Source organism: Perna viridis, chromosome 5 (assembly GCF_037379345.1).
Source record: "Perna viridis isolate PV_CMFRI_1.1 ecotype Kerala chromosome 5, ASM3737934v1, whole genome shotgun sequence".
Lineage (NCBI taxonomy): Eukaryota > Metazoa > Mollusca > Bivalvia > Mytilida > Mytilidae > Perna > Perna viridis.
In genome coordinates this window covers 50,565,060-50,840,184 of record NC_142449.1, presented here as the reverse complement: position 1 = coordinate 50,840,184, position 275,125 = coordinate 50,565,060, and the positions used below count along the sequence as shown (strand labels likewise).

General features: G+C 32.0%; 12 protein-coding genes and 3 long non-coding RNA genes across 32 annotated transcripts; 8 read left to right on the top strand and 7 right to left on the bottom strand.

Moving 5' to 3' along the window:
• The first annotated feature begins 3,573 nt into the window (after nucleotides 1–3,573).
• On the top strand, nucleotides 3,574–6,629 carry LOC148618135 (uncharacterized). 2 transcript variants are annotated; one of them, XR_015922663.1, is made up of 4 exons: nucleotides 3,574–3,951; nucleotides 4,369–4,403; nucleotides 4,663–4,717; nucleotides 5,256–6,629. It is a non-coding gene; the product is annotated as an uncharacterized LOC148618135 (long non-coding RNA). The 2 variants fall into 2 exon arrangements; XR_015922662.1 differs by lacking the exon at nucleotides 3,574–3,951 and having other exon boundaries at nucleotides 4,017–4,403.
• An 11,921-nt stretch (nucleotides 6,630–18,550) lies between these two features.
• Nucleotides 18,551–54,325, top strand: LOC148618133 (uncharacterized). Its single transcript, XR_015922654.1, has 9 exons — nucleotides 18,551–18,629; nucleotides 19,139–19,171; nucleotides 20,119–20,230; nucleotides 21,326–21,484; nucleotides 49,722–49,773; nucleotides 51,155–51,353; nucleotides 52,775–52,877; nucleotides 53,660–53,761; nucleotides 54,132–54,325. It is a non-coding gene; the product is annotated as an uncharacterized LOC148618133 (long non-coding RNA).
• Nucleotides 33,376–47,738, top strand: LOC148618134 (uncharacterized). 4 transcript variants are annotated; one of them, XR_015922653.1, is made up of 11 exons: nucleotides 34,433–34,550; nucleotides 34,702–34,767; nucleotides 35,409–35,454; nucleotides 35,859–36,043; nucleotides 36,586–36,761; nucleotides 38,046–38,212; nucleotides 40,154–40,259; nucleotides 41,938–42,115; nucleotides 43,648–43,771; nucleotides 46,835–47,181; nucleotides 47,554–47,738. XR_015922653.1 is itself a non-coding variant. In XM_088586027.1 (11 exons), the coding sequence occupies exons 2-10, from the start codon at nucleotides 34,738–34,740 to the stop codon at nucleotides 46,891–46,893; spliced, it is 1,071 nt and encodes a 356-aa protein (XP_088442153.1). In that variant the 5' UTR covers nucleotides 34,433–34,550; nucleotides 34,702–34,737; the 3' UTR covers nucleotides 46,894–46,936; nucleotides 47,554–47,738. The 4 variants fall into 4 exon arrangements, 3 of the variants coding, with proteins under 3 accessions (XP_088442154.1, XP_088442151.1, XP_088442153.1); XM_088586027.1 differs by having other exon boundaries at nucleotides 46,835–46,936; XM_088586028.1 differs by lacking the exons at nucleotides 46,835–47,181; nucleotides 47,554–47,738 and adding an exon at nucleotides 42,911–42,983 and having other exon boundaries at nucleotides 33,376–34,550.
• Nucleotides 54,326–55,908: 1,583 nt separating the features above from the next.
• On the bottom strand, nucleotides 55,909–58,178 carry LOC148618132 (uncharacterized). Its single transcript, XM_088585166.1, has 3 exons — nucleotides 58,149–58,178; nucleotides 57,470–57,583; nucleotides 55,909–56,101 (listed from the first exon to the last, which is right to left on the bottom strand). The coding sequence occupies exons 1-3, from the start codon at nucleotides 58,176–58,178 to the stop codon at nucleotides 55,922–55,924; spliced, it is 324 nt and encodes a 107-aa protein (XP_088441292.1). The 3' UTR covers nucleotides 55,909–55,921.
• Nucleotides 58,179–72,796: 14,618 nt separating this feature from the next.
• On the top strand, nucleotides 72,797–86,866 carry LOC148618131 (phospholipid scramblase 2-like). Its single transcript, XM_088586022.1, has 6 exons — nucleotides 72,797–73,093; nucleotides 76,571–76,648; nucleotides 80,709–80,904; nucleotides 83,316–83,427; nucleotides 84,256–84,355; nucleotides 85,431–86,866. Exons 1-6 carry the CDS (start codon nucleotides 72,949–72,951, stop codon nucleotides 85,523–85,525), a joined length of 726 nt encoding a protein of 241 aa, XP_088442148.1. The 5' UTR covers nucleotides 72,797–72,948; the 3' UTR covers nucleotides 85,526–86,866.
• An 11,331-nt stretch (nucleotides 86,867–98,197) lies between these two features.
• Nucleotides 98,198–133,936, bottom strand: LOC148618129 (uncharacterized). Its single transcript, XM_088586021.1, has 5 exons — nucleotides 133,786–133,936; nucleotides 131,228–131,460; nucleotides 128,898–129,614; nucleotides 127,451–127,645; nucleotides 98,198–98,677 (listed from the first exon to the last, which is right to left on the bottom strand). The coding sequence occupies exons 1-5, from the start codon at nucleotides 133,836–133,838 to the stop codon at nucleotides 98,565–98,567; spliced, it is 1,311 nt and encodes a 436-aa protein (XP_088442147.1). The 5' UTR covers nucleotides 133,839–133,936; the 3' UTR covers nucleotides 98,198–98,564.
• On the top strand, nucleotides 105,972–115,995 carry LOC148618130 (uncharacterized). The gene is made up of 4 exons (XM_088586020.1): nucleotides 105,972–106,067; nucleotides 114,770–115,016; nucleotides 115,213–115,314; nucleotides 115,697–115,995. Exons 2-4 carry the CDS (start codon nucleotides 114,776–114,778, stop codon nucleotides 115,774–115,776), a joined length of 423 nt encoding a protein of 140 aa, XP_088442146.1. The 5' UTR covers nucleotides 105,972–106,067; nucleotides 114,770–114,775; the 3' UTR covers nucleotides 115,777–115,995.
• Nucleotides 133,937–139,752: 5,816 nt separating the features above from the next.
• Nucleotides 139,753–164,709, bottom strand: LOC148618128 (transcription factor E2F5-like). The gene is made up of 10 exons (XM_088586019.1): nucleotides 164,549–164,709; nucleotides 163,679–163,788; nucleotides 161,458–161,505; nucleotides 160,497–160,646; nucleotides 157,772–157,880; nucleotides 157,242–157,427; nucleotides 151,706–151,835; nucleotides 151,043–151,102; nucleotides 149,358–149,402; nucleotides 139,753–141,177 (listed from the first exon to the last, which is right to left on the bottom strand). Exons 1-10 carry the CDS (start codon nucleotides 164,669–164,671, stop codon nucleotides 141,062–141,064), a joined length of 1,077 nt encoding a protein of 358 aa, XP_088442145.1. The 5' UTR covers nucleotides 164,672–164,709; the 3' UTR covers nucleotides 139,753–141,061.
• A 276-nt stretch (nucleotides 164,710–164,985) lies between these two features.
• Nucleotides 164,986–172,549, top strand: LOC148618127 (BTB/POZ domain-containing protein 17-like). Of its 2 annotated transcripts, none has more exons than XM_088586014.1 (2): nucleotides 164,986–165,042; nucleotides 166,413–172,549. In XM_088586014.1, exon 2 carries the CDS (start codon nucleotides 166,458–166,460, stop codon nucleotides 167,865–167,867), a length of 1,410 nt encoding a protein of 469 aa, XP_088442140.1. In that variant the 5' UTR covers nucleotides 164,986–165,042; nucleotides 166,413–166,457; the 3' UTR covers nucleotides 167,868–172,549. The 2 variants fall into 2 exon arrangements, with proteins under 2 accessions (XP_088442140.1, XP_088442141.1); XM_088586015.1 differs by having other exon boundaries at nucleotides 165,008–165,123.
• A 1,721-nt stretch (nucleotides 172,550–174,270) lies between these two features.
• LOC148618126 (transcription and mRNA export factor ENY2) lies at nucleotides 174,271–181,193 on the top strand. Its single transcript, XM_088586017.1, has 5 exons — nucleotides 174,271–174,349; nucleotides 175,155–175,229; nucleotides 177,733–177,803; nucleotides 179,148–179,222; nucleotides 179,714–181,193. The coding sequence occupies exons 1-5, from the start codon at nucleotides 174,333–174,335 to the stop codon at nucleotides 179,788–179,790; spliced, it is 315 nt and encodes a 104-aa protein (XP_088442143.1). The 5' UTR covers nucleotides 174,271–174,332; the 3' UTR covers nucleotides 179,791–181,193.
• LOC148618125 (uncharacterized) lies at nucleotides 181,185–190,667 on the bottom strand. The gene is made up of 3 exons (XR_015922652.1): nucleotides 190,268–190,667; nucleotides 189,810–190,008; nucleotides 181,185–184,801 (listed from the first exon to the last, which is right to left on the bottom strand). It is a non-coding gene; the product is annotated as an uncharacterized LOC148618125 (long non-coding RNA).
• On the top strand, nucleotides 185,158–211,324 carry LOC148618124 (uncharacterized). Of its 3 annotated transcripts, XM_088586012.1 has the most exons (10): nucleotides 185,158–185,319; nucleotides 187,059–187,282; nucleotides 188,337–188,404; nucleotides 197,218–197,347; nucleotides 201,089–201,223; nucleotides 203,224–203,363; nucleotides 208,344–208,392; nucleotides 209,016–209,052; nucleotides 209,503–209,528; nucleotides 209,824–211,324. In XM_088586012.1, the coding sequence occupies exons 1-10, from the start codon at nucleotides 185,298–185,300 to the stop codon at nucleotides 210,154–210,156; spliced, it is 1,164 nt and encodes a 387-aa protein (XP_088442138.1). In that variant the 5' UTR covers nucleotides 185,158–185,297; the 3' UTR covers nucleotides 210,157–211,324. The 3 variants fall into 3 exon arrangements, with proteins under 3 accessions (XP_088442138.1, XP_088442137.1, XP_088442139.1); XM_088586011.1 differs by lacking the exons at nucleotides 209,016–209,052; nucleotides 209,503–209,528; nucleotides 209,824–211,324 and having other exon boundaries at nucleotides 205,185–208,392; XM_088586013.1 differs by lacking the exons at nucleotides 185,158–185,319; nucleotides 187,059–187,282; nucleotides 188,337–188,404; ... (1 more) ...; nucleotides 209,503–209,528; nucleotides 209,824–211,324 and adding an exon at nucleotides 190,841–191,030 and having other exon boundaries at nucleotides 205,185–208,392.
• Nucleotides 211,325–212,107: 783 nt separating this feature from the next.
• Nucleotides 212,108–221,001, bottom strand: LOC148618123 (ubiquitin-conjugating enzyme E2 C-like). The gene is made up of 5 exons (XM_088586016.1): nucleotides 220,827–221,001; nucleotides 219,840–219,867; nucleotides 217,182–217,268; nucleotides 216,031–216,235; nucleotides 212,108–214,973 (listed from the first exon to the last, which is right to left on the bottom strand). Exons 1-5 carry the CDS (start codon nucleotides 220,931–220,933, stop codon nucleotides 214,855–214,857), a joined length of 546 nt encoding a protein of 181 aa, XP_088442142.1. The 5' UTR covers nucleotides 220,934–221,001; the 3' UTR covers nucleotides 212,108–214,854.
• A 2,097-nt stretch (nucleotides 221,002–223,098) lies between these two features.
• LOC148618122 (protein fantom-like) lies at nucleotides 223,099–262,158 on the bottom strand. 11 transcript variants are annotated; one of them, XM_088585999.1, is made up of 37 exons: nucleotides 262,122–262,158; nucleotides 258,052–258,139; nucleotides 257,405–257,534; nucleotides 255,988–256,055; nucleotides 255,344–255,444; nucleotides 254,409–254,489; nucleotides 253,857–253,948; nucleotides 253,396–253,473; nucleotides 252,890–252,962; nucleotides 251,816–251,886; nucleotides 250,810–250,915; nucleotides 249,942–250,088; nucleotides 248,923–248,996; nucleotides 248,198–248,337; nucleotides 247,679–247,785; nucleotides 247,031–247,148; nucleotides 245,771–245,889; nucleotides 245,005–245,106; nucleotides 244,526–244,597; nucleotides 243,999–244,079; nucleotides 243,670–243,785; nucleotides 243,273–243,342; nucleotides 242,177–242,306; nucleotides 241,795–241,880; nucleotides 241,213–241,375; nucleotides 240,297–240,451; nucleotides 238,633–238,848; nucleotides 238,021–238,236; nucleotides 236,453–236,576; nucleotides 235,668–235,730; nucleotides 234,156–234,350; nucleotides 230,625–230,672; nucleotides 228,562–228,599; nucleotides 227,446–227,691; nucleotides 226,066–226,255; nucleotides 225,152–225,370; nucleotides 223,099–224,789 (listed from the first exon to the last, which is right to left on the bottom strand). In XM_088585999.1, the coding sequence occupies exons 2-37, from the start codon at nucleotides 258,107–258,109 to the stop codon at nucleotides 224,677–224,679; spliced, it is 4,206 nt and encodes a 1,401-aa protein (XP_088442125.1). In that variant the 5' UTR covers nucleotides 258,110–258,139; nucleotides 262,122–262,158; the 3' UTR covers nucleotides 223,099–224,676. The 11 variants fall into 11 exon arrangements, with proteins under 11 accessions (XP_088442125.1, XP_088442129.1, XP_088442126.1 ...); XM_088586003.1 differs by lacking the exons at nucleotides 230,625–230,672; nucleotides 234,156–234,350 and adding exons at nucleotides 231,203–231,292; nucleotides 232,154–232,189; XM_088586000.1 differs by having other exon boundaries at nucleotides 262,091–262,139.
• Nucleotides 262,159–267,288: 5,130 nt separating this feature from the next.
• On the bottom strand, nucleotides 267,289–269,660 carry LOC148618121 (carboxylesterase 1E-like). Its single transcript, XM_088585996.1, is given in 2 exon segments — nucleotides 267,289–267,731; nucleotides 268,107–269,660. Coding segments are annotated over 2 exon segments (1,782 nt in total). The 5' UTR covers nucleotides 269,618–269,660; the 3' UTR covers nucleotides 267,289–267,460.
• Between the last annotated feature and the right edge of the window lie 5,465 nt (nucleotides 269,661–275,125).

The following is a 275,125-nucleotide window of genomic DNA, read 5'->3' as shown; positions in this document are numbered from 1 at the left end:
CAGATTGTCTTAGTTTTTTTCATTAAATCACTCCAGTCATTAGTGATTTTGAAAATAAATATATTGAGTGGAGTAAATATGTCGGACTTATCTGCTGATCTTGATTGTTATAATTATCTACATAGAAATAACCCTATCGCTAGAGAAAGAGCGTTTCAATTACTTGAAGTTATTTGGTTGGTACTTTGAGGATATACTTAGCGACACAAATTCATTTAGACATGCACATTGAAATTATATTTTTTTTTCTGAGAGAAAATTTTGTTTTACAACAGTTATAAACCAAGTTATCGTGCAGATCGCACTCATTATGGGCATTTTTTTTTTTTTTTTTTTTTTTTTTTTTTTTTTTTTTTGTAATACAGGAAAAGTTTATGCGGAAAAAAGTTCTAATTAATTAACAGAGTTTAATGAGAAAAATTGTATGAAAAACATGAATTGCAAACTGAAGATTGTAAATTACCTGAATTGAAAACTATTATGAAAATACTCCAAAGTTATCAGAATTTGGGCAACTGTTTTTAGAAGGTATGATTACTGTAAGTGAAGCTAGTGTAGTACTAAAAATATGAATAAAATATGAAACCGTAACAATCCACGAGTTCATTATGATGACCATAAATCATCTGTAGTGTCTGTTTCATTAAAGCCTTGTCCTAGAAGCTTAATTGTAAGATTTCTAGCGCGTTACAAAAAGTCCACGTATGTACGGCAAGCGTACGAGTTGTGATATGAAAACTCCATACGTGGGTGCTGAAGGGATTTTGTCACAGACGAAAGGAAAGTTGAAAACACGGAATGAAAACAAGGATTGTTTATCTATGATACGTCACCTATATAGCATGAACTGAGATTAAAAATGTAACTAAACTTTTGGATCAGATCATCTATGAAGTCAGCCTTCATAAAAGTGAAGGGATAGGTCAGCAAGTATAGGAACACAAGCTGTTCCCATTATAATTCCGACTGTTTGTTGAAAACGCGTCCACCACACTGGACATATATGTTGTCGATGAAAAAATTCCAGTATTTTGAAAACATCTTCTTCGGTATATTTGGAAATGATTTGGAATTGTTTTTTACAAAGTATGAGGAAACTCTATCAAGACCTACATGTTTGTATCTAGGTGAACTTTTTTTAAATAACAATAATATAAAATGTTTTTGAGTCGGGATTTCAATTGAGTATGAGGAATAGAAGTATAACGAGTTGAAAAACCTCCGGTTTTAATGCTAATGTTTTCTGATGTTAATCTTGAACTAAGACATTCCAGAAAATCTTAAGAATTTTTTATTTACCACGTGAATTGATAGCACTACGAAAGTAAAAAAATGTCATGGTAGACTTGTAGACCGTCTTTAACAGCTGTGAGTACAGAAGTTAAGAGTTTTGAGAGGTTTGGTAGTACATTTTCCAGATCCAGCTATGTAGCGTTGGTTGTATGAATACTTGTGGAGTTTAGGTATCCAGTAAATGGACGGAACATTTGGAATTGGTGTATGACATTCTATGGTATACAGAAGTAAATGCAATTCCATCTGTTTCACTGTTTATATATTTCGAAAAGGCCTTAAATTCCGTATCTTATTTTGAAGGTTTTTCGTCTTTGGTTATTCCATTCAAAAATAGATTAAAGTTTTATATATAACAATATAACAATATCAATTCTGCTATAATTTCAGGTGGAAATGTACCATATTGTGTTAACATTCATAAGTTCATAGAGTTAAAAATGATGAATACAAAAGGATTATAAAGAATGAGCCATAAAATAATCAATTTTGAATCATTTATGTTAGCTATGAAATGAACTTGGGTAAGAAGATTGTATAAAACAAACGATGTATGGCAAAATATGTTTATGTCAAATGTTGACAAGACTAGCTTTAACTGTCGATTAGAAAGAAATAAATGTACGAATAAGTTATGGTATTACGAGCTTATTTTTTTACTCGTAGTAATCAAAAAGGAAAAGCATGAAATTTTCTCTAGCCAGTCATTGCCAAATTTATTAAAATCAGTATTTTTAAGGATTAGTTAAAGAGTGGTATTATTTTTGTTAATGATGTTGTTGATGAATGAAACTTTTCTCTAAATAAGAACAATTGTGTGATATATATCATATAAACATTAATATTATGAAGTATGATAGTATTATATACATGTTATGTAAAAGGAAAGGACAGGAGCTTTCATCTCTTGATTTTAACTTAACTCTTCCATTTTTATCATCTATTGTCAAAGAAATACGGTTTAAAGTCTCAAACCTAAGCATAATAGTCAAATGAGCATCGATTTTCACAACAGTAACCTACACTACACAAGTTATTTAAGCTACAGAATATCTGCATTCCCAAATAAAATATGTATTGTTAATACGTACGTTAGTTTGAAAATTAAATGTTTACATCTTCATTGTCTGTAGAATATAGGTACAATTACACGTTTAAACATGTTTATGATTAGGATATTATATAAAGAGCCATTATTTAAGTTTCAGTAACATTATATGATTGCGTTTCTTGAAATTATGGCTAAAGTATCTTGGTTAACACTGTTTAATTTAATACGGTCTAAAGTTCAATTTTAATGATTATGTATGCATTAAACAGTCTTCTGATTGAATTTATAAGGATCATACCCACATGTATTTATAAAGTAGTATAGAGGGTCAACATTGTCGTACTAGTTCAATTTCGGAAGTTCTGTCTTTCCTTTCTATGTAATCTATGTATTCGTTTTGAAGTTTTGAATGTTAATTTTGTCGTAATAAATCGACTAACAACAGTATAAGGGAACAGTTCTGTTATATTGGGCAAGTACCTAAGATCAAATGCATGTATATATTCAAATACAAATGAGACAAAACGATGTTTCTGATATATCAAACTCTTCATTTGTAAACACTATAGTCATATGTTGGCTGAAATGTTTCTTCGTTCTTTTTATGACAATCACTTACAGTTATATTATGGAAGTCCAATGGACAGCGTCCTGTTTAAAGATGACAGTAAAAAAATTAGGGACTGATGTCAATAAAAAGGGATTTCTTTTTTCCCTTAATTATAATGTTAGAATCAAGATCTCTTTGTAGCTCCGTTGGAATATTGTCACTTAACTAACATAATTGTAGCTAGATGTGTGAGTTTATTATGCACTGAAACGATCAAATACAAGAGTAATCAAGGGAACCAAGGTTATAGCGGTAACTAAAAGAATGCAATCCGGGGACGAGACAAAGACCAGAAATGGAAAACAGACATACACAACAAAGAACAACTGGGACCAGATGCACCGGTAGGTTAAGCGTCCTCTACTTTTCTAGAAACACCTGCCGAGTTGCTCATAAAAAGTCAAGTCAAGGATAGGCGAAAGAGGAAAGGAAAACTATGACACGTTGAATAAATCAGTTTTCATGGCGCAGATGGATACACCGTAACGATCCACGAGTTCATGATGACGGCCATAAAACTTTTGTAGTGATGACTTCAATCTTGTAGCAACATAACCCTGCTCCAGAAACCTAGTTGTTAGGATTCTAGCGCGATACAAAATGCCTGCGTAGTCTTGATTTCTGCTAGAGTCTGGGTTTCCCCCATTGCTCTTTCAGTTTTTATACCTATAACGGTTTTATTGATTTTTACCAGAAACGATTTCTTCGTTTTTGGGGAGATGACCTTGAACGGGATAAAAGATTCAGATCTGTCTGACCTCGGCTAATATTAGATTATATTCTCATATTTATCAAAACCCAATATTACAAATGAAAAAAATACCTGAAACACTCGGAATATTTCGTTTATCTTGTAGTATTCAAATAGTCAATGATTTTGATAGAGTTGTATCTTTTCAAAACAAATATCAAAATGCATGTGTTATCAATCAGGTGGTTGTGTAATTTTCTGTACACAGTGTGCTTTATTTGGATCATATAAACTATAATTGATATGGTAAAGTTAACTAAATTTTGTCTAACATAGTTATCGAAAAAAGTTCTGATATATAATTGTGTAATTGGTTTTGTAATTGTCTTTGCTTTTCGGAATTTACATTTTAGGATTTAAATGACCTTTCACCATGTCGAGTATAAGTAAGGTTGAAATTATCCAAGCAATTTTCTGTTTCGTTGGCAAGATATAAATTTTCTACTTCAAATTAGAAATAAATAGCAACTCATTCACTACATCGGAGTCTTTAGCTACTTGATATAGTTTTTTTTTTTTAACTCATGATTGTATCATACGTGTTTGATAGAACAACGCCGACGAATGGTTACGACTTTGACAAAACAAATTTGACTTTGCAGGTGATGAACGATTACCAGCTGTCATAGTATTTGAGCTTTCAGGATTATTTTAAACTTTCAGAAATCAACATGAATCTAATTTCAAGCGTGCTTTTTGTAAGTAGTAAAGACATTTTATCTTCATTGAGTTTTGTCGTATGCTTTCTATTCTAAACAATATTATAAAAGCAAAATATGAATTTGTCACATAATAATGTAAAATAGTTTGTCTCTAGATGTTTACAAGTGAAACAGTTTAACATTATTTAATGTATATTGGTTGACAACATAACATTACAGGTACACATGTTTGTATTTATTGACCATACTATAATAAAAAAATAATATGAAAAATAACAGAAAGCATTGTTGTCAGGTCATAATATTGATTAAAGTTGGAACAGAACCATGTCAAAAGACCATTCAAGTTGGTAAGTATAGTGTTTTAAATTCTTAGAATTAACAAAATTTAGAATAATGTACTTCACGCTTCAATTAGTAGAAATATAAGGAACTAAATGAATTCTGTGCAACAAAAATTAAAGTTAAACAGAAAAAGACACCTTTTTCAAAATAAGTTGGGAAGACGTGTCAAGTTTTTAATGGAAAAAGTTAGAATATCTGAAGATCCCGATACAGGAAATAAAACATTTTGAGGCAGTTTATAAAACGAATTTCTTTATATACTTGGTCAAAGAGCCTACTTCTCTGGCATACCTTATTATACTGACAAATATAAACACCATATGCAGGAAAGCTGGTATATTTCTGCAAGGCAGGACAATTTATTATTTTTAAATCAATTCGTCTCGTCTGTCATATATATTATAGCACTGAGATGACTACTGTCGTCAATAATTGTAACGTTTTAAGCATTATAACATAATTGTTGTAAAAGCTCGTTAATTTAGTAATATAGATAATCAAAAATACATGTACGTTTATTTTTATTTTGTATATATTTTGCAGTTTGTGGACTAAAGTCATCCTTAACGACACAGTTGATACCGTATTTGTATAAAATAATGTTCACAATGAAACTCAAACAATAATCAATAATTTCACTGTATCAATGAACTATACAGAGCATTCTAAGGTAATTGAAACAGTAACTACTGTAAGTGAAACTTACAATGGATACCCCGGCACCCACATACGCAGACGTGGGTCACTCAAGTTTAAACATCTTAATACTATGGTGCATACCATCCAAGGACAGAATCTAGTGATATAGGGGATAAATAATAAGAATCCAATGATTTAAACTTGAGTTCAAGATCAAGGTCATGTATGTATATGTTACAGGGCAATTTGGAATCCGGTAGGATCCGGAAACCTCCTAGGGCAAATTGGAACTTTAATTTTTACTATAGGACAAATAGGACTTCCAATTTTCCCTGGATTTTAACTAGTGTAAATTAAAATTTTGATATGTCCTAGAAGAAATAAGACTTCTAATTTGCACTAGGATGATTCTGCATCCTATTGGCATAAAGTTTGAAAATAACAAAGAAAAAGATTTTTAAAAAAAAAGTATTTTATTTGCTTAGGCAATTTTATAGTTATATATTTTGTTTCATTATTTTATTACCTTTTTCATGGCTTAATAAGTTACACGGTCAAATTCAAATTTTTCGTGTACTTCATTACCTTATGGCTTTAAACCAATTATCTCTCATGGTAAGTTTGCTGTGACAAGTAAAACTGGATTACTCTTTGGACATAATACTTTGAACGTAGATCAAAAGTTAATAAATGAAATAACGAACATTCAAGCATGTTAGAAAATTAGATCTGTAAACAAAAACTGCAAGCGTGCAACTGATTGCAGGCGTACCGGAAAATGTCTCACCTTAAAACACTGTTCGTAATAATACTGTGGAAATGGAAGTACTAAATCATAGTTCATTGAATAACATATTCAGCATTTTCATAAATCATGACAAAAAATGTCCTGTAATATCCGGAATTTTCCTGTTCATTCAATCTAGTGTGCTTCCATATTCTACTAAAATTTAATAGGACCCAGAATCCTCCTAGGGCAATTTGATTATGCCAATGTGTCCAAGGACAATTGAGAATTCCAATTTACACTAGTTAAAATCAAAGCAATTTTGTTTTAGGGAAAAGTAGAATTCCAATTTGCTCTTGGATTACAGATTCTAAAGGATTCCGATATGCACATTCAACACAAAAGTATCTGTATTAAATATTGTCTTATGGTGGTTCACCCTTACATTACAAACTGAAAAGCATTCATGAAAAGAAAAAAAAGTTGTGTACCAGATACAAATCCATGTCAAAAACATGATTTTAATCTTGAGGTCTAGACTAAATGTCACATACAGGTCATGGTGATCCTCTTATGTGCCATTTATGGTATGCTTAAATGCATCCATTTAAAAAAACTGAATTTTGATATTGAAATTAAAGGTCAAAGTCGTATAGATGTCATGAATGTTTGTTTCAAATGTTTTCATTCTCATATATCTATATGCAGAATATACTTAACTTCGAAGTTTTGGTCCAAATACCAAACCATATTTAAAAAAAGCTTGAGGTCAAAGGTCAAGATAATGTAGAGGTCATGAATGTATGTGACACATTGTTTTGGGGCAATGTACCAATATGCTGTATTTGGTATGGCTATATAATTTTTTGTTGACATAAACTTTCATTTCGTCCTTGAGGTTAAACGGCAGGGTCATATGAGGTCATGAATATACACGACCCATCATGTTATAGTAATACACCCATGTACCAAATATTACCAGCTTATGTCCAAGAAAGAGGACGTTATATTCAGGACACGAATCTGCACAGACAGAGTGATTCTTATATACTCCCCAGATCTTTGTTCGCAGGGGTACAATAATTATCTTATTCCGTTAAAATCACCAATAGTAAGTTCTCGGAAGTTTTTATGACCCCCATTGACTTGTTTGTATATGACTATACCAAACTATGCGACAAACAAGAAAGATTAATCGAGAGAACCAAGGTTATAGCGGTAATCAAAAGAATGTAATCCAGGGACAAAGACTGACATGGAAAACAGACACACACAACGAAGGACATGAAGTAACTAAAATCATACATACAAAGTAACAAAAGCAAATCAGCAACTCGAACTCCACTAGAATCTGGGAGCATTTCATTTCGTATTTTCCTTCATCTTTGGCAACATCGCTTCAACACCCGCGTACATATGTTATGCCATACTGTGCCGTAGCTATGCAGACTTTTTGTATCGGGTTAGACTTCTTGTGTACATAGTGATTAAGATAAGTTGAATGCTACTCGGCTGTGGTAATGTTTTGCATTCTTTACATATAGATGGGCAGAAACCAAAGAGTGTCAGATGTTTTTTTATTATTATTATTTGCCGATTATTTTAATTATTTTTGGTAGTTCGGTAGTTTTGTAACCGTTTTACGGTTACTTTTGCCCAGCAATGGTTTTTTACCTAACCATTTACATTCCGAACTTTACTTGTTTCTTTTCTGTTCTGAAAAGAAAATAAATCCATTAACTAAAATCTAAAGAAAAAAATTGATTACATTTAGAAATAAGAATTTACTTAAGTACTTAATAGTTCCAAAACGCTTTTTTATTCATCATTTTATTTATAAGTTGTATCCTCATTTTTTTTTTTTTTTTTTATTTTTTTTTTTTTTTTTTTGTTTATTTAAAAAAAAATAAGAAGAAGAAATACACTGTAATTTTCAATTTGTGTACGTTATTCTCTCCAGACGGGAGCGCTCATTGTTGTATTATCAACTTGGTTCTGTATACTTATGGCAAGAAAAAGCATCAATATCCGGTTTGTACCTTCATTTTCAGGAGCTGAAAACAGCATAAAGGCAGCTTCATTTGCGTATAATTGTATATATGCGATTGAGAGCCAAATATTCGCTAGTTCCGATAATTAAATAGAAATCGATTCAAAGCTTTTTCAAGAACGGATTGGTCATAATAGTCTGCAGTATGGAGCCCAGATGTTTACGAAAATTACGTAGTCAATATTACCTATAATTTTCGGGTCATAAAATATTTCGAAACAAAAACGAAACGAAAATAATCAATAAAAGAAAGAATCGAAATGAAACAATTCTATTGAATAAATCAAATCATGATAAAATCATAATTAAACGATAACAATCGAAACAGAATGAAGTGAAACTAAATTGAATAAAAGAAATCATTTAAGACGTTTCTCAAATTATATGAACCATGTTAACCAGTGCCAGACAATTCGACTCAAAGACATTTCGGACCATGACAACCACTAATTCCTTATGAATGCCGGACATTTTGGCCAATAGTCATATAAGACCATGACAATGAGTATAATTCTTTAGGACATATATCAATACAAATTATACCATATTTGAAGGTTATAAGTATAATATATCAAACCAGAGTTGACAAAAATAATCAAAGTTGTTTTTAATTAATGTTTCTTCGGGAGCGTTTAAAGATTTCACCTCTATCATACAATTTAATCAGCGTACGTGTTTGTAGTTGCTAAATGCATTCTTAGTAAAGGCCACTATTAACAAAACGAATCAAATTATTTGTGTACTGGCGTGTAGAGGTTCAGAGTGGATCAAAATAATAGGGCAACTTTAAACAATGTATTATTAAGATCTCGTGTATCATGATATTTTTTATATCTTCAAAATGAAAGTATGCTTTAATCATCTTATATCTTTTATAAGAGTCATTTTTTCCTAACCATCGTATTACAATAACGAAACGCATGTGCTTTGAAAGAAAATCGATGTGATATCATAAGTATGTAATATAAGACGTTAGACAATGGATAAAATGCATTTGTAATGCAATTTTGTAATGATACTTGTAGTCTGTATTTAGCCAAAATTTATGAGCTGACTTCCTCGTCTAGAAAGATATAGATTAGAAATATTTTACAAATAACAACATTTCGTCGCTACTTAGTAATCCTGATGATGTTGCTGGGGACAATTGAAATTAGAAGGGTTACAATTGAAGTAAATGCAACAAATGCAGTGAATATATGTCTGCATGACCTAATCACTTATTAACCAATATCTATAACTACTAATTATGTTAAAACTTTTAGCAATTTGCCTGACAAAAGTACATATGTATTACCTGAGCACCAGAATGAGGTAGGAAATGTTGAAATGAGGTTACGGGAGTGTGATGATGAGACATGTCCCGAAATCTCTATGGCCTACTTTGGTGACCATGTCTATATGTTTCTGAAGTATATTGGAAGTAGGTATTTTCTAAATACAAGAACTTCATATTTCTGTAATAGTAAGGTTTTTCTCACATTAAATTCTTTAAATTGATTTATGTATAACTTTACAAATCTGTAGACAATTCTTTAATCCGTTTTTGTCAGAATCTTGGTTTCTTTGATTAGTTTTTTGAATATGCAGGGTTTTTTTTCGAGTCCTTATATAAAATAATTTTACCGTTTATATCGTGTAGTTTCGAAAACCGTATAGTAAATTTGTAAACTACTTAATTATTATTTCAACGATTTCATTAATCCGATCATTCCAAAAGAAATTGAAATTCGATGAAATAACTGATACTCTTTTCTTTTCCTACATTACTAGACCTTAACCCATACATAGATGATACATGTCGTTTTGAATCGAAACTTTTTTTAAACTGCAAACTTCCCCTTCCTTAATGACACCATACATTGTATTTACGCCTTCGATTTATACACGGAGAATCTATTTCACAGTTGACCTTACTATCTTGCCTGGGGTTTGTTCTGTAGATGATTTTGTCAAATTATCTTCCAATTCAGGGGTATGATCAGCATTTGTTGGTATAACCACTACAGAAGTTTTATAGTCGTCGTCACAATTTCAATGACCGAAACGAAGTTAATATCTCACAGATGAGATGAGATATCTTTAGTTACAGGGACACCTGATGTTACTTTTGGTCATTTGTCTTGATCCCCTTACCTGCAGTTTTGTAATATGTTATAGTATTTGTTCTGTTATCTACATTGTGTATGTATATCAACACTGTTTCCTATTTTCACATTTTGGTAATGTACTTACATCATGATGTCTTTGTAAAATATCCTTATACTTTTATCCTTTTGACAGTGTGTGTGTGTGTGTGTGTGTGTGTGTGTGTGTGTGTGTGATATTTCCTTTCTAGCTTTGTTCAGTGTGTGATGCTAGTTATCCTTCTTTTTTAGAAACAAACTATTCTATAATACCAACAAACTGCACAGCGTATTCCGGGAGTATTATAAGTTTAGCAAAAAAGATTTTTCATTCATGGGACATAAAAAAGTATATTTATTCACGTATGAGTACCTATTTTATTTACATGTTTTAGTAAATTGTGACAGTTCTTAATAATTGCATTACAATGATACCTCATATTAATAAAGGTAGTTTAAGTCAATGAAAAATTATGTTCACTATAATAATGCAAAATAAACATGAAGTCAATGTGTGTAACATAAACTTACATATGCATTGACTATAATTCTTAATTTGTTTGAGCAAACAATCCTCAATGATATTAACAACATGATTGTTGATAGCATGTGCAAATTATTGAAAGAAATTATTCCGAGTAAGTACAGTAAGAATAAAATAAAATTTATTTCGTTTACTTATTCAAAGACGATAGACTGTCAATATATTCAAAATCAAACATCAATATAGCATGTTACAAATTGTCAACATCCTTAGCTTTTGTGAGCATTTGAACCAAACAAGTTGTTTTGATACATTGAACAGATCATATTCCTATACCCACAAAGCTAAGGTAGACTACGAAACTCAGACATTGATGATTCGTATAAGCCAATATTTAAAGACAAAGACAAAATAAATATTATTAATGTATCACCAATCAAACATTTTCTCGAAGTTTCTTTTAACAATGCAAATCTTTACTTATTTTTATATTACTGAAACAATAATAAATCCGACGAAATAAACTTCAGCTGCAGCTTATCATACACAGAGTATTTTTCTCCACTGAAACGAATAAATTCGCAGACTTTATCAACGATAATCACAGTATTTCAATTAAAACCAGCACTAGTTGTAACTTTCACATGCAACGTCAGAGTTTGTTCATCATGTTCACAGGTAAGTATAATTCATTGACTATTCCTTATTCAATTCATTATTTTATTAACTCAATTATAAATTTGAAAATGATAATTGTGTATTTTTCATTAAGAGAAACGTACTTATTTTGAAGACTTTTTATTCAAGAAAAAAATTGAAGTAGTCGGTGCATTCGATATCAGTCATTTCTCAAATTGTTACTGAATAGTCTGGAACAATTGCGTCTGTTTTCAACTTACTTGCGTTCCACGCATATTAGTTCTGTCTTTTGGCTAAATCTGAACATTAAACAACATTTCTGAGTATTGCGGCAATGTTATAGTAAATTATCTTTTTATTTAAACTAGTAATGGAGGACTCTAGAATCTCAGTACGGTTGCCTACTTTCTCATGCTGTTATATTTATAAAGTGTGATTAAGCAATGTGTGATAATGCTGAATTAATCTTTGTAGGGTCAAAATTGTGAAAATATAAAATTAAAGAGACGTGGTCATAATATAGGTGTCATTAAACAAAGATCATTAAGAATCCACGAGAGATCATACGAAAATGAAAAATCACTTGGTAAGGCATATATGTATCCGAGGTCATGGCATTAATTTCTACAGTAAGTCTCCAGTAATATTTATATTTTAATCAAATAATTATTTCAACAGTAACATGATACTAGAGCAGGCTTAACCGTTTAATTCTTCCAATACATTACCATATCACCTTTACCTGTTAGTTTTAAAACAATTTAATATCCCACTCACTGTACAATTGCACCTTAAACACAGCGTAAAAATGCATCAATTGTTAAATTTATCTCTGAATCAAAAACTTTTTTTTACTTTTGAGTAAAAATATCATGAGTGTATTATTGAGTTTTTTTTATCAACTTTTAACTTTGCTTTGTTTGTCTGATCTAAATAATGTCTTTTTTTTTCTTTATAGGTGTACATTTCGGCATCAATATGACTGTTCTTCTGAAGATTTGTTTAATGACTTTAATTCGTGATTGATAACCAGGAATAAGATGAATATGACAATTTAACAGAATAAGTTTGTGAAAGAAAAGGCGTTTGAAAATATTTCATCTGTGTAGATTTTATTTTAGGTTACATGTTACAAACAGAATGATTGTGAAACCAAATTATGTTTGTGCAACCATATATTTGCAAACTGTTCTCTAGCAAAAGTAAATCTCCACAGTGCATTATAACAACGACTAGATTATTACTCATAACTATTTCCTTGTTTTATATATATATATATATATATATATATATATATATATATATATAGAAAGGTCTGAAAAATTCCCAACGATGTTAGAACTGTCAAATTTGCGATGCAAATGTATGGTCGTTCCCTCCGCTGGACTCGAACTCGTACCGCTGTGATATATATGGCAACACCGCCTGCACAAAGTCCAGCGCCCTAGACCACTCGGCCAGCTAGGCTATATCAAAAATATAGCTTTCGCTGGCCGGGTCATTCCTCCTCGTAGGATTAATCTAGGGCTGTAACTTAGTACACGGTGTATGGTAGTAAGGGACAGTTCATTTAGATGTTATTATATAGGACTTTGTGCATCGCAAATTTGACAATAAGTACATCTCATCAGCAGCTTTAAACTCAAACGCAAAGGAAAATTTGAATCCAAATAAATTTGCAAACAAAAGAATGTATAGGGTTATATACTATGTGTAATGCAAGGAATAAAGCCTTGGTATTTTAAAATTATCGATATAAAATGATTCGTTGCCAGACAACTGAATAATTTTTGAAACATTTTTTTTATAAAGATAGGAATATCCTGCATGTTATATATAAAACAACAAAAAAAAATAAACATGAAATCAAGATTAACTATGGTAAAGCAATGTCCGATGCCCATACTTCAAGAAACGCAAAGTCAAGAATCGGAGTAAAAACAAAACATTAAACCCAAGTAGGGAATTAAGGACAACCTAAAATCTACCTCATCACTGAGTGTAGACTAGGAGATTCAGTAGTGGTTGAGGAGATTGATTATTTTCTTCGGCTTTGCACCTATAACGTAAGAAATTTACCAGAGAAACCTTTCGTTGCAATCTTCAATATCATTATGGCAAATATTTACTTAAGAATCTTTACCCATTTTTAGATGACCTGGTCAAAATGGCTATGTCAGCAATAGCCATCAATTGAGGTCTGTCGTCTTCGTCGACGTTAGACAGTAGAAATAATAGCAGTAATAGTTTTCTTCAAACATCTTCTCTGAAATTACTTGAAAAAGTTTAATGAAAGTTAAGATAAACGTCCCTTAATGATTTACGATAAGACTAACAAATTCTCAATAAGATGTTGGACGACTCTTTCTTAAAGTTGTTGCCATTGAAAGACTCCTGAATGCCTCTATTCAAAAACGTTCGTGGCATTGGCAAAATATTCATTTCTCCTTACTATGCTATAAAGTATAAGTAATTTACTTGAACATTTAACATTCATTTGCTATGCAGATAATGTGTTGAAAGACAACTACATGTAACGGTGCTCTATTTTCTGTTTATCTGTAATTCAAAACATAAGTCGTTTACTTCTAATATAGTAATCCTTGTCGAAACAAACATAGAGTAATCTTTTCAAGAGGTGTTATAAATATTTTTCCAGAAATAATGGTAACAACACAATTACCGAACACTAATCCGATTCATAATCAAGTCCAAAATAAATCTGGCAAAATAGATATTACACCGCCGAAGCAGCTGGTACCGCAATGGGCCTAATTTGGTACAGACACTTCAAACGAAATGGTGGATTAAATAAAAGCTTTACGACGCACTAAACCTACAGGGTGACTACACCAGTGGTGATTAAAAAGCATTTACAATTTATTGTCATAATCGGTAAATCAGCGGTCACGTCAGCACAAAGAACACTTAAAAAAAACAATCATAACTCATTGTTTTAGAAGAAACTGAGTATTTTTCAACTAAGAACTGATATCTTAAAACGAGTTTTGTGAGAGAGTTTTAAGTACTCATACCTCTGATTCAGAAGTCTGTTATAGAAAGCAGAAGGACTTAGATTTAAGTTGGATATAAAGATTCCATGCGAAAGAGTGCCATATGACTTTTTTTAACTTTCAGCATTGATTGGTGTGATGCCAACGTATAGATATTTGAATGCAAGCTGATAATTTGAAATGGGTCGTGACACCATTCCAAAAGTATACTATGCGCTTAAAAAGAGAAAAATATTAAATTATGACTTAACCCACAATCGATTAATGTATGTATTAAAGAAACGATTCATGTCTATTCATTGCAAAAACATAATCCAAAGTTTTTATATAACATAACATGCAGAAGCATATAAAGAATATGATTTTTGGGACAATAGTATCCTTATTTAAAACCAAACAAATCTAAGTACAGCATAATTTTTTGCTGTCACAACACTGTTACTATTAGTAGAATAAAAAGAATCTTCTTTCCATGAAACGTCCGAAATTGTAATAAAACTCAAAACATTATATTTTTAACGCCCACTAGTGAAATTCAGATGATTACTACACAAGCAAGTACATAACATAAATTTGATGAAAAATAAAGGGAACCAGGATTCGAGAAGTAATCAAAAAAAATATATTCCAAGTGAAACGAATAGAAAAAGAAAAAAAACACAAATTATTGAACGACGGAAACAAGTACAAGTCAAATCCTAACTCATACTCATTCACTAGATGCATTGATAGAATATTCAAGAAATCCTGATAGACAGTCGAGAAACTCTGAAGAATATCTTTATATACCCGACTCTAATGCCATATCATAATTCTTTTTCAAGTTTCAACGATTCATTTAACTTTCAATATGCTATCCGTTATAACAATGAAAGGAACAATACCGTTGTTGTGGTTTTTATGGAAAATCCTCAAGCCACGATTATCTAAATTCTGAACTTTTCAAAGTAAACCCATAGCATTTATCTGAAATTCTCAAACCACTACTTACAATCATGTGGGAATGAAAAACCATACCTGGTGATTGGACAAAATGATTCATTTATAAAATTAGCCAAGAAGGATGCACTAAGTGACTGAAACAATTGGCACGGTATTACACTCCCTAAAGTACCAAGTAAAAGTATGGCAAAATATTTAATTCATAGACTTACTCATGCAATTTGACATACAGTGAACAAAAGTTTTTTTTTACGGGAGAGGATGAATCAATCAAATATTTCACTACGTAATATCATGAAACAATGTACAGGATGGTAAAGGAAGCTTCACGTCAACTTTGAATATTTTCAGAAGGCATTTGACAGCCGAAATTGAAAAGTTTTATGGAAAATAGTTAAATATAACGGAATACTACCCGAACTAGTAGGACTTGTCAAAGGTTATTACAGCTACTTTATCTGCATTGTACGGCAAAGTAGCATTTGGTTTGTAGTAGAATCTGGTGTAAGACAGGGCTGTGTAAAGTCTAGTCTTCTCTTCAACTTAGCAATTGATTGAGTAAAAAGGCAAACCACAAAGGAAACACCAAGAAAATAAAATGAAACATTACATCTAAATTTGAAGATCTTGACTTTGCTAACGATCTAGCTCTTCTGTCCCTTACCCATAACCACCTTCAAGTAACAAAGAAATCGCCTTAGTAGTCGGTTTGGAAATCAGCCAGACAATATCAGAAGTTTTGACACTAAATGTATCCAATCCAACACCAATCCAAGTTGATGGGAAAGGTCTACCATTTCAAAAACATTAACATACCAAGGTAGTACAGTTACAAATGATGGAAGTGCAGGGAAGGACATCATGAATAGACTAAACAAAACTAGGAACATCTTTCATTATTTGATAACATCTGATAACAGTTTTCTATACTAAAAATTAAGAAGGTTATTGTAAAATTTCTGTCTCACAAAGATATCAAACAGAGACTTACTTAACGTATGCAACCAAGATAATATGACTACAATATTGACAATAAGACGCTGGAAGTGGATTTGAATTTGACGAGAAAGAGTAATCAAGGGAACCAAGGTTATAGAGGTAATCAAAAGAATGTAATACAGGGACAAAGACCAGACATGGAAAACAGACAAAGAACACAACAAAGAACATAATGTAACGAAAATCATACCTACAAAGTAACAAAAGCATGAATGAGCAACTCGGACTCCACTTAAAACTGGGAGCAGGGACCAAGTGCACCGGCCGAGTAAGCGTCCTCTGCTTTTCTAGAAACACCCGCCGAGTTGCTCATAAAAAGTCAAGTCCGGGGTAGACAAACAAGGAAAGGAAAACTACAACACATTGAATAAATCGGTTTTCATGGCGCAGATGAATACACCATAACAATCCATGAGTTCATGATGACGACCATAAAACTTCTGTAGTGATGACATCAATCTTGAAGCAACATAACCCCGTTGAAAACATGAAAAGTTGAGTATTATTCAATAACAAATTCTCCTTATTGTTTGGCTTACAACGTGTTTTCTAGCTCTAAAACTGGATATGTTGTCATGTTGTCATGGACATTCGTTTTGTTAAGTCCGTATAAGCAGATGACAAAGCTTTGATGTCAACGTCCGAAAAACTCAATGCTATTAATGATAATATTAAATTTGTGCGCTATACATGTTATGAACTCTGGATGCGATCCATCTTTTTTCACTCTGTTGACATGTTCGTCTATCATACTCACTTTGAATTAGAAAAGGCTGTATGAGCACTGTGGAATACATTGATTCAATCTATTAATGTAAGAAAATGATCATCGCTGTAAAATTCTTCAAGGTATCCAACTACGTTCTCGTTCAGATAAAAGTTCTAGTCTTTAAAATAAAATACTTTGGAAAGTATAAATGACAACTGCAAATTTTTATTCTTTGACAGACCTTTCAGATTTCACCATGACCTTGTATTTTGCCAAAGCGAGTATGTTAAATTGGACTCGTAAAATAAAAAAAGGTGCATATTCGAAAAAAAACTTTGATTAATCCCTGACGTTTGTCGTATCGCCGCCCTGACATACAGATTATCAAAACATATACCAAATTGGTATTTTCAAGTCCAAACAAAAACTGTCAAGAATTGTAAAATGACATATAAAAATACCAAACGAACAATATGCGATCCAAGAGTTTCGAAAAACATAACGTTTTAAAATTTTGTTAAATGACACCTTACAATTAAATCACACAGATCACGGAAACTTCTCAACGAGTTTCCTATGCGACTTTAAAATATGTAAGAGATTCAATAGTAAGCATTTTGACATTTTATTAATTTGAATATAACAATATCTCAATTTAGAAAATGCATGACCGCGATAAATTATTTCTTTTTAAAGGACGCCTATGTATGATAATTTTAAAAGTTTTTTTTTTTTTTTTTCAAAAACTCTAAGAACCAAAAGTTTAATCATTTTTTTTAAATACAACATGACATGCACGTCATTCGACATGCTATTAATGTAAATGTGCCAGAAATCCGTGTAGGACGATATCGTGGCATTGCAACGTCATTGAAAAATATCCATCGACAATATTTAGAATGAAATTTTACAAATTCACACTTTAAAAAGTAACAGAATACAGCTCAGATTGAAAGATCATATAAGGCAACCTAATAAAATCTTAATTGTATTGTAATTATGATAACCTGCTTGTTCAAATTTCTTTTTTTCTGCACATGTAACTGCATTTAGACAAGCATAAAATTTTTTAATCTTTATGAGGCAATATATATATTCCTCTCTTTTTTTGTTTTCTAAACTACAAGGGTTTTATCAATATCTACGAATTATATATTTTCAAAACATAGTACGGTGTAATAGAATATTAGATCTGTATTTATTTATTATGTTTAATGTAAACATTATAGTGTTTAATTTAGGTTATAGTAAACACTATTACGTCAACCTGATATTTATATAAAGACCGAAACATATTTTATTTACATAAACGTTTGACCAGAGTCAAATAGGTGGATTAGCATAGATAATATCCAATGAATGACTTCAATCAAAATGAGTTCAAGCTGAAAAAAAAGTACAAGAAATCGAGAAATTATATATGTCACTCTCAAATATAGCTACGCATAAACGTGAATTGACACCAATTGCAGCAAATAAAAAAAACAATATATGCATTACGTAATAACCGAAAGTGCTCAATCATTTATTAAATATGGTTATCAATAGATAAATGTCATTTGATACGACAAGAAGTTAAATATCACAGGTAAACAATAATTTTATTCAATTTATAATTCAAAATAATTAAATAAATGAAAACAAAAATAACTTTACAGTGACTAGATTAACATCCTTACCGAGTGGTGTCAAGTATTTATATTCAGTTATAAATGAACGAAACAATTGATTATGTACACGTTGGGTGTACATGTAGCATTTTAAAGTAAAAAACAATATTTTGTGTATAGATTTAAAGCTATCCATATTGAATTGTGATGTGTCAATGTTAACTGTGCATACAGAAAAAGGAAAAATACAATACGTTTGTGGCAGACGGGAAAAAGTCATTCTTTCTTTCTTTTCTTTTCTTTCTTTTTTTTTTTTTTTTTTTGCTTTGTTTGTTTTGATGTTGTTGTTGTTTTTCTTTATCTTTCTTTGCCCGTTACAAATGTCATGAGACTGACAAAATTATCATCACGGTATATCTATATCTTTTTGTTTATTGTACCATGTGAATAAAAATATCATTTACGTTTTAACACTGTATATTTGCAGAAAATGGTACTTAGAATGAAGTTTGTTCCGGTGGTATGTTAAGATATAACTTTTTAGATATTTCAACGTAATTATAGATTTTGTAGGTGCGTCATTGTAAAGGTGCGTGTGTGGGGGGGGGGTTTCTAGCTCATTGTTATTCTTTTACATCTACAAATGTATTCATAATTTGGGCAAATGTGATCTGGGTTGCTGGTCAAAATCATTAGTAACCCTGATATATAAGAATGTAGACTGGGTCACTAGCATTTGTCACTTATAAATAAAAATTAAGAATTGAAAAAAATCTTAATTTACTGACTTATAGTACATACGTATTGAAAGATAATATAAGAAATTGGAAGGATAAACTTGTTAATTTAAATATGAAAATGTATAAAAGAAGATATATAACGTCATATCTTTCAACCAAATAAATTTAAAAAAACAAAAGACGTCACTGGAGACCCGGGGTTTTATTTGGCAAAAACTTACCGCATAAAAATGTTATTCGGGCTGTAAAGTAATCTAAAATGCTTGGATTAGCACAACAACATATGGGGCTTCTAATGAATTAGTTCAAAAGTTGAAATAAATCAAATCATTAAAATCATGGTTTATAAGTAAGGGATAAGGGTAACAATAAAATTACCGAACACTAATTGGATCCATATTCAAATTAAGTCCAAAATATAACTGGCAAAATATATATACCATAACCGATAATCACGCATGACTATTGGCATGTTGATTTACCAAACAAATCGTAGAACTTTATTTGATCCTCTTCATCCAATGTGCCCTATAAATCATATTGTGTATATTTTAGATAAAGAAATGCACAATGCATTCCAATATTTTCACACCAATCTTTGTACCTTCATTGACAGCTATTATTCTACTAACCATATTTTCTCAATGCTTTTATCTTTGCCAAGATTTCAAGTTGTGCTATAATTCCACAAAATATTTCCGATGTACATGAATCATTGCCTTTGTAGGTTTTTAGTTTGATGTGTAGCCAATGCATCAGATTAACTGTTAGTCAACAACAGACAACACAAACGACCAAGAGGCCCCCTACCTATCTTCAAGGACCTCAATATACAATAAGTATGAATCTAAGAATTAACCTGACATATCTAAGAGAATCAATGGAATCAGTTATTAAAAGGATATAATCTAAAGATTAACGACTAGAAAATACACATACAAAACAACAAACATGAAATAACCAATTTAACAAAAAACAAAATAATTAAATATTTAAATAATGTTAAAGAACTGAGCAAGCCGAACTCCACTAGGGACTTGGTCTATGACAGTAGCACCGGAAGTGTAACCGTCTTATGTTTTGTGTTTTTTTTTATGGAACACTTAGTGGCTGGAAAAATGTCACGTTTGGGGTATACAAAATAAGGACGAAATTTATGACGTGGGGAATAATAAATCGTTTCCCATCGGTCAAATTGATAAAGCATACCGATTATCGAGTATATGAAAACGACCAATAAACTTTTGTATTGTTGATTCCATTCTTGTTGCAACAGAACCATGTTCTAATTAGCCTAGCTATAAGAATTCTAGCATGGTATAAAACCGTACGCGTAGTTTCGGGAAGCTCTGGCATGAAGAATGACTTGTGATATGAAAACTTCATAAATAGTTCTAAATGGGTGTTGCGAGAAAAGTTTATCATACGGAGTTATAAATCGTCGTGTTTGTCAACTTGGTAATGAGTTTTCCCATTCCATCGATAATTAAGAACAGGTCTATATATGAGACTGCAGTGTTATTTGTTTTGAGTTCTTTGAAAAAAGTGATGCCTGATTGTCGGCTAACTTTTTTTCTAATGTATGTAAACATCTAAGGACAGAAACACCAATGTTAGAATCAGACGTAAGGTTGTATACACTTGGAAGATATATAAAACTCAATGAAACCGGTCCATTGAATACATACTGACAGTAAAATATTCGAAAAACGGCTATAAATAAAATTAACTCTATAAATCAGTTTTCAGATATATGTGCTTTCTTTTGTAAATAAGCACATCTTCAAACAATAAGTGGTTATTAGCATCGGCTTCAAATGCCGAAGAAAGTAACGTCTTGTTTAAAAGATATTCAAGTCAATATAATAAAGCTTAAGAAGACCCGTTTCAAAAGAGCTTCAATGAGAAATATTTTTAACGTATATTTTTTTCAGACTTTTAGAAAATGGTGATGTTGCAGTTAAAGGAAACCATCAAATTCAAATATTGTATCAATATACAGTGACAATCATCAGCGCTGCAAAACTAACCAAATTGTAAACAACACTTCGTATATAATACCGAAAACTTGCTTAAGCCCGAGTGATATAAAGGTACTATATAAAAATTTAGTTTAAAAACTTGTATGTAGTAGTTATTTTATTTTAACTTTATTTTAGTGTTCCTAGAAGGTAATGTGTCAATGCTTGAGTCTGAAAATTTATACAACGTTGAGCATTTGCTAATCAAAGTCTAGAAATTTGAAGGTTAGCATGACTTTGAAACGACTGCAAAATACCATGTCTTTAAAGTTACACCTCTTTTTAATCATCCTGTATTATATTTTCAAACTTTTTTACACAAGACAAAACGGATAGTTGTTTTACATCAATCTTGACAGCGTCTAATTGAGTTCCCTGGCAAAGCGTAAACTGAGACAGTAAATAAATATTTACCACTGTCAAATCAAGATTGACTACGACAAATCTTCAATCAAATTGTAAAATTCTTTATTGAATTGTTTAATATATGTGCGATACGTGAAAAAAGTGCGAAAGCCAAGCGTGGAATTAATACTCCCTGATTTTTCTTCTATTATCGTATGACATTTCGTATTAAAACATAAGAATTTAGAGGTAAAAAACAAATTAATATTACAGAAACTAAACTGTAATTTAGAAACACAACTTTGCTTTAGCAGTACAAAGTTACAAACTGCATGGCATTTAAACAGACTATCGCCTATTCAACAAATTTAAAATATGAAGATATAAAACCGCTAAATTTTGTCATAGCTACACATGGTAGATTTTGCTTATTAAATGCTTAACTATAAAGAATAAATTAATTTAATTATTTATTTCTTATCTCGGCAAGACATGTTATTTTCCACAGACAATCATGCTCCATGATCCTGGTTTTTAGTGGAGTCCGATATACTCATTTGTGCTCTGTAACTTTGTATCATTTTGGTTATTTTATGTTCTTTCTAATGTGTGACTGTTTTCCATGTCTTGACTTTGTCTCTCGATTACAATCTTATGTTTCCCGCTTGAGTCTTGGTTCCCGTGAATAGTCTTTGGTACTGCCGCGTCGTTAACGTCGATCGATCCGCTGTCCGCAATACAAATAAACCCAAGCTAAATAAGGCTTTGATGAAGGCATAGATCTTAATGTTGACTTAATCAATTAGAAATTAAATTAAAATAATTGGTTTTGATTTTTCAAGTTCGCATAAAAACAATCCTCAAATACATGCAGTTATAAAGTTATATATTGTGCTTCGATATGTTTATGAAGAAAACGAGGACGGTGTCATTCGTTATTCATGATCAAACATTTTATGGCGGAAGAGGACACTTAATACGAACCACAATTTCTGCTTTGAACGGTGGACTTAAATTACATACAATAACTGTGAGATGTACACCACTTCCGGACAAAGGATTGAATATGCAAGTGGTGCACGGACTTGAACTGTAAGTAATATTTAATTTGTGCTGTTTTACAAAACAAATAAACACATTTAAGTGGAGAATCTTTAATGTGAAGCAGGTGTAAAAAAACCTATAAGAAGTTCAATATATCGATATTTAGTTTTTATTACTTAATTTTTTTTTTTTTTTTTTTTAATCATTTAAAAAAAAATTATGACTCGAGCTGTAACAATTTATGAAACTAAAAAAGATGCTTTGTATTACCTTTTGTATTACAAGTTAACTTTCTGTCAGACTAAAACCAGGCTATCATGAAGTGTTTCTAAGGTCAAATGTTTAATTTGCGTTGATTACGATTATGAGGACTTATCTTTTATTATTCATTTACCCCTACGAATCATAACTATAGATAAGGTACGAGGATTCTAGCGGAAATCAAAAGAATGTAATCCAATGACAATGACCAGACATGGAAAACAGACAAACACAAAGGAAGAACATAAAGTAACTAAAATAATACATACAAAGAACAAATGAAAATGGGCAACTCTTTCAAAACTTTTAACTTCTATACTCACAACTGTCAAAGAGGGTCTGCAGTCCTACCACAACACTTGTTACTCCCGTAGTGGTATTAATTCAATGTGGATCATGAAATATTCGAAAGATCTTTTGGAAACAATTAGTTCAAGACTATTATCTGAATATAATAGCATTAAAACCTATGATTTTTCAACACTGTATACTTCTATTCCCCATTCTCAGTTAAAATCCCGACTTAAAAACATTATACATCGTTGTTCTTGGTAGAGATTCCTCATACTTTGTAAGAAAGAATTCAAAATCATCTTCCAAATATACAGAGGAAGATGTTTACAAAATGCTTGAATTTTTAATCGACAACATATTTGTCCAGTGTGGTGGACGTGTTTTCAACAAACGATCGGCATTCCAATGGGAACATATTGTGCTTCTTTACTTCCTGACCTATTCCTTCACTCTTATGAGGCTGACCTTAAATCTGATCTGATCAGAAAGAAAGAATATCGTTTGGCTAGATCCTTCAATCTCAGTTTCCGCTATATAGATGACGTATTATCCTTAAACAATCCTAATTTCAGGGATATGATACATCGCATCTACCCAAAATAACTTGAGATAAAGGATACTACAGACACTGTGAAGTCAGCCTCATATCTTAAACTACACTTAAAAATCGATGGTAAAGGAAAACTATTGACCAAACTTTACGACAAACGTGATGACTTTTCATTCAGAATTGTTAACTTTCCTTTCATCTGTGGCAACATCCCTTCGGCTCCTGCGTATGGAGTGTTCATATCACAACTCATACGTTAGGCCAGAGCTTGCCGAAACTACGTAGACTTTTTGTATCGCGCTAGAACTCTAACAAATAGGCTTCTGGAACAGGGTTATGTTGCTACAAGATTGAAGTCATCACTACAAAAGTTATATGGTCGTCATCATGAACTCGTGGATCGTTATGGTGTATCCATCTGCACCATGAAAACTGATTTATTCAATGGGTTATAGTTTTCCTTTCTTTGTTTGTCTACCCCGGATTTGACTTTTTATGAGCAACTCGGCGGGTGTTTCTAGAAAAGTAGAGGACGATTACCCTACCAATGCAACTGGTCCATGCTCCCAGATTTTAGTGGAGTCCGAGTTGCTCATTTGCTTTTGTTACTTTGTATGTATGATTTTAGTTACTTTATGTTCTTTGATGTCTATGTCTGTTTTCCATGTCGGGCCTTTGTCCCTGGATTACATTCTTTTGATTACCGCTGTAACCTTGGTTCCCTTGATTACTCTTTGACTCCACTAAAACTTGGGGCATGGACCAGGTGCACTGGTAAAGCATAAAATTGTACCATGTGAACTATATAGGTATGAAAGTTTATTTTACTTATATATATTCTTCGTACTGAATTGATGATAAAGTGGCCGGAGAATAAACTAATATACAACGGAGGAAAGTATATATTATTAAATAATTCTAATCAATCATGAGATTCTTCATGCTTATAGCCATTTTTTGATTGGTCGAGAACGTCTTTGCCAGAAAAATTATACATGCATGAATGCAAGCCAACGTGAAACCAATATGGCAGCCGTATAGTTCGAAAGAGTGTGGCAAGGAACTAAATTACATAATATAGCCGTAAGAAAAGTTTATAATATCCACATTTCACCAATCAAGTATGTTTACAGAGAGTAACTTTCAGCTCTGGGAAAGAGAAACTTATAAATGCTTTAAATCCAACTACCAGTAAATTCGCCCCAAAATTAAATTGTCCCAGAACTAGGTTTTATAAATACAATTACCGGTTCAAAAAATTCCAAATGTCGGGATATAGTTATAAGTATTGAATAGCTATTTTCGGTCGTTCATGCATGTATGAACGACAGAAAATAGCTGTTTAATCCTATAATAAACAACTGCTTCGCTCGATATGTATTCCTTTTTTTAAAGGATACTACAGACACTGTGAAGTCAGCCTCATATCTTGACCTATACATAGAAATCGATGATAAAGGAAAACTATTGACCAAACTTTACGACAAACGTGATGACTTCTCATTCAGAATTGTCAACTTTCCTTTCATCTGTGGCAACATCCCTTCGGCTCCTGCGTATGGAGTGTTCATATCACAACTCATACGTTAGGCCAGAGCTTGCCGAAACTACGTAGACTTTTTGTATCGCACTAGAACTCTAACAAATAGGCTTCTTGAACAGGGTTATGTTGCTACAAGATTGAAGTCTTCACTACAGAAGTTTTATGGTCGTCATCATGAACTCGTGGATCGTTATGGTGTATCCATCTGCACCATGAAAAATGATTTATTTAATGGGACATAGTTTTCCTTTCTTTGTTTGTCTACCCCTGACTTGACTTTTTATGAGCAACTCGGCGGGTGTTTCTAGAAAAGCAGAGGACGCTTACCCTACCGGTGCACCTGGTCCATGCTCCCAGTTTTTAGTGGAGTCCGAGTTGCTCATTTGCTTTTGTTACTTTGTATGTATGATTTTAGTTACTTTATGTTCTTTGTTGTATATGTCTGTTTTTTCCTGTCTAGTCTTTGTCCCTGAATTACATTCTTTTGATTACCGCTATAACCTTGGTTCCCTTGATTACCTTTTTAAACCTGCCCTTTGATACTACCTTCTCACTTTACAACGGATTACATTATTATTTTATAGAGATACGGCAACAGTTATAAGACCCAATGAAGTTGATGAAGTGGAAATGTTTCTAAAAGCCGATGAATTTTTAACGCAAGAGGATGTCATTAATTTACATGATATTTCTTCAGTCAACATTGGTGACCATTTTTTTCTTTACCTGGCTTATCGTGGAAAAGAGGGTAAGTTCTTTCTGTAAACAAAATATTGATACAATTCTTTTTTTATATATTATTCAAAATTATTTTAATTCAACGTGATTCATTACTTGTACTTTGTTTTTGTTTTTTTTTTACTTTGTTTTAACTACTTGGACCTTCAAAACACTATCTGATAAAACCTTTTCGCCCAGATCTTATTTATTACCCTCGGATATTAATGTTTTCCTGGCTACTTATCAAGCATGTATGTATGATTATGTATACATTTATATCCAAATGCATGAGGTAGTAGAGTTATAATGCTTTTGAAACGTCAGTCCGTCATTTTATTGATTTTATCTCGTTTGGTGCACCTATTTTTGAATTGATTACTTTTAATTTTTAGTAGATAGTTCACTTTCCAGAAATGAAGTATGGGATTATGGAAAGGGAGCTAAAAAAAAAAGGATGATTCAAAATAGTTTAAAATGCTCGCACTTGAACAACGCTCGATGAAAAATAATTACATAGTGCCTACCCATGTTAAAAAAGCATAAATCCCGGAAGTATTTCTAAATAAATAATTTAGAAAAATCGCCTTAGTAACGCCTTTTTTGACAGAGTTTCTGCAAACTTTGCTGATTGGTTAGTGTCAAATAGTGAGGATGTTTGATTTTCAGAGACATCAGTTAAGGCGGAGCATTTTATTTTTGAAAGGTAACAGTGAAAAAAGATGGAAATGAATTTGGCTCTTCAGTTGGTTAGCAAAATATTCTTTAACTGATATCCTTCTACCTTTAAAGAACGGTCCGTAGCAATTAATGTTTGCACTGGATTGATTTTTTTATCGATTTTTTTTTTTTTTTTTTTTTTTTTTGAAATTTGTATTGTGTGTATTTTGAGTGTGTTCATTAAGGTTCATTAATTCAATTAAAAAATAACTATGTATTCGCTGCTTTTGAAAATCGTATTTGACTATTGTGTACTTCAGAAAAATGTTTATCAATTGTTGTAGAGTAAACTGTAATTCCAACTAGATGTTTGGCATTTGATGGATCCCATGGAATGGAGCCATCTTATACGGTGTCCCATGTCGATCTATGGACAGACCAAGGGTAGACTTTTATATCTGAAATATATGTTTACGTTTATAACTACAAATGAACTTAGTCGGAATCAAAATATTTGAATCAAAAGTCATTAGGTGATTTGTTTGTAATATTGTTATCAATTTATCAACAATACAAAACAAAATTGTACAATCGATGGTATTTTACCTTATTTGTGTTTAAATCGTCTAGTAGTATTTTTATAAGCTTAAAGTTGTAAAGTAATTAAACATTAATTCAACTCTTTCCCCATTTTTATATATATTTCAGATGTTTATCTAACTTTGCAAAGGATTATAGGATTATGCGTCAGTTTCATCACGGATTAAAACCTGTTATAACGTTCGCTGAAATGTATGGCTTCCGATTTAAGGAAAATGGAGAAGTTACTTTTGTGTGTGATGTAAACTTTTCAAAAGTAACACATCAAATCATTGTTTCCTTCCAAAGGTATTTCGGTCTTTTAAGATTTAAACCAAATCAATTAGACCCAAAAAAGATATATTAGAAAGAAAGGTTAAATACTTCACTTAGTTCAAATATAGCTTAAACAATCTTTTGTGATAAACTTTTATTTCAATGAAGTAAAATGAAACTATCTTAAATTTTAGTTTATTCTATCCCAAGCGCTAAGCAACCACCTAAACAGCTCAAATTCAATTTGTAACATTGATGTATTACCAGATTTTTTTCATTACAATCAATCAGTTCATAATAGAACAAAAATACGTCATTAATCTTTTTTCAATATTAGTAATAGTAATTTTTTTATTTCTATATTTTTGGGGGGACGGATAAGGAAAACATATGTCTAATCGATTGTTGACATATCCATAAATTCACTCAAAAATAATTTTATCGAATTCCGTTTAAGAGGAAGAAATTTCTGGGTTTGTTTTCCTGCTTACATATTTTGATTTCTGTTTTGATGTTATTGGAAGAGTAATCAAGGGAACCAAGGTTATAGCGGTTATCAAAAGAATGTAATCCAGGGACAATGACCAGAAATGGAAAACAGACACAACAAAGAACATAAAGTAACTAAAATCATACATACAAAGTAACAAAAGCAAATGAGCAACTCGGACTCCACTAAAAACCGGGAGCATGGACCAGTTGCACCGGTAGGGTAAGCGTCCTCTGCTTTCTCTAGAAACACCCGCCGAATTTACAACAAAAAACTGTGACGGGCATGTCAAGTGAATCAGCGGAGATATCGCCATTTTAAAGCATTTGATTCTTTCGAAAAATGAGGTCATTTATTTTTAACAGACGTGATAATTCTTGGAGTCCTCGAAAGAAAAGACATACTCAATCTGGTACAATAGCACAGAGACGGACGTCAAAAACTATATTTGTAAATAACAAAAGTGGCATTAATCAAGCAGGTAATGAGTAACATCTTTTTTTAATTGTACACTTTCCTTACTGATTCGAACTAGTCATTTCCCATTTTTTGACTCTACCGTAAGATAGTATCAAGGAAATCAACATTCATTGTCGCCAAAGAATGTAACCCAGGGACAAAAACCAGATATGGAAAACAGACAAACACAACAAAGAAGATGAAATAATCAAAATAATATACCAGGTAACACAAGTAAATGAGTACCGATAGGGTAATAATTTCGATTTTGTATTTTGTGATTCCTGTCTAGTATGATCCGAAGGACTGGAATAGACACATGCAGATTGACAACTTACAACCATTTTTCATTAATTAAATGACTCCATGTGTTGTATAGTTTTCGTACCAATCCAATACTATTAATTAGCCTTTACTAATACTTTTATTTTTTTATTTATTGACTGTATACTTCCTGATCCCTGATGTCATCAACTTATGTATCAACACTTAATCTGATCGACAATACAGCAGCTTTTTTAATATCATTATTGCATTTTATCCTAATATTTAAACTAACCATTTGATACAAAATATAAAATATTCCTCATTTAAGAACTAAAATCTTTTGCTTAACAAAAGCATGTGATAGAGATTGTTTTTCAGGCTTATTATCATGCAGTGGTCTATTGGTAGTGGTATTTCTGTTTATCCAAGGGATAATTAAGTGATATTTGACATGGCAATGTAGACAAGGATTCATATGTTATATCAATTCAATTACCTGATGCCTTTTTGGTGCGTTCATTGGTCGCTTTTGTCTCCCCCTCCCTTCCATCTTATTATCTATAATTTGTGTAAATTTTTATCAGTCACCTACGCAAATAATCATGAATGTTGTAGAAACTTCTTCGGAAAAGAGCAAGACAATTAAAAAACACGTACATTGCTATTGTTTCAATGGAAGGTATTCTGTAATGAGGCTTATTTATTTCAAACAAAGTATGTAATATTTGATTTTGTCAGGCGCTATCATCTTTTCTAAAGGTAAACACACAGGTGTATTTGTTAATGGAAGAGCATGTTATAAATTACCCATTCACACATTTCTGTAGAAAATTTCCCCGCTGGCCAATTATCACCCCCTTTAAAGGGGCTTTTGAAATTAATGTTTTACTACATAATTTATGTAACCTATTTTTACGTCATTAAGTCATAAGTCAATTTGATCGTTGAAATACAAATTTCTTTGGGAATTTGCGAGATGACATAAAATGTTTCGTGTAATAGATATGGTCTGCTATAAGTACTATAACAACAATCGATTGCACTCGAAATAAATATTTACTCGGAACCAAACAGATAGGATACCTATCATGAGTTTATCACTTTTTCGACATGGCATCGTTTTATTTTATTTCAACATCACAACAAACCAAGGCTCGTTATATTAATGAAATGAAATAACTAGAGTTGATATTATGCAATAGTCAACTTTCACTTATTATGAAACATATTTATATTATTATAATGAACACCTAATAATTAATATGTTTGACGATGCATAACCTTATCTTTAGTTAATTTAAGGTTAAACTTGTCATATAGCCTGTTTGTGATGATTCTGTTTGATTTGTTGTATACCTATTTTCACTTGAGACTCAAGATCACTTTTGATCCGATTTTTAAAATGTTTTAATTTGTTATCTGCTATCTACATTTACTAAAATAGGGGGAAAACAAAGCACAAAAACAAACTAGTTTAAATCCGCCCTGTCTTGTTGTCCATATTTGATATATAACGATTTATTCGCCTGTTTCGGTGCCTGTCGATGGCATGTTTTAGTTGTGTGAAACTCTTCACCGTTTATAGAAGATCTCCGGTCTTGCTTTGGCTGATAATTTTGTAGAGTTGCTATCATTTTGATTTATTTCTTGTTTTAACTTTCCTCCCAAAGTGCCGTCGAATGGAATGCACCTGAACTGTTTTTATTGAATTGAATGCTTTCCTTGTAAGGCTTTAATTCAAAATGCATATGCCTGTGGTAAATTTGTCTTAGAGTTTGAAATGTTCTCCATCTATGACTGTTTGTATGCCGTAAACGCTACACGGTGTACTCTAGGTTAAATAACATTTAAGTTGTTTCGAAACTTGTACATAAACGAAGGTCTAATATTACAAGTTATCTGACGAGACACGAATGAAATATTCTCTGTGACGAGGCTGTGACAAGCATTTTCATCAGCTTGGGCCTAAATCGGTTATGAAATTGTTGCACTGTTGTCTTTATACTGTATTAATTTTTAAACGAAATCGACGTTTTAAGAAAAAAAAACGACATCTTGGCAACTTCGAAACATTATAACGGGTGTGACGTACCAATAGAGATTTATTAAGTCAGTGACCTTATAACACTTGTAAATATTCGGTCAATCGTTTTTACTTCTGAAATAGAACGGTTACAGCATAAAGGTTTTCATCCTTTTGATCATTTTAAATTTATGGTACGATTTATTTAAAATTTATTCATTATTATCGAGCACAAATTACTATAACTCTCAAATGATAATACGAAACAAAAATTTTTAAAACGACAAAAAAATATTACAAAATGTTTACCTTTGTGTCAGTTATTATTCCGATAATGCATATTGAATCCCTTTGGTAGAAATTTTTTTTTTAAATCTGTCTTTGTTTACTTATTTTTTTTCTCAAATAACATTCTTGTATTTCTGGTATTAAAATCAACGGACAAATACAATTATCACATATTTTTTAATATTTTTATGTATATTGAACTAAATATTTTTGCTTTAAAATACACACTATAAAGTAAGACAGATTTCTGTCAAAACAGACGCACAAATACTTCATGAAAGTAGAGTATATAGAAGGCTTCCATCTGTCGATTAACCGTGGTTGCTGAATGTTAAAAGAAAATAAAAGTCGAACCTTTCGGGAATCAGTGTCATTGTTGCTAGATTGCTATCATTTTACACTCACTTGCAATATGATGGATGCCGCTGGACAATGTTAATACTGGTTTTTTGTGAGTTCATATTGCTAGTGATTAAGTTTTTGCTGTTTTCCTTATCTTCACTTTTTATATGGTATCTATTTCATTCAACATGCTACATTGCGTAGTTTTCTTTTTTTCACGTTGTGGCTATGTATTTGGATTTTTACTTATTTTAAGTGCACGATTGTTCACGCTTTGATATTCAAACGTTGCAATGCAAATGAGAAGAGCTAGATTATCAGTACGTTTTAATCTTTTTCGCAATTACAAACGCCAATTGTGGCATTGAAAGAGTAATCAAGAGAACCAAGGTTATAGCGGTAATCAAAAGAATATAATCCAGGGACAAAGACGAGACATGGAAAACAGACACACACAACAAAGAACATAAAGTAACTAAAATCATACATACAAAGTAACAAAAATAAATGAGCAACGGTAGGGTAAGCGTCCTCTGCTTTTCTAGAAACACCCGCCGAGTTGCTCATAAAAAGTCAAGTCCGGGGTAGACAAACGAGGAAAGGTAAACTATGACCCGTTGAATAAATCAATCTTGTAGCAACATAACCCTGTTCCAGAAGCCTATTTGTTACATTTCTAGCGCGATCCAAAAAGTCTGTGTAGCTTCGGCAAGCTCTGGCATAACGTATGAGTTGTGATATGAATACTCCATATGCAGGAGCCGAAGGTATGTTGCCACAGATGAAAGGAAAGCTGACAATTTTGAATGAAAAGTCATCACGTTTGTCGTAAAGTTTGGTCAATAGTTTTCCTTTACCATCGATTTCTAAGTGTAGGTCAAGATATGAGGCTGACTTCACAGTGTCTGTAGTATCCTTTATCTCAAGTTCTTTTGGGTAGATGCGATGTTGACATCATGCACAAACGTATACGTTCTTGTATGAAACATTAAAAAATAAGACAATTTGCCCTTTCATGATTAAATAGTTTTGATCAAAGACAATTTTCCAATACTATCTAGAGCAATAATTTGATTTCGTGATAACAATTAACCTTCAATCAATGGGATACATGTTTCCTCGACCCACCTATTTACACAAAATGTTGTAGTTCACATTATCAAGTGTTTGTACTTCTGATCATACAATCGGTGTAATGGCTAGTTGATATATAAAATAGAGAAAATCGGTCAACGGACATAACTTAACATCACGCGACATCACATGACATTACCATTCTTTTCTCATGTCGAAAAGTAATTTCTGTTAATTTGATTAAATGTTTTTGGAAATGAAGTTGATATATAGAATTAAATAAAAGTTAATTTGGTACTTTTGAATTCACCATATAAAATGATGACCAAAAGAAAGTAATCCAGGGACAAATACCAGAAATGAAAAACAGACATACACAACAAAGAACATGAAGTAACTAAAATCATACGTACAAGGTAACAAAAGCAAATGAGCAACTCGGACTAAACACTGGGAGCATTAACCAGGTGCTCCGGTAGGGTAAGCGTCCTCTGCTTTTTAGAAACACCCGCCTAGTTGCTCATAAAAAGTCAAGTATGGGGTAGACGAAAGAAAAAAAGGTAAACTATGACACAGTAAATAAATCAGTTTTCATGTTTAACGTGATATTGAAAGTGGTTAAATTAAGAAATAAACCACGGAAACTCCATTTAATCATTGTTTTACCAAGGGCTGACCCTGTTTGATGCATTATTTTATCCTGAGCGACACCTAGGGGTAAATTATCGACATAAATGACCAGCCTGTGGTAAATCAATAATAAAATGGAGTTTCTGTGATTTATTTCGATTCTTACAACTAACAAGAACAATGTATTAAATTGTCTGCAGTATGCGCCATCATGTATGGAAACAAACAATAACAATCGTCAATAAATTTCACTGTCCATGAGTAAAAACTGTGACCCTATTTTGCAAACAACTATTATTATACAGGACATATTTGTTCATATTTGGCTATAAGCATTACGCTATATTAGTTGAAATGGTCCATTGGTTACATTCTTTTGATTTCCGCTTCAATCTTGGTTCCCTTGATTACTCTTTCATCATAAAATTAATGTTACATGATATGATAAACCGAGCTCCATTACGTATTTTAGATAAAACAGCGCATTTGCACAATCGTCTACTTTCAAAAATGTCTTTATTTCCGCCAAAATATTTTTAGCCATTCAAAGTTCGTTCTGATCTTTTATCTACATACGAAGCTCCATCCATATAATTTACAAGTAATATGAAGTGTAAGTTTATAACATAATAAGACCTTCAATGGTTACAGTGACTTATCAATAACTAACTGGTTGAACCCGACTCATTTTAGTTTTTTGTTGTTTTTTTTTATAATGGAAGATCAGCAAAACTTTCAACAACAGTGGTTATGCATTACATGTTGTAACACTAATTTTAGGTTGAATTTCTCAAATACACGACATATGCCTGAGCATTTAAAAAAATGAAACTTAGGTTTTATGTGATTAAAAAAACTTTCCAACTTTTGTGATTTATTAAAGATTTTGCAAATAATTGTAAAACATCTAATTGCACATTTCACACACTCGATTTTAGATAAATATAAGTTATCTCATTCATTTCAAAAACAAGCATTACTCTTTTGAATTTTGAATTTTTTGTCTCCGGAACGAATAAATATTAAATTTAAATGGTCCATATAGCCCAAGAAGATGGTATATCACATAGTAAGTTACTGGGCGCAATTCGGTAAAATAAAATGAATTGTTTGTATATGACACAATACGAGCTATAGATAATAATTAATTATACGGGTGGTTGATCCAGAATTATCTTATTGTAAATATAGATATAGAGATTAGAAATATTTTGGTGTCTTTGGGTTTACAAATGCTAGTTTGACTTTTATGAATAATTCAAACTACAAGCGATTCAGTCATCATTAAGCATAAATGTGAGTACAAACTATATAATAAAAACAGAAAATATTCTTCTTGTAATCAAACATCTCTGAGAAAACGTTTCTTTTTTCAAAAATGTTCATTAACATTCTCAAAAATGAATCCTTAGATTAATTAAAGGAATTATGTGTAAATTTTTTTTAGATATTGTAGAAACGAAGACTTTAAACAAAAGAGAAGATGATCAAGATTATGCTCATACTTATGACGGTAAGAAATATGTCTTTCAGAATGTCTTATATACTAAAACAGTGATAAATAATAATAGTAATTATATGATTGACCAATAATGACCACCGATTACGGAAGGTCGTGGTGTCAATTCCCAGCCGAGGTATACTTTGAAATTGGTCGACACTGAATCTATACAAAGCAAGATCGAATGGGACTTCTTTGGGTGGAAGAAAATAATGTCCGACAGAAGTCTTATGCCTTCCTGCAAGCTTTCAGTTCTGTATTCAAGCACATTAAACATCCAGGTTTAGCGGTTTGGACTAATGCAAAGCAAATTTGTTCTAATTAAAAATCCTTCTCCTCATAAAATGCATGAAATATCCGTCACTTAACGTATTGCTTAAATCAACAGATTAACCATAACTAATGTGTGATTAGGCTTTTATATTATATGCAGGAAAATAAAACATATTTACGAGTTGTTAAAACTTTGCAAATTTACAATTATTTGCCCACATTTTATTTTACTGATAAATTATTTCTCTGCGATGTTTGTTTATGATTTTTTTCCTCTTCATCGTTATATAACCACCGACATTGACAACTATTCTTTCACACACATACACATTTTAAATATAAACATTGATTAGTTTGCAATGGAATGTTTACTTTTTCAGGCAGTTTTTATGCCAAGCGAACAGGAGACACCCCAGTACTTTTACAGTAAGGCAATATACTGCAAGGAAAATTTGGAATATCAATAAGAAACAAATGACTGAAAATAGAAGATTATGAATTGTATTTGCCACAATAATTCAAACCAATCGATAATTTGAACTTTTAAATATAACATCTAAGGATTAAAAAAGTATAATTAAGAAATAGACTTTTCTTCTTTCTTTATATTACGACTTCTTATGTCTATAAATAATAAATTTACATTTACTATGTCTGTTTTATTTATTTTATTTGATAGTTTTTTTTCTAAATCGAACGAACTTCGAGAAAATAGATACAATGTCTGCAGCTACCGATACTTGTTTAACAATCTTTGTTCGAAACTAAAAAAAGCTGTACTTATTTTATTTTTCCATTTCAATCCTTTTTGAAAATTCTTATTTTCCTAGCTTGTATGGAAGATGGCAGAATAGTTCTACGCGGGTTTTCGGAACAATCCAGTATAGAAATTACTAACGCAACTCATAAAGGCGCTGTCATTTCATTACCAGAAGCTTGTAAACAATTGATAAAAGATGATAAACTTGGTCACATTCTTATACCTGCCGAATGCAGCAATGGGACAGACAGTTCGGTACGACAAAATTACTGAACACTAATCCCATTCATGATCAAGTCAAGTCCAAAATAAGTCTTGCATAAAAGATATTACACCGCGGAGCAGCTGGTTAAATCTAGGTTTTACACTGCGCTAAACCTCCCTCTCCCATCGCGTCGTGAATATACCAGTGGTATTGAAAAGCATTAGTACCATGGTTCATGCCCCCAGTTCTTATTGGAGTCCGAGTTGCTAATTTGCTTTTGTTACTTTGTATATATTTTTTGTTACTTCATGTTCTTTGTTGTGTATGTCTGTATTCCATGTTTGGTCTTTGTCCCTGAATTACATTCTATTGGTTTCCGCTAGAACCTTGGTTTCCTTAATTACTCATTAATTTGAACATTTGTCAAGACTCAAATACTAAATATTATTCAACAGTTTTGAATTGTAATATAAAACTGTAAATAAGATTATATCTTATTGGTTGGCAAATTATATAGGAACGTTTCGTCACAGCTGGCACTAGCTTCAATTTAATCAACCAAATCGCAATTTGTTTTTATTTTATTTCAAAGGAGGACAGGATTATTACATTCAAGTCATTTGACAGTGGTATAGATGAAGTTACCGCTCCACCTTCTCCCGCGGTGCCCTATTCAGCAGGACAAGATCACCACAACTTCAAAATCGAATGTAAAAAAATACAAGATGGAGGGGTGCAGAACCATGTTATCGGTCATATAGGGGTAGGGTAAGTCATAAAATTGAAAATGGTTTCTTCTATTCTTACAATTTCTGACAGCTTAATCATTCAATGTAAACCCCGATATGTTTTTTTTCGGCATTCGCATTGGCTTAGTAACTTTAATTGCAATATTTTAGATTTAATAAGAAATTACAGTGAAAACATTTTTTGGTGTCTTGATTCGCGTGTAAATTTTGCATAAACGTTCGATCAGACCGATACACTTATCTTTCTGAAAACGATTCCAATTCCTGAAAAAAACAGCTACTCATTTTATCGACATTACTATTTCTCAGAAAAATGTCATGCTAAAAGCAGCAATTATATTCAATCAATCAGTTAGCCGATTGTAAAGTAAAGAAGGATTTAAGAGCTACACAAGTAAGTGTTTGGTAAATACTTAGTATCCTAATTAGTCATAAAAGATTGATATGATGGCTACAAGGGAAAGCGTTTGATATTCAGGTTATTAATCATAATACGTTTAAGGTGGAAAACTATTACACATCAATGAACCGGGTTGAAGAATTCTGTGTTATAGATATCAGTTGTTAAAGTTTTGAAACGATAACATTAAACTGTCAACAAAATAAAATAACTTTTTGTGTAAAAAAAGTTGTATCATCTATCATTAAATGACAGTTTTAACATGTGATTTGTATTTGATATCGTACAATGCAACTTATTGCCATTGTATATAGGACGCCTTGGGGCTGGATAAAACCGGATTAAAGAAATCGGCATATGTTATGCTGCAACTGCTACTTCTCTGATAAAACAATTGATGCAACGTTTGAGTCCGATTTAAAATTGCTGGAACACCTAACTAACAAGACGATGTCGTGTCCCAAATTATGACGGATATAAGTATTGCAACTTTGGTAGCCATTACAATACGAGCACACTAAAAAGTGTCGATCTATACTTTTTTTCTGTGTGCTATCAATTTTGGCAACTTCAATACTCCAAAGTTGGTAATTTACCAATATTTTAATAATACAATTTTTAAGGTCATTTTCCTATCAACGATGAAGCAGATAGAAAGTTCGTGTTCCTCGTATTTAACAAAAGTTGGACTTGCGATATATATTTGCAGCTTTAACACGAAATTGATTTTTTTTCAAAAACTTACTATGACTTTATTATTCCTTCAATAAGTCTTCGCTTTGTAATTCTTCACAAAATCCATTATACAATATGAGTGACTCGTTTGTTCCAAAATATACACCTGAATTATTTTGCATTGATAGGCTACGACTAAATGCAGATATATAGATTCCATCATTTCAGTGATGAAGTTAATATACAACAAAACTTCAACGACATCGGGAGAGTTGAAATGAGGTTTAAAAGCGAAAAAGCTGAATCTGAGGCTGTTTTGAATAACCTACCCGATACTTCGACTGTGTTTATTGGTGATAAATTCTACATGTATTTGAAATACATGGGATCTCAAGGTAATTTTATTATTATCATATTAAAACTAGATAGTTATCCATGCCAATGTTATTGCAAAAAATAGAATATGGCATCAAAATATAAGCAAGCAATTCAAGGGATGAAACAAGTATCAATGTTTAAATAATTCTTACTCATCCTGATAACAAAACAACAATTATTCATCCAACTCTGACAATTGAGTAATGGGTTTCATTTACATTTATCGTTCTATAAAGCATGGATAACAAACACAGAAAGATAAAACATTTTATCAATATTAGATTACTCTTACAACCCATTGATATAATATTTAATTTAAATGCTTAGTATAAGTATTTGTAAGAATCAGACAAAATAGGTATACTCAGAAATATGCCTGTAAAAAAAACATCAATCCTATAACATGATTTAACTTAAAGATGATTTCTTTTATATAGAAAGGACACCAATTCATCTCTGCATCACTAGATATGCTCAAAGGTTTTTGACAGAGTTATTTGCCATCAAAATGTTCATTTTCAATGTATTTCAAGCAAATTATAACTTCATTTATCGGCATTATATGACAGAAAATACTCCCTTTTCCTTGAATTTGATGGTGCAAATTGTCCAAAACAGTTTCAAACTGGTGGGTTTTTTCATATCATGTTTCGACTCTGCCTGATTTTTATTGAGAAAGGCACTTAACAGACAGTGGTCTGATTTAGCAATACTACTGCGTTTTCTTCTGGTAAATATTTTCAAATGTACTTTGAAAACAATGTCGTTCACATTCGTAAAATTTCATGAAATATTAGCCTATTGAATGTAATTTTGTTTGTATGATTAATCGGGCCAATATATTTTTTTAACTTTTCAAAGTTTTGTAAGAGATAGTGACTTCATCACTGTTTATATCTGAGCCCGTCCTTGCGTCTCACCTAATATGAACCGTGATAAAGAGTAATCAGTGGAACCTAAATGTAATCAATGGAATCAAGATTCTAGCGGGAAAACAAATGTAATATAAGGATAAAGACAGGATATGGAAAACAAGAAACACACAACAAAAAACATAAAACAACCAAATTAATACATACAAAGGAACAAAAGTAAATAAGCAACTCCGACTCTACTAAAAACTGGGAGGATGGAACAGGTGCACCGTGGGCGTCCACAGCTTTCTATAAACACATGCCGAGTTGCTCATAAAGATTCAAGTCCAGGGTAGACGAAACAGGAAAGGAAAAACTATGACACGTTAAAAAAAATCAGTTTTCATTGTGTAGATGGATACACCGTTACGATCACAAGTTCATGATGACGACCATAAAGCTTCTGTAGTGATGTTTCCAATCTTGTAGAAATATGAACCTGTTCCAGAAGCCTAATTGTAAAAAGTGTAGGCGATACAAAATGTCTGTGTTGCAATGGCAATCTCTGACATTAAAAATGATAAAGCCTCCGTCAAAACATCCGTTATTACATCTCGCAATATAAATAAAGGTAGTTATTTCTTCTGACACATGAAAACAACATACTGTGTATTGTACTTGTATATTGCTTTATTGACTTTTAGTAGATTTTGGGACAATTTAATTTCTTATATATTTTATTAATGATGAAATGTTTTACTTCATTTAAAAATGCAATGACTCCAGCTAAGATTGCAAGTTTTAATTTCTAAAGTCTAAATGACTTTTTATGAGCAACTCGGCGGGTGTTTCTAAGAAAAGCACAGAACGCTTACCATATCGGTGCACCTGATCCATGCTCCCAGTTTTTAGTCGAGTCCGAGTTGCTCATTTGCTTTGTTACTTTGTATGTATGATTTTAATTACTTCTATGTTGTGCATGTCTGTTTTCCATGTACGGTCTTTGTCCCTGGATTACATTCTTTTGATTGCCTCTATAACCTTGGTTCCCTTGATTATTCTTGAACAAAATGTGGTGTTAAACAAAGCGTTTTATCATTTTAGATTACAAAATATCCCCACAAACATGTATTGCATTTGGTGGAAATACCCGAGCTGTTGCTGAAACTGTTACCACCCAAAACAGTGTGGTTTTATGGACTCGTGAAAAGTACGAATCAATCTTTTAAGGAGTTGAATGTATTTAATTTTTATGACATACAGATCAGTACACGGAAGGAACAATATATTTACGTAAAAATATATCGAATGCAGACCAAAAAAGCATGGTTTTGTCGTTATTTTTTTCTGCACAAATCTACGACTAGCAGATCAATTTGATTGATCTAATAGGGCGATGAATGTATTGGCTTCTCCTAGATATAGATCTGTATACAAGACAGGATGACCTTTCGTCATATTAAAATAGATGTATTCAGACCAAAAGTACATTAAATTACCTTTTACATTGGCTGTGTCTAAATTTAATATGGATTGGTACTTATTACCTCTACGTGATTCTTGAATAAATATTCGTTGACCTCCTCATTTCTATCAACAAAATATCTGAAAAGTGGAATCTGCTGCATGCTATCATTATCTTAAATAAATTTAAATAGCGTCATGCTAAAGGTAATATGAAAATTACCGAACACTAATCCGATCCATAATCAAGTCAAGTCGAAAACTAATTTGGCAAAATAGATAATATACTAGCGGAGCAGCTTGTACCGCAAAGTCCTGGCTTGGTATAGGCATTTCAAACAAAATTGTCGGTTCAATCTAGGTTTTACAGCGCCATATACCTCCCTCATCCTTTGCAGGGTGAATCTACCAGTGGCAATTAGATAACATTTACATGCTATTGTGTCATGATCGCAAAATCAATGGTCAGGGAGAACAATTTACAAAACATAAATCATTACTCATTATTTCAGAAGAAACTGAGTATTTTTTCAACCAAGGAATGATATCTTAAAAAGAATTTGGTAAGTTGCCTTTTGAGACGTGATTCCTCATACCCCTGATGAGGAATCTGTTACGCAGATAATTATGGCGTTCAAGGAAATCAGAATTGTTATTACTTGCTCAAGCATAGTGAATCACCTGTGAAATTTATACGCCTTATGCGGGAGATGAAGGTATCTTGCTGCACGGATAAGGATAATTTATAATAAAAAAAAACTAATGTCGTCTCATTTATCATAAATCTTCATGCTGAGAAAGTTTACTTTTTTCGCCATAACAAATTTGTAAAAATACAACCCGTTTGAACAATTTTAACTTTGAGACTTAGATCAATATGTTATTTTTGTAATACATTTTTATCCTAATAATCTTCAAAAACTGAGCTTGTGATTGCTATTTCAATAAACAACATTTAGCTAAACACTTTATCTCAGTGCTCATAGATATCTCAGATACTCAGATATCTCAGTAGATTTTAATCTAATGGGAAATAAATTTAAAGCCTAATTTTCCTTTACAATTCGAATAAAATATGCAAAGATAAAAACTTAATAATAAATATAGTTTAAAATGCAGCAGATCAAACGCTGAAGGTTTATGTGTGAAGAAACAATATCGCCCTAATTTCTACCTAATAATAGTTGAAGTTTAAATGGAAAACGCAACTTTGAAGGCCATAAAAATATATCGAATTGAATTTGTTTTGTTGTGTTATCAAACTATCATTTTAAAGTTTTAAAGATTGTAAAATTGTTTTAAATTCTGCGCTTTGCAAGAAACGTTCCTAATTGCAAATCCTTCCTGTGTGTAAATAATACTTGTGTATCTTCTAAGGTGTCTTGTATAATTCATTGATTTTTACTTTACTTTTTGTTTGTAAGCTGTGCTTCATTGGCATCGAAAAATTACCACCTCATGAGGAACTTTGTCAACCTGGACAATAAGATTGTTTACGTTGAGATGTATGGGTTTAATTTTGCCACAAATGGTGATGTGACGATTCAATGTGATGTTACAGTATGTCGCAAAGATGATAAGAATAAGCATTGTAATCTTAATGTAAGTAGTGCTCTCATGATACTTAGTGTAAGTTTCAAAAGTTAGTAATATAACCAAGTGTTCGAAACTTAAAATTCTGTTTCATCATATGTCATTTAGTTTTCACAAATATAATTAACTCACCATTCCATGTTTACCCCGGACTTGACTTTTTATGAGCAACTCGGCGGGTGTTTCTAGAAAAGCAGAGAACACTTACCCTACCGGTGTTTCTGGTCCATGCTCCCAGTTTTTAGTGGATTCCAAGTTGCTCATTTGCTTTTGTTACTTTTGTATGTATGAATTTAGGTACTTTATGTTCTTTGTTGTGTATGTCCGTTTTCCATGTTTGGTCTTTGTCCCTGGATTACATTCTTTCGATTACCGCTATAATGTTGGTTCCCATGATTATTCTTTAATTAGACCACTAAGTGGTATTAAGATCAAACAAAGATTTCTCTTCTATGGATTGGAAAATATTTCATTGGGTTGGTGTATGTCATTATTTTTAATACATTAAAGAACGGTAAATTTGGACTTTCAATCATAAATGATTCTTGATCAACTTTTTAATTTGATTTTTTCCCGTTTCCTCGTTACAAAATTATGATATTAAATTGCAAAAACTCTGCCATGTCTCCCTCGCATCATTACATCTTCGCCGAAATTAAAGAATATGGAAACCATTTGACCAATCTCTAGACTCATCACCGTGCACTCATGGATTTTTAATGCACCGTAATTACTGTATTATAGTCTTCGTGTTCGCCTCATGTGGACGTAAAATAATATTAGAAACGTTTTGGGTGCTTTTAGATAACACAGAGAATGTTTACCCTACCGATGATTGGTCCTTGTTCCCAGCTTTAAGTGGAGTCGGTGCCTGTTTGTACGTGTATTTTGTTCATTTCATGTTCTTTGTTTTTGTGTCTATCTTCGTCTAGTCATCATCCCCGGATTATGTTCCTTTTAAAAAGCATCTGTATCTCGAGTCCATGCTTTCCTTATCGTACTTCTCTTTTTTTTTTTTGTCTAGTTGAAGTCATTTTAATGTGAATAATGAAAACATTTTTAGTGTGAATAATATGTCATTAGCAACTTTTCATAAGTAGCAATACAAATCGATCAAACTGGGGAAATCCATCGGTAATGCAACGCCGGGTACGACTTTTGGACACAATACCAAGCAGAACAGATCGTACAGCAGATCGTATAGCATGAAACAATAAAGAAGTACACAAAAACTATACGAACCCCACTAAAACGGAGCGAACTTGGGTACTTTGTAATGGTGAGCGATTCCCGTTAGGCTGCCCATTTATGGCCAAGGATCATTTTTGTGTTGTCTTCGTCGTGTTCTCTTTTGTTTACTTCAATTATTGTTATTAGGATGTTTTTATGTTTATATCTCTTTGTTGTTTTTATTAATATATTTTTTCTTGTTCATCTTCTTCGCGAATTGTGAAAACACTAAACCTAAAGTAATATGTAAGAAATAAAGCTTAATTGAATTGATTTACACTATAAAGTAACAATGTTCAAACAAATTATAGGCGAAGTGCTCTAATAGCGCCACGTGGAGAATGAAAAGAAACACTGGTGTTTCTAGGAGAAGTGTGAAGGCGACAGGAACATTACAAATACGTTCAAGAGACGTCAGTGATTATAATGCTGCAGGTATGGTAATACTACCCACCCTATTAAATGCGGTTTCGAACGGTCGTGTGTTCCATCTATAAAGAATTTAGAATGTTGACGTCGCCCATTTACATGTAAAGCCAAAAGATAAGCTATAAAAAAACATTTTTATACAATTTATTTGGCAACATCCATTCAGTACCTGCGTATGGACTATTCATATCACAACTCATACGTCATGCCAGAGCTTGCCTTAACTACGCACTAGACTTCTTACAGTTAGGCTTCTCGAACAGAGTTATGTTGCTACAAGATTATAGTCATCACTACAAAAGTTTTATTGTCGCCATCATATTCTCTTAGATTAACAAAAGTAAATGAGCAACTCGGACTCCACTAACAACTGGGAGCATGGACCAGGTGCACCGGTAGGGTAAGCGTCCTCTGCTTTTTCTAGAAACATCCGCCGAGTTGCTCATAAAAAGTCAAGTCCGGAGTAGACGAAAGAGAAAAGAAAAACTATGACACATTAATCAGATAAGTTTTCATGGTGCTGATGGATAAACCGTAACGATCTCCGAGTTCACGACGACGACCATAAAACTTCTGTAGTGATGACTTCAATCTTGTAGCAACATAACCCTGTTCCAAAAGCCTAATGGTAAGAAGTCTAGCGTGATACAAAAAGTCTACGTAGTTGCAGCAAGCTCTGACATAACCTATATGTTGTGATATGAAAACTCCATACGCAGGTAAAGGAATGTTGCCACAGATGAAAGGAATGTTGATAATTCTAAAAGAAAACTCATCACGTTTGTCGTAAAATTGTCAAAAGTTTTCCTTTACCGTTGATATCTAAGTGTAGGTCAAGATATGAGGATGTCTTCACAGTGTCTGTATTATACTTCATCTTAAGTTAGTAGACCTGGGGTAACCCCTAAAATGTCCCAAAATTCAATTTTCTTTAAATTTGTACATGATATTACACCAATTGGGGGCATCATTTGTCAAATTGTAAAGACAATTCACCGTGAAGATTTTGAACAATGAGGACCAAAATATTTCTATTTTTTTTAAATATGAATCATTGGCCAAACTGCGCAATATTTGGTATTTTAGGGTCATTTTGTTAATATATTTAATTAAATAACTGAATATTAAGTCATATACACTTTAAAAGGATTGATATAGCAGATTCAATATCGAAATTTATTCTTTCCATTTTGTAGAAGAGATACTAGGCTCATAGTTTATCAAAATAACATAAAAGGGGGTGATTCTCAGCTATTGGCTTATATAAAAAAATCTCTATTTTGCAAACAAATCATAATTCAGTATTCGTAAAAAGCTGAGATTATATGGACTATTCATATCACAACTCATACGTTCTCCCAGAGCTTGCCTTAACTACGCACTAGACTTCTTACAGTTATGATAATTAATAAAAAACAATTTCAGAAAAGTTCACCGTGTAGTTTTTTAATGCTTTAATGATAGTAGGGTAAGGCATTGAATTATTCTTTGATAAATATTCATTATGGCTAAAATCGTTTTAATATTCAACAGGATTGCCAAGTAACAAATTATGATGACTGTATTGATGAAAGAGCATTGCTAAGCACAGCTTTAGTTAACGCTGTTGCAAATTAATGCCACTCAAATATTTATACTTCTGCACGAAGTTGACAAAGTTATATGTTTAACGTAATTCAATGCTGGATATAGTATGCTGAAAAGTAATCAAGGGAACCAAGGTTATAGCGGTTATCAAAAGAATGTAATCCAGGGACAATGATCAGAAATGGAAAACAGACACAACAAAGAACATAAAGTAACTAAAAGCATACATACAAAGTAACAAAAGCAAATGAGCAACTCGGACTCCACTAAAAACTGGGAGCATGGACCAGGTGCACCGGTAGGGTAAGCGTCCTCTGCTTTTCTAGAAACACCCGCCGAGTTGTTCATAAAAAGTAAAGTCCAGAGTAGAGCAAAGATAATAGAAATTATAGAAAATTATAGAAATTATAGAAAAGGTATATTTTTTAACTCTAAAGCCGTACTGCCTCATGACAGAGGCCATTTCATACTTCAACTTTAATATTATATCTAAAGGAATCTTGATTTGTCGTTAAAGTATCATTTCAATTGTTTTTCCACCTTATTAAAAATCTTCCTCAAAGTACCCATTTGAAAGAGTACTCACGGGAACCAAGTTTATAGCGGTAAGCAACAGAAAGTAATCCAGGAAAAAGACCAGACATGGAAAACAGAGATACACAACAAAGAAAATACAGTAACTAAAATCAAAGATATAAAGTAACAAAAGCAAACGAGCAACTCGGACTCCACTAAAACTGGGAACATGGACCAGGTGCACCGGTAAGGTAATCGTCCTCTCCTTTCTGGAAATACCCGCCAAATGTTGCTCATAAAAGGTAAATCCCGGGGTAGACAAAAGAGGAAAGGAAAACTATGACACTTTGAACAAATTAGTTTTTTCATGGCGCAGATGGATACACCGAAACGATCCACGATTTTCTGATGACATGATGATGACCACAAAGCTTCTGTATTGATGATTTCAATCTTGTAGCAACATAACCCTGTTCTAGAAGTTGAACCCTTCCTTGGAGTTATTTCTCTTTAACATTAGTATCACTTTGAAGCTTGCATACTAGGAGTCATTCAAACGATCTAGTGACTACAATCCTTTCAATTTCGATTACCTTCTTTAACCCAGGTCTACTACCTTAAGTTCTTTGGATTAGATGCGATGTATAAAACCTCCGCAGCTAGGTTTTGTTTTAAGATAAAATGTCATCTATATTGAGGAAACTGAGATTAAAGGATGTGGCTAAACTATTTCATTCGGATCAGATCAGCCTCATAAGAGTGAAGGAATAGGTTAGCAAATATTGGCGCACAATTCGTTCTCATTGGAATGCCGACCGTTTGTTGAAATCGCGTCCTCTACTCTGGACAAGTATGTTGTCGATCAAAATTCCAGTATTTTGAAAACATTTTCAAAAATTTGGAACAAGAGTTGGTGTTATTTTTACAAAGTATGAGGAATCTTTACCAAGAATTATATATTTGTAGGTAGATGTAACGCCTTTTTTGGAAAAACAAGGATGTGTGTTTTTGAGTCGGGATTTTAACTGATTATAGGGAATAATAGAATACAGTGCTGAAATATCATAGGTTTTAATGCTATCATTTTCTGATAATAATCTTGAATTGAGGGTCTCCAAAAGATCTTCCGAATTTCGAAAAAAACTCGCTTGTATTACCGTTAAACACATCACTTATCTTTATAATGTGTCAAGCAAGACATTTGATTCTCGTGGGAATAAATTTAATAACAGTAATCTTCTACATACAATGAAATGATACATGATACGATGTTATGTGCAGGAAAAGCTACCCTGACACCAAACTTAATGCAGGTAATCATATTTCAAAAAGCAACAAAGGGAACTAAGTCTCGAGTGAAATTAAGAAAGTATACACCGTGGAAAGACTAGATAGTGAAAATAGACAAACAACAAAGAATATGATATAATCAAAATTACATGTACTGAAAGGAAAGTAAATGAACAAAACAAGCCGGAATCCACTAAGAACCTAAAAATTTGGAGCATATACCAGGTGCATTGTTAGAGTAAGAGTCCTCGCAATTAAATTTATTTCATGTGTAAACATACATTCAACGGATAAATCAATTCATCGAATTTTATATGTGCAACTCATTAAGTAGTTCAATGCTATGCAAGCTTTATCATAACTGTACACTTAATATGTTTTTGTTTACATTTCAGGTGTCTTGAGGCCAGGTTGGCTGTTTATCTTGACAACTCTCCTTTTCATTTCATCTGTTCATTAACTTTAAAATTACAATGCATTGCATTCTAAAACCTTAGTATAGTATTGTGTTGTAGTTTGTGTTTCACTATTGCTGCTGTTGTAGTGGTTGAAGAATAATTAAACAGGATTTATAGTTATATTTCTATGTGTTTATGTTCATTTCTTACAACTAAATGGAAAACTGCCTAGACTACAAGTTTCTATAGTAAAATCAAAATTTATTTTTAACGTCTGTTCAATGAAGTATTGGTTCTAAAAATAGAATTTCCGGACGCTCTCATTATCAATAATACAAACATAGTCATCTATTATTCATGAAAAGTCCTTAATATTTACATTATTTTTACTTCTATTAACATCTTTCAATTTTCAAACGACATATACTTTTTATTCCTTAAATACAGTATGTTAGTCTAAAATAATAAACATATGTAGTGATAATACGTGATATAAACTATGTTTCATAATGAATTATCTGAGGCTAGATAGAAATCTAGAAACCAAAATGTTTTTATGCTTCAGCAAAATATATTTAACCACACACCCGAATCATCAATTTCCTTGATATAACACATTCACTATATAAGCGCAGATGCATTGTACACTTTCTTATCAATAAACTTCTTGACATCAAGACAAAATAAAATTGTATATTTTGGTGATGGCTGTGATATGTCATTTACTTTTCTTAAATAGTCTGTTGTATCTTGTTTGCAGTTTGGGGTTGATCGCACGTGTTCTTTCAATTCATTCTCGACCAGTTCCGCAATTTTCTCGGTAGGGTGATTTCGGCTGTTTATGATTGTTCGAAACGGGTGGTTCTTTTTGTGAAGTTTCGGATTACAATGTTCTTTACCAGCATGCAATCCTTTTGGTAATAAATAGTGTTCTTTTGTGATAACTTGAAATTTATCAAGTTTTTAAACTAATTTCTTTAGTTTGTTTTCATTTTTTTTGTGTGTGTGTGTCACATCGGCCTTTACTTCTTTATAAGTATCACTACTTTCAATTCATTTTTTAATTCATTTGCATATTCCTCTCTATTTAAAATAACTATTGAAAACGTTTTATCGATCGACCGTATCACTATCATCATACAATAATTCGGGCATCGCAACCTCCTCTTCTGTTTGTTACATTAATTTTGAAGTCCCTTTTTAGTCCTTTTATTATATCATCCCTCAAAGTTTCGATGTAGAGATTCAACCATCTTTCCTTATTACATGTCACTGCGGTACGAGGTCGAGTCCCGCGGAGGGAACGACCAAATATTTGCATCGCTTTGACCATCGTTTGAAGTTTTTCAGACCCTTCTATAAGTTTTCTTTATCTTCCTTGTATCAAGTGGATCCGATAGAGCAGTGTAGAGAATGTTTTTCTAATATTCAAGTTATCACAATATTTAAAGCGACAATCTTTAATAATCTTTTTGTGCATACATTCTGTACATTCTGTCCCTTTCCACCTTACCAAGCATCCATCGTTATGGATTAACTAGCCAAACTTCTTTATATATATATATATATATATATATATATATATATATATATATATATATATGAGGTAAAACTTGATAGAATTTATTAGGGAAGGTCGAACCACTACAGACGTTTTATGGTCGTCATCATGATCTCGTGGATCTGCACCATGAAAACTGATTTATTCAACGGGTGGTAGTTTTCCTTTCCTCGTTTGTTTACCCCGGACTTGACTTTTTATGAGCAACTCGGCGGGTGTTTCTAGAAAAGCAGAGGACGCTCACCCTACCGGTGCACCTGGTCCATGCTCCCAGTTTTTAGTGGAGTCCGATTTGCTCATATGCTGTTGTTACTTTATATGTATGATTTTAGTTACTTTATGTTCTTTGTTGTGTATGTCTGTTTTCCATGTCTGGTCTTTGTCCCTGGATTATATTCTTTTGATTACCGCTGTATTCTTGGTTCCCTTGATTACTCTTTTATAAGTTACATTGTATATACCTGATCTTTACAAAGATTTGTTACTATAATAACGTTTAACATACATAGTTTTTATATAAGTATAAGACATGTAAATAGAGGGTCAACACATTCTGGCTGTTTTGAAAATGTAACATGTAAATATCATGTTCATTCTTTTGTAGGTATTAATAGCTCCTGTAGTTCTCAGATATTAGACGTCCCGGTATTCTTATAGTAAATATAGTAAGAAAAATACGTTTAGTTGAAGATATCAAATTTACTTTTAAAGCTGTTACACAAATTGTACTGTAATACAATGCTTTACTGTTATTTCTTGGGAAATAGAAATGGTCAGTACTTCCGAAAGACGACCTTTGAAAATTATAAACGGAAACATTTCTTAATGCCTTCGTGAAAAGTCTATATTATTCTTTATTGCTAGCGGAAAAATATGGGTAAATTGTCACTTTGTTTTTATTAACAGTGTATCTTCTGTTTAAAAAAGCGAAAACATGTCGATGACCACATTTTTTGACATTTTCTGATCTCACATAATTTGTGTTTGATTAAAAACATTTATTAGCTATTGTGTTTCGCTTTTTTAAACATGTTATGGGCAAACCGTTGTATTGCCGAGTTTCTGTATACAGAAACTAGCATCAGACAACTTAGGTCACATCGTGATACCTAGTAACTGCAGTAATAGATCTGATAGTTCGGTAAGATTTATAAAACCCTTGTGTGGTGTATCCATCTGCACCATGAAAACTGAATGATTCATCGTGTCATAGTGTTCCTTTCCTCTTTTGTCTTCTCTTGACTTGATTGCTTATAGCCAACTCGATGGGTATTTCTAGAAAAGAAATGGTCCATGATCATAATTTTGGAGTCCGAGTTGTTCATTTACTTTGGTTATTTTGTATGTATTGTTTTGGTTATTTTTATGGTCTTAGTTGCGTGTGTCTGTTTTTCATGTCTGGTCTTTGTCCCTAGATTACTCTTGCTTTCCTGGAGGGGGTCACTGTTTCCACCAGCCTGACCGTCCACAGCGATTTCGGTTAAGTTTTCTCTGCAACTTTTCAGCATCATATCTACTTGATGTTTGACAAAGATATATATATATATAAGGGTCTGAAAAATTCTCAACGATGTTAGAACTGTCAAATTTTTGTCGTTCCCTCCGCGGGACTCGAACTCCTGTGACATCTATGGCAACACCGCCTGTTATATAGGGCGCTGGACTAGTGCAGGCGGTGTTGCCATAGATGTCACAGGAGTTCGAGTCCCGCGGAGGGAACGACAAAAATTTGACAGTTCTAACATCGTTGAGAATTTTTCAGACCCTTATATATATATATATATATATATATATATATATATATATCTAAAGGTCTGAATATATATATATATGCAAAATCGTGGTTTTCGATTTCAATTTGAAGCGAAATCAATGTCCTGCTGATGATTTGTGTTTAAAAGGTTACTTTGGCGGCTAGTTGTGCTCAGTTTTAACAATGCTTAGCTTTTCTTTTTCTTTACAAAAGTGTATGTTAAATCTGCCGTTTTCTCAGCTAGGCTACATTCGTGTATTGTACCTCTGTTGTTAAATTTGTAGGTAGACAGTACGGTAACTTTTACTTCATTCGACGAAAGATTTTATCATGCGTTTACAACTCAATATTTTAATACCTATACCACTCCATATACAACTCCACCGTTTTCTGCTGGACAAGATAAACACAATTTCAAAACAGAATGCAAAACAAAATGAGATGAGGAGTGAAAGAAAATGCAACTGGTCGAATAGAAGTTGAGTAAGTCGATCTTATTACGGATAAACATACAGAAAATCTAATGCACCGAATGCACACTGGATTTATTTTTCAAGTGTTTAAAATTTATGAAAGATTTTCTGATATGTATTTTTCCGTTCGTTATTTATTGTGTTTTTTATTATTATTATTATTATTAAATCTCGGATGCATTTAAGTCTTTTGAAGAAGTTACAGTTGCAAAACAAAACGCACACTAAGTAAACTGGTTTCATATTATATCATAGATTACTGCGATTTAAGGTTTTGACAGTTTACCTTGATCTGATAGTTTCTTTTTTTTTTCGACCTGAAATAAACATTTCATTTGAGAAAATTTGCACAACTTCGATAAAACTTCGATGAAGTACAAGAAGTAGAAATGAGATTCAAAGATAAAATCTCTTCGGGTATCAGAAATATACTAACTTCACCAGATATTTCGACAGTTTATATTGGAGATAAATTCTACATGTATTTACAATGTACCGGTAAACAGGGTAATGAAATCTAGAATAAATGAACTCATCCATAAACATAAATATTTTGTTAAATTTTGGACATTCTGTCGTTGCTTCATTTTTACATTGAATAACATTAACGTCACCATAACTGTACATATGCTTATTTTTGGCGTCAGTCAGTATGCTAAACAATTAATACGAACACTTTCCCTGATTACTGTTTCAGAGCCGGATCCAGACACTGAAAAGGGATTGTTTCTCAAACAAAGGGGTGCTCGGACATTATTTGCCATATTTTTTTTTCAATTAAAGACATGAAACTTACCCATTTTCAATAGAAAGAGGGTGCAAACTCCCTGGACCCCCCTCATTAGAACTGTACATAAATGATGAGCTTAGTCATGATAAAGAATAGAAGTCAAAGTTTTGACGACATACTTCAAAAGTGAATTCCTTGAGTTTTAGATTGGGACGAAGCGTCAGCATTGTCTTATACATTCAGATGCTCCGAAAGGCTCAAAATCGTTCTGTCGAAAGCCGTATTTAGTAAATGAAGTGAAGTTAGGAATTGATTGTTTGATATTTTAACTGAGACGTACAGTGTGTGTTATTAGTTTAAGTCTCGTTTAATCCCGTTGCTGTGTGAGAAATCAGCAATAAAACAACGTATCGGTGTATTTTACAAAGAAAAGTTTCAGCTCTAACTTTTACATACAAAGCCTAAAATTATATAAGCGATGAAGTCTAGTTGATATGGGGTTTGCAATACGTGGGCTTAGGTATAGGGAAATCAAGGGAACCAAGAATCTAGCGGGAATTGAAAGAAGGTAATCCAGGGATAAAGACCAAAATAACGAAAAAATAATACATAAAAAGCAACAAAAGTAAATGAGCAGATATAGAAAATCATGTCATAGGTTATGATTATGTTTTATAGATAAATTTAATATATTTGTACAGCATATACAATTTCACCTGAAAGTTGCATCGCCTTTGTTGATGATACCAGGAATTCCATGGTACGCAGTCCATGAAACAGCGTTGTTCTATGGACGTACGATAAGTAAGTTTATGAAAATTTTTACCCAAAAGACTGTTTTGCTTTTAAGACGGCACTCAACGCTCTGTATTTGAATGGTAGACTGAGACCCATTCTGGTGAAGCAACAGTCACATGACGAGATTGACGTACCCTATTGCTGCTTGACAATTGGTGTTTATAAATATTATGTTTTGCTGCTGTTTTTTGTTTGTTTGTTTTTTTTTTTTTTTTTGTTTTTGGGGGGTTTGGTTGTGTGTGTGTGTGCTGCTCGAAGTGAAGTATCTATAAAAGTAGGACAAAACATTTTTTCCTTATTTCTCACTTTCCCAAAAACATATGGATAATGTTGAATAATATATATACTGATTTTCCCTCCATGTTTATAGTATATTTACCATTTCTTAAGTTTGAATATATATTAGTGTTTATTTTAGATAAGTATATATTCCCCTACACTAATGTGCCAAAAAACTATTGTCGCAGATGCTGAAAAGAACAGTTACAAATTGGATAACTCCTTCCTTAAACACACTCTCTCTTCTAAATATTTAGAAAAAAAACATAAAGTTAAGACTATCTGGCTTGTTTCTTGTAATAAAATCTAGGGAACCAATTAGTTCTACTATAGGGTGCCTATCCTTTGAGAGATTTAATAAAAAAAATCACAACATGATGACTAATAAACGCAAACTTGCAAATATGTAATTGTAATTGAGTTAATTTTGTAACAAAATTCTTTTTTTTTTTTGCTAAGGTCTGTGCAATTGCAGATAATTAGCAACATTTTTGTTTTGTTTTCATAAGCAATATTGCAAACCCTGGAGAAGAAAAAGAAATGTTGAATCATTCATAATAAAGGTACCTTACACGTACGCTTCTGGGATGTCAGTGACTACAGCAATGCTGGTAAGATTCCTTCTACCTTCTATCAAGTATGAAAATTACTAAGCTTGTTGTAAATGTCTATTAGCCACATACACTAATCTTGTATGTACATAAGCGATGTTTTGTTTTTTTGGTTAAAAGGGTTGTTTACTGGTTTCTGGGTAAAATGTTCGTGTTTACATGTTTGATTTTATTACTTGTTATTATTCTAATCACTTACACATTCAGGGAACCTAAATAATTACTCTCTCTCTCTCTCTCTCTCTCTCTCTCTCTCTCTCTCTCTTTACAAGTTACCTATTGCCATAAAAAAAAATTGTCTGTTATTACCGTCTGTCTGTTTGTCGGTTTTTACGTTTTGTTTAGTTTGAACGTCTTTTTTTATTTTCAGGTAATACGAGACCCCGTTGGACATTTATTCTATCATTGTTCGTATTCATTTTGAAGTGGTAGAGATTTGCTTGTATGAACATACAGTTAGCTAAATGCTTTGCTCTACAATGTAATCTGCAAACATTGACTTTATGTGGATGAACATAGAAATTTATAGTCCAAATATTCTAGACTAGGTACATTAAAATTAAAGACACATTTAAGTTTTGTTAATTACCACGATCGGTTGTGATCGTCCACATTCAATTGAGCGGTCAAGTCGTAAAAGGGAGTTTTATGGTAAGAGCAAAATAAAAACAATAGTTCTCCAAAATCGGGAGGGATTTCAATTTTCCGTCTGTCTAGAATTTATTACATTGTTTTGATTTCGCTAGAACCTTGGTTTCCTTGATTACGATTTCAAAATCTCTAACCATTATTGTACTATCTAACTAAATATAAAACTATTGACTGCATTAACATCGTATTGTTAGAAAAAAAGCTATCAATTCTATAGTTTTGACCAACAGATTAGTAAAAAAACGAATGTTTACAGTTAAAAAAATAAGTTTTCTTTAGTCAAGTCAAAAACGTCGGAATAAGACATTAAATTACATCATACACATACGTCATGACATTACATGTGGTATAAGACTTAATTGTTAACAATTATAGAAAATATTTTAATTCTGTGTCATAGTCTTGGAAAGTTTATTTAACAACGCATTTCAATTTTTCATTTAATTACTCCTTCCTCTTTTTACTCCGATTTGTCATAAAATGAGCAACTTCGACTTTTACTGTAATTTCAAAGTACAAATATTTTTCTCTCATATGATGTATGAATTAGGTGTATGTTCTTTTGTGCATTAAACACCAAAACTGCTCCACTATTAGGAGAAAATACTCAAAAAATGTATTATCAAATCAAAAAGAGAAAAGAAATTACTAGTATAAGAGAAAAAATACTGGTTTGATATAAAATACAGGTATAGAAATCAATAATTATTATCAAATCGCCCTTTTGGGCGAATAATATGAATAACCAAGAAAGGGTCAACATAGCAAAAGTGGACAGCACCATATTTAATGGTCCGGGAAAAATATACGAAAAACTAAACATATACATTTTGGATCTCTAAAGGCGAAGGGTATCTTGAAACAGTGATGATTTTTTTTATCTATGATGAGCATATATAACAAGAATGGAATATGTCAAAGAGACAACAACCCCAACGGGATGAAATATGTCACCTGAAGACCATCCATGGGTCTTCGCTGAATGACAAGGAAACCCTCACGCCAAATTGCAGGATGTAGCTGGCCCCAAAACAGCATTATATACATTATACACATTTACAGCGAAAGAGTTTCCCCTAAATACTACAGCAACATAAAACTAAAAGTGAAAACGAAATAAATAAAGACGCCAGATATTCCTGACTGGGGACAGGCGCAAAAAAATGTGGCGAGGTTAAAGTACTTTGACGTGATCGCAACCCTCCTCCTATTGATTTTTTCCGTTGTTGAAAAAAAAGTTATTATACAATTAAAAATAATCTACAGATCAAGTGTCGCTATAATATCTTATTACTAAATAGTGTATGCTTACTTCCATTTTATTGTTTGTACAACGTCGCCTCCATTTAATTTTCAAAAAAAATAACATCATTACATAATGCACACCTTACTTTTTCTATTTGATTTACAAATACAAAAGGAATTGTATAAACGTCTTTATTGTACAAAAACAAATTAAATTATATCACAATGTAAAAATCAAGTATCTAGAATCTCGCTGTATAGTGTTCATCGTTTTTCTTTCCTTTGTCTTAGTGTGAAAGGATTAGAAACTGCAGACCTTGTGTTTCTTTGATTCCTTTTCCGTAACATTTGTTGTCTGGCGTATTCTAAGAAATATGGTTTATATGTTAGGAATAATTGTACGTCGTCTAAATCTTCTGGGTTGATGTCAGCTATTTCTGTCAGCTGTAATGTGTAACACACGTGTTAAAAAATAAACTTGAAGCTAAATTTAAAAATATGCAAAAACAGACAAAAACAATGGATATTAAACAGAATCCGACAGGAACAACACATAGAAAGTAAATGGAAATATGGGAAAACAATTTAAAGTCAGAGTTAAATCTTTGTTGGTGTCTGGTTCTTCAAAAAAGTACGAAATTACAATAAATAGGAACATAAAAATGTTCCATGGCCTATCAAACTTATCTATAAGCTACACGAAGTAATAAAACAAATACTAGATGGATCACCTTCTCAAGATATTTAGATGTGACCAGACTTCAATGTGTCCAGCTTGATGTTAAAAATATGTTCAGTAGATTTATTATTTTAGATAATTAGTCACGTGTCGTTTTTTTTTACAGATTTGATAAATATATAGCTGCATGATGATGAGAGTTACTTTCTATACAGCTCCAGTTTATTGTTCAAGAAACTGATAGTAGGTTGCGTCAGATTTTTAACCAAAAATCATCTTCTGCAATCATATGTTAATCTCCATTAAAACATAAGCAAACGGAATGCAGAAAAAAATGATGATGTAAGCATCTCGAGTAAACCAGTAGTCTGCAACTTGATTTCTTCCGTCAAGATTGATATTGTCGTATTTATAAGCGATAAGCTATCGAAACCATTCTAGCAGCAGCAACAAAAAAAAGAATTATAACAGAAACTTAACGAAACTAATGGCATTTATTTCGATTATGGTAATTTTTACTCATAAAAAACAGACGTTTCTTAATAAAAAAAACTTGTGATTCAGTAGTTGTCTTTGTAGGAATCGTGCAAAATCTGAAAAATGTGATACACCCCCAAAAAGGCTACATATTTTTACTTTTGTAATTAAGTTAATTTATGGGTCTATATTATGAAATGTGTAATTATTCATTCAAATCTGCCTGCTTTTAGGAGATAATCAACAATGAAAATCCAATAGATTACATTGTAGTTGAGTGTCGTTTACAGAATTATCTCCCTTAATTTTGAATTATATAGTGCATTCTATACAATTTTTATCTCCTATGAGCATGGGTTATATGAAAAGGTAGATGTTAATTTCTGTTTACTAGAGCATTTTAAACAAAATATCAAAAATAAAAATATGTAGGCTTTCCAACCATGTATCACATTTTGCATGATTCTTAGCTGGAGTTCTACTTAATACTGGTCGCCAATTTGACGTTAACATATCTGTTCACAGTATGGCCAGATACAGGTCTTCCGTTTGATGCTATGTTTGTTATAATCTCTGATTAAATCAACGTTTGAAATATCGGCCCTTAGAAATGTGAGCCCAAAATGCATAGTTCAGTACAAAGGACAAATTCATACCTCATCTTCTCGTCGAGTAGGATGTTCTGGACTTTCAAAGAACCAACCATTTGATGATGGTATCAAGGTATATGTAAAAACTAAAGTTATCAGCAGCGGTGTGTATTTCATCTCCTAAAATTAAATGGAAAAAAAATAATGGAAAGATAGCAAGCACTTTCATTCACTATCAAAATGATGAAATAATTTACCGTTATGGAACGATAGCGCTACAAAACATGGTTTCGCCCATCATGTCCATCGGCCGAGTCATGTTAAGTCTAATTTTCCAATATTTGCCTTGATATCATTATTTGTTATATAAACATTCTCTTAATCTCTTCTAGATTTTATCAATTTTACCCTTTATTCGTTATATTTTTGGGAGAAATCTAGACTGACTAATCAAAATGACTAATAATTGAAGTTATATTTAAGTTTCATGGCGGGGATATCAGAATTTGATAAAGAATAAGACAACATAAAAATGTAGAGAAAGAAACCATTTGTAGATGACAAATATCTTAATTCAATAGGTTTGCACAGTATGTATCATATGTTATATACTGAAATTGACTTAGCGCATAAATCGATACCCCTAAAACACTCAAGATGCATTCCTTGTATCAAACTTGGGGCTACAATGTTGTAGCTCCCTTGACATAGTTAAGTAAAACTCATTGGTTATAGATATTGCTACCTTATTCGATATTTCTGGTTTAGAATACATCTTACATAATCCGTGTTTGAACCTTGTTCTTCCAATACAATTGATTCTTATGCTGTTGATGAGAGGCTACTCCTTAAAACACGTGTACAGCATATCGAAATTTCCGAAATATGATTGGTATGTTCTGTATTTCAACATTGATATGAAAATATTCTATAGAAAGGATTTACTCTTCTGTTGCTATTTTCGACCACTATGAACTAACAATTTCAAATTAAAACAAAAAACATGTTTCATAAAACATGGCATTTGGGGTTTAGAATTCAGTTTACACTCTTCCTTATTTCTTTTTAACATATGTTCATCGATTTAAACAAATTAGTAATATATAAAATCTATGTTGGTTCTACTGGGAACTGTTGTCTTCTTCACTGATCTCGAGTCGTGATCTGTCTACATTTTCCCCGCCAATCCATTTAATAATAATATTTTTCAATATTTTCTTTTACTTTGATATTGGTCTCAAAAGAATACATTGATGACAGTTGAAAACATAATGTCGTAAAATAAAAAGATCAAATAAAAATACAATATAATCTTAACTTATATTATGTTGCTGTGTATATATTTAGAAACTGTTGTCAAGTGAACGTATTATATGTGTGTGTGTGTGTGTGTGTGTGTGAGGGAGAAGATGAAAAAAAAACTCAAAAACTCCATATAAGTCAAACTTTATGTACATGAGTATTTATTTTATTTCAATAACTTTTTTATTTTAACTTTTCAAGACGATATGTGACGTTGTACTTTTCATTATTTGCTACACTTTGACTGTTCATTCATATATTTTTTTAATTCCTTTTTCCATTTGTATCTTTCTTTTATCATTTTCGAATTAGTTTACTTCTTACCTTTTTATTTTATTTTGTGATTTTTTTTTTATCTTTCGTTTAATTGTTAAAATACAACAGTGTTTAAAGGGATCCACAGTGTGTCTTAAAAATGATCTTTACGCATAGAAGTTGGTACCAAAGTTCTTTAAATTACATGGTATTTGCTTCTGCAGCTAATTGCAACAGAGTTAAAATTGTATTTTATGTTAATAAGTATATATTTATATACGTTTTACATTAAACTGATAAGAAATACTAGTATTAAAGATATGCAACAAAATAAGTACCGTCTGAAGAATTATACATTCCAATAATTATAAAGAAAGACGGTAGAATTGGCCAATGGCATATAATTCATGAAAAGTGTGCATTATTTAAATCTGTGAAAAGGTGTACAATTTTGCAATCCTTATAGAAAACAAGGTCTTCATACTGGTAAATTATACGAATTAACCTTTGACCCTAGAAGCACTAGGGGTCTGATTTCAGTCTAACAGGAAGTTAACTCGATGAAGGTATACAGGTAACCTTAATGGATAACATAAGTATGTGTAGTAAAATCCCGGTCGGCAACAAATAATGCGAAGTATACGGATCTTACTAGTTTCATATCTTTAACAAAACACCATGCTTATAGCACACACCTTTAAGTTTTATATAGGTATGGGAAAGAATAAATCCTAATGTAAAACTTCAAAAATGCCAATATCCAACTTCGTCCTCTTACATGTTACACCAGCATCATATAATTATTATGCAGTGACTAGATCGCTAAAAATTGCAACGTGACAAAGGGTTCTAAATATATACAAAATAACAAATTATAAGTTAAGATTATATTGGTATTGAATGTTATTCGATCTTTAATGACTATAAAGAGAGAACACCTGGAGCTGTTTTCAATATGGTTGACATCTTGCAAAGGGAAACCATTGGAAGTAGAAGGACAAAAGCCAGGTTACCCTATTGTACGAAATTAACTAGGGGTCAGCAAATGTTCCAGAAGACAAATTAACAAAATCTGACAGGCGCACGAGCATTCATAAAGTTAGGCAATTATCCTCCAATAAAGGTATTCATAAATTTTCCTTTTCCCCATACAGTGTCTGACGAGAACTCGATGTCAGAGTCAATTGCATTATCCTCAAGCCTTGAAACCTTCAAAAGTGGTATACCCACATTAACATTTGAATAAATTTAACATATAGACTTTGAACTGCTTAATCACTGTGTATAATGTAGATAGTATTGATTTCAATTTAATTATAAATCCTTGTATATAAGACACACATTCAGGGAATGTCACACTCCTAGAGTCTACGCCTGTATTTTGAAGAAGAAGATAAAAATATGATTGCAATATTCTAAACACTTGTTTGTTGCTTTTGGTGTAAGCCTATATTAATGTTAAGGATCCTGCAACTTGCAGACAGTACAGATTGTAAGAAACTATAGTATGTTTTTTTTTAATTGGAATAAAGCAGGCCAATAAAAAAACCTCCATACAGTTCGGTAACATTAAAATTATCATAAAGAGAAATTAACTAAGCCCATTCAATATGCATGGCTCAATCACTAACTTTTTTCAGAGCTCTAAAAATTTGGAAAATTTCACGTCTTGCGTCCATTTTTATATTCGTTTGATTTTAACCAAACGAAAATTAATAGCTATGTTCAGTTTTAGGTTTAGCCAAATTCTGACATGGATTATAGTGTTCAGCGTGATGAGATCTACCTGTGGTCAAATTTTGGTTTTAATCCATCAAGCCTTGTTGGAGTTATCTGCCCTTAAAATGTTCATTTTCAGGGCATTTGAAAGATATCATAACTCAATACATGTAATTCCAACTTTATTAGCATATGCCTTTTCCGTGCATTGTGTTTGGTTTTTAACCTTTTACAACCTCACCGAAGACAGTTTTTACAACAGTGTAAATTCCAAGTACAGATCGTAAACAACATGGCTACCATCGCGTCGACAATAGACAGAGACGTTTATAGGCTTAAAACGGTATTATCTGCTTTATTCCATTCGTTTTCGGCATTGTATAATCAAAACAGCAGTTTTTAAGGAGAAGATAGTAAACAGTAGGCCGTTAATACTTTGAATATCGAAAATGACAACGATGTCACTTCGTCGGTTGCCACCATTTGCAATGTTCTTTTCATTGAATGAGAGAAAACAAAATATTAATATATTTCTGATAGTTAGGTATTGGAATTAATTGGATTAAACACTGTACTCTTTTTTCCAGACTTTGTGGATGTGTTATATTTGACCATTCACTTACAAACCCTACATTTGTTTGAGACTGAATGGTCCGACTTTACACATCGATTAATTCTGAAAAGAGGTGCTTAATCCTATAATTTACCAAAGTGATATGGAAAATATAGCCTGATCTCTGTGATCATGATGGTGCAAACAGTTAAATTAATCTTTCAAAATAGTGGGGTTTTCATAACATGTTTCATCCTTTATCCACTACCTGTTTCTTACAGTGACTGACGATTATACCTCAATACTCTCTTATTTTTCTGAGCAATTAATTAAACAAAATGGTGGTGGAACGTCGAAAATAGATTGATTTATTTTTCTTTTGTTAAGTATTTTTTCATTTCAGATACATGTAGTAATATTCTCATTTATTTATTTACATAATAGGAATTGCATTAGCTCTAAAATTCAAACTGAATACAAAAAACACACATATTGTAAATTCCGGAATGTTGTTTTCGTGTTCGAAATATTTAATCGATGCATTTTTTCAGTTTCTAATATAAAATAAAATACTTCCTCAATTTAAGTTTAAAAATAGAGATAGTTTAAACGAGCAAAAAGAGAGAAAGCCGTCAATCATTTCAAAAAAGATACATTTGCGTCCCACTTATAGACAAAGGTAAAATTTATTCATAGGTTTTTCAATTCAAGCACACACGAATTCTATGCGAACTACAAATTAACAGAAATAAAATAGAAATGCATCTTACATTGAATGACTTCTATGAATTGTTACTTTAGAACCATGGGAAAGTTCGATTGGGAACTCATAATGTAAAAATAAAACTAAAAAAAAACCTTATGTATACTATACATCGTAGTAGGGTTACTTTGACTTACTGTGAGTGTACTCTTCGTCGTAATTTTTCCGTTGATGTTCAAGAGACCGCTTCTAAATAAGAACCCCTTTTTATCGGAATAAATGTTGAACGTAGGCTAGACCAATCTTAATTCGACGTCATAATGCCGAACACCTGATTCTAAACATGTTATTATTAGCAAGGGATTTTGTTTATTGTTTTGTTCATTTTATATTAGAAAATAGTGATTTCCCAAATGTGTAGAAATAATCATGAATCCGTTCTTGACCAGGTATAATCATAATTATCCAATAAATAAGATGTATTTTCTCTTCCCCTTCTTAGAAAAGGAGATGAACTATCACTGCTAATTTTCTATTGTGGTTAGGGAGTGGGAAATTTCGACGAAATTTCATGAAAATGATGTCTTCGTTGCTCATTAAGGGGAGATAATTACATGTACCATTTTCAGTCATTATCATACACATGGTATAGTTTTGTAAATAATATTTTTGAAGGTGTGAGATTAGATATTAAAGATTTTGAATCTGCTGATAAACCTTATAGTAAAATAAAATTTAATTTAAAGATAAAGTTTAAAAAAACGAATTAGCAATATATATGAAGAAAAAATTGTAAATGAACTATTATCTATCAATGATAGCTCAAAACTATTTCTATACAGTAAACTTAAATCAGAAATAAAAATTGAAGAATATCTGATAAAAGAGCCAAATTTTAAAAAAACAGACAAATAATTACTAAATTTAGTGTAAGCGACCATACACTAGAAGTAGAAACAGACAGGTATAAAAATATTTCAAGGGAAAACAGATTTTGTAAAATATGTAAAGATGAAGTTGATGATGACTACCATTTTTTTCTTAACTGTAAATAGAACTCGAATGTAAGAAATAAGCTATTTGCAGAAATAGTTAAACTAAACCCTAATTTTAGCCAATATCAACCACTAGATAAACTAAAAAATACACTATCTCCAAAAGCTGAACTTTTACCAGCAGTATGTAATTTTTAATTAGAATTGCGAAATTGTGATCCATGCCGGTCAAAAGTTGCATAATTTAATATATATATATATTGATTTTTGATGTCCAGTTTGTATTTTATGTTTGTTCTTTGTATTGTATTTGCTTGATCCATATGGGTGTAATTTGCAAATAAAGTGTTATTACTACTTTTCAAATAATCGAAGTCCAGTCTTTACTCCGCCTTAAAGACTAGACAGGAAAAACAGACACACGCAACAAACAATATGAAATAACCAAAATCAAACGTACAAAAAAAACATTGAATAAGCAACTCGGACTCCACTAAACCTTGGGAGCATGGACCAGGTGCACCGCACCTGTAGGGTAAGAGTCTTTTGCTTTTCTAGAAACAGCCGCTGAGTTGTTAATAAATGCCAAGTCCGGGTAGACGAACTATGTATGACATGGTGAAAAAATCGGTTCTCGTGGTGCAGATGCCTAATAATTTTAAGAAAACTAGCACGGTACAAAAAATCCTCGAACTTACGGCAAGCTTTGGCATAATGTATGAACTCCATATGTGGGTACTGACGGGATGTTATATTATATCTAGGAAAACAAATGTCTCGGTGCCTGTATAATAATGTCTATCCTGGGCGTGACATTTTATGAGCAACTCAGCGGGTGTTTCCCAAAATGAAAAGGACACTTACCCTTTTTTCGTAAAAGCCATATTTCTCATTTACTTTTGTTTCTTTGTGCCTGTTAGTTTGGTTATTTCATGTTCTTTGTGTGACTGCTTACCCTGTCTAGTCTTTATCCTTGGAATATATACTTTTGATTTCCGCTCAAATTTTGGTTCCCTTAATTACCCTTAAAAAAAACCGTTAAATTAGACAGTATACTACATTATACCTTAACCTATTTAATTACGGTTTAGAATAAGCTTCGATTTCTCTTCTGAAGTCTTTATTATATGATCACATCGTAATATATATATATATATATATCTTAATTTCTGTCTTATTCGGTACCATCAAAAGTTGTCCTATTCGGTTACATCATGTGCCAATGTTCGTGCGCTAGGTTTACTTGCTAGGAAGCATCACTCAGTTAACGAAAGCTATATTTTAATATAGCCAAGTTGGCCGAGTGGTCTAGAGCGTTGGACTTAGTTCAGGAGGTGTTGCCATAGATGTCAGAGAAGAGAAGGGGCTCGAATTCCGCTGACGCAGCGGCCAAATTGCCTCACCCATTAGACTTCTTATATGTATTTTATTCTTGGTGTGGCTGTATTTGTATACTGTTACAGATCCTCTACTGTCTTACTCGATACCATCAGAGATTGTCCTATTCAGTTACATCATGTGCTAATGTTCGCGCTCTAGATTTACTTACAAGGAAGTATCGCTCGGTTAACGAAAGCTGTAATTTAATAAAGCCTAGTTGGCCGAGTGGTCCAGAGCGTTGGACTTCAGGCGGTGTTACCAGAGAAGAGAAGGGGTTCGAATCCCGCTGAGGGAGCGACCAAATTTGCATCGCAAATTTGCAACCTTTCATCGGTTCTAGAGTTGGGGTGTAGTTTTTAGACTTGATTTTATATATATAAACGTCTAAATATGTTTAACATCACCAAAACATAAATATTTCGGATAACTGATATCCTTCTACATTATATATATATATATATATATATATATATATATATATGTATGTATATTTAGAGCTAATTTATCGCCTTATTGTCCCTTTTCTTTAACATGCTCTACCGGTACACCTAGTTTTTGTATTACGCGGTATTCTAACATATTGTATTCCTGAACATGCTCTTGTGGTATACCTAGTTTTGGTAGTAATTACGTGTACTTTTAAAGCACCGTATGTATCTGCCTTTTTTTCCCTCTTTTTTTTTGGGGGGGGGGGTGTTAAACGTTTTGTTTTGTTGTTTTTGGGGGGTTGCGTTTGTATTGTTGTTTTTCTTTGCTATCAAGTGATATTGCACACTGGTCGTCCTGTGCTGAGCGATTTATGTACGTGAGGTCAAATTTAATTTTTTTTCTTTTTTTGATTTATTTTATTTTTGCTGTAGTTATTGTTTTTTTTATCACGCCTTTATCCTAATGTTAGGCACACAATTCCGGAAATCTATACACATAGCTGACATTGGTTATCTGTTTTGGTACGTTGGTACTTTGGTTTATGATATAAAAAAGCTAAGAACTATATATGAGCTGTTAAAGGTAACAGGTGTCAAAGGTCGTTTTACGGGCAACGTGTCTTGTACATGAACTAGAGGCTTTACATCAACTAAGCCAAATCTAATTATTTCTTGTTTCCTGTTACCTAAATAATTAATGTAGATAACACCAATTATTTACATTCAACTTGTTTGGACTTCTATTATTACATGTAGGTCACTAGAGGCATATCGAAAATTTAAAGTGGGGCGAAAGTAGGAATTGGAGGCAGAACGAAGCGATGCAAGAAAATTTGGGGTCGGGTTTGCGAAGATTTAATGAAAAACATTCACGTTTCCATGTATTAGGGCTGGATGTACGCCATACCCGCGGCGAAAAAACTACATACTACTATCTCTTAAACCACCTGAAATATTTAGGAGACGACGTATGTCATGATTGCAGTTTAATATGATTTCTGTCCTTCCAAAAAAGTGTTGCCATTCTTTACAACCGCTCGTCTTTTTCCTTAATATTTCTTTATTTTATAGCTGCAAAACATACTAGTTAAGATTTGACTTGTATAGGGGGCTGGCAGATGATTTTAAAAGAAGGTTCAAGGATATTATTGGTATTTGCGTGAAAATAAAAAAAATACAGTAATTTAAAAGAGGGCTCGAAACCCAGGATATATACGCCCTTCCTGCTACTGGGTCTGTTCAATTCTGGAAATTGTAACCGGCATCATGGTATTGGTATGTTGTTGGTTTCCACGTTTCATATTTCGTTCTAATTTTTAAAATCAATTTACTATAATAATCGTTACATTTACACAAGACTCTGCGCTTCTTCATTATATGATTGCAATTTTATACATGCATGTAGTAGTATCGTACATGTATCTGTACATGTTGATCGTAAAATTGCTTTGGTCTACTGATCAAAAATCAAGTATCAATTTCAATTTAAATATGGGTTTATACTGGAACTGTGATCTATCCATCGAAATGTTGGTTTTCTTTTTTGCTTTGAGGACAGTCGTTTGTATGTTCTAACTTTTGTAATTATCGTATTCTACCCACAGAAATCATTTTTACTGGATGATTTCAGAACGATGTCTCTTTGAATAGTAGATTGAATGATAGGAAACTATGATAAACGTGATGATTTTTACTTCCTAATCATAAAGATCCCGACCCATTCTTAGTGTCAATATACCAGGATCTCCATTGTATGCAGTATACATTCCCAGATTCCACAGTTCCAGTGTATGCAATATATTCCCATATAGTTAATCCGTTTCTGTCTTGGCTGTGATTCTCTATATAAAGTACGGATACCGTCGAATAACTGAATATTCATATAAATCTCTAATTCTTTTAACAATATCTAAAGGTATTCCTTGTAAAGTGAATATCACATTCTCTTTATTTTTTTCTTGGAATTAAGCTTAAGTTTCCATGTATTGCAGTAGGAATGAAAAATAAAGATTCATTAGTTTCAGGCAATTTACAATGTAACTGCATATGTCTTCTACATTCAATGATATAAATAATTATAAATATATATATATATTTAGTTCTTGATGAAAATTTCTGATATCTATAGGTAACCATTCTTATTTTATAAAATAATGCTCAATGTCATTCAAAAACATGGAAAATAGAAAGTGAGACAAGTTCTCTCCTTGCCGTGCTCCCATTAAACATGGGGAAAATTAGAAATTTTTCCATTGATATTAACGCAAGAAATAATATCTTAAATAATATTGAAAATGATTCTGAAGCATTTTCGCTCTATGTTACTCATCTGTAATTTTTGCCACAACCAAGACGTGCAACAGTATCAAAAGTACAATGAAGCGTCATTCCAAAAGAAAAATACAATTCAACTAACGCAAGAAGAACAAAAATGCTGTCGTTGAATATCCTTTCCTAAAACGTGATCAATACTAAAAAAATAAGTTAAATATCATTTTGCAAAAAAATATTAACCTCTTGTTTATAATAGAAGAAACTCATTCATCCAGACAACTAATCAGAGTGATTAGTCTAAAATTACTGGGATCAGATTGGTAACCTTTCCTTTTTTAAATGGGAATACTAACACCAGATGTCCATGAATCGGGAATAAATCCTGATTCAAACACAACTTTAAATAATTTACCAAAGATTAACACAAGATTGGAATTAGAGTTTTCCATGAACTCGTTAGAGAACTCGAAAGCTTCTGAGATTATTCTGTCTTGCATCTCAGAGGTTTTAGATTCTTTAAGTAGCAGTCTTTGTAAGAATCATGCAAATTCTGTAATATGTGATACACCTAAAAAAAAAAAAAAGGCTATACATTTTAGTTTTGTTTTTAAGTTGTTTTGTGGGTCTATATGGTGAAATGTATGACTAGTAAAGGTGACGTGGCACAAAAATATCATTTTATGAATGTATTTATAAAACCATAGTATGTTTAGATACGAGTGTAACAAACGTTTTCTCATCAGGTTAGCGCAAGATAAAGTTAGAATGATGTATTTGTTTTCCGATTGGTGGTTTATATGGTCTTGACTATCCTCGCGGATTTTGCAAAACCGCCCCTGGCGGGGATTGTGTTAGTAGATGTCTGTTAGTAGTTGGAGGTAGCAAAGCCCAGCTTTCTGGATACCTGACCGAAGAACTCAGAGTATGTCCTACTAGCGGCTGGGCTGCTCTGTTGACGCTCTGACCTACTCCCAGACCCCACGTGGGTCCGAGAGCGTTTCCCGACTCTCACTGTTAGGGAGTACGTCAACGTGAAGAGTGCCTGATGTATTTGTAATTTATCGACGATCTATATAGCTAATTGATATGCATGAATGAAAACCTGATCGAGGTAACGCTCAATTACCATACATGGAAATGCTGCGTCATTGGTTCTCAATCTCCATTTAGGTACATCGAAAATGAATACACGTGCCCAAGGAGTTAAATGTATAAATCCTTGACGTGCCCGAATAAATTAATACAGCTTCGAAAATGCCTTGTTTATATGATGCAGAGTGGTCCACTGATCTCTGTGTGGGTGCAACAATCGTATTTAGAAAGTTGAAAAAAAACGTTCTCTTCGTTTTCTGTCAGCTTTCCATTTTCGTTAGGCATACATCCCCGCGTGGTGAATAAACAACTACTTTACACACTATTTTTTTTACTTTGACAGGAGGGTACTACTAAAAAAGTGACACTCTGTGTACCGTTCTTTCTATGTCACTGGGTTATATCAATAAACAGACCTGGTAAACTTAATTATGACCAAGAGATAGGGTGGCGGCGTCGTTTGTCTTTACTTGGTTCGGCGACCCGTGACACAGGTGACGTCGAAAGTGTATGACTTCGATAATAATTGAAATGCATTGTGTCGTGATTTTCTTTTTTGTTATGGATTTTGAAATAATACAATCTACATGATGAATTTGACACAATACATAGTATATAATAGGTGACCCTAGGTTAATTTTAGGTAGCTTTTCTGGTACGGAAAATATTTTTATAGGTCAGTTATATTTAATTATAGCAAAAAAGATTTAGAACACGAGGAAGCTTCAACAAGAAACCCTTATGGGTTCTCAAATAAAATTATCAAAGACCAATGAAAAATAAACATGTTCGTATTATCCTTATATTTGCGGGACTTTCTGATTATTACACTCCCTGGTACTGGTACATTTGTCAGGAGTAATTTTCTGTTAAAAAAAATTATTCATTCTTTTCTTTATTTACAACATGCATAAATTATGATACTTATTGAATAAGCATTGTTAAATAGAATGATATTGCCCAGTTGTGAACTGTTTTTGATGGGAACCCTTTGTGACTGGTTCCGTGAACGGGTTCATAAGATTCATTTACATATTAGGTTATTTTTGGCATGCAAATTATGACAGAAATTAATCGGAGAAATAATGGTTTGTTTGACACCTACAATACTCAGAAACTGTATTTTATTGGTCTTTAAATTTCATAATATTTCGATAATGTTGCGTATTTGACCACTATATGTAAATATAAAGATATTGTTTGAACCAAGTTAGACAAAACTCTCTTTAATCTGAAGAAATACATATATCTTGAAATAGCTTATTTTTCTCCAGAAAACTCTCTTAAAACCATAGATGACTTGAATGAAAGATATTCTAATTTACTTGGAAGTATTGAATATTATAGCCAACTAGAAGATATTCTTATTCAAGGGCACTTAAATGCATATGCACCAGTAATACTCATGATTTTTTTCTGATGACACACAATTTCCAAAAATGAATGATCCAAAATATGTTTGTGATTCTCAGCTTTATAGAAACGATAAAAAAAAACAAATAAAAGTAGTAAACTCTTGTTAGATTTATGTAGAGAAGGAGGTATAACAATACTAAATGGAAGAAAACCAGGTGATTTACTTCGTAATTACACCTGTATAACATATAAGGGATGTAGTGTTGTTGATTATTCAATAGCATCTCATGACCTCTTCAGTAATATTGGAACTTTTACTGTTCATGATTTTAGATCATTGCGCAACAAGCTGCTCACTGTTTACTTGCTTTAATAACTTCACAAAAAGCTAACCCTGAACTTCTTCCGGGCAAGTTCATATGGAATGAAGAAACACTGGTTAAATACTCAAATAATATTCAAGACCTCATGTAAAACAAATTAGTTAAATGATTTCATGACAATTGCACACACTGACTGTGAAACAGCTGTTGAAACATAAATACAACTTTATATGATACTGCCTTAAACTCTACTAAACTTATTAAAAGCTTCCCAAAAAAATGAAATAAAAGAAACTCCCCAAACCATGGTTCACAGAATCTTGTCATGACATTCGTGTAACTGTACACAAATATATTGTTCACTTGTAAATAAGAATCCCAATAATGATGAGTACAGAAAAACCTTTTATTCTTTCCGTTTTAAGTACAGAAGGCTGTGTAAAGAAGAACAGAAAAAATACAAGGCACAAATCTATAATAAGGTATCAATCAACTTCAATTGGGATCCTAAATCCTTTTTGAACCATATAAACAAACTAAACAGCTTATCAGAATGCAATAAAGATGAAAAGTTTTGTGAAGAATAATTTATAATTTTTTAAGGACATGAATTCTGGTCATTCAATAAATAACAATTTTCATAAAATGATACTTTCAAACCTTAAGAATAATCTTGCAGAAAATAATCTCAACAACAGAATAGACTCAGATGAAACATTAAAAGCAAGAAAGACAGAAAAAAAAATGGCAAATCAACAGGAGCTGATTTAATTTCAAATGAAATGATCAAGTGTGGTACACAAGTCTTACTGAAATCGTAAATAGTAATACTACAAACATTGAAAGCTTAGCAGAACTGAACAGAACATCTCTACATCTAAAAGTTCAATTGAATACCATAATTTTTTAAACATATCCTTTTAGAGTAATCAAGGGAACCAAGGTTATAGCGATAATCAAAAGAATGTAATCCAAGGACAAAGACCAGACATGGAAAACAGACATACACAACAAAGAACATGAAGTAACTAAAATCATACATGCAAAGTAACAAAAGCAAATGATCAACTCGGACGTACTCCACTAAAAACTGGGAGCATGGACCAGGTGCACCGGTAGGGTAAGCGTCCTCTGCTTTTCTAGAAACACCCGCCGAGTTGCTCATAAAAAGTCAAGTCTGGGGTAGACGAAAGAGGAAAGGAAAACCATGACACGCTGAATAAATCAGTTTCCATGGCGCAGATATACCATAACGATCCACTTAACTCCACCTGATACACTAGTTAACGAAATGTTCATAGAAGTTAAATAGAACACCTTGTGGTTGTCCCATGTAAATATACGAAATAAATTGGGGTTAAGTCATCTTAACTTCAATTTTATATCAAAAGAGTCGAACAAAGACTACACGATCGATTGAAGCAAAATTTAGTAGGCTCACTTGCTATGAGTGAAAAACTGTCATTTTCCCGTAAAATATTTATTCCGTCTAAAGGACCCCCATATATTGATTTGTGTAAATCTAAAATAGAAAGCTCTATCATCAGTAAATTTCGTTTCAGTGCGCATGCACTAGAAATAGCGATTTTCGTAGTCAGAATATATATATTTTTAATTCCAAGAACATGGGAATTTCGACTCCCGCGAAAATGTACATAAATTCGACTCTACAAGTTATTGCGTGACTAAATTTAATTTTCTGCATTAATAAACAACCAAAACTAATTTTCAAGAAAGAATTTTTTTACAAATTCATTGTTTAATATTAAAAATTCATTTTCTAATATTACAAATTCCTGATTTAGTAATATTATAAAATATCATACATTTTGTAATATTACAAATTGAATTTGTAATATTAGAAAATGTATTTGTAATATTAGAAAATCAGTCACATTTTTTTTAAATATTACAAAATGATTTTCTAATATTAAAAATCGTCATTGAATACGACAAATTCATTTTCTAGTATTAGAAAATCAATTTCTAATATTCAAAAATAGTTTTTTAATATTTGAAATTCAATTGAATTTTTAATATTAAAAATGATTTGTAATATTAGAAAATGAATTTGTAATGTTAAAAAAATCATTTTTTAATATTAGAAAATGCTCATTTTTGTCCACTTTGGCTTGCCACAAGGATGACTGGACAGACTGCCCAAGTGTTTTTCTAATCGGCGTTGTGACGTCTATTTTGCCTTTTACGGACTGATTTGAAGTTTACACGATCGAAAAGTTCCGGGGCCACACGTCAGCATGATTTTCCCCCACATCACTTAAAGAAGAAACCACATCACGTAAAGAAAAGAAAATGCACATAAAGTATTTAGAGATCGACATAACGTAAAGATGAAACGACCTCACGTTATAAGAAAACCACTGCACGTAAAGATAAATCCACATTATGTAAATATATGTTGACATAACGTAATCATAAAACGACAGAACGTAAAGACAAAATTACAGAACGTACAGACGAAATGACAGAACGTAAAGACGAAATGGCAGAACGTAAACACAAAACGACATAATGTAAAGACGTTCCTACTTAACGTAAATACAAAATGACCACATGTAATTATAAAACCACAGCAAGTAATATAAAATTGACAACACATAAACAAATGTGTATCTCATCAGACAGTTCAGGCGTTCCATATTAATCCACTTTGATCGGATTTACACCACTGTCGCACCATGGTCATAAATTTAGTTTATATGTAATGTAAATTACATTGTACTGTTTTTGTTCATGCCATAACCATTTACTGTAAATGTATTCGTGCAAATAAAATTTTCTAAATTGTCTATGTTTTCTATAATTTACATTACACCAACTCGAGCTCATATTATAGAATGGTTTTAGAAGTTCATACACAAACTGGTTTTTATTAAAAGTATACTTAGTGAAGCGAATCAATCGCTTTTTACAGTGGAAATAGCACAAGCACGCGACAGTTGTCTCCCTTTTTCTGCTCTTATCGCAAAAAAAATTAAACAAATTCACGGGTGACTGACTATTGGTCACGGGAGTAACGCAGTAAGGATTGCGAGTTGTTGGACGCTGTGGAATATACATTTGTATTTTAATAGCAACATTTTACCTTATCATTGATATTTTTAGACATTTTAATTTGTGAGATTAACTTAGGGAGCTCAGGAGATGGCTGATCCGAACCAAGTACACATGCAGATGCAGGGCGTTGGCTTTGGTCAACCACCACCAATGCAAGGATTGCCTCCTGCTCTTTCGTTTATGGCAGGACTCTCAGAGATTAATATCCATCAGCACTTAGACATCCTTGAAGGTAAATCTTTTGCAAATAATGTTTTGATTAACGTAAACACATCCAAAGGTCAAAAATTAGGCCGTGTTGGTATTTTGGTCATCTTATACAATGCAATTAAAAAAAATACAATTAAATAAATATCAAAATTATTAAAAATTTCAAAACTGGTGTCAAAAAGTATCTTTTTGATCAAATGAAAAAAAATTTTATCAGTGACTTCACTATGTAAATTTATTATTAAGTTTATATTTAACTATGCCTGCCTAAATTATGTGTCGGTCACATTGTTCATTTTTAATTTTTTAACCTTAATTACTATAAAGAACCCCATTGGAAATAAGCCGTAAAGCTTTTACGGGCTATCCTAGGTTAGATATCAACCTTTTTTTTTAACATACTTTTATGGCTAAAACTTTGATTTCTAACATTTTGGACTAAGTACATTTTCGGCTAAGTATTAATACAAATGTGAACTCAGTAATGTATGAATGAATTTATAATATGAATGTATTTATAATAATTGATTGTTGGGGTAAACGTCAGAGCAGCAATATTTCAGCTATATTCAGATGATGAACATGAAATGGATGATCAAATGAACATGAAACGATGAAATTGGGAAAAAAAGGGATGGGACACAAGGATAATAGGGTTGAAAAATTTTGATTCCCACTAGAGAAAGGGAGGGATGGGTAAGGTCGGGCAATTTAGCCTCCTGTGGCGGAGCGCAAAGGTTCCTACTCTTATCAAATACCACAGCAGGGTTCTTTAACGCGCGAGGAACGTGACATCTTTCCCAACATGATGCAACACGCCAGGGGTACCCCATTCCACCTCCTGGGGCACACATCCCAGTTGCTCTGTGGGCAGAGCACCTAGCCCCCGGCTAGGTTTCTAAGCACTATTTAGTCGCCTGTTAAGACAAGCTTAGCGCTGCTGCAGGCCTATTCTTTTAACACCTGGACCTGCACGGGGTGTATTTATAATGTCTGAATGTAATAGTACAATGTATGTTGATGTCAATCTAAATAAAGCTATATGTATCTATCTGTCTATCTAATTTAATGCAATTCTGACCCTAATACTTTGCGAACAGCCACAGGCATTTGCTTCATATTTGATAGTAACAGTTCATTGATAGAAGTAAGTGGCTATGACTCAGCCATTGGAACTTAGCATGCAAAACCATTGTAAAAAAAAGTGTCATTGGTACAGATGGATCAAAATGAGTGCAGATTAGAGCTTTTTTTGAACATATGCTGTCATCCTTATTTGTTACCTCAGGGGCTGATCCAGAACTTTATAAAAAGAGGTGTTTCAGTAAAAAAAAATACAAGGGTTTTAGGCCCTCATTTGCTCATTTTTGTCCAAAATTACATATGTACATGCAGCTGTACATGTAAATGCATGATATCCACCTACATGTACATGTAAGAACTACAATTACAATGTACTTGTATGCTGGTTAGGAAGAGGGGTTTAAAGATCACTTGCATTTTGTATATTATTTTAATGGTGATAAGGTACATGTAACTTCAGAGTATTGAAATTCATTAAAGAATTCAAATGATTTACCTCTAAGTGGCCGAAGAACATTTTGATGAAAGGGAGATAACTTATTTGCCAGTACATTTGTACATTGTGCCATAAACTGGTTTACAGTTTAATATTTAGACATACATGTAAAAAAGTTTTGGATTTGAAGGCTACAGGAACAGTTATACATTACATGTACTTAAGTGGAAATTCATCTCCAAACATGAAAATATCTGAAATGCTTCTGTAGTATCAGAGACGTACATGTATAATTAAAGAGATAAGAAACTTGTTAATAATTAGCCAGTTTATGGATAAAATATATGCCTTGGAGAACAAGATTACCAGACCTTTCTACTTAATATGCTATTTCCCCTTTTGATGAAATGATCTGAAATAAATTGTAACAGATACCCAGAAAATGTAAAAATGAGAAACTGAAGATTCAATCTGTAAAAACCAAATAAAAGTTACAATACATGTACTTGTAGATTAATGAGAAAATAACAAATTTAATTTTGAATTATTTTCATTTTCATAAAAAAGGTAAGTTGCTTTCAATACTTCTTTTTGTTTGTTTTGGTAGAAAAAAATGTGGTATGAACATGAAGCTAAGACATCATAGAATGGGAAACTGAAGGTCATATTTTGATATTCGTAATACTTTTTTAATTGTGATAATTTAAAGTCAAGGTGTCATTGTCAATTTTGTTCCCTGCCACATGATGATGTGAGATTTCAGTTAGTTGTAAATCTCTTTAAGAACAGGTCTATGATAATATGTAACCTCTACATTTTTTGTATGTGTGTATAGTGTACTTGTACAATGTATCTCCAAAATTTCTTTATAGTGATTGATACAAATACAAAATGTACATGTACATGTACGTGTTGTACATTATATCTGTTCCCTTGGCTCCCATTGCAAAGTTTAGTTGACTTTGATATGAATACAGAACTTTTCTGGAACAGGAGCAAATGTTAAAGCCTTTTATTAAAATTTCTTCTCAGATACATTGTACATGTACCTTTTTTTTCTGAAAATTTCATATAAAAAAAATCTTAATCTTACATGTACAATGTATATTGTACATATACATGTAAAAGAAAAATTAAAATATGGCATATTTTTTCAATAAACCTCATCATCCAAATTTTACATAATACTTAAGAGTAGAGGTACTCAAAAAGGGTATGACATCTCTCAGATGAGTATCTGCGTATTACCATACAATGTATTGTGGGTTATTTTGGTGGGTGTAAAAGTTCTATGATTTTGAGGCTAAAAAGTATGCGAAAGATTTAGGCTGATACTAAGTCATGCATTAAGTACTTAAGCTCAGTTATTACATGTACATGTGTATTTCGTGGAATCTATTTTGGGATTTTTAGAGCGACTGCTAGAATACACCAAAATTAGCACACCCCCCCCCCCCCCCCCAAAAAAAAAAAAAACTACTGGCTATACAGTATTTCTTTGTAAAAAAATTTGTCTTACTATGCTAAAAACTTCTACAATGTAGGAAGGAATTTCCTGGAACTCCTTTTAGTTTTGTTTGGCTAGTATATACATTTGTACATTATGTACATGCATTATATCTTTGTCCAAATGAGTAGAGGATGCTCTTGATTCAATCCTCTGCAGAGTTAAACAATTGTACCAATTACATGTATCTATTATAAAATTAGTTTTCCCTGCTTCTTTGCAAGTTATGCAGGGTACGTGTATATTTAGCAAATAGAGCAATGAAATGTCTTCCTACAGGCTTTTGATTCTGTGAGCTACATGTACATGTACATTGTACATGCAGCACATTAAAAATCCTGCACTCAGCTGGTTGCATTAGTACAAAGGATTTGTGTTATTGGTAAAAAGTTCACACACTGAAATTGCAAACAATCAATCAATCAATCAATATAAGTCAAAAACTCACAAAATTTACTTTTGATTTTTTTCAGTTGCTGTTGGTTGGGAGAGAAACAACAAATACAGAATATGCAACAATCAAGATCAACAGTTTATGTATGCAAAAGAAGGTATGTGTATTTTTTTTATTAAAGTGTAAGTCTTTTTTAAAAATCAGGCAAAATGAGAAAAATCTGAAAAATGCATGGCAAAAACTCACCGGTCTCTGATTCTTATTTACAAAATCCACTATGGTATGTTCACATAAACATTGGTGAAATATACAGCATTTTATTTTTATTTGTAAGTTACTTTGTTGTGATATGATCCAGTGTTTGGGAAAAATTTAAATAAATGGAATTCTATGCTTTAACAGTCTTTCCAAAGGTTCAGTTTTTTTTTTTGTTTTTTTTTTTTCAGGACATTCAGTCCTGTGATGACATACTATTTTCAGGAACAAACCAAGTTTTACTGTCCATTTTGACTAATATGACTAATATCAGAAATTTTCTCAACTTCCAGTTTGGCATTCTGGATTTTTTTACCGGTCCTGCCACATTTTTACCTGTGATATACGACGGTCTGACAAACTTTTGGAAAGACTGCTTTACTCTTCAATGTATGATCATAATCTTTTTTTATTTTTGCTTCAGAGAAACAAGTTATTTCCCATTAAACCTTAAATACATATGTACATTTATACTTTACTACCTCTGTGTGAATCATTATGTAATAAAAGATTGAAATACATGTAACCTCAAGAAAAGTAAAAACAGCACAGACATACATGTACATTGTATTATTGAATGCTTTTGTTTGTACTTACATGTACATGTACATGTAAGTTCCCTTTAGGCTATAAAATAGTCATTCAGACTTCGACACCTCACTTCAACTGACATTAAATCTGATTTCTGTGAAATAACTGAAGTGAATAAAAAATGCATCCCTTTGAAATTGTACCACAAGGTGATATACATGTAAATGTACATGTTTCCACATAAGAAGATTGGGATTGATTTTGCAAGTTTTGACTAGAACCATTTAGGTTTAAGGGTCTTAAAGTTACCACTTTGGTTCTGATCAATTTTTATCCTGTGTCAAAAGTCTTATCATAATCAAATTTCAAAATTGTATCAAGTTTGAATGGTGTGCACATATTTACCTCAATTATTAAGGGTTCATTCAACTTCGGCAGTTGTATCAGTTAAGCTGTGCCATGCAAAGCATTTTATTTGTCCATGTAATCATGATATAACGAATTACATTTGAAAGTAATCATTCCAAACCCTGTTGATCTGACAATATTATTTTCACACAAGGTAGTCTTCTCTATTTAAAATGACCAAAAACTTGATTTCTACATCACTGGAAATGTTTTAATTTTTTCATCTATTGTATTTTTTTATCAATAATCAGTAAAAAAACCAGGTGGTCTCAAGGTCCAGAGGAAATTCAAGTTAGTTAACAAGTTGATTTTGAGTTAACTTTTCTACTAACTACTGGTGCATTTGTTAATAACTTATTTAAAACAATTTTATCAATTTTAAATTAAAAAAATCACCACAAGTCATCATAAGAATCCAATATTAGTAATTTTGATTAATGTAAAATGAAATACCAAAACAGACCATTTTTACTGAAAAAAAATCAGTCAGTCAATTTGAATGATTTTTTACAGGATAGAGGTATAAATGTTCATACATGTACATGTACTTGTTATTTGCATTTATATCCATAACTCTAAGTAGCATGTCCTCTTTTTCTCTTTATACCTGGAGAAAGCTGTGACCTTTAGGAGCTACATTTACGTGTACATTATATGAACAATGTGTATATTGATTTGCCTTATTTCTGAGCCTGTTGAGGTTCTAAGACAAAGTAACACTTAAGATTTTTGAAAATACCAGTGAAGTGATTTAGAAAATACATAGTTAATAAAAAAATGTTTCAGTTTATCTTATTGGAACAAATAAAATGTACATTGTAAGTCGATATTAAGGTTTTGGTATCATTAGTATTGATAAGTAAAATACATTGTACATACATGTGTATACTAAGGGAATTAATTAAGTGAAACTTAGACATATATAAACATTTGTACATATATGTAATTGATATAAACCTAATACATGCACTTCTCTCTGATGCATATTCTTTTCCTTTTTTTTTGTCAGTTTTTTTTTAATTTCTTTTGATGAAAAACATATAAATGTACATGCATGTATAAAATGTATAAAACAGCTGTTGACATGTAAGTTGTAGAGGAGGTACATTAGTATTGATTCATGTTAAATGGTATCAAAATATTTGAATTATTTATGTAATTTACCTTGTAATATGTATTGATTATAATGTGTATTGGAAATCTAAAAATAACTTAGTAGAATATTAGTCAACAGTGAAGGTTTTAAGTTTTTCTTTGTATTTATAAAAACATAAAAGAATGTTTACATTTTGGCAGTTGGTAATTTTGAAAGAGTGTTTCCTTTAAACAGTGTGATAAGTTAAGATTTGGACTCATTCCAGTTTCATTTTTATTTTTCTTTTAACAATAAATGAAATTTTATATTTACTGGTATAACATTGGCTGAATTTCAAAGAATTTACACTAATGATTTTCAAGAACTTAGATAAAAGCTTTCAACATGTTCAAATGATTATAATATGCTTCACTGGTGCTAGTTGAGCTCCTATCTTTTACAGCTCTGAATAAAAAGCTACAAAAATCTACTTTTTCAATCTGGGCCTATAACATAATTTGAAAGCTTAAATTTAGGCTGTATTATTTAGAGCCCATGCTTAGAAATAATTATAAATATGAAGAAATAATAATGTCTCTTATTGAAAAAAAAACCTGCATATAAAAATATAGCTGTAGGGTTTTTCAAAGAGAATAGATCCATGCTGGACATTCTATTTACATTTGTACATGTATCCATGTATTGTCATGTTAATTATACTGCCAGTCAAGGTTCAATGTACATGTACATGTATGTTAATTTACAAGACTTAATAAAAACCTAATAGTTAGTACATTTGTTGTTCATTGGCAATGAAACATCTGCTTTCCAAGTGTAGTTTTTGAATTTTTCCAGGATTTAACAGTTGTTCATTTGGAAATTGAGAACCAATTACTCAGTTTTGGTTTAATTTTAATTTTTTTTTTGCAACAAGTAAAATATATTGAAAATGTACATTTCAGAGACTCTGGATACACATGTACATGTATGTAGCTTTCTTACCAATTATGATTATCATGTTATATGTTATATGCTGGACATTGTCGGGCGAAAAGAAGCAGATACATGTATATATATATGTTGTATTGAAATCCATTAGCTTTGTTTGATTTTCATAACAACTTTTAAGAGATCATTAAGTACGTGTACATGTACATTGTACATAGGACTTCAGCAGTATTAGTTTAAACAGTTCATGAGAAATTGGTGCATAATTTCACTTATCAAATGTGAGTTGTCTTTCTTTGATTGCTTTTGTTTTTTATTCCTCAATTACTCAATTAAAGAAAAAATAATCTTATCAACTTAATTCAGTTTTATCTAAGTACTGTGATAAAATTATAAGCTTGACATCTGAGTGGGTTGAAATGCTTTTCCACAGGAAATTGATAAATTTGGAATAACTGTACATAACCTTGAATTTGTAGTAAAAAATCGTAGGCAAAAAAAAAAATATTTCTATTTCCTGCTACCCTTCATGTACCTACCCTAATTTTTATGCCTACCATAAACACTTCATGACAATTTTGGCTCAAGCACCATTGAAGTGTAGATTGTTTCCCTATTTACTACATGTACATTGTATGTTTTTAAAAAATAGAATTATTTCCCTAAGTTGCATGTATTTTCTTGCTGGTACATGTAGCAAGAAACAAGACTACATGTTTTTTGGAGAAAACAAAGAAAGGACAAGTCATAAACAATTACATTGTAATTGATTTTAATTGCACAGAAACACCATACATGTACAATGTTTTCTGTACTTTGATTACAAATTGGGAAATAATTTACATTCGTATGTTATTTGGGATAATTTTCTATTTCAATTCCTTGACATTGTGTGAAATTTCCATTTGAGGAAATAGCCTCATTTTTGAGATACAAATTTACAATATCACTGCTATACAGTACTACAGGTATCATTACAAACACATTCTTTTATTTACAGACACAGATTGTTTGGTCAGACAATGTTGTGGCCCTGCTCGACCATTCACGATGAATATTACAGACAATAACCAACAACAGCTTATACAGTTGTATCGTCCATTCCGATGCCAAGCCAGTCTTTGTTGGTGTTGTTATCTACAAGAAATGGACATCATGAGCCCACCTGGTCAGTCAGTGGGTGGAGTTAAACAATTGTGAGTTTATACAATGAAGTCTTACTATGAAGTTGTTCTTAATGTAGTTACAGGGGGGATTTGAACAGGGCAGAGCATTTACTTCAAAAAGGGTGTGTCAGTGAATAATACAATGTGTGAAACTTTTAAATTCTTACAAAATCAGCAAGGAAATTTCTATTTCAACTGGCCAAAATGTAGTTTAAGTCGAACCCTCAAACATTGACCATGAGGTCATGTCAGGTTTGCAGAAACATGAACAAATATTCTAGACAAGTACATGTAATAGCCTTTCTGAAATGTAAGCCTTCTCTTAGCTTTATCTAATTTTGAGAGTAAAATTTTACACAATTTTTCTGGAATGAAACTGTTTGTATTCTGATGGCAGATGTATTAGAATATTTGTTTATATACATGTAGGTGTAATTACAGGCGTCCAGTGTAGAAAGAGCCTACGAAATGTTGCTGTATTGTGTATTTTCATTCAATTCCATATACAGTGTATCTGCAGACACAATTTTCTTCCTTTTTAAGTTGGAATTCCTACTTTTTTCTAAAATTTCAGTATCAAAAGTTACAGATTTTTTTCTGCAATAAGCAAAATCATGTCTGATATATATTTAAAAATATCTTTAAACATACTCAAGATACATTGTAGTTCTGTCTTTTTAAGTTACTTTCTCCTCTAAGTAAATTATAGCATTTCTTTCTTTTTTTCTTTTTCTATTCATGTGTGCCTAATTTAAGAGCCACCATCCCATACCTTGTACAGATTTCCATCCATATTTCAGCCAAACCATCGACATAACCAATCAGCAACAGCTATTTCCTTAACTGTTACCCATCTTACGCAAATGGATGCCCATGTTAATAGCTTTTGATTTTTTATCCAGTTTCACATGGAAGACAAGAATAAATAAAACTGCATTGTGAAGTTTCATTTACTATACTAGTCAGGAAATTAGCACTTGCCACCTTAGTGAGTGTTCAATAATTAGTAGTAACCAATTGCAGTTTTCACCTGCCATTAGCTTGTGGGTTAGTGGAGGTTTCACTAAAATGAATCTGAAAAAAAAATGTTGTATTCATTTTTTTTTTGTGATAAAGATGGCCAATTGAATTAGGAATGAACCATTAAAATCTTAAGTTTTCAATTCTGTTTGAAGGCCTACATGTATATATGTTATCTTTTCTTTTACCGGCTGTTGAGGAAAGTATTTCTCTGTAGATAAAATTACTGAGCTATTTGAACTATGAGATCAGTTTTCTTATTTGATGATTGTGATAGTCATTCTATTGATGTAGTATTTATCTACAGCAAAGCAAGTATAGTTTTTTTTACAAATATACTTGTATGTTAGCCTATCATAGACCTTGGAAAAATTCAGTGTTCATTTACCATTTCATAGTTCATGCAATATCTAGACTGAGACTATATTTCAAGTTAACAAAATAAACTGCATGAATAGAAGATATGTATGTATTATAATCAGTTGTATTACTCTTTTTTGTCCCCCGCAACTCGTCGCAAGGAGACATGGAAATGCCAGGCGTCCATCCATCCACGTTTTCTGCACTTTTTTTGTTATGCTTTTACCAAATATGTTTGTTTTTGGTATGTGGCCTTATTATGAAGAGTTACAGATTAAGTTTAACTTTGGTTATGGTTGAATGATTTTTAACGAAGTTATGGTTTGACTTTGGTTACGGTTGAATGATTTTTATGGAGGTTACGGCCCTTAGACTTAGAAAATTTCAGTGAATTTACAATTATCTGCACTTCTTTTTGTGTAATGCTTTTACCAATTGATTTTATATTTTGTATGTAGTCTTACTATGAGAAATTACAGATTAAGTTTGACTTCAGTTATAGTTGATTGATTTTTATGAAAGTTATGGCCCTTGGACTTAGTGAATTTAAAGTTTTCTGCTTTTTTTTTCGCGCGGGATATTGGAACGCTGTTCTTTTATTGTCTACAGCATATAAGATATATTTTGAAAAGTAATAGGAATTCACTTTTACATTATGTTTTTCAAAACTACAATAGTATAAATAACAAAACCTCAGTAAACTGCTAAGGTATTTTTATTTTGCATCAACATGATTCACTGTCTAGGAAAAACTAGTACATGTGTACATTGTGTCTATTTCAACCGAGAAAAAAGTATATTTATAGCAGAAATTCTAGCAATTGTTCATCTATGACATCATCAATAGTGCCAGGAAAACAATGTTGAAATATCACATCGCTTTTGACCAAATAGGTTTTATAGAAAATGATACACAATTACACAACAATGAATTTTTTCATATTACTAGTTTATATCACATTGTCCATGGTGTGATATTGGAAATATCAAGCCTTCCAAGAATTAGATAAAACAATCAAATTATAGAGACTGTATCAGTATCATTTGTTACTTTTCTGTAGATGGACAGCCTGGAAACCAAAGTTTGAAGTGCATGATGCCCAGGGTACACCTTTGTTCCACATCAATGGAGAGTGTTGTTTCTGTTGTCCATGTACAGATATATTCTTCAAAGTAAGCTTCAATTGTGATAAATTACATCTTTTTTTGTGTAGAATCTGACTACTAACTGTCAACACATTGTAGGCATTTTAACTTGTTACATATCAAAACTCAGAATTTGATTTAAATCAACAAGTTAAACCACCTTTAAAGGGGAGAGTTTGGTAAGGACCTCTTTTCGGCTCATAATTTGTGCATTTTTTAAGATTTCATTAAAGCTGATTTCTTGGTAGAAGAGGTATAGTAAAATGGTCACAAACACTGAATACAAGCTGACAAGATTTATGACATTATTCACATAAATAACAGTAAGCATATATGTAACTTTCACAAAAACCTTTAACTATTAATATTTCTGCAGTTTTAAGATGGTTTGCGAGGGGAACAGAAGTGGCCACACATTTGTTCACGTGAGATATTTTCACACGAGTTGTAACTGACATTTATACACAAAATATATTTAGCACAAGAATGAACATGCATGCGGCCATTGTTACAAAGAGTGAAAAACTGCACAAATTCTGGTGTTTTCCATCCTTTTTAATATATTTTTCTAATTTCAGCCAAGATTGAAGGTCGTATATGACCGTTTATGTTCAAATGATTACCATTAACCAAACAAATCAACTATAAAACATCATTAAAATTTCTTCAGGTAGACTTTGATTTTGTGGCCAGATTTTGCCCTTACCTGACCAACTCCTTTATTATCATATTTTTTTCTCCTGAAGTAAAATGTTGATATACAGTAACAGAAATGCGAGGATTAATTGGTCTACAGGATTTAGCTTTTAATTGTTACTTTAGTCTGCTTATCATTGGTACATTATTTATTAACAGATCACAGATGCACAGAAAGGAAATGAAATAGGGGAGATAATCAAACACTGGGGAGGATGTCGAGAGATCTGTGGAGCAGTCAACGATTTCAAGGTCACCTGTAAGTGTCTGTCAGGCATTTGATACCCATCTCAGAGTTGCAAATGTATCTGTTTGATAGAAATAGCATTAATGGAAATCTAGCTTACAGATCAAACTAACTTTGATTTCCACAACTGGGGTCTGATGAATTTTCTTTACATGCCATCGTCTAGATTTAAATTGAACTATTAAAGGTTGACTGACAACAGTCTTATGCAGATATTTAAGTGGGTGTCCATGCAAAACCAGGCAGTGGATGATACATGACAAATTTTGTTTTCAAAAAATTTTCATCAATTTCATATCAAGAGTATGTTTGATTTTGGTAAATGTGTTCTTGTGTGTTTATATGTGTTAACATTATGTTCATCTGCTCAAAAACAATTTTTCATATTAGTCCTAAATACGGGGTTCGTAATATGTATTTAACATGCTGTAGTTTTTTGCCCCACCCCACCCAACCCCCTAATCATTATCAACTGTTTTTCATTTTTTATGACATGGTCTTTAACTTGTGAGATTGCATTGCAAAGTCCTTTAATTTCCCCACAGTTCTAAGCCTGCCTCATACCTACTTTGTGTCAAATCTTGTAGTGTAATTACATGTTCATGTACATAGACAGTTGTTGTGTATTGTAGTAGGTCATGGTAGAAAAATGATATCATCATCATTTCCCTAGTTACTGGTTCTTACTGGACTTTATGTACAAAGGGAACTAACCCCTACTCCACGCTTTTAGTTTACTGCTTTGTATTTTCTAAGTTGTCAGTTTTCCTATTCTGCATGAGACAATCTACAGGCCTGTCTGATGTTGGAAATGTCTAACATGAGTAAAAGATTATTCTCAGGAAAAGGATGAAAAAAATTCCTACATACATGTACCTCAAGGCCTTTGTCTCTGAAACTTTGGAAAGAGCATGGGCCAGTGACAATATTAGGCATTTTAAAACTCTATACCCATTGTTTGTCTGGTTCAAAGTAACCTAATTATGTTTCTTTTGTCTTGGAAAAGAGTAGGGCCAGTGTTGCTGTTTTTTTTTTTTTTTCTTTTATAAAATAATTGAAGTTATACATAGTTTTGTTCCTTTTTCAGTTCCTGCAGATCTTGATATTATGAAGAAAACAATGTTACTTGGCGCCACGTTCCTGATTGATTTTAACTACTTTGAGAGAAACAAGAACCAATAAAGACTGAGAATTACATCAAACCATTTAGCTCTCAGGCCAGCTTTATATCAAAGATCATAAACATCTAATTGCTACCATTAAAATGTAGTTTTCTGGTTATTTTTACACTACAAATTAAGTTTATTTTGCAATTTTCACTCAAAACAATGTAGTACCTCAAGAAATACATGTCAGTTCCAAACTTTCAAGATGCTGCATCTAAATGTTAAAACTGATATTCTTCCTATTTCACATGATATAACCCTTGACAAGCAGCATGACTGGTTTCTTGCCAGAATTATGATTTGCTCAATCTGCAGAAGCATTTGAGTTAACCCCTGGTTATAAGTAGGGTTTGAGTTAACCCCTGGTTATAAGTAGGGTTTGTGTTAACCCCTGGTTATAAGTAGGGTTTGAGTTCACCCCTGGTTATAAGTAGGGTTTGAGTTAACCCCTGGTTATAGGTAGGGTTTGTGTTAACCCCTGGTTATAGGTAGGGTTTGAGTTAACCTCTTGGGTTTGTGCTGCTTGTTTTCATGTTTAGTTTTGACATCTTTCATGTTGAGTAGAACTTGTTAACTATGCACCGTCTTTTTTATGTTCCTTCCTTTGTTTGTCAAATGATATTTTATTAAAGGACACTTTCGTATCCACTTTTTTACCCATCAGTGAAAATTGGAAAATAAACAGGAGTTGTAGTGTATTTATAGATTATTTTAAATATTCCACTGCTACTAAAATAAAGAAATTACTGGTTGTAGCTTTACATTTACTGGGTAGAAAATTTTGTTTTATTTAGAAGATATAGATCTTAATATTTATCTGAAGGTTAGGTATATTTAATTTTATTTTGCAGGATTGTATTGAAAATGCATTTTTTTTCAGTATAGCCAGTTTTTTTAGTATGTATGATATTATTAGATTAAGTTTTACCACTTTTCATTATACATGTACTGGTATTTAATTTTTTATGTATTAAGATTTTTAAATTTTTTTCTGACAAATCATTTTTGAGTTCTTAGCTGGACTTTTATTTATTTATCTATTTATTAATTACAAATAGTTATTCTTTCAAATTAAAACATGTCTAATGCAATTCTGTTGAATTGTTTTAAATTTTTATCAACATCTTATCATATAAAAGACATGAAAAATTTCTTTTAAAAGTTTATTGATACTATTAGTATTCATTTTTCCCCAAATATGCAAGAAATTAACAGTTCTCTTTTGGATCTACCATTGCATAATTTACATTCGTAATAATTTGTTTACCTTAATCTTTTTTTCTTCATTTGGTCTATGATATTAAGTTACCTTTCACCATGGTTCTACATGTAATTTGAAAAAAAAATGTGTAGAAAATAGATACATTTGAATTTTGGTGGCAAGAGTTTAAAAGGTCTGGAACAAAAATTTTGACAATCAAATATTTTTTTAAATAATTTGGATATGTATTATACATATGTTTTTTAACATCAAGGAATGTTTGACAGCATGTAGAAAGAGATATCTGTGAGTATATATTTACATGTATTTTCCTTATTTTTTTTTGTTTGTTCTACATAAAAAAAAATTTTTACTGCAGGGTTTTGTCTTAGAAATTATTACAGTCCTTTCATGTCGAAATAAACAATCATTTTTGTATTTATATTTTACCAATTTATTCCTTATAATAGACTATTAATTTTAAGGTAAGTTTTCATTGTTTTATTATCAGACAAATTTTTAACTTCTTTTTATTCCATGACTTCTACGCACAACAATAAAAAAAGTGTCTTATTGGTGTTTATCTTTTAAGTTGATTTTCTTTGTCAATATTTAAACATTTTTACTTTACTTTTAATATGACATTGTAAATTTAGAAGTTCATTTTTATGTACAAAATTATTTGGCTAATACAACTAACATTTGTTATAATATTGTGTGTTTTAATGAGTATCAAGTCTATTTGTATGATTATTAAATGTGTCTTGTGATTGGACCACTGTTAGCTGGTTTTGGGATATTGCGGCAACCCAATCGTTTGGTAATATGATTATAAGATTTAACAGTATAAATGCAAAACCTTGTGGAAAGATAAAGATCCAAATCAATCTCACCTGTAAGTTTTAGAATGAATAATGGAACATGGTGAAAATTGGTAAAAAGATGAACAACAACTATATATATATATATATATATATATATATAGATTATATTATAAGATTTCTTCGTTTTTTTAAAAAAGAGTCTCCTTCTGTAATTGGGTAAATGCAATTTTTTTTTATTTTTTTTTTTTTTTGCTTGTCAAACCTGTCACATTATTTGCCATGGTCCAGTCTTTTCAGAATCTACAATTTTCATCATTTGAGGTAAAAAAATAATGTACCGGTAGTTTTGATATATCCTGAGTTAACTTTAACTTCAGTGGTGCTTTTCATTTTAAAATCAACTAGTGATTTAATCATAATTTTGGTTATTTGTTATCAATTATTATTTTTATGATTATTTGTGTAAAACCTATCTGATATTAATTGAATCAACCAAGTCATTTCTATTACTGTATATACAAATACAGGATGTTAAGTAGCAGTCCTTATAAAAATCAGGCAAGAATTGATTCATGCATCCTGAAAACCCACATATTCACTTTACTTCCAACTCGAAAACAATAACATAATAAGTTTTAAGTTTTGTTTGGTTTTTGCGCATTCAAGATAAAACCTTTATAGATTGTGTATGAAATTTTTTTTATTTTTAAAAGAGAGAAATGTGTGTTTTGTTTTTAAAATACACATATGTATCTGAATACAGAAAGGACTATCAATACATTATAATATAGCATATGTAGACCAAAAAATGCCTATTTATTGAGTGGATTTTTACTACACCACGAATGTCGGCAGTATTTGATTTTTATACAGAGACTGGTAATTGATATATATATATATATATAGTTGTTGTTCATCTTTTTACCAATTTTCACCATGTTCCATTATTCATTCTAAAACTTACAGGTGAGATTGATTTGGATCTTTATCTTTCCACAAGGTTTTGCATTTATACTGTTAAATTGATATTTTTTTACAAATTAGTTGACCAATTTTCATATTTTTTGCACAAAAGACAATATTGCATTCAAAAGTAAATTGATGTTTCCTTTGGAATATTGTATAAGAAAGAAATAAATGAAATATCAATTTCAAAACCGGGCAAAATGTTGCCGAATCATAATTATTTCTGCCAAGGAAATTATATTTTCTTTAACCTCACCTTTATATATATTTGTATACTAAGTTTTTAATTAAAAAAAATTCTAACTGAAAAACTCTGATGCTCACCTAGTATATTGTTTAAGCAAATTTTGGTTGTGTGTTCAGTCATTTCGGTTTTTTAAAAGACCACCATCATATGTATCATGTTTAATACCTATACAATATATATTGTAACCAATCATGTTTGATTATTCAAGAGGAAGACACACCCGGTTGCTTTTCCATGAAATCCATTGTATCTTTTATTACATATCCTTTAGCTTTATTGTTGCCGTTAGATTCTTTATGTTAAATATTCTAGTTTCATGTTTCAATAAATATATATACATACATACATTTGTTATTTGTGCTGACACCAAGCTAGAGTTTCTACAATATCATAGAACACTTACACTACTGATGCACAAAGTCCATGATTCAATGTTTAGTGTCGTCCAGTTTCCTCATTAATTCGAATGTTATTTGAATTATTTCTTTGTTTTTTTTTTGCAGTACATTTTTATTTCTTTGTCTTTTCGTTATCCCAGGATTAAGACCATTTTGATTACCGATCTAGGTCCCTTGATTGTAATAAGTATATATCTTAATTGTAAATTGCAGTAATCTGAATGTATCTATAATAGTGCAGTTCTAAGTACGGTAATGCAAGTATGATCAACCTAAACTCTATGCAAAAGTGTTTGTTTTGGTCATTTGTGAAAGCCATCTTGGTTGAGTCAGGACTGTGGTTGCCCTTGATATCTTTTTAATTGTAATATTCAATGATTTTACGATTTTATATCAATAAAATTTGGTTACAGTCTTTTTTTTTTAGTCATGTGAGATTGCAACTCTGTCATGTTGAACTGGAACTGTGATTTCCGTTTAACTGTGATATGCCATGTTGTGCTTTGTATCACGATACCATAATGATTTCGTCCCTGCCTATTTTGGTCTTTTTGAACAAATTCAAATTTTTGAAAGCACCTGAAATAGTTTAAACTTACATTTTATGTTGTGATCAAGAACTCATTACATTTTTATGGAGTTTTCACATTTGGTCTTTGATACAGTCGTGTGTAGGACCTACATTCAAATATCACGTCTAAATTTGTTTAGAACTTAATGTAAATTTGTCGTAAAATTAATTTTAAGGTTATGAACGTTTTATTACTATTCTAATAAGGAAGTTTAATTGGATGGTTTGGTACTCAGTAACGCAAGTTACATCAAAAGAAGCACCAGCAATCAGAAACAAGGAAATAACGTTCAAATCCAATTATACTAATAACATTGATTAATTTGCATAAATTGTATTAATGTGTAATTACTGATTCACTACTTTGTTACTTCTTTTGATAATTCATCTTTGGGACAATTAATACTCTTTTAGTAAAACATTTTTTTTTAAATTAGAATACGTACAATGGTTCTTTTTTTCGAATGATGTAAACTTATTGCGTGCATTATGATACTGCAGCGTCATTTCCTGTTCAAATTTTCCACTTATAATCCCGTTGTTGGCATAAAACAATAAGTACTTTCAGGTGGCATAAAACCAGTGTATACAACATTCATATTTATGTGATATGCATATCCAGTACACATAGTTTATTGCGCTTTAGGGATTTATTTTCTGTTGCGTCCTTTACAATGTTATGACAAAAATAATAACTTCGGATTGTACTGCTTTTCAAGTCTGACAGGGTATATTGTCCATATCAATTGCATTTTACAGTCAATGACACATGGAGCTTGATTCATATGAAATTGCAGTCAGAAGAAACATTTGTACAATAAAATTGATTTTGAACTACAAAACAGTGCATTTAGACTCGGTTGTTGACTAGACCAAGAAGTTATAATCCTTGACTGATTATGCAGATGATAATATGATTCATGTCTTTTCTGTTCTCAATCTTTATCTAGTTGATTCCTATATAAAGATGGAGACCAATCAATCCATGAGAGCTTCTACTTTGCCGGTTATTTGGACCACATCTCCGGATTTGACAGATGACTTGTTATCTTACGACATTTTTTTTTCAACAAACTACTTTGTTTTCATTTGGAACAAAAAACTTTGAATTCGAATTTTTTCCATACAGTTTGTTAATTAATTGACAATATTACCATAAGTCGAAAAAAACTAATTCTCAAAACTTAAGCACAACGACTTTCTTTCTTTTGTGTGAAATGAACCTTTTGATTGACATCAAATATGGCATATGCATTCGATACGTAAACAATGAATAACGGCTATTGTCAAATATTCTAAGCAGAGCTGGCAGAAAGTCCACTAAGAAGAGAAAGTGTTGTCTTCCTGGCACCATTTAATGTTGCCTAATTTTAGTAATGGTGAGTTCATTTCAATTCTATACCAGGGTGTTTTAATTTTATCGTTCGTTCATCTACTTGAAATCTCATTTTGATACGAGGAATGTTGAAATAAAAGCTTTTTTTTTGGAAACGTTCTTCTTGCCTTCTGGTAAAAAGAGGTGAATTTTATACTTTTCTAACTGTCGACCAGATACAAATTTTGTTACTTACGTGATGAATCAAGTCTTTCAGCCAAAAATATTCCATATATATAAGTTCAAATCTGTCAAATGCATTTCATGTCGGAAGATATAGCGGAATCCTAGATTTGTAAATCAAAACAATTAGGATCTTTAAAAAAAATTCTCCAAACTATGCGTTTAAAATTTTAGTGAGAAATGTTGCTGGGAAGTTCCTGGAAAACTGATTTCCGTAAATTTCTCACTACCGGTATCTTACATCGTTATCCTTAAAAAGTAATCAAGGGAACCAAGATTCTAGAGGAAATCAAAAGTCTACTGAAACAGCCTGTTTTGCATCTTTTTTGGACCTACATCTCGAATTTGACAACAGTGGTCATCTCAGCACTAAGATTTATTATATAAGAGACGACTTTAATTTTAATATAATAAATTTTCCTTACATGTGCAGCAATATCCCTTCATCTTCTGCATATGGTGTTTATATTTCAAAATTGATTTGCTACGCTAGAGCAAGTACTTACTACTCTGATTCTTTGAACGCCATAAATATCTGCGGAAGAGACTCCTGAATCAGGGTTATGAGAAAATGCGTCTTAAAAGGTCCCTTACCAAATTATTTTTTAGATATCATTTTTGGTTTGAAAAACACTCAGTTTCTTCTAAAACCATGATTTAATATTTTTAAACACCACTGGTATAGTAACGCCGCATTGAAGAGGGAGGTTTAGCGCGCTGTAAAACCTAGATTTAAACCACCATTTCGTTTGAAGTGCCTATACCAAGTCAGGCCCATTGCGGTACCAGCTGCTCCGGTGGTGTTATATCTATTTTTGCCTGATTTATTTTGGACTTGACTTGATTATGAATCGGATTAGTGTTCGGTAATTTTATTATTACCCTCAACAGTAGGTTTGTTTCTCCTTTCCGTCGGCAAAAGATTCCTAATGTCATGCTAGAAACTCACAATAATGTGACCTTTCTTTCCGAATTTGGATAAACTTGGAATGTTTTTTCATTAGCTATATTGTGATACCTACAAAAAGTACCAACCACCTATCTGTTTGCTGTATACATTGTATATAGCTCCGTCTCAAGTTCTTTAATTTAACTGAATATATTTCGATGTACTTCTCTTAAATGCCCCTTTCTTTACAAGAACGTAATTTATGATCATCGAGAAAACACGTTATTGGATTACTTAGAATCAAATGTAATATATTGATGCTTTTAAGACTTTATTGGTTATTGCTGCTCGGACGTTAAACCCCAACAAACAAACAAAGAAAAACTTTATTGGTTAGCTTGTTCTAGAAAAATATAATTCAATTATTCAATTAATCGCGTCCAATTGTTATAAACACTATTGTAGGGTATACCGTTCTTTTGCGTGGGTATCTTTGGAAGGCATAACAATCAAACAATAAGTAGGATAGAATCTGCATATCAAAATCATTGAAAATGTTACAGGAAAATGCACTACAATGAGTCATATTACATACAGATGGGATAGAAATCTGGGAAATTATAGGGCAGACCGTGACCCCTTTATTTACGATAGCATTTATATATTGAATAAAGTGCGAAAATCACTATTCCGTTTCCTTTCATTGATGAAATTTGTGTCTGAAATATTTGAAAGTTTTGGTAAATCCATACATGGGGAAGAATTATTATATTCGTTTATCATTTTAAAACGCCTTTATTTTTCGCGTGATGGTTTGCATGTGTTATCCCCGGCCAAGTAATACCAAACATCAAGAATAGTTAGTCACTCCTTCACCGCCATTCACGCGACTTATAAACGATACAGTGATGGCTGATTTGCTTTGGCAGGTAATATGTGTTTGAATAGGAGACACGCTTTCATACTCTTAGTAAGCATATCAAAATCATGGTTCTATATGTCCGTTTTGTACAATGCAGGGTCTATACAATTAATAAATCGTTTTTGTCCTGATATGCACTTCAATTTCTGCCAATTGACGTTCAACGTATCCGAACTTCTATCAGGAAGTCAAGTCCCTAGAATTCTAATAATTTCGATTGTCATGTTTATTCTGATTCGCTCCCTTTAATCAAATTTGTTCTGGTCCGATATTACAGCAGATTACACCATATAACAATCATCAAATAAAATAAAACAAGATAACGCATATTATCAAAAATACTATGTACTTCGATTTGTTTTAAACAAAACGCTCATGACATTAGATGGGTGGAAATACAATGGAGTTCCGCAATGGAGTTCCAAAATTTCAAAACTCAGTTGACCAGATGTATTATTGTTTCTGTCCTTAATGTTCCTACACCAGTACATTATTGGCATGAAATCCTTGTAAGGCGAGTACAAATAAAGTTCATTAAGAACGAAAATATAATCCCCAAGCCTTGAACATTCTCCTGTTCTGACATTTGAATTTTTGAGTGCAATGATAATCAAAACAACCGACCACAATCTATATATCAAGAATCAGAACAAAGCCACAATATATCAATTAGCAAAGTTCTCGGATAAAGGGATAATAGGGCAAGTCAATATCCGCCTTTCAGATGTTATATCAACTGATTATAATGTTAAACCTTCTCTGGTTTAAGTTATTTGGTGTTATACAAAATGCTTTTCTTAAATTGACCTTCGGTGTTATAGCTGTTCTTTAAGTTTATCTTCAACGTGTCATAGTTTTCCTTTCCTTTAATTTCGTCTACTCTGGACTTGACTTTTTATGAGCAACTCGGCGGGTGTTTCTAGAAAAGCAGGAGTCCGAGTTGCTCAATGACCTTTGTTACTTTGAATTGTTTTTGTTATTTTATGCTCTTTGTTGTGATTGTCTGTTTTCCATGTCTGGTCTTTGTCCCTGGATTACATTGATTTCCGCTAAATCTTGGTTCCATTGATTATTCCAACTTCTTTTAATGTACAAGAATACACACAAAATAACACGAAATAAACAACTTTCAGTATAACAGTTAAACGTGTTTAGTAGCAGTCTTTTGTAAGAATCAAGCAAATTCTGTAATACGTCACGCACCAAATAAGGCAACATATTTTTTTATTTTTGTTATTAAAAATTGCTTTATAGGTCTATATAATGATATGTATAATCATTCATTCCAATCTGCCTGCTCTTGGGAGATAATCCAAATGGAAAATTCAACAATTTCTATTGAATTCTAGTGTCATTTACAGAGTTATTTCCCTTAATTTCGAATTCCATAGTGATCCTATATGATTTATTCTCCTAAGAACACGGTTTCTATAAAAAGCTACATAATATTTTTTATTTAAGTATTTTAAATAAAATATCAAAAATAAAAATTTGTAGACTCCCAAACCATGTATCACATTTTGCATGATTCTTAGATTGTGTACTTAAGTAGACATTTGTTCATTATTTCAAGCAATATGTAGTTACATTTTTTTCACTCAACGTTTTCCCTTTAAAGAGCCCCTCAAATCTTTATTTGATTACAAAAATAAATCTTAATTTCATTTGCAAAAAAATAGACAATTATTTAGCTGAATAATTGCTTGAAACATAAGTACCGATTTTAAAAAAAGAAGTATTGAATGGTATAAAAGAAATTACATTTAAGGTACGTTTTGTGTAGTGTAAAGAGAAAGTAGGGAAATTCCTGATAGACCAATGTCTTATGGTAAAAAAGATAATGGTACAAAGTAAAATGCACGGCTGAGAAGTAACGTTGTTACAAACCTGGATTTTAAAGAATGACCTTTGATTACTAATAAGAAAACATGCATATGCAGTTATCCTAACAAACGACAATTTTATACACAAAATGCTGCAAGGTTGCAATGACCTACAAGTTATGTAGTTCTGAATAGTAAATGATGCAAGATGAGACGTATTTTAAGGTATTTATGAGGATATTATAAACATTTTCTTACATGTAATTTTTCATACTTTTACAAAGAGCAAAACGGCACTGCATATAACGTTTAAATATCATGTGACACTGCTGTAATGTTAAGAATTCATAAATGTCAATAAAGCGATTGTAACAACTGTTTTACTTCGTATCATTCTTTTTTGTTTTTGTTTTCTATCAGTTGTTGCTGAAAGTATAATAAACATAAGGGCATATATCGAATCCAGGAAAAAGTAATATTTTGCTGTTTTTAGTTGTGTTTTGTGTTCTTGGTTTGTTTTGTTTTTGTTTTCTTTTTCGTCTCTTCTTCTATTACTATCATTTAAATATATACGCAATTATGAAAAATAGAAAAAAACAGACAATACACGAAATGTCTGATGAGGATATATTTAGGTATAATGACGTTAAAATATTATAATAATGTTGCACTTGCTAAACATAACTTGTGTGGTTGGCTTAAAATTGTTTTGTTTTTGTTTTTCCGTTTGTTTGTTTTTTTCTGTTTTCCTTTGTTTTGTCTTGAAGTTCTCATAATTTGTAATCATAATATTGTGTATTTTAACAAAACTATACGACAAACGCCATGACTTCTCATTCCGTATTGTCAACTTTCCTTTCATCTGTGGCTGCAGGCATCCCGTCAGCACTTACGTATGGAGATTTAATATCACAACTAATACTTTATGTCAGGGCTAGCCGTAACTACGAGGACTTTTTGCAATTAGTCTTCTGGAAAAAGTTCATGTTTCAAAATATTGAAGTCATCACTACAGAAGTTCTGATCGTCATTTTAAACTCGTAGATCGTTTACCCTTCCGGTGAACCTGGTCCATGCTTCCATTTTTTAGAGGAGTCCAAGTTGCTCATTTTTAGCCATGATAATTTGGTTATTTTATGTTCTTTAGTTTGTAATGTGTGGCTGTTTTCACTGCCTAGTCTTTAACCTTTGATGACTTTGAGGTTTGTCCTCTTTCTTTTCTATATCATCGAACAATTAAAAATACAAAAACACAAAACCTCATAAAACCATTGACATATATAACACCAGTGGAACATTCAGCGATATCCCCCACGTAATGGTGAAAAAGGAGAATGAAAATGCTCAAAATGGCCTAACTCGAAAGCGACATTTTGGATTTGTTGAAAATTAAGATAAACCTGTCTTTCGATGATATTCAACAACTGCGAAAAGTTTTGAAATTGATTAGTTCTAAGGTTATCACTTAGAAACCGTCGGGAACAGACAGATGAATACATTTTTTCGTGTGTGGCCCTTAAACCCATTATAATTCGAAAGCAGTAAACAATATCTGAAATCTGATTGAAAAATGCAACAGGGATATTTACTATTTAAATAGAAAAAAGCCACTTTATATAAAAATTTATTAAAAACCTAATGATGTGGTACATTATGGTACTATTGCAAAGGGATTCAATAAAGTTTACTAAAGTCATGGCCAAGATTTAAAAAGAAGATCCTGAATTTCTGGCCCCTTTTAGGCTCATAATTCTTTGAAAGTTCAAGTCACAACCCCTAAATTCATTTACTTAGTTATTGCTCGAACATAAAAAATAACCACGACATCAAGAAACCATGTTTCTTGTCCCTTTATGGCCCTTAAACGATTCAAGTCACAACACCAAAAATCAATTCCAGGCTTCATTTTGTGGTATGGTACCTTGTGGTATGATTTCACCAATATGTTTACGATTATACTCAAGCTAATGAACAGAATTGAAATGTCAATTGTAAGCCGCAATTTTTAAATAGGGTCGGAAAGGGTATTCGTTCCCAACTACATACGATGCAACAATGTACAGATGGACAACTTAGAAGATGAAAGCTCCGATAAAGTAAACATTAATTCATATCTCCGTTATCTAATGCACCACGATGGTACATAATTTACTTCCGTAGTACAATAACGTTTAGTATATGTTTTAAAAGCAAAGAAAGGAAAAGAAATAGCATATATTAGTCTGGAATATAAAGTTGTGATCAGCTGTATCCTTGAAGGTGTGCCTAAACAACTTTTCAAGACAGAAAAAAACTTTAACGCAAAGTGTGAAATGACTTATGATCATACCGAAAATAAAAAAGGGCTTTTCATTCAATATTATGTTCAGATAATTGGAATAGAAAAATAGAACTCACAGAAAATTTCTTTTGAATCCCAACAAAACAATTTTCAATATTTTTTCAACAGCAGACGTTTAACACCTAGGCAAAATAATACAATACATAGAAACGGCGATTCAGGTCAAAAACATATGATGTATTTTTCGGAAAAAAATAATCGGATGAATTTAAATCGTTTTATAGAGCATAATACATGGCAAAATCTGTATCACACACCGTTTCATCCCGAGATACCAATACCAACCAGAAGGTCTTTGGCCCGAGGGTGATACGATATGTGATACAGTTTGCTATGTAATTTTACGCTCCATCATGTATTTGAAAAAGATAGTTTTAGAATGATGTATTTTGCTATTTCAATATATTGTAAGTCACAAAGATGTTTTATTGTTGAATTAATAATCGTTCCTCCGGTATGGTTTTGATGCTCAAATACATTTTGATTTCCATTTGTTAATTTCGATTGAAACTGTTGTATTTCTCGTTTCCAAACTTTAATACGTGTGGGCTCCTTGCCATGCTGGACGTTTCTATCGTCTGATAATCAGAAAAACCACGAGAAACGCCGAGAACAACAACGTTAGAGAAAGCTGAATATGAATGTGATAAATGGGGGCGGTAAAGGTTGTGACGTCACAATGCCTCATTCAAATAAAATAGCCATTGTTTTATCAGATACGATATTCAAAACAGCTGGATTGAGTACCAAGTATATGATAAAAATATTCAATCAATGCTAACGTACAAAGGAGTTTACAATACAGAAACGAGAAACATCAAATATAAACATGAGAAAATTTGTAGAGTAAGTACCTCTACTATTCTAGGAACTACCACTGTGTCGTGTCTTGTCTTGTAATATAGAGAAAAAAACGAGTAAAAAGGAAGGAATCCATCCTCATGTAAGTTTTTTTTAGGTTTAGTAATTTATTGATAAAAACACATACAGCTGTGGATGTTTTCATCATGATTTGAAATACATAAAGTTAAACTGCAGTTCAAAGAAAATGAAATTCATTCATATGAAGCAACATACTGATTGCTCTATCATCAATGCAACGTTTAAAGATTATGATAAATTGAACCACCATACTAAATCTGGATATAGTAAAACATATCATCTTATATTTCTTCAAAGAACCTTTAAATTTGAAGCCCAGGTTTTCGCTTATTTCTCATTCCCAACAGGGCAAAAAGTACATCCAACAAAATCTTCTCCAGTATAATAATCAGTCCTAATCAATACAACAATTCACTTGTTACTTTACTATTTATTACCGCAGCCCGAGACGTTTCTTTTCCTTCTCTTTCCGTCGCACGATGTCTATATTTCGGTCCTTCCAGTTACTTTTCCTGAGTTTTATTGGACGATTGCCTACATATTTACCTGAAAAATATTAAAATCAATAAAGAATATTTACACCGACTTGATTGTTGTGTTTGTGCTTATTCTATATGTTTGGTATCAATAATTGTGTTTTTCATAATTAAGTCAAAACCATTATTCAAATTCACAGAGAAAAGTGTAATTAAGGTTCATCATTACCTTTCGACAAATATGGCCCTAATTTCACAATTTTCCCTCTGACTACTGACAAACCTATGTATCTAGTAATATTTTAATGCATAGCATCCCATAGATATGAAAAAAACACAACGAGTTTATGTAAAATTAAATCCAAGACTGACCTGACCTTTGCAGGGTTATTTTTTTTTTCAATTCTACAGAGAGTACAAAAATAAAGAAACACCTGAGAATCACTTGATACGGTCCACTCATTTACACAGTTTAAATCACCTTACGTGTGTAGGTGGCTATTGTCCTTCTATTGACCAGCATGTCAATGTGTATAGAGTTTATATTTAATGCTCAGAACATAATCCAGAGTTAGTTCGTTTTTGCTCTCTCTCTCTCTCTCTCTCTCTCTCTCTCTCTCTCTCTCTCCAGCAAAAGTCGGCCAGTTTTTGATATAATTTTACATAAAATGAATTCAACATTCTAATATCTACGGGATGCTATGTCGTAAAATTCTTCTGAATACAGAGTTTTGTCTGTAGTCAGAAGGTAATTAGTGAGTGAAATTGAGGCCACATTTGTCGAAAGGTAATGATGAACCTTAAGAATAACTAATTCAAAATTTTCCCCAACAACGAAACTAACATTTAAAAAAACAAAAAGCTTTCTAATCAGTAATCGAGAACGTTACCCTTTCTGAACTTTCGATCCCGATTCTTTACGGAAGCACAGTACTCTAACACAACACATGACAATTGACTATTTATGAATGAAGTTAATGATGCAACTATCGAAAAACCGCCAATACAAGGGTCGGAAACTGGGTAACAGTCAAAAACACTGACCACTATTCCGTCAATATGCGGTGTGTGACGACAAATATGATTACTATCTTGAATAGAGAATAACAAATAATAAAAATTGAATTATCGGAAGGCAAATATTATGTTACTGGTATTCAGAGTAATAAATAAAACGTTCAAAACAAATAATTATTAAATATATCATTATTTCGATTTTATGTAATTTATCGGTCATTGTCGAATTACCATGGTGTAAAATAATTTAGAATACATTCTTCACTATTGAACCAAAAACAAAATCTTTAAAATTCCACTTCACGTAGAAATTACGAAATATACAATAAATCATTATCAATTAGAAGAGTTTTTTTAAGTTTTTAGTAGACAAAGAAATAAATAATAATTTTGAAATTAAATTCCTACTTTTATAACGCGTTCTGTGAAAAAAACCACACATTTAGTTAGGGCTATACTTTTTTCCATGCAATCCTTTCACCAGAAGAAGTAAGCCACAACCATGGCTTCACAGAACATGTCGTATAGAAAGAAGGTCAGAAATAAAACTAAACAACCTTCAGCGCAATGATACAGTCTGCTATCACCACTACATATTCAATTGTTCTAAAACCAAATTTTCTGAAAAAAAAACGTGATTTTGCCGTTATTTCAAAGTCATGAACAAGTTTCTAATATCAGAGTAAAAGACCTTTCTTCCTTTAAATAAATGTCCCTGGGATAGTTAAAAGTACCCCCCCCCACATTTTAAATGATGTCCCAACAGAATATGTAGTCTAAATTTATTATATGAATTCAAGCACGAGACCCAATGCCAGGAAATAAATAGTCTAGATTCTCCCAGATGTAACGATCTAGCGAGAACACTTCAAATGTTTAGCTTTTACAACATTCATCAGAGGAATTGAGGATCCAGTGACAAATATTAGTTTGAAGCACTGTTTTGACCTTTCTGCTGTTCATTCATACCGTAAGTAGCAGTCTTAATGAAAATTTGACAGGAGGTGGTTCACGTTTTCTCATTCAAAAACATTTACAGATCACGTAACCAGTCTATGATTATATTTTTGAGATTAAGATTATAAATTATAAAGAAAGAGTTATCGTTGTCATATCTTGGTTGATTGAAATATGAAATGTACGTAGGCTTTCTTGATGAAAGCAGAAAAGACTATTGTTACATATACATATATATATATATATATGTAGACCGAAAACCATCGTTTATTTGGTGTTTTTCTTTCTGCCATTGAAGCACCTCTACCATTGGCGGTGTCTGATTTAATATGGATTAAAAGTCCTCAAGATTTTTAACGTCAATATAATATAGTCAAATAATACCGTGAAACTTAATCACGCCTGATTTTTAGATCGAAAACTAGTCGTGAATTGACGTGAAAAAAATATCCAAAAATAACGCTACCAAATGTTTGTTAGTCAGTAGCTTTTAAGGAATCATGAGTTTGTGATGATCTTCAAATCACATATTGACGAGTTGTCTATAAACTATATATATAACAAGACTAATAAAATCCCTTCAGTAGTAAGCTATGTCTCCCTTAACATACTCCTAACTCTGATGCATTTGAGGTTTATTACATTACTCAGAGACAACTTAATTAACAATCACGGGGCAATAATTACCAAAACAAACACACAATAACTGAAAATGTGGATTAAACAAGAGGCTCCAAGGAGCCTGAATCCCTCCCATGATTATTACTTTTTATTTTATTTTTTTTTGCTTTCAAGGGCAATAACTTCAACAAGGAATTGTCCGCCAATTTTAACACAACGAAGACTTTAGTAAGGCTTATCATAAGGATCATTTTATCAATAGAAAGTTTCTCTTTATCTATTATAGTCTTCAAGGTGTTGGCTGAAAACTTCTATTAACATCATTTTTCGTTTTTCAATGGCAATAAATCTAACAAGGAGTCAACTTTGATCACCGCAAACCTTTGTAGGTCTTACCATAAGGATCATTTCAGCAATTGAAAGTTTCTTTCTATCTATCATAGTTTTCAAAATATTGGCAGAAACCTGTAACAACAAACACAATTTTCACTTTTCAAACGCCAAGGAGCCATCTGACAACTTCGAACGAATGCATTATAAGACCTACTTTAGTAGGTCTTATAATGAGGATCATTTCGACAACTGATAGATTTCGGCCTAACCTAATGATTTTTGATAAATATGCGAAAAACATTTGTCTCACCCTTATGTTCTATTTTTAGAAACGGCGGACATGTTTTTCCACGGACCAAAAAGCCCCACGTTAGTTCTATACAAAACACCATAAGAAACATCCATACCAACTTGGGTTCTAATTGGTCAAGTAATGTCAGAGGAGAATATGTTTTAAAGAAATAACATTAAAACAGGGAAAAAACGTTGCAAAAAAGGGCATTAAATCCGACATGGCTTAACAGATATAAACGAATACATCCCAGTATCAGGGATTTGATACATCGCATCTACCCACAAGAACTTGAGATAAAGGATACTACAGACACTGTAAAGTCAGCCTCATATCTTGATCTACACTTAGAGATCGATGGTAAAGGAAAACTATTGACTAAACTTTACGTAATTTTTTCAGTGGCAACATCCCTTCAGCACCTGCGTATGGAGTTTTCATATCACAACTTATGTTATGCCAGAGCTTGCCATAACTACGCAGACTTTTTGTATCGCGCTAGACTTCTTACAATTAGGCTTCTGGAACAGGGTTATGTTGCTACAAGATTGAAGTCATTACTACAGAAATTTTACGCTCGTCATCATGAACTCGTGGATCGTTACGGGTGTTTCTAGAAAAGCAGAGGACGCTTACCCTACCGGTGCACCTGGTCCATGTTCCCATTTTTAGTGAAGTCCAAGTTGCTCATATACTTTTGTTACTTTGTATGCATTATTTTAGTTTTAGTTACTTTATGTTCTTTGTTGTGTTTATCTGTTTTCCATGTTCGGTCTTTGTCCCTGGATTACACTCTTTTGATTTCCGCTAGAATCTTGGTTCCCTTGATTACTCTATGACTAGGGATTGATCTCATCATGCAGAACACTTAACCTATATCATAATTTGGCTCAATCTAACAAATTTTGAGATATATGCAAAACAAAAAAAAAACATCTGTCTGATCCCTATGTTCTATTTTTACTAACGGTGGTCATGTTTTTCGACGGATCAAGAATCTTCAAATTATTTCTATGCAGACCACCCTAGGGAACACGTATACCAAGTTTTGTTCTGATTAATCAAGTAGTTTCAGAGGAAAAGATTTTTTAAAGAAATAAACATTAAAAATAGGGAGAAAAAAAAGCGTTGAAAACGGGCAAACTCCAATATGGCTTAACATATCAAAACCAAATTTTGACCCGGGATAGATCTATTCAACACTTTTACCCATGTCAAAATTTGGTTAAACCTAACGGTTTTGGAGATTTTTGTTATATATATAAATGCCATTACCCCTATTAACAGACATTGCACCAATGTTCTTCAAGGAACAAATGCACGTCTTCTGCAGGTTTCATAAAGGAACATTTGTTAACTTTCCTTAAAATAAGCCATTCCTGAAAAGAATTGTTATCAGAAATGGACGACGACGACGGCGGACACCAAATATGGGCAAAACTACAGAAGCGTCAGCAGTGGGATGATTTAAATAGGTCAAAATCCCAAAACATTGCCTCAACGTCAACACACGATACAAAGACCATCTACATACACAATGCAGCGAACCAAATTAAATTGAATACACAAAAAAAACTGAAGACAAGGAAACAAGACGTCACATGAAAAAGTTTAAAGCACCAGCAATACGAACCTTAACAAAAACCGATAATGGCACAAGCTCACATCGCCCTTTGGACCTACCTTTTCTTCTCATTTTAGATTTCAAATATTTGCATTTTTACCAATTGAATATTTACGGTAACTAAGCCACGTTACAACTTGAATTATAATTTCGTACATTTTTCTGCAGTACATGCGTTTGTTAAGAGAAGGAACACATTGAAAGGCAGAAAAGGTGTAAACACATCGTAAACAAATAATATCCGGAAAAATCGGTGTCACTTATCGATACTTTTAAGGCATGTTTCTATTATATCAAACACTTACGTCTAATGTCTAATTAATAATTTATTACGTGACGATCAATTTCAAAATAAACAAAACAAACTCTTCTTCGCCATTGGAATGCTTCATGATTCTGAAGAAAACCAGAGGCTCCAAGGAGCCTGAGTCGTCCACCTGCTAAATTTTCTTTGCCGTTCTAGGGCTTAAGTATCTTAAACTTGAGGCATTTTACTAATTAACTGTATGTGATTTCGTTCCAATCCAACATTTAAGAAATCGGTTGCAATAACTTTTATGTTGCATAACTAAAAATTGATCATTGTTTCTGATATTCATTGCACACAAGTGGATAGGAGAAAGACATATTATGTTAATATTAATTTAAAAAAAAAAAAAAAAAAACAATATGTATTCTTCTGTCTTTTTGGAAACCTATTGGAAACTTTTGTCTCCTCAAATTTTCTTGTAAGTCTACGTTCGTACTTTGATTGTGGAAATCAGAAATATCAGCATCTACAAAGGATTCTAATAACTGTGCAAGATTTCATATCAACCTAAATGAATTGCTCAGAAGATAAAACGAACCAAAGTCAAGACGTGATGGACGGACAGACATACAAAACAAAAATATTATTAAGTTCTCAGGAGAGTTAGTATAGTGATATTCTTCTCACGTGTTACAAAGCCTATTAACGCAAAATGTAGCAAAATGCATAAGCAGACTTTAAAGTAACAAGAGGCTCCCAGGAGCCTGAATCGCTCACCTGGTTGAATTTTGCCTTTTAAGGGCAATAAATTAAACAAGAAGTTGTCCAACAATTTTGACTGAAGAAAACTTTGATAGGACTTATCATAAGGATCATTTCAGTAAATGAAAGTCTAAATCTATCACAGTTTTCAAGACATTGGCTGAAAACTGTAAGAAAAAACCTGGCATTTTCCCCTGTCAAGGGCAATAACTCTTATAAGAAAGCGTCTGACAAATTTTATGCCTAAAGACTTTTGTAGTCCTAGAAATAAGGATCATTTCAGCTATTGAAAGTGGCTAAACCTAACGGTTTTGGAGATATATGCGAAAAACTACTGTCTGACCCCTATGTTCTATTTTTAGTAACAGTGGCCACGTTTTTCGACGGATCAAAAAACCCCACTTCGATTCTATGAAGGATACCCTAAGAAACGCTTATACCGAGTTTGGTTCCAATTGGTAAAGTAGTGTCAGAGGAGAATATTTTTGAAATAAATAACATTAAAAACAGCAAAAAACTTTGAAATAGGGCAATAACTCCCAACATGGCTTCATAGATTAACATGAAAATTTGACCGCAGATAAATCTCATCATGCTGAACACTTATACTCTTTTCAGAATTTGGCTAAACCCAACCGTTTTGGAGATATATGCGAAAAACTACTGTCTGGCCCCTATGTTCTATTTTTAGTAACGGCGGCCATGCTTTTCGACGGATCGAAAATCCTCACATCAATTCTATGCAGGATTCCCCAAGAAACATTCATTCCAAGTTTTGTTCCAATTGGACAAGTAGTTTCCGAGGAGAAGAGTTTTGAAAAATTGCTAACGACGACGACGGACGCCAAGTGATGGCAATAGCTCACATGACCTTCAGCCAGGTGAGCTAAAAAAATACATTCATCTATTCACCAGATTATGATCACTTAAAAGATATAACGATATATGGTGTGTATGTCAAAGAGAGAACAACCCCACCGGGATGAAAATAAGAATAAAAAAAGACCTATAAATTCAAATGCATTTCAGATGTTATACTCATAAAAATGTAATGGGCCGACAGTGATTGAGAAAATGTTAAATAACGAGAAAAACAACGTAATATAAATGCGCACCAAAATCAAAATAACTAATACTACTTTTTTGTATTATACAGTCGAGATCACATTCAACAAAGCATTTAAAAATTTCGCTAAAAACCAAGCTGAAAGGAAAGAATGGAAAAGTGATCTTTATGTCCCTTTTTACCTCGCTTTTTTTCTTAGTTAAAGCGACTCTATATTAAATACATCTTCAAACATAAAAATGTGTACGTACAATTACACACTTTACACCTTAAAAAAAGCAAAATTATAAATTCAATGTGATAAATATGATCCATTACAATTGTACTCCCCACTCATAAACTGTCGCCAATCAGCTTGTTTGTATATCAACTACAATAAATACAATTAAAACTAGAAATAATAATTAAAGCATAATTAAGAACATGGTATTGACAGCCTCTGCCTACACAAGATCAGATACTATAAAGATGCGTAATGATTTTTCATCTCTGTTGAAGTCACTTTACTTGGAGTTCATAATACACTCAAAATCAAAAGGTAAGTTTTCACCGAAGTTATATGTAAGTATCCTTCAATTTTCTAGACAAACTAACTTCGAAGTTTTATTATTATAAATATCGTCATTAGTGTAGACAACTTTAATAATAATAATAATAATAATAATAATATTCATTACGTGTGATCAGTATTTAAGAAATTAGTACAATTTGAATGCTGAATTTAAAAAGTTTTGATAATGGACGTGTATTAGGAAAATTATCCTGAAACGTTCTATTACTTGATTTCTAAAGAAAAATGATTCTGCAAAAGCCGTTTTCCATTGTAAAACAAAATTGGACAACGCATGGAAATATTTCACAAATAAAGGAATATATTTCAAAAAGTTCTCTCACTTTCTGTACGGCTTTCGTCGCTTCAAAACCTCTAAACGTTGCAGCAAGTGTAAATATACTATTAACCGACCGAAAATCATTAGTTCCCAAAACATTCATGCTGGCATCCTTTGATATTTTTTTCCAACGTAGGCCCGAGAACGATTATACTGTGTAATGGACGGAAAGTCGGACAGGTGTGTTAATGACTTAGCTACATATTTATTGAGTTCGATAAGGCGTATTTAAGATATTACATTCTTTCTAAGTTTATATGCGAAAAAAAATGCTAAAGCCGAAAGAAATGGTAGACAAAGCATGAAGTCGCACGCGTTGTCGTCGCGTTGTCTTGCTAGATGTACTCCAATTCGTACAAACAGCTGATATCGGATAGCGAAAAAAAAAATCGCTTACAACGTATACCTCATCTATAAAAACAAATCGTTGAGTGGAGGTATGACAACCGTAAATCGGGAATATTTCAAAGGCACAACAGTCATCTCATAAGGACCAAAGCATTCCCCAAGCATTTTTCCCCAGAAATTGTACATAACACTCACAACTCATTACGTAAACATATAAACATTTAAATACACTACTTGTCCATGGTCGGCAGTTCTATTTATAATACATATATAATTTTCCATTTTTATTATACGTAAAGCATTATTTAAAATGAATAAACATAATTCAATACAATGTGTTAACAGGACCATATAATGTTGGATCAAACATGTATTTAAAAAAAAACAGTAAAAATTGTGCGAAAACACAAGTGATCAAAAGTATGAAACACTGTGTTAAACTGATTCACTTCATGACATTTTATGACATTTTCCCTTAATTCAGAAATTATTGCATGTCATTAATAATTGCGATATCGTTATTGCTATTTAAGCGGTTGTGAGTATTTTTCTGCATCAACTCATGTAAAAATTTCATATGCGAGATTTCAATATTGCGACTTTGAGACTGTTGCTTTTTCGCAATAATTTCTGAATTAACAGTTTATTGGTATCATTTGCTTTTTTCCTTTTGTTTATTATTTGTGTTACTAAACAACTTGGTTGTTTAATAGATATTATAGTCAACTTTCGGAGGGATGTACATGTAGATTGGCGCTTCCGTTTATGTTGACGACTAAAAACTTCCCTCTCGTTGTAATGTTACAATTCAGTAATCTAATTATAATTCCCGTGCCGTTCTCTCTAGGCACTCTTGTCATATATTTGCTACACAAGGTATTGATACAAACTATTCACCCAATGCTTTACTAATATCTAATTATAACACTTTTCGATTATATAGTTCAAGATTATATCATAACCAATGAATGTACTCGTAATAGTAATTTTGATCATATGTACGTTAATCGTTCATCATACTTTACCATTTCCAATATCAAATCAGTGGTTTCATTACATAATCAACAACAAGTCAATGGAGCAGTGTTATTCTTCAAAATACCACAAAATAAATTCTATTAAATCTGTATTTTTTGGTCTCAAAACACGAAGTTTTTTTTTGGTTTTTTGGTTTTGTTTTGTTTTGTTTTTTGTTTCTTTCTCTTTTTTGTAATACAGGAACTATTGCAAGGTTTACGTTATTCCAAACTATACTTCACTTGAAGCTGTAATAATAAAAAAACTCGAAATAGGGAAGTTCTTAAACTACAATACAAAATGCGTTTGTTTGTATCTATAGTTCAGCATAAACAAATCATAACTTGAATGACCCACATTATAAAGGAAAAGTTAAAGGCTCTCAGACAAGCCAATTAATGAATACCAAATTATTTACCTAGAGCGTTTAAGCGTAAAAACGTTGCTGAATTGTATGTAATTTGAAATTTCAATAAGTCTAGTTGTAACCAATGATACCTGTGCTCTGAGAATTTATTAAAACTCATTGACCTTATACTCAAAATATTTGATTTTTATATTTACCTAAAATCACGCATAGTTTTAAGTAAGTAGTAAATCACCTTCACAAAATTTCGAATTATTGACATTTTAGGTAAAGGTCTAAAGACCGAGAAAACACTCCATGCTGTAATAGCATAAGGTAATATCTCTAAACGGAAATGAAAATAATTCAAGAAATATATCCGCAAAGCTTCAGAAATCAAAAATACAGATATAATAGTTTTTTTTATTTACAAACCGTACATACAAATTAAATTTTAACATTCAAGAATTTTTCCTAATCCTTTTTTTTGCGTTCCAATCACCCAAAAAGTGAGGTATACATCTTTGATGTGTTCGTTATAAATATGCACAGTTTACGATAAATAAGACTAAATGTTTCAAAACTATATTTCAGTTAAATAAATTCAACAGATAATCAATTCAATTTTGTTGAAACTTACAAAAACAAACAAAAAAGAGACAGCACATTTGAAACTACGAGGTATGCAAGGTTAAAGATATCTGAGAGTCGATTCTCAAATACGCCAACAAGTTAACCTTAAATGGAACGGACCACCAAAAAACACACGACGTTCAGACATATTATTGCCTTGTGCGACACAAGTTTAAGTACTGAACATTAATCCGAATTTACGCTAAAATTTAGTCAATAGATCAGAAATAAATATGTCGGAGGCAATAAATCAATATAATACCATTATGTTACTAGTATCAACGAGCTTTTACTCATTTAAACTCATCTTCTTATTTTAAAAACAAAGGAGTCTTGTTTGCTTTAGTTCGTTTAGTAATTAAATATCATTTTTTGTGATAATTATGCAATTGGTGGCACATCATTTTTCTCAATTTGGTCTTTTTTTCAAAAAATATATTTAATGCATCTATAAAAAAAACTACCAAAATACTACTAAAATTTATCCTAAAGCATCTGTGACGTAGATATTGCTAGTCTGCTTATAAAGGAGAGAGGAAATATAGAATAATTCTCCCGCCATTTTTCCATAGTGCATTTCAACTAAATTTGGCCTTTCAAAGTCTTAAAATGGCACCCTTTACAAACACTTTGGTGATTTTTTTTCTGGAGGTTATGAGGTATAAATACTGTGGTAATGCAATAAAATCTCTGCGTTTTTTTCTTCATGTGCACGTTACATATTTTGCCCCATTCTTTGACAGAGAAGTACTAAGTCTCTGAATGTAGATTATGTTACTACAGAACATTCTTAATCAGAACATCTATTCTAAGTATGTTCAATATGTATTCTTTGTCAAAATAGCCAGAAAAAAAACTAACTATCATTGCACTGTACATTTGTAATACAATGTAAAACAATAAACTAATATTCTGTTATTGGCCATCTTCAAAATAACTAAATCTTAGAATAATATCGGAATAGTACTAAAGATCATTATGATTTCTCATTTACAATAAAAGAAGCCAGAAAGAAACTGTTACATATCCAGTAAGTGCTAATTTCCAATTAACTAAATATAAATGAAGAACAAATGTCAATATTAGCCACAGAAGGACGACTGTCATCTTATTAAGAATCAGACTCGACAGATATAAATTCAAGAGAACAAATTACAGAAAAATCGTGACGCTTAAGCGAAGTATATGGCTATCGAAAGTATAACTTGCAAACTCCTAATTGAGGGTATCTAGCAGCTGATTATTATTTACTGGTTTTCTTTTATTTATAAAGGGACATATCTAAATACAACCATTTAGTAAAGGTCACCTAGCTACATAAAACTTTTTTTAAGTGATATGCACTTTATCGTTCACATTTACGATTTTGCTACTAAACATTACACTGACAACAGATGAACAACATATCGACAATTAACCCTGGACATACACAAATTTAAAAGGACAGGCAATATTCAAATTAACATCTAAGGGGCAGCCGAACAAGATTACTAAATCATGTTATATCACTGGATCACTGGCGCTGATTATACACTTAGTACAAGTCTCTGAAAGAATCGGGCAAAATGGAAGAAATCAGAAACATGTATGTCAAAACAAAATACATTTCACCATTTCTTTATTTGAAAATATCACGATTTGATTCCCGCATCACAGGATCTGTTCAGAATATGTTTAAAATGATATTTTTGACAGAGTAATCTTCCCTGGAAATATTCATTTTCATTGCATTTAAATGAAATTACAGCACAATTTATCAAAATGGTATAATTTTTTTTCTGATTCTGATAAGGAAAATATGCAAATAACACTTACAACGGTGGGGTTTTTTTTAATACCATGTTTCAAACACTGCCTGATTAATATAGAGTGACATTTCAGAACATTTCATGAGTTTGATCACATCATACCAATGTTTGCTGAAGTAAACCTTAATGGTAAGTTCAGATATTCCAAAAATCATTAAAACATAACTTACTTTAGCAATGAATGAGTAACTTACTAACAAGATAATGGGATATTATGAGTTATGTGGGCAACCCGATGTCTACCATCATATTAATATATAGTAAAAATTAAACGGTTACTTCACGACAAGACTAAATTCGCCTGAAGCAGTTAAAAGATGAATGAAGTATTTCACAGAAGCTTTTATCTTATATCCGTACTTTACAATATTAACACGTTTCAGCTACGTATGTCGAATGCAGGATTTTAATTTTCTTCACAAGTTTCAAATAAAAAAAAAAACTTAACAAATTGTCAAAAGTTCCCAAAGCGAGGAATATTTTACACACTTCTTCTCGATTGTAATCAAATTTTGTGTATACTATGATAACTTGTATGCATCCGTTTACGGCATTAATATCTATAAATTCAAACACAAATTCTCACAAAGTCATGATTTTGGGTACTTTACCAAGTACAGCAAGCCACATAAGAAATACCAGTCTTCAAATAGCTCCAAAGTATCTAAATTCCACATGCGGAAATTAAATTTATGAAATAATGCTAATTAATGTTTTCACAAGTCATTTCCTTGTATGTATGTTTTTTTTTTTTTAACTATATGGGTACAAAAAGTTTTGACCGTCAAATTTTAGATAATTTCTACAATCCCAATCTTGAAAGAACTCTCGTCTTCACAGTGAAAATATAATCAGTAAAATCACTTAACTTTGTTAAATTGTATATTATTTACAAAACAGATTACACTTTTTGAATACATGTAAATATAATTAGCCCCAATGTAAGTAATCAAACAGAAAAAAGAAAGATATAATTTTTTTGTAGTAGATATTAAGCAAATATGATATCTTTTAAATCATGTTTTTTATTAACTACATATTGCAATTTTGCAATAATATTTCATGTCCTGGATGACCCGCAAATCAGCATTTCTAGCTTTAAATATCTCACTTGACAATATTTTAACATCTTAAAGATAAACAGCAAAAAGATATTGATTCCACTGTCCACACTTTCATAAGTTTGGACAATTTGTGAAATGCATATGGTTATTTTTGAAACACGACACTCGGCATAGCTCGTTAGTCCCTTATGGCAAATTCGTAAAATAATTAATCTACGGATTTAAATTTCACTAGTTTCATCAAATCAAATGTTATTCCCATGGATACTAATGCAAAAAGGTAACGGGCAAGTAAGATCTGTGTCACTGAATCATATGTTGTATTTCATACAGTAAAATAATTATTTGGTGTATAGATATGCAATACATATCTTGAAAAATATATCTTATCCTTGTGCAATACAAAAATGCTGTAAAATAATTTTAAAAATGTGTAAGCAGAATCGGAATGCCTTAACCACATATAAAACATATTAACAGGTTCAGATAAAATGTACTGCGAGCGTCAAGTTTCAGTACTGACTGTAGGAATTAATATGCAAGTAATGATGCAACCGGCTTCTTACATCTTAACATATACCATGTTTACTTGTCTATGTTAAGAGAGAGTTTTCTTAATTTCTTTATTCTGAAAACTGTAGGGGCTCGTTGATTTGAGCTATTTACACTTTTTCAGCATTTAAGTTCCGGCTACGTTCGACCTATCTAACACTTTTGTAGCACGTTAGTTCGAGATTTTGTAACATTTTTGTAGCACGTTAGTTCGAGATTTTGTAACATTGTTGTAACACGTTAGTTCGAGATTTTGTAACATTTTTGTAGCACGTTAGTTCGAAATTTTGTGACACTTTTGTAGCACGTTAGTTCGAGATTTTGTAACATTTTTGTAGCACGTTAGTTCGAGATTTTGTAACATTTTTGCGATTTAATTGATCTATTAGTTCTATTAATACAGATTTGGTTGCTGTACTCTGCTGCACTTCAGTTTAAATCAGAATTTATATTTCCTCTTGCGTGCTACGGCTTAGCTACAGTAGAATTTCCATTGACAATATCAAATCAGAAAATCCGCTAACATCGTAAGATAATCCACTAACTCTGTGGCAAACACGTACAGTTAAACAATATTTTTCAGTTCTACAATCCAAGATTGATATGGAATAATACAGTTTAATAAATGGCTTCCTGATTACATTCATTGTAAAAGATTCAAGCTATTAAATTTGTTATAATTTCGTTTGATTAGAACTTTTTTCAATTCAAAACAGTTCTGCAGTAAAGAGCAGTAAATGAAATAAGTGTCATGTTGAAAGATATGGAACTGACTTCTATGCGGGTACATGGAATTAACCATTTATCATGAAAGCAACTCCCACTTTTCCTGAATTCCACGTAACTTTTTACTACGGTTACTAACCTTTTCATCAGGAATCCATAAAATAAGATTGAGCAGCAATAAACGTCCATCAGAATTAGGAATGACATAAAAAAGTAAATGGAGATATTATTTTCTTTTTTATACTAGTATTTCTTACGGCGTTTTTACAAGTTTGTATGTGTATATTTGATTTTAGTTTGTTCTGTATGTATGCTTTGTTGTGTTCTATTTGCGTTTCAAGTGATTTGATTGTTTGTTTGTTTTTTTACTGTTTCTTTTTCGGGTTTGGTATCTGTTCATTGCTGTGTTTGTTAAATTTCTGTGTGTTTGTTTATTTGTCTTTGGTTTCGTCTTTGGATTCTAGATAGTTTTACCATTATTGTCATTACAGCCATTTAATGTAACTATTTATGTTTTCTGGTCACTATTAAGTTATTTCACGATAAAATTCAGCTAAACTAATGTTATATTTGTAATACTGCTACCATTAAATACAAATAATGCACATGCCATCAACAAATTAAGATTTAACTAGGTTTTCCGAATGCACCGGAAGTTAACTCACTAAAACAATAGAGAAAGGAAAGACATATGTCCTAAGTCAAAACACGGTTACTTTCCGACATCGTAAAATTTCCGCTTTCGGGACGACTTAATTATTATGCTGTTATAAATGTGAAAATAGGGAATGCCTTGTCTGAAGTTTGCCTTAAACAATAAAAGGAGTAACAAAATTCTCGTACATTGTAATTAGACTTAATGGCATAATTTTAAAGCTGCAATAAAAAAGTTCTAGATTTCACTGAAATAAAATGGAAGAAATGAGTTAGAGATAACTAAAATTAAAAGAAACACACTTTTTTTTAAGTAAAACAAATGTTTATTAATTAAAAATGCATCTTATTTGATGCAAGGCTTAAGAAATAAACCAACAAAGTTTCGACCCAATACAGTTTTTGTCCTATATTTGTATCTCCATTACTAGAATCAAAAGGCAACAACACATCACATATACATGTACGATTGAGGTTGCTTCTTGTGCTAAACGGGCCCTAAAAAGTTAACTAAGAGCACTTCAAATCTTTTGTAATCAGATCATATTGAACTTATCTATCTGTATTGCAATACATTAAAAAATGTCTCGGTTACGTTTTTGTAAGCAGAAGAAAAACGATTCTCATCATTTCATGGGAATCTGTTTTTATTTTACACCCCCCCCCCAAAAAAAAGGGGGGAATAGTTTTTATCTGTCAGCTTAAAATTCTTACATAAAATACGATGGTAATTTTCAATTTTATGTTTCAGATTGAATGATCAAAATTGCACTTCTGTATCTGTTAATTTTGATACATACGTTGTTTTTCTTTTTTTTTTTATTCAAACAAGTTTGACCAATATTTAGTGTTTCAGTGGAGATTTATGTTTTTTCCAAATATCTTCAGCAGTTCTCACTGAAACATCTTTTCTAACAAGTTCCACAGAAATAGTCGTTGGTATTTATGATCCGAGTGCTGTTGTGATGTTGTTATTGAAAGTGAGGGTCCTTATTTAGTTCATTATTTTAATTGCCATTGTATTTGACACCTTGACTTATTCTAGTTCAGACATCAATACATGTATTAGCATTTTTTTCGTCAAGTTAGTCCTTGAAGTAAGTCTAAAGGATCACTTCGAAAGTGATTACGTCGTTTCTCATCATCAACATCATAGATTGGACATGTTCTTCCACGAACTAAACGTGATTTTCCTTTTTCAGCTGATTATGAAACTTGTACTGCTGATAGTATTCATACAAATACAATACATACAGACATACCGGACTGTAAAACGCCAAGGTATATTTGGACTATGTCAGGGTTGGGGTGCCGGATGTGCAACGTATCCACTTCCAAAACCTATTAGAAGAAAACCACCCCCGATAGCTCCTCCAGTGTCATCAAATCATGTCCCAAAATCTAAACCAGACGTTGGTTTTAGACCACATTCATTTTTCTTTACATCAGGTGAGTTCCATTTCTGTTTTGTTTAATTACACAGAATGATAAACACAACAACAAAGCTCTGAAGTTCGTTTTGTTTCGGGCGCTTTTGTTAAAAAAGCTGAACATGAACTTTAAATTTCGAACATAATACCATCCTTTCTAATACAATATCAGCTATTAGATTGTACCGGATTTCTTGCATGTTTTTTTTTCTCAGGTGAATCGTGGAACCCAATCGGTAAAAGAACAGCCTGGTTCACCGACATACCTTATTTACGCAACCCATTACTGAAATATCCAAGTTTGAAAAGACCACCAGGTGAGAGATCGATAGAAATATTGTTTTGGATTCATTCCGTTTATTTCAGTAAATTCGATTTTACTGATCATGAAAATAACAAGGGCGACCCGGATAAATGCATCCTTTAATAGATTTTTTTTTATTTACAGTTGGCAGTTTGCTATGATTACTTTAGACAATTGATTGAAAACCCAAAAACATTTTTTTTTAAATTCAATAATTTCAATGCGAATCTTCTTAACGCAAGCCTTGATACAAACTTTATTCAGTTAGATGACTAAGACTCTGTAATAAAATACTCTAGAATACATCAACTAGTGTATTTTTTCTATATAGTGGTACAAGCTGTGTAATGTCATTGTATATTTATGAGACATACATTTCATTTTTTTTCTCTCAGGTAGCAAGCTGTCATGGAGATACCCACTGGTGTACAGAGCTTCCTTCCAAAAATATTTCCCAAGATTAATACAGGAATGATAATGTTAAATACAAGATGACGGAATGCCACTATGTCGTTTACTGTAGACATGGTCGAATTACAAAGCCTTTTAGGTGCAAGGCTGCTGCAAAAAAGACAAAATATGGACCTTCTGTCTTTTCCTTGAAGTTATGTGTTCGCTATTCCTTATCAACATTGCTTCGCGTATATAGAGTGCATCACTAAATAACGGGTTTATTCCGTAGAAATCTTTAAAATCTTGTTGATTTTATATCAAGATGTACATACCTATATTGTAATCTGCCTTGCGGAATTATGTTTTATTTTTTATCCAACTTGTATATTCTTAATCATTTCACTGCTTATCTTTCTCAGAGAGAAAAGATAGGAAATATATGACAGTTTAAGTGTAATGGTATGGTATGGTATTAATAAATTGCCATATCAAATTGAATAAATTTTCAGATAACATGCAGATATCATATTTATATTTAATTTCCCTTAAATTCAATGTACATATTCATTTCGTACCATCTGTTTTCCTTAAGTGTACTACATCTCAATGAATAATTTCTACTTATTCATCTACCATTTTTTAAAATCTTAACCTCCCTTTTCGTTAAAAAAGTGACGTCTTGTCATTTAAAACTCCACAATTGTCTACATCGCGTCTATACACTACCCTTCTTCAAAAACAAACAGGATGACAGTGTATGCGTAATCGGTTTAGAGATTACCAGACCGAATCTCATATTTTTAACTTTACTTCTATTTAGGGCCAAAAAAAACAATATTTTTAAAGGACCGAACTCAATTTACCAGACATGTCTGTCGGTCCTGCGATATTTCGTTTTCACTGGGATAAGAGTTCTTATTTACCGAGTTTCGACTTATTTCTTGGCCAAGATAAGTGATGAACAATACTGCAAATAAATAGTCAACTCTTACTCTTTAACTAACAGGGTGTTTACTTCATAGTTTGCATTTTACATTTGTCAGCTCCTGTGTATAGAGCTTATATTCCCTGTTAATGAATTATCCAATAGCATGCTGAAAGAGCGTGCGACGTAACAATCTTTTAACCGATTTTTTTACAGAGTTATGTACACGTACCCATGTTCTTCAAACGCCACCATTTACTAGTCGGTATATTGTGGTATATAGAGTTCATTTCTAACACAATGACATCTAAGATTTATATCTCTTACCAAAATTCTTTCTTTCTCATATGCCATGATAATGTATAAAATAGGGCAGATGAAACGAACCATATTAGTCAGTTCTTTGTATTGAACATGGTGCTGGATCACTTAGTGCGGGTCTCAAATTCAAGATCTGTTTGCTAAATTTACGATTAAGTTCTAAGTCTTCGTTAAAAGGTAAAACAAATACTGAAAAAAATACGTCTTTTCCGACATACCTAGTTTGAGTAATTTATATTTCAGACTCCTACAAATATCGGACGCCGTCGCTACCGCTCCGTCTCGATTAAATTGAAGTTTCTGCCTTTGTTTTTATTTTTGTTTCTTATGTCGTTATTTTGTTCCCCTTTCAACACAGAAAGTTATAATGACATCGTTTTGGCAAACTACTATTCATTTAAAAAAAAATAGTTGAAAAATTAGTAGAGTTAAATTTCCAAATAGAAAAAGGTGATTGAGTTCAACTAGCCTTACAATGCTGCATATAATAAAAGTTCATTCAACCGAAAACGCACGGGGTAGGACAAAACAAAACATGTTATTTAATTAATTTCAAAACGCAGAAATTGGAATTCTCTTGCTTCATATAAAAACAATAAACATCAAATAATTTCAAAACAGGAGAAAATGTGTCCTATATCTGTTGTGATTAAGAAATGTTTCGCCCTCTGGATATTGTTTTATGTAGAAAATGTCTCAATTATTCTGAGAGTGACATTGAAAACCAAGCTACCGTACACAAAGAGCTAATAAGTCACCCCATGGCCTTATGAAAGAATAGTCGATACAACTCATTCATGATAATACTTTATCATGTTTTTTTCCGATCCCACTATTTCTGATTGCACCAAAGCAACTTTTTTCAATGAATACAAAAGATTTTTTTTATTTTGATAATTTTCCAACGTCAGATCCTCAATAATGTTTCCCTATATTCAAGTTTTATTTGCTGCAACATGCAATATTCTGGGGCTTTCCACAGTATAAAATATTGTTTGCAAGGTCAAATAAGGACAAAAGAAAAAAAGAGTCATTTAAACTAGCCCAAATCGACAGTTGATTGAGATGGGACAAAATACAACACACTAAATTTTCCCAACAATCACTTTAAGTGGATGGCTTGACAGCTACCCTCCTTCCATACAACACCATTTAGACAACAAATTTTTTTCTGTAAGAAGCCCGTTAAAGAATCCTGATGAATGGCATAATCGGCCTTGTGATTAAAGAATTCTAAATTATACGAGTCTTAATTCAAGTTCTATCTTGGAGAGTAAATGAATAATTTCAATTTATACCTTGGAGGCAAAGTTCAAGAAGATACATCTTTGTTTTATTTCAACATATTACATTTCAGTGTAAATTGCGTTTAGCAAAATTTTGTCAATGTCAATGAGTGAAAAACGCAACTAACGTTTTCTTCCATTTCAATCAAGTTAAATAATATGCTTTATGCACCTGAAAAACAACTATGTATGCGTTCTAATGAATCATTGGACACCAATTTCTTTTTCAGTAGCAGTCTTTATAAAAACATACAAAATAAAAACAACAAAAATAACAAAAACAAACAACAAACAACAACAACATATCGAATGAAAGATCTTAAAGCGTACAACCGAAATATCGATGTTTCGTCCCGAAAAAATAAGTTGGATAAGGTCAATGAGTGCAAGAACTAAAATATTTTATAGAGTTAGTTTGTCGCATATCAAATTAAAGATCATAACGTGTACATCACTAATATCAATTTTGTTATACAGAAAAAGAAACCAGTTGGGGTTAATAAGTGCAAAATGTTAAAGTTCACAGAAAATAGGGTTGTTTTATATCAAATGAAAGGTCATCAAGTTTATTTCACATTACAAAAATCACGATGGAATCCTCGCCAATTGCATTTGACAAGGTCAACAAGTGCAAAAAAAAACTGTTGTAGAGGAGTAATCAAGGGAACCAAGGTTATAGCGGTAATCAAAAGAACGTAATCCAGGGACAAAGACCAGATATGGAAAAAACAGACATTCACAACAAAGAACATAAAGTAACTAAAATCATACATACAAAGTAACAAAAGTAAATGAGCAACTCGGACTCCACTAAAAACTGGGAGCATGGACCAGGTGCACCGGTAGGGTAAGCGTCCTCTGCTTTTCTAGAAACACCCGCCGAGTTGCTCATAAAAAGTCAAGTCAGGGGTAGACAAACGAGGAAAGGAAAACTATGACCCGTTGAATACATCAGTTTTCATGGTGCTGATGGATACACCATAACGATCCACGAGTTCATGATGACGACCATAAAACTTCTGTAGTGATGACTTCAATCTTGTAGCAACATAACCCTGTTCCAGAAGCCTATTTGTTAGAGTTCTAGCGCGATACAAAAAGTCTGCGTAGTTTCGGCAAGCTCTGGCATAACGTATGAGTTGTGATATGAACACTCCATACGCAGGAGCCGAAGGGATGCTGCCACAGATGAAAGGAAAGTTAACAATTCTGAATGAAAAGTCATCACGTTTGTCGTAAAGTTTGGTCAATAGTTTTCCTTTACCATCGATTTCTAAGTGTAGGTCAAGATATGAGGCTGACTTCACAGTGTCTGTAGTATCCTTTATCTCAAGTTCTTTTGGGTAGATGCGATGTATCAAATCCCCGAAATTAGGATTGTTTAAAGATAATACGTCATCTATATAGCGGAAACTGAGATTGAAGGATCTAACCAAACGATATTCTTTCTTTCTGATCAGATCAGCTATAAAGTCAGCCTCATAAGAGTAAAGGATAGCATTTTATGTATCAAACTAAGTGTCTTACTGTGTATAATATGATGATGGTGAAACCTTTTAACGCTCTCGAAGAAACATTAATTAAATACAACTTTGATGATTTTTGTCAGCTCTGTTCTCAGATTTGATATATTATATTTATAACCTTCAAATATGGTAATTTTTGCAATGATATATGTCCTATTCGCCAAATGCACGTTATGAACATTAGAGCACTACTTCCTTGAGCTATGCTATCAATGATAAAATTATTATTCTTTGTTGTGTATGTCTGTTTTCCATATCTGGTCTTTGTCCCTGGATTACATTCTTTTGATTACCGCTATAACCTTGGTTCCCTTGATTACTCTTTCCTAACGCATTAGACTTACTGTCATGGTCTGATATGTCTATTGGCCGAAATGTCCGGCATTCATAAGGAAATATTGGTTTTCATGGTCCGAAATGTCTTTGCGTCGCATTGTCCGGCACGGATAAACATTATGGTTCTTGTAATTTAAATATTTCTTTTATTCAATTTAGTTTCGCTTCATTCTGTTTCGATTAATATCGTTTAATTATGTTTTTATTACGATTTGATTTATTTTATCGAATTGATTCGTTTCGAGTCTTTCTTTTATCGATTACTTTCGTTTCGTTTTGGTTCGTTTTCGTTTCGCAATTTTTATGACCCGAGAATTATGGGTTATATTGATTACGTAATTTTCGTAAACATCTGGGCGCCATACTGCAGACTATACGGCCAACCCTATCTTGGAAAAGCTATGATTCGATTTGTATTTAATTATCGAAACTAGCAAATATTTTCCGAGACTGGTTTGGCTCTCAATCGCACACATACAAGTATACGCGAATGAAGCTGCCATTATGCTGTTTTAAGCTCCTGAAAATGCAAGTACAAACCGGATATTCATGCTTTTTCTTGCAATAAGTATATAGAAACAAGTTGATAATACAACCATAAACGCTCCCTTCGGGGGCGTATTACAAAGAAAAAGCTTTCAAGGGAAAGACCATTCAATTGTTTAATAAGCAATTGACATACTATATATAATAGCTTATTTTCATATTGCCTTTTAGAAACATTTCCCGCGTCAATATTATCTCTTTGACACAATTTCCGTGCCCATAAATGCATAATAAAGCCAGCTCACCTGACCATCGGCAATGTGAGCTATTGCTATCACTTGGCGACCGTCGTCGTAAACATTTTTTTCGAAACTCTTCTCCCCTGAAACTACAAGACTAAACATAACCAAACTTGGTATGGAAGTTCCTTAGGGTTTTCTGCATAGAATTGATGTGGGAATTTTTGATCCGTCGAAAAACATGGCCGCCATTACTTAAAATAGACCATATGGGTAAGACAGAAGTTTTTCGTATATTATCTCCAAAACCGTTAGTTTAAGCTAATTTCTGACGGAGTGAAAGTGTTCAGCATGATAAGATTTAACACTAGTCAAATTTTCGTTTTAATCTGTTTATTCATGTTGGAGTCATTGCCCTATTTCGACGTTTTTTCTCAAATTTTAATGTTAATTCTTTCATAAATCTTTCCCTCTGAAACTACTACACCAATCAGAACCAAATTTAGTATAAATGTTCCTTAGGGTGTTCCGCATAGAACTGATCGGACGAAAAACATGACTGTTGTTACTTAAAATAGAACACAGGAGTGAAACAGTATTGGTAAGTTAAGCCAAATTCTGTCAATTGCTGAAATGATCCTCATTATAAGCCTTACAAAAGTCTGCATTGGGTCAAAGTTGTCAGATGACTCCTTGTTAGAGTAGTGCCACTGAAAGGTGAAAAATGATGTTTCTACAGTTTTCAGCCAATATCTTGAAATTAATGACAGAAACTTTCCATTGGTGAAATGATACTTACTTGCCCTTGAAAGGAGAAAAATGATGTTTTATTAGTCAATATCTTTAAAACTATAAGAGATGAAAAGAAACTTTCAATTGACGAAAGGCAAAAATTTATGCAAGTGAGCGATTCAGGCTACTCGGAGCCTCTTGTTTCGTTCCTAGTCTCCAGTACTTCGTAACCTAATTATATAGTCAAATACCCAATTCGAAATATTTTTGAAAACTTAGGTGATAAAAAATGGAAATAGATACCTTTTGTGACTTGATACTATTAATATCTCTTATGATCGATTACTTTTGCAGAAATGTCTGTAAATACGAATATTCCTTCTTCATACACCTTTGACTTATTTTTGAATTTTAAGATTAAAGAAATTTATGATTTATTGGAGTTTCAGTAGGTACTTGGATACTTTAAAATAACTTATTTCAAAATATTTAGTTTCATAGAAAAATGTAAACTGTTCTTCCTTTCTCCAATGGGACCGCCAACCAGGTCGTCGTGTGTTGGTGAGTTACGCCCCTTTGAAAAACTTGCCAAAATGGCTTGCATTCCGTAAATATGGAAAAGGACTATTAACTAGATAACTTCGTATTCCAGCAAAAAAAGAGAGAAAAAAATATATTGTTAAAAGACTTGATTTAACTGTGTTTTTCTTTAAACCAAGAAGTCAACATGTGTGGAGTTGAGTTTTCACCAAATTCTTCGTTGTCAAATTATAATACAGTGGTCTGGCTTATTCAAGCTATCAAAAATCTGTGAAATTTCTGATCTTCCCAGGAAATCAGCTAAATTTCATATTAAAATCAATCCATTGCAAGTGGCGATCGTATTCTGAAAGGGATTTAAGTTTATTTACATGTCTTCAAATGATGAAGTATATGAGGTAGGATAATTTCATTATCTAGCTGTCCCTAAGCATGCACATGATCTACAAGAGCAAAAGGGTGTCACACCAGTTCCCTTGCTCTATGAAGTGAATGCATGTATAAGTTTCTGAAACTGATTTTTTGCTACATAGAATCATACACTTTTTAACAATCAAGTTAAATCTTCAAACGATCATAACATGGTCCCATATTTTTATTACTATTTCCTAAATATGACCCAATGGGTGTTTTAGAAAGAATGCAATCTAATAGGGCTTCCTTCTCTCGTTCTCTACAATTAGTTTTTAGACATTTACTTCAGAAGCTTTTAGTGTTCAATTTCATTTGCAGTTTCTGTCGCAATTTGTGCTGATTGAACCATTTCTAAAACACTCCACGCGAAAAAAAATGTATAAATTCCTTGGTATCAGGCCAAGGGTAACTATCACGCCTGGGTCTAAAGTCCATGATATTCTATGAACCAACTGGTGCCAAAAAAAAAGATATAAAAGTGACAAGTTATTCACTAAGATGCGTTTTACAAATACATATAATTTTTAAGTAAAGACAGCCACACGGATTAAAACTCACAAGTCATTTCAAGCATAATGCACTAAAGAACAAATCTGCTTATTTTCATTGAATGATCTTAAATGTTTCTAAAGAAGATTTTCAAAGTTGTACATGTGGAAAGAATTGTTTCAGGGGCCGTAATTCTTACATCAGTAGACGAATCGTTTCGAAAATTTCAGCATTGTTCGGTCTTATGATGCTAAACAATATTACCCCTGCGAAAATTCTGCTAAAGGCAACGGTTTTGAGTTATTTGCAAAAATTGCATTCTGACCCCTATGTTATATTTTTAATAACGGCGGCCATGTTTTTCCACGGATTAAAAATCCCAACGGTCATATTGTGTGGGATACCCGAAGGAACTAATATGCCAACTTTCATTGAATTCTGAATTTAAGAGAAGAAAATTTTCAAAGTTGCACATAAAAAATGGCAAAAATCTGTTTCAGGGCCGTAACTCCAACATCAAGTGATGAATTGTTTTGAAAATGTTGGCGTAGGTCCGTCTCTTGATGCTGAACAATACTACACAATGCTAGAATTTGTTAAAGGCAACGGCTTTTGAGTTATTTGCAAAAAATGCCTTTAGACCCCCATGTTCTATTTTTAGGAACGGTAGCCATGTTTTTTCGCGGATCATAAATCCCAACGGTCATTTTGTGCACAATACTAAAAGGAAAAATCATGCCAACTTTACATCCTGTCGGTCTAGTAGCTTCAGAGGAGAAGATTTTAGAAAATTTGTCCACGAAAACAACGACGACGTACGTTAAGTGACGGCATAAGCTCATTTGGCCAGGTGAGCTAATAATATAATCAATGTGAAGACTCAACAAGTGCCAAGTTCCCCGGACCCGCTCGAGTTAATTCTCTAAGCGTTCTCGGCAGGATAAAATTTATTTTGATAATCAACTGGTTATCTTTTTATTTGATAGCTTTTATGGATAATTTATAATTATCTTCAATTACTAGTATATATGTCAAATTATTTTACCCGTGGATCATCAGCCAGTGACGTCTATTAAATAGTTAGCATTTTTTTGCAGTAGAAAATCCGAGAGTAATTTTAAAGACATTATTTCATGTGCAATATTTACACTTGGCACATTCGATAATTCACTGGTATCAATATAGGAATCCACGACACGTGAATACATAACTACACTGGAATATACACAACCTCAGTTCTGGGCGAGTTATTTAAAGCCATAATTATGAGCTATATTGATTATCCTATATTATGATGCATCGTAAGTTACTTCATCCGTCCAACGTAAACAGAAGAGTTAAAGTGGTTTTGACGTCTTTGTATCATCTTGTTCCGTCAATGAAAGATACCCTTGTCTAGACGTCAATTCCAGGTGTTGGCCTTTTATTGCTAAATAATTATGATACATGAAGTAACAGTATATTCAATATTTGATACTGTACCCGTGTGTATAATTTACGGAAGCCAAAAAAGGCTACTGTCCGTATTTTTTTTTTATTGTCGACTGTCGACTCTAAAGTTGAAAATATCGATTTTAATGTTGGAATTATCGACTTTAATATTAGAATTGCCGACTTCAAAAGTTGGAATTTCCGACTTCAATGTTCTCCGTGCACAGGCACACATCTGGGGGTATGGATACGTGGATACCGGGGATACAAAATCGAGGCGGTGCGCACACAGGAAAGTCTACTTTTAGGTCTTGGTTTTTAAAAAAAAATAGAGATACAGATAGGTATTTGAACAAACGGTTATTTTATGGAACTCTATGATAATCAAGCGTATGTTACATTGTGTTTCTGGTGGTGAAAACGTTTCATAAATGTCGAACAGATCAATAATTCAGGGTGGGGGTCGGTGCGAACAAAACAAAATGTTTAATTCTCATACATTTCACTGTGATTTGTTTCAATAATAATTTAATTAACTTTTATTTATCTCAATTGAACGATCTAAAACAAAAACAAAACAAAATTGGAATTTTAAAGCCATCACAAATATTGCATGTGCCGACTGGGGGTATAATTCTCTGTGCAGATAGGGGAGATGGAATATACCTTAAATATCGCCTTTTAAAAGAAATTCAATACTAAATCGGCATTTCTGATCAGTTGATGGGGTGTGTATACACTTTAGAGGGGTCTCTTATTTACTAGAAACTTCTTGTCATGAAATACTAGTATTTATTTCTATGAACTGTATGAACTATCAAGGACCACATGTATATGAGTACAGTACTACTAAGTCCTCGATAAAAAAATACTTATTTCAAGAGTAGTACTTCATTATTTTGCATATGAAAAGTGACTAATGGTTTTTGATCCTGGCTAAGACTAGAGCACATCAAAATGCTGTTATCCTTGGGGCTTTTTATTCTTGTGGAAATTGTAGCATGAACAAAACTTAAAAGATTACATGATGTAAAATAAAACTATAATCATACATTTACATTTCCCATATTACATGTATTAGAGTTGTTTTTCTTAATATGCATTAATTGAATGTCAATCAATACTACCGATTTCTGAAGTACAAACTGTAATCAATTGTTAAATATTATCCAACTTAACACACATTTACAAATTTTGTTACACTTCATCTTTTTCCTAATTTTTTAAACCTGTCTAAAATTCAATTTCCAATCACATTCAAAACTATATCAACAGAGTATCATCCTACAGTACACTGTAATTTATTATACTTAAAGAGGTAGACCTAGGTTAAGAGACATAACTTTTGAAATCAGTTATATGTTTGCATCATATTCAATTTCACCAAAGCATATCATTAGCAAGCTTTCATTTGAAACAGAAGGAAATCCATCCAAGTAATTTGGATGCTTACATGAGATTGATGTAAAATGCTGAATACATTTCCTATAATTTGTAATAGTTTTGTCCCTTAACCTAGGTCTACCTCCTTAAATGGAACAAATTTCAGTTTAAGAAAATAAATTCCTTTTTCAAAACTAGACACTTTTGTCAATTTGAATTTTCCCACAATTTTACATTGTTAAAATCACTGCTCTTCACTTCCTGTTTATAAATCATAAAATATTTGATGATATTAATGATAGGATGGAGATTTTGACTGATGATAGTATTGAATGGAACATGCTTAACACTTCTTGACATATTATAACAAGAACTTCATTCAGAAAATGATAATTTATTACTAAACATCTTCCAATGCAAAACACGAGTTCTTCAAACCTTCAGATCATTTGAAGCCTAGATCTTTATTTTATTTGCAGAAATACTAGAATATTATAGAGCTGAATGATTGCCAGAAACATATTTACAGGTTATAAAAGATGTATTTATTGATATAAAAGGAATTACATTTGGACTATATTCTTGTGTAGTGTTCTGAAACAATAGAGAAGTTTCAGGTATGACCTAGCGACATAAGGTATTTTGATCCTAAAGGATAAAAAAAAACAAAAACTTACTTCACACGTGCATCAAAAGTGAATCTGGGGTACTTGAATTTCATATATGAAGGTTATTTTGATATTGAAAAAGGTAACTCATCACTGGACCTACTGTCAAAAACAGAATAATTTTTTGGCACCCATGTTGGCTCAAAATTCTGAAAATTGGCAGCTGGTGATTTTTCTGGAGACAAAATTTTGGAAGCCAGAGCAGCCCATGTGCAGCGTATCTTGAGTAATTAGCAGCCTCAAATTTCTTACATAATGACAGCTTTTATTTTCAATTTTTCCGATGAATAAAAAAAAACCTGAAAATCATTGTCCTTTTTTAAAGTATCAAAATTTTGTTACTACATGTATGTTACTGTGAATACCTGAAATGCAGTGTCATTTAGAAAAAAAAACTTTCGAGAAGCCAAAAAAAAATTATAAATAGCCATTCCATAAAGCTCTTCCACTAAATTCAATAGAAAGGTGATAGGGACCAAAGCAGTGTTTTAATAAATTTGAAACAGCACAACTCATCATGCCCTTCTGAAATTGTATCATAGCAGTAATGATGCATTCTTACCGATATTGATTTAGATTTCAAAGAGCTACAAATTACAGTAATGCCAGGCATGGCAGTTAACAGACTTGGAACGAAAAATGCTTAAAAGGTGTACAATTTGTTGAAACTGAAAATCAAAGAGCCTCTGGCTCCTGAGCTTACTTTTAAGGAGGTAGATCTAAGGTAGGGGACACAACACTTAGAAATCATTGGAACGTTTGTATTCATCATTTTACATCAATTGCATGTAAGCATCAATTTGACTTGGACTGATTTCATTCTGTTTCAGAGAAAAGCTTGAAAGGCTTTGGAGAAATTGAATATGATACAAACATATCACTGATTTCAAGAGCTATGTCCCTTACCCTAGGTCTACCTCCTTAATTTTACTCCTACATCAAAATAAGTTGATAACAATATTGGTTCCTATCACACTTACCATTCATTTCTCTCATTGCCCTGGCAAAATCTTGAGGGTCTCTAAAACTAACGAACCCATACCCTCGTGTTTTGTTTGTTCTCTTGTCTCGTAAAACTTTGGCTCTTACAAATGTTGGGTATTTACTGAAGGCTCTTGCTAATACCTCATCTGTAACTTCATTTCCGAGATCACCACAAAACATACGAAAATCATCTGAAAATAGAAATATGTTGTACAACCAAAAAACTTTTTTTATGCCTCAGGTCTTTTATTGGAAGGTAGATAATCCATTTAATCTGATTGAAGTTAAACCTATCGATTGTTCCATTCAGTCACTGCATGTAGGATCTAACAACACTCCATTCTACTTTCTGTTCAGATGACTTTTTCAGAATCCCCTGTTTTTTCCCTCTGAATAATGCTTTAAAATCATGAAAGAGACCATTTGGTTAACTGATCAAAAAGGTCATCAGAACAAAAAGTACAATGGAGTATTAATAGGATAATTAATTGGAAAGCGTCAATAACCAAATATTATCACAAGTGCCAAAGAACACCTACATTCCTCACACGAGTTAAATTCTCAAGCATTCTTGGCAATAGTGATCATATTTTGGTTATTCATGATAACCAATTGATTATCCTATTTATTATATGGATTTTGTTCATAATTTAACAATACTTTCAACATGAATTTTTAATTCTGTGATGGGCAGACTAATATCAAAGTTGTGATGTTTTGGTGGAAGAAAGTGCGAGAGTGAAATTACCGAATTTATTTCACAGTGTAAATTATCTAAATTTATTACACTGGAAATATTCGATAAAACACAGCTATCTATAAAATATTAGATTAAACTTGCAGTGACTGAATGGTTACATTTTCATAGGTTGTTTTCATTCTAAGAATGGGTACAGTCCTTGAACCAATCCGTGCAACGATTTGACGGATCTATGACCGTTGACTGATTGATCGCTGACGGATCGATGACAGATGATGATCTGATTGCAGTTTTGTTATGTAAAATGACGTAAGATCTGTTTTAGATAAAAGAAATGTAAAATAAAAGTATAAATTGATGTTTAAATCTATTACATTATGTAAATATTTGTGTAAAATTGACAAGGAGAACAAAAAAAAACGTAAAATACATTGACTGCTCTGTGGTCATGTGATGCAATTACCAGTTAAATGGATCAGTTTGACGGATCGATGACTGACCAGAAACTGATCAGTGATCAATGACTGATCACAATTTTTGTTGCACTGATTGGTTCAGGTACTGTACCTGTTGGTATTTTTTTGCCAAAACCATCTGTTGTAATCCTTTTTTCCATCTGTTGTTCCAAAACAAATTGAAAACCCTGATTCAGGTGCATGATTTTAAAGCAAAATATACCATCCATTTAAATTTGATCAAACATTATTCCTAGCCTATAAACCTATTGAAGAAAAGTTACCTACCTGGATCCCACTCTTCAAGACTGGGATCTTCCCAAACTACTCCAGCTGCTGTTCTAACTATCTTCTTCTTTTTATCTTTCTTTTTCTTGCTGCTATCTTCTACCTCTGTTTCCATGGGAGCTGCCTCTTCTATCTGAAACTCTGCTGGCAGAGCAGGTCCAGCTACAACTTTTGGAACTTGCACTGTTGGAGTGACTGTAGGTGTTTCTTCTGGTACTTCAGAGTCTGCTGATTTTGTCTTCTTCTCCTTCTTCTTCTTTTTTTCCACTTTAGGCTTTGTTATAACTGGAGCTGCTGATATGACAACTTTTGGCTTCATGTCCTCTTTTGGTCTCATATCAAAACCCCCACTTTCACTTGCAATTTTGTGTTGGATTCCATCACTGACGCCATAACCCGGTCCAAGAGGATGTGGTGGAGCAGGTCCACCCATAGGACCAGGACCTCTGAATGGTGGCATAGGTCCATATGGTCCAGGGAATCCATGCGGGCCTGGACCACCATAAAATTGGCCTGGTCCTGGTCCACCACCTGGACCTTGAGGTCCAAACCTTGGAGGAGGAGGCCTTGGAGGAGGTGGCCTGTGTCTAATCTGATGTGGTACAAATGCTGGTCTAATGGAGGGAGGTGGAGGAGGTGGGGGTAATAAAGGTGTTTCTGATTTCTCCTGAGGCTTCTGGAGAAGGGCTGGTGGTGGAGGTGGAGGCGCAGCTAGAACTGAAAAATATAAACAGTATTCTTAAAGTTTAGTTATTCATTGATAAAACCAGACACAAAAACAATAACCTGTTTTTAAAATATTGACATGTTCATAAGAAATAAAGATTATACAAAATGCACTTTGAAAAGTTGCAAAAGAAAATATATAAATGCAAGTATTTAGCTTAAAATGCCTGTCTTGCCATAAATCATTAAGATCTAATATCACACTTTACACAGCATAAAAAGTCTGTAATATTTTTATATAATAACTGTTGTTATGGAACCTTCTGGTTTTTAGAAAAAAAGTTTAATCTTGACTAAAATGAAAGTCAAATATTTCATAAAATTTCTATTGAAAGTTATAAATGTAGCAAATCATTCATACTTCGGTTGTAAAATCAATCAAGACATATTACTTAAACCTGCATAATGCTTAACCTAATGTAAATCTTCCAGACATTAATATTTGGTATGGTCTCACTAACCACTTCCGGGTCAAATGGCCATTCCCCTATGTACATGTAGTACCAAAACACACTGAACCTAGAAATGTGCATTGTAAGTGCATTATTTGTGTGTATTCTGATTAAAAGAAGTCAAAATAAAGCCGAGAATGTGTACTTTAAAACCATATATGTAATTTACCACAGAAGTGTTTGAATATTGTTTACATGTGTGAGTAATTTGCCTCCATGCTATCAATTGGCAGAAAAGGTAAAAATGTGGATTTTCAGTATTATTTATTCAAGTAAATTTTGTGAAGAATTTCTACAATCATCGTTCCATTAGCGTAATGATTTTGAAAGCCTTTTTTTCCCAGCTTTGCAATGGTATGCAACTTTAAGATGTCATTTGTCCTGGGAATGCACAGTGAAACTTTGAAAATTGCATTTTTAACATGTAAAGTAATGGAAATGTTAGAAGTGGTTAGTAAGACCTATTATATTCCCTACCCAACATACATTGAACAACTTCATGTATACATGTAACAAACAATGATAACAAAATCCATTATGTCCTAAATAGCTTATTAAACTCTATAACAAGAACCTGTATCAACATCAGATTTTATAGTAGTACCACAGATTTTAATCTTACTTGTTCATAAAATCAAGGGGTTCTACTTACCAAGGTATAAAATACATTTAAAATGATATAAAGGGACTTTAAAAAGGTGTCTGGTTTAGACAGGTTTTTAGATTATTCTGGATTTGGTTTAGACAAGTTGCACTGTACACAAGAAAATATATGTTTTAGATGACTTTTTATTTTATGTGCTGTAAGAACAGTCATATCAGAAATGGGTGCACAAGGTTTCTAGAAGCCTTTCTTTTTTTATTTTACTATTTGTGTCCAGAAATTGAATAGAATTTGATCTACAATCATCTTTAATATATCCAAGACATTTTATAATTTTGACATAATTACAAAGCAAGTGAAGATGTGAAATCCATACAGGCATCTCAAAACTTGATCATTTCAAAGACAGGCATATATGAAAAAAATGGGTGGCTGCATGTACAAAAATGTTAATGCACAAATTAAACTCAACAGGAAACTCTTTAAAAAGAGTTTACTTTTGGGCAACCTATTTAAAATCCTTGTAGAATCATATAGAATGTTCTTACCAGAGGCTGGTAATGATACTGGTGGACCTCCAGCTGGTTTGGTTCCAGGTGGTGCTGTAGGAGGAGGACCACTAGGTTTCCCTGGAGGTGGAGGGGGTGGAGGCCCTTGTCCTGGTCCTTGCCCTGGACCATCCCCTGTTATTCTTGCCTGAACATTACTGAATGTGCTGGCACCAATTATCATAGGTCGTCCACCTGGTCCATCTTTTGGAGTCAAAATCTCCTGCTCAAATCTAAATGTAATCAACACATACTTATACAGAATAACAGTTACATACAAGTCCACTGTACATGCAGTTACATACAAGTATGTATCAGTACAATAATCTTTTGTGCAATACTTATATTTATGACAATTAAAAGTGTACTATACAAGAATGTTCTTGTACATGAAATGGATTACAACAAATTGCTCAAATGCATTTTGTTAACATTAAAAACCTGTTTGTATATCCAGGTTTTATAGGCACACTTCTAAATTATGACAAGGATATGAAATTGCTTGATTGGATAGGAATTTCCAATATCAAAATGATAGGTGATATTAGGTGAAATTCTTATTTGAGGGTGACAAAAATTTTCCATAATGTTTTGGAAGAGAAAAATTGAAAATGGAAAATATTGCTCACTACACCTGTCAAATTTGATGAGTCTAACATGATCCCAATAAAATACCACAAAGGTGCAGATTGATACAACCACAGATTTCAAACCCTAGTATACAGTTGGAACAATTATGGACACAACATTCCAAATTGATACAAATGTACAGCTCTTAATTTGAATTAAGATTTAATGAATCTGACTAGAATGAAAGTGGAGGAACTTTAAAAATTATATTTACCGTTAGACATTCATATAAGAAACAAGCAATTTATATGAAGTTGAAGACAGGACTTATTACACCTTTTTGTCAACCATTCCTAAAAGTAAAGGGTCATTGCCCTTTATATCCATCAAAACATTCCTTAAATTGTGTTACACCGTTTTGGTAACCACTCCAAAATTTATTTACACCCAACTTGTGTGGTATGGAACCGTGTGATAATCAAGCAAACCTCGCTCTAAAATGTATAGAAATTTGGCTAAAAATTCATCATATTGACGACTTTGATAAACTTTTTATCTATTGAAGTTTTGAATTAAATGATTCAAAGAACCACATATTATCTGATCGGAATTCCTCAGGTTTTTTAAAAAAAAAACTTAATAGAGTTGTGCTATAACAAAGTACACTGGTATTCTTAGCCAATCCCTCAACTGTTTGACAAATAAAATAACAAATATTTGAAATATCTTTTGCTGGCTCCCACAGATGAAATTATCTTACATCAAAATTAGTAAAAATGGCAAATGATATGAAACCCATTTTATTTAAAAGGGAACCTACTACTCTGTAAATGCCTTCCTCATATTACAATGTCACATTTATCCATACATATGCAGTGATGTTGTTGGCCTTTTTCAAAACTACCTCGTCCCTTTTTTATTTGGAAAATACATTGTATGTCTAATTTTTTTATTATTGGGAAAGAGGATGGAAAAAACTTTTGATTAAATTGACTTTTACAGTCATTTTAATATTTGATAAGTTTCCCCCATACCTTGCCTTAAAACTATAAAACATAAAAGTTTCCCTAATTTTAATAGTATACTCAAGTATTTGTGACATCTGAATTTCCTAAACTCTGACTGGAGTAACCATGTTCCGAGGAAAGTGAGAATATTCTCAGACTTAAGTAATTTTTTTTTAGTTTTGTGGCACCAGAGACTGTTTGTAAGTTTCCATTAAAATCAATGTTGATAGAAATTCAAATTCCATTTTTTTTACATTTATACATGTATTTATTTCAATTACAAGCAGAGACTTGTAATACAGACAGCCTATCCACATGTAAATAGACAGGGGCTAGGAACAGAAATGTTATGTTTTGATTGCAATTATTTGTTTTATTTTTTTTTAACAATTTTTTTTTCTTTCAATTCCATTTCTGTAAGTACATGTATTAAAATATTTCTTCTGGCAATATACATGTATGTCACTCTGGTGTGCTGACTTATTTACATACATGTTACATGTAGTTGATGTGTGTATACATGTACATGAGTCAAGTTCTATTTGTTCCTTATGTTACAGAAGGTCCAACATACATTTTGAATTCATGGTACATTTCTTATAGATTATTTTATAATGCAAATTCCTTTTAGAACATTTTTTTATCATGTTTATTCTGTTAGGGACATTCTGTAATAGTTATTCTTTTTTGAACTTGTGTTATGGAGGAACTCCTGTTCTTGGACACTTGTAGTAGACATGATTTTGCTTTAGTCAGACAGACTCGTGACAACCATTCAGTACATTACTTTGTGTAGGGGTGTAACCCTCTATATTTTCATGTTGGTAAGTATGGAGATTACCAGTCGGGTGAATTTTAGGAACCTGCTGGGATGTTGATGTTATTGTTACTGTTAGGTACATGTACTTTTCTTGGCATGTCTGATGGTCATAATATGTACGATTTACACAATTCAAGGATATACTATAAAAACTATTGTACCTGTTCATCTCCTCTTCCATTTCTTTTAATCTTTGATCGGTTATCATTGCCATTTTTACAGAATTTTATTTGAAATGGTCAATAAAAAAAATCAACGTTTTCCTAACGCTCAATGTTAGTTTTTGTCTTAAAACAAGAACGAAATTTTCACTTTACTACAAACGCAATAATGACTTTGTTCGAAAATCAATCTGAATACCAAATAGTAAACAAGAGATTTCTCTAATCACCAAAATGAATTTTCATACAATAACGCGCTGTCATGAGCATTTTGTACTACGAAAAATTGGTTTATTTAACATTAACATTTCCTTATCACGTACAATAAGCTTGTTTTGTTTTATATGTGCACTATCCCAATACCCATTCACTGAAGACTGGATCATGAGTAGACTTGGGAACAGGCAGTTCACCTATGACATTCTTTTTATACAAAATTCAGATATAATTTATCATTTTAATTAATGTTTAAAAAATGTTCTTTTTCTGCAGTGTTTTTCCTCCATGTTTAAATGTTATTTCAGTCTTGATTTCAAGAATTTCATATATACACCATGATTGGACCATTGAACTGCTCACCCAATATTTTGTGTACCTTAAAATCTAATGCATATTTGTTTCAAATTTGATTCTAGCCTAGATTTGCTACACGTCTCTTTCTGATGTCGTTACTTTTTTAAAATGCTTTGAAAAATGTTGCTATAAGAGGAAATGGTGTAGAAATGGCTCTCTCCACAGCTACAATTAAGAAGCTAAATATTTGGAGCATTATCTGTAAAGCTACCTACAGTATAAGTGGTGGATCAGAAGATTTTGGAAAGGTTTCCAAAAAAAGGCAGATCCAGGCTATAATTTGCTCATTTTTGCCAAAATTTTGCACAAAATAAAATAAAAATTCAACAAAGGTGTGATGGGGTTTCTGACCCCTGCAACCCCCTTAACCACCAATGAGTTCATAAAATAAATTACTAGATAGAGACTTGAAGCAACTCCAATCCTATCCAAACCACCCATAAATAATTAAATATTATATGTACAGTATCTCCATTTATGAACATATATACTGGCATTTCATTCAAGCCAACTGTGCAAATTTCAGTACTTTCTAAAAACCAGCTTTGGCAAAGAGGGCACATACACTCCTGTTTCAAGAAAAATAGTGCTAGGTTTACTGTCAAGCAAGAAATTGCTGAGATGTACTGCCATTACAATTGATTGCAATGAACAACTTGTACAAGAGTCCACCAAAACCTGGGAGTACGGACCAGGTGCCCCAGAAAGGCAACACACTCAGCTTTCTAGAAATCATGCTTTTTGGGAAAAATAAGTTGACAGTATGATGACATGTGTTGTCAAGCAAGTACATAACAAGAATAACTTTCTGGATCTAACCCTTTCTCTAAATTAGGCAACACCAATTACCTTACATTTCCTACCTGCAAATAATAATTAGTCATTGAAAAAATATCAAATGGCAGCACAACAGACTATACTTCTGGAAAAAATCCTGATGTTTTTAGGAAGTTCTAATCATTTGTCATACCATTAAATTTGAATGCAGTTTCAATACCCAATAAAAAAAGCTGTATCTGTTGAATGTGAAAGGAAGAGGAGCAGAATATATCACATGGCTAGCAAGGACAAAAATGTGAAAGATAGCATTAAAAAACTGCATTGAAGTGTTCTTTATTTTAATAACAAATGATGTATATACAAAACTACAGTTCTGAACACTAGAGCAGAGACTAATAACCAAGATCTCAATTAAGTGGATGAAGATAAACAGCATAAATCTAAACATCACATACATACTTCCTAAATTAAAATATAAATAAACAGCTGAGTTAAAGCACATGATACTATTGTTCATGGTGTTCCAATTTTCGTGGATTTTGTGGTTAGGCCAGCCAAACTACAACTTTCGGTTCTCGACGAGAAGAAGATTTCCATTGATGTGTACACTGAAAACCTCTAAACCACAAATTTAAGAAACCACAAACTTGTGCTTCTTCCCTAATCCACGAAAATTAGTATCCATGAATTATTGAAGAACATTCACAGTACCCCCCTTGTCAGTGTTAACAGTCCCAATATACTGAAACAGAAAATAGAAAAACAATGGGGATTAAAGTGATAAATTTCTGATTTTACATTTTGATTCCTAGTAAATCTTGCGACTGGGCAGTGGTATACTTTAATATGTCCATCAAAAGACAGGAAATACAAAAACAATAACAAAGTCTCTACAAATATTAATAAGAGCTGTTCTGATATCGACAGGGTGACATATATGTATATATAGTTTGAAGAAAATGCCTTCAACAAATGTACAGTACAGTGGAAAACAGTCTTAAAACAGGTCAACCAAAATACGATACTTGACCTGACTAACTCATGTGGGTTGTAGAGGGGGTTGTATTTCCCTCATCCCTCTCTAAATTGATTAAAAAAATCTTGTCAATATTACCCACACCCCCTTCCCCGTCATCCCTGCCAAACAAACTTTTAAAGCAAATTTCTTCAAATTTTTTTTTACAAATTCATTGATATAGTGCAAGTATTTTGTGACATCTTCCAACTGGTACTGTTTCATTTACTGTTCTTACATGTACATAATGTACATGGTGTAAACTGAAAAATTGTCATGCCATCTTTTTTTGACAGTTTCTGCCATTTATCTACTTTCAAACAGTTTTTACATGGCAATTGTTCCTTAGTATTATAATGTTTTTCAAAGAAAACTGTCATAACAATTTAATTTTTCGTGATAACAGGCCTTACACCAAAAATAAAGCTGCCATGAAAATTTCAGGGTTTACAGCATATAGAATAAATTCAATACAGTCGAACCTCGATAAGTTGAACTTGGATGAGATGAAATCTCAAATAATTCAAACTAATTTACAGTCCCAGCAAAAATTCCCTTACAAATCATTGGAACGTTTGTACTCAGCATTTTACATCAATCTCATATAAGCATCAAAGTAACTTGGACTGATTTCATTCTGTTTCAAATGAAAGCTTGATAGGCTTTGGTGAAACGGAATATGATAAAACCATATCACTGATTTCATGAGATATGTCCCTTGCCCTAGATCTACCTCCTTAACGAGGTTTGACTGTATACTAAATCCTTGTTTTTGGATTCTCTTTTAATCTCAAGCCCCCCTCCCACCCCCCTCCCACCCCTATTTGGTAAGGCTCAGCTAAACACAATTTTTCAACCTAAAAAAATTCTACCGAGCCCATTGATCGACAGCTTTGAACAGCATAAGTACAGTGTAAGTTGAGTACAAGCATAAGTTTCATAAAATAAATCTAGAACTGAGAATTTACTTAAATCCTTGAATTTTCCCTCAAATCTTCATTTCCAAACAATCTGACTGACCAAAATAAAATTTGAGGAAGGATTTGAGAAAAAAAATCAATTTTAGACCTTCAATGAAACCCAGCCCAGATCACAGAATTATAGATTAACAATTTTGTACAGCCATATTTACATAACATGAAACATAATATAACAATTAAAACAAATTGGTTTCATAATACAAAGTAGAGTACAATGCACATAAAGATGTCAAACAGTAAAATAAAATGGGTGTATTTTGATATTGTTAAGTCAGGCAGAGCTCTAAAACTTTCATTTTCTAATATCCATTACCAGTGAACTTTCCAATTTCACATTTTGATATCTGCTGTGGGAAAGTTCATTTTAATGCCAAACTTTTCAAAGATAAGTAGAATTTTAATACACTACTAGAGCAACAGATCAGTGGGATACTAATTAATATACTTAAGGCAAAATTTTGAGGCATTTTACTTATTTCTATCTCTGGTCCTAAAAGTTATGGAATGCATGTTTTAAATATTTGTCATTGGACCATGTTCTAAATGAAATATCAGAAATTGAAATTTAAGTAGCATTTTTTTCAGTCAATAAAAAAAAATTTCTACAAATTTTTCAATATAACTGAAGAATGTCATTTGCAGTAACTTGAATATATTTCAGTAGACATGTATGTACTACACGAGTCTATTTGCAACACTTGGTTTAAATAACTTTGAAAGATTTCAGGAGATATTGTTGGGAAAAAAGGACTGGTCGTGGACATCCTTCTCATTTAGCCATCAACAAAAAGCATCCAAGAAATAGTTTCACAGAAACTGAACAATATATACTTAAACATGTGATGGCATGATCTGCATGGAAAATTTGACAGGAGATACTGGTATATACAATTTAATGATAAGACCACATTTACACTGGTACATGTATGACATTATTTTAAAGATGTCACAGAACTTCTTCTCATAATTAAAGTTAACAGTTTTTAAAAAATCCAAAAGACCTTCCCTGGTTTTACTTCATACCCAAAAAGTATGCAAATGTACTTACAAAAGTACAAACTGAAAATTATGACTTTTCTACAAATATCATAAATAAGATTATTTACATCTTTGCTGTTATCCATAAATCACCAGTAATGACTACAATGATCACCAGTAACAATTACAATGATCACCAGTAGTAACTACAATGATCACCAGTAACAATTACAATGATCACCAATAATGATTTCAACAACCACAAGTAATAATTATTATGATCACCAGTAATGATTACAACATTACAATGATCATCAGTAACAATTACAATGATCATCAGTAACAATTACAATGATCACTATTAATAATCACAATACTAATGACTACATAAATCACCAGTTATAATTACAATGATCACCAGTTATAATTACAATGATCACCAGTAACAATTATAGTCTGAATTCCATACCCCATTCATCATGATCATGTTGCTTCTGAACAATTACATAAAAAACTGAAAGACAGTTTCACACTTTAAATAAATATGTGACAAGTCTGACAATGAAATGCTTTCAAGTGACAGAGAAAATGTTTGAACACTACCTGATCCCTGATTAAATTCAAAATGCAAACATCCAGTATCACATTAAAATGCTGTTATGATTATATAAATGCAAATCTGATAAAAATGAATTTTAAACCAACCGATTTTCATGGATACTTATGTTAGTGGGGTTTTTTTTTTATAGATTGTTATAAATTCAGTTTTGCTGCAATTTAGTTTCACAACTGACACATGCTACATCATCCATTAATGAAAGGACTTAATTCACAGCAATTTATTTTCTAGCTTGTGAAATTGGTGGCAATATGTATCAACAGCAAAAAAAAGTTGGCACACAGTATTTTCTGTCAATAAAAACAACAAACTTATCATTAACTTTCCTTACATTAATTGAACTTACAGCTTTCTAAAAACAAATTTTAAGTTTATCCTACCCATAGAAACCAATAAGTATTTTCAGTTATTTTCATAACTTTTAGATTAAAGCAGTTCAATCAATTTCTGCAAACTACATGTATAAACAAAGCGGAATTAAGCTAAAGACAAAATATCTTTTTGTCTACTTGTACAAATATGCTACTTAATGATACACAAATTTTTCTAGGTCAATTACTGAGTTAAAAAGATTAAGTTCCTAAACAAAGAATAATCTATTTATAGAAAAACAAAATATTTAAGTACTTTAAACAATAATAATAAAAAAAAAAAAAATAGGGACAATTGAAAGTCAAATGTAATATTTGCAGAATGTGCAATGAAAAGACAAAATGTTTTGTATACAATGTACTGTCAGTTTATCTGAAGCTAAGAGTTAACGTTTGTTCCCTAAAAATATGAATGGCAATTGGCATATGTAATTCAAGCAGTTATATTGGCATTTTATGGCACTTTAAAATGATTAAATGAATACATGTTGGTCCCATGGCTGATGAAAGTATTAAGTAAATAAATATTGGCGGTGCCATTTTTTTTCCTGGGAGATAAATGTAACTAAATAAAGTCAATGATCTATATTGACTTTCTACAAACACAAATCAATGGACAAAAACACAAAAACAGAAAGTCAACACAAAAAGGAAGAATTATTTTTAATGGTTCTCACTTAGAGCAACACACTTTTATCAAACCTGATGACCCCCATTATACATTGTAGATTTGAAGAATTCTAGCAAATTAAGTTAGATCTTTTTATTTCTAAATTAAAATAAACAATGCTTACACAAATTTCTCAATTAACAGTATCTCTGAGATGATGAATTACAAACATAAATTGCCTTTTGGTTGTTACCTAATTCCAATTTACTCTACCTCCATTAACAACTCATACAAATTTGGATGTTTAAAAATAGTCTATTCTGAACATGTTAAAAGTGTTAATTCCTAGTTATTTACACCAATTTATGAAGTTAGATAGCCAGAATAATTAGCATAATAATTTGATATTTCTATGTACAAGAAAGGGAAACAAATTTCAATTATTCTAAGCTAGTGATTGAAAATGCATACAATCACAGGGTGATCAAACTTTAACCAGGGGATTCCTGCCATTTAACAAAATTCACTAAGTTTTTTACAGACTTCATGGGAGAAACCTATTCTCTTTCAGCCTATTCTTGACTTAAACTAGTTCTCCACTCTCTGTGGTAAAACAAGTATTTTAACATGCTCACTGAAGCTCACGCTGAAAGTATTGATTTTGTCATCTCGAGTGGAGACATTTTTAAAACACTCATTACTAAGGAGAATTTATAAATTTAAATTTACAGGTTTACATAATAATTATATTCTTGCTTATGTTTCATCAAGCTGGTTAAAATTTATATCAATTATTTACTTTGATGAGTTTAGAACTTGAGACATTTTATATATAGGAATGTTCTCATCTTCATTGTTTTTTTCATATTCTATTTTGATACATGTATTGACAGTAAAAATAATATTTCAAAAAACGTCAAAGTTCCCTCTTTAGATTAAAAGAGAGTACAACACTGCATCTGTAATACATGTATATTGTGAAAAGAAAAAAGAACTTTCTTTAATGAAATGTAACCAAAAAAAGCATGAAAATATAACTCAATATGAAAATCTGTCCAGAAAAGAAATTATACCTTAGAAATTGTGTATCCAAGTGAATTGCAGAAAAAAAAACTGCAAAAATAAAAATCTTAACATTTGTTTAATCACTAAACCTGGCCGTTATAGCACCCAATTGTATGATTTATAATGTTCATTCATTATTTTCTGCAAGAGTATTTAAACAAACACCATACAACCTTCAGATTTTAACCAGTAACAATAACAATTATTGTAAGGACTTGAATCTGTGTCCATGGTGTAAGTACAAAAATAGCACTAAATCTAGCTTCTAAATATAGAGGTAGTTTATCACATGGTTAACAAAGGAACATCAAACAGATCACAGGCTCCTTCGGAATCGTCCAGATTAAAGTAGTAATCCTTATCACTAGGTGGTGGGCTCAATCTCAATAATGGTGCAAATGCTGAAAAAGAATGCAGAATGAGACTGTAAATACTTCCTAAAACTTACCAGGACTTGTAATGTAGGATAGCAAATACTGTTAACATACTAATTTTCGCTATTTTAGCAGTGGTCAGAAAACCTTGATAGTAGTACCCACAAAATCAATTTTCAACATTATATACTGTTAAACATTTTTTTTTGCAACCACAAAAATACCTGTCAATACATTCACTATACTCGGCATCACATAAATAAGATACTGTTAAAATTTGCTCATTCGTTTAGCTGAACGGCTTCTCCCTTAACACTGAATAGTTAAATTCAGGTGAAATTTTAATTCTCAGTCCCAATAATTACATTGTCAAAAGTCGGCCAAGTTTACAGTGATCGGGTTGCTAGGAGAGGTTGTTTACGTTTAAATGGTTTGTCCAAAAACCGAAGAACCCAGAATGCATTTCGGTGTTAGTTCAGATATTTCGGATTTATTGTATGCGAACAAAGTACAATACTGAGAAGTTTATCAAGCAGACGAATGTCACTGGAGTTCGACGGGAACTTATTAACTTCGTATGTAAACAAATCACCCTGTAGAAATCAATGTGACGGATATTAGTATGGGATTTTCCCGTAAGGATATGTTACGCACGATTTAAGCCTATAAGCGACTCGTTGGTACTAATACGTCATACATATATAGGAACTATCTTCAGAATAAATAAAAGAAAGACAACTCTAGCGGTAAGTCCCGACAGTTTAAAAAGTACAGCTTCAATTCAAAAATGTGCTGTATGTGACGTCAAATATAGAAAGAATTCACAAAAATTAAAACATTTTCACCTATTCCCAACCTAAGATCAACAGCTGTGCTAAAAAGAAAGTAAACCTGTCATTTTTATTGTAAGTTTAAATTATAAAAAAAAAACATTCTACAAGAAGAAACAAACCTTTTTTCAGAGTACAGATGGACAGACAGGTAGACAGTGGCATACCATACAATATCATTGATAACAAGACCATTGAATGATAGTAACTAGATAACAAGCTGTCTTACCCAAGGCTTTGAAATGATACCAAAATGCCTCAATAGTTCTAAGTCTCAAGTTTGACTTCCATTTATAATAAGCTACATCGTCAGAAAACATGAAACGTCCATGATGAATCGTTTTTAAATTACCGAATGGAAATCAGTTTACTTCAGAAAAGCAAAACCTAACATCTAAGCATTGTTACAGAGCAGGGTGTGAAAATATCCAAACAAGGAAGGCAAAACCTTTATATCTAAGTAATGGAGTAAAATATCCCAAACAAGGAAGGCAAAAACCTTTATATCTAAGTAATGGAGTAAAATATCCCAAACAAGGAAGGCAAAACTTTTATATCTAAGTAATGGAGTAAAATATCCCAAACAAGGAAGGCAAAAACCTTTATATCTAAGTAATGGAGTAAAATATCCCAAACAAGGAAGGCAAAACCTTTAGATCTAAGTAATGGAGTAAAATATACCAAACAAGGTCAGGGCAAAACCTTTAGATCTAAGTAATGGAGTAAAATATACCAAACAAGGTCAATGCAAAACCTTTATATCTAAGTAATGGAGAAAAATATCCCAAACAAGGAAGGTAAAACCTTTAGATCTAAGTAATGGAGTAAAATATCCCAAACAAGGTCAATGCAAAACCTTTAGATCTAAGTAATGGAGTAAAATATCCCAAACAAGGAAGGTAAAACCTTTAGATCTAAGTAATGGAGTAAAATATACCAAACAAGGAAGGTAAAACCTTTAGATCTAAGTAATGGAGTAAAATATCCCAAACAAGGTCAATGCAAAACCTTTAGATCTAAGTAATGGAGTAAAATATACCAAACAAGGTCAGGGCAAAACCTTTATATCTAAGTAATGGAGGAAAATATCCCAAACAAGGTCAATGCAAAACCTTTAGATCTAAGTAATGGAGTAAAATATACCAAACAAGGTCAATGCAAAACCTTTAGATCTAAGTAATGGAGTAAAATATCCCAAACAAGGAAGGTAAAACCTTTAGATCTAAGTAATGGAGTAAAATATACCAAACAAGGTCAGGGCAAAACCTTTAGATCTAAGTAATGGAGTAAAATATACCAAACAAGGTCAATGCAAAACCTTTAGATCTAAGTAATGGAGTAAAATATCCCAAACAAGGTCAATGCAAAACCTTTATATCTAAGTAATGGAGTAAAATATCCCAAACAAGGTCAATGCAAAACCTTTATATCTAAGTAATGGAGTAAAATATCCCAAACAAGGAAGGTAAAACCTTTAGATCTAAGTAATGGAGTAAAATATCCCAAACAAGGTCAATGCAAAACCTTTAGATCTAAGTAATGGAGTAAAATATACCAAACAAGGTCAATGCAAAACCTTTAGATCTAAGTAATGGAGTAAAATATCCCAAACAAGGAAGGTAAAACCTTTAGATCTAAGTAATGGAGTAAAATATACCAAACAAGGTCAGGGCAAAACCTTTAGATCTAAGTAATGGAGTAAAATATACCAAACAAGGTCAATGCAAAACCTTTAGATCTAAGTAATGGAGTAAAATATCCCAAACAAGGTCAATGCAAAACCTTTATATCTAAGTAATGGAGTAAAATATCCCAAACAAGGTCAATGCAAAACCTTTATATCTAAGTAATGGAGTAAAATATCCCAAACAAGGAAGGTAAAACCTTTAGATCTAAGTAATGGAGTAAAATATCCCAAACAAGGTCAATGCAAAACCTTTAGATCTAAGTAATGGAGTAAAATATACCAAACAAGGTCAATGCAAAACCTTTAGATCTAAGTAATGGAGTAAAATATCCCAAACAAGGTCAATGCAAAACCTTTATATCTAAGTAATGGAGTAAAATATCCCAAACAAGGAAGGCAAAACCTTTATATCTAAGTAATGGAGTAAAATATCCCAAACAAGGAAGGTAAAACCTTTAGATCTAAGTAATGGAGTAAAATATCCCAAACAAGGTCAATGCAAAACCTTTATATCTAAGTAATGGAGTAAAATATCCCAAACAAGGAAGGTAAAACCTTTAGATCTAAGTAATGGAGTAAAATATCCCAAACAAGGTCAAGGCAAAACCTTTATATCTAAGTAATGGAGGAAAATATCCCAAACAAGGAAGGCAAAACTTTTATATCTAAGTAATGGAGTAAAATATCTCAAACAAGGAACTCAACCAAAATAAACAAAACCTGAAATCAAACATTTTTTACACAGATGGATGGAATTTAAATGACAACTGAATATCTTTTTTTTTCAGTCAACCTCGCAATGCTACAAAACAATATTGAGTCAAAAGGTAATGACCTGTTGTGAAACATGTGTGTAGGATAGTTATATGTATAAAGCCTTAACTATGTGATAATTATTTCCATTGGTTATAAAGTGTACATACATGCCTGTTTTAGAAATCAAGTACCAGTATGTCACATGTTCAACTCATACATTTGGTCACCTTATTATTTTGGTTTTTTTTCTTCAGACAAACAATGAAGTATTAATCCATCTAAACATCATGCATGAGATGAATCATAGAAAATACAAGAAAAAAGGTTTGCTTGTGAATAAAATTTTAAACAAGAGGCTCCCAGGAGCCTGAATCACCCACCTGGTTGAATTTTGCCTTCCGAAGGCAATAAATTTAGCAAGAAGTTGTCCAACAATTTTGACTCAAGAAGCCTTTGGTAGAGTTTATCATAAGGGTCATTTCAACAACTGAAAGTTTTTTTTAATCTATCATAGTTTTCAAGATATTGACTGAAAACTGTTAAAAAAAAGTCCCTTTTCCCCTTTCAAAGGCAATAACTCTTACACAGAGTCATCTGACTACTTTTATCCCTCAAGAGTTTTATAGTCCTAATAATAAGGATCATTTCAGCAAATGAAAGAATTTGCCTCAACCTAATGGTTTTGGAGATATATGCGAAAAACTACTGTCTGACCGCTATGTTCTATTTTTAGTAACCGCAGTCATGTTTTTTGATGAATCAAAAATCCCCAAACCAGTTCTATGCAGGACACCCAAAGGAATATTCATACCAAGTTTGGTTTCATTTGGTTAAGTAGTATCAGAGAAGAAGATTTTGAAAAGAAATAACATTAAAAATAGCAAAAATCGTTGAAAAAGGGCAGTAACTCCAACATGGCTTAACAGGATCTCATTAACCACTTCCGGGTCAAATGGCCACCCCCCTATGTAGTACCAAAAACACAATGAACCTAGACATATGCATTGTAAGTGCATTATTTGTGTGTATTATGATTAAAAGTAGTCAAAATAAAGCTGAGAATGTGTACTTTAAAATCATATATGTAATTAACTACAAAAGTGTATGAATATTGTTTACATGTGTGAGTAATTTGCCTCCATGCTGTCAGTTAGCAGAACAGGTAAAAATGTGGATTTTCAGTATTATTTATTCAAGTAAATTTTGTGAAGAATTTCTACTATCATCGTACCATTAGCATAATGATTTTGGAAGCCTTATTTTCCAAGCTTTGCAATGGTATGCAACTTTAAGATGTCATTTGTCCTGGGAATTCACAGTGAGACTTTGAAAATTACTTTTTTAACATGTAAAGTAATGGAAACGTTAGAAGTGGTTAGTGTTACCATAAATTAAATTATGGCATATTTCAGAGAAATGCATAATTTGATGAAAATTGCCTTTCCTGGTCATTATTTCCATTTTCCCATAAAATCAGTATAGTGATATTGGTAATCTGGCTATATTTTAAGAGGTGCATTGTGCAAGGTATTTTAAAAAACAACATAGCAACAAGATTTTTATCAGTAACAGTGACTCATAACTTGACGTCATCCATGAAATACACAACGTCACTGCTTGGGATATTCAAGGTACTCAAATAGTCACACAGCACAGACTTAGAATCACATAGTAATGAAATAGGTATGATATAAATTGTAGAAATCTGTTCTTTTTTCATAATGATAAATGATATTTACTATTACAACTTCTTGAATTATCATAGGTATCAATTTGGTGTGACAAGTTAGTTAAAATTGTAATTTTATAGTAATTCAGGGGAAATATCACTGAGGGGCATGATATAAAAATGACCATTTCTTTGTAGTCCTATGTCTGATTTTGATAGTTTTGGTCTTATTAGACTCACAATACCACAAGCTTTCACAAAATGTAAAAAAAGAAAAACATAAAAACTCATAAAATGTTTTTAAGGTAACACTAACCACTTCCGGGTCAAATGGCCACCCCCCCTATGTAGTACCAAAAACACACTGAACCTAGACATATGCATTGTAAGTGCATTATTTGTGTGTATTATGAGATTAAAAGTAGTCAAAATAAAGCTAAGAATGTGTACTTTAAAATCATATATGTAATTAACTACAAAAGTGTATGAATATTGTTTACATGTGTGAGTAATTTGCCTCCATGCTGTCAGTTAGCAGAACAGGTAAAAATGTGGATTTTCAGTACTATTTATTCAAGTAAATTTTGTGAAGAATTTCTACTATCATCGTACCATTAGCATAATGATTTTGGAAGCCTTACTTTCCAAGCTTCGCAACAGTGTGCAACTTTAAGATGTCATTTGTCCTGGGAATTCACAGTGAGACTTTAAAAATTACTTTTTTAACATGTAAAGTAATGGAAACGTTAGAAATGGTTAGTGAGACCCAGATTAAAACCAAAATTTGAAATACAAAAAAAAAAGAAATACATCTCATCATGCTGAACATTTATACTTGTGTCAGAATTTAGCTAAACCAAAGGTTTTGGAGATATATGCAAAAATCTGCTGTCTGACCCCTATGTTCTATTTTTAGTAACAGCGGTCATGTTTTTCAACACATCAAAAATCTCCACAACATTTCTATGTTGGATACACCAAGGATCATTCATTTCAAGTTTAGTTTCAATAGGTCAATTAGTGTCAGAGGAGAAGATTTTTGAAAGAAATAACATTAAGAATAGCAAAAATCATTGAAAAAGGGCAATAACTCCAACCTGGCTTAACGGATTAAAACCAAAATTTGACCAGTTATAGATCTCATCATGCTAAACACTTTTACCCCATTAGAATTCAGCTAACCTAATGATCTTGGAGATATATGCAAAAATCTGCCGTCTGAGCGCTATGTTCTATTTTAAGTAACATGGCCATGTTTTTCGACGAATCAAAAATTCCCACATCGCTTCTATGCAGAATACCCCAAGGAACATTCATCACAAATTTGATTTCAATTGGTCAAGTAGTGTCAGAGGAAAAGATTTTTGAAAGAAATAACATTAGAAATAGCAAAAATCGTTGAAAAAGGGCAACTACTCCAACATGGCTTAACGGATTAAAACCAAAATTTGACCAGAGATAGATCTCATCAAGCTGAACACTTTTACTCTGTCAGAATTATGCAAAACCTAATGATTTTGGAGATATATGTGAAAAACTACTGTCTGATCCCTATGTTCTATTTTTAGTAACGGCGGCCATGTTTTTCGATTCTATGCAGGATACCCCAAGGAACAATTATACCAAGTTTGGTTCTAATCAGTCAAGTAGTTTCAGAGGAGAAGAGCTTTGTATAATTGTTAATGGCGACGACAGACGCCAAGTGATGGCAATAGCTCACATGGCTTTAGGCCAGGTGAGCTAAAAAGACCAACCCATGACTGGAAATAATCAAAAGTACAGAATTTTTCAAACAAGGGGGAAAAACCCTAAAAAATCAAAATAAAAACAGAAAGTAGATTGGAAAAAAACTCTCTTGTGCCAGGTAATATATGGTATGCTTTCTTAAATAATGTAAACATGTGTGGTGCATTAATTATCATTGCTCATTTACAACTAAGACTGCCCTGGTGGTCTGAGAGTTTCAGAATTGGTTCAATTCTCCACTTGAATCATACCAAAGACTTAAAAATTGATCCAAAAATTAGGAAATCAGGAAATATTTTTCTAAAAAATCAGGTTATCAGGATTTTTTTAACATAAAAAGAAATGTAATAATACAAAATTCCATGAAAATGGCCCCCTTCAACCCCTCTAAGTAAGAGCTTTCTAATACTTTGAAAGAAGTTAGAACACTTTGATTAAAATACTCAGTAAAGGATATAACATATAATGCCAAAGTTTGTCTATTATGTCTTACTTATGCCATTTATTGAGAAAAAGTCACAATTTGAATGTAAAACAGCAGCCCAATGGATACACAATTCTTTACAATATACATTCAGTTTTACTTGTAGAACACTATGAAATATATAAATATTTCAACATGTTTTTTTTTGTGGTGCAAAGATTCAATATCAGGAGTTATCAGGAGTTTGTTTCTCTGGAAAATTCAGTAAATAATCATGAATTGCTCAAAATCAGGACATACTAAATGTAAATGATGCTTCAATAGAGGCACTCAAAAGCAGAGTCTGACAAAGAATAATCTTTACTATAGAGCCTACATGATACTTACATGACTGATAGATAAGTACATTTACTCAACAGAAAAAAGCAAATCATGTTTATCCGTCACGTTTTTGAAAGCTAATGTGATAATTAGTAGAAAAATATACCAATTATTGCAGCATACTTTCTCTTTTTTCAACATTTATCCCTACTTCTTTCGAAAGCCATTAAGTTATACAAACACATGTAGTAATTTTCCTTATAAGTAATTATCACATGGAGACAAATCGCAATTAACCGATATTAAAGCTGAATTATAAAGCATTCTCAAGTCAAAAGCAATTTGTAACCTGTAATTATTTGTAAACAGAACTGAACAGATATTCACTTAATATTTCTTTATATTAATGCACAAATGATATGCCTATCACCCGTTTTTTGGTGTATAAAAACATTTCAATTTATAAGTGTGAAACAATAAATAAATCTAAAACAATAAAAACACCAAAAGGGGGCTTTCTCTCTTAAAGACGAACTTTGATTCAAATAAGTATTAAAATCCCTCAAGGATTTACTCAGTAAGGATTGACACGTCCACAAACAGGCAGACAGACATTAAAGGAGGGATGTATAAAGTAAATAATAACAGATATAGAAAGAAAAACTCATTCAGAAAATTACAAAAGATAAAAATAATGTACCAAAAGTCAGATCACAAATCAAGTATTCAGAACTGAAGTTTTACAAGAATGTATATTAACAAGGAAAAAATTACCTTCAGATGTCATTAATTCTTCAATCAGGTCACCTTCCATTCCCTCTGAAATAAAAGCAGAAAAAAATCATAATCATTGTCTGCACAATACATACCCAAGTGAGGATGTTTTACCCATTGTCAGATATTCTGTCTAGTTTATGCCTGGACTTCACCAGTCCAAGACCATTTTCACATGGCAAGGGAATAATTTCATAATGATTCATATTTGGTCCAGCGAATCAACATCTTTAAATGAACCAAACCAAATTTCAGTGGATCTAATGCCAATATTTGATGGACATTTAGAATGACTGATACCCTTTCACAAATTGGACATTTTACTGAAAAATATTCTTCAACATACATGTATTATGATTTCTTTGTAAATCACTATATAGTTTACTTTACCTTATTTCATCCAAAACTATTGCAGCATTCGATTTTGTGCACCTTTTTTTTTAATGTTAAGGGAAGATAACTCATTTTCCAAGTTTAATTCAAGCATAAATCATTAACCTTTTATTTTCAGGCATTTCTACTGCACAGAATTGGATGTTTTTTTTTTGTTTTTTTTTTTTTTTTGTTATCCTTTTTTTTTAATTTACAATTTTAATTTCATTACCTTTTTTGATGTTGTATCAGTCAGTGCAATATTTAGTCCCCAATGAAATATTATAAACACATAGATACTGGGGTTGTAACATTCATCACTAGACTTTGTTTATTCACAAGAATGTGTAGGAATTGTTTATAGAATAGACTACAATCTTATCAGTGTAAACCTCTTAGGCGTAATTACAACAATAAAAGTAGCATACTTAATTATGTCTACACTATAATAGGTTTGATAATAACATGTAATTGAAAATTGATGTACATGTAACCTGAGAAGCAAACTAAATAAGTCTTCTTTTTAGAAATGCTTTTAACAGTAGAAATTCCAGATAATAAAGAAATTAAAAACAAAACTTACAAATGTACAAATCCCATTCTAATACATATATTGGTAAACTTTTTCATTTTGTTACATATTAAGTTACTTGTAATGATACCACATAGCCATAGCTAAAGAATGGAGCTTCTTTTTATTGTCATGGTTGCTTTTAACAGAATATACCTTGTCTAAGAAACTCAAGCCTAATATGTGTACCTTACACTGAAAATACTAGTGAGTTCAGTGCATGTAATTAAAACAATAACAATAATTTATCAATATTTTCAAAAATTGTCGATTTTTACAAAAATAAAATACTTAATATATATATCAACTACACTACATGTATTCTGATAATAGCTGTTTTAATACTTGTGTTCATCAATTCTAAACAAGCAATTTTCAAATATGGATGGATTATAACACACCAATGACTTCAATTCAAAGTTTCCTTATCTATAACTATGTGAAGGTACTTTTATTTGTGGATACCAACTTTCGTGGTTTAGGTAGAAAACATCAGTTCATGGATTCTTGAATTTGTGGATTTGAAACTCTATCAACAAAAGATTGGGAAATTTCCATTTCAATGGCAATAAAATTTCGTTGTTAACCAAACCCACGAAAACTACAAAAATTTATACCCCATGAACAATAATACTTTCAAAGTAGCCTTTAGACAGAAAGGTGATTTCAATAAGGCCCCCACTTATAAATATGTTTAAGTTCTGAAACACACACAAGTATTTATGTTTGAATATTTACTTACCTAAGTCTGTTCTTGATGGGTCAAAAAGATCACTGGGGTCAAGGAGATTAGAGGTCGTGACTGAAACATTAACACATTAATGACAGACAATCAAAACTATTTTACAATTTGAAACAAAGTCAAACCTGTCTAAACCTATCCCTGAAAAAAAAAGAACTTGTATGACCACTTTTTAAAGATCCTTTTATATCCTTGGCAAACCAAACATCTGTCTAAACCAAACATTTAAAGTCAAAAAGGGGTTCTGTTTAAACAGGTTTAACTGTACTTCATTACATAATATTGTAAAGACAAAATATTGTTTTGAAAAACCTTATGCCACCATTTTGATTTTTTTAGGTCTAACAATTATTATCTTGTTACGTTAATCTCATTTGTTACTGATTTTAATAGACTAGATATCAGGATTGATGGTGACTTCTAAAACTGCAATCCAAAGGGTTTTTTTATTACTTTTACCCAAAAAACTTTGGTTTTTGTGAAATTCTTATTATTCTTGGTCTTACAGTTGAAATAAATAGACTTACATGAAAAGGAATGGGTTTATATAATAATGAGTTTTCATGAGTATTTATCACAATAAATTCCACAGCTATGAAATTAAGCTGATTACTAATCTAATCAGCAATCCCTTTTTTCAACTTTCCCCTCTAAAATACTTACAAGCTGCTGCGGATGTTGATGCCTGTGGCTGTGTTTTACGTGGAGATGATCTTGTAGCCATTCTAGCTGTATCTGTGTCAACAACTGGCTGTGTCTGCCGTAATGGAGATTTCATTGGTGAACGAGGATTCTGAAAAGGTCACATACATATATACAAGTGTCATCATACTGCTTTATTGTATTCACAATAGTAGTATTACTGATACATGTATAAACCAAGGCATGTGTAAAATCCTAAGGACTGAATAATTCTAGAAATGTTTGCAATTACATGTACCACTGTTATACAACAGACTTTTTTCTGTATACTTCCAGATACCTCAGACCTGTTTATGCTACTTTATAACAATAAGTTTGGTTTTTTTTGGTTATATTAATATGAAAGTGATCCCTTCAATCCTGAATGTAGTGATCATAACAAACATGCTGCTTGTCATTCTAATTCACCACCAATTGTGATAAAAAAAAATCATGAGATAGACTGCTGGTGGTGAAGAAGAGGGAGAAAAGTTCTAATCTTATAAATCTAATTAGATCATTTGTCTGAGTCACTGCCAACAATAACGGACAAAAAATGTACCACTGATCGTTTTCTTTTGACTGTAAAGCCATAACTACAGTTTGACATTGTTGGATATTCCCAATTGCATTAGTCTGATATAAAATAATCTGTTGAAATAGGTTTATTTTTGTGTGCATTAAATCCATATGTAATGCATGAGAAAATTTATGGTGTATGAGAAAAATGCACTGAATCAAACTTATTTCATGTATACATCATTTTAAATTCACCCAACATATAATAAAAGCTATTCAAATGCATCATGTAAATATTCATAACCTAATTTTGTCACTAGTCTTTTATTACAGTTAAAAAGAAGCTAAAAAACACTTTGTATTGCCTGTCTTTTTTCATATGCACGTCAACTTTGTCAAGACTTATTACTGTATGCTGCTGTCCCTCCACCCATCAACACATTGTACAATTAACATTAACACTTTATGCCATTTAAATAAAACTTTGCTCAGCTGTTATACTGACAAAAAAAGCTCTAATTTTACATTAATTTTAAAAAATTAGTTTTTGAGTTACAGGACTTTTTGCATTTAAAATAAGGGGTTATTTTTTTCCTGTTTTAGCACTCTAACTGATAAACACTTTCAGCAAATGCCAAGAAACTTTGCCTTGAGATATTCTTTGTATCCACTGTCAAAAGCTCCCTTTTCATTTTTTATAAAATTAACCACTTCATGTTTTGATTAGTTCAATAGAGATTCAATAAATGAGAGACCAAATATTTCGTAAAAAAATATTTACTTTTATTAAGCCATACTTGAGTAAAAACAAAAATCAAAATAATACTGTAAATACAGAATCTCTCCCTGAGATCAACAACAACAATAACAAAGTAATAATGTAAATAAAAACATTGTGAACATCATCATTTTATACATTGTTAGTAGTTTTCTAGTTACTATTGATATATTGTCTATCACAAACACTTGTATACAATTTTCTAAACAAAAATGAATTAATGCATGTACATGTTTAGGTTAAACATAAACATTAAAATTTTGAAGTATCTTTTTCATATTTACATGTATGTGTCTAGATTTTCTTTTCGATTTTAATTTTGTTTTCCTTAAAAACAGAAATAACAACTTATGCAGCAGTCTCAGTAAGAATCTGTAATATGTGAGACACCAAAACAAGAGGCTCCCATGTGGCTGAATCGCTCACCTTGTTAAATTTTGTCTTTCAAGGGCAGTAAATTTAACAAGAAGTTTTCCAAAAATTATGACTCAAGAAGACTTTGGTAAGATTTATCATAAGGATCATTTCAGCAATTGAAAGTTTTTTTCTATCTATTATAGTTTTCAAGATATTGGTTGAAAACTGTAAAAAAAAAAATCATCTTTCAAGGGCAATAACTCTTACAAGGAGTTGTCTGACAACTTTTATCCCATCAAGACTTTCATAGACCTTATAATAAGGATCAAGGATCATATCAGCAAATAAAAGAATTTGGCTTATCCTAATGGTTTCGTAGATACATTGTACCTGGTATATGCGAAAAACTACTGTCTGACCCCTATGTTCTATTTTTAGTATTGGCAGCCATGTTTTGTAACAGATCAAAAATTCCCACATCAGTTCTATGAAGATTTTTGAAAGAAATAACATTATAAGTAGCGAAATAATGTTGCAAAAAGGGCAAGAACTCCAACATAGCTAAATAGATTAAAATGAAAGTTTGACCAGACATTTCTCATCAAGCTGATCACTTTAATCTAAGTCAGAATTTGGCTAATCCTAACGATTTTTGATATACATGCGAAAAACTACTGTCTGTAGAATTTAGCTAAACCTATTGTTTGGGAGATACAAGTGTATATGCCAAAAACTAGTCCTACCCCTGTTCTATTTTTAAATGTACAACACAGTTCTATGCAGGATACCCCAAAGAACATTCATACCAAATTTGGGTTCTAACTGGTCAAGTATTGTCAGAGGAGAAGATTTTTTTAAAGAAATAATATTAAAAATAGCAAAAAAACGTTGGAAAAGGGCAATTACTCCAACATGGCTTCACAAATAAAATTGAATATTTGACCACAGAAAGATCTTATCATGCAGAACACTTTTATCCAAATCAGAACTTGACTAAAGATAACGGTTTTGGAGATATATGTGAAAAAGTACTGTCTGACCCCTATGTTCTATTTTTAGTAATGGCTGCAATGTTTTTTGACGAATCAAAAATCCCTACATCAGTTCTATGCAGGATATCCAAGAAAAAAACCAATTGGTCAAGTACTATCAGAAGAGAAGAATTTTGAAAATTTGCTAACCATGACGACGATGGCAGGCGCTAAGTAATTGCAATAGCTCACATGACCTTCGGCAAGGTGAGTTAAAAACAGCTACGTATTTTTATTTTTGTAATTAAGCTGTTTTATGGGTCTATATGAAGACATGTATAATCATTCATTCCAATTTGTTTGTTCTTAAGAGATAATTTACATTGAAAATTCAATAGTTTCTATTGTATTCAAGTGTCATTGGCAGATTAATCACCCTTAATTTTGAATTCTACAACAAATTCCTTATAATTTATATCTCCTATGATCACGGGTTATATAAAAAGCTATATGTTAATTTTGCTTTAAAATTCTGAACAATGTATCAAAAATAAAGTATGTAGGCTTTCCAACCGTCAATCATACTTTGCATGATTCTTAGCTAGAGTTTTATTAAACAAAAAGTTAGTGACACATAAAAAAGCATTTTTAATGTTATTTCCTATTGTGTTGTTGTAATCTGTGTCTCTGTAGGGTAAATGGGTACTTATAACTTTCCCCACACTCCACACATATGAGGGTAGCATCAGTGTGATTATATTTTGTGATGATTCAAAGCCCTTATAGATGAAAAAACTTTAGTGCAGGTATCGCAAATAAAATCGCTGTATTCTCTACTTTTCTCGTGACGCCACTTCTGATGATCTTTCAAGCTGTGTTTAATGACAAATTCAGCAGAACAGACGGCACACACTTGCTTTCTACCCCTATGCATAGTAACTTTATGTCCATCAAGAGATACTTTGGTAGAAAATGTCTTGTCACGAACATGACACTGATAGTTTTTTTATGTTCAAATGAACATTGTTTACATGCCTGCGCATACTAGAGGCTGAACAGAATTGAACTTGACAGTGTTGACATGTATAGTTTTTATGAGGTCCAAGATTTTCATGAAATATTTTATATGTGCTGTAAGTCTGCTTTTTTGCGTGTAACTCCTATCACACATGTTACAGAGATACTTCTTATGAGTTACGACAGTTTCAATCTGTAAAGAAGAGCAATCATGGCTAATGAGATGACCTATTTTATCAGTAGCTAAAGTCCTATATAATGACCTTCAATTCTGGACATTTACATTCTATAATTGTGTCTGTGTAAAGATCTGTAGAGTTGAAAATGAAAAGATTATTTATGGTTTCTATTTCAATTAGTTTTGTGTTACTTACTAGGTATGTATTTTACATTTTTTTTCTGTTTCCGTCAACAAGGTCAACTTGCTTTCATTCCTTGATATTAATCAAATTGAATGGGATGGAAATATTGGTTCTAGAGAAAAAAGGGGGGTGGTCAAAACCATCCCTGCCCCAAGTGCCTATGGATAGATTGATAAAAAAATCTACTGTCGTATGTGTTACTAATTGTTACTATGTACATATAATAATCTTATTTTTAACAAAAGTTGCTAAAACCATGACTCCTAATAGTATGTACATATTTATTGATACAATGTAAGTTTCTCAATACTAACAAGAGAACTGTACTATGGAAATGTAATGCTGACCAGACCTTTATACCAAAATTTTCTTTTATGGGGTTACATTTTTTTAGTATCATTAGTAAAAGTATTAGTTGTAGCTAAGTACATATATATATCAGTTTTACAAGCTTTTGTATAATCTCATATTTCTCACGCATCACATATGGACCTAATGCACCATATTTATTTACTTGTACCATACATGAAAATAAACTGTTGAAATGCTCTTATTTTCATGTATAAGACAAGTAAAATATGGGTTGCATTAGATTGATATGAGATGCATGAGAAACCTGGTGGTGCATGGGAAATTTGAAAATAAATGCATTTCAACGGTTTAATTTACATCAGACTAATGCAAGTGGGAATATCCAACAATGTCAAACTGTAGTTATGGTTTTGCAGTGAGAAAAAAATGGTCAATGGTACATTTTTTGTCAGTTACCTTTGGAAGTGACTGGGACAGATGAACTCTGGGGAATTTACAAATCAGATTTCAATACAAAAGTTCTAAGACACAAAGAATAATACCTTGTCCACAGAATCACATCCCTTGATTTGCATTATACAGAAATATGTTATAAAAATGCTCACCATTGATCATTCACACCCTATAACTTTTCTTGCTCTTCTTCACCACCAAAAGTCGTCCTCATAATTTTATTTGCATCACATTTGGTGGTGAATGAGCATGATAATCTGCCATGACAAAGGTACTATGGAGATTCTCAATCCATAGAGCATAATTTCACAGTCAAAACTTGTAGAAACTTCTCAGAGAATGTTACACTCTGGCACAGGTTTCATGCAAAAAATATCTCAAGTCGAGAAATTCATCAAATCCTGAGTTTTTCCTCAAGTCTTCAATTTTGAATTATCTGACTGATCTAGCTGCGAAACGTAGCTCTAACTATTTTTTTTGTATTTTCTTAACGTTAGATTGCAAAATCAAAAAAAAAAAGATCAAGAGCTACGATTTTGCAGCTACTGACTGATCAAAAGTTAAGTCATGGAAGGATTTGAGAAAAATCTTTACCGAAAATTTTGCCACAACAAAAAGAAGAAATTGAATCTAACCATGTGTTGGATTATATCTGTTCACTTTTTAAGTTTGAACATCAAGAGGCAGAGAATAACCATTGACCAGTATCTATTGCTACTGACACCAGTATGTATACCTACATGACCTACCTTGCCCTGTTTGCCTGTGTTTCTAGGATCTGGGTCAACATTTTGACTCTGTGGGTCATCCTGAGGAGGGGGAACCTGTACTACTACTGGACTGGTTTCTTCTGTATCTTTATTGACAAGCAACACATTGATTGCTCCTGATGTACTCTTTAACTGAATCTGGTAGTTCTTTTTTAAATTTAAGCCCTAAAAAGGTTAGAGAACTAAAATGAACATACATGCACTTAAACTAATACTAAAATTCTAAAATATCTGAAGAATTTTGATAGCAGAACTGTTTTAATACATGGGACATAAGATATTAAGAATTTATTGCATGCAATAATAATTGAAATTTTGAAATATTAGCTGATAATAATGTGTTTTAATGTTTTCTGTTTCAACAAATATTCTGGATCAATAATGTTAAAAATTCCACAAAGTGAGTTTTATTCAGGGCCTAATCTAGACATTGATGACAAAGTTTGTTCTATTAAAGGGACCTCTAGTTGTGTCCCAGAAGGGGCCTGTATGACTAGTAAAGTACTTACCACTTCTGGAATAGGGACCTCTAACTGTGTCCCTGATGGGGCCTGAATGGCTAATAATGTATCACCCTTAAAACATCTACAGATATCTTCATGTGTTACATATGCTAATCTGAAGCATGTTAAGGCTATTACATATTGTTTCACAAATAACACAGTGATTGGAATTAAAGAGGCAATGTGTTTTTTATCATATTCCTTCTGAAAAGGTCCCATTGAAATAAGAATTCTTTTTACAAAAAGGAGGCTCCCAGGAGCCTGAATCGCCCACCTGGATTAATTTTGCCTTTCAAAGGCAATAAATTTAACAAGAAGTTGTCCAACAATTTTGATTCAAAAAGTCTTTGGTAGGGCTTATCATGAGGATCATTTCAACAATTGAAAGTTTCTTTTAATCTATCGTAGTTTTCAAGATATTGACTGAAAACTTTTTAAAAAAAAGTTATTTATTAAGCAATAACTCTTACAAGGAGTCATCTGACAACTTTTAACCCTGATGACTTTTGTAGTCCTAATAAAAAGGATTATTTCAGCTATTGAAAGAATTTGGCTAAACCTAACAGTTTTGGAGATATATGCGAAAAACTACTGTCTAACCCCTATGTTCTATTTTTAGTAACAGCTGCCATGATTTTTGACGGATCAAAAATCCCCACATAAGTTACATGCAGAATACACCAAGGAACATTCGCACCAAGTTTGGTTCCAATTTATCAAATAATGTCAGAGGAGATTTTTGAAAGAAATAACTTTAAAAATAGGAAAAATCCATGAAAAAGGGCAATATCTCCAACATGACTCAACATTTTAAAACCAAAATTTGACCAGAGATAGATCTTATCATGTTGACACTTTTACCAAATGAGAATTTAGCTAAACCTAACAGTTTTGGAAATATACATGTATGCAAAAAACAGCTGACCCCTATGTTCTATTTTTAGTAACAGCGGCCATGTTTTTTGACGAATCAAAAATCACCAAATCAGTTTTATGCAGGATACCCCAAGGACAATTCATACCAAGTTTGGTTCCAATTGGTCAAGTAGTGTCAGAGGAGAAGATTTTTGAAAGAAATAACCTTAAAAATAGGAAAAATCAATGAAAAAGGGCAATATCTCCAACATGACTCAACATTTTAAAACCAAAATTTGACCAGAGATAGATCTCATCATGTTGACACTTTTACCAAATGAGAATTTAGCTAAACCTAACAGTTTTGGAAATATACATGTATGCAAAAAACAGCTGACCCCTATGTTCTATTTTTAGTAACAGCGGCCATGTTTTTTGACGAATCAAAAATCATCAAGTCAGTTTTATGCAAAATACCCCAAGGACAATTCATACCAAGTTTGGTTCCAATTGGTCAAGTAGTGTCAGAGGAGAAGATTTTTGAAAGAAATAACATTAAAAATAGCAAACATCGTTGAGAAAGGGCAATAACTCCAACATGGCTTAACAGATTAAAACCAAAATTTGACCAGAGGTCTCACTAACCACTTTTAATGTTTCCATTACTTTACATGTTAAAAAAGTAATTTTCAAAGTTTCACTGTGAATTCCCAGTACAAATGACATCTTAAAGTTGCATACCGTTGCAAAGCTTGGAAAATAAGGCTTCCAAAATCATTATGCTAATGGTACGATGATTGTAGAAATTCTTCACAAAATTTACTTGAATAAATAATACTGAAAATCCACATTTTTACCTGTTCTGCTAACTGACAGCATGGAGGCAAATTACTCACACATGTAAACAATATTCATACACTTTTGTAGTTAATTACATATATGATTTTAAAGTACACATTCTCAGCTTTATTTTGACTACTTTTAATTATAATACACACAAATAATGCACTTACAATGCATATGTCTAGGTTCAGTGTGTTTTTGGTACTACATAGGGGGGTGGCCATTTGACCCAGAAGTGGTTAGTGAGACCAGAGATAGATCTCATCATGCTGAACTCTTTTATCCAAATCAGAATTTAGCTAAACCTAACAGTTTTGGAGATATATGTGAAAAACTACTGTCTGACCGCTATGTTCAATTTCTAGTAACTGCTGCCATGTTTTTCAATGAATCAAAAATCCCCACACCAGTTCTATGCAAGATACCCCAAAGAACATTTATACCAAGTTTGGTTCTAATCAGTCAAGTAGTTTCAGAGGAGAAGAGTTTTGTAAATTGTTAACGACGACGGACGCCAAGTGATGGCAATTTAAAAATGATAAAGAATGGCCCAACTGGATTCTGACTATTATTTAAAGTGCCCCATTCTCAAAATTGTAATCTCAGTCACTGACATTGAGCACATAAAATTTTATTTTTAATATGAATTTAATACCTAGTTTGTTGTGCACCAAATATTAGCCAAAAAAATACTGAAACGTCAGCAATGGGATGACTCAAATCCAAAAACATGGCCTAATCCTGAACACATGAAACAGAGACAATCACCATACACAATTTAGGGAACCAAATAAAAAAAGATTACTCATAAAAACTGAAGATAAGGGAAACAAGCAATAGGCTACTATCCAAAAGACAAAAGGAAATGGAACAACTGTGTTGAGGACATGGAATGGGGTTAAGCTTAAAGAACAACACAAATTAAGAGAAATAATGTGGTGGATGTGATTTGCTTTTTAAGGAGACAAATGGAATAAGCAAGTCCATGAAACCGCAAAACAAACTCATTTCTAATTTAACTGAGAAAGGATACCGTGTATTAGTGACTTCATCTGTGACATTTTTTATACTCTGTTGTACCCATAATTTGTGTTGATCCAACTCTCGCTCTTTTCGGTCCAAATCACTGATTTCATTTTTTAATGTCATTAACCTGTCTGAGACCTCTGATCCACTCGGTTGACTAGATTGTAAATAAGAAACTTAATTAATTAAAAGTACATTGTAGGTAAGAATTTGGTTAGTTTCAGATTTGGAGGGGTACCAATTTTCACAATTTTCATTGTTCAGTCAAACATCAAATTAAGAATTTCCTATGCTTTGAAAATATCATTTGATAACTAGAATGCTCATGATACAATGTTCAGTGAATTTCCAATCTGATTAAAAAATAGACCTATCAACTGTTCCATTCTGCCACTTCATGCAGGATCTACATGTGACAACACTCCATCTACATTCTGTCCTGATGATCTTTCAATGATTTTGAAAGTATTATTCAAAGGGAAAAACATGAGGATTCTGAAAAGGTCATCTGAACAAAAAGTAGAATGGAGTGTTGTTAGATCCTACATGCAGTGACTGAATGAAATAATCGATATGTCTTATTTTAAATAGTTTGTTAAATTTCAAACTCTGGTAAATGTTTGATTTACACAATATCAAACATGATTTACGCAATATCAAACATGACTTCGTAAAGCTAACAAAATACAAATGTAACAGAAATAGACGAAATCGGAAGTAAACATATGAAAGGGAACAGTCAATTCCAGATTTCAAAAAGCAGAATTCCATTTCATAGCAGAAGAAAATCACATCTGTAATATTTAGTTCAGGTCAGTTTCACTGTGTATTAATACAAAATGAAAATACATGCATACTGTTCATATACATATTATATAATTTGTGAACTCACTTCAGTTCAATGAATTTCAAAACTCAGGAAACTGTGAAAATTATATCTGTGTAACAAACATGTTAAGTATACCTACTTTTCACAACTGATTGCTGAAGGATCTGTATATCCTGGACATGCTCCCCTGTAACAAAGTCAATTAACAGCTGAACTAAAGCACATGATACACCTATCCCCCTTTTTCAATATTTATAAAGTCCCATTATTGGGTGGTAATGAAAGATCAATAAACAATAAAAAAAATAATAGAAAAACTGAAAGCATTGCTTACTTAATCTTTATCCCCAACTCCCCAAAAAAATGACCATATACACAGAAATCTTTACTGTAATTTAGTTATTTGGGTTAAAAGTGTCAATAAATGTTTTTACCCTAATTGGGTCATGGTCTCCTTGACATAATATCAAAATCCATTCTTGTTATATTCAAGAGTATAATAATGTACATGTAATCTTTGAAGTGTTTCAGGTTGATCGATTGTCCTCAGTGACTTCATGGTTTTTTTTGCTAATAACAGAAATTTTGAATAAATCTAATAATATGTTATATAAAGCTGTAGAAATATCATAAAAACTCATCACTATAACACCAAACATCTAATCATTCCTTCTAATAGGTGCTTACATCTGTGATGGAAAATTTTTCAATGGGCACATATGTAAAAAATCTAAGTCATTCAGAAAACAGGAAATACATGACAGCTGGAAAGGGGATACAAGGTACAAGTCATCATATACAAAAAACATTTAATCATTCCTTCTTATGGGTGCTGAGAAATCAGTGACAGAAAATTTTCCAATAAAAATTCTAAGTTCCTCAGAAAATAGTAAGTAGATGACCTAAATAGCTGGACAGGGGAGACAAATTACAAACCATATACCAAATATCTAATCATCCCCTCCAGTAGAAGCCAAGAAATCCTTGACAGAAATATCTGTTATGGACAGAATGACAGATGGACATCCCTATCACTATACAGTCAAACCTCGGTAGCTCGAACTCCAAAGGACCATTGAAATGTGTTCAAGTTAACAGGAGTTCGAGAAATTGAAGTTCGTATATTTCTGGATTTCTTTCGTTGCCGGTCCGAGTTCGACTTCATCGTTAGAAAATGCTTACTTCCTTCGAAGTTGTGTTAGTTCGTGGGTATTTTTCATTCGCTTTCGGAAGATTATGTCGATTTGTGGACATTAAAAATGCTGTGTTTTCTTTTAAAAATGTCCAAGTGCGGGTTCATTGGTCAATAATTTGTTTTCATCCGATTTTTTTTCATGGTTTCATGATAACGACTTCAGAACATTCTCGAACTTCAATTAGTTTTATGTTAAGATCAAAACTACCATAATTTTTTTACTTTTCGAAGAAAGATAACTCCTATTCATAAAAAAAAAAATGTGGATGGGTTGAAACAACTTAAAATGGCAGTGTATTTTGTGTAAGTAATCCAATCAAATCAAAATTCAAAATTTAGAAAAAGATTCTTCAATATTTTCTAAAGTTATCATCTGGAAACCATCCGGGTTGGACAGAGGGATGGGCAAGTAACTTTTCGGGGGGTATCACCTAATACCTCACCACTCGTGTGGCAGGTTTTGAAAAAAAAAAACAAAACAAAACAAAGGGAGCTTCCATGGATGATTACATGGTATTAAGAGATTATATAAATCCATTAAATTGTTTATTAACTATTGTTCCAGATGTTGGCAGATGGACTGAGAAATGGACAGCAGCATCCCATAATTTTGTACATGGTATGATATTTAATATCACTCAAAAAAAGGGAATTTAATCAAACAAAAGATGTACATGTACATTCAGTTGACATGACATTTTTCACATTGACACAAGTCCTGTACCTGATAATGTGAGCATGTAAAATTTGCAACTGGCTTGATACTTACTCAATTAACATGTTTGTTTTAAGCTTGTAGTTTATAACTTTTACAATGTGAAAGATTAGATTTTTTTTATAGAGGACAAAGTCCTCATAATGGTAAAATGCAAATTTAACCTTTATCCGTAGAAGCACAAAGAACCTGATAGGAAGTTAACCTGTATTTCCAAGGGTAATACAAAGCAATAACTTATTTAGTATCTTATTTTTAACAACATTAAATGTTAACAGCTTGTGCCTTAAAGTTTTGTCAAATTATGAAGAAAATAAATCCTTGTTGTAAAGCTGTAAAAAACATTTTTATTGAAAAAAAATATAAATACATTCAACTTCACCTTCTCATAGGTTACACGTGCCTAATAATAATGTAGTTGTAGAAAAAAACTATGTAATCATTGCTTACTTCCACTGAATACTGTTCTTTGATTTTTTTTCTATCAAACCAATTCCTTCCAAAACATTTGTGATGTCATAAATACGTCTTTTCTGTCTAACTGCCAATTGGTCTGCAGCCTATTCAAAATATATATATATGTATCATGTGTATTAGAGTGATAATAAATGAAAACCCATATACATGTATCAATTGGCAGTGTCTTATAATGTATATTGCAAATAATGAGTCATATGAAATATATACAATGTTCTCTATGGAGAAAATTTTCAAGGCACAAATTATGCTGATGGGGACACATTCTGAATATAATAATTTTCCATTTTATTGTCTCTGGATTTTGTTAGAATATATTTATTTCATGAGTGTATTCTTCCTTAACATTTTTTTCTAGTTATTGTAAGTTGCATTTTTTTGCATTAAAAATAAATTTACTTTAGGACCACAAGGTAGTCAACTAACTGAAATCCCTCCACAATCATACTGTTTTGTTTTTGTACATTGTGTAGTTGTTTGTATCATGATTTCTGTAGCCTCCAAAATATGAGAAAAAAAGGTCTTCGAGCAGTTACTTTTTTGAATTCTCTTCATAATAATAATCAAGCCAGTAAGAAAATTGAAAAGAAAGTCATGTGGCCATTCCATAAATCAGTTACAACTTTAAGATCAAGTACCAAACAGAATTTCACAGTCATAACAGCATTGTGCCAGTTTCAGGGTTGCTTTGAAATCAAGAATGAAAATAACAACATGGAAAGTAAGTTCAAATTATGTCTTTGTTCAATTGAAATATTTGAATACTTTTTGAATGACAACTGTCAAGTGAGTAAGAAAATCGAAAAAAATAAGCCATGTGAACCCGGCGCACAAAGCACTTACAACTTTAAGATCAAGCACTCCATCTTTGGCTTCTTGAAGCAAAGAAACAAATTTTGTAGTCAGCAACCCAAGACTTTTTTCGTGTCGACTTGGAGTGTTATCAGCCATCAGGCCCAACTCCATGGTTCTTTCGTGTGTAACAACGCGTGAAAGAAAAATTGGGTCAATGGAGTGTAAAATAAAAAATCGAACACGGATCAGCAACTCCGAGTTGGTCTCAACTGAAATATTGGTTAAAAATTCATTTCATGGATAATGAGAAATTTCGTTTTTAAATTGAAAATAGAATGAATCAACAAAGATAGATTATAGTTCATGAATTTAAAATTCAAGGGAAATTATTGGTGGCAATAGTAATGTCTAATTCTTGTCCTTTATCGAACGCAGCCTTTGAATCTGAATCAGTTAAACGCTTGTCATTTCGGAAATCATCCAGACTTTTCTTATCAATAATGCAATTGACAGTCAATCCATGTCCAGGAGTTAATAACATGGTATATATTATAACGTTGTTTTATTGCGAAGAGCCATTGAGCATTGCAAATGTTATTCAACTACCCACATTTTAACTTAAGGTGCAGTTATAGTTGAATGCACACAAATTTACAACGCGCAGTTAACTTATAAACTTTTAGTGTTAGTGCACCTGCACGGTTATTCAACTTACTGTTAACTTTCAACTTACCATCACTTTGAGCCAGTCAATGCTAGTGTTGAAAATTCTGTAAGTCTAATGCCTAGGACTAAAAAATCGAAACTACAGGAGTGCCATTTTAAATTGTAAAAAAGCCAGACCGTCAGGCACACACTTGAATAAATAAATATCTTATTCCATTCCTTACTATGTTGTTTCCAGTTTGCTAGCCTCAATGCATGAATCACACTTGTCATTTTGCCCTAATTGACCCCAGATTTGTTTCGGAAAAACCTTTCAACGTCAATGAAACAATGTAATTTCAATCAGTGACCTCATTGATCTTTCAGTTGAAGGAAAATTCATTAAAAAAACAATGGGAAAATATATTGTTTTCGTCAGTGGCATCCAAAAGTGTAATCATTATGTCTATTTAAAATGCAATACATGTACATATGTCCGTGATGGATCCAATTATGCAAATTATTATTTCTGTGTCACCTCTGCACTCTTCAATGATTTCATATTGAATTTTGCCAATTGATCAATTGTAAAAAAAAGCTCTTAAAAGAGTCAGCGTGCCGTTGTTTGGTTTTAATTTTACACATACCCAAGAAATGTGGATGCAACTGCCCATACCCCCCTTCCCAAAAAAAAATGAAAATTTTTTATGAGAAATTAATGAACGGATACACGATGTCTGAGTATGAATAACATATGATAAAGATAAGAAATATGATCAGGAACCATGAAAGTGATATATGTTGCCTTCCGGACAAATTAATTTCCAAGCCTAGCAAGTATTGCAGTTCATGTATGTAAATCCCAAGTTTTTCACTGTATCTGACAGAATGAATGTCCATAAAAGAGGAATTAACAATTTATGCATACCTGTATAGATACATTTTGTACATGTATGTACCCACAAACTGCAATTAAAAAATCAGGACCATTTGTACATTGGGTAGTGAACTGAATCCTGCAGTTGACACTGGGCTTTCATTAAATCAAAGGTTTTTCCTTTTTTTTAACTGTCTTTGTCCAAAATGGGGCTTTGGAGTAAAATATTTTAAAAAGGCTTGGGCTTGATGAAAAAATTCAACCCCTAGACATTTTAACGAATATTTGTGGTACATGTACATGCATCTTATCTGTATTCAGCCCACATTTCATGGGAACTGTACTGAATTGTAATCATGTTTGTTTTGATGATTTTGTTTTCAATTTCAGATAGAAAGGAATGATTAGAAACTTTTCCTTTAAGGCAAATTCAAAATGCCTGGAATAAAAATACCAAGACTGAGCACTGGTGACATTAGTCACAATGTTGATAATTCTAACTCAACAATTCAGAAACTTTACCAGTTGTATTGTGACCCTGTTCTAAGTGACCTTCAGCTCATTGTTGGAAATGATAGATACTTTGCTCACAAGTTAATATTGAGTATATCAAGTGATGTTTTCAAAACAATGCTTACAAGTCCAACATGGCCAGAAGCATACACTGATAAAATTTATTTGGAAGAAGAACCACAGTGTATTGTTGTGTTTGAAGATTTTTTACAGTACCTGTATACTGGCAAGATTCAATTGAGTCATACAAGTGTTTTACCAGTTTTGATTTTAGCTGATAAATATAATATAAGTGACCTTTGCACTGTGTGCATGGAGTACATGTGCACTCACTTTGTAGCAACAACTAAGATGGAAAGCTGTGTGTTATCATGGCTAAGTTATTCCAGGATGTGTAGCCATAAGAATTTAGAGAAAGCCTGTCTCAAGTATATAACATCAAACTTTCAGTTTGTTATGGAAAGTGATGAGTTTCTAACCATTTCATCAGAGATGTTGATTTCATTTTTAAAATCATCTGAAATTGTGGTTAGCAATGAAGTGTCAATACTCCAAAATGTCATGAGATGGTTACAGAAAAACATTGCTCCTAATTTTAATTCAAGATCAGTATTAACAGAGAATAATGATTTACTGAGAGAAATTTTTTCTAGGATTCAATACTCTCTTATTTCCAGAGAGGATATGTCAAGTTTAAGTCAAAGTACCAGAGAAATAATTGAAAATTTAAGAAGGGCAGCTGGATTCAATCTCTTTCCAAAAATGTACTATGATAAGAATGGCACATTTGAAGCTTCAGAAATGGCATTTTGCAATAGCTCTCCGCGAATATACACTTGTGATTCATGGTGCACTGAGATGGATGTTTATAATGTAACCGAGATCAAACCAGGTGAAATATTTGGTGCATTTTTTTCTACGCCATCAAAACCAGATGCAAGCAGTGAAGATAGCTGGGACTGGCATATAGATCTTTATCCTAGAGGAGTTTTATTCCGTGGCTGCATGATGATAGGTCACTATGGCAACCACAGCATTGATGAGGTGATTTATGAGCGTGTGCGTTTGGCTGTTACATCAAACACTTCTGAGACTCGACCGGTCAAAGTCACAATTCTAGTCTATGGAAAAGAAAATGGCATTGAATATGTAGCAAAGACATTGACCAAAACATGTTTGTTTAACTCTGACCATGTTATTCACCATGTGAATGACCTTGTTGGATACAATGACCTTGAAAGTACCGAGTCTCCCTTTGTACTTGGGAAAGACCAAAAAATGTTCAAAATCAAAATAGTGATCAGGCCCATCAGTTCTTTTGACGGCGACTGAGTTAAATTTCTATGCTAGAAAAAATATAATTTATGCATATACTTATGTACAAACATCGTGTCCACTGGCAAGTTTTTTGTTTTCTTGAATGTTCATTGTTCATTTTTTTTTAAATTTTGTTCTGTTTTGTGTTTTTTGTTTTAATTTTTAACTTTAATCTTTAACCTCGCTCTCCAAATGTTACCATATATATTGTTCAATCTATAGTTGTATGCACATACATATACAAAATATATGTACATGTATGTGGGTTGAATAACATGTACATCAATTGTTCTGCTATTAATTTTCATTCAATATGTCCAAAATATCTCTAAAAATAAAATAAATCAATAAGAAAAAAAAACTGCAGTGCATGACACGCAAACCATTTCTCAAATTTTGAAGCTCACATTAGAAGAAACACAATTTTGTTAAGCTTATGTTGATAGAATAGCTGCCAATTTCCAAAACTTTTGTTGGACATTTACACTACTCATGTACCTCAAAGCTTGTAAATTCTCAACAACTTAAGCTAAATAAAGTACTTACATGTACATTGTAATTATTGTTAGGAAAAAACGATCGGAAATATAAGATTTTCATTTTAAGACAAAACAAACTAACTCTAAGAAAGTAAAGTTTTGCATTTTATTTTTCAAAATTTTAATGAAAGGGGATACCTCTTGTGTGACTTATTTTTGGACTACTACAAAACCATAACTTGTGATAAGTCCTAGTCAATTGTATTTTTACTAGTTCTTTACTAGTTTTTTATATTGTAAATGGTCAGAGTTAGTGTCAATCCCATCAATCCCAGTGACATTTTTTTTCAAGTGTTTGTGAATTTGTTTTCTGCTTGTTTTGTTAATAGTGTTGTTTGCTTGTTGTATTTATTGCATTGTTATTTAATCTGTTATTCTTATTAGCTTGTTATAGACTTAGTATACGTCTCTGTATTACCGATAATATTTTACAAAATGAATTTGTCTGCTCTGTTAACTTTCCACTACACTTCTGCTGTACAGCCTCTGTGGATAAATATTTGATTGTAATGATATTAATTCAAAAGAATAGTACATGTACATGTATTACAGAGATATTTGTAGGAAGTCTAAGCTTTTTGCATATCTTTTGCACACTAAACTTTGTTATACTTATATTGAGCATCTTCCAAAGGATTTCTAGGATGTTTTAGGATTCCTGTCACCCGGAGCAAGCACAATTTAGGTGTCGGAAATTTAATTATTATGCCCCACTTTTCCTTTGGCAAGTAGAAAGCTTGAATTTTTTAAAGGATTTGTTAGGTTTGGAAAGCAAACTTCAAGCTTGGGAAAGTTAATCTTCATTTAGAGTTTTCCCCATGGAAATCTTAAAATTTGGAAAAGTCCTTGAACACTACAAAGTTTACAAAATTCTTGTATAAATGAATACATACACTCCTGTCAACATAAATTCCTATTTCTCTACTCTATACAGAGGAGGTGGAGGTGAGTGGACTGACTGTTTATTTTTCTTCATTTCCATACAAAAAAAAGAGATATTTAATAATTTTATGATTTAAACATTACTTCAACTATGTATGTAGACAAAAGAATTTAAAAGGAAGCTTAAGGAGGTAGACCTAGGGTGTGGGACATAACTTTTGAGATCAGTGATATGTTTATATCATATTCAATTTCACCAGAGCCTATCAAGCTTTCTATTGAAACAGAATAAAATTAGACCAAGTTACATTGATGCTTACATGAGATTGATGTAAAATGGTGAATACAAACATTCCAATAATTTGTAAGACTTGTGTCCCTTACCCTAAGTCTACCTCCTTAATTAAAAGTAATTTTACCTCTGTTTTATTTTTTGTTGATTGAGATACAGAGGTGTTACAGTACAGCCGCTATTTTTCTAGGAATTACATGTAAAATTCATGCTGACAAAAGCGTATGTAACCAAACCATGTAATCTTACATCTAGAAGTTTAAATATATAAAAAGGTTTGCAATATTACAATAATAACTATAAACCATTGTGCAAGCATACATTGTAGATGGTAGTAAGATACATTTGTACTTTTTGTTGTGTCTTGCAATTTTTTGTGAACCAACTTGTTTTTGTGAGAGATTTATTGTCACCAGCAAGAACAAATCATAAAGATTAATGGTTGCAAATTATTTTCTCTAATATGAAATAGGTGTTAAACAGAGTGAAAGTCACAAAAAATAATTGATATCCTAAAACACAGAAATAAATATCTCTCCGAAAATTATTTGGTTTTACACTCATGACACTTTGTCAACATGTCAAGAAAAATGTTTTCTTGGTATTTAATATACCTGATAAACTTTGGAACAGTTCATGCAGGAGATTTTCCTCCATTGACATGTGTCTGTGTGAGAGAGTTTTATGTAAAAGCAAATTTTCATATAAAAATTCAATTATTATTATTTTTTCAGAGAAAACATAATAATTTTTACTAAAAACCACAAACTTACAATTTTTCATTGATTTTCCCGTAATGTGTGAGTGTTAACAGGTATGTCTTTTACTTTCAATAATACATGAAACTGATAAATTGTTACTGTAGATGTAGAATAACTTTTTAAAGTAACTACTTCATAGTGATTTTCTTTCTGAAAGGAGTTTTACATGTTCTTTGCATGTACATGTATATAAATTGTAATAGCTTAGATGGACTGTGCCATTTCTTATAAATTGTGATTTTTGTTTTAATTCTGTGATAATATATCAATAAGTGCTTTAGATATATGTCCCGTGCATATACAATGGAGCTATATTCTTTGCTATCATTGTCTTGTTGAATTGGTTTTTGAGAAAGTAGCTGTATGATCTTGAGGGAGTTAGAACCATGCTTGAAACTGAAAAGGTCAAGAGTCAGTAAATACATGTAAAAGCCTTCCTAAGTGTTTTTTTTTACAAATTGTATGTACCAGCTTTCAATAATCTTACAAATTTTTTTAAAGTCTCACAAATATTGTTCATGAAACTCAAACTGTTCTAAGGATCATTTAACCACTATTAAAGAAATCTTTAGATAGTAGATCTTACGAGTGATCTAAATAATATTTCCTTACTTTCTATCTTTATCTTTTGAAAAAATATTACTCACATAACTCAGTATCATAATTTTTCTGACATGGTCTTATTTGCATTTAAAAATATACATGTATGTTTGTAAACCTCAGACTTATATTTAGTGAAAATTTTATCCTACTGGAATGACATAGAATGGGAAATAAAAATTTCTCTAGCCCATGGTTGCTACATTGTTCAGTTGTATTATGTCAAAGTTCATTAATACATGCAAGAAGAGTGCAGGAGCTGCATGTTATGTACATGCATTTAAGTATGTCTTTGCAGTGAATACTACTTTTGATTTGTTGATTTGAAGAAAAAAAAAGATTGTTGTTTTAACATATAAATAATATATACAAATGTACTTGTGGCTTGTAGTGTCCTGCATTTCTCATATTTATCTAAAATCAAATATGTCTGTTTACAGCAGAAAGCAGACCTGTTTTCCATCTGCTTTTTTTTAATCCTTGTTTTACAATTATGATTCTTTTTAAGTGTTTATTTACTTCCAATTTTGCTGATTTCTGCTTTATTTTGATGACCTAATAAATTCAGGTCTGAGAAAGGGAGATAACTAAAAAAAATTACTTTTGTAACTTGAGGATTTAGAAAAGTTTACAAGCAAGATTCTTATATACATGTACATGTATTGTATGAAGCCCTCACCCTTTTTTTTTGTTTATTTGTTTTTTTTTTTGTTGTTTTTTTTTTTGTTTTTCTTCCATATAATGAAAAAAACCTGTTTGTCTTTGTAGTTTTAGAGTTTCAAGGCATGAAGTAGTTCAAAGAAAATATCATTATGAATATGTGTAATTTAGTTCAAAGTTGTTTTTTGTTTTTTTCAATTTGATGTGTGCCAAATTTATATTTCTGCTTCATTTATAATAGCTACTCTTTCACATTTAAAGGTATAGTCATCTGTTTCATGTTTGGTGTACAAAAACAGTTTAACTTGCCTATATGGACAACAAACATGTACATGTACATGAGCATTTTGAATGTTGTTTTGAAAATGCTTTTGTGTTTTTTTAATTTAAGTGAAAGTTTGTGAAATTTCATTTGTTTTATTTTACATTCTTAATATTTAATTACAAACAAAAAGCACAAAAAAAACAATTTTTCATGTCTAATTTTTGCCTGTGAATGGAAATTCACAAAGTAACAATTTTGAGTTATTCTCTGATAATTCTGGATTTTGGAACATGCAGTTTATTTCCAAAGTTAACAAGATTTATCTTGCAAAATTATCTGCTCATATTAATATGTGTATGTATCTTTTCAGTACATTATTGTTTTGTTCAACCTTTTCTTCCTTTATATGTTCAACTGCAGGTCAAATATTACTACTCTTGCAGAAGAAATGATTTTTTTTTTCAAAATGTAGGGAATATATAATCCTGGGGATATAGTACTTATAGTTCAATGATAGTTTCGTAGGCAAACCATTTATTTTATTTTAATATTATTCAAGATATTTGTATAAATGCATGTACATGTACTTACCCGATAAAGGCAGCCATTTTTGTTAAATCTGTTATTAAGTTTGGTTACGTTAGGTATCATATTCAACATTTGTTATAACTCTATTAATAAATGTTTAGTAAACTTCATATAGTAGTTTTTTAAAGACTGGATTTAATGATTTAGCATTAATTGGTTCACAAGAGAAATGTGAGGGTCTGTTCACACCTTATGTGTCTGTCTGTTTGTCCATTACAGAATTATTTACTATAAATTTTCAGTACTCTAATATTATTTCATTCATAATATGTTTTTTATCTGTGTGAAACGGAAAAATATCTCTTCAGTGGTGCTCTAAAACTTAATGATGAAATTTTTTATAGACTCACCCCAGTGAGTCATTAGTATATAGTGATGGCTACTGTTTGTTTGTCTGTCTCTATGTCTTATCCATCTGTTCATGGATCAAACTGTTGGTTTCTGGATCATAGATGAAAACTACTCAGCAAAATCTTTTATAACCATTGTTGAAGATGACAGGTTTAGTTAAAGAATAATATTGTGTATATTGTATTTAGTATTGTTCAGGACTCAGGAGTAACACCTGTCTGAAGGCTATGTGAGCTATTGCCATCACTTGGCATACAAAATGTATGCCATTGTCTTTCGTGGTTTTTCGAGTTTTTTTGTCCAAAAATACTGGACAGAATTAAATGAAAGTTGGTATAATTGTTCCTTAAGATTTCCAGCATAAAATTTCCTATTGGATTTTTCATCTGATCCAAGGTCTCACTAACCACTTCCAGGTCAAATAGCCACCCCACTACGTAGTACCAAAAACACACTGAACCTAGACATATGCATTGTAAGTGCATTATTTGTGTGTATTATGATTAAAAGTAGTCAAAATAAAGCTGAGAATGTGTACTTTAAAATCATATATGTAATAAACTACAAAAGTGTATGAATATTGTTTACATGTGTGAGTAATTTGCCTCCATGCTGTCAGTTAGCAGAACAGGTAAAAATGTGGATTTTCAGTATTATTTATTCAAGTAAATTTTGTGAAGAATTTCTACAATCATTGTACTATTAGCATAATGATTTTGGAAGCCTTATTTTCCAAGCTTCGCAACGGTATGCAACTTTAAGATGTCATTTGTTCTGGGAATTCACAGTGAGACTTTGAAAATTACTTTTTTAACATGTAAAGTAATAGAAACGTTAGAAGTGGTTAGTGAGACCCAATAGCCAGTTTTAGAGTTATTTCCTCTTTATGTAATATTTTACCTTTGTTTGCATCTCGTGTACCAATTCCTAGAATGACTATATTTTAAATTTGAAAACCCTTTCATGATTCAGCTGATACTTGTGCCGAAGTCCTTAAAAATATATTCTTTATGATAAGTCCAGTCTGTTTGCTTTTTATTCCTATAACCCATCCCTACAAATAATAAAATATAGCCAATCACCTAATTTTCATGAATGTTACTTAATTCATTTTTACTGTCAAATAGAATGTTGAATTTTTTTCATTTTTTATGTTTCATCGGTGTGTAAAAGCATTGACTCAGGGAGTGTATATTAAAGTTATATAAAGTCCCTGATTGACCATAGCACATTTCAATAAGCGCATGCACTTCGTGTCACATCAAAAATGAAACATTCTATTTCTATAATTATATTTCATATAATTCTTTTATTTTGTTTCTATTTTAGTTTAGATACAGACATCATACACTGTGATCAATATAAGTAGTCCACTTCATTATGGGCGTAGCCTATATAAACATATCGAAGTTATATTTCATAGACTCGCAGAAAAATAAAAATGAAAAAAAAAGTATCTAGAGAGAAAATTCGAACGCACTCAATCGTTCAAGCACTCTTGAGATCGTGATTAGCAACTTCCGCTTTTTCAGAATTTTAAGAATGGCAGGAATCGGAGAGTAAGTTTCAGTTCTTTGAACAACACAATTCTAAGTACTTTAAATCTAGTATTCATTGATCTTTGTTTACAAACCAGTTGTGCAATTGATTAATCCACATTCGAAATGTACTGTGACATTAATCTGTTTATGATACTCCATGGGGTGCTCTAAGTGTAATACTATATGAGAATTGTAGTACAGAACGACATAAATAAAATGGCAAGTTTTTTAAAGGAACTTTTGAGTAATAAAAAAATTAATCTAAAAAAACTGCAAACAGGCTGATGTGAATTCGAGTATAGACTCTAGAGGTCTGGCAAGGCAGTTTCTATTTTTTTTTTTTTATCTTCGTGCCATCCAAACGGATATGGACGAATGGAATAACAACCTCTTACCTCTAGGAGTAGTTGCACTACAGCTGAGGACATCCCAAAAGACTTGAACAGGACATGCTCACAAAGAAGTGGAAAAATAAATGGACAACTTGATGAAAATGGAAATTCCTAAACAAAGTGTCATTTATCAGTTAATAGGTTTGAAGATCCAGGATCCTGTGTAATGAAATTCTAATGGTCCAGAATTCGATATGACAAAATTTTCCTGCTGAAACCCTTCATCCCTGTGTTTTACTTAACATCTGTAAAAGAGTTACTGCCTTAATTTAGAAAAAAAAATAGTTTGACAAAAAGAATATCAAATGTACCTAATGGTTTTTTGTTTTGTTTTATTTTTGTTTCCCCAAAAAATGTAGTTATACCCTGGCTATTTAGCTAAAATGTAACACATTTTGTACATGTACTGTATATATATTTACCTTTTTCAGTGACAGAAAGATAAAGGATGCCCAGATGAGGGCAACAATTAATCAGAAATTAATAGAGACAGGAGAAAGAGAAAGGTTAGTGCTTGTATACTACAGCTCTGATAAATATTAACATTCCCATTTATCATTGAAATATACTGTATGGCAGGTGTAAAATTTTGCTATTTTGAGGGGGAAAAGTATACAGTTTTGGCATTTTTTATTTTAGCAGATGCTTAGTGGTGCATAAGGTACTTAAGTCCAGAATAAATATTTCATGCAATATTATTTGGCGTTTTTAGCCTGGTTGCTAAAATACGCCAAAATTAGCAACCTTAGAAAATTATTCACTGTGCAGTATCTTTTAAAAGATTTCAATGATACATAAAGAAACTGAGAAAACAACAGATTTTGAGTAAGACAGATGATATCACAGTGAGCCAAATAGATGACTTTCACATTCACTTCTGCTCCAGAAAAGTTCTTCTGTTATATCAAGGTCAACTGGGATCATCAGGTGTAAGATTGGGTGATATTGCAATGGGAGTCAAGGGGACAGAAACTTGATTTGATTACTGTCATGAATTTTTAAATTATACATAAAATATAGAAGCATTTCTGATATTTTAATGTTTGGAGACATGTTTACACATAATTAGTACTGTTCTGTCTTCAAATCAGATATCCTTTTTTATTTTGTATAAAACCATAAACCAGTTTTCACCAGATTTGGCATAAACGACGAATGTGAAAGTTGTCTATAGAACAAGTTGTGATGTTCTGTCAAGACATTCAAAACTGGCATTATGCTGTTTATTGGCAATGTCACAATCAATTTAAAGTAATGTTATCACTGGAATATTGTTTATATTTTTAGTATCATGGCACAATGGAAGAAGGATAAAGTTTCTGATAAATAATTAAATATGTATTTGTATATAAACCATGGCTCAATGGTCAGGGTATATAGTGATCTTTAAGTTTCTTTTATCTATCACTCTTTTATTGTTGGATTATGATTAAAGATGTGATCAAGGAAATCATTTTAAACTTGCGCATAGTGTATTGTACCTTGATATAATATGATTTTAAGCTTTCTCTTTTAGGTACAGAGTTTTTTGTACTCAAATAGCAGTTAAATTTGATAAGGCAATGATACATTGTTATATTGCTCAGAGTTCATGAAAACTTTTTTTCTGCTGTCGGACATAGGACTGACAAAGGCAAATGTTTTGTCAGTCCCACTGAAAATTGGCCATGGAATTAGACTTCACAAAATATTTTTAACAGCTGTCAGTCATGGGACAAGCACAAGAGGTTGAAATGCTGGTCCTACCTAAATTTTACCTGTCAGCAGGGGTCGTGCTGGGCTTCGCCAGTGTCGCAATTTGCGATTTTTTATTTGATGTGGTGACAAAAATAAACAGTTGGCGATTTTCTTGGCGCCTAAGTTTTGTATATTAAAATTGACAGGAAGTTTATCAACAAGGGATATTTTCTCTGATTATCAAATTATCATCACCAGTTTACGACTGAAGGCAATTAACGGTAATTAGACCAGACGACCGTTAGTGACAATATCATCATGGGAGGTGTCAATCAAATGTAAATATATTATTGAGCCAATCAAAACTCTCATCATCTGGTCAAAGGTAAACACAATTATGGCATGTGCACGTGGCTACATACAAGCTTCACAGCCCTGTTTAACCATGTGATACATTCAGAAACAGACTTACCTAATAACAGAATAAATTAAATCCATTTAACAATGATTATCCCACCAGAAAATGTCTAAACACTCAGAAATGAAAGAATATGGATGACATTTGTTCACATTTATGCCGTGTGACTTTTTGGCAGGAAAATCGGTAAACAGATAGAATGAGGATTCCCAAAATCTAATGCTTTAAAATCAAGGACTATGTGAGAATAGTAATATGAAGTCCTTGATGGAAATAAAATACCTTTTCTGGAGTAGTACTTTATTATTTTATGAAAGTGACAGACTAGAGCTACAAACCTGCTTCATACATGCATCAAGAGTACATGTATGTCATGAATGGAGAGGTTATTTTGATGAATTGACAAAAATAATTCATCAGTGGACTTAATACTGTCATTTTTTTTTTTAAAAAGTAAAATTTTTTTGGCCCCCCCCCCCCCCCCGGCTCTAATTTCTGGAAATTGGCAACATAAAATGGCAGCTGGCGATTTTTCTGTCAACAGAATTTTGAAAGCCAGGGCAGCCCCTGGTCAAGACCATCGATTTTTGCGAACTCTGATTGCTGATGTTTCAACCAATGAAAATATGAGAGACTGATGTTTTTCTGCATTTAAAGTTCAAACAGTCACTTACTACATGTAGCTGCATATGTAATTTCCTAGATACATCACTTCAGACTGAACAATTTTGAGCCATTCCTGTTTCAGAGTATATAGGACATCACTGAATCTACATCCCTACATTTTCTAATTCTGTGGCCCTTTTTATCTTGGAATAACTTTCACTGGTTCAAATGCTGAAATGTCTATGTACAATTTTAAAGTTTTCTTTTTATTTTATGTCTATATTTACATCAATACCGGTAAATTTCAGGCTTAAAGAGTTATTACGTACTAGACTTGTAGAATGTGGATGGAGAGATCAACTTAAACAGCATTGTAAAGGTTTGAATTATCTGTTTTTATGACATCAGAAGAGGGTTGTATGATGATTGGTAGAAATTTAATTATACTAGCCAACAGTGTTAACCAAACCTTGTTACGATTAAAGGACTTATTAGGTTTACTTACTTTCAAAATGAATTTAAACTAATATAGGGAGACAGTATCTGGTATTGTCTGGTTTTACACTTTATTCACAATTTGGTTAAGGCACATAAGGCTAGTGAAGAATAACAGAAAAGTGATCAATAATTACATGAACTAAATTTGTGAAAATAAAATTTTAATTGACAAAGTCAATCAGTTCAAACAATACCCACTCCCTCTTGCTTTGCTAATTAGCTGTACTTGCGATTTATAATAAAACATATGTATATATTGCTACCCCTCCCAAACAAAAATCTTAAATTCCAAAGCTGGCACGAGACATTCAGCAGGGGATTCAATTACCCTACCAGTGCACATGTCCTGAGCTCTAATAAAATGTATTTTAATGGAGTCCAGTTTGCTCTCTTAAAAAAAGACAGAATGAACTGACAACCCGTTTCTTTTTTTTTTTTCAAGACATGGTTTGAAGCCCCTATGTATAAGTTTCAGTTCAATTTTGAATCTGTGTAAACCATAAACCTGCCTAAAACCCAAAATACTTCAGAGTATTGGAAGTCATGAGTCTCATCAAAGATAAAATTGGGTTTCACGTGTCCTCCAAGTATGCAGCATACACTGTACATGAGATAGCTAGAAGATTGGTCTGCAAAAGCCAGAATAATGTGTCCAAACGGGATGATGTACCTTCTTGTAGACTGTTGTTTCTTTGAAATAGCACAATAAAAATTTGGTCAGTGTGTTTCATTAGTACAAAGCAGGGTGTGTTTGATTGATCAAATATTCTCATCCTGAAATACATAAAATACCTACCATATGACATTAAACTACAATTAATCAATAAAAAAAAAACAAAAGAAAATCTATAAATCCTCTAGCGTTCAGTATAGACAGGTTTCATTGTAGATCCCAGTCTGTAGTAATTCTTGATTTCTCTGATGTCAAACAAATAAGTCTTGTTTCCTGCTACCATCAAGGAAAAAATAGGGTAGGTAGGTAAGGAAATTGTTTTATTTTTCATAAACATTTTACATTGAGTTAAAAGGGAAACAATCTAGACTTCAATAATTCTAGAGACAAAATTGCCATAAAATTTTTAGGCTAGGCACAAACAAATATGGTAGAAAAGGTAGCAGGAAATATACATTTTTTTGCCTTACATGATATGCCATGGATAGCAAACCTTATTAAGTTTAAGTGCATAGTGTAAGAAGTAATTAATCTGATATCTTTGTATTTTAGAGGTTGTAAAACAAAAGGGATTAGAACACATAACAGTAGATGATCTGGTAGCAGAAATTACACCCAAGGGTAGATGTAAGTTTCTTCAGATACTGTAAACAGACTATTTTGTGGTTGCTAATTTTCGTTAACTCTTTTAAATGAACATATATATTCACGGTTATCAATTCTCACAGTTATAAAAAATGATAAACTTTTCATAGTGTTAAAAATAATTTGGTACTGTTTTCTGGCTTATCTCTTCAATTTAATAATTAATACCTGTACAGAATAATCAGTACCGTTATAAAGCAAACAAATTCAACAATTACATGTACATAAATTTATTACCTAAATTTCTAAAATCACCAAAATGGCTACATCCAATAATGAATTGTTTACAGTGATATTGGTCAAGATACATTTGTAGAATTTGTAAATGACATAAATGAAACAGGTTGCAATAATTTAATACAATAATTTCTAAACTTACAATATCTATTAGTTGGTAGATGTACATGTAGTCATGGAACATCATGAATTCAAGTATACCATGTTGCAATAACATTTTAAAATTTATGTTTTAGCATTAGTACCTGATAATGTGAAAAGAGAACTATTACAAAGAATACGGACATTCTTAGCTCAGCAATCTAATATATAACTGCTGTGAAGTAATGATATGATGCTAATGGTGTGGGAACAAGGTGTGAAGATGAATACTTTACCATGGTTGTTCTTGATATGGTGCACATTCCTTCCAGAACTGTGTAGATTTATATACACGAGCAATAACAATATGTATTGGTAGTTTTTGTATTGATGACAAAAGGTCAAGGCTATGTGTATGTAACCTTGAACTTAGAACTTATTCTCAAATTTCTTAAATATTATTGCTCTTTAACTGTTGCTTTTTTGTTTTGTTTTTTTGTTTGTCTTTTTCTTTTTACTTAGTCATTATTAAATCTTGTAAAAAACACTGTTTTGACATCTCAAAAGGGATAAGGCAGAAGAAGATTGGGAGGTCAGAGAGTATCTCCCCGATTCATCCCCTCTGTAATATAAAGGAAAATATTTATTTATTTTAAAATCTTGGGGGAAAAATCAAAATAGCTCATTAATATATATTCAATTTAAAGTGACATAAAGAAAGTATTTTAGAATTTTCATATTTTGTATCTGTTCATTTAATAACAAATTACGCCAGTTGTATCCAGGGTACCAGATATTTTGGGTTTTAATTAACCATTTTTTCAGGAGTGCAATTAGTAAAAATCTTGAGGTTTTAATGATAATAGAAGTGAAATAGAAGTCAAAATCACAATGTAGTTCTTTAAGCTGAATATCTTACTTCTAGTCAGAAAAATCATGTATTTTCAAAATTCTCAATCTATTATTTATGTATTTTTTTATTGTGTCATTGTTAATGGCTTCATATTGTCATTAATTTTGATTCTTCCATTTGCACCATTATCTTTCCTTTTTCAGCAGATATTATACAAAAGCTTTGTGGACAAGTTATTCATTTTTACAGCTGCTTAAACATTTTTTTTATAAACATCCTAAAGCACCCAGTCAAATTTCATTAAAAAAACTTCATATATGTTATGCTGGTGTCATTAGGCTGTCAAATGTTTAAAAAAAATAAAGGGATTTTTGTTGTATTTGTTTATAAAAAGACTCCAGCTCTAAAGAATGATAACTCTTGCAAATGGGAGGTAACTCCATATGCTGGAAATTGGAAAATTTTCTACTAAAATGTGTTAATTTTTTTTTTTTGAGTCAGTTGTAATTTTATTCAAAAAATAAAAATTGCTACCAACACTGCAGCTTTCAATATAATGATACCCATTGATATTTCATAATTATATCCATATATAAAGTTACCTCATAGTATAGTGTAGTAATTTTGTTTTCTCTTCTAGTGACTGATTAGCTATTTTAGAACATATTTATCTTCATAAAAATATTTTTTTCATCATTCTGTATTCATCGTCATTACATTGTAGATATGTATTTGATCTTCATGTATAGGTAATCTCTATAATAAATATATAATGAAGTGTTTACATTGTTTTCCATCTTGCCATTAAACAGTGCAAGTTTCATGACATGGTTTCACTGAAAATTCTCAAATTTTTATTTAGAGTTTTCTCAAATCTTTCCTGAACTCAAATTACGACATTACATTTCTTGAAATTAATGCTTTGAGTGAAAACTCAAGGATGTGATGATAATCTTGTCCTCAAAATTATTCCTTAGCTTAAATTTGATACATGTACAACAGGATTTTAGGATATTTCATGAAGCCGAGGCCAGATTACATGAACACATTTCACATTACCATATTTTTTGCTCCAGTCAAATTAGAATTAGCCCCTCTGATTTTTATTTGTTTTCCTCGCCAAAAAAAATCAAAAGATCACAAGGTCTAATTTTAATTAGACTGTTTTTGCGATGAAACATAGGACATTGTATATTGAAACCATGCTTTTAAAACAAGCACAAAATAAATGCAGTATTGCAGTCGTATAGTGGTATGTATCATCCTTGTGATGTTGGCGATGACATTGTCATCATCGGCTTCATCGTTGTTAGTTTCTTAACTTTTGTTTATTTACGATGACTTGAGTAAAACTTATCTGACCTTGTTAAGAAGTTTTAACACATTGTTCCTAGGGACATGTTAAAGTGCCCTATAGTTTCAAGAGGTATAATGGGCTTAAAAATGAAAACTGTACAATCATCAGAAATGAAAGGAAAAAATTACTTCTGGTATAATTTTAATAATTCAGATGTCAATGCATTTGTTCCTTTTGAAATTCTGTTTAAATTTTCACAAGGTAAACTTGTCTTTACCTGTTTTGGAGTTAAAGGGGTACAAATTTGGGTTTCGCCCGAAAAATCAGCTTTTTTATTTTTGGTTCGATTTTAATTTTATTTTATTCCTTATGAAAATTCAAGCTTACGTTTTATCAATCAGATTATATATATCTCTGACAGTTTTTTGTGATATCGATTTTGATTTTTGGATTTCTTAACCCTGTCTGTATTTTCCAATCAGATCCCACCCTCATCCCCGATATCGATTCTTTGATTTTGCTTTAATTTTGATTTTTTTAATAGGGTTCCTGATGAAAACATTCCCTGCATTTGATCAGATATCAGATATCTTATGTTTTTTGTTTTGTTTATGTTTTTGTTTTTCTGGTTTTTTTGGGGTTTTTTGTTTTTTTTTTGTTATAAGGCACCACAGGGACCACACCCCCAAATATCGACTTTTTTTTTTAATTTTTGGTCTTATTTTGAACAAAAAAAAATTAAATTTCCAAAATTAAATTTAATTGTGTCCAAACCATTTGTTTTGTCTATAACTGTAATGAAATGTAATGTCAAAAACAATTACTATGTCCACACTTACCCATAGCAAACAGAGTTTGACATACTTTTGTCGTACCACGCATGCTACGCTTCTCGAAGCTCTTAATTCATTTACTTTACAAAATAGTCTATATAAAAATATCCTAAATAACTTTTTGGAAAAAAAACAGACTTGCAAAAAAGGTTTAGTATTTAATCAGGTTTAATGCAAACTACGCAACAGCCTCATGAAACTTGATACGATTTGCATAATCGATGTATATGTACAGACACATAATTTCTATCACATCAAGAATGTGTATCTTTTAAGACAAGAATAAATGTATTTTATATGCCAACAACTGACTTGGATATTGCAGAAAATCAAACCAATTTAGGAACTTACTAACCTTCAGCGATAAAAAAAATCTTTCTCCAAAAGTTTTATGGTAACTTAATCGTCATGAAGAATGATGTATACTGAAATGGCTGGTTTTTTTTTCAAATGAAAATTAACTTCAGTATATATATTGACTTCGAAATTGGCGTGACTTACACGACGGGTGTTTGATATAAAGCAGGAGATGTTGAATATACATGTACGTAGTAAATCATGGAATGGGGGTTTGGAAGATATTTTCTGATCAAAACATTTCTTTTCACCATGTCAACGGTTAAAATGTTTATTTCTCACTTACTCAAATTATTAATATCTATTTTAAGGATCGAAAAAATTGTCTCCCATATTACGGAATTATTTTTTTCAAAAAGGGCCGAATCAAAATTTATTTTACTATTAAAATTTTTCCACACCCCCACCCCCAACTCAAAATGAAAGGCCATTGGTCGTCCCTTTTAAGTTTTTTCATACCTGTTATTTTGGTCTTATTTGATTACAACAGTTTTCTATCATATTTACTTAAAATCTAGTTTACATCATGAATTATGTCTCTTTTCTACTATGTAATGTGTAATTTTGAGAGAAAAAAAACGTTCGTAGTACTACACCACTGCTGGTAAAGAATTAAACAAAAGGATGCGATATAGTATTTTATACACTAGTTCTCGCAAAAGCTATGAATGTATCGATCTACCGCTCGTAACTTGGAAGAGAACCTACAACGGAAACTTATTTTTATAGACTTAAATTTGTGTTTTGTATTATATATTCATCCTCCCAAGTCAGGGTTTTGAGTCCACCTCCGCTCTATCAAAGGAGGAGGAAGCGAAGGTGGACTCAAAACCTCAAAGGAGGGTTCGAGCGAAGTTGGACTCAAAACCTTGACTTGGGAGGATGTTATATATTCAAATTAGACACTAGTCATTTTATTGGGGAAGGGTGGCCTATATTGAAATAAAAATAGATATTCAAAAACTTTAGCCCCAAAAGTATTCAGTCTTAGACAGAAAAAATAATTATTCAATGTGGTAGAATAAAGCCATGGGGAAAATGTTTTTATGTCGTTCCCACAAGATAGTTATATCGTTCCCTAAAGATACTATGTCGTTCCTACAAAAAGTCATCTTGTTCCCTAAGATTCAAGAGGCTATGACGTTCCCTCAAGATAATACGCCGTTAAAACAAAAGGGTATATACAGTTAGGTAATATCTTGCGGGAACAAAATCGCTTTCGGGGAACGGATTCGAAATAGTATTTTGATGGAACCTCATAGTATCTTGAGGGATAGTCCGAATTTCCTCTTTCCCTGCAACCCTCCTCATTTTTATTTGGATATTGATATGTCAATATCCAAATAAAAATGAGAAGGGTTGCAGAGTTAGGAAATTCGGACTACTTGAGGGAACGACATAATATCTAAGGAAAACGACATATTGTCTTAATTGGTGGAACAATGATGTTACATGTCATTGTAACATAATTCGATCGTCCGCCAAAAGGTTTGCATATATCAAGGAACTGTGAAACGATGATTAATGTATCAGTTTCAAAGGTGTAAGGTCAAAAGGGCATATATGATCGAAAAGTTTAGTTGATATAGAAAAAAATCCTAAAAAATCACTGGAGTCCCCCACCCCCATAGTCCAGTAAGCTTACCCCCTTTCAGTATTTCTGGATACTCCCCTTAGAATAGTTACTTTTAGTAGTCGGGCTGCATATTTGAAATTTGAAAGCAAGTCTCCACAACACTTGAATATGCACACCGGAATCAACATGCTATTTATTTTCATGTATATCCATGAATGAGGGTTAGACGAGTCAGTTCCCTCATCGGCGAATATGATACGAATCTATAAAATTCCACCAGGCCTCCAAATGCCGCACTTGTTGAACAACAACTTTATACACTATGATCTATAAAACAAATAAAGAAACATACATGTAAATGATTAATCTTATTGAAAATTTCCATGATAATCTCCTTGACTTTTGTGCATGTCTGGTCGTATATTTTTGTAGTAGATTGTGCAGATTGAATGCATGGTTTAGATCGAAAATTTTTTTTTGTATTCACGCATAATTCGAGATACATTATTGTCATTTTCAAATCTTTTTGTTCAATTTACTGTTGAACCTCTTTTCATTAAGAGGGTTAACTCCAAGGACTTTTTTTTATATTGGTTTACTATTGCTAAGTGAAGTGGGCGTGCCCCCTCCGAAGTGAAAGTGAAAGTAACCGGAACTTCACTTTCTATCTTAGTTACAGTGACGTCACACGTATACACATGGCTTCTCGCGGCATTGTTCCGTTTTGTTAGTTGTCAAACACCGTAAAATAATGAAAATGTGAATTTCTGGTGTCAAGCGTAATTTATTTTTAGTTTTTTAACCTGTAACATGAATTGTTGGAATGGAAACACGACGGAGTCATGGTAAGGTTCCGGAATGAGAGAGTTCATGTAAATGTTAAGATTTAATTTCTCAAATTGCAGACGAATTTTAAAAGTAATCTCTACACGCTGTTGACTTCGTTTGTAATTCAAATCAATAAGTGTTAATCCGAAATTAAATAAGACGTATATCACAAGGATAGCTAGTATATGGAAATATATTAATTCTACCTTCTGTACTTCAGAATTAAAATATGTTTTAGTATTGTGAATTAATGTATAAAACTGAATGTAATTGATTTAAAAGTTTGAAACATTAAAAAAAAAAAGAAAAAGATTTTATACTTTCAAATGACAAGATGCATACTCATTAAACCTTGAGAATTATTTTGTCTTGGTAATATGTTTTGACACTAAATAGGATTCTTTTTTTTTATGTTCTATTTGAGAAAAAGTTCTCTAAATTAAGTTGAAGAACTAGATAGTTACTCATAGGAGTAAATTAAGAAGTTATTCATGCCACAACTGCACTGACCATTCAAGAGATATGAAAACTAATCTGAGCTAAAATTTTCTATATTTTCATAATTTTTATCTGAGCTATACACTATTTTAAATATCTGTTTAAATTTTTCTAGGATAACATTTTGCAATCAAATTTAAATTATTTTGAATAAAGAGTCCGTAATTATTCTAACAAAGAAAACGCAAATCACGATCTGCTTGTGATTTATCAATTATAAAAATTACTCTATCAACTGGGGCGTATGATATAATTTGTATCAACAGGGTGCAACAACTGATTGACAAATTAAGATAACTAGTTTTGTATTCTGTTATAACTTTCTTTCTTTTCACTTGTGCCGATTTTCTTGAGCACCAAACAGGTAATTCCATGTAAATATAATACCTATAGAAGTTATACTGAATTAATCTGAATATGAACGGTGTTCAGTTGGTTATATACCCTTCAGTTTTTTAGCTTTGTGTTCATATAATCAGAAACTTCATTGTTGGAACAAGGACTTATTGCAGGCTGAGACAGGGATAGGAGTTCAGTTTTTGGTTATTGATGGTCATGCATGCAGAAAGGAATTTTTACTGTCTTGATATTTTAATGCTTTAAGAGATTTTGGTGCTATGTTCAGTGATCTAGTGGATGTAAACAGAGTGTTTTTAACTGTAAAAATTAACACATCCTGTAAACATCACTAATTATAGTTCTGATTAATTCTTTAAACTAGATCAAAATCTGAAGCATGGTCCGTACACTCTTTATAAAGCAGTTAGAAACTCACAAAAATATTTTGGTACACAAAAGCATGCAGAAAAAATTTTATGGCTATCAATAGAAAAATGCAGCTACATGTAGTACTACGAAAAAAAATTTAACCAGCTGGACTTGAAGGACAGGACAGTTTCAAATATCTAGCACATGTCCTGCCTTAAAATATAATCTTAAATTTGTTGAGAGGAATGACAATTAAGAAATTGTTCTATGTGGGTTTAGGACCTGTGCTGATTTTATTTGGTTCCCATGCATCGAAAGTCTTACTAAGGATTAACTGTGCACTGCAGGATGTTAATATGGGTATTAGTATTCATAGATAATTTGAAGTAAGATAAATGTGTTAAAGAAGAACCTGCTGACTTTCACTTACCTTATCATAAAAATCAAAGTTGAAAAATCAATGTGTCAAAAATATGCGAACTAGGATATCAAAACTTTTAGATCTTTGAAAGTATGGAACGTAACTTTACTCTGTTAAAATTTCTGTTAGATGTTCAGGATACTGAAAGAGTGTTCAAAAAAGTAGTGTACCCAGGATTAGAGACGCTCAAGGTTGTGGATAGAAATGGGGTTCCACAAGTCAACTATCCAGGAGTGCCTGTAAATTCATTCCGTTCCAAGTCATTCATCTTAAGTCCACGTGGAGTGCCTATGAAAACAACAAATCATGTATACAGTGGTTGTCAGGCCCACCCGGCCAAAGTCTCGGACCTGGTTGGTATTGAATTTTTCTTTCTTTTTCTATTCTTATAAAACTGAAAATTTAAAGCTCTGATCTGGTTGGTTTTAGAATTTTTTTTTTTTCCTTATATGATAACTGTATTTGAGAAAATATTTTATTGCTGTAAAAGAAATTCAATTGCTATTAATATGTAACATACATTTTGTACCTAAATAATATTTATATTTCATCCCGATCCTACATGTACTGTGAACATGCATTATCTGTGGGCCCTTGTAAAATTTTGGGGGTTTGTTGGAATTTTGTTACTCATCAATGAATCTTTCTGAAACTTTGCACAGTTGTTAGGGCTATAAAGTACAGGTTAAGTTCAATTTTTAGCACAGCTTTGTATTTCATGCACACGATACAGTCATGAAGTTGAAGCAGTCTGTGTAAAAATCAGGCAGTGGGTGAAACATGGTATGAAAAACCCACCATTTTGAAAATGTAATTAAATTCTTTGAACCATCAGAATCAAGGAAAAGGGACAATATTTTCCATATCATGTTGGTAAATTGAGTTATAATTTCATTGAAATGCTCTGAAAATTAACATTTCAAGGGCAAATAACTCTTTCAAAAACCTCTTTTTTCTAACATTCTATTTAAAAATTTTTGGGCAAATCCAGAAAAGGAAAGACCAAATAATGATCTTTTCAAATAGAAAATCAAAGCATCCTTGAGAGATATTACATTGCCAGATTGGTGGGGTTTTGCCATGCATGTTTTTGATTTTTTCCATTTTGCCTGATTTTTACAATAACTTAAACTTAATGTGTAAGTTTTGAATAATACTGTACATTCCTAAGGAATTTAAGTTTGTGGTTTAGATTTCTATCACACCACAAAAACCACAAAATATCAGAACTATTTAAATATAAAATGTATTTTGACAGTGTTTACATGTATGATGTAATTGGATCTTTATGATTATAGAAAATGAGTATAAACATTCATAAGTAAACTAATTTTCTCCTTTCTTTTAGTTATCTCCCTTTGATCCAGATTATTTATATTAAATTACTTCTCTCTTTCTTTTTATCAGGTTGACAATGGCCATGGACCAGATACTATTTATGGAACAGAGAAATCCTTTGGATCTCACAATTCAGGGTAAGACATGTGTTTTTACCATTATACTGTGAAATCTCTTGTCGAAGGATGTCCAGTTAAGATATGTGTTTTTACAGATACTATGAAATCTCATGTCAAAGGATGTCCAGTTAAGACGTCTTTTTACCGATACTATGAAATCTCATGTCAAAGGATGTCCAGTTAAGACTTGTGTTTTTACCGATACTATGAAATCTCATGTCGAAGGATGTCCAGTTAAGACATGTGTTTTTACAGATACTATGGAATCTCATGTCGAAGGATGTCCAGTTAAGACATGTGTTTTTACAGATACTATGGAATCTCATGTCGAAGGATGTCCAGTTAAGACGTGTTTGGTATTCGGGCCCAGTCATCACAAAACTTATGAAGCACTGTAGATCTTGTAAAAAATTCTTGACTTTCATGGTATCTTTGATTAATGTCTAGATTTTATGACATCACCAATTGTTAAGAATGCTCTAGGACTTAACTAAATTTTCAAGTTTTGTTCTGCCAAGGCCACAGACCTTAATTTGTGGTATTATCTGACATCATCATCACATAAATATGTATTTCAGTCTCACTTACTTTGCACTTCCAAGTCAAATGGCCACATCTCTATGAATATTTAGTACAAGAACCATGTGAATTTAGAATCTATGTGTGCTTTAAAATGCTACAAAAGTGAATGAATATTGTATACATGTTAGAGTAATATGTCCCCATGCTGTCAGTTAACAGAAAAGGTAAAAAATGTGGATATTCAAGTAAATTTTGTAAAAAACTTATATGATCATCATAGCATTAGTGTAATGATTTTGAGCTTTGCAATGGTATGCACTTTAAAGTTTCTCAGGAATCACAGTCTTCCACAAAATTACTTTTTTAACATGTGAAGTAAAGGAAATGTTAGAAGTGGTCAGTTACAATGCAGACTTTTATTGTGAAATTTTGTGTGCTAGTTGATGATTTTCATGTGATCACATATTAGCAAATTATCAGAAAATAAATGGTATCAAGTGAGTGTTTGAACAACCAAATTGACTAAACTACATGTATAAAGTCACTACATGTATAGTCTTTCTCTGGACTGTAGTTTTCTGGTTAGCAGAAACAAGGTTTGAGAGAAAAGGAAAGCAATAAAAAGTACTCAGTTTTACATACTGTTCGGATGAGTGTACCATGGCCCTTTTATGTATGACATGAAATTTCTTTGTGAATCTTAAAAAAATGCCTTAAAAATGTGAAATTTGGCGATACGCAACCTCAGGATACAGTATCAGTATTCAATTAAGAACCCACTAATTAATACCAAACCCTTGATCGCACTTAAATCAATTAAACTTTAACATATGTCTTCATTTTGTAATCCTAAGATAGATTTACAAAGTAATAATTCACTAAACCCATTTTAATACCTTACCTTTATATATACTTTTGGCTCTTGCAACAAAAAGGTTAAGATCTTTACTTCTTAACTCTGTTTTAAGTGTATCTCCTAAATTTGTAGGAAACTACTGTTTTCTTCCTGATTGGCCATCAAATTTTCAGCACTGTTCTCCTTTTGTCACTCTCTTTGCTGGCTAGTATAATGAGTTATCCACAGTCTTCATGAAACTGGCCTGTAGGTGGAATTTTAACAGACCAGCCACCATTTTTACTTTCAATGGCTTGGGGTTCTTACTACTGGTTTATCGCAAAGACTGGATCTAAAAACTGTATATTGTATAGCCGTATTGACTTAACTACTATTTATGAATGAATGTTTTTGATAAGCTATAAGGTTATAATTTATCTTTGAAATATGAACTGTTTCATTGCATTGCCAAATTTTTAACCTAGTTACAAATTGCATGCATCTGGTCTCACGGCTGTACTTACATAAATGTCTGGACATGCAATTATTCCATATATACCCAATGGTGCTGCTCGTGTAGTGTTAATTTAATTATGCAATCAACTAATCAGTTACAAGTAAAATTGCAGTCACATGTGGCTGCACATCGGCTAATTAATATTGACGCACACCTGTCAAATAATTTCAAATAAACAATTAGGAGACCTGTAGACAGCATGTTTGTACTGTAATAAAACCACACTGACTGTAATTTACAAGGGTTGACAATTTTTTTTATGTCCAATATTGGAAAATTGGTGTCGGTCATTTGCAAAATCGGTCAATGACTGGCATTTTTGATCATTTCTGGATCCATGATATGCACTACTTTTTTCATAGCAAGAAAACAAACATTGTATTTCTACTATATATATACTATTTCATTGTTTTAATGTATCATTAATCAGAAAGTGCTTATTGTTTTTCAAGATGACTTTTCCCAAAGTATCACCCAAAAATTTGTATACACCTATTGTGTTTATCAGGTAACATAGGGTATCAGAATTTAATCTGACTTTACATACAAACTCAACATCTGTTTAAAAGGCATTTAAATTTCTATTTGGAGTTTAAAGAATGGTATTGTGTAGCATGAACATGTTGTCGTAATGATTTGGCCAATTGCGAACTACAATATCGACTTGTGCAATGGATTTTTACGAATATACATAATCGTGTCTGCGTTCTGTTTACTTTGTCTCTTTCGGTGAGGATTTTCTATTTCATAACAGGCACAATGATTAAATTGTAAGTAATGGAATACTTATGTGAAATTTGATATAACTGTTTAAGATATTTAAATGTTTGAAAATCTATCTTTAGTTGAACATATTGTAGTATTAGAGCAAAATTAATTCTATTATGGTAAAAATTTTATCTGATTATGCTAGGCTTAAAAAGTATAGAATACTCACTCCATTGGGAAAGTCACATACTGAGGAATTTAAAGTGAGAACCTATTATGAAACAGATTCAAACATTTTTATGTTTTCCATAGGTATATTGTGGTCTTTATTTGATAAATTATTTAATCTTGACATTTAGCCACAAAGTAGATTAATATTATAAAAAAGTGAGGTGTCATGTGCACTGTATTCAAAATAAATATTATAGTGCACTAATTTTTTTCTATGGAACAAACATGACTGAAATTATCTGGCATTAGTTGCATGAATATATGTGAAAAATGACCACAATCAATTATTTGTAGTTTTCTCTACTTTAAAAATAAACAAGCAAGAATTGGTTTGTAACTTCTAAGAGCAGATATGGTTTACAAGATTTATGACTAAACAGTACCAAAGTAATATGGTACATATATCAGATAAAAATATCTGTAATTAACACTGGCAGTTTCATTGTGCACTATGCACACTTGTAAAATTGATAGTATCTTATTAAAGTGCATATTTACTAAAAAAGTAATGTAAGTAACAAATCAGTAATAATAATAATTGGTTGATTAATTTCTTTGTTCCTTTTATAAATATTAAGTGGTCCGTTTAACCTTTTAGACTAGTAAAGTTACTTGGAGCTAAAGAAACCAGAAGAGCATACTGATCTTTAACTTTTCCTTTGTCAAATTTTGTTTTGATTTTTCTATTTTTGTCTTTCTTGAATTCATTCTAGGTGACTATTTGTCTGTTTGCTGTTTTGCCTGTTTACAACTGTTTAGTTTGGTTGAGCCAAAGTATAAAACTGACCTAAAGTAAAATTTGGAATCCATTTATATCACATGCTCATCTTTCAATAGATATAACATGGTTTTTTGCTGTCTGTCCCTCTGTTGATCAGCCCATACATCATAGTTTACCCAAGAACAATTTTTGAGTTTTTTTCTTAGAGTAAATATTCACCTTGATCAATTTCCTATTCCTTTCTTTTTTTTTGCTTTAGACTTTGTGTAAAGATGTTTTAATGCTTTATAGTTAGTTGGCATATGATTTGCTGTAGGGATTTGCAGCTGATTTGACTTGTGGATTATTTTGATATGTCCATTGTATCTTAGAACCTCCAAAAAATTAGAAATTATAATAGTAACTTTATGTAAATTTACATCTCAACATATCCTTTTAGATTTAAATGAAATTCTGATGATACATAATTTGGATTCTTTGACATTTTAATAAACATATTCACTATTCTGGAAATACAACTGATTCTTTTCACCAAACATGTATGTAATAAACCTTTTTCATATTCCCAATCTTGACTTCGTTTTATGAAATTTTGGGCAAAGGGAAGTAACTCTCCAACCAGCCAGACTGGTGTACAGTCCGATTGGAGCAATGGACAGCAGTAGACTTCAAGTTCAAATATTTGACTTAAATTGTAGCTGTGGTAAGTATGTGGATACTTTTAAATAATTTAATTCTTACCATTTAGCTACTTACCGAAGTGCAAATATTTTGAGTTTCAAAGAAAAATGTTTACTGTTCTTCCTTTCCCCCAATGAGACTGCCAACCAGGTTGTCTTGAGTTGATGGGTTACGTCCCTTTGAGAAATTGCTAAAATGGCTTGCATTTCATAAATATAAAAAAAAGGACTATCTGCTTGGGATGATGGAGGGTATAGAAGTTTAATTAATAATTGTACACTGATTCACACCTTAAAATGTGAGTTATCTGAAATCAATTACATACTCGGATAACATTGATAATAATTTGTAAACAGTGTTTGGAATAAAACCAATTAGTTCAGGACTAATCTAGCTTAATATCGACATATCAAATACTGTATATTAGTCATTCACTTGTCATGTTTGCCCCAAGATTGTTTTAGGAACAGCATTATCTCACAGAGTTACAATCCAGGAGACTTTTGTTATGAAATAGTTCATTTTAAAACACACAGGCAGGAGACATTTTTTTTCTTCTAGATATACTGCGTGTAAATAGTCAAGAATCAGTTTGAAAAAAAATGTATATTTATTTCATGAAATCCATAAAAACATTCAAACAGACAAATTAGTAATAGATACACCATGAAAGTCAGACAAAATCTCTCAAATGGACTTGACCTTAAAAATATACAAACAAATGGATTCGTTATCATATCATTCTACTCCATGAAAATGAGGCGAAATTCTCCAAAATGGAATGTAATTACCATTGCAACTTGGCTAAACTGTCAATATTCTTCTTGAAAGCATTAAGATATATTGTTTTATGTGGATATCAAAATTACTGTGTAGTGGAGTTAAACAGGTATATAGGGAAAATGTATCCATGAGACAATTCAGGGGAGATAATCCAACTAGAATGTTTTGGTCCAACTTGCCACTTCTTTATATACCACCCTTCTCAATACTAACTGAAAATGGAGTGAATCTTAATGTTGTAACTTTGCATATGATGTTCAAATAGAGTCCTGTGACAGCACTCCAAGTCTACTTGTGGATGTTCTTGTCATCCGTTTACATGTGTGGACAATTGATCATAGTTGTCGCCATACTCACTAGATATGAAAAAGGTCTAAATGAACTGTGCATTTTATGATAATCAAGCTTACTTTTACTAAAAAAATGGTATCATATTCACAATTATGGTTTTAAAGTTTTGTTACTTGTAAACTTTGCAACAGTATGCCCCTTTAAGAAGGCTGTAAACTAAGAATGAAATTTCACAACGTTATTGTACATAAAAATAAAAACAGTGATGAAATATATTATGTGCTGGGTTAATTATTTTTTATCACTACAGGGTGACCCCAAATTTGGGGTATCCTTTTGTGAGTTTGCATATGGTTTTCTGTCCTTGACATCAATACAGTCTCTAGTAGAATGTACTTTTTGTAGAATTTACACACTGGTATTCGGTTGATTCCTGTTAAACATATAGCCTATTTGTCAGATATACATTTGCAATTAACGGAATTTATCATTTCAAGGGAAAATACCCAATATTATCAATTTTTGAGTGGGACATATTCTTTTATCATGTCTAATTAAATTCTTGAAAACTATTGACCAAACTTTACGACAAACATAATGACTTTTCATTTAGAATTGTCAACTTTCATCTGTGGCAACTTACCTTCAGCACCTGCATTTATAGTTCTCATATCACAATTCATACATTATGCCAAAGCTTGCCGTAGCTACGCAGACTTTTTTGTATGGTGCAAGACTTCTTACAATTAGGCTTCTGGAACAGATTTAAGTTGCTACTAGATTGATGTGATCACTGCAGATGTTTTATGGTCGTCATCATGAACTAGTGGATCTTTATGGTGTATCCTTCTACACCATGAAAACTGATTTGTTCATTATGTCATAGTTTTCCATTCCTCTTTCGTCTTTCTGGATTTGACTTTTTATGAGCAACTCAAAGGGGTGTTTCTAGAGCAGTAGAGGATGCTTAGGACTGTTCTGCCATAGTGTCTTGGCAAAAGAAAGAGAAAATATTGTTGTAGAATTTACATACAACTACAACATAAGCTGTCCTACCTGAATCCAGAGTAAATCAGATATCTGATTAAATAGGTCATCTTCTGAAGCTGATCTTTATTAGTTTCAATTTATTTTGAACCTTTGTGAACCAAACTCCCGCCGAAAACAAAAAACCCTCCCCCTTTTTCACTCTGTAAGTTGTTGGGTTTTACAGGACTTGTAGTCTTAAAATGAGTTCAGTTGATGTATTAAAAAGGTATTGCAATGTTTCTATAGTTTATGACTATGCAACAGGAATGTTAATTCATATTTTGTAATTAACAACATTACTGAAATGAAATTAGGTACCCTACATCAGGGGCAGATCCAGGACTTGAGTTTAGGGGGGGGGGCGTGAATTGAATTAAGTGCCGTGCAAAGTAAGGCTAAAAATATTATGGGGTGAAACTTGTGGTGAAATTTTTGTTTCTTACCGATTTACGGGGGGCATACACCCGATACGCCAGTCCTTGGATCTGCGCCTGTACATGGCAAATATTAAAATCACGTTTAGCTCTTTAATAAGAACTAAATGATGTTAAGTGCATATAATTATTTCAGAACTTAAAAGTGCTGTTTTTATCAGTGATAAATTCATAATGACTGAGTTGTTTTGCATATGCAATTAAAGAACTAACATTCTTGCATGATTCACTGATGACCGATTTCATCTCTAAACCTTGAGCTAAAGACTTCACTTTCTAAAATTGCTAAAAAAGTGACACCCTAACTTGAATTTATCAGTTAAATCAATGCTTAATTTCATTCCTTGTTTTGATTCCTCACATTAAAAATCCATGACCTCCATTGACATATACCTCAGATCTATACCTGATCAATTTACCTTTTTTATACCTGATCCCAACAGGTAAATTCAACCTTGATACTGCTGGTATTTTTATGTATATGTCCATGCAAGAATCAAACAGGACTACAACTAGCCTTTTGGTGCAATTTTTCCACAGATTCGTGTTTATTTTTTTAGATCCAGACTTTACAGTTACCATTCTCTATTTTTCTTTATATTTACCTCGTATTTTGCCAGTTTCCACTTTTCTGTTGTTGCTTATATATCATCCCTGCAGCTGGTAAAAATAAAAAAGTTAAAATTATTTACTCCAGCTCATAGATATGCGACTGCTCACACACCATTACATTGCGATAAAATTGGAGCAAGTGAGAGATCCAGTTTTAAAAAGATTTAACCACAAACAGAAATTAATTTGCACAAATTTATATTTGATTACCCCATGCCTGATTCTGTCATAGTCTTGTATTTAATAGCTCTGTCAACAGTCAGATCCTTTACTATTAAGGTTTCTCATGTAGAGAGTTATTTACTATCTACACTGTCATTAAAGTTTATATCATTATTTAAAGGATATTTTGTTTATAAAGACCTTGGATAAAGTAAGGTCCCTACTTGATGGCATTTAAATTGTACAGAAAAATTCCCTATGGAGTTTGTTGAAACTTTGAAGAGCTATTGAAGAATATGGATCATTTAAATTCAAAAACCTCTTTATCTACTTTAAGACTGAAAGTGATTGTATGGATAAATTTTCCATGTTATGTTTATACAAAATTTTACACCCTCTTTGTACATAGAATATTTTAGGACTTTAGGGTTACTTTGAACTCCAGTATATACATTTTTTTAAAAGACTGGTTCACCCCTTAAAACAAGTTACTGAAGTACTATGACTTAGTTATTGGGAACTGTGTCTGACTGAATGCAGTGTCATGCAGATTTAATTTCAGTTGGTCTTCCATGAGTTATCACATTTTGTTCTTAAACATATAGGGAAAAGTCAAAATATGCTATTCAGTCAGAGAAATCCAAAAATCTATTTCACAAAGTCTGGAAGTTTAGGAGTGAATATAATCATTCGTCTGCACACTTTACCCTTTTACTTGAGTGAGTGAATCTCAGACAAACTTCTGATTAAATTCAAATCTTGAAGATCTTGAAGATTTTGTGCTGATGATACATTTTTTGTTGTGAATGTGTCTTAAATAAATTTGATATGTTACTACAGTTCAGGACTTCTGTGACTTTGTTTAAACATTGTCAGGTTTTCTGTTGTAACATGCATTTGGCAAATAGTGGAAAAAAACAATACTGAAGTATCACAACAGAAGGACAATTTACAAAGAAGTCAAAGTCCAAAGGCATGGCCAAAACAAGTAAACAAAAAACTGGAGACAATCCACAAACACAATGTAGACAACAGATTATTGAATGCTGAAAATAAAAACAGAAAAATAAGACAGCATACAAAATAGTAAAGCACATGCAATATGAACTCCTTCATAAAATCAGGAGTGAGATCAGGTGTCCTGAATAGGTAAGCCTGTTCTGCTCTGCAAGTGGCACCCATCACATCATAAGTCATATAACTGCACATGGAGCCTAGGATAACTGAGAGAAAATTTATAAATATATAAAATGGTTGTCTTTAAAGTAAACCATAAAAATTACCATTGTTTTTGCTTACTTTCAGAACACATTCTGCCAAAGTCCCTCGGAAGCGAAATGAGTCCCCGCTTCAGCAACAGAAAAGGGCAGCGACCAGCCTCTCTCAAGCAACACCTCAACATTTCTCCAATAGTGCTTCCTCTGGACATTTTCTGGTAAGTTTCCTCGTAGATTTGGAATGAACCAAAAATATTTTAACCAAATATTGACAACAAAAATTCAAAGTTCATTCCCATAATCAATGTTCATGAAAATTTATGTAGTGTGTATTTTCTACCTGCTCCCTCTACAAATTGATTTAGAGTAGGAAAAAAGGAGAAAATGCTTCTGTTCAAGCCATAAAATCCCAAAGGCAAAAATATTCAATATGTGTAGCTTGTAGTGTATACATTTTATAATTGTGTTAAAATTTGGTGTTTGATGATTTTAAATTAAGATTAAAATAAATTGGATCAAAATTTTGAGAATGCTTGTCTCTTGATATTTATTCAAATTCCAAATTCTGTTGGACATGCTCAACACTTATGACAAACTTTTAGTAGCAGTCTTTATATAAATCAGGCAGGACGTGACAATTATTAGATTGTACAAGAAATGGGTTCTTTGCAAGAGTTATCATTCTTGATTTGATTTATTCAAGTGGGAGATGAATGCATGGTTTTCTCTGAAATAAGGATTTACAGAAAAGGCAATAGTTACTTAGAAATAAGGTGCATGTAGATTAAAAAAGCATTGTTTGATGGGCTTTTCTGCACTATGAATCACCTCACCCATTGCAGTGTGTGAATTTTATATGGATTGGTACTTAAATGTTCAGCAATTTAGTGTATTTTTATTTTTAAATTGAAAAATTAAACAGCTGATAAAGAACTGTATGCTCTTGACTTACTTGAAATAGGTAGACATTTCGACTTTTATATTGACTCAAATAAAATTCATAAATTGATTCAAACATCCATTTATGAACCATTACAAAAATCCATATTCCCTTTTATTGGTAACCTTTTGTAAATAGTTGAAACCATTTAAAAATTATTAGATGCATTTGATATATATTCTGTCAAAGAAGAATGTATTGCCGTTTTACATGTATGTCTTCAAGTACCACTCTCACGTGACGATTTAATTGTTAGATAAGTTAGGCTGTGAATAAGACTGTATTTGAAATGAAAGTACAAACATAAAACAAGAACAAGGTAAATTCTGAAGTTTGTTTCTATGTACACATGTAATTTTAATGTTTTCTGATAATACATATTTTATAATTTCTGTCTTTGTGATAAACTTTTTGCCTTACAGGACCAGAAGTAATATCTAAACAGTTTTCTGGATCAGAATAACATCTAAACAACTTTTGGATCTGAAATAATGTTGAAATAATCTTTGGACCAGAACGACTTTTTTTCAATGTCAGTTCTTTTTACTCCCTAATTTTGACAAGTGTCACTGGTAAAGTTAATTTGACAGCCTTTCTGGCTTGTGGAAATATCAAGACAGAATTGCTGTTTAACCAGGGTCCATTTCCATCCATTAATGGTCCAATGTTTTTCATGTTTATGATAACTTCCAAGGATTTGATATCCTCTAAGTTTTGAAGTCAGTTGTTGTTACACTGTTTTTATCATTCCCCCTCCCCCTTCTACATGTGTCTTGTTTATTTACTCACTTTAAAGCTTAAGGTTAGCTAGGTGTAGATTCAAGGACTGGCGTGCCGAGCATACACCCCCCTAAATTGGTAAGAAAAAAAATTTTCACCACAAGTTTCACCCCATTGCTTTAATTCAATTAACGCCCCCTCATCAAACTTAAATCCTGGATCCGACGCTGTTAACCTTATCTGTCTCTACAAGTAATTTTTTTAGGATGTGGTACCTACAAAATGACTTGATGTACTACTTTTGTTTTATATAATGACCTGGTTAAAAGACTGAGCAGTCTCAGAAAAAAACTTGGGTAATATAAAACCATTCAGTAACTTGGTAGACATTGGAGATCAGGGAATTTATTTCCTACTAATTAATACCCTGTACCCTCAACATCCAAAGAAGAAATAAAGATGATACCGTAAATATTTTTTCTTCACCTCACAAATTTATTTTCCTTGAATTTCTTACTGTGTGGTCTATTAGGAGTTTTTTTTCTGGTAAAAATTTAATCAAAGCTCTGAACTTTTTTAAGCAATTAAAGAATTTCTTAGACATTAAACCTTAGTTTATTCAGTCTCTTAAATCTTGTCAAACATTTTCAGGACTTGAGTTTGACACTCTCTTGTATTAAATAACTCAAAACATTTCATATGTCAGGCTGAATAATTTTGTCGTTCAAAAGTCTTGTAAAATTAAACAAATAAAGGTTCCTATTTCAAATGAACATGTCACTCATCTAAAAATGTCTGAGAACACTTTAATCCTTAAGATTAAAACTTTTTAAACTTTATCAGATTATTTTAAAACTTTTCTATATGCAGACTGATTTAGAGGCATTTTTAACTGGCATTTTGATTTGTATGAATTATTCATTTTACACAATGTGATTTTATTCAATTTTTCAATAGGGTAAGTTTTTCTTTCCCATTTCTTCTTTAATTGAGTCAGTTTGATAGAAATTGAATATTGTTAAAGTGTGAAATATTCCCACTAAGAATTTCGCCATAGAAAAAATGAGTGCACTTATGATTTAATCTTAAATGCTTACTTAATACATGCACTTATTGACATGTATAATGGAATAAAACACCTCCATAGAAAGTGATTTTTTATTCAAAAGAAAATTACACTTCTGTTTTCAAAAAGTTTAATATTTCCTTTTGTAAAGGCAGCATGAAACTATTTGTTCAAGGTGCTTATTAAAAAATTGTTTTGCGCAAGAAAAGGTCATGTTTTTGAAAAGTTGTTCAGGACTTTGGCTGATAAGTCCTCCTTTTGGCCTCACGTTTAGACCATTTTTAAAAGTTATTGACCCCATGTCTTCATTAGAGTATTAGTAATAAGTGGTAATTACGATTTGTTATGATTTAATTTGTTATTTAGTACATGTAATAATTAGCTCTTTTATACTATTGTATTCAACATAATACTACATTATATTATTAAGTCATTAATGTTGATACCTAGTTATGAAGAAGAGCTATGGTATAATGTTGATACCTAGTTATGAAGAAGAGCTATGGTATAATGTTGATACCTAGTTATGAAGAAGAGCTATGGTATAATGTTGATACCTAGTTATGAAGAAGAGCTATGGTATAATGTTGATACCTAGTTATGAAGAAGAGCTATGGTATAATGTTGATACCTAGTTATGAAGAATAGCTATGGTATAATGTTCAACATTTTTCTGTCCTGTAGAATGCTTTGACAGAAATTTGTATTCACTATAGATTGTACATGCATGTCTTAAAGAAGAATGATCCATTTTTGTTATCACTGAATCCAATCCCCCCTCTGTTAATGGAGATATATATATGATCATGTTGTCCATCAATGTTTTGTTTCATTTTTTCTTGGCTACTACTTTTCAAAGCCTTTTGATATTTTGACAGAAGTTTTTATTGGGTATGATATATTTTGTGAGACTTGAACTGAAAACAGGGTGGCATCAACTTTGTGTTTGATGATATGGTTTCTATTTTGACCATGTGGTTACTGGCGTATGGAACGGAGAGTTCCTGTATGAGCTTTATTCGCAGTTTTTTCTAGTATATCTTTGAGCTGTCAGACTCTAAACACTAAAATTTTGCACAGGCATATTGTCTGCTTAAGACCTCAAGCACCGCTCAGTTTATTTATTCTTTCCATCAATACCTTTGCATCTCAACTTACATGTATGTTCCTATATATTGGTATAACTTACATGTATGTTCCTATATATTGGTATGTATCATGTTCTATCTTCAGACAGGAGAGCCTTCAGAAAGACGTGTCCTACAATCAGCTAACAGCAATTATTTCAATCTCAGTAACCAGGGCCTTAGATTACAGAGAGAATGGACAAGTTTATCTAATTCACGATCCATGAAACGAGCCTCGAACGTAAGATAAATTTGTTTTAAGGAAAATGGTTTTTACTGACATAATATAGTTGAAACAATGTTCTTTGCTTTCAGGAACAACATACATTCAGTGTTTCATTTCTTTTAAATTGAATAACTTACAGGAAATTATGTTTTAAATTCACTCTCTCACAGAAATATCAACATGCTTTTAAGAAGTTTAAGAGTTGGTATTGTTCGTTTCAGGTTACTGTACTGTCGTATACACACTTTTTTTTTAGATTATTGTTGGTATGGAAATTATTGCCATGTTTTTGTGACTTTTCCAGTTTTCACTATATGGAATGATAAAGAAATGTTTTGTCCTAGAAATCATATATTGAATAAATGATCTTTCTCTTAATTCTAGTCTTTGTTATGATGCAAACAAAACTGTGTATCCTCTGCGACCGTAAAATCATTCACAACATTATTGAAAATTTTGGATGACAAAAAGAACAATTATAGGAAAATAAAAGAATTTTTGTCCATAAAATTACATTACATAATAGATTGGTCAATCCATTAATGATTGTATCGTATTTCAATGGGTCATGAGTGTAAGATTGATTTATCTCTGATGTACATGCAGGATACATGTCATTTATTCATATGATTATTCATTATTATGTAATATGTTCTTCCTAGAAATCAAATATTGAATAAATGATCTTTCTCTCAGTTTTAGTCTTTGTAATGATGCAAACAAAACTGTGTATCCTCTGCGACCGTAAAATCATTCACAACATTATTGAAAATTTTGGCTGACAAAAAGAAATTTTTTGTCACAAAAATCTCAGCTCCCACAGTCCCACTAGATGGATTGATTTCAAACTTGAAATGTGGCTCTATATAGATGAGGCATACATTGTAATCGATTTAGGTTGCTGTTTGATTATCAACTTCCTGTTTTAAAGACTGTCCTATTTTTTGCTGATCGATATTTCACACAGCTTTTCTCAGCAGCTACTAATCACAAGCTCTTGATATTTGGTATCCAGCATCAGATACAGGTCTCATATAGGGTATGTAAGTCTAGTTCTAGTTTCATTTTCTTTACTGGAATTTCCGATGTAGAACGTATTGAAAACTGAAGACCGACCTGTATTTTATTGTTTACTCCCGGGTACTCAAAACGCTGTGTAACAATGCAAGATCTTCTAGGCTATGTTTTTTTCTTACTACATTTATCATGTAGAAATAGTTATTTATCAATTTTATTGGTATTTTTTACACAGAAAGATTTTCGCCCTTAACACTGAATTCAACGCTCTCTAAATGACAAATCTGTATGCTTTTGAATGGACCCATTCTCGTGAAATCAAGGGGTCACATGAGGAGACTTAAATACCCTATTGTAGGATCCAATTTCAGGCTTGCAGGAAATCATTACCTCCTGTTTAACAAAATTCTGCCAAATCTTTCTTTGACCCATTTTTTATGATCTGTGTTTGGAATGACAAAGACAGTTTTCTTTGCAAAAACCTCAGACCCAATGGATGGATTGATTTTCCAAATTGGTATGTGGCTTTATATAGATGGGCTGTAAATTATAATTGACTTTTGGTGCTGTTAAATAGCAACTTCCTGTACATGTGGAAGTATACATCTGTACGTAGCACAACAATGTATGCAACCTCATGTTTTATTTTTCTTGATATTGTAAAAAGTGCATTCATATATAGGTTTAAAAGACAAAATTGTAATAACAAATATTCAATCATTTCCCCATTTAAAGTACTGGTACTGTTTATCAGAAAATTATCTTGCAGTGCATGTTTGTTATCCAAAAAAATGAAATTGCATCGATTGCTAACCCGTAACTACCTTCATTGAACTTACAGTGTATATATGCATACAAAGATCTCTGATATCAATACTGTAATATGTGCAGTTAATTTACAGACTTATAAAATTTTGGCTGTACATGTATTATGTATAAAAGCTAAATCCACAATTGCTTAATGCATAATAACTCTGTTTATTTTGTCTTTTTAATAGATAGTTAACCACAGAGTTGACAGGATGTATTTTATGAGCGGCAATTCCATCCAACTAAAACCACGATATGATGTGGATGAGGATGAACTCAAGAAAATGAAAGAACAGCAAGCCAAAAATAAACAAACTGCTCATAAACGGTAAGAGGCTGTAGTACTGAAGCTTGGTTTGTTTTAAAATATGGTTTGTATTACAACAAGCATTCTAATAAATGAAAAATTTCTTATGTTTAGGCCAAGAAAAAATTGTGTCTGTTAAATGTTACTGTACCTACCCTTTTTATTGATATTTTTTTAATGAAATGCCACTAAACTATCATTTTGTAGTTTAGCACTTTTAAAATAAAGAAATCCTCCCACAAGTGCCTATTAGAATAGTTTAAAAGAACTACTTAATTTTTTTTATCCAATTTAACCTTAAACAGACATAATTATTTTTTCTTGGCCTTAGATAAAAACAGCTTTTAATCATCACATACAGTGAGAAAAACTATTTTTTATGGAAACTATCAGACTTCACAGCTCTGTAAGATCCACTTAGAGCTTTACCTGATACTTTTGCTGATTAATACAACTGGAAGGTGTGGAGAAATGTTGTTTCTAAGGAGTGTGTGTTGATTCTATTTCTTTTGTGAGGTTATACATAGGTTTACAACAAAGGATGTGGTATGTTTGGGGGGTTACATTGGCCTTCATAGGTTACAAATGGTCAGTAAAAAAAGTAACTGCTCAACATGTTTAAGTCCTTATTCAAAGGAGAGATGACCTAATCCAACACATTTAAATATCCATAATTAACTCATGTCAGTCATGTGTTCAGACTTTATGACATCATCATGGGTCATCAATAAGAAAATTGGCAAAAAAAAAAGTCCACTTGTTTTTTATTTCTTTGGTGCAGCAATGGTATGGTCATCATAATGAATGAATTGTCTATATATATTAATCATTGTATTAAAACTTGATCAATCCAATCCTTTTTATAACTGAAACATTGATCAATCCAAACCCCTTTAGAACTGACTATTGAGTTTTGGCAATTCAAATAATGAATAATAAACATGAAGTAAAATCAGTTCATGAATGGATCTCTTCCAAGGTTAACTTACCTTAGTTTATTTGGTCTAGACAGGTTTCAAGGTTACAAACCTCAGTGATGATAGTGCATTTTACTTTTATAAAGCTTGGTGATTACAATTTATTTACCCACATGATGTTTTGTCTAATCAAACAATGTCTTTATAAGCAGTTACTAAATACTCATAAACAATGTATTGCATAGTTAATCAGATTGTTTGCTCAGGAATTATCATACTTTTTACATAGTGTCGTTTCCTAAATGTGTTTGAATGAGTTTTTCTTTTAGCTTATCTTGAAGCTCTCCTGTATCCAAGTTTTTTGTTATATTGGTAGTTGCCATTAACATTATTTGCTTGATAATGCATGTATTGGTTCATATTTTTATCTTCTTCTTGCTGTTATATTTTAAAGCTTCTTTGATTTACAAATTCAAAGTCCTTCATGTCTTCAGTGTTGAAAGTCTTTAAATTTCTTTTTTTTTCAAAATTTTTGAAATGATGTTTTTAAATCTGCATGTGTGAGTCTTCATTCTTCTGATCAAAGTGTATTATCATTTCTTTCTTGCAATCAAAGTAAAGCCTAACTTTCATCTTGAAAAGATCAAAGGGTTTCAATTGCATGGAAACCTTCTGAATTGTTGGTAGACACGATAAAGAAAAATAAATTTGCTTGGTTTAGTCGAACAACAAAATTCAACTCAAATGTTTTAACTATTTGATCTATTTTTCAAACTTTGTAAATATGCAAATTGCACGACTCTAAACAATTTTCAAAATTTCACAATTCATACTCATTGTCATACACTATGACTCTTTTGTATCGTCTAAATTTCTAATCTATCTCTGTCTTTTTCTTCTGCTCTTTTTCCACCTCTCTTTGAAGTGTTCACGTCAAAAGGCTGAAAAATTTCCATGTTGTGATGTTACCAAATGGTGATAACTCCATGACAAATTTGCATGAGGACTATAACTTGGAAGGTCATAAAAATGAAGAGGCTGAACTTATATGTTTAGAGGACCAGATGGCGGAAAACCAGGAACCAGTTCAAGAGGAAATACCTCCTCCACAAGAATCTCAATGTCAGATTTATGACTACGATGAAGAGAATGTACGTCACACTGTTAGCATTGAATCAGGAATCCCTGAAGTGGAAATTAAAGCTGAGGATATTAATTATGGAATTGAAGACCTTGGAAATGAAGAAGAACAGGACAACATTAAGGGTCCTGTCAACGTTCTTGATATCCTATCTCAGAAAGACCAGTGGATCTTTGGGCGATGTATGATCGAATTAATGAAAAATGCACATGAAGAGGCTAACAAAGAAAATGTATTTCAGAAAAAGAAACCCAAGTTTTTCCCAGCTCGTTTAAAAAGAATTGGACACAAGCCCAAAAAGATTGAGAAAAAGAGTTCATTCAGTGACATTTTGGGATCTCCTTCTTTAAATAGGAAGAACTTTCCACGGCAGAAAAAGAACATTAGTCAGAAGAAAACTGGAATGGAACCAGTCAATTGCGACTGTAGAAAATATGGGTATCCCAATTCTTTGGAGCTCATGGTAAATGGGGCACAGATACCTTTCTATCAACCTACCTTTGGTAGAGGACTGTTGATGTAACTACTTTGTTTTAACCTATTTTTCCTTCTTGTGCATCATCAGTATAGAGTTAATTCCTGTTACTTGCAAAACCTAATTTGTCAGAGAAAGTTATTCAATTAACAGACACTTTCATTCAAGTATGATTGCATTCCTGTTTCAGTGTAAAGTCATGGAAAAAAGAAATTATTGCCGTGATACTTAATTTTTAACCAAAATTTGGTGAATTCAGTAATGACTTATCATTTCAGTTCCATTACGGAGAAATTTTAAAAATTGCCTTTTTTACATGGTAAAGAAAGGAAATCGCTTTTTGTTTTTTAGTATCTATGCAATTAACAGGAAATGAACTAACATGCATGGGATTAAGCCATAAACTATTTTATTTTTAAATCATTTTGCAATATTTTTATTCAGCTGTGCAAACAAAACTTTCCATCATGGCATCACATATTGTTTTTGTCTCTAGATTGTTTTCGTCTTTACATTTGTACTTGTATCTCCTATTAAACTTCTCCATTTCTTAGAGTACTACCCGTATATGTTTATTTAAAGAAACCATCCTACTCTCTCTGCTTCACTTGATACAAGTACATATTTCTACAGTTAGGTTATATATATATATATCAAATTGTATATAGCTTGAAATTTAGTTTTTTGTTTCACTTCAGTGCATTGTTTTCAAAATAATCTATCTTGTCTCTATTTAGTTGAAGGATTTTATTTCTGTATATTGATTTATTGCCTTTTTTTCTTCCTGATAAATCTAGTCGATTCAATGAACATTTATCTTTCAGTAATATTTATTATAACTAGTAATATATCTAAAATGCATTTAATATCTATCTGAGATGAATTGGAGTTTAAACAGTAAAAAATACATGTACCTGTATATTATTTGTTGTTTTGCAAGTAAACTTAATAGTTTGCATTTTGTTAGTCTTTTTAAAAATGTAAAGGCAGATGGTGTCCCATTTCTATACAGGATGAACTGGTATATTGTTTTTGCCTATGCTTTCTGTCTGTCTGTCTACTGCCTGTCAAAAGATTTGTTTTTCCTACATCTGTAATGTTGTTCATAGGATTGGAGTGAAATTTCGCATACTTATGCCTCTCTTTGACAGGCATCTATTAAGTTCATCAAGTTTTTTTGATAGCATGCTTGTTGTTTATCCTTTAATTCTTTTAAGGTTTTTAAATCTTCTTATGAGCAGATAATTTACATGCTGACAACAACTCAGTCATCAAACCAGTGAAATCTGACTAATAAGCACTGTGGTTTCTGTATTCATTTTTCTTCAGTCCTTATATTAACAAACCTTAGCAATGACCAATGCTAGAAATATTGTTTCAAAATAAAACACAAACTTCTATCAGTCTGACTGTCTGAAAAAGTATATATCTTGTGGCAGCTGGCAAATAATACTAATATTTTGAGGGTTGGTTAGGCCAAGCTGCTGGGTTGCCAGTCTGAATGTTTTGGAATCAGTTTACAATATTTTCATTATGATGACTTCTTGCAGTGTATGCTGTGCATTTGATAGTAACTTCATATGACAACGTAATTTTATATGCATGACTTTGCTGAATATTGAACTCACAATACTTTTAGTACAAAATATTTATTAAAGAATGACAGTGAGCATGGGAAACATTGTACAATATATTTCTTGGAAGAGCAATGTATTTCTTAAAGGTTTCATATAAAAGTCTCAAACTGAGATTTTCCTAGACTCCAATTTTGACCAATCAGATTGTTGAAATCTAAGATTTGAGGAAAACTTTAAAGATTTAAGAAAGTTCTCAATTTAAAACTTTTTTTTATAAAACTTTAGGCCTGGTATAAAAAAAATTAATTAGTACATGAATAGTTATTATGTCTACCAGATTTCTGTATAATATAGATTTGGAGTTTTTCAAATACAGTGAAACTTGTGTAAACTGAAACTTTTTGGACTGAAGATTTTGTTTGTGGAGGTAGACCTAAGGTAAGGGACACAACTCTTACAAATCATTGTAACATTTGTATTCATCATTTTACATCAATCTCATGCAAGCATCAAAGTACTTGGATTGATAGGTGTTGGTGAAATTCAACTGATTTCAAGAGTTGTGTCCTTTACCTTAGGTATAACTTAAGGCAAGTGTTATGTTTACTCAGGTTCAAAAATCATTGAAATTGAAATGAATGGACTTCATTAAAGATGTCTGGTTTATCCAGGGTTTGGGTTGGACAGGTTTCAATGAACTACCACTAATGTTTGTAGAAGTAATTTTTTACATTATATTTAATTGCTTTTTTTTTTCTTTTTTTTCTTTTCTTTCAATTCCTTTCTCAAACATCCATTTGATATTTTATCTCATTCATTGGAATGAAATATTAAATTGGAAACATTTTCTCTTTCCCTTTTTCTTCTTGTCTATCACTCCATACGGTGCAGGGGCAGCAGAACATCCAGTAGAAATTCTCTCAAGGGCAATAATAAACAGGTAAGTCAATTTTAATCATTTTACTTGCAATACAATGTAGAATCAAATGCACCTTGTGACATTAAATTAGATTTACTGAAATAATCTTATACTTTTAGGCTTTTCAATTTCTAAAAAAAAAACACTGAAAAAAATAAAATGCCACCATTGAAAATTAAATTAAAATCTAGTATGTAGTGACCAGTAATAAAACAGTACTCAAATAAAACCTGTCTCTTTTTTTTATTTTTGAAAATCCCTTAAATTCAGACCACTTTTCTGGGTCTGGTTTCATAAAGAATCTCAATTTGAGATATTCCTTCTATGCTCCCGCAACTCATATTCAACCGGTAGGTAATCAAATCAATTGAAATTGCAGATTTGAAGAAAATCTCAATTTTAGATTTTTGATAAAACCCAGACCTGGGTTGACTTCTTAATTCTAGTGTGTTAGATTTTTAGGTTAGAAATTCTCAGTCATTATGTCCTCAATACATATGTTCATGAAGATAATTTGATTTTTGCACTATGTTTTCTATTGAAAATCATTAAAATTTCTGCTTTTCAAACAGTTTCATATTTTGGGTTGTTTCTTATACTTCAGATATTAGGTATTGTATTATGAGTTAAATTTTATATTACAGAAAGAACCTATAGATATACAAAAGAAGTTACAACCAGGTAAGGTCAATAAAAGCTATATTTATTATACCCATACTCAATGATTGGGTGGTGTATTGGAATTACCTTATCAGTCCGTCCTAATTTTTCATTCCAATGATGTCTGCTCTCGAGGGATTGATTGGTATATGGCTTTATATAGATGGGGCATTTGTTGTAAGTGATTGTGGTTGCTGTCTTATATCAAACTCCTGTAATGAGTAGGGGTATACCTAGTACAACAACACTTACAACTTCATGCTGATATTCTCATCCATGCCCAGGTTTCAAGATTTAAAGTGAGGGGTTTTTTTTTGTGACTGATTTGTTAACCAATTGCGCATTAGTTCAGCTTATATTTTATAGAATGCATATCAAAGTGTCCATATCTTTTGTAGTGAATGTCTTGAAATCTGAAATGATTTGTACATAGTGTTTATTTTTCAAAATATTTACTGTTTTTCTTTACAGGTTCTGAAGTTACTGGAGATACAACAGTGAGTTTGATAAAATATAAGAAAGAACCAAACATTAATATAAATTTTATGATGTTGAGCCAAACAATATGAAAAAAAAGAAAAGAAACTTTTTTTGTACTCAAAATATTATAGAAGAATTAGTTTCTTCTGTATAATGAAAACAATTATTAAAAAATCAGATTTTTCTCAAAATTGGTGTCTGCTTTTTTAGGACAAAATTGTGAAGATTATATGTCACAATTTATGTAAATGATTTATTCTTAAATGTAAAATATATCCTCTTGAATAAGTCATTATGTAAATTGTTTTACAGACAAGCAGTGAAGTAAATTTGAAGAAGCCAGACGGGACAATTAGCCCAATACAAGGTTGGGATGCCAAAGACAAGGCTATTACTGAAGAGAATGTGATTATACGGCAGAAATCTTTACATGACGGGGAGGAGAATGTTCCTAACGGGGACACAACAGATGACATTGATGAAAACATGCGAGCAGATGGTCGTATTGATGGTTTTGCTGTGAATAAACCAGAGGACAATTCAGAAGAAAATAAAGTGGAAGTGACTGAACAAGAAGAGGGGGAGGAGTGTAATGATGTAAAAGGAGAGACAAATGATGATAATGTTGCTCAAGATAATACGTGACTGTGATATGCAAATTTTATCTTAGGATATACTTTTCGTAATTTTTACAAATGTTGAGGAAATGGTGGATTATTTCAGTAAGCTCTTTGCGATTCATTCCAAATATTTTTTAAATGAACTTTTTCTATTAGAATTAATTTAAAGGTCTTTTTTTTTCATATAAAGAATTCATTTAATTCTTCAAGACTGTGACACTGTATGAAATAAGGAATAGAAAACAATCTTTAATTTTAGTTTTTTTTTGTTGTTGCTAATGCTGGTATGTACCATACATGGATGAGTTTTCTATAATAGTAGATGGACATGACATGTCTTTTTGAAAAAAATATCAATTTGTTATCATATAGATATGATATATGTAGGAATTGGATAAGAAAATCATGCGAGATATCCCACCATTTCAGTTCTCTTGAAACATATAAAAACAAATAGTATCAGTTTAAATGCAATAAAGTGCAAGGAACATCTTCACATACATGTTTCCATTCATGTTTGTGTATAATACATGTATTTTTTCCATGACAATTTTTTGCTTCTGTATTTGATTAAATCACTATTTTAAAACATAATTGCATTATTTATTGTTTGTGAAATTCGTATCATCTGAAATGTATTGTAATATTTTATAGTTGCATTCTACTTGTATCTAAATATTTATATTTTTATATTTGTATATTGAGTTTTGTATGTTAAATTTCACTTCTTTCCTGGACATTTCATTTGAAGTTGTCAAGTATTAGTTATTTCCCTTTACATTGTTTCATATAATATTTAGCCATATTGGTTCTTGAAAGCAATTTGATTTATAGTTCAAATTCTGTGGCATTAAAAAGTACCAATAAATTAATGTATGTGCTTCTGAAATTAGTAATGAAAGTAATATACAATAATTTTTGCACTATTTTCTTTTGGTTTGTCAAAAAAGATTTTAAATTGTTTTAATATTTTTTCTACATTTTAATTGCAAAGTGTAGTTTTTTTACCACGCTATGGAAATTCTATAATGAAGTATCTTTTCTTTTGAATTCCTGTCTGTTTTGTAGCACCTTTTTGAATGGCCAAATATAGCACAGTAGACCAGTAGATTTTATATAGGTGATTTTTACTCTTTTTACATCTTGTTATTCACTTTTAGGTGAATTAAATTCATTAAATTTATATGAAATTGTGAAGTTTTCTTTATTAGTAGTTGGTTAAAGCAATGGATGTTTGACTGTTCCAAGTGTAAGATATCTCCCCTTTAGAACAGAATGGACCAATTCTGGAACTGACATTCCTGGTTGATATAGACATATTTTATGAGAACTCTGCAATGTTGCATCATTTTTTACAAGGTTATAAATTGATTTTGGAAGAACTTATGTTTTGTGGTGTACATGTACAATTTGTGTGGCCTACTGTACTGTAAAATCATAAATTTTCAACAAAATGTTAAAATTCTGTGCTCTGATGGCAATCCAACCACCAACCTGGGCTATTCTAGGTATCAATATATATAGTTTTGAGGGGATGGACTGCACTTTACTTCTTAAAAGATGTGTGGATGGGTGTATTCAAGGTAATATAGAAATACTTTGTTATGGAAATTTCATTTTAATTGAGTGTGCTGTCCAACCTTCCCATAGGTTTCCCTGAAAAAGCTCTGATGAAGTTAAAAAAAACTTAGTAAAATACCTTTGTAATATAGTTAAAGCCGGGAGAAGAGTGTGTACTGATATGAAGAAAGTCAAGAATTTCAGTTTCTTACATAAAACATGTTAAAAAAATGTTAACACAAAATAGTTAATTGAGGAACAAAATAATAATTGAGTTGAATGCAGTAAAATGTCCTCTAATTATTGGGCAGTAAAAACAGCAATAGCATTATCCACAAATATTTGTGATTCAACAGTGCAATAAAACACTGTTTTTATTGCTAATAAAATGATATTGGATAATAAAACATCAAAAATACACATGGAATAATTTATTTATATATACAAAAGAATTACAAAATTTACATGTAAACACACAAGATACACACATGGACAAAAAATAAAGACACAGAATAGTAATAAAGTTGAAACGCAGAGAGACAAAAATAAAATTTCCAATTAAATACCATTTCTTATATTTTATTTCTGTATGCATATTTAGATTTTCAATTGTTTTTAGAGGGAAAAGATTAAAAGCGGTGGAACCTAACAAATTATCATAGTAATACATTTTGATTGCCAAAAAATATAAAATTCATATAGATATAGTCAGATTAATTGTAAAAGTTAAGTCATTCTTTGTAAGAATCAGGCAACATGGGTGAAACATGGTATGAAAAAAAAAAAAACATTCCATAAGTTTAGATTTACTATTTACACCATCAAAATCAAGAAAAATATCCATGATTTTCTATATCACTTTGGTAAATTGAGTTATTAATTCATTGAAATGCATTGCAAATGAACATTTCAAGGGCAGATAATGTAACTTTGTCAAAACCTCATTTTTCTATGTCAAACATTCTATTGAAACATTTCTGAGCAAATCCAGTGATGCAGAGATCAAATAATGATATTTTCAAATGGAGAAAGCACTCTTAAGTGAAATTAAATTGTCAAATTAGTGGGTTTTTGAAATGAAGGTTTCTGATTCTCCCCATTTTCCTGAATCTCTATTTGCACCATCAAAATCAAGAAAAATATCCATGATTTTCTATGTCACTTTGGTAAATTGAGTTATTAATTCATTGAAATGCATTGCAAATGAACATTTCAAGGGCAGATAATGTAACTTTGTCAAAACCTCATTTTTCTATGTCAAACATTCTATTGAAACATTTCTGAGCAAATCCAGTGATGCAGAGATCAAATAATGATATTTTCAAATGGAGAAAGCACTCTTAAGTGAAATTAAATTGTCAAATTAGTGGGTTTTTGAAATGAAGGTTTCTGATTCTCCCCATTTTCCTGAATCTCACAAAAAACTTAAGTTTATCAGCGAGAACAAATGAATATTATATTTCTGGCAAAGGTCTTGTACTTTCTGTATCTAGCGACTTTTTCAAAGTGAAAAATTGTTAAATGTATGCAAGTATTGTTTTATTTCATCCCTTGAACATGAATATATTCTGAAGCAACTTAAAGCTGGCTTAGGTGTTGCTCAAAATGAAAAAGGTAAACAAGAGACAATACTATGCTACTATACAAAGACAGAAATACTACACACCAACTTATTTCAGTGGATATTCACTTTTGTGCTGCTCTTTTTTCATGTTTTAAATTCAGCTTTCTATATATTTCAACACAAAGAGTTAAAACAGTTTTAATTGCAGCAATTTATTTTCACAGTTTTGTCTTGCTCATGAAATAACTAAAAACAATCTTGCATGAAAATTAGTTGCTTTACAGTAATATATCAAAACTCTCTATTTGAATAGTAGATAGTTGAATTTCAGAATAAAAACAAAGAAAAACCAAATCAGCTGAACCGAATATGCATATTTGAATAACAAATTCATTACCATATTAAAATTTGGAACTACTGTATATACATGTATAATTTGTCATATTTGATAATGGGGATGTATACAACTGATTGATTTAAGCAGGGATGATTTCACTGGGAACAAATGAAATAGAAATTAGCATAATGGAACGTAAACATACAGAAAAAAAATCTGAATAGTTAAACCTAGATTTGAAATAGTGGAGGAAATCCACCTTGTAAGAGATATACTTGTAGAAAAGGAAGAGAAAACAGAGATAAGTTAAATATACTGATTATAATGCACACATGCTTATTTCACACACAATGCCTTTAAATATATAAAGTGACATCATACATTTGTATTTTAAGAAAAAAAAAGATAAAGACATTTACCAAAGAATTGTAACACAAAAAATCAGAAATATTACTGCATTTACCAGTACTATCAAAAGAAAAGTAAACCACTTTAATCAGTCACACACTAATTTCATGAGACTATGGCATTGGAACGCAAAAATTATGTGAGAAGAGGGCTTTGTTCACATTTGTTATATTAACCAGAAAAGGTGAAAAAAAAAGAGTATACTTGGACCTCCAGGTCATGGTTTAAAAAAAAAATCACAAAATGATATTTCCTCAAACCCTTGAGTTTTTCCCAAATTTAAAATTTAAAGCAAGCTGATGGTTGAAATTTGAGTTCAGGAAGATTTGAGGAAAATCTCAATTTGAGATTTTTTATGAAACCAGGCATTTGAGTACGAAACAAGACTGGTAAAAAAGATTTATAATTGATGACCTTAATTCCAAGTTTGGGTAACATCAATTCCAGTTGGAGGTCCTCCACTATTTTTGGTTACATTTTCTAGAACTGAATATGAAATATATTTAATTCTTAGGGAAAGTTTATAAAAACAATTTTTGTAAGACTTTAAAAATTCAATATCATTACTCAAGTAACACAATGTTCAGTAGCCCTATCCACAACTTTATGTGTAGGAAATTATTTTGGTTGAATTTTGTTATTTTTTTTATATTAAAAATGTAACCTAATAGGGTTTCTTTCTTCTGAAATCTTTTTACAATCATCTTGGCAGAATCCAATTCATCAATTTGAAGCCAACCACTAAAATACAAAAATAATGGTTGATTAATTGTACTATATGGAGAACGCTGCTAAATTATTCCTCTTTTGTATCACACATATTGCACATAACATAAAGCACTGTCTAATTCATATCAGGATTGTTTGCTTCTAACTTCACTTTCATACTTTTCAAGGAGAACTTTTTTGTAGGCCTCCTGGTTGGCCCACATATCTGCTGCCTGTACATTCAAGGGACTATCAATGTTAGGCTCTGTAAAGAATATTCAGAGTATGCATGATACTATTGATTAAATAACCCTTAATACTGCTACTGCACCTGTATATTATGACTGTTAAACATTTTGTACCATTTTTTCTATAATGGCCTAAAATTAATATTTCAGAGCTAGTGTTAGAAATTAATATGTTTTCTACCAATGAAGCTCTATCTCCAATTTACATAAACAACAGTCAGTAGATTCCATGTAATCAGATAAAATTATAATATAATTTCAAAACACAAATACTTTAATAGAACAAATTTGATCGTATAACTGAATATCGGAAAATATAATATATCGGCAAATGGGTTGTGTTATTCATGAAAAACATTGTTAAAATGATACATAACCAAACATTCGTTTTCTTCTGATGCAAGTTATGATATAGAAATAACTATGATATACATGTGCATAGAACTACACTCAGTCTGCAGAACTTTGATTTTGTCTACTTAAACTTTATTATGTTTGTATGTGAATGTTTTTATTTGATGTTTTTTTGTCTTTAAATGATGTAAATGAACCATTTTTTTTCAAGATTCTGTTAAGGAGATAGACCTAGGGTAAGAGGCATAACTCTAGGAATCAGTGATATGCTTGTATTATATTCAATTTCATCAAAGCCTTTCAAGCTTTCCTATGAAACAGAATGAAATCAGTCCAAGTTACTTTGGTGCTTACATGAGATTGATGTTAAATGCTGAATACAAACTTTCCAATGATTTGTGAAAGTTGTGTCCCTTACCATAGGTCTACCTCCTCAAATGGACATATTCAAAGGTATTAAATTTCAAGGTTTTGAAAAATAGAATTTTATGGTGTAAAAATGTCTTATATTACTGCTAGTGGAAAGTGTTGTCACGGGTATTATAATGGCTCTTATTAATAGTTATTTGTTCACTTAGAAAAAAGCTAAATCTATTTTATTCCATAATACCATTGTTGAATGTAATCAACAGTTCTAAGATTTCATCTTTCATTTTTTTTTTGCTTTCATAACTTGAGAAATATAAAAATGAATTTGATTGCAGAATGTGAACACTTTACCTCCTAACAAACTTTGTAATGAGAGTAGAATAGTCCTGACATCATACAATGCTGACCACTTTTCCTTCAATATATCAAGACAAATGTTTCCATGCTTGTCGACATTAGGGTGGTAACACGGAGATTCAAATCTAACAGTTGGAGCCTGGTAGGGATATCCACTTGGAAAGTCTAAGGTTAGCTTGTATCTCAACCCATCATAAACCTAAAATAACATAAGGCAAAAATAGAATTATGTACCGTCATTGTAAAATTAAACATTAGATGACTTATTCCTGTAATAAAAAAAAACTTTTTAATTTGGTAGTGGACATGGAAATACATAATGAAATTTTTTATGTTAGTAGTAAAAAGCCAGTTGCAAAATTAGGCATAAAGAATTATGCATGATAAACTTTACTTCAGGAATTATATCTAGAGAATCAGTAAAAAAAGGACCACTCGGACAGGAAGTTGATATTGGAGAGCAACAAAAATTGCTTACAACAAATGGCCCATCTATATGAAGCCACACCCCAAATTTGAAATCAATCCATCCACTGAAAGCTTAGATAACTGTGACTAAAAATTTGGATGGACAAGGTGATTAATATATATACAGCACACTTGTTGAGTTTGTTTGTTTGTTTGTTGGGGTTTAACGTCCGAGCAGCAATATTTCAGCTATATTCAGACGAGTATAATAAATTTCAAATTATCCTCCCCCTTTCCAAAAAGCATGACATTATTAGTGTACTAGGTCCAAGTTAAGCTTCTCATTCAGTATATTTATAAAATATTTTTGTTTGTTTATATTTTCTTTGAGTGATTGATGGTTCATGCTTTACTCTGCTATTTGAATTTTCTCAAATGAAACGCTTATTTCTTTTATGTTAATTTTTTATATCAGGTGAGCAATTCTAGAGTACATGAGATGAAATATAAGCTACAGTTATAAAACATGATAAATTTATTCTACATATGTTCACATGTATACCATGCATTCATTTATAATGAGTTTGTTTCCACACATTTAGTATAGGCAGATCAAGGGACCCCCTTATGCTCGAAAAGTTTGTTAGGTTGTATACAGAAAAAACTGGAAATCACTGGAGTGCCCCCCCTTCGGCCAGATAGTGGGCTCTCCTTTTGGAATGTTTGGATCTACTTACAGTTCCTTTAGCACCATCTACCGTTGCTATCCATTTAAATAGATTATCATTATCTGGGAAAGCTGAGATACCAGGATCACCAGATGTCTGTAAAATATACAATATTAATGTGCATTATCATGGAAAAGCTGAGAATAATAGTTACTTTTAATTTTGATACTGATACGGCAGATCTCAATGTGTGTGTGAGTGCAGGTGGAGATGTTCCACATGATATTGTCAGTACAAAATCAAAATTTACTATTATTCTGTTTATCAGTAACTTAATAATTGCATTTAAATGTACACTGTATTTGTAGCCAAAAATTATATAGTAGTGCAACTACAAACTGTTGGTTAGAGATGTCATTTTCATACAAAACTCGAAGGTCTGATGGTGTCACAATCAATCCCAATGTTTTGACAATTATTTTCAGATATCTGTCATGTACCAGAGATAGAAAAATATCTGTACCAATTACCGATAAACCAGGATCACCTAATGTTCTTAAACCCTAGTAATATGTGCATTAAGAAGTGCATACGACTATCTGGTGTGTTGTCAAATTTTATTGTATAAATTTTGAATATTGTTTTGTCACAAACAATGTATCTTTTTTTTTAAAGTATAGTTTCAATTACCAGTATGTGCAAAGAATCATACAAAAAAATAACAATAAGTGATTCATGTATGGCTGGAAATCCTGAAAAATAATACCTAAAAGAAAAGAAATTAAAAAGTGAAGGTTAGGTTCAGTTGATGTTTGCACCTAAATTTCAGTTGAATTCTACACTGAAAAAAAAAAACAACTGGAAAATCCACCCAAAGAAAAATAGTTGTATACCATGGCATGTATACACTTTACAGTCTAATTCATCACATAAAATAAACCACTCCTATGGCAACAAACATGGCAGTTTTTAAAAGAAATGCACCATACCATTCAAAATACATGTAGGTGATGAATCAGTCTCTGCACAAGTTTTAGACAGAATCATAGGAATAAATGACTGCTTTGAAAGAGTTCATTGAAGAATGAAGAATATCAATTCACTCAAAAACTTAATGGAATCCAAGGTCTTATGTAAAGTTTGTGAGTGGGTTGTGGAGTTCGTACACTATAATATCTTTTATTCCTTATAGTTCTACACTTATGAAAAACAGTATCAAATTTTTAAGCTGTTTATTTCATTTGACTAGATTCCTACATCATCAATTCATACAGTGATACACAACAACTTGTTTTAAAATAATGAACAGAATCAATGTAATTGATTAAATTGTAATTACTTTGTCAAATGTATGATTAAATTAAATTAACCATTATAGCATTTCTGAAAGTAATTGATTAAATTAATGCTTACATTGGCAAGTAATCAGGATTACATCTGATTACAATGAATTTGCAAATTACTATGAAATTTGAAAGGTTTGGAACATTTTGTTTATGTTATTTGTATTTTTCATAAGGCCTTAAATTCTTTGAAATTAACAGGTAATATTATTTTTTTTAAGTATAGTAGAACATCAATCTTCACCAATTTATTAAACCACATAGATCTATAAAATATATACAAGTTCAATATAATAATTTGTGACTTTCACTTGAATTTTTAAGAACCATTGCAGTTGATCATCATCAATCTTTGAAATGTTTTAAATTAAAGTCTGCAACGGTCTGATCTGAATATTTTCCCTTTTTAGCCAAGGGCATTTGCAATGAGAGGATAAAATTTAATGTACCCTTGGGTTACACTTTTGTACTTCTTTAATCTTATCAAATTCATTAAAACAAATGTATAAGATCTTTTGATAGCTCTTACACACATTTTTTTATTAGAGTAATTAGATTTTTTTTTACTTGTTGGTATTGAATTAACATTTTGTACTATCTTCAAAAAAAAAAAGAAAAGAAACAAATGAAAAATTTACACAAAGAAGCATTGAATGATTAACAATCATTTTACTCTTTTTTGTCATTGACATTAAGCATTATCCATAGATACAATTTGATGCTTTAATATTTCCATTGTAATCATAATGTAATCAGTAAGTAAGCAGAATTACAGGGTATTTCGTAAAGTAATTGATTAAATTAAGTTACATGTAATCAAATTTTTGGCTGATTAATGATTACAATAATTACTCGAAGAAATGTAATCAATTACGGCTGATTAACGATTACAATTGGACTAACCCCATCTCTGATAATGAACAAACAGCCAGTGGGATTCAATCAAAATTAATACTAGTACTATTTTCACACATTCTTCTTATAAAATGTATGCATTATGCTGACTGACAGTGACACTGTTATTGAAATGATGCAGTCTGTGCAATTAGTGTACCATGTCTGGGACTTACAAAAAAATTAATCGCAATCAGGCGACATATAATAAAATTTCTGTTTTATTATCATATTAGGAAAATAATTGAAATTGTCTATTTGGGCCAGTACATGTAGCAAATCATTTTAAAATTTTGACATGTATCCAAAAGAACAATGAACAAGAAGGAAAGTTGACATGGTGGTTAGCAAAACAAAATACATTTGTACCTACATGTAAATTGTGTTAGATTAAATACTCTGAAAATAATACAAATTCCATAATGTCTCTGCTATACAATGTATACGGAGTACATGTATGTAACTAGATATATATAGAACACTTCCTTACCAACAAAGTCATCAATTCTTGCTGTAATCTACAAATATAAAACACCACAGATTAGTGAGAATCATTATTACTTGTGCCAACAGTGAGATTGAAAAATATAAAAGATATCTATAATGGTGAAAGATATACATGTAAAATAAAAATTATATCATGCAAGATCTGTAACAAGAGCTTGTTACTGTATTATTAAAAATAACTTACTCAATGTTGACTGGAGTTAGTAGGACAATGAAAAAACAAAAAAACAATGGATTGTCACAGGAATTGTCTCAAACTGGTCAAAAACTTTTGGAAAAATGAAAATTTTTGCCTACCTACTGTTCCTAGCTTTATAGAGAAACAGAAACACAAATACAAAGTTTTTTTTCTGTGCCTTACTCAAGTAATATCATTGAGGGAGCTAAATGATAAGGAACTCGAGAAAAGGTAAAATAAAAATTATGGACACAGTGTATGTGACTATGTCATATCATATGTACAAATATGTATACTATAGGCCTAAGAATATCATGACACCCCCAAAAAAGTGAAACCAAGTAGTTATAACAGTACCCCTCTAACCTACATGTAACATTGATATCAATGGTTACCAAAATTTCACTATGAAGCAAATGCCTGTGTCAAATATATTTGTTTAATATTTTTCTAAAGGTCTTAGGACAAAAACAGCCATACAACTTTGATAATTTTGAAGAAACTTGTCCAATCAGAATTACATGTAATTGCTATCATTTGATTTTTTACGCCAATTGTGGTATAACATTAACAATGTGACATAAATTTTACCATTTAAATTTTGGAAGTTAAAAATAACAGGGCTGACAAAAATAATTAAAGGACTTGGGTGTTTAGGAGGGTTTAAGGTTTCAATTTCCTCATATTACAATGAGATGCAATATCTGAGATCTGTTCAGATTTTTACTTTCTTCATGGCTTAAAATTTAAATTGTTCGTGAATTACGGGGATACATGGCCATGGGTAAGCACCTTTTGCTAACAGAATGGTTGTCCCGCGATGAAGAACCATTTCCTCTCACATCTTTGCTTCTTGGAGATGCTGTTACAGGGTTCTGGTTTTGAGAATGAGATGCCATTCTTGAAATAGCTGTTTCGTCGTGAAGTGTGGTTTGAATTACGTGCCCTGCTTCAAAAGTAACCAATGAGAATCGAGATAAATTTATCTAAGTCAACACAATGTTTTACACTTTTAAGCGTCTGATCAATATTGTAATTATCTGAGTCAAAGACGGAAAGATAACAAATCCGGCCTTTCCAAAATTTATTGTCAAAAAATAGGTTTTCTAAAATATCAGGCACTTTAAATCTGCCAGAAAAAGTAAGCAGGCATGGTCTTATTGTTAAGAAAAAAAAAACAAATAAAAGTGTACCTTTTTCTGCTCATTTGTTCATGATTTTTATTCTTAAAATTCGTACGAAAGTTTGCATTTTTGAGAAACAGCCAGTTGGTCCAGGGAAGTGAACCCAATCTGGTGCATGCATGAGGACCTGAATCTTTCCAGATAGATTAAAGCATGCATTTTACACCTTTTTACCTTCACAAGTATCGCATCTATTTATGTACAAATGCTTTACTACTACCTACTACTACTATTTCCACCAAGTTTCGCCTTTATTTTTTTTTAAGTTTTACTAAATTAGCCCAGGTCAGTTTTGTGTGCAAAACACTGCATCTCGATCCCATCTGTAACCTTAAATGTAAAGGGCGTGTAAACAATTAATGGGATAATTGCTAAAAGGTATTTTGTGATGAAATAAATTTCCAGTATTAGGGGATTCCCTTAAATTTTGCAACCTTTCAGGTTTTTGTTGTGTGTTGTTTTGTTTTTTGTTTTTTTTTGTCATATAATTTTTTGTGGCCTCTTTTTCTTTTCTTTTTTTTGTGAGGTTGAGGTGTTCATCATTTCCTAAAGATAAGAAAAAGATAATGCTTTGCAGGGAACAGCTTGATAAAACTGCTAATGTAGAACCCTGAACAGTTGGGGCAAGTATAGACACACCATACAAGCCTGATGCAGCTATAAATTTTGAGATTGTGATTAATATTTGAAACAGGGTAAGAGCAAGTCCAGAAGTATTGTGGCCCCTTTACAACCATTTGCACTTACCCAAGTTATATAGTTAAAATTCTATGGAATGCTTGAATTTGGCGACTAATTCAAAAGCCATAACTCCCAAAATCAAGATGTATTTTGTTGTTTGGAACTTTGTTGTAAAATTTTATTAAAATCAACGTTCAAATATCAAAGTTATTGCATGAAAACCAAAGTGTTTATGGACGCCGACGATGAAAGCGCCATATTATTATCTTACTGCATATATTTTTGCAGTCATATAATAAAAATATAATTTGTTTTTTAGAAATATATGATCAGTGTAGAACCAGTTCTGTTTCTGCATAATGAAATTAATTTTGATTTAAACTAATTAACAGCAAAGCACTACTTTAAAATGTTAGTTGAACACAGAAGAATATAGTTGGGAATGGAAGTACCATTAATTGAATATTCTCTGTGAGTTTTTGTAAATAGAAGGTCATATTTCTATTGATAATAGACATTAACAAATTATTAATCAAGGAAATAATCATAGTTAAAAAAGTCAGAAAAACTGATAATGTCAATTATGTCATACTGGACTATGAGACAAGTGAAACCTAAAATGCTCCAGAAGATTAAAAAATCAGAGCTGATTGTACCTTGGTTATACATTTCATAGATTCTGTTGTGACATCATGATATTTGTACACCAGAATTATTTTTGGACCACAGTACTATATATAACAAGAATAGGTACAGTGAATATGTCAAAGAGACAAAAACCCCACTGGAATGAAAATGTCTGAGCTCTAGGCCATCCACTGGTCTTCAATGAATGACAAGGAAACACTCATACAACAGGACTGGCTGCAGCTGGCCCAAGAACATCATTATACACAGGTACAACAAAAGAGTTCATGTTTATTAGATCTACAGTTTCTATTTTACCTTTTTTCTCTACCATTTAACTCACTTCAGGAGCAAATACACATTTTAATGAGAATTAGTGATTTCTTGATCTCTGTCTTAGGAAACTTTCAGACCAAAAGTTGTTCTCAAATTAATATCAATTCAAACTTTTATTGTAAGCATTCAAAATTTAGCAATCTCCGTAAAAATCATTTTCTGATAATCATTTTTCCAGTTCTCTGCTGTTTAAATTAGTTGATACAAAAAAAAAACAAAAACAAAACAAAACAAAATTAATTTCATTTTTATTGTAAGGTTTGCATGTAAAACTAATATATGATAAAAACAACAAAAGATTCACAAATCAAGTACTGAATACATCAGATTTATACCTTATATGGACAGATTTTAATGACTACATAGTTTCTTAGCAAAAATAAAAGCATTCACGACATATAATTTTATTTCATATCAGCGAAAAATCAGTAATTTTAATTGGATAAAACCTTTTCACATGGTACTAATTAACCTGCAGTATAAAGTTTTACCAGTCAATACCATATGGTGATAATGCCCGGTTAAGAATTTAGAGTTACATCCCCTTATTAAAACACATTTGTGATCAAGCAGTTGTCAATGTAAATATGCAGAAGCACGATTTGCCTGACTTTCTGAAAAAAATCAAGGATATCGTTCCTCAAATGAAATAAACATAGATGTTGATAAATTGGTAAATATCGTGATATTTAGACTGCCCATAGGACAGTCTTAATATCACGATATTAACCAGTTTATTGACAACTATTATATAATTCCCCTTCAATGTTCAAAGTTTAACTGCATCAGAAAGATTTGAGATTGAAGAAGCTAAAAATGTACGTTGAAAATTTAAGCAAGTAATTTCAGAAGGACGGAATCTAACATATAATAATTAAAACAAACTTTTTACAACAGCATCAATTATTTTTCCTATGTATGCAGTAAATGGTAAATTAAACAAAATCTATAAAACATTGAGTAAACACTAAAATACTATATCACAGTCTGGCAAATTGCTGTAAAAAGTCAATTGACATTTACACATAATAAATATCTCCTACATACACATGATACATGATACCTTGAATGAAAATAAAACATGAAAAAAATTATAAGTGTATAAATTAAGTAGCTTGTTAAAATTCAGCACCTTCACATAAATGTGTATATCTGAAACCCGAATTTTAAGTATGAAATATGCATGTATGAAACCACATAGCAAAAAGAGGGAGTTTAGTAAACCAACTCGATGTAACAGATGCTGATCAAAAACAAAATATTCTTCATTGACTTGCATGTATGACTTGAAACCATTTGGCTTAAAGAGGGAACCTAGTAAACCAGTTCAATGTAATAGGTGCTGATCAAAAGCAATATTTTTCAATGACTCTGCAGACTCGGGTTATCAGATAAATACAGCTTTCATTAAAATGTAAAACTGACAAGTTTAAAATCATTAGGTGTGCCAAAACACAATAAAAAATAAATAGATGTACTTTATACATAGAATATCGAAAAACAACTTTTCATTATAAAAATGACAGATAAAACTTTATTTTGATACAACCAACAATTTATTCTTTTTTTTTTTCATACAATGAAGGATCGAGTCACTTAACAATTTCACCTATTACATACATGTATTTCATGATGAACTATACAACATGCCGTTATCACTCAGTCACAGTAGAAATCTATCACATCAAACTTCATTTCTTGTTTTCACCAGACATACTTTCAATAATCTACTAGTAAAGTTAGAATTGTAAATATGCTCTATTCCTTCTTAACAGCCCTCAGTCCAATGTTTGGGATTTACCCTAGCTCTATTATTAGAATGTTCCATCAATCTGCATTTCTTTCTCAACAGCTTCCAAAGCATTTAAGCACTGTACAGTTACATTTAAAGACCCAATCTCTATCCTCTCATTGTTGGCATCAAAAACTGGAAAGAAAAAAAATATAAAAACCATTGGTCAAAACCATTAATAACTCCTTCACTATTTAATTGCATTTTGAATCTTCTAAAAAATAAAACATGAAAAGTTCATAAAATGAATTTGTATTTTGTATAAACACCAACAGCAATGAATTTTATGAGCATGCACTTATTATTTTGATGCAGATGACATTTCTCACTGATAAACTAATGTCAAGTTACTAAAAAACTTGTTTTAATTTGATGCAGAAGTAAAATGTAGGCATGATTAATATATAAAACTACTTGGAATCAAACTACTTTATATGTACAAATTATACTCCCTCATAAAATCCTCAGATTATTTTAATAATACATTTAATACTAACTTGGAATATCACTATCAACAACATCCTTCTTATTAACCAGTATATCTCGCACACTGACAAACGCAATGCCGATGTCTTCACATTCTCCCTCTTCATCGTCATCAGGTGGTTCACTAACAACAGTAAATCTAATTCTACCACCATCAGGATCATCAGGTAACAACATACCAGCTAAGTATTGACGTTTTGAGTAGTTTTTAGCCATGTCAACATGGAATGCTGAAATAGTAAAGTTGTGAGATGAAATACAGTACAAAATTTCCATAACATCAATTAAGGAGGTAGACCTAGGTTAAGGGACATAACTCTTGGAATCAGTGATATGTTTGCATCATATTCAATTTCACCAAAGCCTTTCAAGCTTTCATTTGAAACAGAATGAAATAACTCCAAGTTACTTTGGTGCCTACATGAAATTGATGTAAAATGCTGAAAACAAACATTCCAATGATTTCTAAGAGTTATGTCCCTTACCCTAAGTCTACTTCCTTAAAGACCCATAGTGAGCACACTCATAATAACCCCATGCTCACATAACTACACCCAAGAAAAAAGTAGTTCCATTGACTGATTTATGTGAAAAGATTATATTGCTACTAACTTTTCACAAAAGTTTGATGGAAATTGTTTGAAAAAAATAGGATGGGTCAAAATCATTATACACCTACAACTTCATTGTTTGGGGTATAAATATAGATTGTATCAGTAATACATAATTTGTTTGCCATGCATCAGAGAGCAGTGTCATTTCAACTTTACAGTCCTTATAACTTAATACTACAGTTATTACCAAGAGGTATCATTTAATTTCTTTTCTTACTTTTTGCAGATCTTTATGAAATCAACATTTTATACCCATCACTGTTTCTTCACTGTGCAATTTACAAACTCCATTTCATTGAACATCAACTTACTTTTGCTAAAATTAAACATAATCTGTTGTTCTGCCTTGGGTTTTGGTAGGGAGAAAGGAGTCTCCAGTTCATCTGGTTTGATGCCAAGGAAGTTGTAGGAGACAAAGAGTTGGCGTATATCTTCATTATCAAGTACAGCAGCACCAGTAGACAGGCAGAGGTGGGATATTGTTACTGTGACAAGGTTGCTCTTAAAAAAAGAAAATGCAAGAAAACAATTATTGTGGTTTATAGTTTTTGATGTAAATGAATCTACAGAGAAGAAAATGCTAACTCAAAAACATTCATATTTGATTTAACTTACTGAACAACATATGTAATTTTCAAATTTGTGGAAAATTATCCATTTATCTTTTTACTTTCAGCTATGAATAATTGTGAACTGTGTAAAAGAATTTGTCAAGAACGTTTTTTTTTTTGTGTGTGTATTTTTTTCTAATGGTGAACTAGTAGTATTGCCTTAGCCCTTATTTCTTGAAATGTTTCCTTTTTATAAATACTTATTATTATCCTTTTTCAGTTTCTGTAAAAATAAAACACAACAAACAACAATAGCCAAAAAAGTTATTCCATAAATTTGATAGCATATTTACAAATCTGAAACTTCCTTCTAACTTAAATGAAGGGCAATCATGGTAAAAAGAAAAAACAACAAGAAATCTGTGAGACAAGGCTCACAAATGATACCCCTGTTTTCAATCAAAGTCTGTGGCAGACCAGAAGTTGTCAAATTTTTCAAAAAATAAATCCCATCATATGGCACATATCAAGAGGAAAGTGTTAAAATTTCAAGCCCCTAAGATGAGCAGTTGCTAAGTAAACTGTGATTGAAAATGTTACGGACACACGAACAAGGGTAAAACAGTAATCGCACTCTCCTTTGGAGCAGAGGTATAAAAAACTCAGTGGATAAAGACCAAACAAAAAAATCAGAGATGAAACAACAAATACAATATATAACCTAAAAATAATTGGAAATGGGTAACACTGACTAACAAAAACTAGGCACCTGAACCTGGAACACCCAAAGGGTGGTGTTGCCCAATCCTTCAAGAGCCTGCAGTCTGCCTCACAAAATTTACCAAAAGTTTCAATGTCACAGTCCATTCTCCAATTGTTCCATTGGAACTATGATTAATTTTTTGTGAAGCCAATAAAAGGCATTTTTAACACTGCTCTAATCCACTACACTTGATTTCACTTACACAAGCAAATGTAGTTCACATGAAATTAACATGAATTTCTTGTGAAGTGTCAATTCACATGAATTTCACACAAAATATGTCACAAATTTATTTGCTCAATTAGTGTGAAAATCATGCAAAATTCATGTGAAATAATGTTCCTGAGTATCAACCGAACACAACTACATGTACTTACTGGTTTATTACTCTCTTTATATTTCTTCTTTGACACGGGTGAGGCAGCCATCATAACCCCCTCACTATCCGATTCCACTGGAGGTCTGTCAGATTCTGATTCCTCCTCTATTATAGGAGGAGGTAAAGATTTGAGGGTTCCTCCATCAGAGGGAGTAGGGGCAGGAGTTATCTCCTCTGAGATATCTTCAGTTATCTCATCCTCTTCTGGCTCAGCAAACATCGTGTCAGACATTTTAGTACCCTCCTGTTTGAATAAAATATCAAGTACAAAAAAATGTATAGAAAAATAATGATATTGACAATTTTCTTAATGGTTCTCAGTTTGATATCAGGAACCATAGAATTCTGCAGTTTATAAAAATTGTTCTTCGTTCATTAACAAGTATTACAATATATAATCCAGTGTTAGAAACTTGATTTTTGGCCAACACAGACCCATCATAATTTTATGTAGACTGCACTGTAGATTTTAAAGGAAACTGATCAAATTTCATCATAGATCTGCTTGATTTGACATAGACTTGGCTCGTAAGTCTACTGCTAATTTCTTTCACTGATGATCAAAGGAATCAAAGGATTTGAACAAACAACATTTACCCACAAACAAATATATCATAAAACACAGGACATTAATGGTACATTAAGTGATACCCTGGATGCCACATAATGGTGAAAAAAGGGGGATGGTAAAAATTTCAAAATTGCCTGACTAAATACAATATTGATTTTGCTAAAAACTTAACCTGTGTTTTATGGTACTAAACAACTGTGCAAAGTTTCTCAAGTTATTATCTGGAAACCTTTGGGGAGAACAGACACATGGATGGACAAACACATAACTTTTTGGAGGGTATCACATAATGCCTTTTCACTTCATGGGGTGGGGTATAAAAATATACATTATTAGGAACTGAATTTGTACAAAACTTTTTAATATAATACCCTTTGCTACTTGTCTTTTAAAATCCATGAAACATACTTCAGGGCTTTCAGGCATAAAATAGTAAAAAAAGTTTTTTAATTATTTAACAAATATTTTATACAGTTCAAAACAAAAAACTTTCTTTAGTAATTAAAACAGATTGACATAAACTGAATATTCAAGTTTCCTTACCAATGATGTCTGAGAAGCTTGTAATGGTCCACTTTCATCTAAAAGTAAAAAAAGAAAATTTTATCTCATAATTTGTTCTTCATAACATCTTATTAACAAATAAACAACTATAAAAAAAAATTAACCTCAGAAATAAGAAAGGATGCTCATAACATGAATCTATGGTGAAATTATGAATATGTTTATTTGAAAAAAAGTTGATAGAAAAGAAATGGTTAGGACAGTAAATTATGATTTGAATGCTATTATTAAATGAATTATTAAAAAAAAATGAGAAAGTATGGTTACTTTTTCTATGTATCTAGCTGAAAAGACAAAACATTCTATTAGATATCAAATAAAAGAAAATCAGTGCCACATTATATGCTTACAAATCACTTCACAAAAAAATATACATCAAAATATCAAAACAATAACAAAAAAACACTGTATTTAATAACAAGAAACTGACTTCTTTCAATTTCCTGCAACACGCTGGGAAAATCAAACAAAATTACTGTAAATAGGAAGATTTAATCTTAGTTTCTATTCTTTTGAAGACTAAGCTTATAAACACCATCATATTATAGCGCATAAAACAATGATTTTGATGGAATTCAAGTTGATCTGCCTTGCATTAAATGACAATCCCCAAATGAACTGCCTTTGGTAGGAACTATCCAAATGAGAAAGAGATTTAAACTTTCTATCAGACATAAATTCTAACATCTATGGAATACTAGAAAGTTTAAATTTCCTTTTAATTGTTTAGTTATTTTTCATCAGGTAATGATAATTCAATTAAGAGAAGATGATCTCAATTCTCCGAAGTTAAATATTTTATTTACTGTAAGTATAAAATGTTAAAGATTTAGTTTTCTAAATTGTAGATACAAACTATGCAAAATGAAACACCCAGTACCGATGTTTGATTAAATTACTGAGTAGTCCACTTTACAGTAATTTGTTCAAGTAACATTAGAATTTTCTAAATCATGCATAGTTATTAAACCTGTAACTACTATTTTAAATTCTATTAATTTTGATTAAGACATTATGTATCTAGATAATGTTTCCTTCTTCTGCATGCAACTAAGTCCAGTAAAACATAGTTCTATTATAACATTACTGTACTGCCTAAGTCATAGGTACTTACATGCACGTAATTGCCAATTAGTATAGTTGTATAGGATATATAATCCTACTAAGAAGAATATAGTTTGATTCGCCCCATTTAAGACATTTGAAACAATCACTTTTGATTAAGTTTACCCATTTAAAGACAATCTGTAACTATCTTTTGGTTCCAAAAGCCCCATCAAAAATATTAATAGATACCTTTTGGTTCACACAGCCCCGATAGAAACATTGGTAACTACCTCTTAACACTACAAAGGGCACCATGCCTGCTTTATCTTCAAATTTTAACTAGCAAAACTTGAAGATTTACATACAATCTTCTCTTTAAAATATTTCAATATGTTTCCTATGAAACCCTCTCCTTGTAATAAAAATGGTACAAAGGATAAATAAGTCATGCATGTGGATGTATAGAGATAAAATATCATAATATAATATTGCCAACATTCTGCAGCACAATACAAAGGGGCATAACTCTTATATAAGATGTGCAACTCTTACCTCAGGACAATTCCCCCATTAAATATTTTGGACTACTTTAGCATCTTAAAGATTTGAAATCACCAATTTATTATCTTAAAATGACAAATTTTATAAAATATCTCATAATAAAAGTAAACTTTTTGATAAAATATCTACCGTTAAGTATAACATGGGTTTATCCTTATACATTTCTTACTGGTACATCAAGTTAAGTTATAAACAACAGAGGTAACTTAACAATTGTTCCATTCAGACACCTACATGCAGTGACAGAATAAAACAATTGATAGGTCTAACTTTAATCAGACTGCTTCTTTCCCAACCCAGAGGTTTTGATTAATCACCAATATCATTGGTCAGTAAAATGAAATTTGACATCAACCTCAGAAATATAGTTTCTAACAACCTAGGTAAGAGTTGCAACTACCTAGCACCGTTCTCATACACTCCAAGCAGTTTACCTAATTTTCTTCTTGATTTAGGAACAGGTTTAGTTCCCCTCTTTTTACCTAAACGATGATTCATATATTTGATTAAGTTCAAGAAGCAAAATGTAGAATTAAAACACTTTGATGAGATGTTAAAAAATTTAATGTGTTTCAGACACTTCTAAATGCCACTAAAAGAAAAACCAGCCTTGAGAGAAAAATCACACATAAAATGATACTGTAAACTCAATTACTGTTTGAAGATTCTTATAGGACAATTTCTAATAGAACTGTTTCAGACCATTTGGAAAAAGAGCATCTTAACCATTTAATTCATTAAGTGCAAGTATTCTTTTTAAAATTCATTGGTTACGATATACACAATAGCTAATCTGAATATGTAAAGGCACATTAAAAAAGTCAACTTCAACAGTTCAGAAAATGAAAAAATTATATGAAGAAATATTTTTTGTTTTATATATATATGCAAGTTGACACTTCATTAAATGTGTGAAAACTGAATTATGGAGTCATGATGTTAGTAGAAACAGCACACAAAAATGGTTATCAGATGAGTAAATGAGTACAATGGCAATGATATAATATGGTACCAGATGGCTTGGAGTTATCTCCCTTTAACAATGGTTTTATCAACTGTGAAGATGATTTATCATTTTCTGATGACTTGGCTTCAGCTGTGTCTAAAAGATTTCCAATTTTTATTGAAAATTAAAAAGTAATTCTTCAAATTCCCCTTGAAGGTCAATTTTCCTTCAGAATATTGCTTACTCATTTCATGATTTATAGTTTTTTTATATTGAAGTTTTACGAATAGTTAAGAGCATTTCACAAAATTTGAACAAATGCCCTTTGAAATGGGGAATCTTGTTTGGTAGAAATATCAGGATAAAAGAGTATGATGAGACAATGTAGAGGTTTAAAAGACGTTTAATACATTAGACCTAAAACTGAAAATGGTGATGAAGACAGATGATTCTATTCACATAGGATCCATTAATTATGGTAAATTAGGGGGAAATATTTCATGACATACAAGAAGTAATTAGTTTAATTATGGTAAATTAGGGGAGGGGATATTTCATTACATGTCTTCTTTAAAAGGTCAATCTGGGAGGGGATAGTCAGGATTACTGGAATACCTTTTGAATTATCTATAACTTCATCAGCTATTTCACTTATATCATCATCATGTTCAGTTTCTAGAGAATCATCTCCAGCTCCTTTCTCATATTGATTATATACTAATTTATAACAAAAGTGATTTGTTAGTTTTTGTATTGTAAAAATATGAATTAAATGGATCATACTTGAATAAAAATCATATAAAAACTTCATCTGTTTTTTTTTGGTTTGTGAGAAAAAAAGCTTTATTTGACATAGGGAATAATTTTTTTTTTTATTTAAGTATCTTTCCTTACAATAATAAAAATACATGGAAAGGAATACCTAACGGTATGAAAAAAAACATGTCTCTCAGGGCAAAGTTAACAGGGAGATAATTTTGGGGGGTTCATTTACTTTAATTCACACCACACATTTACCTTTCAATGTTTCTTGTTTTATTTTGTCTTTGTCAACTAATAATCATGATAATAGAAATGAATGATTACATGGAGAGAAAAAACATGATTCAGAGGTTGATCATGATTGAAATAAAATGAAATCATGATTAAAATAAAACTGAATCTTTATTCAAATGAAAGTGAATCATCAGTGAAAGGAAAGTGAATTATTACTGAAAGAAAGTGGATCATTATTGAAAGAATCTAAATCATGATTAAAATGAATCTGAATCATGAATGTACAAAATACTGTTGCAAGAATGCACAGAAAAATAAAATACTCAAAAATGAATAATTTTGAAACAATGATCAATTGAATTAGAAATACTCTGAAATCATCATACATATATATAGTTCAATAAAAGCATGTGTAAATACCAGTGAAAGTTTAAATGAACTTAATGAATATATAATCAGGATGGATATGGTGAATATGTCAAAGAGACAACAACCCCAATGGGATGAAAAATAACAGTTTCTGTTTCAATGAACAATGAAACTCATTCAATACTTTCAGACATTCAATTAAAAAAAATATCATAAGTATAAAATAATCCTGAAAAGAAAAAATTCCTGTTAAAGGCAAAAAATCAACATTAAAACATTCAAATACAAGTTCTATTATAGAAGAGAGCATATGACATAAGGATTTTCACCCAATGTTATTAAATACAAGTTCTATTCTACTTGTATGAAATATGGAATTTCGCACAATGTAAATTAACTGCTTTCTTTTTTTGGATACACCCTACTGAATATCACTAGGTCAAAAATATTCAACTACTTTTTTTCAACTAAAATTTCAAAATTCTCATAACAAGTATAAAATTGAATTAAAACTTTTGTTTCCACTAAAATTATGAAAACTGAAGGCACCCAACACCATTCAAGTGAGGTATTTCAAACAAGGCAATCAAAAATCATTGTTGGAATCAATATCCTAACCATGTCAAAATACAAGATGCTGACAAAGATGGAAATAATTTCTTAACCCTCAACTTATAAACATTAAAATATTTCAATGCCCAGAAGGCCTTGAAAGTTATTAATATTCTATGACATTATGAACAACTGTACTATAACTGGGTACTGGTAATTACTATAAAAAATGCTATTAAAGACATATAGTATATTACATGGTGGTATGAATGATATGCTACTACTAAAATATTTTTCATAAAATGATTATGTGAATACTCCAAGTGTCAGTTGAATGTGAAATTATTTTGTGTTTTTTTTAGACATGGAATGGGTGTTAAGTGATTTAACTGGTGATCAGTGAAAATAACTAGATGAAACAAAACAAATAAAAAAAAAACAGAAAAAAGTTCACCAGTATACATTCAAGTACATACAAGCAAAGACAAGTAAAATGAAACAGATTTACCCAGAAACTTAATCAGGAAGCTTGAGTAATAGTGTATTAGTGAGAAGTAGATTGCATTATGGGTATTATTTAGAAATAGAAAGATTAGCAGGTCAAGTGAGACACAATGAAGGCAGACTACGGTCCAGAACAACAAAACTTGAAAACAATTACTTGAGGAGGTCGACCTAGGGTATGGGACACAACTCTTACAAATCATTGGAACGTTAATATTTACCATTTTACATCAATCTTATTTAAGCATCAAAGTAACCTGGATTGATTTTATTATTTTATTCTGTTTCAAAAGAAAGCTTGACAGGCTTTGGTGAAATTGAATATGATACAAACATATCACTGATTTCAAGAGTTGTGTCCCTTACCCTAGGTCTACCTCATTAAGTCCAAGAAAATTCTTGACTGTATGTGAAGTCATTGATTTCTAAGATTAATTAGAGTTATCAAAGTAATAAAGTTAAAGTTAAGAAAATTCTCAGAATTTTTAAAGTTTTGTGGTGCTCAGGCCAGACAAGAGGAAAAAGATAGTGCATATTTTTTAAGGCAACAGAAAGTTGAGTGCTCTTTGAGGATGAATCATAGATTGTGGTAGCTAACCTGGCTCTGAAACTCTCTCGGGTGAGAGTGGTGGGCTCGCTACACTCCGAGGTGTTACAGACCCCACTGGAGTATGTGGTGGGCTACCCTTGCTTCTTGGTGTTATAGACCCTACTGGCGTATGAGATGGAGTTGCTGATTTTTTGCTCCTCGGTGTGGCTGATTTTGAACTATGTGGTGATAGCACTCCCTGAACTGAACAGTGTATAAATTTGATGATAGAATGAAATACTACAAACCTTACACTAGCAATAATCTACATTTTGCATTCCCTCTATCCTCCAAGTGCAAAAAACATGATACATTGTAGCAGTGTTGTTTGGGGGAACCAATTTTCATATTTTTAATCATAAATGAGTTGTAGCATTATGTAATGAATGTCCATAAAGAAATACTAAATCTGTTAAAATACTTTAATCAAAATGATATTGATATACCAGTTAAAAATCTACAAACCAACAAAACTTCACACCACTGTGAAAATTGGTACCCACAAAACAAATTACTTTAAAAAAAAAAAGTTCAAATGTTGGTTCATGAATCACAGAAGCATGTATCTCCCAACCTGTAATGGTACAGTAAAACCTGTCTATACCGAACCCCTTTTGGACTAGAATTTTGTCCAGTTTAGAAATATTTTGGCTTTCCCAGTTTCAAAATAAAATGACATGAAAAGACTTTAAAAAAAGATTTTTTCAAGGTTTGGTTTAGACAAGTTTCACTGTAGGAAACAAACCCCTGACCAGTGACAGTCTGCTTAGGTCAATCTATCTCTCTTATAGATGTTCACAGCTCATGTTCTTCCATTATTGCCAGATTTTCGGACTCCTTTGCTTTTATCCAATTCTTAGCATGATATGTTTTGCCAAGTGAACCCAACTTTTCTTTTCATAATTTCATTGACCACACCTTATATTGTCATTAGTGAAGTTTTTATGAAATTCTTGTTATTTCTTCTGGGTTTTTAACAGAAAAAACCTACTAAGGCAAAAACGATGGAAAATCATGAGAAACCCTTTTCCCACCAAACTTTCAAATGCTTACATCTCAAAAACAAGCACACTGACTCATCAAAATTTTCTTCTTATATTAATTGAAATCCTTGTTATTCAATAGACAGAGCAGCAAACATCCTTAATCATAATGAAACATCCCAAAGAACAATAATAAAGAATTGCTCAAGTTGTAATCACCTCCATGTTCTTAAACCAATTATCACATAAAAGCCAGTACTTTCTAAGTAAAAAGTTTGAATGTTTGTGCATTCTAAACAAAATCAATCACTGCTAAACTTTAAGAAGCAACATAAAAACTCGACATATCAGCCAGAAATTCTCCTTGCAGTAATTAGAAATTATTCATTTACCAAACAACAAGCAGAACAGTTCCTGAAATGTATATCACATGCACCTGAAATTCCATGCCTACATACTTGTGATATAATCAACATTTCAAAAATCAGTACGGATAGTAGGAGGTTACATGTATGGGAATATTTTGACAACAAATTACCTTGTTCCTCTGAACTTCTCCGTGACCCTGACCTTGGTGATGGGCGTGGACTTTCGTCAGGTGCTGTGAATCAATGTGTCACATGTGTATTAATGTGTAAAACAAAATGAGGAGCACAAACCTCCCACTTCTAAAATGTGTGCTAGTTATATTTAGTTCTTTTCATGTGTTCTCCAAAGTTTGTGCGAACTTTCCAATGTCCTCTGTGAAAATGAGTGTTTCTGATGTTAATATGTGTATTTGTCCTCTGTGAATTTGTGTGCTTCTGATGATAACATCAGAATCTATATATGCTTTTGTAAATCACATAAAAAATGATAATGACAGTATGTTTTCAGTGTTTATGATTGTTTTTAATCTATTATTCTACCTTGATTTAATCATGGCAATATCTAAGCCTTTAATCATGGCAATATCTAAGCCTTTAATCATGGCAATATCAAGCCTTACTACTTAAATTTTGAAAACTTCATATGAAAGTTTATTTGCCAATTCTAGATCATTTTTTGAAAATGAGCTGCACTAATAATCAAACTAATTTTTGCACACTATTAGCATATACATGCATTAACCACAGTTTTAGCCTACTCTAGTTTATTTTAAGCAACTGACTGCACTTGTATCGAAAAATTAAAAAAAACTACCTATCCAAAGAATTATTATATATTCAAAATTTTAGCAAGCATCATGTACATGTAAACAAAATGAATGAATGTTCCCATTCAACATTAAATAACTGATTTATTAAGGCATCCTTCAAATGATGAAATGATCATTTTACCTACCTGGGAGTGTTTCTGATTGGATGGTATCAGACATGCTTGGTAGCATACCAGAGACAGTTTCTGTTATAGCTGCATGGACAGAGCTCTGTTCAGCAGTATCCTCTAGTCTTCTTGAAACCTTTTTCTGGTAGAAATTATTCAACAATTAAACAGCATGCATAAACTCAATGAACATAAATAAAAAAATACCAAGGATCAGGCTTACAGACTTGTCTAATCTTAAGTCTGTTCCCTGCAGTAAAATAAATTAAAAAGTAAACAAATTTTAACTAGTTTAATACCTGCTGCTAAAAATTCATCCCATTTCATTGCAAATATGGGACAATCCTTTCCAAAAACCTGAAGCAAAAGACATATTTTTTGTTAGTTTGTTTAGTTAATTTGCCTGTTTACTGAAACTGCCATTCTTTGAATTCTCCTTATTCTGCATATTACTTCTTATATATAAGAAGCAATTTGTCTGCATGAGTTATGGACATGGACCTCTTCCCATTACCTACCATTGCTTTGGCATCTGGAGTGATTGGAGTGGTCACCATTTATGACCCCTCCCTCTACCTACCCTTGGTTTGGCAACTGTTGTGATGGGTGTGGCCATCATTTATAACCCAACCCTCTACCTACCCTTAGTTTGGCAGAAGGTGTGATTGGTGTGGCCATCATTTATAACCCAACCCTCTACCTACCCTGGGTTTGGCAGCTGATGTGATAGGTGTGACCATCATTTATAACCCCTCCCTCTACCAGGGGTCGCACTGGGCTTCACCAATGTCGCAATTTGCGATTTTTTATTTTATCTGGCGACAAAAATAGCCAGTAGGCACCTAGGTTTTGTATATTAAAATTGACAGGAAGTTTAACAGCAATGGATATTCTCTCCAATTAAACAATTGTGTTGACACCTGGTCAGAGTTAATTGACTATGACCAATTTACGACTGAAGGCAATTAAAGGTAATTAGACCAGGCGACTGGACTGACAATATCCTCATGGGAGGTGTCAATCAAATGTAAATATATTATTGAGCCAATAAAAACTCTCATCATCTGGTCAAAGGTAAACACAATTAAGGCCATGTGCATGTGGCTACACACAAGTTTCACAGCCCTATTTAACCATTTAATACATTCAGAAACAGACTTACGTAATAACGGAATAATTTAAATCCAATTAACAATGATTATCCCATCAGTAAGTGTCTAAATACTTCGAAATGAAAAAAATGATAAAAGAAAATGGTTGACATTTGTTTACCCTTTGCCATGCGACTTTTTTGGCGGGAAAATAGGTAAACAAATAGAATGGGGATTCCCTATATCTAATTAAGGAAATGCTATTCAGATATCAAGATAATTAAACAGCGACACAATTAATGGTCCATGGTACAAAATGTTGTTTGTTAGAAATTAAAATTTAAACTTCAAGAGTCTGGCAACAAAAAATGGAAGCTGGCGATTGTTCTGGCGACAGAATTTAGGAAGCCAGAGCAGCCCCTGCTCTACCAACCATTGGTTTGGCAGCAGGTGTGATGGGTGTGGCTATCATGTTTAACTCAACCCTCTACCTACCCTTGGTTTGGCAGCAGGTGTGATGGGTGTGGCCATCATTTCAGACATGACTTCTACTGCCTCTTGTTGATCTTCCTTCCCAGCCATTGGTGTAGAGGAATGTGAAGGAGGTGGGAATCTTGCTGCTATCTTTCCCCTCCCATTAGGTGTGGATGGGGGTCGAACAGTCTCATCCAAAGCAGGTTTATCAACTACTTTAACAGTTGCAATAGGCTCCTATAAGTAATAATATTTTGTTGCAGGTAACTGATGTTAATGTTAGAAGTTTCCACTTTAAATTCCGACTGATTCACCATACACCTCTTAATAAAAGAGTTAAAACCGAAAGAAAACACAATAAACCCTCAATTTACACCTTTTCTGAAAGTAACGAAAGAGAAAAAAAAGACTTTTATACTGAATTCCAAACAAGCAATCTTTAAATTAAAAAAGTAATGTTAGTAATAATCTGTCTAATTACCACAATCAAAATCTGGCAATGACAATTTTGGCAATTTGAATTTCCCTGTTGCAAGGTGTGTATATGACTGAGCAGAACAGCATGCTAAGTTTAGACACGAAGATACTTTGGCCCAAATTACCAATGCACAGTACACCAAGACCTTAACTAACCTCTTTCTGGCCAGTAGTCCCTCTGGGAGGTAAATATGCCTCTTGCCATCTAATTTCCACCTCTATAGTACCATTAGTAGTTCCTTTAGGTCCCTTCAACTCAAATACTCCTGCGATAGCTTTACTGTGACACAATGGTATCATGGGTACCTCAGCAAAACCAAGGTATGAAGCTTGTTCAGGATCCGTATCATCAAACACAAAAATTGTCAGTTGCTACAAGTATTGAGATATCAATAATTATAACTAATAGACTTTGAACATTTGTATTTTAAATTGAGGCAACAAGAACTGTCATAAAACCAATACTCACTATCTTGATACCTCCACTCAAACTTGATTACATGCACCTTTTGACCTCAAAATTAACTTAAATCAAAATATAAAATAGGAATTGCACAACAGGAATATGTAATCAAGATTTTGTGAAAGTTTCATTAAATTCTATTCAGTGGTGTAGGAGGAGTAACTGATAAGAGATGGGTATCCCACTGCTTAATGGAAGAAAAGAAAGGAAGGAAGGAAGAACAGACATTCCTATTACCAAAATTTTCTTATAGAGTGAAACTTCTCAAAACCGGCCACCACTGGGACAAGAAAAAATGGCTGGTTTATAGGGGTGGCCAGTTTTGTGAAAAACAGCAATGCATTCTAAAATGTGTTCTATAACCCTACACCTTGTCAGTTTGTTGGTCGAGACATGATTTGATTTTACAAACACTACTGCCTACAAAGTAATGATCACGGTTTTGAAAGAATGTGTATTAAAGATCAAAGGGCTATTGATGGGTATTGTCTGGATTAAATTTGTTGTTTAAACTACTGTCCCCTTCAATTAACATCTGTCCACTGATGAAATGCAAACCAGTCAGTGAATGAATTATTAATTACTTTATATTACGTGATCATTTACAATTTTGTTGACACTTTTATTACAGGTGAACAATAACTAGGCGGCCGGAATTGAGAGGTTGTTTTTATTTGAAATATGTAACTAAAACTGTGAAAAATCACCCGATGTATTGTTTTAGGTGGCCGTCTATTGAAGACAAAACACACAGGTATATCAGCCGGGACTTTTTGAAACGACCAGTTTGAAGGGAATAATAATTCAACGAAGAATGATTAATACAAACAACTTGTTATTCCACAAATAACAATGTTTATTCTACATTTTGGACTCCTTGACAAAAACTGCAAAAACATTTACTGCAATGGCAGTTTAAGTTCATCATTTTCAAGAGATATCATTTCTATACACTTATTCAAATTACATCATTACCAATGGCCACAATATATATTGTTTATGTTTCACAGCTTTTTTTTAGGATGCATATAAAGACAAAAAGATGCACATTGTCTAGCATACTCCAAGTCATAAACAATTCTTGGATTGTATATAGAAAGTTAATGTGCTGAAAATATAGTCAGGGGATACAAATCATTAGTTTTCATTCAAAAGCCATACACCAAATATAAAAACAAATTATTTGGACAGTTTGAAGCTGAACAATTATGAAAATGTGAGCAGACAGACAGGCAAAAGGATGGGCAGACAAGGTGACTGCAGTACAGCAAGATATGTGTAGTCTAAATATATTGATTTAAAGTGTAAAAAAACAAGCAAAACCTTGGAATGCAGATTAAAAGTACTGTCTACATACCTTTGTTTTCAGATACTGGTCAAGATCTGACGTCATGGCAACAGGATATGTTTTGTGATCATGGAACTCAGGGTTGTTGCTAGCAGTTACAATGGAAGTGTCATGATCATTGTTATCATAAAACTGATACACACAGTATGGGGATGGCTGTACACCTGAAAAAAATTATTATCATAAATAATAATGCACAATGAAACATACACCATGGAAATTAATTTAAAAAAAAAAAAGAAAAATAACTAAGATCTTTATCCACCATTCTATCACCTAGATTTCTTATTTATGAACTTCACTGCTTATAAATCTGTGTATACTACTTGATGAAAATCAGTATTTTTTACTATATTATATGAAAATGATCTGTGAAACTTGGTGTGATTTTTACATTTATGCTATGGAGGGATTCAGTCTGCAGAATGAATTTTGAAGTAAAAATTTGTAGAAACTACAGAGAATCATTCAATGGTAACACCTTTGTACTTAACAAGGATACATTAAAGTAGTAGTCTTTGTAAGAATTATGCAAATTCTGTAATACATGATACACCACAAAAAAGGCTACACATTTTTACTTTTGTTATTAAGTTGCTTTATAGGTCATGCAGGTCTATATGATGAAATGTATAATTATTCATTCCAAAGTGAAGTGTCTGATAATCCACATTGAAAATCCAACAGTCTCTATTGTATTTGTTATTCACAGAGTTATCTCCCTTAATTTTGAATTCCACAGTACGTTCTATATAATTTTTATCTCCTATGAACAAGAGTTATATGAAAATCCTCATGATAATTTCTGTTTACCCTAACATTTTAAACAGAATATCAAAAATAAAAAAATTGTAGGCTTTCCAACTGCATGATTCTTATAATGAGTGTTAATTATGTCTATATTAACTTGCAAATTAAGCCCTACCTTTCCTTCTAGACAGTAAGCCATTACATCGTATGACCTTTATATGAAGTTGGTTAATATTATCAATCTGTTGACGTTTCATAGCAACCTCATCACTGGCCTCGATGGCTATCTCTGCTGCTCTCTTATTGGTTGATATATAACCCAATGCTTTTGTTCTCTCCTAAAATATTTTAAAACTCATATTTAAAAAATATACAGTACATGTATCCTCCTACCATTTTATAATTACTCAAGAATTACTATATTTCACTAATGGCTTACAATATAGCATAGATTCATAAATAAAATGATCAATGTCCTATTTTTAAAGGATTTCTATAACCAAACAAAATTTAAACACGTGTCTAAAGACAACGATGACAACATCATACCAAATTTTTTTGTGGTCATATCAAAACATCTCAGTAAAATTCTTCTTAACTGAACTCTGATTAAGCTGAAAAATCTGCTAAAACCGGGCATCACCTGCGGCCCCACCATGTCTGTTATGTAAATCAAAAATTGCATAAACCATACAAATCCTGTCCCAAAGAGGTTCAGTTTAGACAGATTTCACTATTAGTAAACTCTGTTCCCTACCTTATAAAGTCTGAGAGCCTGTTCCATAGGAACTCTAAGTCTAATCCAGTACTCCACCATTCCAAGGGTACCTGATCCAGAAGCACCTATAATGAAGAAACCAACTCTGTCAACAACATGCAGTACACCTCATGCAGTGAAATATGAGAAAGTTGAGTAATACTGTTATTTTATCCAGACATTACAACCCTAGAATATGCTGAGTTAAAAAATGTCAAGTTATTCAACAAATAAAACCTAGGTCTTTTGTAAATTTGAGGACCAACTGCATATACCTACACAATTTCCTAATAAGATTAAGGTACTCATAAAACACATGCATTTCAGTCTTTCTCTACAAGCAATTCTTCAACCACTTTTAATCTAACCAACATATTATTACCTATTAGTGTTGCTGTTCCATGTATTCTGCCATGAGGTTTATCAAATATATCTTTAAACACAAGTTGACAGGCAGCTACAGTTTTATAATCCTGTCCAAAGGACTGGTGCATTTCAAGAGTACATGATTCCTAGAGAATAGAAAATACATTGTGACTTTATCATAAAAAAGAAGAGTTCAATTATTATTGCCTATTTATACCTTAGTTGCTGATACAATTGACTCGAAATTTACTGACCTCAACAAAACCTTATCATCAGCATCACAAGAAGATCATTAGACCTAACCAAATCATTGTGTTTCTGGTTACCTAACTCAGCACATTTTTGCTGATTAAACTTTAAAAAGCAGTGAGCAATACTCACTAACTCGACGCCTCCCAATTTCCCTATTTGATAACATGTACCAATCAAAATCTAAAATAGGAAGTACACAATAAGAATAAGTAGTAATAAAGTTTCTGTGAATGTTTCATTCAATTCCATTTAATGGTATAGAAAGGAAGAGTAACAGATAAGAGATGGGTCCTCCCTGAGAAATGGAAGGAAGGACGATTTCCCCTTTCACCATAAACCCTCCAATTTGCAAACGGGGGTATACATATGTCTGAGAACACACTCTGAAGGGTAAAAATTCTGGAAAAATCACAGGTATTTTCTGCGAAACAAAAAAAACATTTCTGGTTTTAACAACTTATTTTACAATCAGATTCAGTGAAAACAGGTTTTTCCAGTTGCTTATTATAATAGAAAAAAAAAATTTAAATTAAAATTTAACCTACTGACCATATAAATTCTTAATAGTGTAATCAGAAACACAACACATTTTTCTAGGCCTTATTATAATGCAAGAACAGGTTAAAACAATGGCTAAATCTATAGTTGTAACACTGAATCTTTTTTCTACTACTGGATTGAGTTACCTATTAGCGATTAGCTGAAGGCTTTTTTGATGACCAACAATACTGACCCACATATGACCTTAAATTCATGTAAACTTTTGTTAGAAGTATGATTAAACAGACATCTCACATTCAAAAAGACATGGCAAAACCCCTACCCCTCTTTTCACCATTTCTATAGACTAAGATGCTTACCTTTTGTAAGTAGTGTAGGAAGAAATCATCAACTCTGACAATGTACTGTGATGTGAAGTCAAACTCTGGCCTATAAAAAATTTTCATCTAACAGAATTTAGCAAATTTAAAATTTGGCCGTTTTCATAAAATAGAAAAAAAAAGAGTTATTTTAATATCATATATGCCCCTGGTGCTCTGACATAGATATTTCAGTAATTCTTCCAGCCAGTGCTAGGCTGAAAAATCCTTATATTTATCTTCAGGCATTGAATAAAAAGACACATCTTTAGGAACTTCTAATACAAAATCAACAACTTGCACAAAAACAAAGAGCATCTCCAAACACATTTATATCAAACTTTGCTTGATCTAAAAAGTTGCTCAGTCTATTTCTAAAGTTGTGCAGTACACTTACTTAGATCCTCTTATGACTGGTGTGGATTGAATTTCAAACTCAAAGAACTCCCAGGTACAGAACAGTAATGGGTCCTCATCTCCAAGGATCTTCAAACCATCTTCTGACATGCTCACCTAAAAGTGTACAATAAAACTGTAATATATTATATCCAAATCCCATACAGATCTCAAATCGTACTCAAACCTTTATAAATATAACAGATTATTTTGCAGCTTTATAATAAGGAGTTTTTGAAATTATCTCTGAGGCACAAATAAAAAAGCTTACAAATCAAATTAATCCTTCAGTTATGGAATAACAACAGAATTTACAGTATCAAGTCTCACCTTATGTACATGTATTTCAAATAAGTTTTGTCCTCTCTCCAAATGTATGGTCTCATCAAAGTCTAGTGTAGCATCTTCAATCTGAAAAATCAAACATATCAGCTCAAGAACAACCTTACAAATAGTATAATCCTGCATTTTCTGCTCATTTTCTTAACTTTGAAAGAAAACTCAAATAATTGCCAAAGAAAAAAAATTCACAATTAAGTTGAAAATTATAACATTTGATAATCATTGTAAGAAAAAATATTATAATTATGGCATGTACACAAAATATGTTGTACCATATTTTTGGACGAGTGTGGAATTCATATATTTAGTAGTTTCTATTTTATTTCATAGAACACAGTTGATGAATAATTGTAGAATCTCTTAATTATCAAGATGGAAAATGTATCAAGACTACCTAAGAAGTTGTGAGTCAATCAAAATCTGTTGATAAGCACCGAATACCTTTTGTCATCAAATTTTGAAATACATATAATGCTTAACACACTAAATCTGAATCTGAACAACAAAAGGTTTACCTCTTCTGTAGGGGCAGTAATCTTGTACTGTCTTGTACTGTAAGCCACATCTCGTAATTGACTCTCCAATTTCTATAAGAAGAATACATGAACTAATGAATAAGGCATGATTTATATTTATAATTGACAGCTGTGTTTTTCATACAGAGTTCAAATGTGAAGTGCTACTCTGACCTTCAGAAAAATATTAGAAATTACTTGTCATTACTGAGTTAAAAACCTTGTACTTAGTTCTACGTACATGTATACTGAAGTGCTTTAAAATAGAAATATAATTGAGTAATCAAAAAAATGTTTTACCCACAATGTTAATACTTCTTATGACTCTGTTTAAACATGCTAAAGTGCCCCTTATATTTCCTGTTTTGGATGATGCTACAGTAACCATGGTTAGCCTCAATTTCACCTTTAGACTTTTACATGAATCCTTGCAGCCATGGTAACCATGGTTACACATGATTCCACCTATAGACCTTTACCTTAATCCTTGCAGCCCTAATGTCCAACAGTCTGGCATATTCATCTAACTTGGTTTCATATTCCTTCTTAATCTCATCTATCTTGCTACTGCTTATCTCAACCTGAATTGTCAATGAAAAAAGTTAACTTAAGATCTTGGAGAATTTTGTTCTTCTTTGCAAATTTCTATAAAACTCAGTCTTCACTGAGCCAAAAGAGACATTGTTAAACAACAACTGGATGCATGTAGTGCAACATAATAACATACATGTATGAAATAATTGTGACATGATTACCATCATTTTTTTTTTCTGTTTACATATGATTCCAACACAATATATATATGATAATCATGCTTTTTTTTTAACATAATCACAGTCAAAATTTACATATGAGAATCATATGATAATTATTTGTAAGTTATCATAACATTTGCTTCCAATATGGTTATTGTATGGTTATTGTATGAATCGAGAAACATATAATAATCAAATTTGGCACTTTTGCTGTGAAAAATAACTATTTGTTTTTTTTTTTAACAAATGTCTTCCTAAGTTCATGTTTTTATGAGGAATTCCAAAATCCATATCTATGAAATTCTAAATCTATAACATTTAGGTTTTGTTATTGACAACTATGAGAACCTTTATTCCAATCCACCAAATTCCGGAGGAGATTTATAAGTATTAAGGAATATGGTGATGTCAATAGGTCAAAAACAATATGTCTTCCTCAGAAAGTGGAAGAGACATACTTTTCAGAAACAATGAAATCAGTTGACAGTACCTCATGTTGGTAGTCTTTATTGATCTTGTGTTGTATGACCAGTAGATTTCTGGTCTTCTCCAGTTCATGTACAGTCTCAGCATACTCTGCTTGTAATTCCAATAGCTGTTTATGTTCATCTACAACCAAATCATCAATCATGTTTTAAAAGTGTAATATTTATAGGTAGAATGACTTGATCAATACATGTCACTTTAATATCAAATTTAGTGCATTCGTTTTAAGTACTTTTCTGTCTAAGAATCATGCAAAATGTGTATTACCTCTAGAAATAACCTTCCAAGTGTTTATAAAGTTTGCCTTTTAAAGATATTGATTGGTCAAATTTAGTAGATATGCAATAAGGAAATATGGCAGGAAAATTTTCCCACACGTTTTCATATATATGCATTCAAAAAAATATCTACGTCAAAGATGCTTCAGGATAAATTTAGACAGCTTATTGGTTGTTTTCTTTTCTTTTCTAGAATTTTTGGCTTGTTCTTTATTTTCACTATTCTTTACTGTAAGATAAATGCTTTAACCTAAATGTGAGGTCTTAAAAATTATTATTCTATATTCAGTCAATTCATTTAATGTTTTGAAATTTTTCAGAACACCTAAAAAAAATCATTAAAAATCATCAGGCCAATACAATTAGATTGAAAATGAATTTGTCATTATAAGAATATTCATTGAAAAGTAGTAATACTATGAGTAAGCTAACAGAAAGGATAATGATCATTCATGAACTTGTGGATCGTTATGGTGTATCCATCTGCACCATGAAAACTGATTTATTCAACGGGTTATAGTTTTCCTTTCCTCGTTTGTCTACCCCAGACTTCTTTTTATGAGCATCTCAGAGGGTGTTTCTAAAAAAGCAGAGGATGCTTACCCTACCGGTGCACCTGGTCCATGCTCTGAGTTTTTAGTGGAGTCCGAGCTGCTCATTTGCTTTTGTTACTTTGTATGTTTGATTTTAGTTACTTTATGCTCTTTGTTGTGTATTTCTGTTTTCCATGTCTGGTCTTTGTCCCTGGATTGCATTCTTTTGATTACCGCTATAACCTTGGTTCCCTTGATTACTCTTCTATGCAAATCTACATATGATACCTAACCATCATTTAAAGTTTCGTTAAAATCCATTGACTGTCTGGATTAAGTCATTCTTACAAGAGATGTGCTGAGATGGACAGTCCGACACATGGATTTACAAGGTTATTCTTGTAAACCCTTAACTTTGTTGTATAAAAGTGATAACAAAAAGACATTTCCAACCTTTAGTCATTTCAACATCAACTTTCTGTAAGAAATCAGGATCAGGAATAGCTTTCTGTTTCTTTTGCTTGACTAACACTAGTGCTTCTTCAATCTCTGTGAAATCTATGGCACTCTCCTGTAAAAATAATCTCTCTTAACAACATGTCATTTTATATTGCAAGATTTTTTTCATTCTTTACATTGTAAAATTTAGATTAAATATTTTGGTTAACAAGGGTGGATAATTTCACTTTTCAAATATCACATAAAATCCTTCCAATGCACTTTTCAATCAATAATATAAGACAGCAAAATATTTTTGAAAGTTTATATCATATTGTCAAGGAAATAAGACTCAAACAAAAACTTTAATCAGACAGACAGAACCTTTAATCTTGATACTCTTCAACCTTGTTTGAAGCATAAAATACCACTGAAATTTACCCCCGTAGTTCAGGAAGTTGATATCAAACAGCACCAAAATTTGCTTACAAACTATGAACCATCTTATATAGCCCCACTGCAATTTGAAAATAAATCCATCCATTTGGGAGTTGTGATAACTGCAGCATAATTTGGATCGACAGATAGATGGAATGTAGACAAAAAAGATGATTCCATATACAAAGCACACATTGAGTGGGGGTACACTCTGTGTCATCATACCTTAGTAAAGAATCTCATTTTTTCCTTTAGATCATCATACTCTTCCTTTAGCTGGTAATGTTCCACTTGCATTGCTCTATAATCCTGTTGTAATTTCTCATATTGATCTGGAAAATATAATAAACAACATCATACAGCTTCTAAAATAACCTTAATTTAAATTTATTTGAATTGAAGACATTACTCCTTGAAACATATGTACAGCATACCAAAATTTGCAATATTTATATAATTGGTGTTTTTTGTGTTTGTTCACAATATTATTTTCAGTCTGCCTTAAAAGGTAGCTAAAACTTAAATAAACTGATTTAAAGAAATCAATATTTTTTTCATAATGATAAATAAGTTATCATTTTTAAAAGTGAATTGAAATCTATTTTGATTGTAATATACAACTGTATAATGTTTCATAATAATCAATGGATTAAAGTCAGAAAAAAAGTGCTTTACAAGTTCTACAGCATCCACTGACTTAATATTTATTTTTCAACCATTTTAAACCACAATATTCCTCCTCACCTGACTCCCTGGCAAGTTTATCCAATATTCCACCTTTCTCTCCCAGATCAGCTTTCAGAGTGGCCTCAAGCTGGGCAATCTGGACTTTGAGGGCATTCTCTCTCTGTCTCCATTCTCTTTCTCTTTCCAAATCAAATGCACTGTAAAGTATGAAAAGAATCATTATTCATTAGAACTGACAAAATATCCAACTAACGAATACTTCTCTTGATATACAGTAATAACATATAAGTTAAATATTTCATCTATGAAAGACAGGACTGGATTTTAAGGCTAAGTACACATTCTAGGTTGAACACTTGGAATTCCAGTTCAAACAGTTTCTTACTTAAAATCATAAAAATATTTTAATGAATTGAAAAGAGGCTAGGAAGGACAATATACATGTACTAGATCACTGATTTCTGGTCTTCAATTAAACGCAGCATTTAATCAATGCAGAAAACTCCATTAAGCACATACAAGATTAAGAATCAATCTGATGAAATACTGGGTAAACTTATCCTCAATATTTCACTTTATCTTTGGATTTTCTTTTTATATGTGTGAATATCTTCCATTAATTAAGTCAGAATTCATTACGATACACAAAGTAAAGTTGCAAACATTGTCAAGCTGGGTAGACTCCCACTTGTACACGAAATTCAGATGAACAGAATAACAGATGGACCAGGTGATTCTGATATAACATCCACTTGTTGAGTGGGGTATAATATAGAACTAACCTGTTGACAAATTTTTCATTGGCTTCTTTCAGAATCTGGTTCTCCTTCTCTAAACAGGAAACCTGCTCTTGTAACTGAAACAATTATATCATCAATTAACTTATTAGCAATTACTGACAATAGTAGAGTCCTTTTAAACATAGTATAAATGATCCAGTATACATGTAATCTTTCTGTTCCTGTCTTAACTTATATGATATTAATGGTAGTTACTTTGTTTTGTTAACTTTAAGACAGGGATGATTTGAAAATAACAAGAATACAGAATGGCAAAATCTGAGGTAAATATACAATAAATTAAGAACCATTACAGAAAAGTAAGTGAAAAAGTTGAAATTCTGACATCAACAGAAAAAAAAATCACTTAAAGGATTAATCATTTGAATCTGATATTACCCAGTACTCTATATAGCTATCAATAGCAAGGGATAAAATTAGACAGCTAGAGACTAAAATATAATGATAAAGTTTACCTTATATAAAGGTAAAATTTTGTTTTTAGGGTAAACTAGCCTGTTAACATTTCCCAATACAAGCTATACTCACTCACCTCAATAAGCTTCCTGTTATTAGCTGTACCAAATACCAGCTACACCCAGTCACCTCAGTGAGCCTCCTGTTGCTAGCTGTACCAGCTACACCCACTCACCTCGATGAGCTTCCTGTTATTAGCTGTACCAAGTACCAGCTACACCCACTCACTTCAATGAGCTTCCTGTTGCTAGCTGTACCAAGTACCAGCTACACCCACTCACTTCAATGAGCTTCCTGATGCTAGCTGCACCAAGTACCAGCTACACCCACTCACCTCAATGAGCTTCCTGATGCTAGCTGTACTAAGTACCAGCTACACCCACTCACCTTAATGAGCATCCTGTTGCTAGCTGTACCAAGTACCAGCTACACCCACTCACCTCAATGAGCTTCCTGTTACTAGTTGTACCAAGTACCAGCTAAACCAACTCACTTCAATAAACTTCCTGTTATTAGCTGTAATAAATACATGCTATACCTCTCACCTCAATAAGCTTCCTATTATTAGCTGTACCAAATTTCAGCTCATTCTGTAGAGTAAGCACCCTATTCTGTTCCTCCTTCAGCTGCATATTTAATCTCTCCATTTCCATTAACATGCTGTCATGACCATGTTTTACAGTAGCCATGTTCTACAACAGAATGTAAATGAACTCTCATTATATAATGTAAATATAACACATGCCTAAAGGATTCTTGTGCAAGATTTGATTTTTGTAGAGTAACAATTACCATGTTTTTTGTGGACTTCGCAAACCAAAAATTTGGGACCCAATGAAAAAAAAATCACTGGAAAAACATTGATAGCTACATTCAACTGTAATCCATTAATCTAAGATAATGAATCAACAGAATTTCCCAAAGCAACAAAAATAAAATGGGTTCTGCAACAGGGTTTTGTTGCTACAACATTTAAGCAATCACTACAAAAGTTTAATGGACCTCATCATGAACTTGTGGATTGTTATGACAAATCCATCTGCACTACCAGAACCGATTTGTTCATCATGTCATAGTTTTCCTCTTTTGTCTACCCTGGATATGACATCTCATCTGTACACCTGGACCACGCTCTCATTTTTTCAATGGAGTCTGGGTTGCTCATTTCTTTGTGTTTCTGTTTATTTCATGTTCTTTGTTGTCTGTGTGTTTTCCTGTCTTTTCATTCATAATCCTTGATCCCTTGATTTCTTATTTTTCCTCAGTATGCAAACAAGTAAGTATGAATTCAGTAATTACATCATTGTGCATTTTCCCTTCATTTAGACACTTGCTATCATTTTGGAGTTGTTAAACTGAAACAATCAACAATTTAAACAACAATATGTAAACTACTGGACATGAACAACTTACAGATTCTAAATGAGTATATTTTTCCTGTAGCTCCATCAGCCTCGTCGACTTTTCTTTTACCTCTCTCTGTAACTTTATCATGTCAATGTTCTCTTGTACTGAAAATCTGCCGGAGAAGGATATTTTTTCAATTATTTTCTACAGACTTTTTCAATAAACTATATACATGTAGATTGTAGGCATCCATGTCCAAAACTTGACACTACTCAGTAAAATTTGTATATCATGACATACATGTTTATAAAGTTTTATAAAGATAAAGCCCAATCCTAATATAAAAAAGAAGTTTCAATGATACCTTAAAGACATGACTTGCAGAAACATGTAGATGCACAGACCAAAATTTCATATGCTCCAAATTTACTATGTGTGATAAAGATAACACTGTATTTTCAGCTTCTTTTCAGATGCATGTAATTCAGTAATTTAATTCAAAGGCTGAGATACAGTCCTCCTTATTGTGTGGAAACAGTTGTTTGAGTTGAAGCAAACTTTTACTTTCTGAACAAAAGTGTTAAGTGTATAGTTATTCTGCTTCAATTTATAATTTATCTGTACAGCACATTTCTGGTCATAATCAGTGGTCAAAATAGCTGTTTTTCTTTAATTTGACATAAATATATAATAGCACCCATTCAATATGAAATTCAAGTGCCTGCACCAATGTAAAGCAATGTAATAGTTTGAGATTCTTATGTATTTTTGCCTATTTTATCAGAATTCATGAAGGTTTGGTGGGACTAAATTGGTGGAAACATTGCAAATTTGAAAATACGATCAGTTTCTTACAAAAATTTACTTTTTTAACTACATTCAACTTGTCATTACTTGCAAAGAACTACCTTAAAATTTCCAATATACTTCATCAAGTCCTCAACAAAAATTTAAATTGATAACACTCCATTATCATGTTCAGCCTAGTAGGGATGAAAAACAGCCCTAAGTGTACCTCACCCTAGGATAAACAGATGTAATTGCATTTTCAGCTGAAGGCTATCAAAATTACCTGTGTTCAGCAGTCATTTGTTGTTTTATTTTGACAAGATCTTCTTCATACCCTGCTTCCTGTAACTTCATCTAAAATAGCAAATAAAATATATATAGACTAAAACTAATATAAATCTATGTTGCAAGTTTTAAATCAGGTGTGGTTACAAATTTGTATAATGCTATCATCTGTTATCACAATGCAAGAACTTTTTCACTATCCATTTATGTGTACTGGAAATTAAGGAACTTTTGTCAAGTTTTCTTTTATTATAAACAAGAGGCTCCCAGGAGCCTGAATCTCTCGTCTGGTTAAATTTTTGCCTTTCAAAGGCAATTACAAGGAGTTGTCCAACAATTCTGACTTCTAGAAGACCTTGGAAGGACTCATCATAAGGATTATTTCATCTATGAAAGTTTCTTTCTATCTATTATAGTTATAAAGATATTGCTGAAAACTGCCAAAACATCATTTATCGCCTTTCAAGAGCAATTATTTTATCAAGGAGTTGTCCGACATCTCTGATCCCCACAGACTTATCATAAGAATCATTTCACCAATAGAAAGTTTCCTTCCATCTATCATAATTTTCAAGATTACAGCTACACCAAAGCACATGATTTATTCATCCTTCTTTTTCAATGTATAAAATCTCATTGGGTTCATCTTTTTTTTTTTCAGTGTTTACAGTACCTTTATATTTTTAAACAAACACTGGAAACATTAAAAAAACAAAAGGAACTTTCTTCAAAGAACTTTTACCAAAAAAAGTTTTGTTTTCAGTTTGTGAAGAAAGTACACTGTGTTGACAGTATAACACATTACAGCGTAATCTGTCAAAAGATTCAAATCTGACTTCTGCAGTTTATTGTAGTAAAATGTATTAAGTTCCCAGTGTACAAAAAATGGTGTCCGGTACTAATTTTTGTTATTTTCACTATGGACAGACAGCTTAAAAAATAGTACCCAAAAAATGTTGTACTTACTCATTTTTTTTTTTTTTTGGAAAATGCAAAAATTGGTTCCCGTGAATATTTTTAGAAGACAAAATCAGAGGTAAAATTAAAACATTTACAGTACTATCCTGCCTACCCTTTGCTTGAACTCTTCCATTTCTTGTTCATACATCTCACATTGTTCTTGTAACTGAGCAATAATATCATCTCTGTAAAAAAAATTTATTCATACTGCAATCCTTCTATTTATTATTTTTGACATACATTCACCGACCACACAACAATTTTGCCCTGTATAAACTATATTTTTTGATTAATGTAACATTACTATAAGCATGATATGTGTAAGTAAAGGTCTCCAGTTAGCTAGAGAGTGATAAATTTGTTATAAAAAAATAAGCATGATGAAAAGTTCAAGATTGCAATATTTAGGTAATACCAGAAATTTAACTGGAAATATATAAATGAAGACTATATGAATTTGACATCAACCAAAAAAAAACCACTTGTTACTCAATTCAATTCTTAGCCTTGGGGCATGGTAACATTTTTATACCCCTTCCACTAGTTTTGAAGGGGCAAACAAGAAATGCACAAATTCAATGCCTATTCATAAATTCAATACCAAAACCAATCACTTACTTTTGTCTAATATCTAGTCTGAGGTTGTCCAGTTGATTTTGTCCATAACGATGTAAAGTTGGAGATGAAACTGTTTTCCTGAAAAATAAAAAGCCACAATTTGCATCAATATATCACAACAAAAAAATAGAGACATGATTTTCATAATTTGGTAAAATTGTTGGTTCATATACATGTGAAAATTAAAAGGATTTCTAATGGTAAAATCAGGAGTTATGAAATACAAAAATTTCTAGGAAAAGAAATTATATCAGAAAAGTATTTAACAGAGGATCATGCAATTTTTAAACAAGACCAATACTATCATGCCTGGATCTGCATCACCGTTGTGTATTTGTCAACATATAAGCATCTTCAATATCAGAGCTGATTTTATGTGGAAGAACAGGTAAGGGAAAGAACTGTTATGGTAAAATCCAGATTACAAAAAAAACAACAACTAAAATCCTGTTACAACTAACCTGTGTGGAGTGGTCTCTGAAGGGCCCATAACTCTTCTATTTTTAGCTAATCTCACATCTTCTGGTGGTGGAGCTTGAGTTTTTGCAATACCCTAAAATTCACAAAAAAAAAAAAAAATACATTATTTTTCAGACTCAGCTGCTTAGAATTTAAGTTTCATGTCATTCCTGTGTCTGCATTAATTCATTATTTATTCTATTTTAAGTGTGAACTGAAATATAATCAAAACAAAATCCATAAAATATCAAATAATTTGATGGCCATGAAATATACAATATAAACTTCTTTAACAATGGTAAATGAGTAGTCATAAAACTCAACATCATATAATAGTGTGTTTGATAAATTGCCAACTCACAGTATTGATTCTGGAACCAACATGTGTATATGAAGATGGGGTCTTGTTTGATAAATAGTTAAATCACATTATTGATTCTGGAACCAACATGTGTATATGAAGATGGGGTCTTGTTTGATAAATAGTTAAATCACATTATTGATTCAGAAACCAACATGTGTATATAAAGATGGTGTTTTGTTTGATAACTCACAGTATTGATTCTGGAACCAACATGTGTATATGAAGATGGTCTTTTTCCTGCAGCTGACAACTGTTCTTTTGATAACTTCAACTATGAAAAAAAGATGACATGAAAGTAAAAATTCATTGAAATAAAAAAATCATTCTTATGCCTTTAAAGAGCAGCAGGCACTGGTAAACAAGCTTAAATAAAATAAATTCATTCTTATGCTTTTAAGAATTGGCAGGCATTGGTAATCAAGGTTAAGGGAAACAATTCTGCTTTGTTCACTATGCCAACTCACCCTTTGATATATTAAAGTAACTTTTTTTACAAATGTACTATGGTGAGCAAAAAGAGGGCTTAAATATTATAGTTATTGCAGATGAATGCTTTGTGGATGACTTAAAAAATTACCGAGGCCAAAAGCAGAGGTTGATATCTCTTAAGCTCGCCATTGAGCTGAAATAATTGTTTCACAAGTATTATATTTTGTTGTAGAAAACTTTCCTACTCAGCTACTTTTCATCTTGAGTTTTAAAACAAAATATCTTGGTATACATATTGAAAATGTGATATAGTAAAACAGACAGTTGTGCAATATCATTAATAACAACAACCTCATATATGCAATGGCACAAAATATGGGTGTTCCAGTAATACATTGTCTAAATTGAAACCAGAGATGATTTTACAAGGTCTCCAAACAAAGCGGAAGTTGGGCAAAATCGGAAGTAATTATACAGTAAAAAAAGAATCATAAAGGGTAAAATCCGGATTTGAAATAGTGGAATTCTGCTAAAAAGAGCAAAAAAAAATCATCCTTGTGAAACTATAAAGTATGAAATTTAATGAAAATATTTACAAGACCTGCTGAAAAGATTTAACAAAGAAAATTGGTCTTAAATGAAATAAAACAGAGTCAAATTCTACACTTCTTTGAGATAATCTGAACTATGCACTACCTTTTCAGTCAGCTGGTAGTTCTGTTTTTCTAATTTCATTATTCTTTCTTTCATGTCTTCCATTTTCTCTGCCATTTCAATGTTCATTCCAGGTGTTTTCCCTATTGGTGTAGAATTAAAGCATCCTTAATAAATTTAAATATAAAAAGGATACACAATTCTAAAACAGAAAAGTTTATAATTTTATAGATATTTAATTATCAAAACTGTAGAGTTCTACTTTATAAACCACCAAAAATATCTTAATTACAAGTAATTACCATCAGAATTTTCAATGCAGATTTTATGAAGCTTCATCACTAATAATGTATTGTATATGAAGTAATGATTGCTAGAAAAAAAAGCTAGCATCTTATACAAGTTACAAATTTTCATGTATTTGCTTGTTCCATTCAAAGCCATTAAGAAATGCTGACAGTAAAAGTAAAGCACATTTACCAATTTGACACTGAATGTAATAGATACAAATTTTCAGCCGAACAATTGTAGATCAATCCGTAAGTACATGTATACTTCAAATCATTTTAGTAAAAATTGTAAACAATGAACTTCTTCAAATCCGTACTCTACTCAAATTTCAACCAATCAGACTGCTTAAAATTTAAGATTTGGGGGGAAGACTTTTCACAAAACCAGGCCCATACCTCCTAAATGTTCTTTATCAGTTTCTTTCTTTTTGTCATTGACAAGACGAAGGAGTTTGGTTGCCATCCTGTAAATAAAAAGTGTAAAATGTAAAAAATTCACTTTATTCAATTTTTGTAAATGGCTATAAAAATAATTGTTATGAATTTATGTGCGGTATGCGGAATGAATTTGAAAGATTGCGCATTAATCTTTTAATGGGGATTTTGTGTAAGTTGGATAACTATTGCCGTTAACCAGTTTGGCGGTTAATTGCACGGGTATTTAGTTATCGAGGACTGGGTAGTGACCACACAATCGCACGTAATATATATAGGCAGAAGTCTTCAAGTTTTTATATACATGTAGTACAGTATTTAAATGTGTTGTATTCATTTTGTAGATTATTTTGTTACATAACGTGATACTGTTAAAGATGCTACCAGGCAGTGTATCTTGTGTTTTTGATGGACTTTATTTTTGTTGTTTGATGGATTTTTGACCTGATCAGATGCATATTGTATTAATAAAACAAAATTAGAGGTGGTCACTGTGCCATTCAGTATCCAAACTTGTGTTTGCTTTATTGTACATGTATTTAGAAAGTAAAGGCTAATGTAGAGGTGTACATAATTGCATTTGCTCAATTATGTACACGTATGTTCAGTACAGATGGAGCTTTTTAGCACATAAATACTTTATGTTTGTTTAAACAAAGTGCATTAAAACATAAGAGGTTTTCAGGCATAATGGTTAAAAAAAAATAAAATTTGGATTTTTTTGTCTCTGGTCTGGAAAACTGTTATGGTTTTATAAATTTATCATCACGTTCATTTGTGCACTTGACTGGAAGGTTCAAAATGGTTAAGTAAATGCAGTAAGTTGACACTGATTAAAACATCGCCACTAATAACATGCCAATCTGTTTACTCTTGAAAGATTTTGATGTCATGGAGCATCATTCAACATTTTTCCTCAAAAAGCACATTTCCTGAACTGTATATTAAATATTCATCAACTTGAGCAATATATATCATGGTATATTTTACAGACAAGTTTGTCTACTTGCTACTGACAAAAAAAAAACAACAATAAAACAAAAAAAAAAACAACCTTCCTCCGGCATCAATTTTCTTAAAAAGTGGTTTGAGAACCCAGAAGTATTTTTGTGTAGCCATTTTACAGTTGAAACAAAGTTCACTTGCATTAGAATTAATGGGTAAGAGTAATCAAGGGAACCAAGGTTATAGCGGTAATCAAAAGAATGTATCCCAGGGACAAAGACCAGACATGGAAAACAGACATACACAACAAAGAACATAAAGTAACTAAAATCATACATACAAAGTAACAGAAGTCTACAAATGCAAGTTATTTGATTGATTACCTTTTTATTACATTGATTTATTCAATGAAGAGCCAAGTTTTAAATCTTACTTTTTGATTTTCTCCTCTTGTTTCCTAGCATGTTTCTTCAGGATAAGATTCTCTTCATAGATGCGAAGATATTTGTCTTCTAATGTGTCACGGTCCCATTTTCCCACCATTCTCCTTTGTTGTTCTGCACCTAAAACAAACGAAAAAAATAAGCTTTAACTGAAACACAGACCTAAGAAGAATTACTAAGTTTTTGTCTTGTTATAGAAAATATTCTAACAAACACATATATTTCATTTATTGTTTGAGAAACATTATAAAATATTAGTCAATATGAAGAAATTTTTCATACATGATTATGATAAAAAAAAATATAGCATGTGCGTATAAAAATTCTTTCAGTTGCGTTTTCCATATTTGTGGTTTTCAATTTAAGTAGACTGCCTTCAAAAGGCCATTGAAGCAATTCTTTGTTTTGCAACAATCTCAATCTCCATTTATGTGTATGGTACATGATTTCACAACTTTGACATGGAAAATTCAAAAACAAAGAACAAAAGGGAGCTACAATTCATCTGCCATCAAATTAAACATTCTGTCTTTAATAATAAAAACGTATGTTGACAGTAGAATGGACTGACAAATAGTGGTAAACAGTAATACGGGCGTCAAAAGACAAATCTAAGACTTGAGATGAAGAAACTTACCTGCATCATGCCTTCCACCACCTGGGTCACGGACTGGTATTGTGTCTATGTCTCCCATGTCTTAGTTACATGTAGATCAATCTATTACCTAAAACAATACATCACTTTTATTAGTACTTCATACTGATTTGCAATAAAAAAGGGTTTTTCACTTACAAATGCATATCATACAGGGGCTGTTCTGGCTTTCAAATCTCTGTTGCCAGAAAAGTCACCAGCTGTCAATTTTTGTCGCCAATTTTCAGAAATTAGAGCAAAAAAAACAATTTTTTTTCTCTACTTTTTTAAAATATGATAGTATTAAGTCCAGTGATGAGTTGTCTTTGTCAATTCATCAAAATAACCCCTTCATTCATGACATATATGTATCAAAGATTCACTCTTGATTATGTATATAGAAGGTTTTTAGCTCTAGCTCTAGTCTTAGTCAAGATTTAAAACCATTACTCACTTTTTATATGCAAAATAATAAAGTACTACTCCAGATACAGGTGTTTTGTTTCTATCAAGGACTTTATAATACTATGCTCATGTAGTCCCTGATTTCAAAACGTGTTGACCTTTATCCTTTGTGGTCTAATTAAAGTTTATCTTAAAATATAATTTTATTTTTTATTTATAAATTTTCAATAAACTTGATTGTTTTTTTTTCAAGTGATAAAATTTCTAGCAAACTACCATGGACCATTAATTGTGTCCCTTTCCAATTATCTCTAATTCTCTTTATCTGAATATTATGACTGAATATGTATATCTATTTGCTTACCGATTCCCCCCCCAAAAAAAACGCACATGACAAAAGTGTAAACAAATGTCATCCATTTTCTTTTATCAATTCTTGCATTTCAAAGTGTTTTAGACACTTCCTGATGGGATAATCATTGTTAATTGGATTTAATTTATTCTGTCATAAGGTAAATCTGTTTTTGAATGAATCATATGGTATAACAGGGCCGTGAATCTTCTCTGTAGCCATGTACACATGGCCATGATTGTGTTTACCTTTGACCAGATGGTGAGTTTTAATTGGCTCAATAATATAGTTACATCTGAATGACACCTCCCAGGAGGATATTGTGAGTCACGGTCACCTGGTCTAATTACATTGGCTTCAGTCATAAATTGGTTGTGGTCAATTAACTTTGACCAAGTGTCAACACAATTGTTCAATTTAAGAGAATATCCGTTGCTGACAAACTTCATGTCAATTTTAATATACAAAACCTAGGCGCCAAGAAAACTGCCAACTGGTTATTTTTGTCAACAGATAAAATAAAAAATTGCAAATTGCGACATTGGCAAAGCCCAGCAAGATCCCTGTCATAAATAAAATAGGGGTTAAAACATAGATAGTCCTGTTTTGTGTGATTTTAACATAAGTTCTTTATAGGACAGACTTACAATCCATAAAGCATAATTTGCGATAAAATTCATCTATGGAAAATGCGTAAAATTACAGAGAAACATATCTCTGCTTATTTTCTATACATTAGATTATTTCATGACTTCAAGAGATAACAGCATTGATATTATCCAAGGTTATAAATTGACATCATCATACTATAAAAAAAAACAACATTTAATTTTCTAGTTATCTAAGAGGATGCTTGAATAATGTGTCTGATGTTTATCTATCAAACACGCCTTTATTATATTAACTTCTAAGCCTTTTTAGCAGTGAGGTCTGTTTTGGCTCCATGCCATGGCCCATGACAGTATGAGCAGTGAGGTCTGTTACAGCTACATGCCATGGCTCATGACTGTATGAGCAGTGAGGCCTGTTACAGCTACATGCCATGGCTCATGACTGTATGAGCAGTGAGGCCTGTTACAGCTACATGCCATGGCTCATGACTGTATGAGCAGTGAGGCATGTTACAGCTACATGCCATGGCCCATGACTGTATGAGCAGTGAGGCCTGTTACAGCTACAAGCCATGGTCCATGACTGTATGAGCAGTGAGGTCTGTTACAGCTACATGCCATGGCCCATGACTGTATGAGTAGTGAGGTCTACTACAGATGCATGCCATGGCCCATGACTGTATGAGCAGTGAGGCCTGTTACAGCTACATGTCATGGCTCATGACTGTATGAACAGTGAGGTCTGTTACAGCTACATGCCATGGCCCATGACTGTATGAGCAGTGAGGTCTTTTACAGCTACACGCCATGGCCCATGACTGTATGAGCAGTGAGGTCTATTACAGATGCATGCCATGGCCCATGACTGTATGAGGAGTGAGGCCTGTTACAGCTACATGTCATGGCTCATGACTGTATGAGCAGTGAGGTCTGTTGCAGCTACATGCCATGGTCCATGACTGTAGTACAACAAATATCTGTATTAGAATCAACTGCTACCGTACATGTACTTCAAGTCATAACTACATGGGCATGCTAATCTGTACATTGTATCTATTTTTTAATTACATTAATTTTTAAAAATTGGTTTGAACATGATCCAGCTTAGCTGCTTATAGGATGGTCGGTCCACCCCATTTTTGATGCCCTGCGACCTTTAAAACATTTGCACAACATCCTGTCTATGCTGTTCTTTTCCAAAGTCTTTATCTTTTTTTTGTGAAATGGAATTCATTATTTTTATGCCTTGAGCTTTGATAAATCAGAACATATGGTGGAAACCTCTTTATCTTTAACATGGTTTTATTCTACATGTTTGCAGTTTTTCTATGACTTTTATATATTTGGTCTTTCTTCAAACTATTTCTCAAGCATATCTGGAGCGTTGAATAAGTTACAACTGACAGTTCAACTTAGGATGTACAAGAGGACTTCTGTATTCAATTTTCTTGGACTACTGTCACCAAAAACAGGACAACTAAAATATACGGAAAAATGCAGATTCATTTGGTTCCGATTTGTAGAAATTTACGTATGAAGCATAAAACAAAAAATTAATGCAATTCACATGAATTACAAAATTTTAAGATACAACGTATGTGGTAAAAATAATTATTTATTAAATACTTTGATATTTTAACTTTTTTAATTTAAAATTGTTTGAAAGATGACTAATTATTATGACATAATCTACCAAAAAACACTGATAAAAATATTGAAAGTTCATTTAATATATCTGAGGTAAAATTTAGGAAATACAAGCTGGTAGCCCAGACCATATTTTTTTAAAATATTTTCTATATGTTCAACTAAATCTTACCCAAAAGTTTGGTACCCCAGCTCAAAATCTAGTAGCCATGGACAGTTCTCAAAGAACGTATAAGGATGATTTCTCATACAAAAATCATAATTATTACTATTCATAGCAACACACATGAAAGTGAAGTCAATAGTGAACCTACATTTTACGAATCCTCTGACCATGTTAAATATATGTATATTTTATGATTCAAAATTTTAGTAGTTCGACTGACAATCACTTGTTGAACATTTACTTGTTCAATACAAAATTTGGTCACCTTGGGTGATCAGACTAGCATATTTGTGGATGCCTGTTGTACTCATTCCCAAGATTTTTTCAGAAAGAACTTATACGGACAATGCATGCAGAATCTTGCCTGATCTCATAAATTGCAATTAATCTTGATCAAAAGATGGATATTAACATTGAATCTAATGCAGCTAGTTAACCTTAAAGAGTGATGTTATGTCAGCTGGTTAAAATGAATGCAAAATATATAAACAAGAAGGATGAGTTTCACTGTCAGGATAATATCATGTTTCAACATGTTCTTCTAATGTGGGCTTTTAAAGATCGTACAACAACCAGATGTATTCGAGTGTTAGAAAGCAGTCTTATAATTAAATGATTTCAAGCATTAATTCAAGGTATTCTATGATTTTTGAAAAAAAAAGAAGAAAACAATTGTAGTTTGCAGCACATTTTCACCGTCTTGCCACTGTCACCAATGTAAACAAATACCGAAAAACGAGATATCTTGTCCTCTGAACGAGCAAATATGTCAAGGACAAGAAGAGTGCAAAAGGGGCAGAAGTTTTACTTCTAGCCAAATACAAACTGACAAAAACCGTCCTTTATATACTAAATAATTACTTTTAAAAACGCTTTATATTTTTTCTCTTACCTAAACATTCCATGTGCATGCGCAGTCAATCGGAAGCAAAATTACCAAGATTAAAGTGTTCATTTTATCACGGGTTACCCATTTGTTATTTCCTCCATTACTTATTAATATCAAACAGGTATAACTTGAAGATAGACAAAATCATAAAACAGAAGGTATGAAAGTTTTAAATGAAAAAAGATAAAATAAAATATTGTTTTAAGCAACTGTGTCAATTTGTATGGATTGTGTCATCTGCGATTTTGAATCAATTTAACTGGTAAGAGACATCAAGGACGTTTTCATATATGCATGTATACTAGGTGTGATAAATAAAAGAAAACAAAAAAATAAAAATACTTTTTGTGCCACGCCTCCTTTGAACAAGAACACAAACAGATGGATTAATATGTTATTGCAACATTATGGAAGTCCTCTCCCATACAAAAAATGATTAAAAATAATACATAATGACGGAAATTAAATATAACTTTAAATAATAATCAAAAACGACGATAAAGAATAGTAAAAAGGCTAACACATCAACATGAACGATGTGAAACTAAGACTGTGGAATAGAATAGAGGGGGTCTGATAAAAGGGGTCAGGTGAGAAGTATATTTGCTCATTCTCAAGACAATCATTGGTCCAGGGATGGGCGTTAATTATTGATTTCAAAAGCCTTTTGATACAGTTATTCATATACTGGTATACATTTTTTTTTACAAATTGGAGTTGGTTCAAACTTCTATAATAGGATAAATATTAGTATGTACTCTATCAGTAAGTCGTGTGTTCGAATTTAAAGTCACACTACAGATTTGTTTTCTCTGTAGAAGTAGGAGCTAAGCAAGAGCTGAGCCCTAATCTTTTCAAAATTTGCATAAGTGACCTTCCTTAATATTAAGAAGCCATTGACGTCTAGATAAATAATAATTGTATTCATTGTTTAATGTATGCCGGTGATACAGTTTCATTAGCTTCAACTCCTAAAGGATTACAAAATAAACTTGATTAACTCCATTTTATTTGTAAAGACAGGTGTCTTAATGTAAACACATCGAAAATTTAAATTATGATCTTCGACAGAACAGACAATTACATACGTTCAAAAATTCTATTCCAACAGACATTGAATGTGTTAATTCATACAAATATCTTGGTATATTACCTTCTGAATTTCTAGATCTTCCTCAAGAGGGCATGCTGGTATTTGGGTACAATATGTACAAATATAATCTATATTAAGTTACTTGAAAATTGACTTTTCTATTATACCACAGGACCAATGGTATGTCTTAATCCATCGTCCCTTGGTACTCTTAGCTATTGAGTCACTTTTCACAAAATATTCATTTAGAAAATAAAAGAGGGTATGACAGAGTTATCTGCCCTTGAATTTTTCATTTTCAGTGCATTTCAATGAAATTGTAACTCAATGATCCAGCATAATATGGAAAATCTTGCCTGTTTATTTTGATTCTGATGGTGCAAATAGTCAAATTGAACTTTCAAAATGATGTTTTTTTTTCATACCATGTTTCACTGACTGCCTGATTCTTACAGGGACTGACACTTAATACTTTTTTCATCTGTCAGAACCCTATTTGCTCATTAAAACTAGGGTGCTGTATTATTATGCCATTATACTAATGATAAATATATCATATGGTCTATTTTATTACTTTTGTTGTCCGGTCTTTCAGAGCTTACTTGAATTCGTGTTTACACTTGTTGAAGACCTATCAGTGATCTCTGTATTTACTATTTTTACAAAGGTTATACAATGACACATTTGTTGCGTTTCACGATATCTGTTCCTTTTTCTGTAACAATCAAATTAAGAATCACAATCACATAGTTTTATGCCATTACATGTATTGTTCCCTATGTAACTTAATCACAATTGTTTTGTTTTGCGCCCTTCATTGGCCTTTCTTCTTCTTCTTCTTCGTCTTCTTCTTCTTCTTCTTCTTCTTCTCAAACCTTTCTGTTAGTTTGATTAAGCGATGAACACAAGAAACAAATATTTGTGTTTACATTATATGCAAGATTGGTCACCAGCAACAAAAATTATATTTTTACGTTAAAACCACCTATATGAAACTGTACCAGCCAGGAGTTTGTATGTCCATTGAACAAGTTGCATTCCATAATGCAACCTTCGTTTCGTTTCTATGATACGTTAGTACAACTGCAAGTTAGCTGATTTAAGTCGGTTCAAATAAGATTCTAACGCGAAAACATCTCGGGGAGGGGGAAGGGGGTGGTCACTTTATAGATAGGGTGAGCAGCTTATAAATCTAGTACATCACCTTTAGCCTATATTGAAGATCCTCAATATGTATACCTTAATAATAAATCATATAACTATATTGTTCCACGAAAATCAGATGCTTGTTTAAATAAATTTTAATTTGATTATTTGTGCATTAATGACATGTTATATTCTTGACCTTATAACATATTACCTTATAAAGTAATTGACAGTCTGATTTACCTATTTGAAGCAGTTGACCTATTCCAGCAGCTGAGGCAATTGAAGCCCGAAACGCTCGAAAAATGCTTGCTAGTTTCACACTAGTTTCTTTGGTATATATATTACAAATATTGTTAAACATTGCTATTCAGGGAAAGCACTTTTTATTGAATCTGAAAAGTTATTCTCAATCTGTTTTATTTCATGTTCTTTCAAGGGCCTAAAACAAAAAACACGATACAGGAAACGTAAAAAATACCAATATTTTATGTTCACATGTGTCAAAAAGCACGTTAATTTACTGAGAGAAAAAAAAGTTTCCAAAAAATCCGGGTTATGGGTTTTTAAATGCATTTTAGGTTTTAGATATTTGAAAATGATATGATATGATACGATATTTCATTTCACGAAAGACCCCCACATGGGATATGTTAGTACAATTCTATTACAAATGAAACAAACAGTGTGAACATACTTATATTATAAAGAATGGTGTACTTAATACACGAACAAGTATAGAGACATAAAAGTACAAAATGACATTGCTGAAAATTTTAAAGCCAGTTTTGTTATATTTAGTAATCCCAGATAGTGGAATTCACGAGTTTGTGAAACCTAATAGTATTTGGATTTATATATAAATTTGTAGAAAAAATATTACGTATATAACATTATTGAAGAAAGTACATTTGAAAAAATAGTAAAAGAGTAATCAAGGGAACCAAGGTTATAGCAGTGATCAAAAGAATGTAATCCAGGGACAAAGACCAGACAAGGAAAACAGACATACACAACAAAGAACATAAAGTAACTAAAATCGTACATACAAAGTAAAAAAAGCAAATGAGCAACTTGGACTCCACTAAAAACTGGGGGCATTGACCAGTTGCACCGGTAGGGTAAGCGTCCTCTGCTTTTCTAGGAACACCCGCCGAGTTGCTCATAAAAAGTCAAGTCCGGCGTAGACAAACGAGGAAAGGAAAACTATGACCCGTTGAATAAATCAGTTTTCATGGTGCAGATGGGTACACGATAACGATCCACGAGTTCATGATGACGACCATAAAACTTCTGTATAGTGATGACTTCAATCTTGTAGCAACATAACCCTGTCCCAGAAGTCTATTTGTTAGAGTTCTAGCGCGATACAAAAAGTCTGCGTAGTTTCGGCAAGCTCTAGCATAACGTATGAGTTGTGATATGAACACTCCATACGCAGGTGCTGAAGGGATGTTGCCACAGATAAAAGGAAAGTTGACAATTCTGAATGAAAAGTCATCACGTTTGTCGTAAAGTTTGGTCAATAGTTTTCCTTTACCTTCGATTTCTAAGTGTAGGTCAAGATATGAAGCTGACTTCACAGTGTTCCTTTACCACCGATTTCTAAGTGTAGGTCAAGGTATGAGGCTGACTTCACATCACCTAGTTCGTATGCACTTACAATCCTCTGAACTGATACACCGTTATCTATCTTGTTGTGGTTTCGAGTAGAGCCTTCAATCTCTCCCGCAGACTTATAATCGCTTCCTGATTTACACTTATAAGGTTGAAATAGCTAAATACGCTCTGAACAGTATATCGTTTCTTTCTTACATTACTCGTACAAATTCAACTGTATTTTTGTATGATACAAAAGAGTCGACAAAGGTAGATTATACTCCAGCAGTGCTAGAGGTTGTCTGGCAAGCTATTGGGTATGGATGAACGGAATTCCAACCTCTTACGTTGTAGGAGTATGGTAGGTTGAACAGATGCAACATGTAAAAATTCAGTGTGACCGTTGCATTGTTGCGTTAAGTGAGCTGAGCAGACATGGAATCTGACATCGTACCTCTCGATGAATGGAAGAACCAAAGATAGTTATACGCCATAGCTTTTTTTCGTAGCATCACATGCACAAAATTTGCGTGGAAAATTAAGATTTTTCCCCGCTGCTTAAGAAGCGAAAAAATACAATGTACAACACCGGGAAATTAATAACAAATTAATTTTCAACATAATCTTGAAATTGTGTACCCTCCTTCACTGTATGGAGGAGTTATCAGGCGAACAAAATATTCGAGCGTAATAAAAATGTATATTCCGAAGTATAAAGACCAGAAAAAGAAAATAGACACGCACAACAACGACATCGGCGAGTCCAAGGGGCCACGGGGGTCCTTATGAATTTAAAATATTTATGAAAATAACGTATTTTTGTGTATTTATGCACCCATAAAAAGTGTTTTCCAAGGATATTTTTTAGGGATCTCGTAGGTAACTTTCTGAATCTTCCACTGAACGAAAATAAAATATCCAAAGTAACACGCACTAAGAAACAGAAGTAAATGAGCAACGTGGACCTCACTAAAAACTTGGAGCATGAATCAGTTGGACCGGAAAATGTAAATTCTAATTTGTTCGATTTTACAATTGTATTCACATATTTGGAATATAAACATATAGTTGTGACTTTCACGCTAACATAAAGATTGCTTTATTAAAATAGAATATCGAGTGAAAGTATTTAATTTGATTTAGTTTAGATTACTGTGCATACAATATTATTATTGCATACCAACTATGCACAGCTGAATTTTTCAACAAGAACTTTTCTTTGTTCAGGGATATATATATATTATTGCATACTAGCTATGCACAGCTAAATTCTACAATTACAAGTTTTCCTTATATTATAGCACATTTTTATTCAGTTTTGCACCATTACCACTTATCATTTACCTAATTTCAGCAGTTAGGTCAAACCTCCGTAGATCACTGAATATGTTTCTATACTAGACAGAAGGAAGTTATACAACTACTCATTTGAAAGAGCTAGGCTGGAATTATGCAGTCCACTGATTTTGCAAAAAACGTAGTTTAGGTCATGGTATTTATTAACTTAATGAAGTATTTGATGGATAAACGTGAGAGAAACGACACCCATGAGATTCAGGTTATTTGAAAAGGAGGCACTTGAAGTATCACAATCAGGACGTCTTTTTGTCGGCTCTTCTCCAATGTCAATCAATGGATAGACTTCGGACCACAATTTAACCATATCTGGTCTCAGTGAACTCCTCAAGGATATGGTAGTATCTAAATCTAAATACTTCCGGTCAGACGCATCAAAGGGTTCCCATACAACTGAGTCTGCGAAGCCGTTTGGTATACTGAAATATTAGATACAAGTACTTTTTTACATTTCACCATGAGATTTCTGTGGCAACATTGATTTTAGAGTATTTTTAGGAGATTTATTTTTTATAGCATGACCTGAAACAATAATGATCTGTTTTTTATTTGCTAGCACAACTAACTTAATGTGAACATGATATCACAATATGTCACTCACTTAAATTACGAACCAGAAACGAATTGAAAGTACTAATATGGAGAAAAAATAAAAACAAGCAAGATAATTACCCTAATCCAATATAGTGCTTCACCAAAAGCAGTCCCCTAGCTACTTCGGAGTTTATTACAAGGAAACAACAATACTAATTTAATATTACATGTATTTTATTTTGCACGTAGTCAAAGCTTACCCAGTTTTCGCGAAAGACGCCCAATATTGTCTCATTTGCTTGGAAAGAATCTTCCCTTCTCGCGACACAGCATCAGGTCGGAATAGATATATTCATTCATCTCCATGCCCTGCACCCTTGAACCATGATGGAAACGGCCCTCCCCATGGGTTTGGACTTGGCATAGAAAATTGATAATGATACGATCTTGCTCCGAAATTAGAGTGGTATTCTAACATTTTAATTGTAGGATAGACGAACATTAAGTCCGCCAAAAGATGCGTGGATGCAAGACTCTGTTCGTCTGCTGAGTCCAGTTTCCGGTAGAAGTTGCACATTTTCTCCTTAACCTGTTGGTTGTTGTCGACATAATTTTTCACATATGTGGCGATGATTTCTTCACACGCAACACGATGGGGTATCCCCTCTGTTAAGTTAAAATTGAATTTGTGTTCAATTGGTGGATATATCGTCACAAGTAAAATAGACCCTTCATTGGAAGTAGTGCCGGCTACAAAATCGAGAGAGCGGAAGAATTTCGAGACGTTAGATGTCGGATCTTCGAGCATACTGATAGGATTCTTGGGGAACAATTCACCGTCGACTACAGGATAGTTATCCGACATGTAATGAACTTTATCAAGTGGTGCCGTTTTGTAAAAGTCGGTGAAGTACATTATTTCTTCAGATGAAAGATTTCTCAAGCAGTCAACGAAAGCATACATGTCATCAAAAGGACATTTCGATCTCTCCGATAGACCTTTGGCGTAAGCCCTGATAGCGTCAGATTTTCTCATTAGTACACGAGATTGAACGCCACTTTCTGATATCACACGTTGGAAGAGACCTTTGTTTGAGGCTATAAGTGATTGTAGGGAAACGCTATAGCCTCCAGCTGACTCTCCAAATAAGGTCACTAAATTTGGATTTCCACCAAACGCAATGATATTGTCATGCACCCAGTGTAATGCCAGTTTCTGATCCCATAATGCGTAGTTTCCTTTGGCAGCAGGGTGATCTAAAGCAAAGAAACCAAAAGGCCCTAATCTATAGTTTATTGTGACCAGAATCACATTTCCGTCCATAGCAAACCCAGTTACTTCCTCTTCGTGGCTGTATCCAACTTCAAACCCTCCACCATGGATCCACACCATAACAGGAACAAGTTCGGAAGTGCTGATCACTCTTGGTGTGTGAATATTTAAAAAGAGGCAGTCTTCTGAAACACCGGTCGAGAGTGTCATCTCCTGGAAGTCGGGAATATTTTGAAAACAAGCTGGGCCAAATGTAGATGCGTTGATGGGTTTTGTCCAATTTCCATATGGCTCTGATTTCCTGAACCGCAAATTACCAATTGGTGGCTTTGCGTATGGAATTCCGAGAAATTCGTAAATGGCATCTCCCGTTGAGTGAGTTCTTTTGGTTCCCACTATTGGCCCTGATGGGGTTTTAATAGTGATTTCTGTTTCTTGCCCTGCACCGCACACAAAAACGACGGTTAATAATAGCACGAAGTAATTCCAATTCATCATACAGAATTTTGCTCCAATCTTCTAGTAAACAGTTCGTGCAACAACTTAGATTGTTGGCTTGTTATAAGAGATTGAATTCTGAAACCAGAGTTTATATATAAGTATAATGAACTTAGGACAAGGAATTGTATATGACACATACTAGACAGTAAAACAAAAATACATAAAACGACCACTGCGGGTCGAAAATACAATGTATGAGTTGTAAGAAAGGTCGAAAACCATATATTTTACTGGCGAAAATGTATGTAACAAGGTGCTGATTTATGAAAAAATAAACATCCGCTACACTTAAATATAATATAGCCATCAAGGAATCAGCGATTCTGCTAAAATACACTATATCATGAAATGAAATAAGATATATAGAAACGCTGACCAAGTCAGACCGTATGCGGGTGTAATGGCATTTTGCCTTAACAGTGTAAAACATCATATCATTTTTAACCTTCGTATATTCTTTTTAAGAAACAGTCGATTCTAACATGATATAGTATGAGTAATTACAATTTAAATATTTACATACCTCGCTGTCTATAAATGGTATATTCACCAATGACCAATGGTTCATGTTTTTAAAAAAATCTGTACATTTCAAAAACATTGTGAATCCTTTACACTTAATAACACATCTCCGTTGTCCCTTCTGTTTATCTAAGTAAAAGTGCAAACAATAATCTTTTCATTAGTTACAAAAGGCTGACATCGAAGGTTCCGAATACATGGTTCTTACAATGTTTGTATTAAGTGAGATTTTATTTACTCAAATCAGGGACTATAAACTAATAGGCATAATAAGAACCTGTCCAAATCCAGTGGTCACGCTTCTTCTCATTTAGAAACTCTAACTCACAAGTTGTAAGTTTTATTCGAATTTAAGTAAAAACTGTGGTATTTGTCAAGTTGATGATCATGTTCAATCTGACAACGATCTTGAAGAAGAAAAAGACCAAAATAAGACTCAACCATAAAAAAACAAGTTAAAAACAAATAAAAAACAAAACAAAACAAACAAATTAAAAACATATAACAATACAAAAAAAAAAGAAACAACAACAAAAAACAGGAGATTGACAAATTAACAGTATAAGTATTTATTCATAACTAAACGCGGCAAAACTGTTTGTTAGCAGCCTTTATATTGATTTACTAAGAAATAGCATGAATGAGGAACAATATTGATAAAATTTATTCTCGACCAGGGGGGGATTCCTCGAAACTAATACACTGATTTAAAATATTTTGTCACCATGAGCACAAAAAGCGGCAATTTGTTGAGAAATCAGTAGTTAAAACCTAGTTCATCTGAACCAAAACTATTGATTCATTGAAAAACAAAGACGATGATGAAATCTTAAAATATAAGGTGACTGTATCATGCTAACAGAAAGATAAATAGCCCAAGAACGACTTTTTAAACCAACATTTTCATTTATGTTCTCATTCGAAACGATATTAAAATTACTTGTTCGTAGATGATGTTTCGACAGTTGGTTGTGAGTTTTAATGCCAAGGTCGAGGAGGTAGATCGCTTGGTCGCCGGTCAGCCAGTGGGCTTGTGTACATTGAGTGACCTTTGGAACTGGATTGACAATAATTCATTTTTACCAGAGGACCACGGACTGGTACACCAAACACCAACCCTACCAGAAACCTCTTTTGATAACATGCCGAGTCTTAGGGGGAAATTTCCGAAAGCGATAGTTTTCTTAAAAAAACAACCAGTTTTATCATGTAGTCGTGAAGATGCAGTACCAAGCTTATATTTTATTCAAAATGGTTTCAGTATTGTAGTAAGAATTAATTCTTGCGTTTTAACCGTCTCCGGAATCTTCAGCCATATTTTATGAGACCGGAAATCTTGGTGTTGTAATTTACGGTGAACTTTTCAACGAGAACCCCTTCTTGCATTGATGATACAAATTCGGAAGTCTCAAATTTTTTCGGCTCCATTGATATCATCGCGGAAGGCACATATTTGTAGTCTAGATGAGAACAGCAACCAATCATTTTACAGAATTATTAGGGCCCCGCCACAAAAAGTGACAGTCGCCATATAGTAATTGCTCTGTCCGTCCTTCCTTACAAAGTCTTGTCTCGACTGTAACTCTTTTGTCTTTTGAGATAGGCTTTTGATATTTGGTATGTGGCTAGATTACTTCAAGATGAAGTAGCTGATCACCCTAAGCTTTGAACTTTGACCTCAAGGTCAAATTATTTTATTTTCCATTTCTTTTTTATTGTTAAAACACTTCCTCTCACACTTATCGGCTATCTACTATGGTATGCATGTGACAAATATGTTGTGTCTATCCACCATGTTGTGCATGTAACAAAGACAAATAGAGAAGATATGGCGAGGCTTACAGAGATGGTGGCCATGTTATCGATGTCCAGTTGCCTATAAAATATTGCTAAAAAACTCTGTGCAAGTACCAATCTAAATTTATTTTCTACCAAATTAGCAAAGTTCTAATTATACAATTATCTTTATCTACACATTATATATTTGAGCTAACATATTTTTTAAATGCCAAGTCAGGCAAGCTTTTTGGAGAGTTAATAGTTTCAAAGTATTGATTTTATTGACCAGAATGCCACATTTACTGAAGCAGATATATACGTGTTTCGAAACACGATTAGTATTGGACTCGTTTGCAAAACATGGGTATGTTTTCTCACAGAAATTGACTTGAATATAAATCCGGGTAAAAGCCTTATTTACAGTTGATTGCATCAGGTTCCACTAAAGTCACTGTCTGTTTATTGTTATAATTCGAAACATAACTGTAGATACCAGATACGCCTACAGTCTTTTCAAATCCTGGTCCTGCTTCATGTTCTGTTCCATAAACCGCTCTTTATTTCTGGTCTTTCTTTTACGATCCGATGTCCTTAAGATTCCGCGAACTTTCTTTGGTTTTAGTATCAATGGTCTTCTTGCCGTCCCAGTATCGTTGGCGTCAAAGCTGTTTTTCCACTATAGGTGACATCAACTTGATCTTCAGTTCTTTTAATTTCTCGGTTTACATGTCTTTTGGTTATTGACCGTCCCATATACCACCTGTTTTTTCTGATGCAATATGTTTTCATTGTAAATAGTCATCCGATTGAACTTGTGTAACTCCGATTTGTTAGGGTTGCAAGACATCTGCGCCGACTTTTAGTGTCCCGCTCTTAGATTCAATTGAACTTTCGTTACTTTTATTCCATCAAATTTCTTCAGGTCATTTCTTATGCAAGGAAATCTGCGCGGTTTTTTAAGATGATCCGCTCTCAAATCCATGTTTTGTAAATGCGTCTATTTGCTCTTTTGTTTCTTATCAAGGACATCTGTACGTAACGTTGCTTCACTCTGGTTTTCACTTGTATTTAATATTCTGACGGCGTGCCACTTTTCTTTTTTTACTGTCGTAATGCATTTGTTCCGAAATCCTCTCTATACAGTTCAATTTATAGGTGTCACATCTGTTTTCTGGTCAGCTTTTTTTCTTTTCCCATAGGTATACCACGAGGTCTTTTTGGGGCCTCATTTTCGTTTTTTAGTTCATACATTGGTTTGCATTGTGCACATTTTTCGTCCATTGTATGTGTACGACACCACGACAGGTGACCTCTTCTTATGAATTCTTCGACACCTCGACAGAGAACTATCTTGTTGATCTTTATTGCTCCGGATGCGTCCATCTCCTTTGCGAGTCGGCCAAGAAGTGACTACACATCCTTGTCAATCTCTATTATACTTCTACATCCAAGAACACGTTCTGATTTTCCAATGGAAAATTGCTGTTTCATGTCGATCAGTAAATATCCGTGGGTCTGGCGGTGTCTTATTCGTACGATTTCATAAAGAAGTTTGTCTTTTTGGGGAACATTTGTTGGGCCATGTCGTGGCCTGTGATACGTTTCTGGGATTGTTTAAAGAGGACCAAGTAATGTGCATTCAGACTGATGGTCCTGTTATACTTGTTTTTGTCGAGCAGATTCTGGACCAACAACATGACACTTATATTTTTATGGTGAGAATGTTTCGTAAAGAGGTTGGAAATAAATTGCTATAATTCATCCATTTTATCGTCTTAAACAAGCAAGTGTCTCTCTTTCTCTCTGGGATCCACGGTGCCAGGTTTGGGGAGACCTTGTACAAAAACGACACCCTCCAAGGTTCCATAAATCGTCTGGTACGCGTTGCAGCACCAGGTTATCCGATCGGGTCTAAGCATCATTAAAAATTTCACAAATCGGCGTACAAACATCGTTCTTACACTTCCGTTGGGTCCTGGTATGACGCTGGTAATGTAATACCCCCTTTTAATAATTACCTATTTATAGAACGCCCTACTATTAAATGACACTAATTTAAACATGAAAGGGGGTTCCTATGGGGTCGTTTCCGCCCAACCTCTAAGGTTCCCCTTCCTATGACAAGGGTCCCTACATCCCCTTCATTGGCCAAGAGACCCCTAAACCTAACACTACTTCCGATCATATCCTAGGTTCAATACTGGTCCCTTCCGGTCCACGAACACCGGATGTGACTTCATGCGCATGTGCATTGGGGCTAGTCCCTTAATCCCCCTGAAAAGGCAAGAACTTTTACCATACTACTTTTTAGACTCAGTGTGAAGAAATGGATTATACTTTAAATTAGTTGAAATTTGTATCGGATATTTCATATTATTCAAAATCAATGTTCTAAAAGAATAAACAAGGAACCAAGGTTATTGCGGTAATCCAGGGACAAAGACCAGACATGGAGAACAGACATACACAACAAAGAACATGAAGTAATTAAAATCGTACATACAAAGTAACAAAAGCAAATGGAGAACTCGGACTCCACTAAAAACTGGGGGCATGGACCAGGTACACCGGTAGGGTAAGCGGCCTCTGCACTTCTAGAAACACCCGCCGAGTTGCCCACAAAAAGTGAAGTCCAGGGCAGACAAACGAGGAAAGGAAAACCATGACACGCTGAATAAATCAGTTTTCATGGCGCAGGTCAATACACCATAATGGTCCACGAGTTTATGACGACGACCATATGTGCTGACTTCAATCTTGTAGCAACATATCCCTGTTCTAGAAGCCTATTTGTTAGAATTCTAGCGCATTACAAAAGGTCTGCGTAGTTTCGGCAAGCTCTGGTATAACGTATGAGTTGTGATATGAACACTCCATACGCAGGTGCTGAAGGGCTGTTGCCACAGATGAAAAAAAGTTGACAATGCTAAATGAAAAGTCATCACGTTTGTCGTAAAATTTCGTCACATTCTGAGACGTTGTATAATATTGATTTGTTGTGACATGCATCATTAATTTGATCCTCTATCCTACATAATAACACCTAGATGAACTGTTCCGTACTACCATACATCGTGTACTAAGTAACGGCCCTAGATTAATCCTACGAGGAGGAATGACCCGGCCAGCGAAAGCTATATTTTATATAGCCTAGCTGACCGAGTGGTCTACATAAATATATATAAATATAACTTTCGATGTTAT

Coding starts and splice junctions, on each gene's coding strand:
- LOC148618134 (XM_088586025.1), top strand. CDS start 34,738: ATGATCAAGATTATGCTCATACTTATGACG. Junction 38,213..40,153: donor GAAATACATGGGATCTCAAG/GTAATTTTATTA, acceptor TTATCATTTTAG/ATTACAAAATATCCCCACAA. Junction 42,116..43,647: donor ATAAGCATTGTAATCTTAAT/GTAAGTAGTGCT, acceptor AACAAATTATAG/GCGAAGTGCTCTAATAGCGC.
- LOC148618132 (XM_088585166.1), bottom strand. CDS start 58,178: ATGTATTCTAAACCAGAAATATCGAATAAG. Junction 57,584..58,148: donor AACCAGAAATATCGAATAAG/GTAGCAATATCT, acceptor ATTTAATTTTAG/GAGATGAAATACACACCGCT. Junction 56,102..57,469: donor CTACTCGACGAGAAGATGAG/GTATGAATTTGT, acceptor TACACATTACAG/CTGACAGAAATAGCTGACAT.
- LOC148618131 (XM_088586022.1), top strand. CDS start 72,949: ATGGCTGATCCGAACCAAGTACACATGCAGATGCAGGGCGTTGGCTTT. Junction 80,905..83,315: donor GTGGGTGGAGTTAAACAATT/GTGAGTTTATAC, acceptor ACTTTTCTGTAG/ATGGACAGCCTGGAAACCAA. Junction 83,428..84,255: donor GTACAGATATATTCTTCAAA/GTAAGCTTCAAT, acceptor ATTTATTAACAG/ATCACAGATGCACAGAAAGG.
- LOC148618130 (XM_088586020.1), top strand. CDS start 114,776: ATGAAACTTGTACTGCTGATAGTATTCATACAAATACAATACATACAG. Junction 115,017..115,212: donor TTCATTTTTCTTTACATCAG/GTGAGTTCCATT, acceptor TTTTTTTCTCAG/GTGAATCGTGGAACCCAATC. Junction 115,315..115,696: donor AAGTTTGAAAAGACCACCAG/GTGAGAGATCGA, acceptor TTTTTCTCTCAG/GTAGCAAGCTGTCATGGAGA.
- LOC148618129 (XM_088586021.1), bottom strand. CDS start 133,838: ATGGCAATGATAACCGATCAAAGATTAAAAGAAATGGAAGAGGAGATG. Junction 131,461..133,785: donor ATGGAAGAGGAGATGAACAG/GTACAATAGTTT, acceptor GATTACATTTAG/ATTTGAGCAGGAGATTTTGA. Junction 129,615..131,227: donor AGTATCATTACCAGCCTCTG/GTAAGAACATTC, acceptor TATATTTTTCAG/TTCTAGCTGCGCCTCCACCT.
- LOC148618128 (XM_088586019.1), bottom strand. CDS start 164,671: ATGGAGTTGGGCCTGATGGCTGATAACACTCCAAGTCGACACGAAAAA. Junction 160,647..161,457: donor TCAGCAATCAGTTGTGAAAA/GTAGGTATACTT, acceptor TTTACAATCTAG/TCAACCGAGTGGATCAGAGG. Junction 157,428..157,771: donor AGGTCCCTATTCCAGAAGTG/GTAAGTACTTTA, acceptor TAACCTTTTTAG/GGCTTAAATTTAAAAAAGAA.
- LOC148618127 (XM_088586014.1), top strand. CDS start 166,458: ATGCCTGGAATAAAAATACCAAGACTGAGCACTGGTGACATTAGTCAC.
- LOC148618126 (XM_088586017.1), top strand. Junction 175,230..177,732: donor GAGACAGGAGAAAGAGAAAG/GTTAGTGCTTGT, acceptor GGTAAATTTCAG/GCTTAAAGAGTTATTACGTA. Junction 179,223..179,713: donor AATTACACCCAAGGGTAGAT/GTAAGTTTCTTC, acceptor TTTATGTTTTAG/CATTAGTACCTGATAATGTG.
- LOC148618124 (XM_088586011.1), top strand. CDS start 185,298: ATGGAAACACGACGGAGTCATG. Junction 201,224..203,223: donor CCATGAAACGAGCCTCGAAC/GTAAGATAAATT, acceptor TCTTTTTAATAG/ATAGTTAACCACAGAGTTGA. Junction 203,364..205,184: donor AAACAAACTGCTCATAAACG/GTAAGAGGCTGT, acceptor CTCTCTTTGAAG/TGTTCACGTCAAAAGGCTGA.
- LOC148618123 (XM_088586016.1), bottom strand. CDS start 220,933: ATGGCATCTCATTCTCAAAACCAGAACCCTGTAACAGCATCTCCAAGA. Junction 216,236..217,181: donor TAGATGGTGCTAAAGGAACT/GTAAGTAGATCC, acceptor ATGTTATTTTAG/GTTTATGATGGGTTGAGATA. Junction 214,974..216,030: donor ATTACAAAGTTTGTTAGGAG/GTAAAGTGTTCA, acceptor TATTCTTTACAG/AGCCTAACATTGATAGTCCC.
- LOC148618122 (XM_088585999.1), bottom strand. CDS start 258,109: ATGGGAGACATAGACACAATACCAGTCCGTGACCCAGGTGGTGGAAGG. Junction 250,089..250,809: donor AATATACTCATTTAGAATCT/GTAAGTTGTTCA, acceptor ATTCTGTTGTAG/AACATGGCTACTGTAAAACA. Junction 243,343..243,669: donor CCAGTCATAAGAGGATCTAA/GTAAGTGTACTG, acceptor AATTTTTTATAG/GCCAGAGTTTGACTTCACAT.